Here is a 260538-nt window from a genome sequence, read left to right as displayed (position 1 = left end):
ACCTGAAGAATTTCAGTAAGAAACACTTGGAAATCAACTTATTGATGTGGATAACTATAGGGATAGTCTTGAAGTACTGGATGCACACGGTCAAAAAGCAATTATTCTGGCTGAGTTGAGATATGAGCATACCATGAGAACATCTGCAAGGGTTGTTGAAGATGAGGTTCAGGAATTCAACTTGAATCTTGAAGGGGAGCTTAAACCCATTAAGGTTAGTATCTTTGTGGAAGAAGAGTTCAAGCAAAACCTCATCTAGTTGAGCAAAGAATTTAAGGATATCTTTGCTTGGGATTACACAGATATAAAGAGATTTGATCCAGCTGTTTGTCAACATAGAATAAATCTTAAAAAAGATTCCAAGCCAATTATTCAGAAAAGGTATAGGATGAATCTAAATTATGCCAAGCAGGTCAAGGAAGAAATTGACAAGCTCTTAAGGGTTGGATTCATCAAACCAGTAAATGAGGTCACTTGGTTATTCCCTATAGTAGTGGTGCCTAAAAAGAATGGAAAGATCAAGGTTTGTGTGGATTATGTGAAATTGAATGCAGTCACTATTACTGATCCTTTCCCTATTCCTTTTGCTGATTCTCTCCTTGATGATGTGGCTGGCCATGAAATGTATAGTTTTCTGGATGGTTTTTTTAGGCTACAATCAAATAAGGATGCATCCAGAAGATATAGATAAGACAGCCTTCATCACTGAGTGGGGAGCATATGTTAGTATGGTCATGAATTTTGGGTTTAAAAATGGGCCTCCTAAGTTTCAGGGAGCTGCACATAAGACATGTGGGCCGTATCTAACAACCTTTATGAGGGTGTTTATTGATGATTTTTGTGTTTTTGGCACCAAGAAAGAGCATCTCCAACACCTTAGGTTATGCTTTGAGAGATGCACAAAAATTTGTTATGTCCTTAAACCCTTTCAAGTATGTATTTGTAGCAAAGAGAGGTGTGTTTTTAGGCCATATTCTATCTAAGGAAGGTATGCACATAGATCCAAGAAAGATTGCAGTTGTTCAGAAAGCCAAAGCCCCAACCAATGTGCAAGAAGTTATGAGGTTTGTTGGACAAGTGAAGTGGCATAGCAGGTACTTAAGGTATCTGTCACATATTTGTGCTCCTCTTCTACTTTAACCAAAAAGGGGATGTAGTTTCTCTGGAGGGGAGATCATGACAAAGCTTTCATTGTCCTCAAGAAAATGCTCATTGTAGCTCCTATATTGCAACCTCATGCATGGGATTTGCCTTTCCATATTTTTTTTAATACTTCTTATCTCGTTGTGGGAGGTGTGTTAATGCAAGACAAAAGTACTTGGATGGTATAGACCTACTTACTATGCAAGTCAGAGATTGAGTGCTGGTGAAAAGAATTATTCAGTAACTAAAACAAAAGCCCTCTATATGGTATATTCAATTCAAAAATTTAGACATTATTTTCTTGGGAATCAAGTCATATTTCATGTGGACCATCAGTCACTCTTGTTCTTGATCAACAAACCTCAGTTAACAGAAATATTTTCCAGATGGATGTTGTTGTTGCAGGAATTTGATTTCAAAGTTATTCATACTCCTAGGAAAGAGCATGCTATTAGCTGATTATCTAAAGATTGGCATTGAAGAGTTGGTCATTTCAGGTTATTATGAATCTTTTGTACAGAAGAGGAGTTGATAATGTTTTACGGAGGTATGTTCCTGAATTTGAACAACCAGCAATCCTTCATGAAGCTCATTCCGGACTGTCAGGAGGTCACTTTTCTGGAGAAATTACAGGCATGAAAATTTTGTAGGCAGGTCTATGGTGGCCTACTGTGTTGAAGGATGCTCATCAATATGCTAAGGAGTGTTTGCAATCCTTGAAGGAGGGTCAGTGATAGAATGCAGGATCATCCTGTATTACCACTTGAACCATTTTAGAAATGGGGAATAGATTTTGTTGGACCCATTAAGCAAGTTCTAGGCCAAAAATTTCATGGAGTCTCTAGAGAACCAGTAGATAGACCAAGGGGATACACATTGAACCTCATGTTTTTAACTTTAGCAAAGAAGTCAATCCCAAGCCTTAACTTTGAGTGTATTGTGAAGTAATCATGAACACCAAATTGGATCTCATGGCCATCTTGTAGAAAAATTAATTCATTGAAACTATTTCTCAATTTATAACTTTAAATTTGTGGAGCACAAATAAATAGAGGAAAATTCAAACCTTTGAACGTCTGTTCAATACTATGCTAGACGCATTTGAAATATGATTTGAGGCTAAGTCTTAAAATTGGGCCTTATGTAAATACAAAAATAGTCTTGAGATCTACCCAAATCTTAGTAGATACTTAGAATTTTAGTGTGATGGTTTGTGGTTAAGGACTTTCTAGTCATGCAAATTGAGCTCTTCCATTTTCATTTCTTTTCATCAAGACTCGTGCTTAGCAAATCATGTGTCATTTAGCCTCATGCCGAGCCAAAGTGTGGCATGATGCTCACTTGTAAAATTGAGCCTCTTGTAAAGGAAGCTAAATTTGTAATTGAGTCTTGTATAAAGAGAGCTAGGTGAACCTCTACTATGTTAGATTAAGTTCATGTATCATAATACATTTTAGCAATATGTTGAGGCTAAATCTTAAAGTTAAGGTTCATGTGCTTTAGCCAATGGCACTACATGGATTCAATCATAATTTTCTAGACTTATGCTTAGCCAATATTTTGGTCAATTTCAAAATTGAGCCTCTTGTAAAGAGTAGTGTGGCATGAGGCTTAATCTTAAAATTGAGGCTCTTGTAAAGGGAGATAAACCTCTTAAGTCTAATCAAATCTTAGTAGCTAGTTTGGAAATTAGAACGAGGTGTCTAATCGTATTTTAATGGCCTATAAGGAGGCTCAACCTTTAAGTTTAGAGGAGGCTCAAATTTGAAATTGAGCTACATGCCAAAATATTGGCTAAGCATGAGGCTAAAATTTGCGATTCTATCCATGCTATACTATTGGCTAAAGTAAAGGGAAAAGCCGTGGGTGGAAGCATGCGAGTAGAAGCACAAGCTATTGTGGAAGAAGCAAGAGAGCAAGAGCAAAAGACATAGGATGTGGGAACTCCAATTGTCATGAGGCTAAAATTTGCAATTCTATCCATGCCATACTATTAGCTAAAGTAAAGGGAAAAGCCTGGATGGAAGCATGCGAGTAGAAGCACAAGCTATCGTGGAAGAAGCAGGAGATCAAGTGCAAGAGACATAGGATGTGGGAACTCCAATTGTCATGAGGCTAAATTTTGCAATTCTATCCATGCTATACTATTGGCTAAAGTAAAGGGAAAAGCCCTGGGTGGAAGCATGCGAGTAGAAGCACAAGCTATCGTGGAAGAAGCAAGAGAGTAAGAGCAAGATATATAGGATGTAGGAACTCCAATTGTCACAATGTGTGACTAGCCTTCTCTTATTCAAATGTCAGTGAAAGAATAAAGAATGAAGTGATAGTGATGGGTGCCCACCAATAGGTGTGTGGGTACTGTCAATGTAATGAATACACGGGTGGCTAGACATAGATGCCTTCACCCACAAGAACCTCCCACTTAAAGGAAATGTGTCCCTAGTGAGGAGAAAACAAGAAAAAAGTGACAGCAAAACACTTTGTTGGGAGACTTTTAGTGAGTGATCTATATGATTTTGGTCATTTGAGATCTTGACAAGCTCAATGGACTTGTCCTCTCAGTGACCTCTCTAATAAAGTGGTACCGCATCTCAATGTGCTTTATCTTCACATGGAAGACCGAATTCTTGGCCAATTCAATAGCACTCATAGAATCTGAATGCAATGTAGGGACCACATAAATAATACCAAGGTTTATGACCAAGCGGCCTAACCAGAGAGCCTCCTTGCAAGCCTCAAAAGCTGCAACATATTCTACCTTTGAAGTGGAGAGGTCCATGCATTTCTACACCTTGGACACCCAAGAAACAACACCATTAGCAAACATAGCCAGAGGTGGACTTCCTAGTGTATCCATATCTTGTATAATTAGAGTCAATGTACCCCATGATTCCTATATGGTGGCTACCATGATATATGTACATATTTGCAATGCCCTTAAGGTACCTCATGATACCCTTCATGGCATCCCAATGCTTCCTACCAAGTGTAGCCATATAGCTTTCCTTAACTTCCATTACAAATGCTATGTCATGACAAGTGGCTATCATGGCATACATCAAGTTATTCGCTATGGATGCATAAGGGATCTTGGTCATCTCAATCTTTTTCTCATCAGATTACAGACAATGGACCTGACTAACCTTCACATCATAATGTAAAGGACAACCAATAAGCTTAATATCCTACATATGGAACCGCTCAAGGACCTTTTGGATGTACTCCTTCTGCGAAGAATAGGTAAAGGAGTCCTTTAGAGCTATAATGCATTATGCCCATCCCAAGAATATGTTAGGCCTAGTCCATGTCCTTCATCTCAAATCTCTTCTTAAGTTGACCTTCCAAGGCATCCAACTCATCATCAGTGCTCCTAGCAATCAAATATAATAGATATCCAAGCACAATTGCCATAGAGATTACAATGGGAGTGCTTAGAGCCAACATAGATAGACACTAACATCACTTTTGACATATAGTACCCGGGTTGGGGAGTGAGACATAATCATATCATAGAGATCAAACATAATGTATACTCAAAACCAATCAAAATTTATTACTAAGGTAGAAACTATTACATCAATTCAAGACCAAATGGTTATAACACAATACAAGGGACTAGACAATTTTAGGATACAAGGACTAGAGCAATATCATTGCCACACACAAGGACTAAGGAAACAATACAAGTTAGGTTCTACCGAGAGAATACCTAGGATGCCAATCAAAGAAGACTTGGTACAAAGTTTCAGGTAGTGTATGGCATGGAGAAAGAGGACTGCTTGCTACTTGGCCTCTAGGATTACGAGTATGCTTAAACAACAACCAACTATCATGCTTCACTTCCTACCATTATATAGGCCATTGTCTAAACTAGAATATTCTTTCTACCCACATGTGTGTCAAGCAGGAGGACATTCTCTTTACCCTTGTGCCAGTCATAGCCATACATGGTGGTACTATAGCCACTACCAAAACATGATCGATAGATCCAAAGACATGTAAGGAATAAAGAGTGCTAGAATTGGCACCTCATGCTAGGATAAGATTCCCATGGGTAAGCTTTCATGGAGAATCACTAAAAGATATAACATAACTTCTATTGTCCAACTATCTATCCAGGCTTTTAGTTAAAGCCTGAACATGGCATACATCATGCAAAATGAACATACTGCTTGAAGGAAACCACAATTGGACATCTCCAATACCAACAATATACAATGCCACATCATTACCCAATCTAACAGATCATGTCATGCTATAGTAGGAGTGGAACCGCTCTTGATGAGGGGTGACATGAAATGAAGCCCTTGGTTCAATCAACCAAAACTAAGCATAAGTGAATGAGGTATCAATCAACTATGAAACATCAAGAGAAGAAGCTATAAGTATGTAGTCATCATTAGAATTAATTTGCACAACATTACTCTCTTCAATCTTGACGTGAACTTGCTAGGAACAATGCTACGAACATCATTCTTTTCCTACACTTTACCATTTTCCTTTTCCTTGCACTTATCATCATGCAACCTATAGCACTATGGTCAAATATGACATTGCTTCCCACAATAATGACAAGTAAATGGCGACTTATTGCAAGACTATCCACATGATTGAGAATGAGACTTATGGGAGTCTCTCCCATAGTAGTCATTATCACTCCTTCCATTATTGCCTCTGACTATCAAAGCATGAGAGGTACTAAAAGCATCTACATTTTTTCATTTAACCTCTTTATTCAAGAGCACACCCTCTACATCTTGCAATTTTAGCCCATCAGCAAAGGCATATTTGCACACATAGTAGTAGAAATGTGTCCAATGACTCACACAATCTAACTAGCAACAATAAGGGAGGAAGATTGTTCTTAAATTCAATCCCCTATGAAGACAAGTGATTGAAAATAGAATGAAACTCATTTAATTGGGTAGACATGGAAGTCCCCTCCATACAAAGGTCCATGAGTTGCTTCAGCCAAAACATTTGAGAGGCAGGGCTTTGCTTCTCATAGACATTACAAAATCTTATCCCAAAACTGTTGGGGGTCTACCTCCACAGACAACATTATAATAGACCTTCTTAGAAAGTGAAAAAATGATTATAGATTTACATAACTCATCTAGTTTAGTCCAATCCTTTGCACCAATGTGTTGGGTTTTACACCCTCATGTCCTAATGGCTTAATATGCAATATTTGCACAAAAATCTACCAAATTTGTGCCTTCCAATAACTATAATTTGTATCACCCAACTTGTGAATATTGAAGATATCATTGTCATTAGACCCACCAACCATAATGCAAGAAATGAAGGCACAGTACAACACAAACAAGTTGCTATAACAAGTGACTGCAAATAACTCCAAAATCACAGCCAAATCAAGGGCTAAGCAAAAGTAACTACTACCAAAATGGTGAGTTGTCCACCAACTATAATCAAGTAAATGTCTAATCCAAGTAACTGTTATCAAATATAATGCATAAAATTGAAATGGTAGGTTGCTATAATAAAATACAACAATATGCCAACAACCAACTATGAGCAACCAAGAAAGAAAGACTAGGAACAACTGGCACTGAAAGCTACCACAACTACAATGTGTCAGTAACTATACATGCGGCAGGCATAGACATCATGCATATAGGAGATCTTAAGGTAAAGAGAAGAGAATTGCCAAATGCATAACCCACTAAGTAAAGCTCAATACATAACCTAGAAGCATATAAATATCACTAACAACACACTGACAGACATGAGTGCTAGATCCAAAGTAAGTGGTCTAATTAGCCCGCTATAGGGTAACTATATCCAATACATATCAACAGAGCATGTACATGCAAGTGTCCCATGATCTCAGTGAAAGTAAGCTCAAGCTCAATTGCTAATATCCAAAGCTTTGTGTAACATCCAAAATATCAGGAAAGCTTCCATTGGAATAATGACTAAATGCCAAATGAGAAAAAGAAGCTCAATACATCAAAGGTGTAGTATCCAAGCATCAAGAAAATAAGCTCAATACATTAGGAAAGCTTCCACTGGAATAAAGACTAAATGTCAAATGAGCAAAAGAAGCTCAATACATTAGAGGTGTAGCATCCAAGCATCCAAGATACACATGACATACATCTAAAATAAAGAAAGATAGCTAACCCTCAAGCACATAAGCCAAATCATTGAAGCACTCAAAACATAAAGCCAATGCTCCAGTAAATATAACCAATCTCAAAGTCGAGTGCCAAAGCAAACCATAAGCATATCTAGGTGTATCTCAATGCTAAGCATCAATGTCATACTTCAGGATATCCACTGAAGTACCCAAATAACTCCCAAGAGCAATAGACATATAGTTTCTTTAAGAAAAGAGCTTACTACCCTATTATAAAAATAATGAAATAATCTCTAAATGTTGAGCCAAAATAAGCTCAATACATCCCATAAAACATCTCAAGACATGTCCCAAGAATATACCAAATGTTCAACATCAAATGAGGACTAAGAGACATTAGTAAAAGTTCCAAAACTCTAAGAAAGAGGCTATCCCAGAGGTATTACAACAAATTGGCATGTATGATAGTCAAAGGACTTAAGTATGGAAGTTCAAATCCAATGCCATATGCTCAATACCAATGTCGAGTTGTCAACGATGAATGCCAAGTCTTTGAGGAGTGTTCAACAATAAATGGAATGGATATGTGTGGGGGGGGTAAATATGCCTTTGTCTAACCCCTCATGTATTCATTACACTGACAATACCTGCACACCTATACACTACAAGTGGTAGGCGCCCATCACTGTCACCTCATTCTTTATTCTTTTAGTGACATTTGAATAAGGAAAGGCTAGTCACACAACATTGTGACAGTTGGAGTCTCCACATATGGTGTCTCTATTTCTTACTCTCTTGCTCCATTGACCATAGTTCTTGCTTTTTTACTCTTGCTTCCACTTGTGTGCTTTGACTCAGGTCCTACCTTTCAACTAGTATCAGAGCCAACCATTTGAGGAGCTTCTTTATCCTTTGCTTTAGCTTGAATTTGAAGCTTCAACTCAAGGTTTCATGGCAGCCATTGTTTCTTCCTCTCAAGGTATTCATTGAGTCTTTCCTTCTTCTTGCTTGTTTCAGCTTACTCGAGGCTTGTTGAGGAGCTTTCTAAGGCTTAGCTAAGCCTTGCTAAGTGCTTATTGAGCTTAGAGTAACCATTTTATCTATTTTTGAATGGATACAGAGCATGTTGTAGAAGTCATGGACAGTTATGACAGCTTAACAACAAAGTGGCCATAATTTGCGTATGCTATCAAATTTAGGCATTCTATAGCTAGAAACCAAGAGATCATAAGAGCTACAGATTTGGGTACTCACAAAGTTAATTCTGTGAAATTCTCTATTCTTTGAAATAGAATAGTTCTAGTTTTTGGACAACAAATAGTAAATTCCATAATGCATGTTTGATGCATCAGGAATTCTATTTTGGTGTCTGGATAGCATGCTTATGCTTTTGAAACTAATTTGAGGTCAGGGGACTATTTTTTCAGCCGCGCAAGCAGAAATGGCGGCACTTTTTTTGGAGAAAGGCTATGGAGTCTCTATGTACCCAGCCAGTTTGACAACACATGCATATTTCTCTTCTCCTACGCTCTCCATCACCACTCTCCACCCGTCCAATGGCTGTCGGGATGAAGAGATCCTATTCTAGTCTTTCTCTCTCCTCCCTCTCTCCCCTCTATGGGTTGTTCATGTGCATTATCTTGAAGGAAGAATCGGGAAGGAGATTGAAGCAAATGATGATGGAGATTAATGGAGATGATAAAGCTTGATGTGCAGCATGGAATTGAGAGCAATGGAGGCTCCGTCTGCTGGTCATGCAGTCATTTAATGCATCTCGGGTTTCATAGAAACACGGTATGACTATTTTTTATGAAGGAAATGAAGCTTTTTTGACATTTTATGATGGAAATGGTGTTCTTATGCGATGAAAATTTGTTTGAGTGCTGGTTGCATTATGTTTAATTGCCATCTATTGGAAATTTCTGATTTCATAATAATTTACATGCGCTATTTAAATCCTCGTAAAACCCGAAATGTAGTTTTTAAGGGTAAAATGATGGTTTTGTCATTTCGGGTAGGTGAAATGTGTTCCTATGAGGGAAAATGGAAAATAAAATTGAATTTTAGTAAGTTAAAATAGTTGGCATGAAAAAATAAGAAAATAATAGTGATTATTGATAAATAAATACATAAAAATAAGAAAAAATAAGGAAAAAATAAGAATACGCTTCATAAAAATAAGAAAAAATATAATGAGTGTTTGTGAATGTATGGTGGTGGTGGAGCATGAGGTTTAGCCTCAGTTTGCCCTATCTCTTTGTCAAATTTTGTAATTTATTGATTTTCATACATCAAAACATGACAAAATATTTGGGTGCTGATTATTACTGATTTTTCTTATGCATAGCATGATATAGGGTTCTTTGTATTTTAATTAAGGGGATAGTATCATGAGCGTTGTCTCGTTGCTATCCTTACATTCGCCGCAATGAGTTAGTAAATGAGCTCTGGAAAGCCTGGTTGTGCATGACACATTTCTGACTGAAAATTATATTTGAGCACATTAGGATCATCCACTTTTGCATGTGCATATCAACCATGGTATCGGAATATGAAGAATTGGATGCATAGCACATGTTTTTCGTTATGATGACCTATGCTTGAGCATGAGAGATGACCTAATCTGTAGGCTGATCGATTGGTTTTGGGCATTGTTTGGTAAGGACACATGCTATTTTCTGTAATACGTTCAAAATGAAAAAGTAGAGCTTGTATCATGTGTATTTTATGTTGGAGCAACCCATCTTAGGGCCAATCCCCAAGGTCTAGGAGAGTCGCAGTGGAGTCATGGTAGTCAACCGAAAGGTGCTTCCTTATGTTTGTGCGACGAGGTATTATGCCTATATGTTATGGGATCTCCCTCTGAGGAGAAGGGATGGTAAACGTTGGACTATGACCTAATACAAACGCAGAATCGACATTAGCATTTAGTGTAGAGTGAGTCTCAGACACTCCCGACCTACGAGGCTGTGTGGTAGGGTTGTCTATTGTGTGCATGAGGTCTCAATAGTACCGTAGCTAGTGCCAGCCCATTTTAGGTCCCATCAGTGGTGCATTTTTCGACAGCCACCAATAAGTGGTGGTTCCGAATCTAGGGTTTCTAGGGACTGAATAATTGGTTTATGTCCTATGACAAGAACCATCAAGCTCAAATACAAAAAGAGGAATGTGCTGAGAGGGCTAGACAACGGTTGGAGATTCTAAGGCACTATTCTCCTCAAAGGAACATCCCACTACGCATAAGCGGTAGTGGTTCTTATAACCTAAGTATTACAAGCAGCCCTTTGAGTGCAAGAGGAAGCCTTAATACTTTCCCTCTTCTAGTCAATCAACCCACTTCAAGCGGGGGTGTAGTTTTACCTACACAAATACCTATTGTCAATCTGGTTGTAGCCATGGCACAACCCATTGCAAATCTAGCAGGGACACTAGATTTACCGGCATTAGGAGCAGTTTTGCCCATCTTTCATGAGTTAGTAGAAGAAGATGGAGAACTCCATATTAAGGAGTTTCAACCACTCATGTTCAACTATCGAATCTAAGACGAAGGACACTTAATGATGTTCTTCAATATGACATTAAAAGGAAGGGCAACAATATGGTATCACGGTCTAGAGGTTGGAACCATAACTAGCATTGACCAATTCTTCACGGCCTTCCGTAGAGATTTTTCTCCTGAAAGGGGTGGACAGTATTGGTTGCGTGTCTTGAATGTAACATGCCAAGAGCCAAATGAGAATGTCTAGGCCTATACCAAGAAACTAAAGAAAGTTCTTCGCAAACTTAATACTTATATCCCCATTCCACTGACTACACAATTGCAATATTTCCTATATGGATTAGATTTCAATATCTAGGTGTGGCTTAATAGTGTTGCTTTAGTCGACATTGACACTGCTATCACCTAAGTAGAATGAGTAGAGTCGCGCTTGCAAGCGGCTTATGTAGCAAGGATAAATTGGAATGGTAATAATTTAGCACTGACTAATGGGGGTCAAGGGGACCCCATGACGAATGCGAATGGTAGAGGGAGTATCATGCCAAATTTTCCTATGTTACCAGCTCCTCCCACTACGACTATACCTATGGCTATTCAAATGGGCCCACTAAATGGTGGAGGCCAAACAATGAATTCTAATGTTGTCCCAGTAGGTCAGCCGCCAATTCCTAATCAAGTGGTTAGGTTGATGGGACGACAAACAGACGATCGCGGTTATGAGTCGTCTAATGTCCTTGGCGAAGTTAAAGACATGATGAAGCACTACATCGATATGCTTAGCGAATAGTATAGACAAATAGCTGTGGATGTCAATTTCCTTAAGAAGCATCAGAATTTGATTAGGAGTTGACGCCTTGAAGAGGGTGCCCCCTCAATGTTTAGCTGTAAGTGGTGTGGTGGCCAATATTTCCCTAAGAATTGTCCGAATGTCAAATGATATTTGCGGAAAGTCTGGCCACTTAGCTGCTACTTGTTGGAGTAAGATCAATTCTCTCCAACAAGGAAGTAAACAACTAGGTCCAGTTAATCATCACGCACAAGGGAATAATCTCCAGCAAGATGATAGACTAAGAAAAATACTGCAAAGAGTAAAGGCTATTGTAGAGGAGTTGCCTCATGGCAGTGGAGTCAATCTTACTGAGGCCGTATGTGTCAATGACGCTGAAACTTCTAACCTATGAGCCATAACAAGAGGTCAAAAGACTAGAGAGGGTGACAAAGGAAATGTAAAACCGATCGAGGAAAACTCTAAGCAAGATTCTAGGGGAAAGCAAGTTCTAAATCCTGATATGGAAGGTTGACCTCTAAGGCCTGTTGATAGTAAAGTTGATCCCAAGAAGGATAAAGAATTGCCAAGAAATAAGGTAAAAGTTAAAAAGGAGGCACCAAAGCTAATCCAAAGACCAAAAGAGAGAATGGTTTGGTGAGAGAAGAGAACTTTGGCTAACTATCACGGCTTTGATCTAGCAAGTTCTCTTTGCAAAGTTAAACTGGATGTGAATCTCTTGCAATTGATTAAACTGTCTCCAGGAGATGCAAGAAATTCAAGAAAATCCTGCATATTGGGTATATTGTAGAACCTTTGGGCATAGCACGAGTGGGAGAAGATTGGTTCAATCATGCTGAAAAGCATTGTCCCAGGGTTCCAGTGTACGTTAATAATATTAGTGGAGCACGCTATCATGGACATTGGATCCTCCATTAATATCATGAGTTCAAACTTGATGGAAAGGCTAGGTTTAGAAATCCAAAAAGACGGCTCCACACTTCTTAGGATGGCTGATGATAGTCTAAGGCAACTAGAAGGTTGCATCACTAAAGTCCACATTACCATTGCAAGTGTGGAATGCTATCCACACTTTAGGGTGATAAGGTTTGCAGGACATCCTAGCTATTGAGTTTTGGTAGGCAGGCCATGGATTTTACGAACAGACTATCAAGTCGATATACCCGCTGGTTGAGTGATTCTAGGTAGAGGTGCCAATCATGTAATAGTGGATGCTTACCTTGAGTCTCCTCAAAGTGAGAGAGCTCATTTATCCTCTATTGAACTAAAAACAATAGATGATCCATCTGGTAGTGAGATGCCATCGATGTGATGGATCTAAAGAAGGATCCACTACAGAGGACATTTATTAGATAACATTGAATGAGCCAATAGAGCCTCAAGATCGAATAAGAGATGCAAACGTTATTGAGTTGGACCTTGGTACACCTAATGATTCACGGCCAATCAAATTAGGTTCCATGCTCCAGTTCAAAAGAGAGAGAGGACTATGTGTCTCTAATTTAGGAGTTCCACGACATTTTTGCTTGGAGCTATGATGAACTTAGAGGTATTCCTCCCAGCCTGGATGCGCATGCCATTCCTCTAAAGGAAGGAAGTTGACCCATACGTTAGAAAGTAAGGCGTATGCCTTTTGAACTAAGGGACGGGCTGTTTGAGAAGCTATAGAAGTTGAGGAAAGAAGGTTTAATCTTCCATGTTCAACATATTGAATGGTGTTCACTAGTTGTGATCAGAAAGAAGAAAAATAATTAGATCCAACTTTACGTAGACTTTAGAGAGCTAAATAAGTAGATTGTTAAGGAGGACTACTACCCGTTGCCCTTTATTGGCCAATTTTTAGATCAACTAGTGGGTAGAGAAATATATTCGTTCATGGATTGTTTTGCGGATTACAACCAAATGGTGATTGCTGAGCAAGACAAGCTAAAAATGACATTTATTACTATCTTGTTGGTATCTTTGTGTACCATGTGATGGCATTTGGTTTATGTAATGCACCTGGTTTGTAGCAAAAAACAACCGACAAGACCTTTGGTGATATCTCCCCAGAGGAGTTGAAAGTATTCATTGATGACCTCAGGGCAGTCACCACAAGAGAAAGACAATTGATTATTTTGCGGAAGTGTTTTGAGCATTCCAAACAATTTTGCATGACTCTTAACCCATGAAAGTGCGTCTTTGGGGTACCTTATGGGCTATTGTTAGGTCATGTAGTTAGTTCAGTAGGGATTGCGACTGACCCTAAAAAGATCAAGGTCATAGTCACCATGAGTCTGTCGCATACTCCAAAGGAAGTGCACCACTTTCTATCATTGGTAGGGTATTATCAGAGGTTTATCAATGCCCTAGCAGAAAGAACGTTGCCACTGACGAGCCTATTGTCCTTCAACTGCCAGTTTGCATGGAGTGATGCTAGCAAAGTATCTTTTGATGATGTGAAGTAGGAGCTTGCCAAAGCACCTATTTTAAAAGCACGTAAAAGGGGTGAAGTATTCTATATATTTTTAGTAGCCACCATGTATAGTATTAGCTGCTACTTATCCCAAATCTGGGAGGAAAAGTGGTACCACCCAATAGCCTTTGCTAGTCAGAAGTTGGGTATATCGGAAATTAACTATACCTATATGGAGAAGTTGTGCTTTGCAATGGTATTTGCAACCAAAAAGTTTAGGAACTACATTCTTTATGCAAAGGTGGTTTTTTATATGAAGGCGGAAGGACTTCGATTGTTGCTGAACAAGTTATAGCCACCTGATCGTTTAGCAAAGTGATTAATCACTTTGCAGGAGTTTGATTACGAGATTAAGAGCAAGCCACCGAAGCTACATGGCATTGTAGAATGTCTTGTGGATTTCGAAGAGCCAAAAGAGATCTTGGCTGAAGGAAGTGACATGGAAACATTGTTTAAGATTGATACAACGTCTATTCCTTCCTGGTATGCTGCTATAACACATTGTCTATCTACAGGAGAGACTAGAGCTACTCTATCAAAATCCAAGAAGAGGAAATTTAAACAATAGGCATTGAAATTTTCCTTGATCGTAGGAACACTATATCGTCAGGGTGTTGATGATATCTATCGCCGATGTGTGATGCCTGACGAGGTTCCATTTATCGGAGGACTGCCATGACTCTGCTTATGGAGGGCACTTTGCTAGGCACTTGACGACCTAGAAGGCCTTAAGAGCTGGATATTTGTGGCCGTCCATCTTCCAGGATTCATTTGAGTATGTTAAGAGATGCGATACATGTCAAAGACATGACAGTAGAGTGAATAGGAAGCGTCCACTTATGCCAATTATAGCTACCCTTCCATTTGAGAAGTGGGGCATCGACTTTGTGGGTCCTATTACCCCGTTATCTACTACTTAGAAGAGATATATTATAGTAATAACTGATTACTTTACAAAGTGGTCAGAAGCATGGGCGACGAGACAGGACAATGCAAAAGAGACTACCAGTTTCCTACTTGAGTAGATCATCAGTCGTTTTGGTCCGCCAAAGGAAATAGTATCGGATCATGGAACTCACTTCCTAAACAAGGTGATTAAAAGTCTGACTAAAGCATGGAAAATTAAGCATAACAAGACGACCCCCTATAATCTGCAAGCAAATGGACAAGTTAAAAGTACCAATAAGCAGCTTGTGGGTATCGTGTCAAAGATAGTCTCCGAAAAGAAACATGATTGGGATACAAAATTGTATGTGGTGGTGTGGGGGCATAATACAATGTTTAAACGAGCCACTGGCCACACCCCATTCAAATTAGTTTATGGGGAGGAGTGTGTCTGGCCCTTAGAAATTGAGTTGTCGGCCATAAGATTCACAATCAATCATTCTTTGGGTGATGAAGATGCTTTATTTGAGTGTTTTATAACCATACCCTCATTCTGTTGCATCAGGAAGTAACTAAGCATTGAATTAAGCGCCTGCATGATCTAAAAGCTAAGAGATATACCTTTAAGAAAGGACAATTAGTTATATACTACGATGCACGTAGGGAGCTATTTCCAGGGAAGTTGCAACCTGGATGGGATGGCCCTTACAAGGTAGTTATGATAGGTGAAAATAAGTCCACAGATTTACTTGTTGATCTACAGGGAGTGCAATTTAAAAATAAGGTTAATCTTAATAAGATTAAACCTTATTATTTTCGAGTATACTAACGCACTGAATGTATTGCAGATCCATGTTGGGGTTGATCTGAGACCTGCGCAAGAGAGCTTAAATTGGTTGATGGGGCGGTTAATCCCTTATTTGGAGCACCCATATTTAGAGCAAAGATACAATCAGGGGAAGCTTATCTGGTGGACCAAAGGATACAAAGTAACTGAGAAAGAAGGCACTACCTTTGTGTGGGCAATCAAAGTTTTCTGCCATCACTGTTTACAAATTCTAACCAGCATCCATGTTGAGTTTAATGAAGAAGGAGGGATTGAGCCATTAGTTCATCCTCTAAGTATGTTGAATTTTGATTATCATAATTACAAATAGATGAGTTCTTAATGGTTGGCTGTGTAAACCCATTGTGGACGTATACATTATACTTTCATGGAGTATCCAGGGGCCCTAATAAAAAGGGAGTGTTGGAGTAGTTATCCGAGATCCCCGACATAGAGGTACAATGAAATTAGCTGTTTATATTGGGGTAGGATTCACTAACAACATGGCGGAATATAAAGCCTTGATTATGGGCTTGAATATTGCCAAGAAAAGTGGTATTCGACAGTTGTTAGTAAAAGGGAATTCCCAACTGATCTTAAATCAACTAAATGAGACATATATAGTCTGGAATCCTATCCTTCACATGTCTCATCGAACTACTATATGTTGAGATATCGAGCTCCACTCGTGATATGCTAGGGTGACCGTTGTGCATTTATGTCACCGACTTGTCAATTGTAGATGCGGTTGGTACACCGCCCATGAATAATAGCTAGATGACAGCTATCCTTATCTACTCTAGTTCGTGGCTCAGTTAGTATGCCACCTTAGTTAATTGTCTTTGGTTTGAGACACATATATAGGGTTCTTCTATTTCTTTGTATGAGACTTCTTTTTGGCTTACACAACTAAGAAGAGGAAAATTGTTTTCAACCTCCACCTTTGTGTGTATTCTCCCATTGTGCAAGCAAGAAAGCTACAAGTGAGACTCCTTCCTTCTCTCCCACAATCTTGACATGGTATTAGAGCCTTGTTCGTGGTAAGGAGCTCAAGAAAGCAAGCCAAGCTCGCGGTGTTCTGGTAAGAGGAGCAGTGTTGCTTTCATTTTCTGTTTTGGGAGCAGATCTCTACAGGCAGCACAGCCGGAAATTGCAAGAGTGCATTGTCTCAAGTTGAGACGCCCTTCGCGGTGAAGCAAGAGGGCAGTATATGCTGCGGGAGAGGACTTTAGCCTTTGGCGACCCTTTTTTTTTTATTTGAGGCCATCTCAGGGCCTGTTTTGGAGGCAGAAGTTTTCTGCATGCACTCAGGAAAAGGCCCTGTTTTATGCTGTGTGACCACCGTTCTACAGGTCGGTGAAAAGTTACCACAGAAATTGCATCGTATGCTTGTGTGCAGAGACATTGGGAGTTACAGAATCATCCTTGGTTCCTGCTTATGCAAAATCGTCACTAGGAAGTGACTATGTGGTCAAATACCACTTTTGCTAGTTTTGTAGATTTGCCCTTGTGAGGGTGAAGCTGTGTTTTCTGCAGTGACAAAATTTTTTGCAGTATTCTGTAATGGCGTCTGATTCTCTTTTACAGATTGTAACTGAAAAGCTTGACAAGAACAACTTCCAAGCATGGAAGTTTAGAATGACGTTCCTTATGGGAAAAGGATATTGGGAATTTGTTGCAGGAAATGAAGAAGAACCAGTTCTTCCTGATGTTCCTAATCAACAGCAAATGCAGGCATTTAAAGCATGGCATGAGAGAGCCAAAAAAGTTATGTACTAGCTGTCTATCAGTATTTCAGACTCTATGATTGTGCATATTCAGGATGCAAGTATGCCAAAGGAGGCATGGGATACTTTGTCAAAAATGTATAGCACAAATACGCAAGCCAGGAAAATGCAGCTCAAGCAAGAGTTGCATAATGTGCAAAGAGAAAGTATGAGCATCAATGACTACCACATGAAGGTGAAGATTGCAGATGCACTTGCTTCCATTGGGTCGCCAGTGGAAGATGATGATTTAGTTTCTGTGACCTTGAATGGTCTAGGAAAGGATTATGCACAGTTTCGGACATCCATTTCAGTTCGTGAAAGATTTCCTGATTTTGAGGAGTTGATTGCTCTTCTAATTTCTGAGGAGCAAAGAAATGGTGGTGCATCTTCTTCAGGAGGAACTTCAAAAGAAACTGTCTTCTACTCAAATGCTGGAAGAGGTAGAGGCAGAGGTAGAGGAGGCCGATTTGGAGGCCATGGTAGAAATCAGAATATGCAGCAAACTCAAGAAAGCCAGTCCTATGGAGGAGGACGTGGTAACTCTAGAGGCAAGGGGAGCCAAAGAGGTCGTGGTGGATGGCAAAGAGGCCAAAATGCAAACAGTAATGTTGAATGCTACTACTGTGGTAAAATGGGTCATATGGCTAAAGACTGCTATAAAAAGCAGAATGACATCATGAATGGAAAACTGCAACAAGGGAATTATGCATCTTCTAGTAGACAGGGTCATGACAGAAATGAGCATTTGTTTATGGTGCAGCACATGAATAATTCTGTGACAAGTGCAGAAGAAAGCAACGATGTATGGTATGTTGACTCAGGTGCGTCAAACCACATGACAGGTCATGCAGAATGGATGGAGGATGCAAGGAAAATGGAAAAACCAGGATTTGTGGAGACTGGTGATGATACTGCACATCCTATTGTGCAAATTGGAAAAATTCCTTTGTCTATGCAGGATGGGAAAAAGAAATACATGTCCGATGTATTTCATGTCCCGAATATCACCAAGAATCTGGTTTCTATTGGTCAAATGGTTGAGCAGGGCTTGCACATCAGATTTAATCCTCATGGATGCTTTGTTGAGGATATGAAAAATAAAGGTCGCTTGATAGCAAAAGGAAATAAGAAGGGCAGAATGTTTACGTTGGATGCAGACATGTCTGAATTGAGTGCAGCAATGTTTGCACATGGGACCGGTGTAGTTCCAAATATTGATATCTGGCATAAACGCATTGGTCATGGTAATGTACAGCGATTTAAATCAATGCAGGCCCAAAATATTGTTGCGGGATTGCCAAAATTCAAGGTTGCAGAAATGCATAAGGTATGTGAAGCCTGTCAGTTTGGAAAACAGGCAAGGAAACCATTTCCTAGACATGTTCAAGAGAGTAAGAAGCCATTGGAATTAATCCACTCTGATGTGTGGACTACTAAAGCTGCATCTCTTGGAGGCTGTCATTATTTTGTCACTTTTATTGATGACTATAGCAGAAAAGTTTGGGTGTATTTTATGAAAAAGAAAAGTGAAGTGTTTGGGCATTTCAAAACTCTTAAAGCTATGGTTGAAAAAGAAATAAGCCTGCAAATAAAATGCCTAAGGTCAGATGGAGGGGGAGAGTACCGCTCAAATGAGTTTGCAAGGTTCCTGTAGGAGCATGGCATAAAGCAGCAATATTCATGCACTCATACCCCACAACAAAATGGAATTGCAGAAAGGAAAAACAGGCATATTGAAGAGGTATCTTGTGCCATGCTCAATGAAAAAGACCTGGCAGATTTTTATTGGACTGAGGCAGTTGCTACAGCAGTCTACATAATGAACAGGACTCCCACTGCAGCAATACATGGGGTGACTCCAGAGGAGAGGTATACTGGTAGGAAACCAGATATTTCTCATTTGAAAATTTTTGGTTGCATTGCCTATGTTCATGTGCTAGATGAGTTGAGATCCAAGTTGGATCCAAAAGCTGAGAAGTGCATCTTTATTGGTTACTCTTTGTAGCAGAAAGGGTATAGATGCTATAACCCTTCTACTCGTAAGTTTACAGTGAGTAGAGATGTTGTTTTTTGATGAGATGAATAGCTGGTATAAACCAGTAAATGTGATTGATAATGTAGATGCACAAAATGGTAATGCTGCACAGAATTCACAGCAGCAGTCACAAGATATCAGTGGACCTGGAGCGTCCTCTAGTAGTGGTTCATATTCTTCACCATGGACAAGCAAATTGAGATCAGGAGAATCTTCTCAAAGCAATGCAGATAGTGGTATGCAGGTATCACGAAAAGGAAAAGATAAGGTAGATCAGCCTATGTTTGATGTGAATGCAGGTCACTCGTATGTGGATGGTGAATCCAGTGGCTCAAACAGAGCATTGATGATGAGCTGGGTATTCCTTCTATTGTTACACCTGGAGTAAGGAAGACCAGGGATATTTTGAGAGCACCTAGGAGTGAACCTACTTTGCGCAGGTCTACCAGAGCTAGGTATCCTGTGGATAGGCTGAAATACGATGGATTTACAACCATTCACAATGCATATATGGTCAAAGTGATACAGGAACCAGAACCCACTTCTTTTGAGCAAGCCATGGGAAAAGAAAAATGGAAGAAAGCCATGGATGAAGAAATGGATGCCTTGGAAGCAAATGCTACATGGGAGTTGGTATCTTTGCCTAAAGGTAAAAATGCAATTGGATGTAAGTGGGTTTATAAGGTGAAGCACAATGCAGATGGTTCTGTGAACAAATACAAGGCAAGATTAGTAGTCAAGGGGTATGCACAAACATATGGCATTGACTATGAAGAAACATTCAGTCTGGTTGCAAGGATGGCAACCGTAAGAGCAGTCATTGCTATGGCTACATCAAAGGAATGGTCTTTACATCAGATGGATGTAAAGAATACCTTCTTGCATGGTGATTTGCAAGAAGAGGTCTATATGGAGCAGCCACCAGGTTATGTGCATGCTGTTCATCCTGAGTTTGTTTACAGGTTGAAGAAAGCCTTGTATGACTTGAAGCAAGCACCTAGAGCATGGTCTGACAAGATAGGACAGTATCTTGTTACTATTGGCTTTCAGATTTCCAAGGCAGATTTCTCACTTTATGTGAGAAAAATAGAGAAATGTATTATGCTACTTGTCATTTATGTTGATGATTTGATTATGACAGGTGACAGTGATGAAGATATCCTTCATGTGAAAATGCTATTGAAGCAAAAGTTTGAGATGAAGGATTTAGGAGAGTTGTGTTATTTCTTGGGCATTGAGGTGATTAGATCACCAAGTGGGATACAGCTCTTGTAGAGACAGTATGGATTGGACATGCTGTCCAAATATGGGATGACAGGCTGTAAGCCTATTTCAGTTCCTTTGGAGCAGAATGTGAAGCTGAGCACAGATGCAAGTGAGCTTCTGGAAGACCCTACTATGTACAGACGCATAGTAGGAAGTTTGATTTATATGACTATTACCAGGCCAAATTTGAGCTATGTTGTTGGATTGGTAAGTCAGTTTATGCAGGCTCCAAGGAAACCGCATTTGAATGCGGCTAGATGCATACTCAGGTATGTGAAGTCCACATTGTAGTATGGACTATTTTATGAGACTGGGGTTCAGATACAGCTGCATGGATACACTGATGCTGATTGGGCTGGTAGTATTTCTGATAAACGATCTACCAGTGGATATGTGTTCTCTTTTGGGAGTGCTGCAGTCACTTGGAGCAGCAAGAAACAGCCTACAGTTGCCTTGTCGAGCACAGAGGCCGAGTACAGGGGTGCAGCAATGGCTGCATGTGAGGTAGCTTGGTTGCATAAGCTACTTTATGATATGCATCAGCCTATAGATGGGCCAGTTGTCATTTATTGTGACAACATGAGCAGTATACACTTGGCAAATAACCCAGTCTATCATGCTAGAACAAAGCACATTGAGGTGCATTATCACTATGTGCGGGAGAGGGTTTTACTAGGTCTTATTGATTTAGTTTATGTCAGCACAGAGGATCAGGTAGCTGACATATTTACGAAGGCATTGGGCGCAGAGAAGCTGCGCAAGATCAGAGACCTGCTTGGTGTGCAGGAATTGGGATTGAGCTCAAGGGGGAGTGTTGAGATATAGAGCTCCACTCGTGATATGCCAGGGTGACCGTTGTGCATTTATGTCACCGACTTGTCAGTTGTAGATGCGGTTGATACACCGCCCATGAATAATAGCTAGATGGCAGCTATCCTTATCTACTCTAGTTCATGGCTCAGTTAGTATGCCACCTTAGTTAGTTGTCTTTGGTTTGAGACACATATATAGGGTTCTTCTATTTCTTTGTATGAGACTTCTTTTTGGCTTACACAACTAAGAAGAGGAAAACTGTTTTCAGCCTCCACCTTTGTGTGTATTCCCCCATTGTGCAAGCAAGAAAGCTACAAGTGAGACTCCTTCCTTCTCTCCCACAATCTTGACACTATAACCCTACTTGATGAATTTGAGAGCATCTCTCTTCAGTTGATCCCACGTTCTTGGAATCTGTTTGCGGATTCTTTAGCAAATTTTGCTTATGAAGAGGACCTCTTCTTCAACTGTGGTCCTAGTCCGACTATTGCCATTGATAATGAGACAAGACCTGGTCGTTTGTGGGAAATTTTATTAGACCACACGTTATATAGTAGGCGATGGTTGATATGGGTAATGCGAAGAGTGGCCGAGACCCATCTACCACTATTATCTTGGGCCCATCGGTTGATCAGACGACATGTTATGCGTATGCCTCTTTCTATATATGCAGGAGGGATAGGTCACAACTTAGTTTAGGGCTGAGAACCCTATTTTTCCCATTGGACTGGAGCATATTTTTGTCTATCTGCTTTATTCCAAGGAGGGATGCGTAGGTGTCGTTCTGTTTAATCTCATTAGGCCAAAAGGGCCATTTTCTTTAAGATTTTTCATGTCTGCTTTCTTTAGGCCAAGAGGGCCAATTAGTTTGCAGTAAAATATGCTATTTCTTTAGGCCATGAGGGCCCTATGTCTGTTTGGTGCAAGTACATCTAATGGTTTTTTGTTTTAATGCTTGCATCATACATGTTGACGAAGCCATTGGAGGGAGCCTTTGCTGCAAGAGGAGCTTCTTGTGGCCATTCCAGGTGGTTTCGTCCCCTTCCCGAGTCTTTTTCCTTTTTCCTTAAGCAAATAATGATATATATATATGTAAGGGGTACCTTCTTTTTGTTTGTTGGGGACTAGCAATCAAGGCATGAAGTCCCAGGTTTAGGTTAGGCATGTTTGGGGAAGGTCTGCGTAGTCATTGCCTCCTGCAAAGGCATTGTCAGGCACTGAAAGACCTGTCTGAGACGGGAGTTCTAGTAACCCTGTTCTGCTGACCTACTAGGTGACCATGTTAGGAATTCCTATTAGTGTGAGGCAGTTAGAGAAGCTTGCACTTAAATATCAAGACATGGACAAGTTCTGAATCTAGCTAAAAATAAATATACTGAGGTATGTAAAAAGGGGTTCTAACCCCTCTAAAAATAGAAAAGGAAAGAACAAAAGATCCTTGAGCAGTTGTTCATTGCCTTGCAAAGGCCTGGTAGGTTCCTAGGGACGAGACAAGACTCGGGGCCAATGCCTCATCTTCCTAGGGGTGGCAACTAGTTGAAAACAAAATCATAAGAGAAGGTTGGAGCAAAAAATAAAAGTGAGTGTCAGAAAAGGATTAAGTGTCACCTTGCGAGGGCTTGGTAGGTTCTTGGGTACCGATATAGGACCTAAGGCCGATGGCATGTTCTCCTTGGATCACTATGCTCAGCTCCCTCCTTTTTACACGCCCGAGTATGGAAAATAAACCCCTAAAAGGCTAATGAGCTAACATAGAATATTTCTTGATTAGACTATAGGAGTCCCCACCTAGGAGGAGCTCCTAGTTAGCTTGTCCTTCGTTAGGTAGGTAGTTCAGACCACCACTTAGGATGACCTCTTTGGTAGCTCTTTTTACCTTGGTCGTGTTGGAGTAGTCGGTTAATGACTAGCTTTAGACTCTTTGTCCGATTATGCTAGGCCTACTCCTTGTGGATTTCCTACCTTAGTTTTGACAAGGGGTAGGGTGAGAGCTGTAATGTGTTTTGTTGAGTATTTTTTTGTATCAGTTTGATACTCTTTGTGGTTGTGTTTATGTGCAGATCTTTTCATGGGATTCAATGGGCTGAGTTACCCTATCCCATGGTCACCAATGAGAGCTCATTTTTTACTTCAAGAAGTGCTTAAAAATAAACTTCATCGAAGGTGTGTAGTTATTTGATTTAAAGCAGCAAGTCAGAGTCGGGTTCCTAAAGTGCTTTAAAGATACACCAACTAGCGGTTTCGGATTTTTCATAATTTCTCCATCTACCAGAATGGATCTCGAGAAGTGCCCTGCAGTGCGCGACCTCAAGACAGTCGAGTAGAAATTTTTGACTTGCAAAACGAATGATAGACAAAAGAATGGGAGTGTCAAAAGTGGGGAGGTCCAAGAGACCCAAAGGAAAAAAGCCAAGCGTAAATATCCTTGGAGTAAGGGGTGGCAGGGTGACCTTTGGAGTCTTCCACCCCCAAAAAATCACGATGTGTGTGTGTGTGTTGGGGGGGGGGGGGGGGGAGGGGGCACTGTTTTTTCAACCGTGCGAGCAGAAATGGCGACGCTTTTCTTGGAGAGAGGCTATGGAGCCTCTATGTACCATACGAGTTTGATAGCACATGCCTATTTCTCTTCTCCTACGCTCTCCATCGCCACTCTCCATCCATCCAATGGCTGCTCAGATGAAGAGATCATGTTCTAGTCTTTCTCTCTCCTCCCTCTCTCTGCCCTCTATGGGTTGTTCATGTGCATTATCTTGAAGGAGGAATCAGGAAGGAGATTGAAGCAAATGATGATGGAGATTAATGCAGATGTTGAAGCTTGATGTGTAGCATGGAATTGAGAGCAATGGAGGCTTTGTCTGTTGGTCACGTAGTCATTTAATGTGTCTCGGGTTTCGTAGAAACACAATATGACTATTTTTTATGAAGGAAACAAAGCTTTTTTGACATTTTATGATGGAAATGGTATTCTTATGAGATGAAAATTTGTTTGAGTGCTGGTTGCATTATGTTTAATTGATTTCTATCGAAAATTCTGATTTCATAATAATTTACATGCTCTATTTAAATCCCTGCAAAACCCAAAATGTGGTTTTTAAGGGTAAAATTATAGTTTTGTCATTTCGGGTAGGTGAAATGTGTTCCTATGGGGAAAAATGGAAAATAAAATTGAATTTTAATATGTTGAAAGGGTTGGGATGAAAAAATAAAAATAGTAATAGTGATTATTGATAAATAAATGCATAAAAATAAGGGAAAATAAGGAAAAAATAAGAATGTATGGTGATGGTGGAGCATGAGGTTTAGCCGCAGTCTGCCCTATCTCTTTGTCAAAGTTCGTGATTTATTGCTTTTCATATATCAAAACATGAAAAAATTAATCCCTACGCCTATGCAACAGAAACACTACCTAAAAATGAGAGGGTGGGGTGTTTGAATGATGCGATTTGGGTGCTAATTGTTGTTGGTTTTTCTTATGCATAGCATGATATAGAGTTCGTTGTATTTTAATTAAGGGGATAGTAGCATGAGCGTTGTCTCGGTGCTATCCTTACATCTTTGCAATGAGTTAGTAAATGAGCATTGGAAAGCCTGGTAGTGCACGACACATTTCTGACTAAAAATTATGTTTGAGCACATTAGGATCATCCACTTTTGCATGTGCATATCAACCATGGTATCGGAATATGAAGAACTAGATGCATAACACATGTTTTCCGTTATGATGACCTACACTTGAGCATGAGAGACGACCTAATCTATAGGCTAGTCGATCGGTTTTGGGAATTGTTTGGTAAGGACACATGGTATCTCTTGGAATACGTTCAAAATGAAAGAGTGGAGCTTAAATTGTGTGTATTTTATGTTGGAGCGACGCATCTTGGGGCCAATCCGCGAGGTGTAGGAGAGTCGCAGTGGAGCTGTGGTAGTCAGCCGAGAGGTGCTTCCCTATATTTGTGCTACGAGGTATTATGACTATATCTTATGTGATCTCCCTCTATACAAATGCAAAATCGACATTAGCATTTAGTGTAGAGTGAGTATCAGACGCTCCTGGCCCACGAGGCCGTGTGGTGGGATTGTCTGTTGTGTGCATGAGATTCGACTAGTGCCAGCCCATTTTAGGTCCCATCAGAAAACACTTACCCCTTTGCAATATCAGCTACCCCTTGACTATAAGTGTTTTGATTATTGTGATCATTGTCATTATGGCAAGTAAACTCATAACTCATATAAGAAGTTTGGCATTACACAAATTCAAAAAAATCTAAATTTTTGCATATGTGAGCAATGGGATGGAGCTATAGATGTGCTTGACATGAATGCTACTTGAAAATTAGTGCCATTACCTAAGAGTAATAAATCCATTGGTTGCAAATGAGTATACAATGTAAAACTGAATCAAAAGATTATACAAAGGCAAGGCTCCTTACAAAAGGTTATGTGTAGACATACATGTTAGATCATGATATTTCAATCATGTTGTGAAGATGGCTATTGTGAGAGCTATGAAAACATTGGTTGTATCAAAAGAATGGGATTTTCATCAAATGGATATCAAGAATACTTTCTTAACTGGAGACTTGCATGACGAGATGTATATGGGGCACCAAACGGGATACATGTGCCCTGATGTACTTATTTTGTGTGAAAATTGAAGAGAGCTTTGAATGGGCTAAAAGTGCACCAATAGCATTGACAGAGGGGATAAACATGTTCTTAAAAGGTGCAAGGTTTGGATTAGTGAGGGTGACCATCCATTGTATGCCCATAAGACAAGTGTATGGATGGTGGCCATAGTTCACTATGTAGATGATCTTATAATCACAAGAAGTGATATGGATGAGAAAGCACATTCAAAAAGTACGTAAGGTTTGGATTAGTGAGGGTGATCATCCTTTGTATATCCATAAGCAAAGTGTAAGGATGGTGGCTATAATTAACTATGTAGATAATATTATAATCACAACAAGTGATGTGGATGAGAAAGCACATTCAAAGAACATGTAAATGTAGAGTTTGAATGAAAGATCTTGAAAAGGCGAAGTATTTCTTGGGCATTGAGGTAATAAGAACATGTCATGGAATTTGGAGGTTATAAGAGCAATTTGTGCTAGACATGCTTTAGAAGTGTGGGATGATGGCATGTAAACTAATTGCCATGCCAATGAAAGTGAATGCAAAGTTATAGCCTAATTTTGGAGAGGAGTTGGAGAATCCAACCATGTATTGGAAGTTGATTGAAAGTTGTTGTACGCTGTCTTGATAGGCTAGATATGGGTCATGACATAGGGGTGCTCACAAGTTTATGCAACACCAAATGAATCCACATTTCGAAATACTATGTAAGATATTGATGTAGGCAAATGTTGTGCTGAACTATGGGTTGTTGTATGCATATGGTGCAAGCATAAGGTGTTTGGGTACACCAATATTGATAGGCTAGGTAACCTCTTATGGCAAGACATTAACTAATGGCTATGCCTTGGATGGTAACATGGTGACTTGGAGTAGTAAGAAGCAACCGACTATTTTCATTATGTAGTAGTTAGGCTAAGTATAGAAGCTCAAACCCCTACATGTGAGGTGGCTTGGATGAAGAAGCTACTACATGACTTGGAAGACGTTATTGTGAAGCTACTCACCTTGTATTATTATAACATGTATGCAAGGACAAAGCATATAGAAATCCATAGGTCCTTGATGGAGACATTGAATTGGTGTATATGAAGATAGACGAGTAGGTGGCTAATCTACTCATGAAGTGATTGGGTGTCAAGAAGCACCATAATTTTTGGAATATATTGGGAGTATTGTCGTTTGGGTTGAACTTGAGGGGGAGTATCAAGTAGTGAGCTCATCACATGTCTTCTTGTCTCTAGGTACTGAGGGTACAATAGCCATAAGCTTGATGGAGCTTCATCATTAGCTGTTACAACATGATTGCTAATTCCACTACATTAAAAGAGTTTACAATGAATCATGACAAAGTGTTGCTCTCATGGTTGTTAGCAAACTATCCCTAGTTACTCTAGTATATTATCCCTATTGGATGAAGTGAAGAAAAAAGAAAGAAGAATGAGGAGAAAGAGACTTGGTGCCTCCATCTTTCTTGTGTGTGAGCAATCCCTTAATTAACCCCAAATAGAGAAGACTATAGAAGGACCGCAAAAACTTTTGATTGAAATGTTAAAGTCAAAAGGTTGGTTAGAGCATTCAAAGAGAAATCAAAGAAGTCAATTGATATCAATTAACATATCAAAAGGACCAAATCTAGCTTAAAAGAGTGTCAAACACTTTTTATCTCTTTCATTCCATGTATTCTTCAGCACAACAAATCTAATCAATTACTCGCATTTTCCTTGGGCAGCTTAGGTTACTCTGTGTCCGATGAAAAATCCCCATTGTAGCCATTTTCCCATCAATTGATTATGTATCCTCAACTCTATGGTTAATAACCTGAAATTAATTACACATCCTTAACTATGTGGAAGCAGCTTATCTTGGACAACTTATCAATACCAACCTTACCCCTTAATCTGAAGTTCAGCAAATTGCAGACTTATTGTTTTACCCACAAGCCTTGATACATCCTTCACTTCCCAGTTCCAATAGTACATGTGTATAACCAACAATAATTTGCAATTGTGCACCAATTATCCTCCTCCTCCTCCTCATTCTAACTTCATAAAATAGAGAAAGATATAGAATACTAGAGAGTACTAAATTAACTTCTAACTCTAGTAAAGTCATGCATACTAACAATGGCTAGCTTGCCCAACCATTATGCTAGCTAAACTTTGTCAATATGCTTGGTACAGTATTTTGGTGTAGGGACACTAGCAATCACAACGTAACCATTGACGATGATGCTTTATCAATCAAGATAAATATCATGGAACCTTCCAAATAAAATTGACTTGCATATACAAAACAATAAAAGTGCATTGAGTAGCTAAGGAAAATGAATGAATTGCAATATGTTTTATCTTATGATGGCTAAAGGTGATGCGAAGACTTGCATTGGACAAAGTCTCATGAAGCAAGCTTTGCTAACATATTGACATGTGATTTGACATGGCATCCAATGTGATTTTGAGAAAAAATATATCTAAAATTAATTTGTCAAATACAATTTTTAAAAAAAAACACTAAGCATTAATGCTACCCCAAAGGCAAAACCAAGAAACATACATAAATATAAAATCATCATTGATTTTCTTTTTTACAGACACAAAGTTACATTGTAGGACATCTATTCGACTTCTTCTTTAGCTCTATCTTGATCATTAGTCATTTGCATATTACATTTTCCCTTGCTCAAAAATTTGGGTACATATAAAAACTAAAATCACATAAGAGACAAATATAATCTCAAAAGGTAACTTAATAGCTAAGTATGGATAAAAGTGTGTAAAATGAAGTTCTTCAATTATCCATAAGTGAACAAATAATGCTATCTTTATACATTAAAGATCCAAGTGAGCAATTCTAATCAAGATGTATTGTCTTTACTAGTAGTGAATCAACTAAACCAAGCTGTGGTTAAAGAAAACCAACCCTGAGGATCATTAAGTATATCTAAAGGCTTTTTTAGGGGATAATTTTGAGAAAATAGCCATAACTCTTGGGAATAGTATCCAAAAACGAATGAGCGAGTGGTTACGAATAGCAATCCATCTACAAGTTCAAGCCTTTTGAAAACAACAAGATAATCGCATGACGTCTAGTAAAGCTTGAGATCGTAGGGTATTCATTGTCTAGTAAAACTAGGAATTAATTGAGCGCCTCAAATCTCAATTTTATCTGGAGATGATAGGCATTTATATACTTTTCCGCCTAACTTTAGGATGGGATTGGTTCATGCTAGAGTTACTTGTGGACATGGTACAACATGGACAATTTACTCACAATTTGGTTACATGGGCATAACCGTGACTAACACAACTTTATACAATTAACTGTGGCTATTCTTGGAGCCATTTCAAGGGGATCAAGGTGAAAATGGAAAAAATTTGATGAATTTGACAAGTAGTCACTAAGTCTCAAGCCATTTTCAAGATCTTTAGGTGACAAAGATTGAACTTGCTACCAATTAATGCAAATTCATCTAGCCAAAATCATAGTAAACTATATCGTTTTTAACTTACAATATCACAAAATTACTCTCCCTACCTCTCTAGTCATAACTTTTGCTCTAGGAAAACAATGATTTAATACAATAAGTGGTATAAGAGATGCTCACTTAGGGTTTGCTCTAGGAAAAAAATGATTTAATAAAATAAGTTGTATAAGAGATGCTCGCTCAGGGGTTAATCTAGTGGTGTAAAAGCCCTCGAGCTGTCGAGCCACGTCTAGTTAAAACATTTCATGAGATTATGTTTTTTTTGTTGATTACCATGTCTTAAACAAGATAACTTAACATGATATTTATCTATGTCTAGAATAGATGCTTTAGTAGATGAGTTAGGACAATTAAAATATTTTATGTCTCTCAATTTAGCTTCAAGTATTGACAAACACCTATTAATTAATGAGACCAACAAAACAACTTTTCATGTAGCCAAAGGTCGATATGAATCTAAAGGAAAGGCCTTTTGACTAAAATATTTTACATCTTCCAATTTAGATTCGAATATTCACAATTACCTACTAATAAATGAAAACAACAAAAATAGCTTTCCATATAGCCAAAGGTCAATATGAATCTAAAGGAATGGCCTTTGAACTCTCAATGCACGAATTTCCTTCCAACATCTAGTAGTTAGGCTATGTACACATCTAATTGATAAAAGATTAATGGTCTATCTAGATGCCATTTTGATATACATAACTTGGGAGGAACATATGAAAGAAGTATTAAAAATCCTGGAACAATATAACCTATAATTACAACTTAAAAAATGTAAATGTAATAAAACTCAATAAAAATTTCTTCCAACAATAAAATCACATCTTGAACAAATGACAATCTATTTTATTAGATGAACACTCCCTAAAATAGAATCTAATCACTTGACAACAAAAAAGGAACTCTTATCAATAGTTTGGTCATTACAAAAACTCCATCCATAGGTACATGTTTAGAAATTGATAATTAGTGCTTTTATAAGACTAATAAAAAAACTAAATCCTCCAGGTCATTTTACTTAGATGGGTTTTTGTGAAACAAGATTACAATTTCCAACTTACATATTGTAAATGTGAAAATAATGATATTATAACTGTATTTCTCAAATATCTCACACACAAACACCACCATACCCATAGATCTTCAACACATAGCTGTATTGTAACAAATTCACAACTCCGACAAACAATAAATGGAATAAGAACTAATAATCAAATATTATATGCCATATTATATTTAAGATATCATATTATGTTATGTGAGCCATAATTTGAGATCTAGAATAATGATCCCTAAGACACTTCAAACTCAATACATAATTTATTTTCATATGCATCCCTAGCTTGGGACATCATTGGTCATCATATGATGGAATCTCAAATTCAAGGAAATTCTTCCTAAAAGTTGTGATCATTAGGCATGCTTATCCTCATCTCATACTTTTCAAACTAAGGAAAATATTTCATAATCGAAATAATAAGAACAATATGCAAATGTTTGGGACAAAATCAGATTTTCTATTCCCCTATCATCCACCAATCGATGGTCCAACAAAACACTTGGATAAAAGATGTGACAAATATGTGTAGTTACAACAAATCGGGATAAAATCCCACCTTATGTGATTCATGCACTGGGAACTCAGTTCAAGCTTCAACAAAAGTTAGTCCCCTTACGACATTGTATTAGGGGGACCCAGTTTTCCCCCTGAAACACCCTATTAGCAATACCAAATAAATACATAAATGCAATTGACTAGTACTTACAACTAAAATAGACTTGATTCACATTAACTTAGCACTTGCTTAAGCAAGGCAAATCAACTTTATGATGACACTAGAATCTGCAATGAATATGAAAGTGGAGACAATGTATTAAATTTTTCATCCTTACAAAAAGACAAGTTAAACATATTAATACAACATAAACAAATTTTCCTTACATCATTACACATAGGATAATGAAAAATATTTCTACAACAAAAAAAAAAAGGCAAGAGCACACACACACACACTACAACACACGTAACTAGGATCAAAGATATTTTCAAGAGGATACTAATGATGTCACATAGAATACATAATGAGTAAACCTAAAAGGAGATATCATAAAGTAATAGAATTTGAATGGTCGGGACAAGTAGAACATGCTATAAAGAGGACAAAAAACAAGACTTCAATCTACGATTTTCCAAAAACTTCAAAGCATTTGTAGAAAAAGAATGTGGAGTAGATGATATGCATGGGCTAGTAGGAGGGTTGGACCACCTAATATGTTGTCCAACCCATGTAATCACTTAACACAGTGGACCAACCTCTCAAACGGCCACATCAAACCAAGAAAGGTGAAAGGGAGCATCAATCTTGAGCCCAGTAGATGTACCATAAATGAATACATAATGGAAGGAGCATCCCATTTATTTCTTATCTCACCAATATAATTTCACACAACTACACCATTGAATTTTACTTTGATAGGTAGTACGTGGTCATAGGAAAAAAAGTATTGCATTTTCCTACACAAAAAATGCTATTGATCCAATCACTTTCCCATGTACATACCCTTACTTGCAAAACTCAAGTCCATCTTTGATGTACCTATTTCTAGGTTTCCTCACAAAGTTTAGGAGCTCTAAAATGTTCAAAATTTAAGGCAACTATAGTTTATAAGAGTAGTAAATTTATTGTCAAGTAATATTGCTTAATTACTAAAATTGATAAGAAAAATTTCAAAATTGTTTCCATGAGCTTTCAAAAGAATATGAGAAACAAGCAATGTATAATTCTGTGAATTGTTAATTTCTATAGAGTGTACCACTTTACCTATTTTGAAGTGAAACTCTAGAGGCACCCACATAAATGTTAATTGGTATTTGAAGAGTTAACATATAAAGCTTTAAATGAGCTTATCTCCTTGATATCAAAATGATGGGATTGAGCAACTACAAACCAAACAAATGTAACATGCTCAATGCATGTTTGGAGGAGACTTCAATTGGGGCCTAATAGAATGCACAAAATTGGTAAACTAATGGTATTACCCAATGAACTTTCAAATTCATTTCAAGCATAGAGCTTACAAATTGGACCTTGCAAATCGTCATGCTCAAGAAAAATAATGAAAACATAAGATGCATATATTCTTAAAAAGTTAAGCATTGTCACTAAGAGGGATAAATACCTCCAATTTCGCAAACAATTTCCCTAATCATCTAGTAGTCTCTTCCAAGTATCGCCATAAAACTACACGATTAAATGTAGATCCTTAGACTTTTAAGGTCATAGCCTTAAGTTTGACTAATGCTTCATGTAATTTCTAGTGCTCAATGTTAGGGCATTGTTAAAAGATTCTTTAAACGATTTTAGAAAACTTTGTAGAAAATGTATGCATGCATTTAATTGGAAAGAGCATTTAACCTAAATCAAACATAAACATACTCCTTGGTATCACATGTATATGTCATCTCACTAAGTGCAAAATTTGCATGTAATGTGCAGTAATTGCTAGGTCTGTACATTCCAAAAACAAAAAATACACTAATCTTAAAAGAATTTGCATGAAATGTGCAATAATTGCTAGGCATATACATTGCGAAAACAAAAAACATGCTAATCTTAAAAGAAGTAGCATCATTTCAAAAGTGCTCTCTCCAACGACCTTGAAGAGCATCCCAAGTTTAGTGGGCCATACATGTCATTAGTAATTAATCTTCTCTCTCTCCTTAATTGTCTCTATGCATGTTTTCTAGTGTTACATTAGACAAACTAATGCCAACAAGCGTATGGTGAGCTAACATAAGCCATATTCTCTCCTACCGACTTATCCAATTGCAATGTTCAAACTTAAATTTGCATATTGTTATATTGTTATCTCCTTAAGATTTTCAAGGTCTATTTGTGCTTGTTTGATTCTGTTCTCAAGCCTATCATTATTATTTTTCTATGAAGACTTACTTATGTTTGTTTTTAGTCTTAATCTTAATATTATTGTTTTCCTTTGTTCCACTCATATGCTTTTTTGGTTTTTTTAATTCTCAATCTTAGTATTATCGCTGTACTTTAGTCCATTTATGTACTCTATGTGTTGGTCTAGGCTCATAACTTGAAAACAAACATGATGCAATAGTACAACTTTTTATAACTTTGTTGTCGTAACATTCTTCCACCTTGAGGTTTCCTTATTTCATTTCGCATGGTGCTCTTTAGTTATAAATGTGTTAAAGTTGAGGCTTGCTAGCTTAAGTGGTTATGAGATGGCATGTTGAACCAAAGCCAAGGGTTCCATTTTCATAAAAAGCACTAAAGGCACCTTGTACAGAATTAAAAATTATTATGCCTCTTCTTGGTTGGTCCAACAAAGATGGACATCCTAATGGAACCACATGTTGACTTGGTAGTCAAGGGTTTTGGCACCCTTTGAATACAAGTTTCATTGTAAGCCCTTATATTCAATCAATGGAAAATCATTTGACATCTAAAATTTACATTAGAACTTAATAATAGTACACCCTTATAGTATTGATTTAACCACTGATATATTCTCTTCAATTTTCCATATTTACAGCTTATTGCACATGTTTTAAGACTAGATGTCTATATCCTCTTTGGCTTATAGTGTTGATTTAACCATTGTTATATTTTCATGGACTTTCCATATTTACAAACTATTGCACAACAGATTTCAAGACTACAATGGAATTTCTTATGATTGGCACTAATTTGAAAAATCAACATCATGTTACTATGTTCTTTCAACAACTAAGAACCTATTGCAAGTTCATATTTCCACACCTTTGGAGAACACAACTAAGAAATATAGGTCACTAGCACCAATTCTACCATTCTTGGCAAAAGCACTAAATTTTAAGGGATTAGCATGTAGATGTATTCAATTTAGGGAAATGCTTTGATAGGGCATTAAAAAGTTATCACATTCTGGTTCTTTGTGCAAAAGATGGATACCAAGGGTAATAAACAATATGTTAAGAATAGGCGGAATGGCTACCGAAGAAAAGAGAGTTTTGGCAATTTGATGATAATTGAAAGCAAAAGCTACTAACATCATTTCAAAATTTGTTACCCTTGGAAACATGTCACACATCAAGAACCGATCTTCCTCTCATACTATGTGCCATTGACTACTCTATACAACTAATAATTGACAAATCCTTAGAATTATTTTTACAAGTAGAACAAGCAATAACTTTCCAATCTCAAATATAAGTTGCAGAGTCACTGTACTTTGTAGCTCCTAGGGCTCCCTTGCATTGACATTCTGCATGCATGAAGCACTAAGATGTGTGCACGTGTCATGGGTGCATACAACAACTTCGGCGAAAAACAGTGAGGATCAAGCAACTGACAAGTAAAAGCTTACAAACTAACAAAGAGCCAAATTATGGATTGACACAAATAGAAGCTAAGAGTGTACAAGTACCACTGGTTTTGATGTTAAACTTAAAGAGTGAAAGGGAAAGCCATGAGTTCAGTTAGCATCAAAACTCCACACAGCAAAAGCAGTGAAGTCACCTCACAACCCTTTGAGATTTCTTGGAGCAAATATTTGGAGAGAAGTGTGTCTATTTGCAGGCACCTCCAGAGATGAAAGAAAATGTAGCTTTGGTGCTCAGCTCCCAAGACCGAATGTGTAGCCCCTGAGCCCTTTTCTGAGTTCATGTAAGCTACTAACTTTTAGTTGTAGCAATGGTGCAGTGCTTTCTGTTTGCACTAGCAGTCAGAATCGTAGCTGCTTTGTGCCTCTGGGTCCTCCTCATAAAATATGATAGAGTGAAACATAATAATGACACCACCTGAGCATAAAAGGTATGATTCTTCCACATTTCTTTCACCATGCAAAACCTTGCCTCATAGGCAGTGCAGATCAAGCCCCATCCAGCCCCATACATCACTATTCAGAATGGTCAAACGTGCAGTAAGACTAGTCTCAATTTCCTTAATCAATGATCATCCATGTAGCTTCATCAATTGGTCACTGCTATTTTCCGAAGGCAGCAACTCATGCACTGTATTCAATGTCTAATTCCATAAAAGTTGTCATTCCTTGCCATAAACCAAGACATGTATCAGGTATTGATTATTCAAAGAGAGACCAAGTCACAAAGGAGTTCAAGAGATCTACAACCCCACAGCACATGGGTATCCAATACAGATGATTAGGTATGGAATGCCCAATAAACAATTCAAAACAATCTTTTAGGCATTCTCCCTAGTGCATGCAGACATTGAAAAGGAACAAAAATTGGGGAAGCCCAACAGAAAACTTAGCTTTTGTTCCACAAAAAACATTGTAACATAATGATGCTTGGAATGAGTGAAACCTAGAACAAGGCTGCAAGCAGAGTCCTGAGTTGTGGTGTAGCTTTTGAGATTGAGATTGGTTTATACAGCAAACATTACAGACTGCTTCTGCACACCTCCGCATGACATTGACCAGAATTTTCGTTCCTGTAAAACAAATCAGTTGCCTCTTTACTAAAGCTCCTCTTTCATGATTCCTGCAACATGTAAGATGGTGTCGAAGTAGTTCAAAGGGCATGAGCATATCACAACACTCTGTCAAGGCTATCCAACATATATGTTACTAAACTTTATCAATGCCAGCATACAACATAAACCCAGTTTGGAAGGATGCATGCATGTTAGACAATCGATACCATGGCAGTTCATGGATGAGCACAGATTGGAAGGTTGGATACATGTCTTAATGTGTGCTTCTGAGTGCATGACATAAGGAGAGCGACATGGATCAGAAAATGCAACAGATTCCTTTCTTCAGGAGGGAAACTATTGCGATATATTTTGATACACAAAGGAGTTAACCCTCAGATCTTAAAACACTCAAAAGACACATGAAATACATCGCACTCACATCCAAACACGTTACTTTTGGAAGCACTGTATATTACTGCAGGAAACCCCAAAAGAGGTGATTTTTTTTTTTGAGAATTTACAACAACCATGAGCTACCAACACACATGTATACTTGCACATATGAATGCATGCACGCCCACCTGCCCAGACGCATGCACACAGACAGACAGACAGAGACACAAAGTGTGCTCACTGTGTAAGGGCTGCACAACAAGTGCGGTATGCAACTCTCAAACCTGGCTTCTTAAATCAAGATGTAGACTTTATTACTGTACAGTCGTTTCGTTACAAAAGAAGTGTATTTTGTACAACCTCTGTTACCATCGTCCATCATTCATTTAGGAAATGGTAACACTGCAATCAGGAAGCCTCTAGAATACAAACTTGCTTCTACAAAAATGGAAAATAAAGCTTACACAGCTTTTCATTACACATTACAATGCCACCTCAGGAAGGAGCCGTCAAACTCTTCTATAATACAAATACTCTCGCACTTGTATCCTTAGCCTTTGCCTTGGATCTGTCAAACATAAAACTATAGAGAGTAAGTTCAATTCATCAAGTTCACCTTTTAATCTTCAAAATCATCCTTCAGAAACTTCAATACAGTATGCCTAACTACTTAAGTGTTTCATTGTTTTTCACATAGGTAGCAAGTGCCCATGAGATGAATTATAAAATTTTCACCATCTTAAAGTGCATTCAAGAGGTGCCACTATCTTTTATCCTGACCCCTCCACTATCGAGCCTTTCAGAAGTCTCAACAAATGTCACTGGGCTAGTTCAGACCTACCTAAAGGAGGGCTGAACCAGCCACATAAGCCCTAAGGCACTAACCAAGGGCATGGTCCAAAATCCACAGCACCAACAGCAAGCCACTAATGAGACCGGATATCAGGGGTTGGAGAAACAGCACTACAGTACTAGAGGCCACCTCTCAACCACCAGGTAAAGAACTTCTACATGTGGGTACGATATCCTTGGCCATGGAACTACAATTGTCATGAAGGTACCCAAGTTCTTGTCAACTTCTAGGTGTGGTAAGATACCCTTGGCCTTGGAATCACAATTGTCATCAAGGTACCCGAGTTCTTGTCAATAAGTGCAACCCTCTTCTTTTAAGGCAAGCACTACCATAGAGAAACAGAGTATGGTGCATATTGTATTGTGGAGATTTAACCATAGAGAAATAAACACAAGGATACAAGTAAAAGTCTTATCACAACTCTAACTCTGAAATGTCACTCAGAAAGGACAGCTGGAGTGGAGCAAACTATATCCAGCCAGGGAGCAGCAATGTCAGGAAGAACCAAATTAGATGAGACCATAGAGGAGATATGCCATGATACTAAACCATGAACACGGGCCACATGACCATGGATGCCCGATACTAAATCAAAAATAAAGGCATTCCGAGTACGCCAAATATGCCACTAGGCTGTCCATCTAAGGAAATGGAAAAGGCAAGAATAATCTGAAGCAAAAGAAGAGAAGAATATCATCTCTGTCTCTCTCTCTCTAGCCTCTCTTTCTCAATCTTCTCTCTCAAGCCTACTCCTATTTGTGTTATCCTTCGTGTATGATGTATGCACTCTCATCTTTGTACTTGTAACTTGTAGGTAGTGCACCTTGAGCATGCGGCATGAGGTTTTGGCATGTTACCCTTAAATATTCATCTTATTTACTCTCATTGCATTCCTATTTAGACTTTAAACATTTATTCTATTATCTTTAATCCAAAATAATCAAGTTAATTTTTTTTGTACTAATATCATACTGTACCTTATAAAATCTTAAGGTACCATTTAGTACCGTATTTTATTGTACCGTACCTTTTGTACTTGATAACTATGCCCAAACCACATAGGGGACTCTTGGATTGTTGGAGGTGACTTCAATAATCTAGGGAGATTAAACGACCAATAGGGGTGAGGTATTGACTTGTAAGGCAAGGCAAATGTGGACCATGAGACCTGGAGGCCACTATCTTTGTAGTTAGAGCTTGTGATACTACAAGGGATCCAGCTTTCACGATAACTCCTTGGAGCAAATGGACAAGTTCTATGTATGGGAAGTGGGGATACACTCGAGGAGGGCAAGTAGAACAATTGGCAAGACCACCATATCATGTCATGCCCCGATGCTCCTCTTTGGATGCTCCTACTTCAACCTTGGATCCTCAATCTTGTTGTATCTTGCACTCGGCCTATGGGCATGAGGTGAGAAGACAGACGAGTAGATTTGGACTAGAGAGTGAGCACAAAGGATGGACAAAGTTTTGAGTAGGTTATAGAGGCCCTAGGGAAGCCGAGTAGGACTTGTCAAGAGGCAGCTCTCCATGATCTTCAACAATGTTGGGAGGAGGAGATGGCCCTTTGGAGGGATCAAGCAACTATTCAAAGGTTGCTATAGAAGTTGAGGGATCCAACCCTCCACACTCGAGAGCTACATCCATAGTCAACTCTCTTGAGCTTAGAGGATAATGTCTTCCACACCTGAGCTACTTTATGGGCATGGAAGGGGGACACGAGCTGCGAAGAGTTCTTCCACATACATGCACCGCCCACTTCAAGGGACCAAATCCGTAGCCTCCGTGACTAGTTTGGAAAATTTTGTTCTTTCTCGGAGGTGTTGGAGGTCACCACCACTACCTTCTACAAACAGCTTCTTCATAGGGGCTAGTCTTAGCTCTAGTGATGCAATGCAAAAAATAGGTTTGGGATTGCATCCCTTCCCTCATTATAATGGAGAAGATTGTCTCTCCTTTCCCTTTCATTGAGAAAGAGCTACCACAAGCTTTCCACTCACAAGATGGGTAGAGATGCATTGGAGAGGACATGCTATCTAGGGCCTTCTTTTCTACATACTGGAATATGGTCATGAGCCCCTTGCCACAACCATTTCCACAGATCTCCAAGCAACATGTCAACAAGTCTAGTTATTCTCCTCCCCAAAGAGGGAAACCACTTGGAGCTGTCCTAGTGGCAGCCAATCACCTTGTTGTCACTTGCCTATAAGGCACTCGCCAAGATGATGTAGGGTTTTACTCACGCCTATGCTTACACAGAAGTATCGGTGATTTGCACGTAGGACACTAGGGTACTTTTTACTCTCCATAAGAGAGGATTTCTCCCCTAGTCACATTATTTTTCATACGTGCATTTATGTTACACATTTTGGTCACTTACTGCACATTACACACATCTATGTGTGAATGCACTTTAAGGCATTTACACAACCCTAAAGTCTAAGAGTTGTACTTTGTACATTGTACCTTATCTTGCAATCAATCAAGTGTCGAGCTGTGACCACACGCACTCTCTCTCTATACTGTCATGCACACTCTCCCAAGCTGAGTTGTTCTCCTCCAACAATTGGTATCAGAGCTGAGAGCCACCTTGGCCACCCCACACCTCCGTCTACCAGCTTAGCCAAGACACTCCCACATGTGCACGTCTGCAGCTCCCACGTGTGCACACCTGCTAGCTGCGCCGCCCTGTGCTTGGTGATGCCAACCAGCTACATCACCTATAGTCCGCCCACCATCCCAGCAATCTTGCAGACTGTGCGGCCGGCAATCCATTCACCACCCAACAACTCTCCTCACCTGCAAAGGCTCCACTTTGCCACGTGGCAGCTCCATCTGTCAGCTGCTCCAACAGCTCCGCCCTACCACAACACTCACCCTCATCCTGTGTAGTAAGTCTACAACCAACTGCCATGTAAGCATCCTTCTAACATGCCTACAGCTGCCACACAGGTATATTTTATTATTTTATTCAGAAAATCAAAGCCAAAGCAAAGGGCTTTCGCATGGAAAGGCTAATTTTTTGCTTCAGCAAGTTCTTTAGTGCACAAATTGCAAAAAATTGCAGGCATTTGGGTCAGCAAATTTGGGGATTTTGTATTTTGGCACACATTGGCATATATGTTGAGGTTTTAGTTTGAAATTGCTTGAAATCTTGCACATTAGACAGTCAAATTTTGGGACTTTTGTGTTTTTAGTGTTGCTGAGTACTCTTATTGCATTGGGCAGCGTGTTGCTTGCTTAAATCTGAAGAATTTCAGCACACCGAGGCAATAGTGGTCAAGTGTGACACAATTTAGTTATCACTCTTGTGCATTTGGAAGAGTGACATTTACTATGGCAAATCAAGGACGGAGTGATGTCTTCACTTATGTATCAAAAGAGGATAGATTGCATGGAAACAACTATTCTCTATGGTCCATGATGAAGAATGTGCTTATTGCAAAAAATCTTTGGGATTATGTTTGTGGGGAAGTACCTGGTGATTTGGCTCTTGCAACTCCTCCACAAGGAGGTCGTGGTCAAAGGCAAGACGTCGTCAACCACCACCCCAAAGAACAACTACACAAAAGGCTTGGGACGGTAGGGATGCCCAAGCACTGTCACTTATTGCATTGGCAATTCAACAGTCTATAATCCCACATATCTGTTCTCTTGCTACTTCACAAGTAGCATGGCTTACACTTGAGCATATATTTGTTGGATAAAAAGATAATGGTATTTCGGTCACTATATCACAGAATACAAGAAATGCATTGCTAAGGAGAAAGAGGAGTCTCGGATGGCAATTTTAGATGCACCTTCTATTGCTGCTACTACAAAGTTTGCATCATTTATCACTAATTGTGACTACTGTTTTATACTTGCAGTTATGATTTTTCTTAGGCAGATAGAGCATTCAATTCTAGAGAGGATGTCAACACTTGGTTCTTTGGCGGTGGTGCTTCTAAGCACATTATATCCCGCTCAAATTTGTTTACTTCTCTTGTTGAAGCTCCTGTTGGCAAACCAATGCAATGTGTCAACAATGCATCTTATCCTATTAGAGGTGTTGCATAGATTTGTTTGAAAGCCATTGATAGCTCTACTCTCCGTTTGCAAAATGCTTTGTATGTGCCAAGGATAAAGAAGAATTTGATATCCATTTCTTCTTTAGCAAAATGTGGAATGCAAGTCACTTTTTATGATGATAAATGCATAGTCAAGGATAAGGAATTCTTGACTTTATGAGTTAGATGCTTGTTCAGTTGATTAGTTGGTTTATTTGGTGTCTACTGTTACTCCTCCTATGTCAAACACAGAGTTATAGCATGCTCGTATGGGGCATGTGAACTATGGTAGTTTGATATACGCTTTTCTCTCTTGGAGAGACCTCTTGAGCACATTTGTAAGGGATACATTTTGGGAAAAATATATAAGTTTTCTTTTCCTTGTGATGTTGATTTTTAAAGACACGGCCAGGTTGCAAATTGTCCATTTAGTTGTAGGTGGACCCATGCAAACAAAGTCATTGGGTGGATGTTATCACTTCCTCACTTTCATTAATGACCTTACACCATAGTAACATGGGACAGAGGGGACGGCAGCATGGGACGGAGGGACGTAGTCCCAGGGACGGGACCAAGCAGGGACATTCCGAAACAGACGGACGTCTCATCTCCGAGTGGGGACGCCGGTGAGCCAAGCAAGGACGCGTTCCCGGAACGCGTGCGTGTCAGGGACGCCAACTAGGGACGGCCCAAGGAGCCGTTGGGCCTTTTTTTTTAAAAAAAATTTACTATTGTGCTGCCATAAGCCATTTCCGCCATGCTCTTGCCAATGTTTCCTATATAATGCTCCACTCTCAAGCTACACTCACACTCCCAAGGCCAAGAGTCTCAACTTCTCAAGACTCTTTCTCTCCCTCTCAAGTCTCAAGTCTCAAGGTTGAAGGCCGGCGTGCTCAAGGCTCTTCCTCTCCCTCTCAAGTCTCAAGTCTCCACTCTCTCCTCCCTTGGGCCTCAAGGCTCAAGGCTCAAGGCTACCCTCTACATTGTACAAGCTCTCTCTCTCTCTCTCTCTCTCTCTCTCTCTCTCTCTCTCTCTCTCTCTCTCTCTCTCACCGAGCACCCACCAGTCCAACCGGCCTCCCGACCCTGGGGGACCACCTTAGAAATAGCCACAGCGAGAGGCAAAGACCGGCGCCCACGCCCCGCCGGCCCCCGTCCCCGCAGAAGACACATGTCGAAGATACAAGGGATACTACGCCGCCATCGGAGGGCCCTACCCTGCCGCTTTAGTCTCTCCATGTTAGACCGACCCATGCGGGACATCCTAGGATGAACACCCCAGGAGCAATTCAACACCGGACTGGGAGTACCTCTAGATTGTATCTAGTCTAGATATCATTTGTACCTACTCAATTTAGTTAGCTTCACTGGGACTTTTGAAATCTCCCAGACATTTTGTATGCAACATTTTGGTCTCATAGGCCAACTTGGCCTGTTGTAGACGTTAATATAACTTTCTTTCTTCTTTCTTTCTTTCTTTCTTTCTTTCTCTCCCTCCCTTGGGCCTCAAGCCTCAAGGCTACCCTCTAAGGCTTAAGCTCTACTATCTACATACATTGTACAATGTACATGTATTATGTTACATGTTCATTGTTACTACATACTACATAGTACATAGACTATACTACTTAGTACTATAGTCTATAGTACATACTACATGCTCATTGCTCTACTATCTACTCTCTCTCTCCTTCTTAAGTCTCTAGAGTCTAGACTCTACTCTCCCTCCCTTGGGCCTCATAATTCATTGCTCAAGCCTCAACTTTCAAGGCTCAAGGAGTCAAGCCTCAAGGGCAAACTTCAAAGGCTACTTCTCATCAAACTTTCCAAGTTTCTATCATCTATAGCATCTTCATCGGCTTCCCCATCTACAAACCAACCCACATCTACCGCGGCATCCACCTCTTCACAAAATGATAATCATGAAGGAACCACCGGTCCCACTTGAAGGAGAAGATCCGCGATACATTGATGGTCATGGTGGAATGAGGTCGATTGCCCTATGAATGGTTCGCGAGGCTGTGCTAGAGCATGGACCTGCAAACTTTGTGGATACAAACGTAGTGGTGGTGCCACAAAGGGTGCGAGCTCATCTCTTGAACGAACCCAGGAATGAGGTGAGATATTGCACAAAGGTGACCCCGGAGAAAAGACAAGAGCTTCTTGATAAGCTCGCAATCTATGAGGTGACCGAAGCGGCAAGGCGATCTCCACAAGTGCCCATTGATCCCAATCTCATGGTGGGGTCACGAGGATGTCCTATGGAGGCTAGCCGTAACTTGGGTAGAGGTGTAACATCACATACCTTCCCATCGACACCATTTGCATGTGGCCCATCCGCATCGACCACCCCATCTTCTTGTCCTCGCCAAAGTACCCTCGAGGAAAATTGGAATCCTCACTTGAAAGAAGAGACGGACATGGTCGTGGCTCGCTTCTTCTTTCATGATCACATTGCTTTCCGTGCAGCTCAGTGAGTTTCTAGTGTCAAGTAATAAATAATAAATTATTATGTTCATTTAACATTATTATTTATCATCATATTGATTCTTAACATGCTCTCTTTGATTTATGAACATTGAATAGGTCTCCATACTTTAGAGCCATGGTTACGAAGATTGGGGAATATGGTTCTTCCTATGTTCCCCCCTCTTCGGAAACCCTTCGCACCACCCTTCTCGAAAAGGAGAAGAGGAGTGTTGAGGCTGTTGCGGAAAATATGAAGGAGCTATGGGCCAATAATGGTGTCACTCTTCTAGTGGATGGATGGAGTGACACCCACAAGCAGTCTATTCATAGAGTGGTAGCCTACTCTCGTGGAGAGATGTATTTGGTTGACTCACATGACGCCTTCGGCTCCGGGAAGTCCGCCGATGTGCTTGCTGCGGAGTGGGCAACAACTTTAGAAACCATGGGAGCAGAGAATGTGGTGACCATTTGTGCAAATGGTGAGCCGGCAAATCGAGCAGCAGGGAACATACTTCAAGCCACATATCCTCACATCACCATCTCTTTTTGCATGGCCCATTGTCTTAACAATCTCATCAAAGACATTGGGGCCCTACCATGGATAGCTCTTGTCATGGATGAAGCCAACAAAATTGTCACCTTTGTCCTCAATCATGGGAGGATTCGCCATGAGTTCACCAAGAGGTCAAACCTCTCTCTCTGCTCAAATATTCAAAGACACGGTTTGCTTTCAACTTTCTCATGTTAGGTCGCTTGTCCACATGTAGCAGGGCATTACGAGGACTCTTCCTTAGTGAAGAGTTTTCTAGCATGCCAGAGGCTTCCACAGCAAGGGGGCAAGAGTGCAAAGCATGAGCAAATGACATGGCATGATGGGAAAGTGTGAAGGGCATTGACACCATGATCAAACCAGTCATGGACCTCTTGAGGTTTGTCAATGGCATGTTGCCATGCATTGGCAAGGTATATGAGGCCATGGATCGGATGATAGAGTGCCTCAAGGTTTATGTTCCTAATGAGGACTACGATGAGATCAAATCCATGTGTGTGACAAGGTAGGATGCCTACTACTCTCCTCTCCATGCAGCAGCCTACATGGTGGATACCGAATTTCAAGGTTGCAAGTAGGAAAAGGACAGAGAGGTTAGCAATGGCTTTAGGATTATCTTGGATCGTCTAGTGCTAGACGCAGGTATCAGGCGCAAAATCAGAGATCAATTGCAATTATATCATGAGAAGAGAGGTAGTTATGGATTGCCAAATGCACAGACGGATCGCTTCAAGGTTGGCTCAATATTTTGGTGGGAGGATTATGGTGCAGATAGTCCAAAGTTGCAGCAATTTGCCATCCGCATTCTCTCACAGTGTTGTAGCTCCAGTTGCTTGGAGCAACTTTGGTCAATGTATAGCCACATCGCCTCTAAGAAGAGGAACCGCCTTGGAGTGCATCGTGCCAATGATTTGGTCTTTGTGAGTTCCAACTTGCGAATGCTTTGCAAAGGCATGGTGAAGAAAGCACATTCATTCACCAAATGGGAGCAGGCACAACAAGATCTAGAGGTTGACCCACTTCACACAGCTGAGATTTTAGCGGACCTTGAGGGCATAGGTGAGGAGGAGCCACAGGTTGTCGAGGACTTCACAGAGTCCGTGGAGATTCTGCTTCAGCCCACTGTTCGACCCACTACTTAGTCTCGACTCTCTAGAGCACTCTAGACTCTTGAGTCTTACGATTTACCCTCATACTTAGCATTTGCCATTATGTCATGTGGCATTTTGACATTTAGTATTTATTTTTGGCTTTAGTATTTACACTCTCCTCCCATCTTCTATGTACATTTGTCATTGTAGTTTGAACCTTGACTCTTGACTCTTGAGTGACGAGTGGTCACAAGTCTTTTGGATTTCCTAATATGATACTCTATTTTCTTCCATTTGGTGCAAATGTGTCCTTCAAATGTTCCTCTCTTGGAGTAGATTAAGTGTGATTTTAAAATACTTTTAAAAAACAGCTTTTTAATTGCCGTTTTTCCCCCCGTACCCGGGACGGTCCTTTACCCAGGGTCCTTTACCCAACCCTGTTCCCATTCCCCGTTCCCCGTCCCATGTTACTATACTTTACACGTTTTTTTTTGCTTTATTCATTGGTTAAAAAGTCAAAAGTGTATGATGCATTTTTGGCTCTTACTACACTTGTGAAAAATCAATCTAGCTGTCAGATTAAGACTCTTCTTTGCTGAATAATTTTTTGAAGCAAAAAGCCATTACACAACACTACATATACTCCACAACAGAATGGGGTTGCATAAAGGAAGAATTGGTCACTCATGGAGATGGCCAAATGCATGCTGACGGCTAAAAAATTGCCACATGGATTCTAGACGAAAGCAATTATATGTGCTTGTCAAGTTTTAGAATAGGCACCCTACTAAGGCATTAAAAAATATAATGCTTTTTTATGTTTGGAACAGTCATAGATCTTCAATTGGTCACTTTCGTAATTTTGGGTATCTTACATATGCTCGTATTCCCAAAGCATAGTTGTCACGTACGAGAGGTACGATACGGTACGGTACGATAAAATACGGTACTAACTGGTACCTTAAGATTTTATAAGGTATGGTACGATATTAGTATGAAAAAAAATACCTTGATTATTTTGGACTAAAGATAATTGAATAGATATTTCAAGTCTAAATAGCAATGCTATTAGAGTATAGAAGATGAGTACTTGAGGGTAACATGCCAAAACCTAATGTTGCATGTGCAACATGTGATACAGCTACCTACAACTTATAACTACATGGATGGGAAGTGTAGACTTGAGAGAGAGAAGGTTGAGAGAAATTGTTTGAATCTCAAATAACCTAATCTCATGGGAGAATCATATTAATATAAGGAGCATTTAGCTCGTCCCAAAGTGTAGTTCAAATGGGAAAGATGTATCCATTAAGTTGGTACCTTATGGTACTAATACGTAAGGTACAGTACATAAAGTATGGTATAGTATCAAACCTTCCATACGTGGTACTAGTGCAGCTATGGTTGAGAGAGAGGAACAGGCTAGAGAGAAAGAAAGAGAAGGTTGAGAGAGAGAGAGAGGAGAGGGTTAAGAGAAAAAGAGTGTGAGAAGCTTGAGAGAGAGAGAGAGAGAGAGAGAGGCTTGGGGGAGAAATAAGAAAGAAAGAAGAAAAAAAAAAAGTAGAAAGAAAAAAAGAAATTTGTAGACTTAAAGGAGAGTGGCCAAAAAGTGCCCATTTTTTCGTACTAAATCGTACAGATACGTACCGTACGGATCAGTCCCTATACTACGTACGGAGACAACCATGTCCCAAAGTATTGAGAAAAAAGTTGGACAATAAGACTGTCAAGTGCATATTCATGGGGTACAGTAGTAAAAGAAAAGGGTACAAATTGTACGATCCTATTTCCAAAAAAGTTATTGTCAATAGAGATGTGCTTTTTGATTGAAAAATTAGAATTATCTCTAGCTGGTTATGATACATATCAGGCTGCAAAAGATGTGTTTGAAGGACTATTGCCTATTTCTTTTGATGATATAGCTGGAGCTTCATTCAATGAACAAAATGTTCAGTCAACTGCTCCATTAAATAATACATAAATTTAGTCTATGGTTGACCTGAATAATCAGCAAGATGTTAAACATGAGGTTCATCGAAAGCATGTACATAATCAAGAGGCTAGACCTATACCTAAATAGTACTTACAAACTCTACAAGAGAGTCACTTGGATGCTCCTCTTGCTAGTTGTACTCGAAGACAAACATGTCTGCATGATCATGCTAATGCTATGGAGTTTGTTATGGCAGCAAAATACACTTGATGATGATGAGCTTGATTCTTCTGAGGCTGCACAACAAAGTGTGCATTGAATGGCAACAATCCAAGCTGAATATAATTCAATTATAAAGAATCAAACATGGGATTTAGTTACATTGCCTGTTGGAAAGAAAGCACTTGGTACTAAATGGGTCTATAAGCTGAAATGAAAAGTGGATGGATCCATTGATAAGTACAAGGCCACGCTTGTGGCAAAAGGTTATGCGCAAAAGAAAGGCATTGATTATGAGGAGACATTAGCTCTTACATTCTGTATGACCACTATTAGGTCCATAAATTGCATTGGCTGCCCATTATGGTTGGATTGTGCATCAGATTGACTGCATTTTTACATGGGAAACTTTAGGAAGAAGTGTATGTTCAGCAGCCTTTGGGTTTTGCAGTTAAAGGACCCAAACACTTAGTTTGCAAGAGCGGAGGGATCCTTGCTGGTCATTTGTCTTTATGTGGATGATCTTCTACTCAAGGCCACATGCTGATCAAATTTCAGCATTTAAGAAAAGTTTGCAGCAAGCTTTTGAGATGTCAAATTTGGGGCCTTTGCATTACTATTTGAGCATTTAGTTTATTCATATGACTAGGGGCATTGGATTGTCACGGTCCAAATATATTGGTAAACTCCTTGAGAGATTTTGCTTCCAGCATTGCAAGCTAGTAAGTACATCGATAGAGACTCAACTTAAGCTGCCTTTGCATGATGACAGTGATATGATGGACATTCCTACATATGCTCCAACAATTGGATGCCTCCTGACAATCAAAGTGCCATTGCAGTGGCACGGAACACAATGTTTAAACCAAGCACGAAACATATTGAGATACATTATCGCTTTATCAGAGAGAGGCTACATGCAAGGGATATCAACCTTGTCCATTGTCCTACCAACAACAATGTGGTAGACATCTTCACTAAAGCTCTTCCTCACAACAAATTTGAAGCATTTCGCAATACTCTAAATTTGATCTACTCTAGTGGATGACCCTTGTATATTGATCACTTATCACTCTAGGGGGATGGTTGGGTTTTACTCGTGCTTATGCTCACACAAGAGAGCCGGTGATCAGCACATAGGACACTAGGGCACTTTTTACTCTCCATTAGAGAGGTTTGTTTTTTCCCCTAGTTATATTTTTTTCATTTAAGTATTTATGTTACACATTTTGGTTACTTACCACACATTACACACATCTATGTGTGAACACATTTTAACGCATTTACACAACCCTAAAGTCTAAGATTGTACTTTGTACTTTGTACCTTATCTTGCAATCAATCAAGTGCCAAGTTGTGACCACACAAACAAACTCTCTCTCTCTCTATTGTCGTGCATACTCTCCCAAGCTGAGTTGCTGCTATTCTTTGTTGGGATATAAAGGCCCGGTAACCTCCGTGTATAGTACACACACATTGTAAATAAGAACACACCCTTTATGTGCCCTAAGTATAAATACATTTTATTCTTTGTATACCAACACACTGTTGGTACACTCTAATCCACTCGTACTTTCACTCTGCTCACTCTCTCTCCAATCGTCACACTCATATGCTCACTTCGGCTCGACCTCGATTGCTATTTTCTGTGCCCCCTCTTGGCCCAATAACTGGTATCAGAGCCAAGACCCTGCATGCTTTCCAAGATTTAGGCGACGGATGCTGGGCTTGTAGTAGCAGGCATGCAACAGCTGATGGCAAGTAAAAGACCTGACAGCTAGGCGACTGCAGGCCGAAGTGAAAGACTAGGTGTCACCAGGATCAGGCATGGTGCTGAGCGTGTGGCGACCAACAAGCAGTAGTTACAGCATGGAGCATGCAGCGCTAGCGGGCATGACGATTCACATAAGCAACAATCGCGATGACTTGCAGGGCATAGGTGGGGACGACGGTAGAGACACCGCGAGCTGAAGCATGCTGGGCGACAGCGGGTGACATCTGCAGGCAACGTGACATGACAAGGCAGGGTCAACGGACCCCCCCCCCCCCCCGATCAGTTCCTTTGTTTTTTTAAAAATCAATTTTTTCTCTAATCCCCTCATTACCACTTGTCTTTGATGGGGGTTCACATGCCATAAGCACAAATCACAGATTTGTGAGGATTCGAGCCAGAAATTTGGGGCTTTTCCCATATTTGATCTCATTTAGACCAACAGTGACTTTCGAGTCAGAAATTGCAGACACTACGAGTAGTAACCCAAATTAATTTGGGGATTTTGCCAAATTAGTCAAAATTTTGCCCCTTTGAGCAAAATTTCACCTATGCCTTACATAAAGATGGGTGTCACTGATGACATTCTGATAGACATTAAGGGTTTAGACACAGGTTATGCAATATGGGAGAAGCTGAAAACTACTTATGAGATCACCACACCTGTTAATCAGGTGCATTTAATGCGCAAGTCGATGAATATGCGATTGGATGAGTCAAAGCCTACAGCTGAGCACTTGAGTGCATTTACAAGGATTCTAAATCAGCTCAAAGATGCAAACTTGGACTTTGATGATAAGTTGAGGGCGATCTTTTTGATCCTCACACTGCTTGACTCTTGGGAGACCTTGGTGGTTTCACTCAGCAATAACCCCAATCTCTCATATGATGGGGTAAGGGGTTCTACCTTGAATGAAGAAATTAGACATATGTCTAATGGAGAAGGCAGCAACTGAGCTTACAATGTAAGAGGCAAGGCTGAAAAGAAAAATGTAAATGCACAACATAGAAACAGGAGCAAGAGCAAAGGAAAGGATAAGAGTAACATTACTTGCTATCACTGTGGTCGGAAGGGCCACAAGAAACTTGATTGGAGGTACTACAAGAAGGAATAAGAGAGAAAGAAGAATGCATAGCATATTTTGGGTATGAAAGATTTAGGGAATGCATAGCATATTTTGGGCATGAGGATTCATAGAGATAGAATGCAGAAATTGTTGCTTTTATCTCAAGAAAAGTACATTGGAAATGTACTGGACAGATTTAACATGGTTGAAGCTAAGCCTTTTGGAGTACCCTTACCTCCTTATCTTAAGCTTAGCAAAGCCAATAGCCTGAAAGATGACGCAGAAGCAAATGCTATGAAGGGAGTTCCTTATGCATCAGCTTGTGGCTCTCTTATGTATGCTATGGTTGCTACTCGTCCAAACATTGCTCATGCAGTGGGAGTTGTTAGCAGGTTTATGTCAAGTCCTGGCAAAGGACATTGGAAAGCTGTCAAATGTATTCTTCAATACCTTAAGGGTACACAAAGAAAAAGTATTTGCTATGGGCAGGGTGCACTTAGTTTGCAGGGTTATTGTGATGCAGACATGGCACGTGACTTGGACACTCGTAGGTCCACCAATGGTTATGTCTTTACAGTTGCTAGTGGGGATGTTTCTTGGTGTTCCAAGTTGCAGAATATTGTTGCACTGAGTACCACTGAAGTTGAATACATATCAGCTATTGAGGCTTCTAAGGAAGCTATATGGTTGAGCAGACTTGCAGATAATCTCCGCATATCTATGGGTATTGCAGTTTTGGGATGTGATAGCCAAAGTGTTGTGTATCCGGCTAAAATTGCCATGTATCATTCACACACATAGCATATAGATGTGCGATATCACTTCATCAGACAGATTCTGGAAGATGGTCAAATCACATTGACCAAGATTAAAACGCAACATAACCCTACAGATGTTCTCACTAAAAGTCTAAGCAAAGCTTAGCACGAGTATTGCATTCAACTAGTGGAAGTTGGTTAGCTAGAGGTTTAACAACTCTTTGTGTCTAGGATCATGAGGTCATCCTACACAGAGTGAGACTAGCACTAGAGGTGTCCCACACAAGTGCAAGTGCAAAAATCAATTGGCATTTGGTTTTCTTATCGACCTGGCAGATAGCACCCAGTGTGGCATCCAATTGGGATATAGATGGGTGAGCAAGGATCAAACTTCTAGGTGGGACCTGACATTAGCCCAACCCAGCAAATCCTCCCAACCAAGTTCTCTTGATAATAGCTTGGCACATTGCTTCATGTTCGTGTTTCTCCTCGGCATGTGTGTTTCGGCTCCGTCCCTTAGTGCAAAACTTTCTTCGTGGGAGACTATCATCCATCATTACCCAGAGGTAGGGCTAGGGATCATGGATATATAGTATCACAATCTAGCCTTATTGGGCAAGCATGGTGCAAGAACTCATCCCAAGAGCACAAACATGGAAAGTCCTTCTCCAGGAGGACTTTCAAGAGTGCAAACCTCAGCCAAGTGGGAATTGGAGAACGTCTCTAAGGTGAATCTTCACTACAGCATAATCGCACCACCCAAATCCTCTTTTCTTCATAGCCTGATAAAAGTTTGGCAAGGCCTGAGTAAGGCCCTCGTACAGAGGGGGGGTGGAGAGAGAGAGAGAGAGAGAGAGAGAGAGAGAGAGAGAGAGGAAAGGAGGTTGTGAGTAGGACACTGACCGCCATGCCCTTGGTCCTTGAAGTTCATAATAAGGAAAAGTTTATAGTGTATCATGATGGATGGGTGATTATCACTAGTCATTGGTCTAACTAATCGTGCATGGCCTATAGGATGCTGAGATTTATAGTATGGAGCTATAATGGAGCTCTTCAAACGGATGCTAGTTATTTTGAGAACACTTTCAAGATTGTAGATATTGCTACATATATTGAGATATACCAATGCACTAGTAAGCATTTACCAAAGGTACAAGGATATAGATGGAAGTAATTTTTTTGCCCTCAACCAACCAACACTGTAGGGAAACAAGAGGATCTAGAGGACTAGCATTATTATTTAGGGAGGTGCTCTGTGATGATCGAGTACATGTAGTTCATAGAGATACCAAGGCACAATGCCTAGGAATCCGAGTATACAAGGATGGACTCCGAGAGTTACACATAGTAGTTTGCAATTTCCACTAGTTGGTTCCAAGTACTATGATTTGCCACTTTATGAGGATACCTTACCATTTGCCAATATGGATGACATATTGCTATTTGGGGATTTAACTGCACGCACAAGTACTATTCCGACAATGATGTATGATACATGCAATGCCACGTATCGAGAGATTATCTTAGAGGATACGAACATGTAGAGATCATCATGTGACACTAGGGAGATAACAAAGTGAGATAACATTTCATTGCATTGGAGAGTGCACACAAGAAGGTCATCTTTAATGGCTAGTCGCAATGACCAAGTTCATGGGGGCTCACAAGTTGGTTTTGAGCTTAAAATGCATTATAAACTGATCAGCTCTTTACTATAACACCAAAACTCCATTATTTCAAAACTTTCATTTTAAAAAATTCATTCTTAGAGTGTCTGTGTCACATAAGCCAAACCCTAATTTGGGAAGATCCACTCATATTTTAATAGACATGCTGCCCACCACTTAGGGCCATTCTGATTTGCAAACTCTATCAACTAGCACCCATTCTACATTGCTATCTCCAGGCTGATGGGCCCCCTGGCAGCTATTGCTATCATACCTACTACATTCCAGAGCTGTTTTCAGACCTGCATTTGATGCTGTTTGCTGCCACCACGATCAGCCTGAACCCGACAGATGCAAACAGCCACCAAGATCACAGCCAGAAGGCTATGTCTGAAGTTTTTCGCTGCCAAACCTGTGTTTTGGTTGCTGCACTGCCCGTCTTCACTCTGTACAACCACGCATGCCCTACTGCTGCTGCCTATGATCAGCCTGATCACGACAGGTTCATCACCGTTGTATGCATTTGCTGCTGTTGGTCAGATGTAGATATTGTCTGCTGCATTTCGGGATCTGTGAGTACAGCACGCTCTCCAGCTCACACTCTTTGCCCCGATCCTAGAGACACGGGAGTTTGAGTATTTGTATTCACCCTACATAGTGTGTTTATTGCATGAGCATTGTATTTATTCATTATTCTTCTTCTGTGTTTATTGTTTCTCAATTACCCTAACCCTACTGATTTCTTTATCACTCTGTGCTTTGACATACAATTGTGTTTGTTATCTCTAGATGAGTATTTCTTCACATGGTATCAAAGCTAGGTACTCACTCAAGAAAACTAGAGTTTTGATTGGAAAGCTCATCTGAAACACAAACGTTTAGAGGGAAGCTGACTTCAAACGCTTCCGAACCACTTAAACTTCCAGTACATCCTATGCGCAGAACGGCTTCACAGCTTGCCTACCCTAGTGGAAAGACTTCTAACTACCAAGGACTCTATAGACCTTTTGACATTTCACTGGCTGTGTACGACTTGATTCTCATGTATCAATCCCACCGAGCCATTGAAGGTAAACACGACCATTTCCCTTTACATGGTTCACATAAATCTAAATATGTTCTAGGATCATCAGAACCTCCATTAAGGGGCAGGTTCCCCCCTATTGGAGAAAGAGATTCAATGTATATTCCATTCTTCAAACCTAATATATCTACTCTAGTGTAATGTACATGAGTTTCTACTTCTGACCCTTCTTCTTTTGCTTCCGCATCTATGCAAGATTCTAGAACACATTATGAGAAAGATAGATTCTAGTTTGTTTACTATGGAATAAGTCTTGACGAGAATCAATGTTTGTATGTTAACACAGGTAGATGTGGACATAAGAAACAATCAAGTACTTCTTCTTGTTTTCTTTCTTTTGAGTTTTGTGTCTCCTAGTCCATCAGAAGTTGACACGGCATCTTTATATTCATTTCCATCATCGTCCACATTTCAATTTCAATCATTAAAATTTGAAAATCCATCTAATGCATTCACCTGCTCCACATCTTCCCCACAATTTCAAATCCCACCCATCCCACTATTTTCTTCCATTGCACCCACATCTATATTTATACCATTTTCCATATCACCAATTGCTATACCACTTGTCCCACCACATGCCACTTTAGGTTCTCTATGTTTGCACACCAAGGCCTTTGGGGCACACCTCTAGAGTCACCATACCAGGCAGCTTGATGCCTCTCATGTAGCACCTAGTTACCCTCTTTTCTATCCTATGCCACCCTACCTATCCCCCTTCTTATTAGGCTGTCCACCCATTTGCATCAACCAAGCATGTGCTAGATTCCGTACACTTGTGGGAACTTGTTTAGAGGTAGGAACCCCATCCTCACCCCTGCCAATTCTCATATGAGGTAGTGGCTCTTGGAAGGGCAAAAATGTCATCATTATAGTCAAGTTGATGCAAGGTCTTATGTTCAATTATCACCCCTTAGCTCCAACCCTTTGACCTTGCATTTGAGCATTGGGCACATCTAGTCAATCGCTAGGTGGCTCACGATCAAACCCCACAAATCAACCTTGACCATGGGCTCCAAGAGTTCAAAATCACTGAGGATAATTTGACTCTAAAGTTTATCATGATTACTCGTTGAATTCACCACCATTGGCTTACCCAAGTCAATAAATGAACAAGTCATTTTGTTCATGGATAAATTAACTCAAATATACCTTAATTTTATCCAACAAGACATCTTACACCCCAATTACACAACTATGAGTTTGAGTATCAGTCACTGTGTTAGGTGGCCTTTAGCTTCCTAGAAGGTGAAGCAAGGTGGTGGAAAGAACAACACCAAGACTGAGTCAAGTAGTGAGGAGCAAAGTAACTCCCTTCTAGGATTGATACTGGGTTAGCAAAATGTTCCCAAAAAGAGTATCAATCAAAGGCCAAGGGCTACTCAAACTCTCTTCCCCATCTACAAACACGAGTACATCAAGTGAGGGCCCTTTAACCCCACTTCCACAATCGGGAGGGGATCGTCCTCCACCCCAACAAGGTAGACACACTCGTCACATGGCAGCTAGATTGTCTACTCCCGCTACACCCTACGGGCTATCTGATTGGAATTTGGTCTACTAATGACACTATTTTGGACTTCCATACTCAAGCACCCCTTGTCTCTCTTAATGATAGGCTTGATGTGTCCCCATCTCTTTCTAAGTCTGTCTCTACATCGAGCGCACATCTAGAGGTAGTTAAGCCCAATTTTTGTAGAGATCCTCCAATCAAACAGATCATGGAACCTTCCGCTTGTCCAGATGTGGTCAACAATGACCATAGTCCTACTACACTTTCGACTTGCGTATCACTTGATTCTTACAAGACACGTTCAAAACCCAACACATTGCACTCAAAAGCACTTTTCATTGAAGCTGAGGTATGTGTATTGAATGGTCTTATGTGGTATTTTTTTACCTTGTCTTGTTTTTTGAAGTTAGCACTAACCCCTACAGGACCTAGAGTGGTTCGAAGCAAAGACTTGGATCATTCGGCACCCATTCTCTTGGTCGCCCCTTCCTTGATGGAGTTTCACACTCTAGAGTCTGGACCAACAAGGAGTCTTTTCCTCGCAATGTTGAGTTATTGCCTTCCTTGAGGCAACCTTGGAGGCCATTCATTTCACATGTTTTTCGTTGGACAAGCATTTCCCTCTTTGGTTGCTTCTCCTTTCCCCCCATTGACATCAGCATCTTGAGAAGAGAAGGGCTGCTTATTTCTCCTTCCACAATCCGAGCGAGGACGTGGTCTCCTACTCTTAGTGTTTATAGCATTTTGCTTACTTCATGGACATTAATATTGTACTTTGTTTCATTATCCGTATCATCAAGATGATTGTAAAAGGGCACTCGAGCAAGTAAACAATTCCCCTACAAGGGCATTGTCCAAGTGAAACTTGCATAACATTTCGCATGAGCATGAAATATTGCATTGCCTTTGCATTACCACATGCTTTGGCATTCTATTCTTGCAAACATGCATCTGCGCAAATTTATCCCCTTTAGGTTGAAGAGTGGTTCACTCTTGATCCACCATATTCATGGCAACTCACAAGCAATCTCCCTAGGCAATTTCTATGGCATCTCTATATGCATGCTTCCAATACCTTTCTTCTTCATGAACACCCACGAGTGCTTGGGCTAGATTGCATTTTTTGTGGTATGTTAGATCTAACCATCCCTTTTATTTTCCCCAAGGGCACAAATACTTAATAGGATCCACCCTTCCCCCCTTTAAAAAAGACATGCACGCACACACGTTTATTTTATTTTTTTTAACAAACAAACAAAAAACTTCAAAGTGGTTCCATCCCCTTTGGAGGTCCTAGTAGGCCACTGAGCAACCGACAAGCACCTTTTGTCTGATGCCTTGGCCTCTCTGGGTAACCCTTTGGGCTTTCTTGGTAAGTTTAACCATCACCTCTATACTCTTGGTAGGTCCTTGACTAGCCGACTTGCACCCTTGGCTTGATACCCTAGCTACTTTGGGTTGGGGCCCCTTGGGGAGATTATAAACTTAATAGCTCATTTTATAGCCCCAAAACTCGTGTCCCATAAGCCAGAACCTAGTTTGAGAAGATACACTCATCTATAAATAGACAAGCTGCCCAGCACTCAACCCCATTTTGATTTGCAAACTCTTCATCCACTATCGCCCATTCTACAATACTATATACACCCCTTCTTGGCAGATTCTTCAGTTTGTGTTGCACCCAGTGCTTCTCCAGCTTGAGGCACCCCCTGGCAACTGTTGCCATCATACCTATGTTTCGTAGCTGTTATCATAACTGCGCTTGATGCTGTTTGCAGCTTCCCTGATCAGCCCAAGCCCAACTAACACACATAGCTTCCAAGATCACAGCCAAAAGGATGTGTTTGCACTTTTTTGCTGCCCACAAGCATCTTCTCTCTCCTGAAGTGATGCCGCCACTGCAGGATGATCTGTGTTTTGCTGCCAAACCTGCATGTTTGTTGCTGAATTGCCCGTCTTCACTCTGTACAGGCCAGCCAGCTGCTGCTACCCATGATTAGCAAAATCTAGACAAGTTCATCACTATGATATGTGTTTGCTGCTGCTGATCACATACAGATATTGTCCACTGCATTTCGGGATCCTTTAGAGTATGAGTCACTCTCCAGCTTACTCTCTCTGCCCGAATCCTAGAGAAACGAGAGTTTAAGGTCTTGTATTCACCCTGCATAGTGTGTTTACTACATGAACATTGCATTTCTTCATTATTCTTCCTCTCTGTTCATTGTCTCTAGGTTACCCTAGCCCCACTTAGTTCTTTGTTAGTCTGTGCTTTCTCATACAATTATACTTGTTATTTGTAGCCAAGTATATCTTTACAATTGGAACCACAAGGGGGGATCGAGTACACTACACTATGTGAGTAGGTCACCCTCTTTGTTGCCAGCCATCATTGACTTTACACTCTCATACAACAAGAGCTCACTTGCCACTCTAGTTTCTAGATACCCTAGATAACTGTTTTTGCAAGAGATGGCTCACGTATATAGAGGCTCAAGCAGCACCAAGAGCCAATCCTCTCTCTCAAAAGCTCCCGATTATGTACGTGGATCGGTTGCCTTTCTTAGAGAAAGCCAATGACTTGGGGACATTGAAATTACATGCGTAGTGAATAAGTGCAATCTAGCATTTAATATCCTAAAGCAAGAGCAATAGAAGAATATGGTAAAACTCATTGCCAATGTGGCTCCATGTGAAGGATGAACCAGAGTCATGACCAGAGTCACATACAACAACATGAGGACGAAAAGATTGATGAAGAGGGAAAGAGGATTGATAGAGCCCTTGATCCTATTCAAGCCACATGGGCAAAATATGGTTGCTTCATTCTCATGGATGGATGGAGTGATCATAAAAAAAGGGGTATCATCAACATACTTATTTCATGTCCACTCGGCACCTGGTTTTTGCGGGTTGTCGACACTGGCAAGAAGGGGAGGAAAACAACAAGTGCCTTCATCTATTGCCACATTCAATAAGCTATCAATGAGATATACATTTTCTTTTAAATTTGTTTCTTTCATTATTTATGAATCATAATTATCTATCTCCCTATTCTCTCTAATATCTATCTCAATTCTCTCTTTCCTCCAAGCCTCTCTCTCTCTCTCTCTCTCTCTCTCTCTCTCTCTCTCTCTCCTTGAAAGTTCAATCTTTCGAGCCTCAACTCTCTCTTTCTCTCTCAGATCTCTAAGTATTGTAATTTGTGATTGTAGGTGGACCCCTCGAATGTGCTACAAGTTGTTACTAACAATCCTTTAAATTGTTGGCATATGGGCCATTTGCTTGAGGTAGAGTTCCCCACAATTGTGTACTGCATATGCAAGTCATTGTTTGGACTTGCGCATGGAGGACATTGGAAAGCTCAAGTGGGTGAAGAGGGTGGTCCGCAAAGCCACATCAATTGTCACCTTCTTCACAGTAAGTTGAGCGCAAGTGCTATGGAGTGCAAGACTAGAATGAGCAGGGATAGTGCTGAGAGCCAAGAGAATCGAATATGAGTGTACCACTGTGTTGCACGGTACACAAAGAGTAAAAATATATTTATATGTTAGGGTACAAGTAGAGGGTGTGTTCACATCTGTAAGTTTATACATACGGGATGAATGGGAGTTTATACCCAACAACCTTCCACTTAAAGGTCCAAAGTGGTCCCTTTAAACTATCGAACTCCCACTAGTTGAATGCAATGCTCAGGCTGAACCTTTGCAAGGATTTTAGTGAGAACATCTGCAGGGTTATCTTGGGTTTTAACCTTAGTCAGTGTGACAAGGCCATCATCCAAGGCCTCTCGAATGAAGTGATACCAAACATCTATGTGTTTGGTATGTGCATGAAACATGGCATTTTAGCCAGACATACTGCACTCTGGCTATCATAACCAAGCACTCGAGTATGTGAAGAAAGACCAAAATCCTTGACCAAATGGCCAAGCCAAATAGCTTCCTTAGAAGTTTCTGTGGCTGAAAACCATGGCGTAAACCAAAGAATCACAAGCTAATGCATAAGAGTTTCCCTTCATAGCAGTAGCAGCTGCATCATCTTTTGAGCAATCAACTTTGCTAAGCTTTGTATATAGACACACCAAAAGGCTAAGCATCAGCCATACTTTGTTGATGTACTTGTCTTAGGAGAGAGACAACAAGCGCTGCCCTCTATCTCTTTTAATACACATGCCCAAAATGTGTTCAGCTGGTCCCAAATCTTTCATCCAGAAGGCTGAACTCAGCTGCCTTTTAAGAGTATGCAAAGTACTCTTATGCTTTCCTACAATCAACATATCATCCTTATATAAAACCAAGACAATAAGACTTCTATCATCAACCTTTTTAGTATATAAGCAATGATCTACATGGCTACTTTTGAATCCATGGCTAAGCATAAACGTATCAAACTTTTTATACCAGTGTCTAGGGGCTTGTTTCAGCCCATATAAGCTGTGTTTCAGCTTGCAAACTAAATGCTTTCCCTAAAATAGTAAAACCTTCAAGTTATTTCATGTACAGCTCTTCATCCAGATCACCATGAACAAAAGCAATCTTCACATCCATCTCATCCAACTCTAAATCCAAGAATGCAGTGAGAGCAAACAAAACACAGAGCGTAGTCATCTTCACCACTTGTGAAAAAACCTCCTGGAAGTCTATGCCTTCCTTTTGTATATACCCTTAGCAACCAAACATGCCTTCTATTTGGGCTTCCCATCAATACATTTCACCTTATAAACCCATTTATTAGGAATAGCTTACCTATCCTTGGGCAAAGGTACAAGCTCCCATGTGTTATTTGCATACAAAGACTTATCAATTCCTACATAGGAAGATCCCACTTTCTCTTGTTTTCACATGATTGTGCCTCTTTAAATGTCAAAGGCTCACCTTTATCAATCAATAAAATGCACCAGTGACTTCTTTTTTTTGCTCTTTAATACATACACCAGTGACTTTCTACTAAAATCATCAATAAAAGTGACAAAGTACCGTGCATCTCCATGTGAATTAACAGGCATAGTGCACACATCAGAATGTACTAAGTCAAGAGCATTGGACTTCTTAACTACACCAGAGTAATGATGAGACTTCACATGTTTTCCATATATGCAATACTGTACGGTACGATAAAATACAGTATTAAATGGTACCTTATGATTTTAGAATATAGGGTATGATATTGGTACGGAAAGAATTTAACATGATTTCAAAAAAAACCATAAATCATTAAATGATAGAAAACATATTTAAAGTGAAAATAGCCATTTCATTACAAAATAAGATGAATATATGAGGCTGACCACTGTGGTCGCATGGGCTGTGCAAAACATGCGATATAACTACAATCTAGACTCTAGTGTGTCATAGTGGTATCATGCATATGGATACAATGATAGTACATACAAAAAAGAGAGAGACCTATGAATCTATGATGAGGCATCACTATCATTATCATCATCATCAGAACCATCTGAGTGCTCATCAAGAGAGTTTGAAGATTGACTCCTCGGCATGAGATGATGAGACACACTCATACTCATCCTCACTGATGAGGTTACCATCATCATCAAATGATAGCTCCCTAAGTGGCGACAGTATAGGCAAGGGGGGGATGTCATCATGAGGCACAAGATGTGAGCTACTAAAGCCCTGCCTTACATATGTCTCTAAGCCACTCGAACCACCCCTCAATGTTGGAAGGCATCGAATGGCCATGCCCCTGCTACCATCTACTCAAACTCCTCGCACACGAACACACTGACTGTAAGTGTCATGAGTATTTGTTGCCATAAGCTATGTATAGAGCTTTGCAAAAATCATCTCCTCGTCCACCTCCTGATGTACACTCGAAAGAGTGTCGCCCGTCAACTTGAATGTATCGACATTTACCTACACAATGCACGTAAGATTTTAAATGCTAAATTCTAAATTGTAAAGTATAAACTTTAAAGTTCAAAGTTTGAATCAACAAATTTAAACTTTTATGGCTAAGTGTTTAAACTTTACCTGCTTCGGACTACCCATGCTCCTAATAGCCCTCATCATGCGTAAGTTAGTGCCCCAATAAACTAGCTGCTCTAATTGTTGTGTCCTAAGGCGATTGCCAATCTTTGTGTGAACAAAAAAATAGACACTCCAGTTTCTCTCACATGCACCCGAAGAGCAATCCTGAGCAAGGACCCCCATGGCTAAGGGCTAAAGGGTCTCCAATGCGTATCCAAATTTTTGCCATCAAAATAAAGGCTTCACAAGTGACTCTCTCATCCAATAAGTGGGAGAAGCAAAAGCCACATATCCTCTCTGATTTGCATAGCATCCTAGATCCTCCAACATTGCATTGTGGTTATCCACAGGGAGCACACAAGTCAAATAGACAAGCTGGTCCGAACAGAACTCTCTATCAACCATGACTATCGGTGACACATAGACGAGATATACCAATGCAGTAAAACCATGGATGGGCTTATGCATTGTCACAACTCTATAGAAACAAAATTTGTATCCTTTTTCATTAATTTATCTATATAATGATTTATTAAATTTATTTTCTTTACACTAATTAGATATAAAGAAAAGTGCATTGGAGCTGGCCACTGATGAGTGGTCACAGGTTATGGTGGACCCACACGGTGGGTTAGAGAAAAGATAGTTCAAACTTCCACCTATATGACCCGATTGGGCGCCTGTGACTAGAACTCACGCATATCAGGGTTAGACTCGCACACAGAAAGGATTGATGCCTTGAAGTGTGGGCTAGATCCACCAGAACAGACAGTTACAATCAACAAGATGGCATGATCATGAAATGCTTGTATAATGTGCATGTGTGGGCTGAAAGCTTGAAATGCACATTTCTTTGCATAGGAAAGTCACATGAAGATTCGGATACTATTTTTGCGATGTACACGGAAAAAGCTTTCATATGATACCCATATTGGGGGGGTCCCTAAATTCTAGGAGATCCCTAAATTTTAGGAGCCTCGAATTAGCCTAAAAATGCTAGTCCTAAAAAATAGGGATGTCATTCTAAAAATAGTAAGTTCTGTACTCTGACTGTGCTTACTAAATTTGGTTGTTTCTATTCTTGACAGTATTCAACCCAAAAAGGAAGGCCATAAAGAAGAGACAAGTGTCAAGACACTTGTCACACAAGTTTCCAAGTGTCCCACCACTTGTCACATCTCATGACATGTGGCTGGACACTTGTCTTGTGCTACTCCACTTTCCCCTTTTGTACTAGCTCTCCCCTCTCCTATAAATAAGAGCTCGTTTTTTTTCATTGAGCATCATTTTTCTTTGCTGTAAACTCATGTACAGCACCCATAGATAGCCAGAAACTGGCCCCATCCATCCCCATCATCATCCCCCACTTCTCCATTATCAAATTCCTCCATATTCCCTCTTCTATCACTGCTGTTTTACAAGACAGCAAGCCTGTAAATTCATTACAGCACCTCCTTCTTGAGCTCTTTCTTCCATTTTAGCTACAAGAAGCAAGCTCTATCCCTGTACTGCTGATCAACGATGGAGAAAGGCTGAATTCCCCTTTTTCTTCTCTCATACTGTAAAGAAATCAGTTCTTATCATTGCATAATAGATAATGCATGTGTGTTTGTACATCTTTGCATGATCTTGTGAGAGTGAGAATTACTTCTTCTCACTCTCAGGTTGATTGTAACTGAGCTCTTCCCTAAGGGACTTGGGTTGAGCAGAAATACATTCCTTCGGGGGGGGTTGCCCATCTTCAATCCTCAATCTTGTCTCCATTACTTTTACATTTTTATGGCTGTAATTTTGTGAGTAATTTTCATTTTCAGCTTTAAGTGTTCATTCTCTTTTCTATTAAATCTCGAAAACAAGCAAATATCATAATTGTTAAGCATACTACGTTGTTCGGGGCGTTTACATGCATCCATGCCCATCTCCTCTCTGCTATCTCTAAAACATGTGCACACTGTGTCTCTAAGATCATTGTACAAGCAGCTGTCTCCTCCAATCCCGCTCTTAAAGAAGTGAATGAGAAGGCCCATGATGGACCCCTCGCAATCACTCATACATAACACCCTATAATAAGGAGTCACGACAATGACAAGGTATAGACTTTTTGCCAAAACTGCTCATTAAGGCATAAGCGCTACATGGCTTTGGCCTCATCTGTCTCATGCTCATCCCACTCATTCCATAGAGAAGACACCACTGTCTAGCGCAAAGAGGACCACACCTCATAAAGGGGCTTCAACAATAGCCACATGTAAGCAAAGCGAGTTGAAGAAGACTTCTTGAACTCCAGTGTGCTATGCTCACGATACATCGCAAGCACCTTTACCTTTACCATGAAGGTGACAACTAATGTAGCTTTGCAGACTACCCTCTTCAACCACTTGAGCTTCCCAATGTCCTCCATGAGCAAGTCCAAACAATGACTTGCACATGGAGCCCACACAATCTGTCAGAGTGCAGCGGTGTGGAAGCGTAGGACTGAGAGAGAGAGAACGCAGAGAGAAAAAGGGAGAGAAAGAGACAGTGTACAATGAAGATCTGCTGTATATAGAATGCTGAATACAAAGATATACACGGGCGCAGTGCGCTGGACTGCGTGTCTCCACCTCGACGATGCGACCTGCTGTCCACCTCGAAGTCTGCTGCAGTCTGCACTGTCTGCTGTCTGAAATCTGTGAACAGAGACAGAAATCTGCACGGCACCGGTCTGTAATCTACGACAGAGAAGAATGTGTAGACTGCTGAAGTCGTCGACAATAAATAGGCGAAAAACCACCTAAAACGGGGCGCCAGAAATAGGGCGCAGCCTGGTAAAAACGGCTGCAGGCAGTCGGACTGCCACGTGGCAGTCCGACTGCACAGTCCGACTGCAGCTGCTGGTCCGACTGCTGCTGCTGACTGTGCAGCTGCCTAAACAGGCTATGATCTCTAACACCCCCTCTCAGAGCCTGGACAGGGAAGAAGCCTGAGGGATCTGGAATGTTGCCGAAGTAGAGCCTGAGGAATCGCCTTCGTAAACAAATCCGCAAGATTATCCTCCGTCTTGCAATACTCCACAGTGATGGTCTCATCCAGAAGCTTTTCTCGGATGAAGTGGTACTGGATCTCAATGTGCTTCGTCCGGGCATGAAAAACAGGATTTCTTGCCAAGGCAATGCAACTCTCATTGTCACATCGCAGCAATGTAGGACGAGTCTGGGGGCACCCAAGCTCCTCCAACAATCTCCGAAGCCACACAACCTCGCATGTGGTGGAAGATGCGGCCCGATACTCCGCCTCAGTAGACGAAAGGGCTACCGTGGGCTGCTTCTTGCTACTCCATGAAATAACACCTGCACCCAAAGTAAAGCAATAACCTGTTGTAGACCGCCTGTGGTCCACGTCACCGGCCCAATCCGAGTCGCTCCAACCTGCAAGTACAAGATCTGACCCATCTGTCCCTGCGGGGTAATGAATCCCCAAATCAGACGTCCCCCTCAGATACCGAAGTATCCTCTGAGCAGCCTGCCAATGCACCGTCTTAGGTTCGCTCATGAACCCTGCCAAGAGCCCAACAGCAAAACATAGATCAACAACCCTGGTGTTGAGAAGCCAAATCAAGGACCCGATCAACTGTCGATAGCGGGACGCATCCGCCAAAGGAGAAGCTGAATGGGAAGTGGCCTTCCAGTTCGGATCCATAGGAGTAGAGAGGGCCCAACAATCTTCCATCTCAAAAGACACCAAGAGCTCCTGTACATATCTCTGTTGGGAGAGAAAGATCCCCCTCTGAGACTGATAAATCTCATGGCCTAAAAAGAAATGGAGTAGCCCCAAATCCGTCATCTCGAACGTCCGATGTAAAGCTGACTGTGTCTCCTGGACCTGCTGTGCATCATCACCTGTGACAATCAAATCATCAACATATAATACAAACAGCACACAACCATCCTCGGAAGTGTGAACATACAGCTACGGATCGGCCTTGGACCGCCGATATCCCAACTGAGTCTGGAGGAACGAATCAATCTTCTCGTTCCAAGCTCGCAGGGCCTGCTTGAGACCATACAAGGCCTTCTTCAACCTGTAGACTTTCCCATCTGAAGAACCAAAGCCAGGAGGCTGCTCAACGTAGATCTCCTCCTTCAAATCACCATTCAGGAAGGCCGACTTCACATCTAGCTGATAAACAGGCCATCTCCTATGGCCAGCCAAAGCCAGAACAGCTCTAATGGTTGCCATACGAGCTGTAGGGACAAAGGTGTCATGACAGTCAATCCCTGGGCGCTGGGCAAAACCCTTAGCAACAAGGCGAGCCTTGTGCTTATCCAAAGTACCATCACTGAGATATTTGGTCTTGAAGACCCACTTGACTCCAATCACCTTCTTCTTCGGGGGGCGTGGCACAAGTGACCAAGTGCCATTCCTCTCAATAGCCTCCAACTCAGCTTCCATAGCTTTCTTCCATGGGGCGGACTGTAAAGCCTCCTTCACGGAGGTGGGCTCTCGATCCTGCATAACTCGAGACATCAAACAATAATTGGAGCAAACAAGCTCCGAAGAATGCGCCTGGTGCCTTCGTGACCGCCGCGGACCATCCTGCGGTCCCCACTCCTCAGGAACCCCCTCGATCCCTGAATCACGGAGTGTGTCACGGGCCCAGCGAGGAGGAGGCCGAACCTCCCCTCGTCGTTCTCCATCAGTAGAAGACTCTGGAATGTCCACCGGTGGTAACTCCTCAGAAGGATCCAGTGGAACAGTAGACTCTGTGTCAGAAACAGAATCATAATCAAACGGCACAGGCTCCACTGGAATTGTAGAAGGAGCCAAACTCTCCCCTGGATCTCCAAGAACGGGATGCTCCTCACCCGTTGAAGAAGCCGGAACCTCCACAAACCGCACATCACGGCTAGTATATATATCCCGCTTGACGGGATCATACAGTCGGTAGCCTTGGGACTGGGAGCTGTAGCCAACAAATACCTGTTTTCGGGAAGCCGCTTCAAATTTGTCACGGTGAGCCTTGGGAATGTGAACATAGGCATCACACCCAAAGACCCGAAAGTAAGAAACATCTGACTTCGTCCCAAAATAAGCCTCAAATGGAGTCATCCCTTCCACGGCCGAAGTAGGGGATCGATTAAGGATGTGGACTGCAGTAGCCACAGCCTCGACCCACAGAACCTGAGGGGTCTGTCGGTGCTCCATCATGGTGCGCGCCATCTCGATCACACTGCGGTTCTTCCGTTCTAGAATACCATTTTCTTGAGGAGTATTGGTATTGGCAAACTCCTGGTGAATTCCTCTATCTGCACAAAACCGAGCAAATTCATTAGACACAAATTCACCTCCCTTGTCGGATCGCAAGGTCTTCAACTTCCGGCCTGATCGGTTCTCCTCAAAGAGAAGCCAATCCTTGAAGTACGAGAAAGCTTCTGACTTTAGTGCCAAAAAGTAGGCCCATGTCATCCTGCTGTAGTCATCCACGATCAGCATGAAGTACGAGCTCCCACGCAGGGACTCATTCCTCATAGGGCCACATAGATCCGTAGATACTAGCTCCATCGGTGAAGTAGACCGCCGCGAAGCTGTGTGGGGAATGGCATCCCGATGCTGCTTCCCCCGTATGCAGGAGACACATGGATGCTGGCTCACCACTATATCCGGCAACCCTCGAACAAGCTGTCCACGTGACGCCTTCCGAAGATAGTCATAGTTCAGGTGACCAAACCGAGCATGCCATAATTCAGACTGTGACTGTGAGGTAAGAAGAAGAGAAGAGAGGACAGTGGAAGACTTCAGTTTGTAAATGCCGTTCTCCTCATATCCAGATGATAGAACCTTCCTCGATTCACGATCAAGGACTCGCACAGTAGAACTGTCAAATTCCACAAAAAGACCAAGGGAGCAAATCTTATGAACTGAAAGGAGATGGTACCCTAATCCTGGTACATGCAAAACCTCTGAGGTATGGGTGCCACCTCGTCCATCCGGAATAAGCTGCATCTTACCCCGACCTGCAATAGAAACTGAAGAGCTGTCTCCAATGAGAACCTGCCCACGCAAAGGTCGCAGCTGGGCAACACCATCTGATGAAGGAGTCATGTGCCATGAGGCACCACTATCAATAATCCACTCTCGAGATTGGGGAGCCGCCATCGCAGCATCAGAAGCATTCGGTGAAGCGTCCTCAATGACAACTAAATGTAGAAATGCAGCTGATGAGGGTGCAGCCACCGCTCCAGAATCCTTGGTTTCCTTCTTCTCGGTGTCCTTCGAGTCTTTGTCAGGGCAATCCTTCTTCCAATGCCCAGTCTTTCCACAAATATGGCATGTGGAGTCTTTGTCCTTGTCCTTCTTGGACTTGTTATCCCCCTTCTTCTTCTTTTGGTCCTTCCCCTTCTTCTGAGAGGCTTGACCTGTCAACGCCTCCGTCTTGGAAGCATTCTGTCCCTTTAACTGTTCCTCTTGGTCCAAGACCATAGGAACCAACTCTTCCCACCGAAGAGTAGACTCTCGCCCCGAAGCAATAAGGGCAGAGTAAAATGTACCGAATCGTGGCGGCAACTGGGACAAGAGTGTAATCGCCATGTCTTCGGAGGAAATTGGCTTCCCCGCATTCTGAACCTACATCTGTGGCTGCCTTAGCTTGTTAATGTGTTCCCTTAGCGAAGAAGACTTATTGACGGACAAGGTCCGCATCTGTACCTCCAAAGAAACCCTCTTCATCAGGGTCATCCGATTGTACATTTGATCAAGCTCCAGCCATATCTCACGAGCCACCGACAAGTGCTCGATGTGAGCGATCACGGCTGTAGTGCATGATAGAAAGAGAAAGGATCGAATCCTGGCATTCAGTTTGTCCCAATGAGACTGGGCCCTGGCCAACTCCGCACGAGCATCGGAAGAGAGTTTGGACTCATCTCTTACCGAAGGCCGGTCAATATCTTCCTGTACCAACTCCGCCAAATCATAGGACTCAAGAATGGCCAACATCATAACGCGCCAAATGCGGTAGTTGTCGCCGTCGAGCTTCTGATCTGTAGGAAGAGCCGGTAAGACAGGCACCTTCCGGTCCATAATCGACTGGAACTCCAAGTCCATCTCTGTAGACATCTTCACCTGCAATGCCTTCTCAAACGCAAAAGCAGCCCCCTCTAACTGAGTAAACTCAGCCTGCTAAGGCTCTTCCGCGTCCCGAAGCTTCTTCACCCGCCGGAGGCGATGAAAAAGTAAAACCTGCACTTTTAGGTTGAAAACTCAAACTTTCTCCGCGTAAAACAGCAGTAAACAGCAGCAAATCCACCACCTGTACTCCTTTCCTGTGCGCCCACACTCGTTTCAGCCTTGTTCCAAGGCGCAGCCCTCCTGTCTGCCCTTAAACGCAAAAAACGCAAATTTGTGTCGCGATGGAAACTCCTCTTCAGGTTGATTCTGCGCTCAGTCAGCCCTTAAACACTGCTCTGATACCATGTCAGAGTGCAGAGGTGTGGAAGCGTAGGACTGAGAGAGAGAGAACGCAGAGAGAAAAAGGGAGAGAAAGAGACAGTGTACAATGAAGATCTGCTGTATATAGAATGCTGAATACAAAGATATACACGGGCGCAGTGCGCTGGACTGCGTGTCTCCACCTCGACGATGCGACCTGCTGTCCACCTCGAAGTCTGCTGCAGTCTGCACTGCCTGCTGTCTGAAATCTGTGAACAGAGACAGAAATCTGCACGGCACCGGTCTGTAATCTGCGACAGAGAAGAATGTGTAGATTGCTGAAGTCGTCGACAATAAATAGGCGAAAAACCACCTAGAACGGGGCGCCAGAAATAGGGCGCAGCCTGGTAAAAACGGCTGCAGGCAGTCGGACTGCCACGTGGCAGTCCGACTGCAGCTGCTAGTCCGACTGCTGCTGCTGACTGTGCATCTGCCTAAACAGGCTATGATCTCTAACACAATCGTGGGAAACTCGGCCTCAAGTAAACGGCCCATGTGCCAAAAATTTGATGCATTGTCGGTAACGACTTGCACCACATTCAAGGAGCCCACCTACAACCACAATTTACAAATTACATGTATACTAACAATAATTGGAGGTTAGAGAGAGAAAGAGAGACTCAAGAGTTCAACCTTTCAAGTCTCAACTTTCAAGATTCAAGAATAAAGAGAGATGGGATTGGGACCCGAGGGAAAGAGATAATCGAGATAGATATTACAGAGAATTAAGAAATTAGAATAGGGAGATAGATAGTTATGCATAAATCAATTATAATAATGAAATAAAGTGTGAAACAAATTTAAAAGGCAATGATAAATGTATACCTTAATGATAGCATGCCGAATGTGGCGATAGATAAATACGCCTGTCGTTTTCCTCCCCCTCTTACCGGTATCTATGGCCCACAAAAAGTAAGTGCTGAGTGGACATACGACGAGTATGTTGATGATGCCCCGCTTCTTACGATCACTCCGTCCGTCCCTGAGAATGGAGCAACCATTTTTTTTCCATGCGGCCCGAATAGAATCAAGGGCTTTATCAATCCTCTACTTCTCTTCATCAATCTTTTTCGTCCTCATGTTGTTGTATGTGACACCGGTCCATCCTTCACATGGACCCACATTGGCAATGGCTTTTACCATCTTCTTCCATTGCTCTTGCTTCAGGACATTGAATCCAAGATTGTACTCAATCACTATGCATGCAATTTCAACGTCTACAAGGCATTGCCTTTCTCTCAGACTGGCAATCGATCCATGGACATGACCGAGAGCTTGAGAAAGAGAGGATTGTCTCTCCGGCATCGCATGAGCCTCCACTCTTTGTCTTTTATTAAAGCCAAAGGCGGATGTGGAGCCCCCACCACCAATGGTAGAGGCCTCTCTTGCATCCGTTGAAGCTACGCCCACTTTCGATGCTTCCTCGTTAGTAGGCATAAGAGTTAGTATCGATAAGTTACTTCCTCCTTTTGTGGATCCCCCTCTCATCTTGGAGAGAATCTCCTCCGCGGTATTTTAAGAGATCTCCTTGCATGGAGCAACTTGGCTATCCGTCTTAGAAAGATGTTGGAGAAGCCATGTTGCACCACTTGTATAGCACTTCCCGCAATACTTGCATGTCCAATGGTGGGAGTTGGACTTCTTTGTGTCACTCTCCACATGGATCATGTGCAAATTGAAGGCATGCACCACTTGTATAGCACTTCCCGCAATACTTGCATGTCCAATGGTGGGAGTTGGACTTCTTTGTATCGCTCTCCACATGGATCGCGTGCAAATTGAAGGCCTCCTGCTTCTCACGAGTCATGGTGCCAATGACAGATAAAGTGGCCCGAGAGAGAGACAGAGAGAGAGAGAGAGAGAGAGAGAGAGATGCTTGAGTCTCCACTCGTCTCTGGAAAGTTGAAAGAGAGGGAGAGACTCGAGGATTGGGGTAAAGTTAAAAGCGCTTGCAAGAGTGGAAGAGAGGGGATGGGAGATGAGAATGGCAAATGCTTTGATAGGGTGCAGGATAGAGGGGATGGGAGATAAGAATGACAAATCACCAGTCCATTGAAGATCCAAGAGACGAAGATGAGAATGGTAAATGCTTGCTGAATTGGTGTGATAGAATGGAGGAGAGGATCACCATTTTAGATGAGAGAAAGGTAAAAGTTCAAACAGTCAAAGAGGGCTGCCAGTTGGAAGGAGGACAAGCCAGAGGGGGGAATGGGATTTTTGGGGGTTGGTTGCATAGTTGAAAAAGGGGGTGAGATGAGGTATCCAAGACTCCCCACCCCCCACCCCCCCAAAAAATTGCCACACAAGCAGAAAGTGCTAGATTAAAGGCAATAGAACGCGACAACAAAAGTGGCCCCATTTTATCATACAAATCTGTACGATATTGATCGTATGGTACGATCAGTCTCGTACGACGTATGAAGACGGCTATGATGCAATCATTACAAAAGTCAAGACCAGATTCTTTTACATCAAATCTCCCTGAAGAGGAGAGAACCTGAAGGGCTTTCTAGTTCACACGGCCAAGTCTTTTGTGCCAAGGTTCCATCTGTGAATGAACTTCAGCCATAGCCAAAAACGTGCCAGGTAATGCTTCACAATGCAAATAATACAAAGTCCCCTTTATGTTGTCTTTAACAATCAGCATAAAGCCTTTGTGGACCTTCCATGATCCACCACCAAGGTAGTAAAATACACTCTTGCATCAAGCTGCCCAACTGATAGTAGACTCTTCTCTATGCTAGCTACATATTTGACATCATGCAAAATCAACTCTTGGCCATTTTCAAGGACCAAGTGAATGGCACCTACACCCTCTATTTCACAAGCATAATTGTTACCCAAGTAAACCTTGCCTAGGGAACCTACAATGTATTCAAAAAATGACTTCAAAGAAGGAGTAACATGAAAAGAGGCACCGCTGCCTACTATCCATGATTAAGACAACCCATCATGAGCTGAAAGTAAGGCATCGATTACCTTCTTTTTAGTGATATGCATATCACCTACTACTGCCTTAACATCTACATCATTACATGAGGCTGCAACAAGTATGTCTCCAGTGTCACAAAGCTCTTCAATGACCACACTCGATGCAACATTTGCCTCTCCAACTTCTTTTGAGAGAGAGCTATCATTATCTTTCTTGTCATCCTTCTTTTCCTTCTTGTTTCTTTCTTTCTTGCTCTTTCTTGTAGTAGCGACAATCGGGCTTTTTGTACCCTTTACGTCCACATTGGTAGCAAGTGACATCCTGTTGTTTGCCCTTGCTTTTACTCCTACTTTTGCCCTTGTTTCTTGCATTAGCCCTCTTTTCTAACTTGCCTCTCAGATGATAGGCTAAACCATTACTTTCTCTACTGGACTTTCTTCTAATCTCCTCATTGAGAATAGAGCCCCTAACACCATCGAAGGTTAAAGTAGGGTTGTTGGTCAATGAAAATGGCCTTCTATTTATAATTGAAGGGCTACAAACCAAAGTGCTACAACAACTGGCTCAAATTCCCTGTGAAAGCACTCAAATGCTCCAATGTTGGCTTAGACTCATCCAACTCCACGTTTACAAGCTTGTGCATGAGATGCACTTGATTTACTGGAGTTCTATTTTCATCAGTGTCCATCAACCTTTTCCATATAGCATAAGTTGTATCAAGATGCTTAATGTCTGTAAGTATATAATCAGATACAGCCATTTTAATGTATGCAATGGCCTTCTTGTTGAGTCTAGCCCAATCCTCATCTGCCATAGCTGCAGACTTGACTTCCAAAAGAGCATCATCACAATCCTTGAGCAACAAAATGCCTTACATCATGTCCTTTCACAAGTCGAAACCAATGCCATCAAACCTCTTGATTTCAAGAAGGGATTTAGTGTCACTATTGCTTGAAGCATTTGCAGCCATTTTTCAGCAATGTACTCAAAGATCAATACTGCAATTTATGACAGCAAACAATGAGCTGAATATTCAGCTAATATCACCCCAAATTTTCAGTCAATGAGAGCAAGGTTCACTCCAAGTACATGTACAGCAGTAGAACGGATGACTTTCAGCAGTATAACTGAAGTTTCAGCATATACTCAAATCATACATCACTGTCAGGTGACTCCCACTTCAGTAGTATCACCAAAAGTGCATATGCAACAATCCTAGATCTGCAAGTGATCACTAAGACTGCTGCAACATGACTATTCAGCAATACATCAACTCAATGGGAGCTGCCCAACATATGTACTGCATACATATGTGACCAAGTACTTCTGATACACAAAAGAAAACAAGATTCTCCGCAATTTCTTCAAAATCTCAAGTGTGGGAGATAAATCTCACTGCTTACAACACCAAGATTGCATCAGCAATGTTCCCAATGTACATTTCAGACATCATCTTTGCAAAACTCTCAAACTTCAGCAAAAAACCCAAATTTTTATTGACCAATCTGCACCGATTGCATTAATACATGAACCCTAGAGCATAAAATGGGCAAATTTAGCAACATTTTCCAAAATCTTGCAAAAGCCCCAAAATTCTCAATTCAAAATGTGCACCAATGTCAACAAATTTGACTTAGCTAAGCAAAATTTCACTAATATAACAAAATCCCCAAAATTTTCGGAGCCAGTGTGCACAATTTCTGCCATTTTCTGGTCAGATTATCCTGTTAGCCTGCTCTATTTCATTCTTAGTCTGTCATCTCCTAGTTGTGAGCTCTTGTCAGAGTCTGGCAGGAGACAGAGGAGCTCTGTCAGTTTATGTGTTGCTGATTTTTTGTGTGCATTCCCTTCTCGGGTGGTAGTCAGCCTTTATTGGCTGCTTTTTGTGCCAATCGGCCAGCTTTTGGGCCAGTCGGCCAGTTTTAGGGCTGGCGGCCAGTTTTAGGGCTGGGGGACTATTTATAGCAGTCCCCCCCCCATCAGTCCTTCATTCTGTCCTTCAGATTCAGCGCACTCTCTCTCCTCTCCCACTCCGGCATCGGTTCTGCCCTTGTTTCCAGCCTGATCTGGTGCCCTCACTGACGCTCCGGGCTGCGTGCAGGGACTGACCAGTCCATTTCAGAGTATTCAGCATCCGTTTCAGTCAGTGCAGATCTTCTTCCTTTATTCTCTGCTTTCTCTCTGTCTCTCCTCCGTGTTCGTGTTTCTTCTTCCGTTGCGCACTCTCACATGGTATCATCGCCTAACCGAGAGCACGAAGGTCTTCATCGATTGGAGAGACACCACACCACTCTTCCGCTGCTGCCGCCTTCATCTCCAACAGCCAAGGCGGCCCTTCCAGGAGATCACCATCCTTGCGTTTGCTGCAGGCACCCCCTCCACAGGCTGCCACGTCAGCAACCACCTCTTCCTGCTTGTGTTTTCAGTCAGGGTGGCCACTCCTACAGCTGGGCGACACTTCTCCAGCCTGCGCCTTGCTGTTCTGGCTGTCGTTCCATCTCCAAGCAGCTCTTTTCCTGCTGGCGACCTATTCCCAGGCTGTGTTTTGGTGCTGGCGGCTTCTGTCTTGGTGATATTCATCAGACCAGCTTGCGTTTTGCAGCTCCAGGTGTCACTAGGCCTCCCCAGCCTGCGTTTTGGTGATTGGTGACCATACTGCTGGTCATTCTTCGGCATCGGCAAAGTTCTCTTTGGTGTTTGGTGTTTTGCAGATTGGAAGATGTCTTACCAGTTTTCAGGCTTTGACGACTCAGAGGATGAGCTCCTCTCTCATCATTCCTCTGAGCGGAGACGGGATTATCAGCCGTTTCGACGACGGGAGGAGACTCCTCGCACTCGTCCCTCTTCAGTCCATGCATCTCAGAGGGCTCCATCTACCGTGAAGGTTCCATCCATGAAGACTACTTCCGATGTCCGGATGCCTTCCTTGATTCCCTCTATACAGGTGCCTATTCTCCCTTCCTTTCCGAAGGAAGATAAGTTGGATGGTTCCAACTACTCCCTCTAGTCGTGCAAGGTGGAGTGCATACTCAATACATTCGACCTATGGGAGCTTGTTTCTTCGCCCATCGATCGTCCCCCACTGGATTCGTCAGATGGAGCCTCTATGGACCGTGCAGCCTTGTGGGATAGGCTCAACTCTCGAGCCCGTTCCTTTCTTTTTATGAGTCTTCATGACTCGATTCTTGTACATGTTCACAGGTTAAAGACCGCGGCGAAAGTGTGGAAGACGCTTGCGTCTTTGTATCAGCATAAGACGTTTGCCCACAAGATTTCTTTGGAGAAGAAGTTGCGGATTCTCAGTCTTGATGATTCTTCTTCTATGAAGGAGCACATCACGAAGATGGAGGGCATGTGAGGCGAGCTAGCCTCTCTTGGTTGTGTGATATCGTCCGAGGATATGGCGATGATTCTCTTGACTCAGCTGCCATCACCCCGATATGATGTCTTCTACACCAGCCTCATCACCTCGAGGACCCGCGAGAAACTCCTATGGGAGGAACTTTCCCCGCTTGTCTTGGAGCATGACGAGCGACTCAGAGAGGTGGGAGCTAGTGGCTCCACCAAGGCTTTTACTGCAGGTACAGGTGGCGGCAAGAAGAAGAAGCAGCAGAAGGAGAAGGCCAAGGACAAGAAGGAGGAGGCCAAGAAGGATGCGAAGGAGAAGAAGCCCAAGTGCCCACACTGTGGGAAGGGCACTCATCCCGAGGAGAAGTGTTGGCAAAAGTACCCCCATTTGAAGCCCAAGGAGAAGGACTCGAAGGCGGCCCCAGCCACGACAGAGTCTGCATTTGTGCATGTCTTTGTTGAGGAGGATACAGCCCTAGCTTCTACCACTCAGGAGAAGCCTTGGCTTGTGGACAGCGGAGCATCTTCTCATATGACCTTTAGACAGGATTGGCTTCAGGATCTTCGTTCCAACGGGGGCACCGTCACCATTGGTGACAATTCTACAGTTCCTGTTCGAGGCGTGGGGACGCTACCTATGTTTTCTGACGGGAGGTCTTCTTCCGCCAAAGTTCGTTATGTACTTGATTTGGGCTTTAACCTATTGTCTGTGCATGGTCTTACTTAGCTAGGTACCCGAGTCATTTTTACACAAGATGCAGTCACAGTGGAGGATGCTTTTACAGGTGATGCTCTTTGGATAGGTCCACAGGAGGGTGGGCTTTATACGCTCACTGCCTTGGCTGCAAGGGCTTCCCACGAGCTTGGGCTGCTTTGGCATGCTCGTTATGGTCATTTGAACCTTGATTCTATTCGGCAGGCTTCTCGAAGGAAGATGGTGGAGGGACTTTCAGATTTCCCTCCTCTTCACACTTTGTGCCCTAGCTACTTAAGGGGCAAGCAGCATCGGCAGCCTCTCCCACAGGTTGCTTCTAGCAGGGCTACTTCTCCGCTTGAGTTGGTTCACACCGAACTTTGCAGACCTATGGGCACAGCCTCCCTTGGGAAGGCCAAGTATTTGATGCTGATTGTGGACGACTTCAGTCATTATGTGTGGCCTTATTTTTTGGAGTACAAAAGCGAGGCGTACTCCCGTTTCTGCGAGTGGACGGTGTTTGTGGAGACACAAACAACTTCCAAAGTTCGTGGTGTCCGAGCTGATCACGGTGGCGAGTTTACTTCTCACCTTTTCTCTTAGTTTTGCAGAGATCACGGCATTCGGGTGGAGTATTCCCATCTGAACACACCATCTGAGAATGGTGTGGTGGAGCGTGCGAATCGGACCATGGTGGAGATGGCCCGATCTATGCTGGAGCATAGGAGTCTTCCTTATTTCCTTTGCGGTGAGGCGGTGGCTACAGCGGTGCATATTCACAACCGCTCTCCGACTTCGGCATTACAGGACATGACTCCTTTTGAGGCTTTCTTAAGGAGAAAGCCTTCCGTGTCCCACTTTCGCATCTTTGGATGTGATGCTTTTGTCCATGTGGACAAGAAGAAGAGGACGACGAAGCTCAACTCTACGTCGCGCCAGCATATCTTCGTGGGCTATAGCACGACCACGAAGGGATATCGGCTCTACGACCCAACGACACGGAAGATTGAGATGAGCAGGGATGTGATCTTTGATGAGGCTTCGGCCTCCAATGATCCGACTGATGGTTCTATTATAGGTGCTTCTTCGACATCGACGGACCCCCCCCCCCCCACCTTCTCTCCCTTCTCTCCCTTCCAAGATACCTCTTAGCACCCCTCCTTCATCGACTCCTCCCCCTCCCATTCCTCCTACTTCGGCTTCCCCTCCCCCTTTGGCGGATGTGACTCCTTCTTTGAGTTCTTCCACCCCTTCAATCTCCCCTCAGGAGTCTTCTAGGGATCCACCGCCATCCAATGGGCAGCCTTCTTCAGATAAGGAGGATCTACCTTCCCTTGGTGAGGGGGAGTCCCTCTCAAAGACAGGTGCTTTACAGGTTTCGAAGACTACTCGGTCTCCCTCGCAGCAGGAGGAGTCTCTTAGGATTCCTTTGTGGTATCGCCGGCTTATATAAGATTCAAGTGTTACTCACTTTCCTGCTTCTTCTACAGGTCCACGCAAATCCGCCCGCTTACAGGCCCAGCGGGATAGTTCACTGTGTGTGAACTATGCTCTTATGTCTCAGATTCTTCAGGATTCCAAGCCTTCCACAGTGAAGGAGGCTCTTGCACACCATATTTGGCTCGAGCGGAACCATACTTGGGAGCTTGTACCACGTCCCAAGAAACGGAAGGTGATAGGTGTGAAATGGGTCTTTAAGACCAAGTATCTTGCAGATGGCTCCTTGGACAAGCATAAAGCTAGGCTTGTTGCCAAGGGTTTTGCACAGAGAGCAGGTTTGGACTACTTTGAGACTTTTGCTCCTACAGCTCGGATGTCTACCATTCGAGTTATTCTGGCTCTTGCAGCTTACCACCGTTGGCCTGTTTATCAGATGGACGTCAAGTCAGCCTTTCTAAATGGCGTCCTAGAGGAGGAGATCTATGTTTCACAGCCTCCTGGTTTTCTTATGCAAGGGAAGGAGGATCATGTCTACCGGTTGCGGAATGCCCTTTATGGCCTGAAGCCGGCTCCTCGTGCTTGGTACCAACGGATTGACCGCTTCTTTCTACAGAGTGGTTTTCAGCACTCCGATCATGAACCCAACCTCTACTTTAGGGTTGTGGGTTCTCTTTGTGCTTTGCTTATCTTGTATGTAGATGATCTTATTATTACAGGGAGCGACACTCAGCAGGTGGTGCATACTCAATCTACTCTACCACAGGAGTTTGATATGACGGATCTAGGGATCCTTCACTTCTTTCTAGGACTGGAGATCTATCAGATGGCACAGGGTATCTTTATCTTGCAGCACAGGTACATCTCCGAGCTTCTTTCGGAGTTTGGTGTGGCTGAGAGTCGGCCTATTTCATGCCCCATGGACCCTGAGTCCAAGATTTTGGCAGATGGAGTCCCCTTACAGATGCCACTCGTTACCGATGTTGTTGGCTCTCTTATCTGGCTTATTCACACTAGGCCGGATATCTCTTTTGTGGTGGCTTTGTTGTCTTCTTTTATGAAGACTCCTACACAGGATCACTGGAGGGCAGCCTTGCGTGTTCTTCGGTATTTTCAGGGGACTCGATCCTACGGGATCATGTATGGAGATGGGATTACTCTTTCCGGCTGGAGTGATTCTGATTGGGCAGGTGATGTGGGTTCGAGACAATCCACTACAGGTTATGCTTTCACCCTTGGATCCGGTGCTGTCTCCTGGAGCAGCAAGAAGCAGCCTACTGTGGCACTTTCTTCTGCAGAGGCTGAGTATCGGGCCTTATGTTCGACCGCTATGGAGGCAGTTTGGCTCCGTCGCTTGATGGCGGAGATTGGCTTTTCCCAGACAGGACCTACGGAGCTGTGCGTGGACAACCAGAGTGCCCTTGCTCTGGCCAAGAACCTGGTGTTTCATGCTCGCACGAAGCACATTGAGGCTCAGTATCACTATGTTCGAGAGCGGATCGTGGATTTGGAGCTGGCGGTGGCATATTGTCCCACGGCAGACAATGCGGCTGATCTCTTCACGAAGCCTTTGCCTCAGGCTTCTTTGCTTCATCACATGCGGTTGTTAGGTCTTCAGACCCTCCCAGGATCTGAGAGGGGGTGTTCGCCTGCTCTATTTCATTCTCAGTCTGTCATCTCCTGGTTGTGAGCTCCTGTCAGAGTCTGGCAGGAGACAGAGGAGCTCTGTCAGTTTATGTGTTATTGATTTTTTGTGTGCATTCCCTTCTCGGGTGGCAGTCAGCCTTTATTGGCTGCTTTTTGTGCCAGTCGGCTAGTTTAGGGCCAGTCGGCCAGCTTTTGGGCCAGTTTGGCCAGTTTTAGGGCTGGGCGACCTAACACACTTGTCGACTACTACCCGTCCCATGACCTGGCACACTCTTGGGAAGCGCGAACACTATTACAAACACTCTGATATCAGTTTGTTGAGCATGAGTGCTATGGAGTGCAAGACTAGAATGAGAAGGGATAGAGCTGAGAGCTAAGAGAATCGAATGTGAGTGTACCAATGTGTTGCACGGTACACAAAGAATAAAAATGTACTTATATGTTAGGGTACAATTAAAGGGTGTGTTCACACCCATAAGTTTTATACACACGGGATGAATGGGAGTTTACACCCAAAGGGGCTTTACACCCAACACAATAAAGGTAAACATGCTTAGGATGTATCACAAGCATAGCACACTCGAGTTGAAGAAGCCTTCTTCAATTGGTTTTGCTTACATGAGGTTACTACTCAAGCGCCTTTATGAGGTGCGGTTTGCAGACAGCGGTGTTCATTCTATGGAATCCAAGGAATGAGCATGAGATAGAGGAGGCCAAAGCTATGCAGCTCTCATGCCTTAGTGCCATTGTCATTGTCGTGACTCCCTTTTATAGGGTGTTACATATTAGTGATTGCGAGGGGTCCACCATGGGCCTTCTCATTCACTTCTTTAGAGCGACATTGATGGAGGCACGTACTTGCATGGCGATCGGAGAGACATGATGTGCACATGTTTTAGAGAGCAAAGAGGAGATGGGTATGGATGCATAAGCCTATCCATGGTTTTGCAACATTTGTACATCCAACCTACAAGTCCCTAGCGATCATGGACCATAGAGAGCTCCGTTTGGACAACCTTGCTTATTTGACACGTGTGGTCCCTGTGGATGACCACAATGCAGGAGGAACTAGGATGCTATGCAAATCAGAGAGGGCATGTGACTTTTGCTTCTTCCACTTATTGGAGGAGGGAGTTGCTTGTGAACCCTTTATTTTAGTGGCAAAACTTTGGATATGCTCTAGAGACCCTTCAACCCATTGGCCCTTAGAGTCCTTGCTCAAGATTGTTATTCGGGTACACGTCAGAGAAACTGAGGTATTAGCATACGACAATTAGAGCGGCCAGTCTATTGCCACACAAACTTATGCATGATGAGGATTATGATGAGTACGGGTAGTCCAAACCAAGTAAACACTAAAGCATAAAATTTAAAATTTTTTGCTTTAAACTTTAAAGCTTATATTTTAAATTTTAGACTTTAGCATTTATAATCTAAGATCTTATGTACATTGTGTAGGTGAATGTTGATACATTCAAGTTTGTGAAAGAAAAGAGAGTGCACAGTGATCACAGCTCAAGCTCAGCTGAGAGTACACTTGACAACGAGAAGAGTGTATGAGAATGATAGCACAATACCCAATGCAATAATCAAAGAGTGTAAGATGCAAACACAAAGTACAACCCTTAAACATTAGGGTTGTTAGAGTGTGTTCACACCCGAAAGGTGTAAAACACGATAAGTGCCCAAACTGTGTAACACAACAACATAAAATAAAAGATGACAAATCTAGGAAAAAAAACCTTTTGTAAGCAGAGTAAAAAGTGTCCCAATGTCCTACCGAGAATCACCAACCCTCTTACGTGAGCGTAGACGTGACTCAAACCCAGCAAACCCCCTAGAGTGAAGAGTAATCAATATACAAGGGTCATCAACCAAAGGATATGAAATTCAAAGCATTGCGGAATACTTCAAATTTGTCACGAGGAAGAGCTTTGGTGAAGATTTCTACCACATTACTAGCCATAGGACAGTAGACAAGGCTGATATCACCTTCATATAGCCTCTCTCTGACAAAGTGATAATGCATCTCGATGTATTTTGAGCGTGCATGAAATACTATCAGTGAAAAAAGGAGCAGGCTCTGTGATAGATACATCCAAATCAACCAACAAGCATCAAAGCCATACGCATTTAACTGTGGTAGTGAAAGCTGCCTTGTATTCAACTTCATATAACGATGTGAAAACAGTGGATTGTGGAGTGATGTGAATCATAATCACCATCCCAATCAGAATCACTATAAGTATATAAGTGCAATGGTCCCCCCTTGCGTGTTTGGATCCCACAATTGCAAAACCAATGGGCTACTGTACATACACTTCTTGAAGTTCCCTATGTAAAAATGCAATCTTTATATCAAGTTGGTGCACAATCCATCCATAATGGATAGCCAAAGCAACCATAGACCTAATGATAGTCATGTGGGATGTAGGAGCAAATGTCTCCCCATAGTCAATGACTCCTTATATTTATCAATGGATCCATCTACATTCTTTTTCAGCTTATAGACCCACTTTGTACCAATGGCTTTCTTCCCAACAAGCAAAGACTCTAAATCCCATGTTTGATTCTTTATGATAGAATCAAACTCAGCTTGTATTGCTACCATCCAATGCACAATGTTATGTATCCTCAAAACATTCAAGCTCCTCATCATCAAGTGTATCTGCTACCATAACAAACTCCATGATATGTGCACCATCATGCATACGAGCTTGCCTTCTAGTACAACCAACAATAGGAGCATCCAAATGACTATCTTTCATAATCTGCAAATACCATCTAGGCATTTGTCTAGCCTTCTGACTATGTACAACCTCTTGTTGAATTTCAAATTCACCACCTTGCTGAATATTCAGATCAGCCATGGGCTGATTTTCTACATTACCCAATGGAGCAATTGGCTGAACATTAAGTTCACTTGCTGAAGCTCCAGCTGTATCACCAAAAGAAATGGGCAGCAACCCTTCAAATACATCATTGGCAGCCTGATACATATCAAAACTAGCAAGGGATAATTCTGATTTTTCATCAAAAACCACATCCTTACTGACAACTACCTTCTTAGAGACAGGACCATATAATCTATATCCTTTGCTCTCACTACTGTACCCCACAAAAATTCATTTAACAGCCTTGTTATCCAATTTCTTTCTAAGTACCTTGGAAATGTGTGCATATGCAAGACATCCAAAAGTACGAAAATGTCCAACATAAGGTTTCCGGCTATTCCAAGCCTCAAAAGGCATGACAGAATGTCATGCCTTGGTGGGGCACCCGTTCAAAACATAGCAAGCATACATAACTGCTTCCATCCAAAAACTATGTGGCAAGCTGTTTGCTTTAAGCGTACATCTGGCCATCTCCATGGGTGACCAATTCTTCCTCTTTGCAACCCCATTCTGCTGTGGAGTATAAGCAGTAGTATACTGATGGACCATGCCTTTCAGCTTCAAAAAAGAATTCAGCTTACAAAACATGTATTTCCGCCCTCGGTCTGAAGGGAGAGTCTTAACCCTGTAGCTATATTGATTTTCAGCAAGTGCTAGAAAAGCAAAAAATGCATCATACACTTCTGATTTTTTCACTGAAGAGTAGACCCAACAAACGCAAGTCATCAATGAAAGTGACAAAATAATAATAGCCACCCAATGACTTTGTCTGCATATGGCCACATACATCCGAGTGCACAATCTGTAATCTAGCAATTGCTCTACAAGCAACATCGTGAGGAAATGAAAAATGATGCATTTTTCCAAAATGCACCCCTCGCATATATGCTCAATAGGTCTCTCCAAGAGAGATACACCATCAAGCATTTGTGTACATTGCATAAGCATCAAGCTACTATAGTTTACGTGCCCTATGCCAACATGCCATAACTCTGCCTGTGGCATAGCAGGAGTGAGAGTAGACGCTAGATAGACCCATTGATCAACTGAATAAGCATCTAACTCGTATAATCCATGACATAAAGTGCCAACCAAAACCAAAGTCATGTGTTCCTTACCTCTAACCATACATCTGTCATCATCCACGGTGACTTGCAAACCACACTTTGCCAAAGAAGAAATAGACAACAAGTTCTTTATGCATGGCACAAATAAGACATCCTCCAAACGGAGAATACAGCCATCGATGGTTGTCAACACAATCTTCCCAATGCCTCTAATAGGGTATGATGCATTGTTGGCACACTATACAAACTTGCCAACGAGGAGTGCAATAACGAAAGAAAATAAATCCCTGCGGTACGTGATATGCCTAGATGTACCACCGTCAAAAAACCATGTGCTCACATCTTCAGTAGAGCTAAATACTCTATCAGCCCAAGAAGATGTCATAATTACATGTGTAAAAACAATAGTCTGGGCTGCAACAAAAGACACAGACTCAATAATAGTAGGAGGTGCATCAGAAACACAAATCCCAAACTCCTCCTTCTTGGCTATATGCACTTTCTACATTCTGTGTAGTGTCTCAACTTCTTGCAATAGTAGTACTTGCTCTTCTTGGCTTGTGTGCCCCTTGTTTCTTGCTACTTTGTGAAGCACCTAATGCCCCAAAGCTCTGCAGAGCATTTTTAGCTTGGCCGCCCTTGCCCTTTTGCCTTGCCATAGATGCATGCTCAAAGGCTATAATATCCACACCACTGTACTTTCTTGTCTGCTCTTCCTCTAAGAGCAAACTAACTAACTGAAGAAAAGTGGCTGTGGGGAAATCCTCATGGTGAGGTTCAAGGCTGTATCAAAAGGTCAAATATAAGGGCGGCAATGAATTCAAAGTAGTAGATATCAACTGTGCATCTGAGTAATACTCATCTACATTCATAAGCTGCTCACGCAAGTCTTGAATTTCATTTAGATGATCCTGCATACAATCACCCTCATCCATCTTCACTGTCTCAAGCTATTTCTTCAAGAAAGAGCTACGTGTCTCATTCTTTCCAGCAAACATCCGCTCTAAAATCAGCCATACTTCTCGTGAAGAAGCTGCAAACTAAATATATGGGATGATGGACCACTGAACTGACAATGCAATCAGCGATAAAGCATGAGTATCCTGTGTGTCCCATCCCTTTTGTGCTGCTGATCTCTGGGGAAGTGGTTGAGCCAAAGCGGGCTGAATTGCCCTTTGTCCACGTCCTCCTGGAGGAGGTGTAGCCGGAGCCACAACTCCAGGCCTAACTTCTTCACCACTGACATAACCCCAAAGATTCTTTGCAATCAACACATTTTTCATCATAAAAGACCATAGAGAACAGTTGTTGCCATCCAATCTATCCTCCTTGGACACATATGTGAATATATCACCTCCCTGATTTGCCATGGTAAATGTCACTGATCAAGGCGCAAAAGAGCGATACTTCAAGCTGGACCAACCTGCAAATCTCAGATTTTCCAGAAATTATAGCAAGCACTTTGCTGCAACTAGCAAATTTAATCACACTTTGTCAAAAATTGTCTGAAGTACAAGCTATCCAAGGCGCAAACAGTGCTCACCAGCACTGAAAATGCAAAAGCCCCAAAATTTCTTGTCCCAAAATGTGCAAAATTGGTCTATTGCAAACTGTTACTAATGTACATTGCCAATCTCTGAGCTGACAAAAAAAAAAACCCAATTTTCTAACCTGAAATGCCCAAAACCTTTGCGAGAAATGTGTCCCAAACACTTGCAAGAGTAGAGAGATGCTGCTCGGGCACAAACCCTTTCCAGTAAATGAAATTTAAATTAAGAATTGATAAATATTTTTCTTCTACCCCCGATTCTAAGCTCTAGAAATTCGGTGGTGGCGAAGCGGTGGTGGCTGATGAACTGGAGGCGGTCTCCCAGGGCAGGCACTAAGATGGCCTATAGTTGCAATCATCATAGTTAGTCATTTTTCATTTTCATTATTCTCGAGTCGAGACAACATGGTTAGATGTACTCATTTATTTGTAACATAGACCATTTTGGCTTTCTATAGACGTAAATGCATCTTTCTCTTTTTTTCCGTAATCTCTCTCTCTCTCTCTCTCTCTCTCTCTCTCTCTCTCTCTCTCTCTCTCTCATGAAGATAATTGAATTAAGTAGTAAATATTTACATTAGACAATCAGGTCAGCATTCTCTCTGTGTATCTCTTACTTTCTGTTACATCAGACCATCAAGTCATCCGAGAAACTCTCTCTCTCTCTCTCTCTCTCTCTCTCTCTCTCTCTCTCTCTCTCTCTCTCTCTCTCTCTCTCTCTCTCTCTCTCTCTCTCTCTCTCTTAGAACAACCTATTACATGAACAGTACTATCAGATCACAGAGGAGTAGTTGGAGTGGAGCGAACAATCGCCATCCAAGGAGCAGCGATATCCGGAAGAACCAGGTCCGCTGACATCATAGAGGAGATTTTCCATAAGACTATTCCTCGCACACGGGCCACATGCCCATGGATGCCCGATGCTGAATCAAAAATAAAGGCATTGCGTGTACGCCATATATGCCACAGGGCTGTCCATCTAAGGAAATGAAATAGGCAGGAATAATCTATACTTAAAGAGGGCATAGAGGATATATCTCCCATAATCCACGAACGAACTGATAGGCAGCGCTGAGTCACCGAAAAACAGACACTGGAAATGAAATTCCAGATCTGTCGCGCAACAGGGCAGGAGACAAAGAGGTGAAGCAATGTCTCATCACACGTAGTGCAGAAAACACAACGCCCAGCAAAGATCTTTCGCGTGCGGAGCACTTTGCCCGTTGGAAGCCCCCCAATGAGCAACCGTCACATGAACACTTTTCCCTGATACGTGACCTTAGACTTACAAAGTTGGATAAATCTTTCCCGCCATTTCTTATTACTGTCCTTATGATGCCATAATCTATTCACTATCCCCATGACCCATCTCTTGGCTTCCACCATCTGATGATATATCTGATTAGCTAACCTTTTCCCAAAATCATCAAGAAGCACAAACATCCAGTCATGCCAAGGATCCAATGGTTATAATACAGGCAAAGGAAAAAACCTCTAAAGACTGTCCTGTATAGACGACCAAATGTCCCTATATCCACAAGGCACCCGAAAGTACTGACAAATACACCTAAAGGAATAAAGACGGGCCTGCCCAAGAATAACACCATCACTGACTGTCTTCAACCCCAACCTAGCCATCCGATTGAACTTGTCACGCTGCAAATCTTTTTGTGGCCAATCCAATAACCTTGAGCAAGCCAGTATTCCTCCTTGTAGCGAATTTTCATCATTACGAATATACAAGGGATGCCAAAGTGCAAAACGAAGTATCTCCTGCCAGGAAGCTATCAAATGAGAAAGAAGAAAAGACTGGGAGACCTTTAAAGGCCTCACAGAATTAAGCACATGCCACCAGGAAGCATGAATAACCGTGCTACCATGAGAGATGCCAGTCTTTTCTATGAAGAATTAAGCAATGTCTGACCAAGGATGACACTCAGTACATAGACTCTGCAACAAGGAAAGCCTCAAAGCGGCCATATGCAAATTGACATCCAACAAAGATGCTCCCCCTATCCTTTTCGGAGTGGTCACATGTTGCCAAGAGATCCATGCCTATCCCAAATGATTGCCTTTCTTTTTCCAGAGCATAAATCTGATAGGCTGAACCAAATCCAAAATGGACTTCTTTGTCAAAGGAAGTAGTGGCAAAAAGAATGAAACCAGAATGGGTGAATCTAATAGAGGCTGATATTTCTGAAGATGAAGTGGAAGAGGTGTTGTCTCACTTGCCTAGAAGGAAAAGTCCAACTTGGGATGGCCTTCCTAATGAGCTGTTTTCAGCCCATGTGAAACAGCTTAAGGACCCATTAACATGCTTGTGTCAGTAGGTGTGGAACTCTAGTATGATGCCTATGGATTGGAAGAAAGTTGTCATCAGATTGTTGCCCAAGGTTCCCTCTCCGACCTCTTAAAAAACAATAGAGACCCATTTCTGTTATGGGATCGTTATATAAAATCTTCTCTAAAATTATTGCCAACAGATTGCAAAAAGTTTTTCCGCTCCTCATTCATCCACGGCAATACGGTTTTATTAAAGGTCGGAATATTATGCACAACATTTTGAATGTTCAGCTCGGAATTGACTATGCCAAAGCTTCTAGCCAACAAGTTGTTATGCTTCATCTGGATATTGAGAAGGCTTTTGATCATGTCAGCTGGTCTTTCTTGCGGCAATTAATGTCTACAATGGGTTTTGGGCCCCGTATGATTTCTCTAGTTGATACTATCAGTCAGGGTGTTGTGGTCCATATTGCTCTTAATGGAGGGATTACTGAGGAAATTGCCTTATCCCGGTCCCTTCGGCAAGGCTGTTCTCTTAGCCCTTTGCTATTTGCTTTGGTTACTCACGCCATGCTCTCATTACTAGATAAGTTGGCAGCTCAAGGTGAGATAGTTGGCTTATTTCTTCTTGGCAGTGACCAGCTTGTGGGTCAATCTTTGGCGGATGATTCTTTTATGTTCCTTAAGGCGGATGGTATTAATGTTAATTGGGCAATGGTGGCCTCGAATCTTTTTGCTTTGGCATCGGGTCTTCACATTAATACTCAGAAATCTATCCTTCTCTCCTGTACGGAGAATGATCTGCACACCTTGGGCTCGAAAGGAATTACGATCACAAGCGGCAATATAATCAGACACTTGGGATACCCTATTGGTGTGGAGGTTGCTCCCCGAGCCTTGCTGGATTCGATGGCCTCCCGAATTCATGACAGGTTCATGTACTGGAAATTCCAGAGTTGGCCACTACATGTTCACAAATATATGTTCGAGCCAAGAGAACATCGGAAAGAATCTCTTGCGAACCCAACAAGACCCTATAAAAGTCAACAGTCATCTGAATAGTGTAGGTAGGATCAGTCACCATATCACCCTGACCATCTTTTAAGCGCAAAATATTTTCCCGAGCATATTTCTAAGGCAGACGAGCAAAAAATTGATGAGCTTGACAGTTGTTGTCATGTAAAGCTTCAGCTCTGCCCAACAGTTTATATTTTGCATATTCCTCTTCCTGAAGATATTGGACCCTGCCTTTCAACCATTCAATACATGTGAGCAAGTCATTGTTAGAGTTCCCAGTCTGACACAAAGACAAGGAATGAGCTAACAAGGATTGAGCATGCTGCAATTCAGCTCGAAACAAGGAAGCATGCTGAATACCATATTGTCGGGATAACACTCGCACATTATCCCTAAAAACCGCCCATGCTTCCATCCCTGTAGAGAGGACCCTGGAGCTAAAAGAGGCTATCAGTTGTTGAACACCTTCCAAAAACTGGTTGTGTTGCAAAAAAGATTGATTAAACCAAAGAGACAAGGGGGCAAGGGGGCAAGGAGAGCCTAAAATGCATGAACAGGTATGTGGCTCATTTCCAAGACCAAAGGGTAATGATTTGACAAAACATGTTGTTTTTCCATGCACATATCGATGATTGCAGGAAGAAAAGAGTCACTTTGACAGATGTATATCCTATCCAGTCGAGCCCAAGTGTTTGGATCCTGACCAGAACGATAAGTGTATCCAGCTTGTGATGGATACATCCAGGACCACATGTCCTGTTTCAAAGATGACGTTGCAAGAGCGTCCCAAGCCTGTCGCTCAAGACCATCCGTAACCGAATGCGGAGAGGTCCACTGCTCTATAGAAACACATGCATTAAAGTCCCCCATAACAAAGCCTGGACGAGCCATGGCAAGGCAGTGCAGGTCTTCCCAAAGCTGACAACGTTCCCTTACATTAGAAGGAGCATACACGCCTACCATCCACAAAATCTCACCCTCATAAATTATTTCAAGAATCAAAAATCGGTCACGTGGGTCTTGAGAGACCAACGATGGTTGTAGGGAGGATTGGACAGCCAACATAACTCCCGATCTGTGCGGAGGACGACCACTAAAGAAAACTGTATAATCCTTACATACATATGAAGATCCAGCCAAAGCATGCTATTTATGCTCCACAGCACAGAAAACATCCCATTTTCCAGCTAGCACCACTTTCCACAACCGATACTGTTTTCTGCCCAAAGAAATGCCTTTCACAATCCACAAAGCAATTTTCATGATGAATCACAATTGAAAAGAAATACTGAACTGCCGCTTTTCCTTTCCCTTTTACATCAATAGCTTTGGCAGCCTAGAAGCTCTCCATTTCACCTCGAATAACATCAACAAGATCTGCCTTCTGCAAACCGGCAATGGAAGCACGAGAAGGGAAGTGTTGGTGCTGGGAGCGGAAACCATCCCAAGGAGGCACAAGCCTCCCATGCGCATCGAATCGCAAGGCAAAATCAAAAGGCCTTTATCTTCTACTGCCGAAGTACGCGAAGATTGGGGTTTCAAATAAAACCCCTTTCCTCTACGTTGAAAGGTTTGAGTAATAGGGGGGGGCGGAAGATGGGCAGGAATGGGGCGAGAATCCTATCTTACATTACGATGAACCACAGTAACCCAAGAATCCTCTTGAAGAGGCAAATTCCACCCATCCGCAAGCAAAGCACGCTCCCCACCACCGTGGGAAACGACCTTCTGGCCATCATCACGGCCATGTTGGAAAAGCTCCTCATGATCAGCCTTGAGCTTTTGAAACATCTCCAGAGGGAGATGGTCTTGCATTTCCATATCTGGGTCCATGGGGCATTGCCCTACCTCCATATTTTTGTTGCATTCCGAAATGAAATGGCCTAACTGGCCACATCGGAAACAGTGTCCTGCAAAAGTACCCCATTTCAGCTCATACACCAATGTTTGTAACCCTGGAACCTCAAAGTGAATCTTCATCGGGCGGGGTTTCCCTGTATTCCAAAGCATACATGTCCTATTCCGATTGCGGGAAGCCAGCCGAGGTTTTACCAAAACCTCCCCAATGGATCTCAAAACCAGAGGGAGGAGTCTCCAGAGATGGGCAAGGAAATCCACCACCTCGACCCAAATAGGACATGCTTGTCTCAGCACCTCTTGAAACTCAGCCATGGGTCTCCAAGGGACCACATGAACTAATTGCCCATCCATAAACAAAGGAATACGTTGCATAATAAGAGCCCGTACTTCTGCAAAACGAAAAAGAACCTCAAAGAACCCCTTCGGGCCATCATATCTCTCTTCCACTAGGGGGACCTGCATATGCCCCGAAACATCTTCGGAACACTGTTCAAAACTGGCAAGCATAGACTATAGCCAAGTACGGATTCGGGTGATCAAAGGAGTCCTTCCAGTGAAATAAAATATGGCTTCCCTCTCATGGAAAGCAACTATCTGTTGTAAAACCAGGTCAGTTCCCATGATTGCAACTACTTGTTCCCCATCCGGTAGTGCATTAGCTTTATCCTCATTACAATGGACATAATCTGACATAAGATGATTGGCAGTGGCAAGCATAAATTGTAAAGAACCATCGAGCTATGAACACGAAACATGAACCTTTGGCCGGGACGAATTCGAGCCCAAGACCGGTTCTTCAACCGACATCCTACGGCGTTCCCCTATCTCTTCGCTTTCCTGCAACGACCCGAGTTCATCAGCCGAGGAATCACCATCCGAATCGACAAAGTCTTTGTCATTCCCTTGCCCAATCTGCTGATCGAGAAAGGCCATATCGATGCCATTGGATTCCTGCAGATTCACCATTACAGAAGTAGATGGTGATCACAAGACGTGTCACTGTACACTAACAGGCTGTGTCCCACCAGATCTGGGCTGAGAGTGACTTCTGCAGGCCCTGTGTGGAAACACTCTACGCACGAATAGTAAGTGCAAAAGGAGTTCTCTCTCCTTCAGTCGTTCACGCAGACACCACAGGAAGAAGGGATGCCAAATCTGTAGGTTAAGCAGAAGAGTGTATGTACAAGGAGTGCAGGAGCAAGTCGATTAACATGGCTTTTAACAGGGCGGGTAGGCGTGACCCACTGCGTATCAAAAAAGGGGGGACCAAGAAGACGCAGGTGACACTTCTTAGACAGCAACGTTGCTGATCTGAGGCACAAGCTTGTGGAGACACAGAAGATGCAGAGCTGCAGGACGAATAGGGTTTACCCGTTTAACGACAGGAAGAAGACGATGGCGCTGGGGCAGATCTGATTAATCCTGATGAAGCAGCAGCGCGAACGGTGCACAGGACAGGACGTCGCCAGATCTCTCTCTCTCTCTCTCTCTCTCTCTCTCTCTCTCTCGCCTATATACCACCTTGTACCTACTCAATTAGTTTATCATAACAATAGATGGTAGCTAACTGAGACTTGGAAAGTTTCCCAAACATTTTATTGTTAGCCAGTCATTTCCTGGACAGTGCAGACATCAGTGCCACGTCAGCAGGTGCCACATCAGCACTTGCAGTCGAACAGGTTGCTGCAGTCGGACAGTATTTACTGCAGTCCGCTGCATTTAATGCAGCCGACCTGCTGCAATTATGTCCTATTTTTCAGCTATTTATAGCCGGTTTTGTGGCACACTTCAGCATTCATTATTCAGATTCTGATCTTGAGATCTGTTGGCTGAGACAGACTGTGCTCGGGCTGACGGAGATCGAGGTCATCAAGTCGGAGACATACGCAGATATTTCCTCTGCCCCTTGTGTATTTCTGCACTCTTATACAGCATACTACACTGCAGATTTTCTGCGTTTACACTCTCTCTCTCTCTCTCTCTCTCTCTCTCTCTCTCTCTCTCTCTCTCTGTGTTCACTCTCTCTCAGTCTTTGTCCTACGCTTCCGCATCACTGCACTCTGACATTTATATGTAACGTTTTGGTCTCATAGGCCACTTTGGCCTTTCGTAGACGTTAATATAACTTTCTTTCTTTCTTTCTTTCTAGCTAGCATGAGCTAGCTAACATACACAGCCATCACATATATAATGGGCTCAAAGTTTGAGCATATTGCCCCCCTACGAATACTCACCTCCCAGCTCACCTCCATCCACTCGATTACTCTCCAGAACTTCCTACACTCCACATACACTAGTAGTCCCCCCTCAGGACCTAGGAGCATGCCTCAAAATAGGTGGTATGATGATGAGTGCAAAGAGATATACAAACACCTCTCGATCTCGAGAGGGCTAGGGTCTATGAGAGAGAGAGACGCCTGCAAGAAGATGTAGATCTTAACTCATTGTAAATGACAAAGACACAGTATTGGGATTTGTACCATTTGTTTGTGAGCAAAGATGTAGCCACAACATGGCACTGATTGCAAGAGCCACCCCACCCCACACCCATCAATGACCCAAAGATGTGGCCCTCCTATCCAAAGGGGCTATATAATGTGCCGCACCAGCCATTGATTCCTCACCCACCAATGCCTTGCCCCACCACATACACCTTCTTCACTCATGATATGGTAAGGAGAGCAATAGAGCCCCTGCAACATGGATGATCCATGGATCACAAAGGTATCTTGATCTTCCACACATCAGCCCTAGTGAGGGGGGGATCAATCTTCACCCTAGAAGCTGGAAATCCAAAGGTTGTGAACTCATATATCTACCTAGGGGGCACTTTCACTACATCCACTGAGAGATTCACAATGGCATAGGCAGCCAGAGTCCAACTCATAGCCTCACATGGAGGTGGCTATGTGACATGCTGGTCACACCAGCCATGACGTATGCTGCACCTATTTGGACCCGTCTTGGCTACATACCTACCGACACATATCAAGAGACCACAGATAATCATGCTCTGATGGATGATCTGCAACAAACCATCAGTACCACATTAGATTATTAGAGTCAAGTTTGCACCACCCTCCATGATGATGGAGGCCCGTTTTCAAACTATCAACTTCATACACAAAGTACGTGACATGCACCCAAATAGGCCACCTAGGAGAGCCTTTGAGGCCTCTAGGTAGCTAGCTAACACAAGATAGGAGACTTCATGGTATGCACAGGTCGAGCGGTGGCTTACACAATATGGGATCAACATGGACCATCTTCCCCTTTTTCAATAGGACCCTAACTCCCCCTCCATACACCTCTCTCACACAGAGAGGAAATTGGTCATGCGGTAGGACCTTTACCGATTGTACATATAGCATACATAGATTTCACCCAAGCGGACCTTTCCCCCAAAGATGTCACACTACAAAGACCACTTCATGAAGACTACAACAAATGGCTTCATTGAGAGATGTGGATACCTAGATATATACATGCCACATGAGAGGCGAGTAGCCATTGGCCAGATCAAGGTATCTTCTCACCAACTTGAGATTGAGACTAGGAAGAACAGCCCACATTCACCGAGCTGAGCGGATTTGCAAGCTATGCCAGGAGGTGGAGAGCGAGGACTACACAAAGAGGGGAACATCAATCATAACTCACCGATTTCTTCCAAATAGTGACCACACACATAGCACCCACACAAAGAGGGGTGACAATCCAAAGAGCCGAGGAGATCAGAGTAGCACGCCGCCCACAGATACACGGGTACCAAACAGAGATGCTACATTAGAGGGAGATGAGGGAGATCTGCCACCAACATGAGCAACAACTGACAAAGTTGAGGGCCAAGTCCAAATGCTACACTCATACTATTTCATTTGGGATGTATGACATACTTTATCCACCAATCCTGACTAGGTGGAACTAGATATAGAGATATCATTCAGGCACACATCTAGACATGTACTACCTCATCCTCCTCTGTATCCCTATATGAGCACTATTTTGTTTTGTACATCACCTTAGCTTCTTTTCACAATATATCACTGACCATCTTTTAGCATGTCACACTTTGATATCTAGTGACAACCAGCATTGTGCATGGTTTTGTCTCATAGACCGGATTTGGCCTCAAAAGACATCTCTCTCTCTCTCTCTCTCTCTCTTTTTTTCGTAAAAGGTAATTGTATTGATTACGAAAAAAGTACAAGATTACTTGATTACAAGAGACATGACGACAAGCTAAGCCATCATGTGAAGAGGTTCTAAGTACTACAAGTTACAACGTCATGGCAACGACGCAGAGGAAATTGCCATATGCCAGGGACGTGAGTCCTCCCTAGAGAGCAAATCAGAATGCTGGAGAAGATCTAACTGCCAATACAAGAGGCCCTTAAGCCTCGCAATATGCCGCTGAACATTATAGGCGGAGTCAAAAAGAAAAGCATTCCGAATGGTCCAGTTATGCCAACAGCCCCAAGGCTGAGCTCAAGACAGGAGATGCCCTAGAATCCTACCAAATACTTCAGCTCCAAGCACTCCTGTTCCTTAGCTCTCAGGACCATAGTTGCCTCCCCGTAAGACCTACGGACAGAAGACTTGGAGATGACCGCAAGCTGCTCTAGTACCAGATCAAGAGTTTCTATTGCAAGCATGTACAGCACAGGCACAGCAACTAAGGGCAAACAAGGAAGCTGGAGGCAAGAGGGCCACTGGGAACTGTTCAGCAAAGATTCCTTCTATTACATGTAAATCATTGACCAAACGGGTACAGTCTAAGCTCAGATCTTGATGCATCTTCCATATGCTTTCAGGTTAAGCACATACCTCACCTGGTATAGCATCTATCTCCACTTGGTATTATAACCATAGATATGCACTGTGCAGCTAAGCATCTCCTCAATCTAAGTAGCTGCTGGAAACATTGTCCCATGACCATGACATCACAAATTCTGCCAAAAGGGGTCCTATCAAAAACTACATGTGAACTATTAGCACTGTTGTAATTGGGTATCATGTTGCTGTGTCATGCATCCCACTCGTACATGAACTAAGAAAAGCACGGCAGCTACCTTTAGCTTACAGCAAGTAGATCTTCTGGGCTGTTGTGCGAAAAAACAGCCAGGCATTTCTTAGTGGTCAGTTTGGAGATTCAATTAAAACCCCCCCAAGACAAAAGAATTCTTTGTATGAATAGGAAGACTAGACCTGACTTGAACCAACTCCATGAACTATAGTGCTTAATTCTACACAAGTTCTACTTCGAAGTTCAATAGTCAATTCTTGCTATGCTCCTCAAATAATTGCAAGTAAGTCAAATAAGGATTTTACTTACGTGACCTGCTTAGGGGTTTGTCAAAACTCATAGTGCTTGTATAACCTTTTCTTTATCGTTATAAAACTAACAAATATGCTGCAAGAAGGTGATTGTGAGACTAAGATCAGATAGCACTATTTAACAAATCATAAAACTGCAATTGAGGCCATGAAGCCATTTCTTATCCAAATTACTTCAACATCAAGAAAAGTTTGAAAACAGGCAAAGGCAAAGAATGCTTACTACAAGCAAGTAAATGTGTATCCAGATGCTTAAAAGTCTGGCCAAATGGTTGATTTGACAAGCAACAACTTCAGCATTGAGCATGCTCATCACTTGCCCAAGTAAATAAAGATGTGGTTGCTGCTTTGAGCCTTGTGTGAAGTATAGAATCTTGTCTTCTACTAGTATAACTACATTTCCTTATGCTTCTTGGAATGACAACAGACTACCAAGATCATTTGACAACTGCAAGATCCCACGCATTTGTAGGTATGGATTCTCCAACAGCTTCTCATTATTGCTCTGTCATAACATATCAGAAAGACTTCACAACTAAGTTTTACTTTGTACAGCAACAGGAAAAAGAGGCAAGGGGATAGAAATTGACCTGCTGAGCTCTAAAGACCAGACTGTGGAGGACACGTTGATATTTCTCAGGCTCTTCAGTCATCATTCTCTGCAGAAAAGTAGAATTTCATTCAGATCAAAATATCACTGAAACTAGTAAGCTAATCTTCATATTGGGAATTAGACACCCACATAAACCTGCTAAGGCCCTCTTCCTTCAGGTAGGATCTGACTATCCAAGACCTTAAAAGCTATCAGTTCTAGTCCTTCATGTAGACTTCTGAAGTAAGAAGACCCTGACCTTTCTTTGGACACTGGTCCTAGATATTCAAAGACAGCTTGATTATATTTATATTTAAGAATTTGAAAACCAAGCAAACTACTATTCACTTGGTATGGGACAAGGAAATAACCTTCAGAAGAAAAGAAGCTGTATAATATGCAACACGAGCATCCATATCATCAAGTAATGATCTGAAACAGAAGTATTTGTTATTTACAATAAAACACATCTCAGACGCTTGGGACCTGGATATATGTTGCAGACAGTTATAACAACACACATCCCAACAGGCTTGAGGCCTGGTGATACATTTCAGACAGCAGAAAGATTCACTAAGACCTGTGGAAACTCCCCATTACATTTTGACATCAGAAATTTACAGAACCATGCAGGTTTAATTTAAAAACATTTTTTAAACACTAATCTGATTTTGTACATCATCGCGAGATTTGGAACTTTATGAAATGTTGAGATTTTCAAAGAAAGAAAACTTTTGGATTCAAAACCCCATAATGTGAGATGCTCAGGCTTAAGACAAAATTTATTTCATCAAAACTCTAAAAGCCATTTCAGCCCTCCTGCAAACTAGTGATTACTTTCTTACTTTGAAACTATTCAATCCATTTTATGAAGCTCAACAAATATTGTGCACCCGAACGTAAACTCAAAAAATAATTGTAAAACCTTTCTCAATTTGTAAACACATGTTTCAAAGCAAACAGCAAGGGGCCAAATTTCACATATGTACTATACTCATGCTCATATTCCCTGATTGAATGGTTTGCAATCTCTTTTTGTTTTAAGTGAAAAAGTCCTGTGCATGCACTTGTGTGAGCATTTAATCATGCACAGTTAACTAGTTTGGGGGACGATGTTCATTTTACTTCTATCTTCAGAAGGGGCTTGACTAGACTCTTGGTGCTACTATAGCCCCAACTAGCCAAAAGGGAATCATACACAATTCAATGTACTTCAATACTGATAAGCCCACTCCTAAACCTATTATTCATGATATAGAGGATTTCTAAATGTGTCAATTTCAAGTATCATATTCTTGCTAGAGCTAGATTTTACTTGTCACACATTATGCGTAAACACTTTTCTTCGATGCACTTGAAGGGATGACTATTCAGTACCTGCTTTATAGATGTTGTGCAGAAGGTCCTTCCCACACAAGCTGTAATACAAGCAAATCCAACACTTTGCATGGCGAACGTAAGGGGGTTCCGAACCGTTTAAAAAGGGGGGAAAGAAGTTCACCCTCATAACATTTTAGCTGCTGGGTTGACTTCAAAAACTCTGGTGTCAAAGCCCAAGAAAACTTGAAGAGTTTTTGAGGAGGCAATTCAACAACATGTGGAGCAGGTAGTAGGAATCCCCCTCTCAAGGACTAGGGGCTAGGAAATCCACAGTCGCATCACCAATATCGTCCCCCTCTAAAAGGGATGAGGGGCACGAGGGAACCACCAAAGGAGAGGGTGGGGGATGCGAAGGAACTTATGGAATAGAAGGTGCACAAGCAGGAATGGGTGTAGCAATAAACAACTACCTCAGCGGACAATGGATAAGAGAATGGGAATGGAGCTTGTAGAGTGCGCTCTCTTGCCAACATGTTGCTAAAAGAGCTCTTGAAGAAGAATCCTCAATAAACACAGCCTGCTCGATGAAGACAACTAGGGTACCGAGTCTAGTCAGGCCATAAATGGAGAGGAGTGGAAAGCCCAAATCTGAAACATGTAGTCAGAAATGGAGCTAGAGTAAGGGTATAGCAATAATGGCAAAGTGCCAACACCACTAATAGGCACCAAATAGATGTCACCAACTTGACAAGACCCTCAGATGGACAAATATCCTATAGCATATCTCCTTGTGGAGTCACATGACTCAAAGCACAACGGTCAATGAGCCAAGGGCTCTCTGAAGATGAGTCAACAAAGGAAGAAGGCTCCTCCGACACATCAATATGAAGGAACAAGAACTCATGAGTAACAACACATATACCAATAGAGGAAGACCTTGGATGACATAGCTCCATCCTTTGCTCCCGCGGGAAGGTGAGGGTACTTCTTTCAACACTTCTTCTCACAATGTGTCCCCTTCACACAATGTGAGGCTCAAAGCTTATTTGAAAATGTATCATAGTTTGAAGAATGCTCCCATGTCTCCTTATTGGGCTTGGGCTTGGCCTTTGATTTCTCCTTCTTTTTCTTTCCCCCTCTCGTACTTACTTTAAAAGCTTTCGTGGAGTTGGATCCTCTGGCTACCTCTTTCAAACGCTTGTCATACTCCAAGACAAGCAGGGCAAGCTCCTCCCATACAAGAGTCTTGCAGGTCCTCATTGTATGAAGACTAGCGTAGAAGACCATAATTTGGAGAGGGCAACGAAGTCAAAAGAATCGTGGCCATATCTTGCAAAAAGATGATCCTACGGAGAAAGAAAGCTCATCTCTCATGCTGATGGTACAAAGAAACAAGCTTTGTCCACACTTCCGCTACCTATCACAACCTGCATACATGCACTAGGATAGAATCTTGTAAGCTCATAAAGAGAAAAGATTGAGCTCAAGAATTGAGCCAATTCCATAGGGTTGCATGATCCATGGTGGATCCGACTCAAGGATCCTCCACGCGACAACGAATAGGATGGGTAACAAACTCCCAAAGACCGAAGGTGTCAAGAATACACTCCACCTTATAGGACCAAAGAAAATAATTTGATCCATCTAAACAATCTTATTTGGCAAGAAAAGGAACAACAAGCACCTACATTGTTATAACAATGCCATCATAGGCATCCTAGGGCTAGGACGGGTCTTGTGGAGACATGGAGATAGGGGGGAGGAGGTGGCTGCTCCAATCTGTGTGACCAATCAAGAGAGGGTTTCTGTTAAAAACAGAGCTCGGACATCCGGTCTTTGCCGTGATGATCACACTGCCTGTTAGAGGAGTAATGAGAGATCTCCTCACTAGAGTAATCAAAGCCATTGAACCGGTGAAAAGGCATCTTTGACACCTGCAAATACCTACAAAAATGTTTTGCTATAGATGGTCCTAACGGTGGAAACTTCATGATAGGATTGTAGATGGTCCAACTATGTCGTATGGATCAACAAAACACAAAAAAATTGTGCTTCTAACAAGGGGTGGATGGATGAAAATTTGTGTTTTCAGCTTGGAGGTCCCCTCTCAAAGCGGTAATTCAAGTTACTCACTTTGGCGATGATAGTGTATGAAAGTCCGCACCAAGAACATGGGGAGCCACACACACACAGATGAAGAAAAGAAATCCGTACTAACTGAAAAGACTGCTGGATACAAAGGAGTGGACTCATCAGTCCTTAGATGCAGCCTGAGGCATCAATGAGGGCACCGGATCAACCTGAAATGATGATAGCAACACCGATGATGATAGTGACATGATGGAGATGGTGACTGAGTGGACAGCAGAAGCAAAGGAGACTGCAGCAACCAACAGAGCACCTGCCAAGGAAGTGAAGAAGATGATCTGCCCAACCTAGCCCTCAGCTATGAATAGCTGGAACTCAGCTAGACTAGCCAATCAGCCAATCTAGGGCCAAAAATGGCTGACTACATCATTCCTTCTGCAATAAATGCATTGGCATTACCAAAAATGATGGTGTGGCAAGCACAATGCTGACATGCCTATTGTGGGACAATCACACACTGGCAAGGGCAGGACACTAATTGGAGATGCAAGAAAGACACACAAAACTCAGCTGGAAGAAGAAATGCATACTCCAGAATCAGCTGCTCCTCCGTCAAAGCACACAACAGGACATGTCAGAGCTCCTAACATCCTTGTCTAACTCAAAGTCTCAAACTGAGGCTCACATGCAGGACATGACAGTGCATGATAAACATGACTACTAACACTGTCATGGAGAACTTGGTTTTGTACGAGATACACGAAAGAAATATAACTGATCCATGATGGTTCAGTTGACTCCATCTTCGGATCCTTTGATGGTTTCTCCAACAACTCCTTTAATTGAGACCCTGAGAAAGCATTATGGTCTTGATTTGGAGGGCAACACTCCTACTAACTTTCTTTTAGGGGTCATTCACAACGGCCTAGCTCTTCTTTGTCTCATACTCCTTCACAAGGTACATCTCAATTGGAGCAGCACTCTGCTAACAAGACTCATCAACTCTCAATTGAGGAAAGACTATCCACTTGGGACACAAGTGAAAGTTCAAACTCTTCACAATCAAGCCCAACGACAAGTTCATAGAACCCATTTTAGTGTGAGTTTGATTTCATCTGTACTACTCCTATTGTTGAAGGAACCAACTGTAAGTCACCATGGAGACCAAGATTGGTACTGGTATGGTTTTGAAGAAAACTCTATGTTCAAAGATGTTCCACAAGGTAATCCTTCATCCATTGTTTCATTCAAGTATAAGTTTGGTGCTTCCCGTTCACCTTCACATTCCACGACCTTCCCTCCCACATTCCTTTCACATTTAGATTCCTCTTCTTTCAATCTAGACCCTTACTTTAGACCCACCATAAGTTATCCAGTCTTAGCACACATTGTCTATGATGCAAAACAAGGTTTTAGGCCAGCACTAGAAAGTGTATCATTTTACACCTCAGTACATCGTTAGTTGGAGTGTCATCCTTTAACATTGTGTCTTACACACTCTCATAAGTACATTATCCTATTGTGTGGGGAATCCCCCTCCAACACAATGTGTCACCCTCCTTGCTTGTTAAAACCAATGAATCCCCATCTTCTGCTGATGAGTGACCTCCTTCTTTGAAGGAATCAAGGAGTGGAAATGAATCACCTCCACATTTAGACCGAATTCCACCTTCCCTAATTGACCCTAAACACAAACCACATTGTGATGCCGATGGTCAATCTCCTTCTTTGAAGGAAAAAGGGAGTGATACATTCATACCCTAACAAACACCCTCCTTGCACTTCTTGCCAAAAAAGAATACATTTTGTACATTTTGCCAGAACCAAGCCATGTAGATGACAATTGTCACTCCAAGGTCAAGGGTTTAAGACTGACACCCAAAATCATCTCATCCTCAGCTATGGGTCTTCTACCCACACCAAAGTTGAATCCAAACCCCATTCCTAAACCAACCTTAGTCCCTTTGCACAATAGTAGTGTCGCTTCAAGGAGGTTGCAAGGGACTCTTCCCCTAAGGAGGTAGGGCAATTTTTCCACCCCCTAGTATCCATGTTCATCAATGGTTGACCACTAGTGCCATGGATCTTGGATCTCCCCCTCAATCAATGCCTCATAGCATCTCTAACCAATTTGATCATTACCTTTCCTTAGGCTAGTCTCTTAGGAGTCGTAGGTCATCCTTAGGAGCCTTAGGCTTGTCCATATTATTTCAAGTCTTCCACTACACACTTCCTCCTTTCATTTAGTTCCACTATATATCACTCTCACAATATCCAAAGCATCTCAATATGAAACATCTCGTATGTAGGTTTCTTTCTTGATCCCTTTGTGCTAAGTTTTATATTTCCATTAAGAACTACCATTGCAGATCCTACATGGACTAAAGGTTTTTTTTTTCAGTTTCTGCCTTAGCAAGTATTGCCTCCATCAACATGGAGACAGAGATAGTATCTTTTCTCCCGAGATCGGGACTTGGGTATCCTTCTTCTCTTACCAACCATCTTTTTTCCTTTCAATTGAGGTGTTTTAATCATTTAACCATCATTTTCTACACTTCTAGTTCATTTTTTCATGATAGATGGACTACTACCGTAGTGGTTGTGCCTTTGCATTCTTGATGGCATAAGAGCCATCTCCCAAGGTTGAGTTTTAGGCATGCCTACAACACTTGGTCAGCGTTGGAGCCATCCCTCAAGATCACGTATGAGCACATCCCCACTACCTTGGTGGCAAACCTTTCCCCGCTATTTCAATTGGAGGAAGGGTCAAGTCTTCCTCCTTCATCCATTCAATCTATTTGCACGGTAGACTGCTATCCTCGCACTTCTTTGACTAGTATGAAGCCAACTCCCGGGGTTGAGATTCGAGGTTGCGTACGCCACTTGATCAGCATTGGTGCTATCTCCTGAGATCATACACATTGATACCTCCCTCAACCCGCTCCCACAAAAGCCATAGCTATTGGACAGCTCTGCCCTTCAGCATTCTATACATTCTGTCATTCATTTACAGCATTGATTCATTCAGCTTATAGTTCTCTTTCTTCTCTGTTTGTGTTTGTGTTTTCACCTTTTGCATTTTGCATTTTGAGTTTTGTGTTTCGCATTTTGCATTTAGGTTTGGCATTTATTGTATTACTATCTAAGAGAAAGTGTTTCAGCTATGTTCGTACATTCTCTGTTTTCCTTGTGCCAACCCTAGCATATCTTCACATTCAAATCATCAAAGAACCCCCATTCATTTATTTACGGCACTTGCTTTTAGCAGCTCACTTTGGAGATGCTCCAAGTGTTTCAGCTATGTTCGTACATTCTCTGTTTTCCTTGTGTCCCCCTAGCATATCTTCACATTCAAAATATCAAAGAACCCCCATTCATTTATTTACTGCACTTGCTTTTAGCAGCTCACTTTGGAGATGCTCCATTTCACATAACTAATTTATCTTGATTAACTCTAAATATATCCATGTAGATAGGCTTTGATTATTTCGATAGCTTCACAAAGGACTCAAACAATGATGTAGCCACCAAGACTTATTGCAACGGATATCCAAACAGCAAACAGCATATGCGTGACCCTTTTTCCTTCAAAACTTTTGGGAAGTATTCAGCACAAGCACCCCATGTCTAGACACATACTTGCAAAGTTGAACACATGGTACCAGTTTACACACTTTGAACAGATGAACACTTAGTTACAAACCTGAAAAACTCTTCACCGCCCACTTCCTCAAATGCCGACTGCTGAACTGAACACTTCCCTATTAGTAGTATTAGAAGAGCTGCTCTCACATCAGAAGCACCACCAGCTGTTCGTGCCTTCCCTTGACTACCAACTGCCACCCCTAGCACTATATCTTCTGTAGCTGCTCCAGCTAGTTGAAGCAAGGGCCAATAAAGAAGATCGGTAGCCATGCTGGAAACAAGAGCTTTAGGAGCTGCAGCTTGTCCATTGAGCAGCATTGCCGCTATAGAAGTTGATCTGCAGGCATGCTTTGCTGATGTACCAATAGTAGACAGTCTGAACCGATTTGTGCCATCGTCAATTTTCTTGCTGTCCTGCCTTTCAGATTCCAAAAGGTATGAAAAAGGTCTCCCATTTGACACGTCTTTACTACCAAATCTGTTAAAGACCATGTTTTCCCGCACATATGTGTTGGAAGGGTTTCCAGAGGCTGAAGGAGGAATTACAACACAGAGCTGAGAAAACATCACATTGCACATCTGCACAAATCAGAAACTTGCTTAGAATCTGAGTGCATAACAGATCTTTCATAAACTATAGTAGAAGGCTTCCCTGGTAATGTGTGCTCAATGATCAATATCACAATACCCAACATTGGTATGAGCATAGGACATCAAGTTCCCATGCTCTTCAATTTGTGAATTTACCGTTATGCACACTGACTTATTCAACAGCTGTCTTTAGCTTGCCATGTATGCATTGAACAGGTCTGTGAGGGTGCAACTGCCAGGACTTGCTTGCCCTTATGTGTGCACGTGCCAAGTTTCAACACATTCTTTGCCCTTACATGTGAAAGATGTATCAGCTAAGGTATCAATGCAAGCAGAAAACTATGTCATACATTCTAAGAGGCTTGAACAAGTCACATTCCTAATGTTACAATATACAAGCTTGCTCACCTGTAAGATATTAATTCGATCTGTATCATTGGCAGAAACAATCCGATACAAGACTTTATTCATTAAATTGAGGATAAAATCAACCCATTTTTCTTCACTCATTCTCCTTCCAACATCCTTCCTAGGTTCTCTCGAAGATAGATCCATCAAATAACTGTCCATTGCCATCTGCTGACACTTAAAAAGTAGACGTTCTAGTACAAAAATGAAACCTCTCCGTACATACGCATGACGTGATCTCAAAAGCCCATAAAACAATCTTAAAGCAGACCCACTGCCTGATGAAATAGAGCCATTATTCTTCTCAAAACCATTCCCTTCATCATGTTTAGAGAACCAAGACTGCTCTTGCAATAAATCAGCATCAAAGCTGCTAATGCTGGTAACACCTCCATGTGTCAGTTGCAAAAACAGTAAGTCCGCCAGCCAGGAATATCCATGATTACGGCAAGACATTACAGGAGAATGTAGCAGTGCATATAATGTAGCCCAGGACTGTGTTATCGTGTTAGAATCCAGTGAACACTCCTTTAAAGAGAAATCACTTTGCACATTACAGAGGCCTTCACTAATGACAGTGATTGATATAAGCTCAGAAAACTCTTCATCCGGTTGAATGTAGGAAGCCACAAGCACATCAAACATAGTTGTCACCTCTTCCAATAGCTGTACAGGAACACAAAAAGACATAAGGAATCCTCTTAAGACAACTTGAAAAACCTAATTTTTTTTCAATAAAATCCAACTAATCTGCATCAAATGCAACAAGTTGGAAAGTATGCTCCCAGTAATTTTTCCCAAGACATCACCAGATCATTAGCTAAAAAGTACAATACAGTTTGCAACGTCTTCCTCAGTTTCAATTGACATCTCAACCTATGATCGAAGCAGACATGATTCTTCTGCTTTTGCTTCACCTATTGGAGCAAAGACCAGATCCATAATGTTTACTTGGTGCTCTGTCATTATATCAAAGCCAAAGGTTAAGCAAACTCATGACAACTGATTAGACCTAGTTGCAACCTTTCCAGTTTTAAAACTATTGGCCCTTGGAGTAACTGGACAGAGATTTCATTAGAGTGCAGATAACTCCAATCATAGTGGGGAGGGGAAAAGAGAGAAAAGTCCATTTGCATCACTCATGTAAAAGACTCACTGCTGAGTTGAGGCGACCGCTGTCGACATCTCGAGACATTGCTTCAGTGATGGACTTGAATAATCCTTCACCAACATTTTTCAGTCCATGCTTGAAAGCAAGACCCAAAGCTTCTGGTGCACCCGTGAGAGAGAGAGCACTGGTAACTGCTTGAATGTCCTCAAACCCAGGACAAGCTTTCCCAGATGCACTAAAGTTGGAACTGAGTCTATGCACCACATAATCCGTCAAGATAGCAAAAAGATTGTACTTTGCTTCTATGGACTTTGCTCTAGCAAACTGCAAGTTAAAAGATAAAGATTGGTTGTATGAAATGTAAACCTATGCAAGTAGAATATTAAACATCATCAATCTTGGTATGCAAGGCTCTTACTGCATTTTTTACATACCATTTATAAGGGAACAAAAATATTCAACAACTGTATAATAATTAACCTCAGAGAAAATGAAGTCGATGCCCCCTAGAAGCTCCAACTTCTCAATATCAAAAACTGCTTTTCTTCCTAAACCATTATCTTCAGGTGCCGGGATTCGGTAAAACAAGTTTGACATCATGCAAACCAAACTGCTATGAAGTTCATCTGCCCATGCATTCTCCCAGCTCACATTTATGAGAGCTTTCAAAACCTGTGAAAGAAGAGCAGTGATAATGAACACCCTAGATTGATAAAGCCATAACATACTATTTGAAATTCCAGGCTCAGCAGTAAGGTAGCAGATTACACATAATACTCAGGGTTTATGTAAAAGACTTGGGAAATGGGAATCATCTGTAAAGAACCTTATATTTTGCTCTTACCCTAACATCAAGTCCATTAAGACGTTGTCTTTGCACTTTGCCACGATCACAAATGAAGTAAAGCAGGCAACTTAAAGCAGCGACCCAGACTCCCTCTTCTTTTTCTCCCATCTGCATAAAAGCATGTTAATGTACCTAGAAATTACCTAAGAACAGAAAACATTGTATCAAAATCCTGAATGCACCTACAAGTCTAGCCTTCTTGGCTGCACACAATGCAGCCTACCTCTAGACCTATGTTATTATTATTGTGTTTTGTTACTATTACAATCATTATCATTATCACTATCGCTATAAACTCAATTTGCACATGCATCACACATCAATGAGTGCAATATGACTACTCCATTGTCTACAGAAAAAAAAGATTTGCAGAGCAAGAAATCATGAGTGCTTAGAATTTCAATTTCTCTCCGTTAAAGCTGCCAACAAAAGCCAAAATGATCTATTGAAACACACATAACACAATAATACAGTGAGGTTAATACCCACAAACAGCATAGACACTCACATACAGCAACAGACTTATAGAGATACTTTGATCCTTCTCAAAATCAGCTGGATAGAAACTCCTATGAAGTCATCAGAATTCAAATGCATAAGAACCATTAGATCGTTTTGCATCAACATTAAAAGCATCTATGCTGGCTCATGTCATGTCCAGCAAAATAAAAAACAGATATTATGGAGCAGTCAGATAAGACGCACACAGACTCTCACAGACAGAACTGGAAATATTAAATGACATGAGAACCAATGCAACCAGGCAAAAAGTGTGGGTAAGTGTATGGCAGCCTGCATTTCTGTTGAGACAGAAGGCAGCTAGTATATAAATTACACAAGTGCTTACAATAACACAGCTATCATTGGAAAAACAAGCTAGCTTTGACATGTAGAATTAGTTTTTGCACCTTATCAGTCAACTATGTAAGGCAGGTATTGACAATTTAGGCAAAACAATGGGTGTAGATATGGGACTCCATACCTGAACAAGAAAAAGTAGCATTTCAAACAAGATCTGCAGCAACCATACTTCCAATATCTTGACTGCTTTAGGAGTTCCACTGTCAACCTTAATTAATGGGCCTTTTAGATTGCCTGTTTCTTCTTTAGGTCTTAATAGGTCAGTCTTTTCCTCCACCCTGAACACTTCTTCCAGGTTAAGGCCCCTTCTTGAGGACGAAAAAGGTGTGCCAATATCTAGATGAACAGAGGTAACAGTTGAATCCTCCAGAGCAGCTTGTTCTTCCATTTGGACTGGTTCCAGCAAGTGAGCGTGGATACCAAGATTCAAAAGCAAATCAAAAGAGCGAACTCGTACTGCTACATTCGATGAGCTCAGCATGCCCTGCAAATTTGTGAACAGGATTAAAAACTCACGCAATCAAGATAACATTGTTATTGAGTTTGTATATAGTGAGTATATAAGTCAATACTACCTCCAGCAGAGAAAGTGTGAGTGGGGAAGCAGTTCGGGCATCTGACAGATACCTACATTTTTAATATGAAAAGGAGAATCTTCGCTCAGAGATAAATCAGATGAAACTACATGAGACAGTTTCATTGTAAGGATGCTTTTAATTGAGGAAATAATATTCAGACTTACATGTCAAGTATAAGTTTGATGAGTACACTTCCAGCTACATCTGCTGTCTCAATGGATCCCCTACCTGGCTGAACTGCAGGTAAAGATGGAAAAATCCCAGAGGTATTGCTTCCTAATACAGATCCATCAGAACAAAAAGCAGACATAACCTCTTCTATTTCAGCATTGCTCAATCGTAAGGGCTGTTGTTCACTGTCAGTTTAAAAAAATTTCCAGAATGAACATTAAAGTCAGGAGATTCTTGTTCTCAGACAATTGCAATACAAGTAAGATTGGTGATTCAACATAGATAAACAAAACTTGCAACCTTACAATAGCAGTCCAGGAGGCACATTTCCAAAATGACAGCTAGAACTAATATTTTATTGTTCTCAATATACAATAAAAGACCAACTTAAATATCTCCCTCCCCCCATGTGTTTGTGTTGCCCCTCTTCTTGCTCATAAATACATGCGATGTGTCCAGGAGTACTTGACAAACATGAAGAAAAATCAAGATATACCTGTAGTACTTGTATTGAAACAAGGGGCGTGGGCGTCTTCTCCATGTACTCCTAGGAACATCACCATCCCTGCAAAACAATCACATGAATCAAAATTAGGATTTTACAAACGATGCTCTCAAGAATGATCATATACATACAATGTAGCACAATTCAGAAACAATATAATCAAACACATGCAAGACCAACAAAACGTACATTCTTTAATAGTTAACTAGTAACACAACTCCTGGAATTGGATGTTTTAATTGAAGGATCTTTCAAGACGAAGCAAGTTCGGCATTCTCTTCTGAGAATTTCTTTCTGTATTAACAATCTTCAAGGGGATATCAACATGTGTAACAGAGATGGTGCACTTTCTAAGGGGGTATGTACATATGCTTCACCCTACATATGTATGCACTGACCCCACATGTATATAAATGAAAGCAGAGTAAAAGATGAGTTATCATTTTGCACTAAAAGAGTAATCAGTGACCCAACTAATCCCCATCGTGAGGTGTTTGTCAATGGATTCATCTATCCTCCTCAAACACCTAACCCTTGCCTCCAAGTGTACATATCAAAGTCATCTCTTCTCATTCTATAGGGCTACCAACTTCCAAGGAGGCTCTACCTATGTCCTATTGAGCTAAAAAGTGCATTCCAAACTTGAAACATTCAATTATCTCATTAAACCAGCCCCAAAGCATTAAATTACCAAACTTTCCTAGAGAATTACAAAGTGTCAATGTCCCATAATCCAAGACCCTAATCTTGGGATGATGCATATCTATAAATGGAAGGTTGCACACCACTCAGCCCTAATCTTGTCTAGCAGATTGTTGACACCTTATCTATTGCTGTCTACACCCCTCTCCAAGAGGATACCTCAGTTCATGGTGGTGTCTATCAGCCAGGCACCTGCATCAGCCTCCTCCATTGCTGCATTTGCTGCAGCTCAGCCACCCCTAGCCAATCTGCAACCAGGCGCTACCAGCACATGCTGCATTTTGCAGTCTTGAGCTATCATATAGCTGCCACATCCTCATTGCAGCTATCGCCAGGAGTTTCCAGCCTTACATTTGCTAGTTGCAGCTGCTGCCTTGCTTATCCTCTGCTGTCAGGAGCTGATGACTGCTTCCAGAGTTTCCCTCTTCATGAAATCGGTCATCTTCAGTCTCAACCCTACGTTTCTGGGACAGTGCAGCCGGCATTGCTGTTTACAGCAGGTGGTCACTGTTTGGAGCCTGCCTCCTGTGATTTGGCATCCATTTAGGGTACAACACACTCTCAAGCTCCAAGAAATTTCCTTAAAAGGAAAAAGGAGAAGCAAAATAGCAATTATATATAGCGCATACCCATGACTGTGTAGGCATATGGGGAGATGCAAACTAGTTATCAAGTAAGATTGGGCAATTGACTGTTTAGGTGGCATGAAGATGGCTAGTGTGGCCACTAGAAGGAGGCCCAAGGTGAAACCAGCTTTCCTCCTCGAATAGGATGGTAAATAACCTGATTAAGCACTATTTCTAGCAATTAACAAATTCACAAAACTGAAATGCACACTTTACAATATAATCTTGGACAATGGACACCTTGTTGGCCCCAAAACTGAAACCCCTTTCGGTATTTATTTAACTTAATTGAAGAAGTTGGTGTACAATGGGATTCTCCCAATCCCTTTCAGTATTCCAACTCCCCTTGCTATCCAAAATGACCATTAAGTCTTCAATCTGATTTGTCCCTTGATTTGGATAGTGAATTGGCATTTACCCGCTTTGATAGAGATGGAAAATGCCCCAAATTCATTGGTTTGTCAGTCCCTCCACTTGAATTTGATTAAAAACAGCTTCAGCCGTATTGAATCCAAGACTTGGAGCTTCCAATTTTTGGTATGCTTCCTAAGGCTGCTGTTAAACCTAATTTCTGCTGCAAATTAGGGTTTACAGTAGAGAAATCTGAAATTTCTCAGCCTCTCGTGATCTCAATGCTGTAAACTTCGGAGCAAGGCTATAGAAAGGCTGGGAGATGAGAGAGAATATTGAGGAGAGAGAAAATTTAGACTTTTTTCACGAAGAACTGAAGAAAATCTGTCATTTATTGCTACTGCCCTATCTCAACAGCCTATAGACGCTATCACCTATTGTTGATAGGTCTTCTCCTTTCCCCGGCTGCAAATCCGACCAACAGAATCTCCTCCCTCTCTCTTACAAGTTGAATACACTAAAAATGCCTCTCCAACCTCTAAAGACGTTTTTCAGCCTTGCATGGCCGTTTTTGACAAGTGACAGCCTTCCCAAATGGTTTTTCCAGTATTATCCATAGTTAAATATTAATTCTCAGTCTTTCAATACTAAAAATAAATATAATTATTATTTCAATGACCTAAAAAAAATATTGTTGGCCAATACTTAAATTCACAACTTCTATTCCCAAGTGTTTATGCACCACCTTTGACCATCGGATTAAACGTCGCTTCTCTAATGTCACCAAAAAACTGACACTTGTAGCCAAATGAATGACCTCGGCCAACAACTGGCATCAGATACTACTAAGTACATGTGCGGCATAACTTGTAGCAATGTTTGCCTTTAACATCCTGTGATTTACTTGGGTCCCAAACTTGTAAATTTACTCTAACCCCAATTACATCTCAACATTTACTTAACCATGTGGTTAAAAATTAATCCACATGTTAAGTGAGGTTTTAAAAATGCATGTCCTCATGACACAAGGCTCATTATTGACTAAGACCCTGATGAGGATGAGAGCTCAAAAGCAAGCCCATGGGCTTGCATAACACAAGGTCATCCCAAGGGGTAAGGCTCGCGGTATAGAACATTGTGATCTTATTGGTGCTCATGCTAGTCTCAAGGCATTAGACCCCCAGCAAGGGAGCCATTTGGACAACAACTATGGACCGGTGGTTGATTCAACTCAGTTGTCTAGGTTGTCTAGGTTGTCAGGTAGCTGATGGGTGCATTGGCACTTTGTTTTAGGAGAATAAAGGGAACTTGGAGAGACAATATATCATCCATGTCTTTGATGCAAGCACTCCGAAAGGTTTTAGTACAATGTAGTATGAGGAGAGTACACTACTTTTTATTTATGGACTTGGTTAGCTGATACTCATGAATGCTTAGAGACTAGGGAAAGGGATAAATATGTCATGCATTTTGTGGAAATGAATTTCAAAAATCTTTGTCTAACTATTCTTATTAGTTGGGTGTCATGATAGAAAAGAAGGGGGTGAAAAGAACAAGACTACAAAAAGAAGATGGCATGTTTCTTATGGGAGGTCATTATCATCCTGAGCAACATCTTTTAGTGCACTAAATGACTTTATGCATGACAAGCTACTAATGAGAACATAGAGATTGTCAAAAATTTCAAATGGTTAAAAGGTAACATCGAAGCTGCGTGTGAGAATGGCAAAGGAGAGGCTCTAGGCTGGGGGTCTTTGGGAGGGTGAATGGAGTAGGTTTTTGTTGGAAAGCTCAGATGACCAACTTATGTAGCACATTACATGTAAGAAGGGGGATCTATATCACCGTATTGGAGGGATGGCTATAGATTAGAAGGTAAGAGAGACTGAAGCTGTCTCTCATGGAAAATCCTACCTAAGAAAACATGGCAACCAGTGCACACATGAATGCTGCTCCAAGTCTCGTGGGGGTCAGTCGGGACCAAATACATCTACCCTATCAAATACTATGTCTTGCTATTGCTCCTTCAGCATCAAGGTGAGGTGGGATGGATCCACTAAGAGTGGGTTAAGCGACCCTGACTAGACAATGGATGGGCCCCTTCAAGGTCAGAAGATCCTGTCATGTGAATTAGCCTTTAGGCTAGATGAAGTTGTCTCCTATTGCTTATTAGTGACAGACATAGGTGACAGGTTCACCTTGAGACTTGGCAAAGTTTGTCAAACAATGGTAAGGCCTCTTAATTCAAATACAAGTCCTATGATGCCATCTTACAACAGACAAAGAGAAGGCCTTGGAGTGCAAATGATAAAAAGGAAGGACTACAGCTGCGGAAGAGGGAAAAAGGAGCTGGAGAAGAGGGGAAAGGAACTAGAAGGACAGATAGGGATAGTTGTCAGGAAGGGCAGGAAGGGAGTCTGAAAGAAAGGTTGGGAAGGGCAGCTGGCTGGCCAGCGGGAAGGAATTAGGTTGGCATGAGGCTAGTGAGGGAAGTCATGCTGACTAAAGTAGCAGGAGAGGGAGGGGCAAGCAGCCACAATGGCAGCAGGAGTGTCAGTTCTGCTAGAGTCTTGATAAGCTCCCAATAAATTGATCCTCCAATAAGTAACATATCAGTGTGTCCCAAGATCAAAGGATGCAACAATTGGCTGAGAGTGATATTTTGTACAATGGCGGCATCCATAGTCAATGCACCATACAAATCCTGGCACAAAACTGGCAAGTAGTGCATCAATGAGAAGTGAAATACAAACCTAAATCATCACAACCCCCTAAAGTGCTACCTAGTGTCCATACAATACAATAGCATGCTCATGTGTTGTTCATACTGACACAATGTGTTGGCATAGCAGAAGATTCAAGAAACCAAAATGTTTCTCATCAAAAAGGAAAAGCAGAATGACCAACACCTAGGCAGTATAATAGGTAAGCTTTGTTTGCCTTCAAGTCATATCAGTAACCTTTGGACTCCAAAGATTCCTTTAAAGCTTGCAAAAGCTAGCACAATACTATCACAGCAATCTCAATGATGACACGACCCAAACCATATCGGCATTTGCAATCTTGTTGTGCTGTGCATCAATGCCTCACCCAGCCTCAATATTTGAGCCACATAATAGATTACATGGCATTGCCCCATTATCGTGCATTCTAACAAAATCCAATCAAAATTTTAAAAGAAATTTTCTCTCGATACAAAGCTACAAAACAAGATTTATATATAAAAGGAATGCATGAATACCAGACAGGGTGTGACTGAGATTTCTGCCGCTTTGAAGCAGTAATTGCTCTAAGATGGGATCTTGTGGATACAGCATCTCCAATAGTGGTCATTGTTGAAGGTTGCAAGAGTTGATCACCAGTTTTATCAACATTTGACCATTTCTCCCTTGTTTTTGCATGCTGTCCTTGTAACTTGAAGTCAACAACTTTTAGAAAAAGTGCACCTGCTCCCATATTTGAAAACTCATACAATCGTTTTGCTTGTGGCCTTGCTATGCCCCCGCTGCCTTCCACATGAATAGTGTGCAGATCCAGAAATAAGAACCAGTCCAAGATTGAAATCTACGATACATTTGTGAAATTTGAAATAATAAGCTGTTTTATCTGTTGCAAAGGCCAGAAACAAGATGTGTACCTGTCTGTCATGACCGGTGAGGGTGTCCAACATTGCTGTCTTTTGCCACCCATCCATCGCCATTTCAGGAGATCAGTGGCAATGAAATAAACACACTCATCATTTTCAGCTGAACCAACACAATTTAGAGCTCCTGATCTTTCTGGCCCTTTGTTTTCAGAAAATCCCTGCTTGCCCCCTGATCCATATGGGGCATGAAAAGATCTATTCCGTTTTGAGTGAAAATATGGAAGATCTACCATCCTTGGTGATTGCAACAGATTAGTGGGAAGGTGACGAGCCACAAGAGAACGTACATAAGTTAAAGACTTTACAAGAGCACCAGAAGCAAATGTGACCTTCGTTAAACCAACAGATAAGCCTCCAGTCTGTCGAGAATTTGAAGAATCATTTGCAAACTGGGGAAACGGGAAAGCCAGAGGTGCTTTGCCAAAAGAATTGCATTCATTAATGAGGGTGGCACAAAAAATGTCGATTTGCTGAAGTATTGCTTGCTTTGGAACATATCTGTCAACATGGCTTTTGTATAAGATTGATTGGAATATGAAAGATGTTACCAAAGTGACATTTCATTTTCCTCTAATATTAAATAGTCATTGAGTAAAGTTCGCCATTCAGTTGCTAACAACAAGCAGACTCCTCACCTGATTAGATACCGTTTAAGAAGTGCCACACATCTTGCTATAACCGGAGGACTGCGAAAACATGTAAAAGGGCAGGTAAGACTTCCCTTGAGCAAACATTACCTTAAAAGATGAGTTTTTACCCTCAAATTTATAAGAGAAAAGAAATGCGTGTTCAAATAAAAGCAGTACTACTATATTATCAAAAATGTGATAGCGATATGCAAGTACTTAAGACTGAGCTGTTATGATTCTAAAGGCACCCATGGTTTAGGTGACAATATTTTCCAAGCCAATTAACATGGTCGCATCATTTCAAAGTATGATATACACGAATAGTTATTGTGCTAGTGTAATGTTCAAAGTATGATACACACACAAATTTCTTTCACACTCTTCTGTAGTGGCTCTCTAAAAAGGCCAATTTTTGACACATCACACAACTTCAGGGAGGTTGGGAGACATGACATCTGTTGCCTTTTAAAAGTGTTAATGCAACTCTGGAAAGCTGGTACAGCAGAAAATGCCGCACCCACAGAGGAATCTTTGGTCCGAAACCAAACCAAACAAATGCTGAAGCAGCAACAAATAGCAGCAGTTTGCTGATCACAGAAGTGTGTAAAACGGGACATTATCAATGAAAGACAAGGGCACCAGAAACTAGCACTGATACACAGCAAAGGTGAGCTATTCTACGGAGGTTTTACATGTGAATTAGGTGGCAAAGCAACAAAACATAGCAGCAGCAGCTATGGAAGCAAAGTGCAGAGTGCTCAGCATTCCATGGTCCAATAAAGTAATGATAGCATGTTAAATTGATGGCATTTGGAAGAAAACAACACAAATGAGCTAAATACAAGTTGGCACACAAAACAGCATGAAGGAGACATAAGGTGAAAGGATGCTCCATATACTGAAGTGAATCACCAAAATGGCCAACTCCCTTTATGTAGGCCCAAAAATCAAAGGACCAACACCCTACAAGGAAGTCCAAAAGGCCCATCACAGCCACAAAAACAAGGAATGAAATAAATAATTAATGACTGAATGACAGAGCTCCTAACATAACCCACTAGCTTAGTAATAGGCCACAGACGATGGGCGCTTCAACCTGGATTTTTGGCTAAAGTTGGTCTGACTGCATTTTGCAATTGCATGGTATCCAGTGAAGCATTTGCCTTTAAGTATGATAAAATTAACAGCTCACATATTTAACAAAGTGCACCCAACGGGGGTTCCATCTACCCGCTTCCCTCAATGGGCGTTCTTTATTTATCTATATAGGTCCTATCACATTTATGTGTGACATTTAAAATCAGCTTCCTTAATTAAGCCTTTTAGGGAACGGGGTTTGTTTGCGTAATTTACAGCACAGACACGAATACAGAGCAAGCAATCTATTGACAAACAAGTTCAAACAAGTTCCTTAACTTATCTTCAAGTTAATCTTTGTCTCCTGCCTATACATGAGAAATTAAATATCCCTTCTGTCCAACAGAAGTATCCCTTCTGCCCTACAGAAGTAACTGGTCCAAATCACATGGCACCACAATTTCTATCCTTTATCTAGAATAGGATCTGGCACATAGGGTCCCTCTCAAAATTGGAAGGAGTAGAAGTAGAAGCCCCCCATGGAGCCGAAGAACAAGAAGTCCCCCTCTAAGGGCGAAGTAAGAAAATCCCCCTCTGAATCCCAATCTAAGAGAGAAAGGGAATCCAACCACTCGTGGCTCACGGACTGCGAAGCATCTGATGACAAAGGAAGTGCCACCGGTTGTGCCGAAGAAGGTATCTGGGGCTCGGAAAAAGAAGCCGCAAAGCACCCAGAAGTGGCCTCTCAAGCGTGAGTGGAAGAGGATGGGGAAGAAGGAGGCTTAGGATGAGCCAAGGGTGGGGAACAATGGCGAGCTCTCAGAAGAGTGGACTATGGAGGAGATGTGGGCCATGAAAGCCATTGTACCCAGACGTGGGTAGGGGAAACCTGCGTGTAGTGGGGTGGTCTCTAAGAGGGCTTATCGCCTCGTGAGATCTTAGAGCCTCCATGTGCTCGAAAGGACTTAGTGCATGTCAGTTCTGGCTTATTGCCTTGAGCATAATACTTTGATAGAGCTGATGCAAAACGATCTCAGTGGCCCAGAAAGGACGATGACACAAGGAGTGCTAGGTGGAAGACACATATACTCCGAGGGGTGGGGAGCAAAGGTTGAAGTCAGCAAGCATCAGTGGTGTGTCTAGCTAAGCCGCCAGTAGCAAGAAGAAGCCGCCATCAGTCTTGCTAAGCCGCGAGCACCAAAGAGAAGCCGCCAACAGCAAAGAATAGCCGCCAGCAGCAGGGAGCAGTCACCAACTAACTGCGAGATGAAGGTGGCAGCAGCAACCCTGAACGCAGGCTAGAAAACAGCAAACGCAAGAGGGAGCAACCGCCAATTAGGATGTTGATGCAACGGCAGAAGAAGAGAAGTGGATGCCGAACCCACCATCGATCTTTGCCTTCACTGGAGTGGAGGATCTTTGCCACTGTTTGAGCAAATCGAGCTCTGATACCATGTCAAAAGATGGCGTGCCAGCGAGACAGTAGGGTTTGCGGGGAGGAACACAGAGTGAACTCAGCAAAAAAGGAGAAGAGAAGAAAGGAGAGAAGAAACTCTTATGAATGTAATGATGAAGTTCTGAATCATGGAGTAAATGTGATACAAGGGAACAAGGGTGCCATGGCACAAGGAAGAGGATGAAGACAGTCACGAACCACGAACCGCAATGTCCTCCTGAAGGGGTATGAGGGTAGTGGAGAGGCTCGAGAGAAGAGGTAACGGACTGAATGAATCACTCGTGAAGAATGAGTGAGAAAGGTAGCCTATAAATAGGCAAGAGACTGTCTAGGGGGGCGCCCAAAGGGAGGGCGTCGGTTGTCTAGGGTGGTGCCCTACTATGGGCGCCCAACCCCTTTTTAGGGTTGTCCACTGTGAAACCCTAAACATAAAACGCAAAACACAAATCACCAAACTACGGGTGAAGGGTTTCTCAACACCACAAAGCTCTGGGACTTCAGGCACTTCACATGGCAATAAGAAACATGGGGGCACACAAGCCAAGAAGGACAAGTACCACTATTGCAAGAACTGATTCATACAAGGCAATCTGATTGTAAGACTTCTTCAAGGTTGATATTTGCCCTCTAGGGCATATAGTACAATAAAGTTCCCTTGAAGCCGACTATTGAGCCAAGAACCAATTTTTCTTTCAGCTTTGGATGATGCCATGGCCAAATAAAATCCCCTCCGAACAAATCTATTCTATATATTATTGAAAGCTTTGCCTTGGGTATTCCGAACCAACCAAAAGGCTTCAAAGACTATTTGGCACAAGGAGGAGAAGTTCGGTATTCAAAAAATAAATAGGGCTTTTTCTTGAAGGGCAAATAGGAGTTATACTCTCTCTCTCTCTCTCTCTCTCTCTCTCTCCCTTTTTTTCGTAAAAGGTAATTGTATTAATTACGAAAAAAATACAAGATTACTTGATTACAAGATACATGACGACAATCCAAGCCATCATGTGAAGAGGTTCTAAGAACTACAAGTTACAATTTCATGGCAAGGATGCGGAGGAAATTGCCATATGCCAGGGACGGAAGTCCTCCGTAGAGAGCAAATCAGAACGATGGAGAAGAGCTAACTGCCAATACAAGAGGCCCTTCAGCCTCACAATATGCCGCTGAACATTAGAGGCAGAGTCAAACAGAAAAGCATTCCGAATAGTCCAGTTATGCCAACAGCCCCAGTATCGAAGAAAGTGATACATGAGCTTCATATGTGGCTGTGCGGGAGTAGGGTATTTGGGCTGGCCAAAAACCCAATCAAAGGGGCGCAGGGTGATACCAACCACCCCTCGCCAAACAGCTGACAAAAATAACCAGACTTTCTTAGCGACGGGGCAAGAAATAAATCGGTGGCGGGCGGATTCCATAGTAGTGGTGCAAAAGAAACAGGTGCCATTGGTGATTCGTCGCTTGGAAAGAGCCGAAGCAAGCGGAAGACCCCCAATCATCACTCGCCAAAGAAAGACTTTATATTTAAAGGGTGTCTTGTTCAACCAGCCCTCCATCACAGTTGCCCTCCACCATGACCGGGATTTACGCAATCCCCATAAAGTATTTGCTTTAGTAACTAGCCATTGATGATCTTTAATTAGAAGATGATACACTTGGTTAGCAGAAGCTTTGCTCAAATTCAGCCGGCCTTGTAGGTCCCAATCCTGCCAGGGATGATCCGAAGCAAGAGCAGGAAAGGGTTGTCTGCTCTGGAGCACCGTCAAAAGCTGTTCCCATAAAGGCCTATATCCACGAGGGATCCTGAAAAGCCGCCTAGCTGTACGAAACGATATAAGCACATTGCGACTGGCAAGGGTGGCATCCGCAACCGAAGACAAGCCCAAACGTGCCATCCGGTTGAATTGTGGTCTAAGCTCATGTTTACCTTCCCACGAAAGTAAACGCGAGACGGCCAGTAATTCCAATTGAAAAGAGTTAGTAGCCAAGCGATCCTCCGTGGGATGCCACTGAGCCTTTTGAAGGACGTGTTTCCAGGAACATACCAAATGAGTAAGCAGCGATGAAGAAGAACTGGAAAACCGCGAATCAGCATTAAGAACATGCCACCAAGAACTCCGGATTTGGGTATTGCCATGCAGAAGCCCATGGCCCTCAAGGAAATAACAGGCTATAGCGACCCACGGATGATGATCCGAGCACATGGCGCCGAAAAGAGACCAACGAAGTGCCTGCATGTGAGTTTGGGCATCTAAAATAGCTCCGCCACCCATGCGTTTGGGGGTACACGCATGCGACCACGAGATCCAGGAAATACTTGCATGCAATGAGTCCTTCTTCCATAGCATGAAGCGAATAGACTGAGTAAGAGCATTCAGAGTCGTAGTAGTCCAGGGCAACAATGGCAAGAAATAGGTGAGCATGGGCAACATAATTATCTGGGCTACTTTGAGGCGAACATGGAAGGGCCAGGCCTGAGACTTCCAATACATTAACTTAGCCACCATTTTCTGAGAAATCCACTGCAGAAGCTGCTTTGGAGGAACATCAACACCCAAAGGGTAGCCAAGATGCCGGACAATGGAGCCGCGAGGAACAACCAAACCCTGCCAGTCCAAGGACTGCAAATCCGACTCCGTGCAGCTTAGAATGGCTGATTTGAGCGCATTGATACGAAGGCCTGACGCCTGACCAAAGAGACCCCAAACATCCAATGCTTTTCGAAGGTTATCCTTGTCCGCACACAAAATCATAAAGGTATCATCCGCCAGGGATTGGCTAATGAACTGCTGTCCTGTAGGAAGCGACAATCCGGCCAACTGAGAAGAGGTGGCCATATGTGATAACATGGAAAGAACTAGATGTGTCGCAAGGGCAAAGAATAAAGGGCTCAAAGGGCACCCCTGTCTGACAAAACGGGCAAGGACAAATGGCTCAGTAACACCTCCGTTCAGCATGACTCGCGAAGACGCCGCAGGACTAATGGTGTGGATCAGACGAGACATTCGAGCACCAAAGCCTATAGCAAACATAAGTTCAGCAACGAAAGACCAATCCAGATAGTCAAAAGCCTTTTCCAGGTCCAGTTGAATCAGTACTAACTCCTGATTAGAATGCCTAGCATAATCAATGGCCAATTGGGCATTCAAAACATTGTGTAGAATATTTCGGCCCTTAATGAAACCATACTGGAGAGGGTGCACAAGGGCACAGAGATGCTTATGGAGCCGATTCGCCATTACTTTGGAAAAGATTTTGTACATAGAACCCATCAAAGAAATTGGGCGCCACTGTGTCAACTTAGATGGCGAAGGCACTTTTGGAAGCAGTTTAATAATTCCTTGTTTCCATGAGGGAGGCATGATCCCCGTTTCCCACACCTGCTGAAACAAAGCCTGTAATGGTTTCGCCAGTTGGGTAGCGAAAGCTTCAAAGAACTCATTGGTAAGACCATCCCAACCCGGACTTTTATCTTTGGGCAAGTGTAACAAGACGTCCATAACCTCTGCCTCACCAATATCTGACTCCATAGAAGCTTGCATGTCCTGCGGAAGCTGATTGCGGACCAAGTCATAAAAAACCGAACGGGCCTGAGTAGTTTGGGCTGAAGGTGGAGAAGCGGAACCGAGAAGGTCACGGAAATAATTCCTACACATATGCACAATAGTCTGTGGATCCAGGATAAGGTGGCCTTCTGTATCCTCGAGTTTGGTCATATTCTCTCGAGCAGGAGAGGCATGGAGAGCTCGAAAGAACTTATGGGTCTGACATGCACTATCTTGCAAAGTCTCTGTCAGATGTTGCAATTTGGCCTGCTGATACGATTTTAACTGAAAGTCTTTAATAAGATCGGCCACCCGCATGGCCAGTGCAAGCAGAAATGCATCATCCGGAGTGTCCACCAGCAGGGAGCGAACCAAAACCAGCAGGTCCTCCGCGGCCTGTCGACGGCGCCGACAAAGAGAGGCATGATAGATCCCATACTGCCAAGCAACCCGCTGCACATTAGAGAGCAATCTTTCAAATGCCGCAGTGCCCTGAGAGGAAAAGTCCAAGAAGAATCTGTCAAGCAATTGCTGCATATAGTCCTGAAAAATTGCATGCTTCAAGTAGGACGAGTTGAAACGCAAAGGGAGTCTCTCCAGAAATTGCTTGAAAGGTGCAATGGGTTGTGCAAGCAACTCGAACTGCAGAGGAAAATGGTCCGACAAGGCATATTGCTGCAGCACTTTTATTTCAAGCATCTCAGGCAGAAAATCATCATTCTGCATGATATATATACGGTCCAACCGCGACCATGTTGTTGCATACTAGGCCGAATGGAAAGTAAAGCCTGTAGAAGACGGGTGTAACCAGGACTAGAGATCTTGCTTAAGAACAGCAAGAGCCAACTCATGCCACCTACGACTTTCCGGTGCATACATTACCGAGTGCTCCGATGTGGACTGGGAAGAATCAACACACATATTGAAATCCCCCATGAAGAAGCCCCGTCTGCCAAGTGACAAGGAAGTCTGCAAAGTCTGCCAAAGCTCCCGGTGAGATAACGAATCATTCGGAGCATAGAGGCCAAGTAACCATAAGATTTCCCCTTCGAGTAAAATTTCAACCACCAAAAAGCGGCCATGAACATCATTCTCTCTCTCTCTCTCTCTCTCTCTCTCTCTCTCTCTCTCTCTCTCTCTCTCTCTCTCTCTCTCTCTCTCTCGTAATTCTCTCTCTTTTTTTTTGTAAAAGGTAATTGTATTAATTACGAAAAAAAAGGTACAAGTTTACATAATTACAAGATACACAATGGGGGTTATATACTCTCTCTCTCTCTCTCTCTCTCTCTCTCTCTCTCTCTCTCTCTCTCTGTGAGATGAATTTCTTTTTTTAATTTAGACATATGAAATGAAATGATAATTTAATTGGAATCAAGCTTAAGCAAAGCCCAAGGATTGAGTGTACTACTGTCCACCACTCATCTACTTATAGCTCAAGTCTAACCAGCAATTGCACTAACAATTCATTAATCTAACTAATTATGAGATTGTGTTTACCACGCATCTCTGCAACACCTAACAAATTTCAGTAGAGACGATCAGTACACCAATCAATACAAATTAAATGGACTGAGAACCTGAATTAGTGTTGGTAATGGTGTTAATTATCAATGAACCGAGAAATTGAAAGAGTAGGGCAAAGTAAGAATCATATGTGTGGATTGCAATTGGTTTAAGAGATCGCAATTTCACATGGAGAGGGCATGGGTATAGTTAAGTAATAGGTGCACATGTTGTTTGACTAAGATGCCAAACTGTATTTCCAATAGTGGCAACGGATGATTTGGCACATTATAGTGCAATGGAGAACGATTGTAAAGATTTCAAGGGGGTGGTCTATCATGAGGACATGAAATTTATTGGTTTGCTTAACATTTGATTAAAAGTTAATCAAGTGTACAAATGTGACTTGTACATGTGAGTTGTAAGTTAATTATTTCAGTGTGAAACCCTAAACCCCGAGATATCAGTTGGTGCTAAAGGTGAATGTTGTAATAAGCTATATCTGACAAGTACTAGATGGTACCTTATGTCAAATTTTGGCCTAGATCAATTTATTGGCCACTATGTCAGTGGTGACATTAGAGACTAGGCATTAATTAATTAATGCCAATCTATGGGCTAATAACTACTCGAGGATATTTGGAAGACAAATTGATCTAGTCAATTTAATTATTGGCTGGAGGAATTCTTTTTCTAGAAGGATAACATGGGCATACTTCTTAGAGAAGAAGTCTGAAGCATTCTCATTACTTCTTGGAGAAGAAGTCTGAAGCATTCACACATTTTAAGAATTGGTTGATCTTTGAGGAGAACACATCTAGTAGGAAACTCAAGACCCTATAGTCCCCGACAAGGCAGGGGAATTAGTGTCCCATGAGCTAACTCGTTTTTGTGTAGATCATGGCATTCACCAGAAGTTTGCCAACATGAATACAACTCATAAGATGGCATATTAAAGCAAAAGCATCGCAGTATGATCGAGATGGCACGGACTATGATAGAGCATCAGTAGACATCTCAATGTCTATGGGTTGAGGCAGTGGCCACCACTGTCCACATCCTTAATCAATCTCCTACATTGATCATTGTTGGTATGACACCTTTTGAGCCTCACTTTGGTCAAACGACAAATGTTTCTTATTTGAGGGTGTTCGGATGTAATGCTTTTGTTTACATCCCAAAGAAAAAGAGAGATAAATTTCAGCTAACTTTCAAAGGAACAAGTTTTGTGGATTATAGCTCACAGTCCCAAGGATACAAGTTTTATGATCCCATGTATGATGAGGTATAGACAAGTCAAGATGTTCAATCATGGAGTTTCTAACTACAAAGAAGGGTGTTGAGCATCCTGTCCTTGGAGATCCTGATGATAGTTAGGCACTTGCTCTTGTGCCTTTGGAGCCTCTACTTATTGAGACTCCACCCTCGATGGAGAAGGAGATTGCTTCACCACCGGACTCACCCATTGAGTGAGCCCCAACGGATATTCCAAAGACTTCACAAAGCCAAAGCAATGAGGGGAATATCGGCCTCTCCTCATCGTTGGACTTGTGATACACCTCATGATTCAAGGATTGAGGGAGTCCATGAGGAGTGGCAGCCACAAGATGGCCAGCGGCGCTCTCGAAGGAACCAAACACATTCCACCAAGCTTGTTTGTACTAACTACTATTTGATGACTTGTGCCATGCAAGATAGGGAGCCCACCTCCATGAAGGAGGCTTTGCTGTCAGCATTCGAAGAAGACTATGGAGCACAAGCTAGAAGCCATTGAGCAAAATGGCACTTAGGATCTTATGCCTCAGCCTATTCATAGAAAGGTGATTGTGAAATAGGTATTTAAGACCAAGTATCATAGTGATGGTACTCTAGATAAGCACAAGACACGGCTCGTTGCAAAGGGCTTCACACAGTATCTAGGGTGGATTTCCATGACACCTTTGCACCTACAGCTCAAATAGCTACCATTGGGGCCGTTCTTACCTTAGCCAGCCATAGGAGATGGCCACTTGATGTGAAGTCCACCTTCCTTCATGGAGATTTGAAGGAGGAGATCTATGTTGAGCAACCTTGTGGGCTTTCATCATCCCAATGGACAGGTGTACAAGTTGAAGAAGGCCCTTGATGGCCTCAAACCTGCTCCACGTGCTTGGAACAAGAAGATAGACTCGTTTCTTCAAGGGAAGTTAGGATATCGACATTTCTCTTCCAATCCCCAATTGTATATCACACCTCACATGTTATTTGTGCTTTGTGAATGATCTTATCTTGATAGGTGACCATCCCTAGAAGTTCAACCACACGAAGGAGGCACTACATGAGGTGTTCAAGATGACAGATGTGGACCTCTATTTCTTTTTAGTTTATGAGATTCGGCAAACTTCGAGGGGGATTTTCATCTCCTAACAGTGGTATGTGCAAGAGGTTTTGACTACTTTTGAGATGGAGGGATGTACAGTGATTTCTACTCCTATGCATCCGAACGGAAAGGCTATGACCCATGCAGATTCATCAAAGGTGGATGCTATCCACTACGGGCAGTTGATCACGTCGTTGATCTGGCTTCTTAACACTCAAATTGATTTGTGCTTTCCTGTTGGTTTGCTTGCAGGGTTCATAAGTGAATCCAAGGTGGTTCATTTAAAGGCTACTATGAGGATTTTGCAGTTCGTGAGGGGGACCGCCAATCTTGGTATTCATTATCCAACAGGTATTGGAGATTCAGCTTTAGTTCTTACAAGCTGGACGGATTCAGACTTCTGGGTCGGAGATGTTGACCAACGGAGATCAATGACAAGATAATTTCATGTGAGAAAAGCACTTGGATGAGACTATTGATTTCGTATGCTACAAGACAGAGGACAATTTGGTAGATTTGTTTACAAAGGCACTTCCTAAGGTTGTTCTACGATAGCACTCCCAATCCGTGAGCCTTATGCCGCGTCTAGGATCTAAGAGGGGGTGTTAGAGATTAGTCATCCCCTGGATTGGCACTGTCAACAGAGGCTAGAGTTGATACAATCAACTCAGTTATGCATTTTCTTCTCAATTTTTCGGGCAATATGGCAGCCGATCATCATTATTAGCCATTATATTATGTGCAGTCGGCGGTATTTACTGCTGATCGGCAGCTTTTTCAGCTGGTTGGCCAGTTTGCTGGCCACCCTGCTTATTTTACCGGCATATTCTCAGCTATCTATAGCTGCCTGCCTGCCTGCCCATCACACTTGTCATTTCAGGAGGTGGAGAGAGATCGGCTTGAGAAGATACTTCAACAACCCGTTTGTATATCTGCCTTCTTCACTCCAACATTCATTGACTGCAAATTTCTGCGTTCTTCTATCTCTTTTCTCTTTCCCTCTTCTCTAGCGTTCGTTGTCTTTCAGCCTTGTCCATATGCTTCTGCATTCGCTGCGCTATGACACTTCTCACCTAACCAAAAAGTCTACCCCCCCCCCCCCCCCCAAAAAAAAAGAAACTTGACCTCCCCCCTTCCTCACCATGCTCCTATCATCCCTTACACCCCCTCCCCCCCAACCACCAAACGTCATCCCTAAGCCCACATGCACACCCATCTCCACTTCCCAAGATAGATACTAGAAACAAGTTTCACAACCCCATGAGTTCCTCGCAACAGTTGCAAAGTGGCCCTTCCCATTAGCAAAAAGCTTCATGTCTTCTTTGCCAGGTCAAGCCTGTTAGCAGCGATCTTTTGCATTGTCTTCTTCTATGTACATCTCTTGCTTGTGAGCCTTAGCCTAAGTCAAACAAGGACATTGGGATCTTTGTCACTATCTTTGTCCGTCATTCTTTCTCATGTGTCACTCCTATTCATTACACGAACATTAGGTGATTATTAGATTACAATGCATTTGTACTAGTTTATTCTAGCCTCCTCACACAAATCAGTCCCAGCCAAATTTAGAGGGGCATTTCAATCAGATCATTATTACTGGTCCACTGTGATGGCAGTAGAGTTTTGGACCGTGATCGAGCTTCTTCCCATCCACCATCTCTTCAAATTTCTACCCTCAATAGCACCGAGGGCCCTTGTCTTGCTAACATGGCACCCCTTGTTCAAGGGCATGTTTTATCTTCACTCTCAAGGAGGAGTTGAATATCCCAACCATGCCTTGTGCTGCAAGGTGGAGTGCATCCTTGACACCTTTGACTCATGGGATTTTGTTATTGCTCACATCCCCCTCCCCCTTTTCCCCACATTGAATCCATTGCTGATTAAGAAGCTCTTTGGGACTATCTCAACTCTCAAGCCCGATCTTTCAACTTTCTAAGCTGCCACAACTCTGTACTTGTAAATGTTTAGAGGATCCACTCTACAGCAAATGTCTCAATCCAACTTGCTTCTCTTTACCAAGTCCGAACCTTCACACATCACATGACCCTTGAGATGCAATTACATCAGCTTTTAGTGGCTGAGAGACAAACCATGAAGGATCATATTGACGAGATATGAAGAGATTCGGGATGAGCTTGCATACCTTGGTAATAAGGTCTTATCGGACAATATGACTATTGATTTTGTTATCACATCTCCCGTCCCCCAAATATGACATCTTCTATATCGGTTCTTAAATCCTTGGATATTCATATGGGCACTAGTAGCATTTGTCATGGTGGTCATGAAGTGACTTAGTACGAATTGACTACGGGCACTTCAGGGTGAGGACAGCCAAGTCCTATTTATAGGACTCAAGGCCCTCTTGTGCACATCATGTAATCACCACTCTTGGACTCCTGGCCCATAGGTTGATGCATCCGTAGATTGCGACGATATGGACTTGTAGTATGAGACATCAGTTCTCGGAATGTGGTCATGACCCATTGTTTTGCTAGCTCCCAAACTCAGGGGTAAGCCCATTTGGCTCTATGGTTGGGAAATGAGCCTGATATCCAATACCCATATGTTTGTGGGTATAGCTTGTGTCCTGTGATATATCTCGTGTGTCCAATACCCATATGTTTGTGGGTATAGCTTGTGTCCTATGATATATCTCGTGTGTAGGTTGGATTCAAGGTAGACGTTTCATTAGTATCAAAGCATCAACCTATTATTTGATGCGAGACTCGATGTCATGCACAAAACTACCACTTGCTCACGGAACCATGATGGATTCTAGGTAGAAGTTTCATTAGTATCAGAGCGTCAACCTATTATTTGAAGCAAGACTCAATGTCATGCACAAATCCACCGTTTGCTCACGGAACCATGATGGTTCATGCTTGATATGTCAACTTTTATCACGTTTAGGGTGGTATGGGACACTATTGCCAAGAAAGGTATGCATGGGGCCACGTGTTGCAAGTGATGGGTACCATAAGCTAAGTCTCTTGTACAGTAGTCATATTCGAGTTGTGTTGAGGTGATGCTCTTGTCGAGAGAGTTGGGACACCACTCAAGACAGTCTGTGCCTATAAATATGGCACTAACTTCCCTCATTTTTCATCCCACACATTCATTCCTTCTAACACTTTGTCACTCTCCTCCATATTCTTCTCTCCTTTCTCCATCCTCTCCATTGCCATTCACACCCCTCGAGGAGGACATTACAGTTCGTGGCAACCTATATCATCTAGCATCAGTCCTCCTCACCTAACATCATCATCAAGCTTCATTTGCAACAGATTCAGGCCGTTTACAGCAAGTTATACACTCTTTATTAGCCCTGCATCAGATATCTATGTTTTTGTGTTTTCTTCACTCCTAAAGGGCTGCCCAGAAATCACCTACCTGCAAGCACTTACATGGAGAGATCTTCATCTGATATTCTTGCATTTTCTTCTCCACCTAGCTGCCCAGCAGTTGCCTTGATAGCAAGCATCATCTCAGATAGATTATGGCATATCCTTCATCTTTGACAACCCCTCATGGCTGTGTTTTACTCCCTCTACAGCTAGCTATCCCTTTCTTCATCATTCGGCATTACCTTCTATACGCTACTGTCCAGAGGACAACATTTGCCCCCTCTACAATGAAGGTTTCCTCCAAATACTGCCGCCTGATCAACCAGCACACTGCAGTCAACTTCGAGCTTCAGTTCCATTATATCAGCTTGATTCATTCAGCATGATTCGGTGGTTCATCATTCGTCTTCTTCTTCTGCGTTTTGTGAGTTTCTCTTCGCTCTTAGTTTTCTGTACATTTTGTGATTCTCCCCACAAACCCTACTGTCTCTTCAATTTGCTTTCACAAGAGTCACATTTTTACATGGTTTTAGAGCCAAAGGAGCTCGTAGAGCCAAGAAGATCCTCTGCATCAAAGAAGGCAAACACAAGTTGCGAGAGTGGCAACATCTTCTAATTAATCCCCCAATATCCCCTACATCATCAGGAGTTATCCTTATCTTCTCCCTCCCACTCTCCCTTTTCTATGTTGACACTCTGGTGCTGTGGATTCTCCTAATGGACAGTCCATTGGGTGCTCCTACCGCCGCAAGAACAGTCATACCACCGAAGACTGTCAACTTCGACCTTTGCTCCCCATACCACTAAAGCACACGCATCTACCACTCGGCACCCTTTGTGCCACATCTCCCTTCTGGGCCACAAAGATCATTCTACATCAGCTATCAAAGTATTATGCTCAAGGCAATAAGACATATTCGATGCGCACTAAAATCCTTACGAGAAAAAGGGAAATCACCACGTGCCACAACCTCTTAGAGACCCCCACAATGCGCTACAGAGGTTTCCCATACCCAATTTCGGGTGCAATGGCTTCCCCAACCACCAGTTCTACAATCCACTCCAACAAGAGACAATGATTGTTGGATACAATCTTCTTGTCAGTCCACTCCTTCAAGAGAGAGTGGTTGTTCGACTCCTTCCTCTCCTTCAACTCCACAGTCTGCTCTACATAGAGACAATAACTATTGTCCACCCGTGGTCCCCCCAGGAGCTATCTATTTCCTCACCCCCCTTGTCTTGCTCCATGGATAGCAACTTCGATGCGGGTATCAAGGACATTCAGTGTGATACCACTCCCTCTTCTACTCAAGTTGGAGAGGCCACCTTTGAAGGGAGGGGCATCAAGGACATTCTATGTGATACCCCTCCCTCCACTCCCTCTTCTACTTGAGTTCGAGAGGCCACCTTTGGAAGCTACCTAGCTTATGTTCCATTGGAGACCTAGATACCTTCTTCAACACTACCGGTAGCATTTCCTCCATCTTTAGATGTTTCGAATGCCTTAATCCATGAATTTCTCGATTCCCTATCTCTCTCAAAGGGGGATTCAGCAAGGAATTTAACATGGACTCGTCTTTCTTCTTCAAAGAGGGATCCCATTCCTTCGGCTTTAGAGGGGATTCTTCCTTATCTTACAGTTCTTCACATACCTTGTCGACAACCTTGGGGTGGCTGACATCACTATGCCACATCACTCGCTTCATTCCCCAATTTCCTCATCTATTTACTCATTCTGCTTTTCCCATTGACACCCGGGATCTACACATTCTTCATAGTTTGGGGCTTTTGATGTTTCAGCTATGGCTTCATGTCTAGGCCTGCATATACCTTCTAGCATGGAGTAGCAGAGCTTGTGGCTTCCCTCCCAAGATTGAGTTTGGGGTTCTATCAGCTCATCATGTCTACTGTCTTTCACTACATGTCACCTTACAGATAGAGCACTAGGATCCCTGGATGATCTTCTTCTCTCTCGCACAATGTAACCGTGAAATGTTTCACCCCCAATAAGTTTCACCCCTGAAATATTGTGTTTCACCCTGAAACGTTTCACATTTGGGCAAGTCCCAAGCGAAATGCCAAGTGAAACAATTGAATAATACATATAAGATGGCTCTCTATATAAACAATGAGTTACAACTTACACATTTCTACCATGCAAAATCCTTTCATATCAACAAATTGTGTGTATCTTATATATAGTGTCCAAACACCTCAAGAAATAAAAAAACATATATACTTTTTGCCATTTAAAAATCATGTTTCTACTCTCACCCATTTCACTTAGGACATTTCGAGTTTTCGTGAAACATTTCACGCATTTCAGGTGCTTCCGTCTCAATGCCAACGAAACACATTTCGCAATTACCACACTCTCGCACTCCTCTTTTTTGGGTTGAGAAGGGGTGTTGAGAAACCAAGTCATTCAATACATTTTCCTACTTCATTCCTGTTTTGGTTTCCATTTACAACCCCAAAAAGGCATTATTTGGATTATCATTTGATGTTTGTGCACCACCTAAGAGAGCCATGGCACCACCCAAGGGACTTCAATGGGTGGCACTTGAGAGAGTTGGGGCACCACTCGAGGCAATCTATGCCTACAAATACGGCACTAGCTACATTCATTCCTTTTGACACTCTATCACTCACTTTCATATATTCCTTTCCTTTCTCTATCCTCTTCATTATCATTTTGACCCCACAAGAAGAACCTTACGATTCATGGCTTCTGCATCCATCTCCACCTAGAGTTTTGCAGCCTACATCATCTCGCATCACCCTCCTCACCTAGAGTCATCATCAAGCTTCGTTTGCAACTGATTCAGGTTACATCCTCTTTATCAATCCTACATTAGATACTTCCATTTTTGTGTTTTCCTCACTCCTGAAGGGCTGCCAGTAGTCGCTTGTCTGCAACCACTTACATGGAGAGATCTTCATTAGACATTCTTATATTTTCTTCTCTAGTTGGCTACCCAACAATCACCTTGATAGCAGCCATCATCCCAAAGAGATTTCAGTATAACCTTCATCTCTAACAGCCCTTGAGGATTGCATTTCGCTCCCTCTACAGTTGGTTGTCCCTTCACCATTCAGCATTACCTTCTATACCCTACTACTTAGATTTCCTTCTATTCCCTACTGCTCAAGTTGTCCCTTTATCATTCGGCACTACCTTCTATACCCTACTGCTCAGAAGATTGTGTTTCACTCCCTCTACAGCACAAGTTTTCTTTAGATACTATTGCCTAATTAGCCAGAACAGCACACTCATATTCGAGCTTCAGCTCCATTGTATCAACCTGAATCATTGAGCATGATTCGGTGATTCATCATTCATCTTCTTCTTCTTCTATGTTTTTTGGGTTTCTCGCTCCTCTCTCAGTGTTTGCCATACACTCTGTTTCTCCCCGCAAAACCTGTTCTCTCTTTGGTTTGCTTTCATAAGAGTCATATTTTGACACAACAGCCCTAGAGAGTTTCATATGAGAAACCCTAATTTGGAAGGATTCTTCTATACCTATAAATAGACAAGCTGCCCACCATTCAGCCCTATCCTTGTGTGCATATTTCTCACTTGCATGTGCAGATTTCAACCATCAGCCCTCATCAACAAACCATCCAACCCCTGGCGACTACAGCCCTCCAACTTTTAGCACTCGGTGGGGCATCTCAAGCTATTGTCCAATTGTCTAGAACCTTCTAGCTGCTACATTTACACCTTTTGTGCTATTGCCAATTGCTTCCCCACCATCTATTTCTATTCTCTGTTTGTTACCTTGCAACCAATCAACAAGTTTCTGCCCCTTCTTGCATCTGCTGCAGCCTGCATTTTGCTGTCCAACATGTCGCCTACATCAGCACTCTTATTGCCAAAAGTCACCTGACTGTCCTCAGCCTCGCATGTTCACTTCTCAGCTCGTTCAGGTGGTACACTGCTGCACTTACCAGATTTCAACCTCGAGACTACTAGTTTTGGTGACCAACCTATTGCCCCTCATCATTCAGCACTCTCTCACCTCCAACCGGTGGTTACAGCACTCTCGATCAATCTCTGATGGACATCGCCCTCCCACATAATTCACTACTCTGCCCTTGAGCACTTTGTACAATCTTACATTTATTTGCTGCATTGATTCATTCAAGTAGCTCAAAAAGCTTTGGGGGTCTAGGCACCTAAAAGTTGGCTACTAAGAGAAAGATGCTAGATAAGTATTCCATATATAAGCAAAGTGTGTGTGCCCAATGATGAGAATATCCGCAAAAATATTTTGTATGAGTGTCATGACATGCCAAGCGCAAGATACCCTCGTATACACTGGACTTTGGGCTTGGACACTCGCTAGTTTTATTAACTACACATGAAGTATAGGTCACGATAAGAAGTATTTCTATGGATTAAATAGTAGGATTACCCAGTATGAATTGAGCTCGGACAAGCTCCAAAAGTGTGGCCAGGATGGCCTTCAGCTCTGATACTAGTTTGTGGTGGCCAACGCACACTAAAGGTTTGATGTTTGGCAATGGCACAGAGAGAGAGAGAGAGAGAGAGAGAGAGTGTGTGTGTGTGTGTGTGTGTGAGCGCAATAGCAATAGAGAGTTAGAGAGAGTGAGATGCACGATGTGTGGGTACTAAAAGTTGTACCACTCTTAGGTTTTTATGATAGTTATATGTAAAGTACAAAGTATAAGTGCTAGGGAGTATTCACACCCAAGCACGTATAAAAGGCATCGTCGCCCTTTATTCCCAACAATGTCAAAGCTAAGCAATTAAAATGCACATACTTGTGATACGCTTCCCCCTTGAAATTATTCCCTAGGGCTCGATTGCACTCCAATGCGAGACAAGTAAAAGTACTCGATTGAAAAAAGCATAGGCATTATAGTCAAAAAACATCAACAACTGTGCTACTACCAAACATATGCAAACATGTCCAAGCAACAAAACTGAGTTATGACTCACCAAAATGAATCATAATTGCTATCAGAACCACCTGGCATGCGTCCATTGGCTCTAAACCAAAAGTGAAATTTTGATACTTTGCTTAATATTTCCTCAAAAGTTAATCAAATGTGCAAATACGAATTGCACATGTGAGGTGCAAGTTAGTTATTTCACAATGTGGGACCTATGACCACAAGATATCTCAGTTGGTATCAAAGGCAAAAGTTGTAAGAAGAAGTACTTGATAGATACTAGGTGGTCCCTAGTTTTAATTTGCACTTAGAATAATTATTTGACCAATAAGTGTCAATGGTGACACTAGGAACTAGGCATTAATTAATTAATCAATGCATGTTCAAGGGTCAAATTATGCACAGGATCACTTGGGGGTCAAAATGGCCTAGCTAACTAAAATTTAGATGGGCACAATCAATTTTTTGGGCAAGGTCAAAGGGCTGAATTAATTTTCACAATTATTAATTTTGAAAATTAATTAAATGACTGAAAATTCTGAAATATGGATTAAGAAGGCTTCCACTTGGCAAACCTTGCCCGTGCAAGTGGAAAGAAGGCTATGGAAGGCTAGAGAATGGTCGTTCCAGCTTTTGAGAGGCTAAGAGAGAGGGAGGAGAGGCTGTACCAGCAGTTGCACACCAATTCCAGCCAGTATGAGGCAGCAGACAATAGCCCAAGGAGGGTGTGCAGCAGCAGGCGACAACTTCTTGGAGCTGGCGACAACACTTTCAGTCCTCCTGGGCAACAAGCGACAAAAGCCGGGCAGATTATGGTCAGGGCAAGAATTGATTTGATTAGTTTCTTGCAATGAAACTTTGAATTTTCTCTCTCTACGGCATTCTCTTCATCCTCCAACTTTTCCTCAACATATCTCAGTAATTCTCAACCATTAGTACCAAAATTCAACCAAATTTGGTGGACAGCAGAGAGATTACTGCTGTGAATCCTAATTTGCAACAATAATTAGGGGGTTTAGCAACCACCTTGAAACCCGTGCGAGAGACAAAAGCTCTAGAACATTGAAATCAACAGCTGGAATTCAAGCAATTGCATCCCATCCCAATTAGATTTGGGGCTAGATTTGACCGGCTATTGTTTATTCAAGGTCAAGTCTTGGTTGAACTCAAGGAGGCAAACTGACAAACACCTTGTTGGTCATTTGTGACAGCGAAAGGCATTTGGAGAAAGAAGGCTATTCAAGGAATCTCGGTATATTCTATCCAAATTGCAATAAAAGATAAAGTACCCATCTACATACGAGGTACAGTGACTAGTATGAATAGTGACCTCATGGCAAACATATTGTCAGCAAACAATACGCTCAATGCATGCTGAATACATCCAATCCACTATATATATGAGTTGTCCATCACTAGACATCTCTACTAAATCTAAAAGAGCTTGATTTGGCCTTTAGCCTCGTGGTTTTGTGCAGAAAGGGAAAGCAGAAAAAAGTATGCACATTGAAAAAGGCATTGTATGGTCTAAACCAAGCACCTTGGGTTTGGTTTGAGAGGACACATGCATACTTGACCGCACATATGGTGTTTAGAACAATCCAACTAAGAGTATCCTATATGTTAGACATGAGGGTGATGTGCCTTTGATCATTGTGGTTTATATCAATGCTACTCATCATTGGCCTTAATGAGACACATATTGATGATTTCAAGGTTGAGTTGAATTCAGCTTTTGACATTGTTAGATTTGGTGACCAATCTAGGGTGAAAATTTTGAATACCAATCTAGCGTGAAATTTTGAATAAAGCACCTCATTACAACCCTCATATCCCTTGCGGGTTGATGAGCCCACAGGAAATAAAACAATCTACATGGGAGTGCACCTAGTTCTCACAATTAATACAATGATGACACAAATTTACAAGTGCCTCAAGATGATCCAATGAAGTTCAAAAATTCATGTCTCCCAAAATATTTCTCCATACTTTGTATTTGAGGTTGCTTCAATTTTCCTCCTACTTTTGTTTTTCACTTTTCATCATTAACAAAGCTCCATTTGGAAACAAGAGGGCAATGCTCCAATGGACCAATCTGTAAATGCATTGCTTTGTAGTTGCTCTGTAAAAATGCCCAATTAAGAAACCTAGCAACCACTAAAATCCAATGAGCTTCTCCAAGAAGACACTCAAGTATGATCAATAAGTACTAACACTAATTCAACACAAATCCAAGCAGCATCCTTGCTCATCTGAGTCAATAAGTCATGAAATGATTGTCCTACAAGACAACTTGACCCATTGATTTAACCATTAAGATACAGATGTAACACTCAGAGCCAATCCTAATGACAAACCTTGGGTTAAAAGGCTCAATCCTCAAAATCCACAAGACCTTCAAGAAACAAGAAAAGTAAGGAAGCCAAAATTTCACAACTTGCATAAGACTTTCAAGAATATCTAAAGAGAATGTTCCCAAAGCCAAGCATATGATCACAACCAAACCTAGAGTGATGTCTCTTTGGTTATATTGGAAATAATATAAAATAGGTATTTCTTACATGCAACAGTGACAACAATGAGCTAAAAAGTGTGCTTGGTGACAAAGAAAAAGATAAAAGAACTTTCAAACAAGAGAGAGAATGCCTTTGAGCATAGCTTATTAGTTAAGAGATTAAAGCTCATAGTGACTGCTTAAAATGTAATATCAGAATCCTACCTGCGATCTCTTTCTGCATTTGCATGCTCCAGAAGCACCATATAAGCAAGGTCCACCGCAAAAGGATTAGACAAATAATCCTGCACACATATCCCCAGCAACTCACACTGGAAATTTTCTGACAATATTCACTATATGCTTTAATATAGCCTAGACATTCAATAGAATAAGAACACAGCAGCACTATACGTACCACAACCTGATACCCTGTGATTTCTTGCCTAAAGCAAAACAATAGCTTCACAACTAAACAATCTTATGAGCTCAGAAAATATATTAAAATTGAAGTTATCCATTTACAAATTGCACTTCATAAAGACTACTTATTAGAGAGCATTTATATGAAGCATCTGCCTGAGCTGGAAGCAGCTACAGTCAATCAACCAATCTAACTGTTGTGAAATTTTGTAATCTAAGCATACAGCAAGTCCCAAAGTTACTACAGAAGTCTTCACAAGGAACCTATTGGCTTACACACCATCACTATTCAGTGGACTTTCTCATCTAATATACACACCACAAACACTCTTAACTAAGTCTCAACTCACAAAGATGAGCCAGGAAAATCACAACAATTGACTAGGGCGAATATCACTTCATGCCAAGATAAAAACTGTAAGATACTAGTCTCCAAATACGAACAACTGGAAAGAGGAGAATCCGAAGGGGGAAATGATCCTCCTACTCAAACACTGCAGTCGAACCTTTTCACCCACAACCACCACCTAATGATATATAGAGGATGGAAAAAGGCTGTCTAGAGCGGACTTCACTCTGCACACCCACCCATATGTAATCCTGCACCTTTGTCACTTTATTATGCCAATATTAAAAGTGTGAGACACTAGTCTCAAACACAAACAACTGGAAAGAAGAGAATCCAAAAAGGGAGAAGTAATCCTGCTACTCATACATTATAGTCAAACCTGATCACCCGCTGCTACCACCACCTAATGATATATGCAAGATGGAAAGAAAACTTCCAAGAGCGAGCTTCGCTCTGTACACCAGCCCATATGTAATCCTGCACATTTGTGTTCTTCTATCCCTCCATGGTGCTCACCCTTGTTTTCACCTTTGTTTCCGTCAAATATCCTAAAATAGATGCCTACAATAGAGGACTAAAGAATCCCACCTTCAAGGCACACATCTATTATTCCTAATGGTCCTAGCCGTCTCTCCATTGTGGCTAGGCATGCCTTACATGGACAATCTCATTTTGACATGTGACCATGCCCAGAAGGTCAAGCAAACACAGGAGGCACTACATGAGATGTTTGAGATGACAGATATGGGACTTCTACGCTTCTTTCAAGGTCATGAGATCTGGCAGACTCCGAGGGGGGTTTTCATCTCTCAATAGTGGTATGTGCAAGAGCCTTTCACCACCTTTGGATTGAGGGATGTCAATCTATTTTTTGTTGGAAATAAAGGCCCTCGTGCCTTTTAATGTGCTTGAATGTGAACACACCCTTAGCACTTGTACTCTCATATATATATCTATCTAAAAACCTAAAGTGGTACACTCGTCATTGTACCCAAACAAAAAACGTACTCACTCTCTACTCTCTGTCTCTCCCCATGCTAACAGCCACTTAGTGTCTCGATTTTTGTGCTCCCAGTCACTACAAACTGGTATCAGAGCCAGCAACGAGTGCACACTTCTCAAGATGTCAGAAGTGTGTCACGCTGCAGAAGGCGAGCAGGTCATGAGTTCATGGGTGACGATTGCTGCAGGCGTGATAGGGGAGCTGACAGGCCAGCTCTTGGCGGGCAGCAAACCAGCTGACTAGCGAACTCTTGGCGGCCAACAGACTAACAGTCGACAAGAGTGTTGACTGTCAAACGAAGGCAGTGTGGACCAGCGGGCGCTGACAATGAACGCGGCACGGTCCAGCCGGCGCGACATGCAATAGCGGGGCTCACGGACGGGACCAGAGCACAACGGACGAGACCAGCGGGACATGCAAGGATGGGACCAGCAGGGCTCATGGGCACCAACTCATGGGTCAATGTTGTTGGTAGAAGAGGAGCACAGCTGAGAGAGACGGAGGTCGAGCAAGAGTGAGCGAGAGAGCGTGACGGCTGAAAAGTGAGTGAGCAGAGTGAAAGTATGATTTGGTTAGAGTGTACCAACATTGTTTTGATACACAAAGAATAAAATGTATTTATACTTAGGGCATGTAAAGGGTGCATTCACATGTACAATGTACGTGTACTATACACGGGCGGTAAAAACCGGGCCTTTATCCCAACAACCTCCCACTTAAAGGTCCCATGAGAACCTCTAGCTAACCAACTCCCATTAGTCGAATGCAATGCTCGTGCTGAGCTTTGCTTAGACTTTTAGTGAGAATATATGCAAGGTTATCTTATGTTTTAATCTTGATCAATGTGATTTGCACATCTTCCAGAATCTCTCTGATGAAGTCATATCGCACATCTATATGCTTTGTGCATGAATGATACATGGTATTCTTAGCCAAATACACAGCACTCTGGCTATCACATCCCAAAATTATAGGACCCATAGACATGCGGAGATCATCTACAAGTCTGCTCAACCATATAGCTTCCTTAGAAGCTTCAGTAGCTGATATGTATTCAGCTTCAGTGGTACTCAGTGCAACGATGTTCTGCAACCTAGAACACCAAGAAACAACTCCACCAACAACTTTGAAGATATACCCACTTGTGGACCTACGAGTGTCCAAGTCACCTGCCAAGTTTGCATCACAATAACCCTGCAAACTATGTGCACCTTGCCCATAGCAAATACTTTTTCTTTGTGTACCCTTAAGGTATCAAAGAATACACTTAACAACCTCCCAATGTGCTTTGCCAGGATTTGACATAACCCTACTAACCTCCCACTACATGAGTAATGTCTCGACAAGTAGCAACCATAGAATACATAAGAGAGCCACAAGTGTTGGGATGTAAAGGTCCTTTATTCACCTCCATGTATTTTACACGTGTATTGTTATGTTGTACATGTGAATGCACCCTTACAAGCCCTAAGTATAAATACATTTTATTCTTTGTGTACCAACACATTGTTGGTACACCCAAATCTGTTCGTCACTCTTACTCTCACTCTCACTCACCTGTTCACTTCCTCTGCTGCAAATCTTCACGCTTCCGCTACCCGCGCGCTCCAACAACTGGTATCAGAGCTGAGGTTAAGGTGCTTGCGCTCCTCGAAGTCCGTGTGAGACAACACCAGCTCTTCGCTCGCGAGAAATCAGTAAGTCGTCACTCATACAGGTCAGGTCGTCATTGTTTCCAGGCACGTGTATGTGCTGGACAGTCAGGCAACAGTGTTGCAGGTCACGTTTTGTGCAAGCGACAGCCTGATAGACAGGCGACAGGTCGTTTTTGACCTGGCAGACAGGACAGGTCGTTTTTGACCTAGCAGGCAGGGACAAGTCGTTTTTGACCTGGCAGGCAGAACATGTCATTTTTTGATCAGGCGACAATCAAACAGGTCACGAGCAGCCAGGACAGGTCGTTTTTTGATCAGGCGCAGGCTGGACAGGCTGCGTGGCATCAGGCACAGGTCAACGACTGCAGGCGACAGCTCGCGCAGGCTGCGTGGCATCTAACGGGCAGCGCGATAGTCAACGGCTGGTGACGGGGTGATTCGACACATTATTTCTTCCAGAAATTTTTTTAAATTTCTCTAAGGTTTATTGCAAGCAACCCTTTTGCCACTGACGGGAGTTCACGCGCGCAAGCACAGTTCTCAGATTTGGTCAAATTTGAACCTGGAAATTTGGGGCTTTTCCCAGATTTGATGTTGTTTATGCTTGACAGTGACATCTGTGTCAGAAATTGCAGACATTGTGTGCATTGACCTCAATTAATTTGGGGATTTTTCAAAATTTGTTAAAATTTTGCTCATCCGAGTAAAATTTCTTGGCATTGGACCAAGGAAAATTGGGGCTTTTCATGTATTGATGCAATTTTGCTCAGCTGAGTCAGTTTGGGTGACATTTACGCACATTTGGACCTGGAAATTTGGGATTTTGTGCAGAATTTGATAAATTTCTGCATTATTTGCCTGTGCAGTGGCTGGTTTATGTCAAAACAGCAGAGGATTATTGCTGGTTATGCAAGAACAGCAGTGTATTTGCTGATTTAGCTTGTGCTCTTGCAGTTCAGTGTTTTTTACACTTGTACTTGTGAAAAATGGCTGCAACTTCTTCCAGTTCTGATATTAAAAGTTTGATGGAAATCAAGCGATTTGATGGTCAGGGCTTTGATCTTTGGAAAGATCGTATGCAAGGCATACTGTTCTTAAAGGATTGTGAGGATGCCTTGCAAATGGATAAACCCGCACAAATATCTGAGGCGGATTGGGCCAAAGTCAATAAAAGGGCTGTGGCTTATATAAAGATGGGTGTCACTGATGACATTTTGGCAGACATTAAGGGTTTAGACACTGGTCATGCAATATGGGAGAAGTTGAAGACTACCTATGAGATCACCACACCTGTTAATCAGGTGTATTTAATGCGCAAGTTGGTGAATATGCGGCTGGATGAGTCCAAGCCTGCAGAGCTGAGCACTTGAGTGCATTTTACATTGCCTGACTCTTGGGGGACTTTGGTTGTTTCTCTCAGCAATAACCCCAATCTCACATATGATGGTGTGAGGGGTTCCATCTTGAATGAAGAAATTAGACGTAAGTCTAGTGGAGAAGGCAGCAACTCAGCTTATAATGTTAGAGGCAAGGCTGAAAAGAAAAATGCAAATGCTGGACAGAGAAGCAGGAGCAAGAGCAAAGGAAAAGAAAAGAGTGATGTTGCATGCTATCAGTGTGGTCGGAAGGGCCACAAGAAGCCTGATTGCAAGTATTACAAGAAGGAACAAGAGAGAAAGAAGAATGCACGAGACAAAAAGAAGAAAGAGGAAAAGACAGATGCATCTGAGGCAGGTAAAGGCAAGGAAAAGGCCAATGTGGCCTCCAGTGTTGTCATAGAGGAGCTCTCAGATGCAGAGGCTGATGTATTATGTGTAGTGGATTATGATGCCCTTGTATGTCACATGCAGGATATGCAGATCACCAAGGCTGATGTGATTGATGCACTTTTGTCAATTGATGATTGTGTCACTCAGACTTGGATTGTAGACTCTGGTGCCTCTTTCCATGTGACTCCATGCTTGCAGTGTTTTGCTACTTTTGATGCAGGCTGTTATGGCAAGGTTTACCTTGGAAATAATCATGCTTGCAGCATTGATGGGATTGGCACCATACACTTGTCTTTGGATAATGGGCAAGAACTTGTGTTGAAAGATGTCAGATATGTGCCTGGCATCAAGAAGAGTTTACTATCTGTTGGACAGCTTGACTTGCATGGTTACACCACACTGTTTGGTGGTGCTTTATGGAAATTAAAAAGGGGTTCCATGCTGATTGCTAAAGGAACCAAGAAGGGCACTTTGTATTGTCTGCACTGTAAAGCTTTGAATGGCAAGTTTCTTGCAGTTGCTGAAATTGGCTGTCATTTGGAGTTATGGCATAAGAGATTAGGCCATATGAGCCAGAAAGGACTTGATGTTCTTACCTCTTTGAAGAGGGTTGATGGAAAAGGCTCTAAACTTGATTTTTGTAATGACTGTCAGTTTGGAAAGCAAACGAAAAATTCCTTTTACTCTGGTGTCTCCCGTAAGTCAAATGTATTGGACTTGGTGCATTCTGATGTATGTAGCATGCCTTTGAAATCATTGGGTGGTACTGCATACTTTGCCTCTTTTATTGATGATTGTTCCAGGAAGATTTGGGTTTATTTGTTGAAAAAGAAAAGTGAAGTGTTTGCTGTTTTTAAAACATTTCATGCATTCGTGACCACTCAGACAGATAGAAAGTTGAAATGCTTGAGAACTGATAATGGGGGTGAGTTCACGTCTAATGAATTTAAGTCCTTTTGTGACTTGCATGGGATCAAGAGGGAGCTTACAGCCCTTCTTCAAATGGTGTGGCTGAAAGATACAATAGGACTCTATGTGAGAGAGTGCGGTGCATGCTGTCCACTACTAATCTCCCTCATGAATTTTGGGGAGAGGCACTTAAAACCGCAGTTCACATTTGCAACCGCTCTCCAAACAGGTCCCTAAATAATGGCATTCCTGAGGAGGTTTGGTCTGGCAAACCGGCCTCATATGACCATTTATGAATATTTGGCTATGATGCTTTTGTGCATGTTAGAAATGAACTGAGGAATAAACTTGACCCGAAATCCACCAAAGGCATTTTCATGGGCTATGATGATGAGGGTGAATTTGGCTATAGAGTGTGGCTACCTCAGTCCAAGAAAATTGTTCGCAGCCGTAATGTTGTGTTTAATGAGGCAAAGTTGCTGAAAGGTACTTTAGCCTCTGATGAAGACATGAAAAAGGTCAAATTTCAGAATTTGCAGCCACCTATTACTTCAAATGATGAGCCTCATGGTGCTGTACCACAGGCTGAAACTGATGATCAGCCGGTTATCTTTGAGCCAGATGATGATGGACAGCAAATAGAAGCACAGGGAGGTCATGGACAGCAAGATAGACTTGCTGATTATGAAAATGCAGGTGCTGGAAATGAAAATGAAGGTGCTGTACAGCATGAACAGCATGCTGAAAATGGCTTACAGCAGCCAATAAATGCTGAAAATAACATGCCTCTAGATGTAGATCCGATTCCTGAGAATGTAGATCATTGGGTACGCAAGTCTACACGCCTAAGAAGGCAGCCACATAGGTATGACCCCTCTTTGCATTATGTGATGCTTACTGATGAGGGTGAGCCTCTGACATATAAAGAGGCTAAGTCATGCAAATTCAACAATAAGTGGGAGCTAGCTATGCAGGAAGAGATTAAATCTCTGTATGCTAATGATACTTGGGATCTTGTGTCGTTGCCCAAAGGAAGAAAGCCTCTTCCAAACAAATGGGTTTACAAAGTAAAGACAGTTGATGGGAAACCCAAGTACAAGGCAAGATTGGTTGCGAAAGGGTATGCACAGAAGGAAGGGATTGACTTCCAGGAGGTCTTCTCACCTGTCGTGAAGATGACCACACTACGTGTGCTTTTTGCTCTCACTACTGTATTGGATTTAGAGCTGTACCAAATAGATGTGAAAACAGCTTTTCTGCATGGTGACATTGATGAGGAGATCTACATGAAACAGCCCGAGGGTTTTGTAGTTCCTGGAAAAGAGCAATTGGTGTGTAAACTAAAACGCAGCTTATATGGGCTGAAACAAGCACCACGGCAGTGGTACAAAAAGTTTGACACTTTTATGCTCTCTCATGGGTTTACGCGTAGCCATACAGATCATTGTTTGTATATGAAAAAGGATACAGATGGCAACCCTATCATACTTGTTTTGTATGTGGATGATATGTTGTTAGCTGGGAAGAGAAAGACTAGCTTGGATGCTCTCAAAGATCAGCTGAAATCAGCTTTTTCCATGAAAGATTTGGGGAATGCAGAGCATATATTGGGCATGAGGATTCGTAGGGATAGAACGCAGAAATTGCTGTTCTTATCTCAAGAAAAGTACATTGAAAAGGTACTGGACAGATTTAACATGGCTGAAGCTAAGCCTCTCGGAGTACCCTTACCTCCATACCTTAAGCTTAGTAAAGCCAACAGCCCAAAAGATGACATGGAAGCCAATGCTATGAAGGGAGTCCCTTATGCATCAGCTTGTGGCTCTCTTATGTATACTATGGTTGCTACTCGTCCAGACATTGCTCATGCAGTGGGAGTTGTTAGCAGGTTTATGTCAAATCCTGGCAAACCACATTGGGAGGCTGTCAAGAGTATTCTTAGATATCTGAAGGGTACACAAAGAAAGTGTATTTGCTATGGCCAGGGTGCACTTAATTTGCAGGGTTATTGTGATGCAGACATGGCAGGTGACTTAGACACTCGCAGGTCCACTAGCGGGTATGTCTTTACAGTTCCTGGAGGGGCCGTCTCTTGGTGCTCCAGGTTGCAGAACATCGTCGCACTGAGTACTACTGAAGCTGAATACATATCAGTTACTGAAGCTTCTAAGGAAGCTATATGTTTAAGCAGACTCGCAGAGGATCTCCGCATGTTTATGAGTACTCCAGTGTTGGGATGTGATAGCCAGAGTGCTGTGTATCTGGCTAAAAATGCCATGTATCATTCACGCACAAAGCATATTGATGTGCGATATCACTTTATTAGACAAATTCTGGAGGATGGTCTAATCACATTGACCAAGATCAAAACACAAGACAACCCTGCAGATGTTCTCACTAAAAGTCTAGGCAAGGCTCAGCATGAGCATTGCATACGACTAGTGGGAGTTGGTTAAAGGTTCACTCCGGACCTTTAAGTGGGAGGTTGTTGGGATGTAAAGGTCCTTTATTCACCTCCGTGTATTTTACACGTGTATTGTTATGTTGTACATGTGAATACACCCTTACGGGCCCTAAGTATAAATACATTTTATTCTTTGTGTACCAACACATTGTTGGTACACCCAAATCTGTTCGTCAATCTTACTCTCACTCTCACTCACCTGTTCACTTCCTCTGCTGCAAATCTTCACGCTTCCGCTACCCGCGCGCTCCAACAACAAGTTGATGCATAAGGAACTCCCTTCATAGCATTTGCTTCCAAGTCATCTTTCGGGCTGTTGGCTTTGCTAAGCTTGAGATAAGGAGGTAAGGGTAACCCAAAAGGCTTAGCTTCAGCCATGTTAAATCTGTCCAGTACCATTCCAATGTACTTTTCTTGAGATAAAAGCAGCAATTTCTGCATTCTATCACTACGAATCCTCATGCCCAAAATATGCTCTACATTCCCCAAATCTTTCATGGAAAAGGCTGATTTCAGCTGATTTTTGAGAGCGTCCAAGCTAGTCTTCCTTTTCCCAGCTAGTAACATATCATCCACATACAAAACAAGTAAGATGGGGCTACCATCTATATCCTTTTTTCATGTACAAGCAATGATCTACATGGCTGCGTGCAAACCGATGAGATAGCATAAAAGTGTCAAACTTTTTGTACCACTGCCGTGGTGCTTGCTTCAGCCCATACAAGCTGCATTTTAGCTTACACACCATCTACTCTTTTCCAGGAACTACAAAGCCCTTGGGCTGTTTCATGTAGATTTCCTTATCAATGTCACCATGCAAGAAAGTTGTTTTTACATCCATTTGATACAGCTCTAAGTCCAATACAACAGTAAGAGCAAAAAGCACACATAAAGTGGTCATCTTCACAACAGGTGAGAAGACCACTTGGAAGTGAATCCCTTCCTTCTGTGCATGCCCTTCGACAACCAATCTTGCCTTGTACTTGGGTTTCCTATCAATTGTCTTTACTTTGTACACCCATTTGTTGGGAAGTGGCTTCCTTCCCTTGGGCAATGACACAAAATCCGAAATATCATTTGCATATAGAGATTTAATCTCTTCCTGCATAGCAAGCTCCCACTTACTGCTGAACTCACATGACTTGGCCTCTTTGTATGTAAGAGGCTCACCCTCATCTATAAGCATCACATAATGCAGGGAGGGGTCAAACCTACATGGTTGCTTTCTTACACGTGTAGACCTAAGTACCCAATGATCAACATTTTCAAGATTTGGGTCTACATCTGGAGGTATATTATTTTCAGCATTTATTGGCTGCTATAAGCCATTTTCAGCATGCTGTTCATGTTGTACAACACCTTCATTTTCATCTCCAGCACCTACATTTTCATAATCAGCAAGCATATTTTGCTGTCCATGACCTTCTTGTCCTTCTATTTGCTGTCTATCATCATCTGGCTCAAAAATAACCGGCTGATCAACTTCAGCCTATGATACAACACCATGAGGCTCATTTTTTTAAGTAATAGGTGGCCACAAACTCTGAAATTTCACCTTTTTCATATCTTCATTGCAAGCTCATTAAACACAACATTACGGCAACAAATAATTTTCTTGGACTTAGGTAACCACACTCTGTAGTCAAATTCACCGTCATCACCATAGCCCGTGAAAATGCCTTTGGTGGATTTTGGGTCAAGTTTATTCCTTAGCTTATCCCTAACATGCACAAAAGCATCACAGCCAAATATGCGTAACTGGTCATATAAGGCCGATTTGCCACAGACCAAAAGTAGAAGCATGTACAACCGCATAAGCATTTCGTACAGCCAAGTCTTCCGACAACTTCTGCATACCTCCCTTTCCAAAATTCAAAGCAAGAGGCAATCCTGTTTCTTGTACATGGATCTTGCCATCTTTCAAAAAGATGAGCTATCGTGCCAAGGCCTCCTAATAAGCAGCACAATCTTTTCTCTCATACTACAAACTCATACCACATACATTTTTTTATTAATTTAGGGATAGCTGCCCGTCCCCTTTCCCCTTGTCTTTTTTTCATCCAATTTTGTGACCTTCAATTGAAAATCCCACATGCCTTTAACAAATTCATCTAATACATCTTCCCTAATAGTGGGAACATCAGGCACAGCCATAGGTTTAGCCACAGAAGTGGGTGGCTTATTGGATACATTAACTGTTTTGCCCGTAACAATGGGCAAGCTAGAGACATGCAATCTTTCTCTTCTTCTATGTTTTTTCACAAGTGCGGTAGCAGCTTCTTTGACATGCCTCCACTCTGTTTTAAGACCTGTCTCTACAGTTTGATCCTCTAGGCAATCATCAAGCTTCTCTTGAAGCTCAAGACCTGCTTCTTGTAGAAACAATTCAAATTTCTAACTTGCAAGAGCTTGTTGTTCTGCAAGATCTAACTACTCAAATCGACTTTCAAATTCTCTTAACAATTTTGTAGCCACAGACCCTTATTGAATTGTAAAACCCACTCCTAAAAAGACTTGCGCATAATTAAACGGATGTCTTCAATGCAAAATTCTTCCCTGAGTGTCTTCTTAAAAGCTACCTAGTCAGCATCCTACATGTACAATTCAGAAATCCGCGCTTTCAGTTCATGTACAATGATCCGAACAAAATACTGGCTCCATGCAAGTTGAGCCACCCGAAAGAATTCCATCTTTTGAGCATAGATATATACATATGCAGATACATTCCTGCCATTCAACAACTTCATCTCACACTTAATTGCTTGCAGATCATTCATCACAAAAGTTTCTATTTGAGCAGAAGCATGCATCACCTATTATTGTTATTGTACATGCATAAGCATATTCATATTCTGCACTAGCTGCTCCAAAACATCACTGGAAATTGTGTTCGAAGGTTCCCCCATCTTGTCTTTCCTTCTAACGACCTTTCACATCAGGTTCACCAATGTCGGAAGGATTTTTGTCAAAAGGTCGTATCCACCAAAAATCAAGGATAGATGGAAGTAGAGGATAGGAGATGGAAGAGAAGAAAAAGAATAGACAAGAGGTTAATACGATAAAGACAAAGCATAATGAATCAAATCAATATGTATTGATAGATCCTGGAATCCCTCATCTGGCACTACTCAGAAACAATCTCCAAGCATTAGATCTCCTGGAGCTCCCTCATAGACCAAAAACATGCATCAAACAACAGCTTCCTCTCTACTGCTCGAAACCCAAACCTGGTGGCTCCGTTGGCTCCGAAAGGGGGGTAAAACCCAAAACACCTATTCAAGAATCTCACAAATCACTCCTCCTTCTCCTCTCAGTTCAAAGTGCTATTTACTACCTATCAATTGCATTCGCAATGCTGCGATTTTACCCCTCTTTCTTTTTTCATGGAAAATCCCAAAACTGACTGAAAAAACCCCTTGCTTTTGGCATGTCATCCTATTTTAGAAGTTTCCCTAGCTTTTTAGGATATCTACAACAAATAATATCCAAAATATCAAAATTAGGCTAAAATCATCCAAAAATCTAGTATTTTTGGACCATCCATACCACAGACACTAGCACTAATGACTCAAATCACATTGACTCTCTAGATCAATAAGAAAGTCGAATGATGGTACACTCCAGATTGTTTCAAACTGTGTCCGTATAGCAGCACAACAACACGCAGGCTAAAAACAACAGTAGCTCGTCCTTCTCTTCCTTGGGTTGAGAGCTAGCTAACAGCAATAGAACCTTAGGTGGGGCGGCATCGATTAACGGTGGTTGAACTAAATCCACGCATAGAACCTTGCTTTAATACCAAATGTTGGAAAATGACAGCCAGCTATGGAGAGAAAAGAGAGACAATGAGAGTGTGCTGAAGCAAAAGAGTAGATTATACTTGTTGAACTAAAAGGATGAGAATGAAAGGTACAAGATAGGTCTAAGATAGACCTAGCTCTAACTCAACTAGAGGTAACAAACTCTAACTCTAAGAGTAGTGACACAACTTATAACTTTAGTTGTATTCACATTGAAAACTAAAAAAGAATTAAAGACTAAAACATTGGGCACTACCCATAGAATTGGCAAATTCTAACATTGCTATAGGTTCAATGTCTTTGATGACTCTAATGAGGAGCTTTCTTGTCACTCCTTTGAAAGCCAACATTATCATCATGAAGAAGAGAGCACTCTGAGCCCTTTTGTTCAGTCTTGTCATTCGGAGCAACATTCTCCTTCTCCTCCCCCATCTCTCCATGTTTCCCATAGAACCCATTCTACTAGCTTTGAATTACCCAACATAGCACCATTTGTTTAAGTGCCTATACTCCCTTCTTTACCCAAAGAGGACCAGCTAAACAGTTCCAACTATTTGCTTGGGTCATGTAAGGTGAAATGCCTACTCCACACCTTCAATCTTTGGGAGCTTATTACCCTACCTATACCCCAACTGTCAACCCTTTCACACAACTAGGGTGCACTCGTGAGAGCACCAAGAGTAGGCAAGAGATGACGGTGATGATGAGGAAGGCTAGAGGACTAAAGATGATGATGAGCATGGTGGAGTAGGGAATGGCAATATGCAATAAATAGGCCACACTTGAATATGGCTGACCTACTCGCCGACTTGCAAACAATGATAAGCATGATGGAGTAGGGCTCGCAATAACTAGGCCACACTTGAAGACAGCCAAGCTATTGGCCAACCTACATTTAATGCTCGTCGTGTCTTGTTTAAATGTTACCACCAAGCCCTAAGATGGCAGCCAAAGTCTTTCCTCGCACAAAGATTATGTTCGCCGTGCCCAAGTGGCTAGAACGGCCGTCCAAATTATGAAAACAAGTCACCAAGACTTGTTATCCTTTGTGTACACGCAGACAGGCCAAGAAAGGGCCAAAAGGCAAAAAGAACCTCCACCTAAGATGCCTAGGAGAGACAAACAGACAAACAAAGACTATGTCTAAGCTCTTATGTCCTCATATGTCTTAGACTAAGGCTCACATGCAGGAGATAACCATACAAACAAAAAACATAGAGACACATTTACTAGCAATCACCTAAAATGCCTAAGATAGACAAGTAGGAGATGACGCTACAATAAGAGGCATAGAAACACGTGTACTAACACCCCTCTCATATCCTAGATGTGACAGAACGCCAAAGAAGATGAAATCAATCCAAGGATGGCAGGAAGAGTATCATGGTCAATGAAGGGGATCAATGATAAATACTAGCCAAGGAGTATAACCCCCTCTCCAAGGTTGAAGCCTCATGAAACAGGAACCCAGCACATGCCAATGGGAGTGAAAAAGCATCGAAGGGATCATTCCCAATGAAGTCCAAACAACAATGAGAGAGCCAAGCCACTGAGCAAACTAAGACACGTTAGCAAGGAGCTATCGAAGGCATCGAAACTTGCCAAAAAAGAATATTAGGGACCAAGTACCACAAATGATGGGCATGCTAGCAACAAGGAGTGGTGGCTCAATGACGAAGGAAAGAGGTGGATGCATGAAGGAAAGGCTCGATGAAGACTGTAATCTCTAGCAAAGCTTCTCACAATCCTGGCAACCCTCTCTAGAATAGAATGGGCTAGGGAATCCATAGCCACATCACTCAAACAATCCCCCTCTCAAAGGGATGGGATTATGAGGGATCCACCAAAGGAGATAATGGGGGATGGGGTGAAACCTATGGGATGTGGGAACTGTGTTGAGTTAAAAATGCATTGCATGCTGATTAGCCTCTTAAACAACCCCAAAACATGCTTATTTAATGCAAAAGTAGTGCGTGATTCGAGAGAGTTTCTATGAAACCCTAATTTGGGAGGGTCCATCCACATCTATAAATAGACAAGCTACCCCCATTGTGCAGGTTTCTCACTCTACTATGTAGATTTCAACCATCGGCCACGTACCATCTACTATCCAGTCATCACCAATTGGAGCTCATTGCTATTCAGGCCTAGATAGCCTATTTCCAGCCATCACCCTATTGTTTGGACGTCTCCATCTACTATGTCATCATAGCACCTGATCAGCTTGTCTTTTCGACATCTAGTGCCAAGCAACAAGCTGCTACCATCTCTCCCACGAGGCAACTAGTTACTACTGCAACACCTACGTTTTTGTTGTCCAACACGCCGCCTACATCAGCAAACACCTCTCCAATCGTTGTCTGACAATTCTCTACCTCAAGTGATCAATTTTCAGCCTTCTCTGGTGGTACACTACTACGTTTACCAGATTTCAGCGTTCAACTATTGTGTTTTGGTGACCAGCTTGCTGGCCTTCATTATTCAAACATCTCTCATCTCCAATTGGTGGTTGCAGTACTTGGGATCCAATTCTCGTGGACGTCACTCTCCGACACTACTACTCTACCCTTGGGCACTTTGTACACTCTTCATTCATTTACAGTTTTCAGTCACTTCAGAGTTGTGTTCTTTCTCTCTCTTGCTTTTGTTTGAGTTTTGCACGTCTGTGTCTATATCATTGTGTTTTTGTCATGGTCATACATTGTGTTTTCTCAGTGCAAGCCAACTATGAGGAAACTTCAGTTTTACCTTTGAAGGCAATGCTTTCAACCCCCACTTCAACCGTATTAAGATCTAACTCCCAACTCTATATTCTCCAACTGGGTAAAACCAATAAAAACAGTAATTGCTCTATGAGTCATGGTGGCCCCTAGCCTAGCCAAGACACACCACAATAGCAATCATGCCTTCACTCTACCTAATCTAGCAATAAAATCCTATATAGCCTTATCACCATGGCCCAAGTATGACCAACTGCATTGACATAAGACCTTCATGTTCCAAACACTATCTTAGGAAAGTAAGTTGCATCATAATGTTTGAGTATCATGTGAGCTTTCAAGCCTCGAGATTGGCAAAGAACACGAACACCTTGCACACCTTTGCATTCAAGTAATCAACCTACTCACATGAGCTACACACAAGAGACGAGTAAAAGTGTCCGCCCCCTCTTCATATTCACTTGATAGCAAAGTCTCGCATGTTTAACTTGGCCTTAATCCAACCACTCAGCAGATGGATACGCAGCAATCAAACTGCTAGCCTTTGAGAGGATGCCTGATAAGGGTATGTATTGGCCTTCTGATCAAGTTATTTCCATAACACTTACTAAAATCAAACACATCCACTCCCTCCCTCAAAAAAAGAAAATGGAGAATTTCAAGTCTGTTGTTACACGCTTAAAATGGAGGAACGCGAGTGTTTTGCTGCACGCTTGCATTTCAATTCTGGCAATCTGCAATTTAATAGAAAAGGACAGAAGGAACAAAACCTGAAGAGTGCGAACAGCTTCGGAGCTCGGTTGAAGGGTTCCCGATGACAAGCAAGCTGCAACTGCCCGTCGGAGGGGTTCCGGAGGCTTTCTAGAGGGCAGTCGACTCCACTGAAAGGCCGATGCGAGCTGGAAGCGGGAGGGGCCCAAGGCCGACCTGGCCTCGGATCCAACGTGAGGTGCAGGGGGAGTGGCAGTGCCACTGTTGGGGGCAGAGGGAAAAGAAGGTGGTTGTGGTGCTGGTTGTGATAATGGGGCAGAGTGCGGATGCAGAGGGTGAGCAGGGGGGGGGAAGGAGCCCCCTTGAGACCTCTGGGCTGAGCCTCCTCCTCTGTTCCATCTCTGCTCTTCCTCAACGCGCCACATGATTCCTTCTTCTTCTTTGGGAAGGCGACTTTGCTGTTTCTAGCAAGGCAAGATCACATCTCTAAGCTTGTTTCATGTGAGCATCTCAGGGGTCCCTTGTGTCTTCTGCATCTCGGGAATCCCCTGTTTTTCCGCACAGACCACCATGAGTGCTTCGACTGCTGGTACTGCTGCTGATGAGAGCATCTCAGAGATCCCCTGTTTCTTCTGCACAGACCACCATGAATGCTCGTCTCTCTCTCAACTGCGGCTGCTGCTGCTGTTGGGTTCACTCCCTCGGGCCATGAATGAGCTTCATCAGGCCTGCATCTGAAGATCACAAAGTCAAAGACAAAGCTGTCCGGGGCCAAGGCCAAAAGTGTTAAGTACTAGGCTCCCTCTCTCTTCTCTATATCCTTAGGCAATTTTTATATCTTCCAAGGACCTAATAATAACATTTGGGCCAGGGAATCTTGATGCTTGGGGAATTTTAATTTTAAGATTTTTTTTCTTTGGGTTGTATTTTTATTCATAACTTTAGACCCTCGTCACACCTAGGCCAACACACGCACGGGATTTGTTAGCATGTTTGCAATCAATAGCCCTTCCTTTGTGTGAAGACTCTCCAAGTGCACAATCGCGAGCCTTGCAAAGTAGGTGTCCTCACAGAACTTTAGTGAGAGTTTTAAGAAAATACAGAGCTATGTTAGATCAAGTAATACTTGAACACCTTCCTAGCAAAAGTATGGACCAATGGGTTAAATGTGTGTTTGTGGAGGTCCTAAATTCAAGGCCAAGGAGGAGCTCATGGTTGATCTACCAAAGTGGACTATTGCATGGTACATTTTTCATAAAATCGCATGAGACATTTTGTCAGGTTTTTCCAATAGTAGATGAGTTCAAAATGCTTTCAATCTAGTCATTATAGGTGGACATTGTTGACAAGTATTGAGTAGAAATGTGGTTGGCTAATGAGGCACCTTTCTTATTTATTACTCACTTCTAGGCTCTTCCTCATTCAATCTCAACAAAGTTAAGCTCAAGCATAGGGGTTGATACCCCTTACACATTGTCAATGCTTGTAGAAGATGTCCATATAACACATTATTGTGATCAGAAACATTAATGGATCTCAATCTTTAAGTAGTTTGCCCATAAAGAAAGTTGACACTTCAACCTTGATCATATAAATATGGTTGGAAAAAGTGACAATTTTAAGTCTAAAATTCAATATTAAAACTGCTTGATGGTCCACAAAATAAACACTTTACACATTATAAAGTAAGAGAAGCACCAAAACCACCTGAAGCTCACATGGAAGTTGTTTCATACACTACTTGATGTGCAAGGGTAAACAAGTTATGGCCTTGGGGTGTTTTGTATTTCAAGTGCTTTGTATAGCATATCACATGTTACGTTGAGGTTTTTGGATACATATTCTGTCAAAAGTTCATCAACACATCTTCCTATAAAAGAATTGGCTCTTGGGTAGAATACATACTTGTGGTAGGCTTGAACTTGGCACTTGGCCATCCATTGAATGCCATGATAGATAGTGTACATGACATGCTAAAACTAATATAATCAATATACTAAGTCTACCCATTTATTTGCTTGGAAGTGTTTCTCTTTTTTTTCCTCCCCCTTGGGGAATCGTAGTGTTTCTTTTAATTTTAGGTTAGGTGCTCTCAAGTGTGTAGTATGCCATATGTGATTAATCACATTAACTATAATCCACTCTCTCGTAATTATATGCATGCACGTTATCCATTTCCAATGCTCCCACCTTGTTCACAACTGTTATCCATTTCCGATGCTCCCAACTTGTTCACACGACAATCACAAGGTGTAAAATGGAGGTTGCATAGTGAAATGAACTTACTCACATTTGCCTTACTGAATGTGGGCACCCTATCTACTAAAGCAATGCTTAGAAGATGTTTTTGCACACAAAAGCTTGCCATTGGTGGAGGTTGGAGCCTAGATCCTTGAGTAATTTGTTTTAAAAATGTGGAATTAATGGTTTGGTATGGATACAAGGGATTTCATCTATTGAAACGACATTGTGATTTTTTTGTACTCAATGAACTATAGTTCCGAGGACAACCCATATCTTCAATAGACTTTTCACGATCTTTAAGTCAGTGACAACACTCACATGTTGGGATATTTGGATTGATAGAAATGATGCTACTTTTCAAAGAGTTGTGTATATTTTAAAAACTAGCATCAAAATTTGGGAAGTAGAGGCCACTCTTCCTCCTTATTTTTTCCAACTTAATTTCACCTTCTATAAAATTGAAACTCTAAATAGGTCATCTTATTGGGTGAAGATATATAAGTACACACATGCATGCATAAGACATGCATGATTTATATAGGCATAGCTATGCAAGATACATAAAAGCATATATCCATGTATGCTAGTGCATGTGCATATTAAGTCATCCTCATAAGAATGTGTAAATATTTACAAATGTATAATAATCCACATATATCAATGTATGATTAACAAGCATGGGACACAACAAAAGAAGACGACCAAAAAACGAAGAGGTAATAACACTACAAATAATTCAATGGTACTTCATCCAAAAGCACAAGAGCGTCGAGGATCACTAGCGAACACCAATCAATATCTGCCAAGTTAGGCCATCTACAATTAGGCACATATTAGCATTTAAATGTGGTGACCACCCTAAATACACAAATATCTCAAAGTTGCATAGAAATCAATAAACTCGGTCATTACTCAACAAGCAGCATAAATCTATCACAAGCCTTGACATCCTTGATGGTCTAGAAAACTTACAAGACTCCAATCCCCCATTTGAGGGTTAACATCAACATCTAAATATTATTGCACTTCTATTGTTTGTTTTATAAGAACATTCTCTTTTAATACCCTCAAACATGTAGCCCATATAGAGCTATCTTCTATTACATTAAGGATTCCTTTCATTGCTATTATCATATTTCTCCCATGTACATCATGCTTTACACCATCAATTATCAAATCCTGTAAACATGTCCATCTTCGTACACTTTCGTCCATGGCAACCTATAATGCTTTATGTTACAATTATATCACAATATGAAACTTTTGCTCTTCAAACAAACAACATGTGGGGTTGCATATGGTTGGAAAGCATTACGATGTGCTATCAACCTCCACTTTAAAGTGGCAAGCTGTAAAGCTTTACGACATATCACCATTGATATCAAGTTTACATTCCAAAAAACAGTAAAGAAGGTTGTGGGTTAAGATAACGATGCAATACTAATTGATTCGTCACTTTTTACTCCATCACACTACACAAATGTTTTAAAGATATGCCAATGTAAAGTTCTAGTCTCACCAAAGACTTTCATCAAAGTAAACATATTGTGTGTTCCCTCATCATTTTCGTTTGAATAGTTCTCTTAGCACAATATATGCCTTGAGAAAAGTTGCACGTCGAGATAGTAAGTGGGTGTAAAATTGCAAAATATCCTAGTTGCTTTCAAGACAACTCAATTTACCTTCTTAACATGGCAAGGATGTCAAAATCAAAGAATGTCTAAATATTCAATATATTCACAAAAGTCAAACAACATGTTACTAAAGAAGGTTGAAGATTTCTACCATCAATACTGAATAATGTGACATGTTAGTGAGATCACGATGAAAATAGTTTTTCGCATGATTGTTTTGTTTAAAGTAACGGATACAATAAGAATGTGAGGTCTACTAAAGCAAAAGTTTATATGCACCTTAAAATGTGCAAAAGCACACTTTCTTTTGTTAAGTACATATGTGCTTCAAAGTGAACAAATTTTGATATGTTAGAAAATAGGATAAAATCAAGATAGTTAAGAAAGATCAAGTTAATAAACTATTGCACAAGTGATGAAATTAGAAATACCACTTTGAACTTGTTGTCTAAAGAAAAGCAACAAAACTTTTGGGAAATTTTTCATTTTGAAAAAGGTTGACAACCTAGCTCATCATACTTCTGTTTTTAAGCATTTCCTATCATGTGCATATACTATATATTATGGAACTTGCAATGAAAAAAATTAGTCATAAGTCTTTCTAAATTTCTAAATTTGATGGTATATGTGATCAAATAGCTATTTTATCTTGGTTGAGCCAGTTCGACGACTATTTCTATGAATAAGCTTTTTCGAAAAAAAGACAAAAACAAATGTGCCACCAAGTATTTGATAGATAAAGCATTGTTTTGGTGGAACATTCTTCATTAAAGTACCAACCAACCAAAAATGTGGAATGAGTTTCAAAAAAAAAAAAGTCAAAGAAAATTTCCTTCCACCTCGATTTGATCTTCATGTAAAGTGAAATTAGGCAAATCTTACATGGCAAGAAGGCAATAGCATGGCCATCTATACTAAAAGATCTTAGCAATGATATTTCATGTTATGCATGCTTGAGGAAGTTCCCCAAAGCACACTACAATGCAAATATGAAGATAGACTTCGGCATCCAAGCTAAGTTGAATATAAGCATCTTAAGCCCACTTCTCTTTACGGTGCTATTCCCTATGCTCATGATGTGGAGAAAGAATTCCAAACTATCACCCAATTTCTTTTGGATAATAGTCTAATCAATCTCACTCCTTCAACAACAATTGCAACCTAAAGAAACTCTTCAATCCTTATCGTCCTAATTTTTTTCCACCGAACAGACCTCTAAACTTCCAACCTAGAAGCAAGATTGATCAAAGAGCTAGAGACAATAATATAAAACCTCAAAGTGCAAATATTAATGCTCAACACAAAAGATTCAAGCCTACTTGTTACCGATGTGGACAACATGGTCATCTTCGAGTGCATTGGCTTCTATCCCACAACAAGAATTATATCACCGCTTAGTTGTACAACATCAAGGAAGTACCTAATTACACACTTGATTGGACTACAATTTCCTTATAACAAGAAGTATCAAATGATGGATAATCAAGTATGCATGTCTCTTTGCATCCTTTCCTTGAGATGGAAGGATTTGTGAAAGATTATGATGTTACTATTGTACATGACAAAGGTAGTTCCAGTGACTTTATTTCTAAAAGGCTAGTTAGCAGGTTGCAGCTAGAGACTAGTCCTTCATTATATAAAGTCAAGTCTACATTTCAAAGCATCAAATATGGAAAATTAAAGGGCTTGAAATCTCTATGGGCACACATAAAGAAAAGCACAATTTTCTAGTTGTGCCTCTTCAATTATCTAACATAATCTTCAATGTGTATTTTAGACATTTGTACAATTCAAACATTGATTACCACACACACATACTATAACTTCAAAGCCAATCTAGTGACCTCAAATTGAATTATTCCCATTGACTAGTCAACACGAGCTAAACAAGCGCTCAAAAAACAACAAAAAATATGCATGATTTTGTGATTGAAGTTGAACCTCCTATATCTTTCGGATTGACCATTTCACAAAAAATGTTATTGAATTCATATAAATGTTGCTTTCCTGATGACTATCCACCCGAATTAGTGGTATCTCATGGAGATCTAGATCACAAGATGGAACTTTTCCTTCGGGGTAACTCCACTACACAAAGCTCCATATAAGCATAGTCCTTTGCATCAAAAATTAGTACAAAGACAAGTGACTAAGTTGCTAGATAAAGGTTTGATCTATCCTAGTTCTTCCCTATTTGGTGCACTTGTTCTTTTGATTGAGAAGAAAAAACTAAACTTACAGGATGTCCATTGATCATAGGGCACTAAACAAAGTGATTGTCAAAAACCAATATCATATTCCAAGAGCATATGACCTATTGGAGAGAGTTGGGGGCTAAAATTTTGAGTAATATAGATAACAATTGAGGATGTCTAAAAACTATATCCTATTCCAAGAGAAGTTGACCTATTGGAGAGAGTTAGGGGGGCAAAATTTTTAGTAACGTAAATATCAATTGAGGATATCATCACATTCGTGTGGATTCAAGTGATGTGTTTAAAATCGCATTTAGGATACAATTTGGTCATTTTGAGTTAAAATTATACATTTTGGTCTTAGTAAATGCACCAACTATATTTGCAAAGATGATAAAATATTCTTAGATTAAAAAGGTTTTGTGATTGTTTTCTTTGATGATATTCTTGTTTTTAGTAAGTCTAAAGAGGAACATAAGCAACATTTTAGATTTGTGTTTGAGTTACCACATAAAAATCACTTAGATGCAAATCTTGATAGGAGTTTGTTTTTTCAAAATCAAATTGACTACTTAGGACATACAATTTATGTTGAAAGAAATACCATGGATCCAAAGAATGTTCAAATTTAAAGGACCGCCCTCTCCCTAATAGCATGCATGAAATGAAATCTTTTCCTAGTTTAGCAACTTTCTACCAAAAATCTGTTCGAAATTTTTCATTAATTGCCTTAGCTTTGACTATATTGTTTTGTAAAAACATTGGTTTTTTATGAGTCCTAGCCAACTTAAGTCTTTTGAGACTTTAAAATATGTTTTGACCCATGCACCTATACTCCAACAACTGGATTTTTATCAATCTTTCTTTCTACTAGTGACTCGTGCTAATGGTTCACACATAGGTGCAATGCTAATGCAGAATGATCACCCCAGTTCCTATGAAAGCTGAAAACTCAAACCTTTAGAACAAAGTTACAGCACCTATGACAAGGAGCTACTGGCAATAGTGCATGCCTTAGACATTTGGAAACAATCTTATGAGATCCAAAGTGTTTATCAAAACAGACCAATAAGCCATTAAACACTTATTGAATCGATCACTCATCTATGACTATCATATCAAATGGGTACCTTTCATTCAAAGTTTTCACTCAATGATGATCCAATAGCAATCTAGACATGCTAATGTAGTTGTAGAATCATTGAATCATAAGCCTAGCAAAACATTTTTTAGAGCATCTACTTGGTTTTGATAAAATTAAATTTATGTGTATTTGACTTATGTTTCTATTGTTGAAGTTCAAAATTTTAATGCCATAATTCCTACATACACATCAACTTCTGATTTTTCTATTGTATGGCATGCATTTCAAAATACCAACACCATGGTTTTTAACCATTGTATGTATGTCAATGGGCTTCTATAAAATCAAAGAAAGTTGTTGTTATTGCACCTTTTAAGAACATTGCAATGAATGAAATGCACACACTAGCTTGCATGGGATATAGAGGCACTTAGTCTACTATAGTTGCCTATACTGAATATTTTTTTTTGCTTGTAAGAAGTATGACATGGCTAAATTTGTGTGTTATGGCCTATCAAGTCCATAACAAAAAATGCAGGAAACATCAAATTGCCTTAAACAACTACGTTACTGTAGGAAACTCCCTAACATGATTTACAACCATTTCATACATTTATTCTTCAGGAACACTATGCAAACATGAACTACATATTACATTCATCAACCCAGAACTATTGTCCTGAAAACTATCACACAATTCTCTATCATCACGACCACTCCTGATTAGATAACTTGAAATAGACATTGTAAATATTAAGGACAGAGATACACAATAATAGAACCAAAGAGGAGCGACCAAAATCTGGCGCTGTCCTGAAGAAGATCACATTCCTAATCACGCAGGATCTCAAAAGATACAACTTTCTTAACGTCAAGAAGGCACCTGAATGTCAGGTAAAAACTTAATATGACATTTTAAGTCACTTTACATATGCTGGTTCTATATGTATACTAGTAATAGGGTATAAAAGTACTAATAACAAGTGCAACTCGAGCCTCAACATCTAGCACAACATCCCGATGGATGACGGGGACAATCAAGACTCGACCACAAGCATGTAGCTATCTAATTGAAAACATAGAAACTAAGTATGATAATGAGTAACTCAAAGAACACAATTATGCCTTGCCAGAGGCCTTGCACCTCTTGACAAGCCACACTAAGCAACAATGAATAGAGCCCCTCTAGGATATTCACAGCCCTCTGATGCAGTTGCATAATTGGTTCTAAGAGTCAACAAAGTGCACTATAGTATATCATGATAAAAAAAGAAGAAGTACATCAAAGGAAACTAGTGAAAAGAACTAGGAGTGTAAAGAATGATGTCTCCGCAAGTAGACATCCGACACATCGAACCATCATCAACATGATCCTCAGCAGTTTCATGACCCATAGCATAAATTTATTCATGCACCTCATGAATAACTTCCTGCAACATAACATCCTTGTCCATCATCCAAAAATTATTTTGTTGCAATAAAGATGCCACATAATCATCACTCTTCCTCTTTGCATCCAATGCATCCTCCAACTTGGCAGTAAGATCCATATTCACAGCCTACAAATCAGATACTTGCTGAACCAATGCATTCTTTTCACGAATCCATGCATCATACTCAGCTGACACAAAAGCATCCTTAAGCATGTGATATGGTCTAGAAACCATATTCTCAAATTTCCTAGCCATAACCTGCCAAGTATTTTTAACATCAGTAATCAAAGCATGCTGAATCTCATGAAATTCAGACTTCAATACTACAGAAGCATCAACACCCACTTCCAAATTCTGCAACATCTGCTCTTCAACATTTTTAAGAGGCTTAAACCTCTCCATCAACATCTTATGTTCAACCTACAATACAACATGCATATCCACAAAATTATGCAATTCTTGCATACATTTATCCTTCAATTCATGAGTCATCTTTCAAACAAGGCTCTTGACATCTTTCACTTATCCAGTAACTGTTGCAAATATGCAATTTTTGCAATGACTCATGTTCAACTTGCTTCACCTACAAGTGTTTTGACAACTCATCAAACCTCTTCTGCTGAATATGCAACTAAAACTTTACCTGTTTAAGTTCAACTGTTGTTTGAACATTATTATTTTCAATATGCTCAAAATATATCATCACTTTCTTCATCATATTCAATGCATCTGACAAATTTCCGAATGCAGCATCATCAAGCCGAGAGTGAGCTGAAACAAATGGAATGTCTATCTTATCAACACCCACATGCTCACCAACCACCACACATTTTGCAGAAACCTGAATATCAGTAGAAATATCCGGATGCTTAACATTAGATCCATGCATACTTCTTAGCCAAATTCTGCCAATTTTTTGTTTCTTTTTTGAATGCTCCTGGCCCTCAGATTTAACAGTACCTGCACGTTCTTGGTTCCCATGAGTAACCACATCATCCAAAGATCTTGATTTTTTTTTTTTACAAATTCCAATGCAACCTTGCGAGCATATTCTTTGTCATATCCAACTTGCACTTAATCCCTGCAAATAGCCTTTTTGTGTTCATCACCTGCAAAGAGGCTATTGCTGTCATCATCCTTTTTGATAGAATCAAAACTTGCATTTTGACCATCAACCTGCACTGCATCATCTGATGTAGACAATGGTTTCAAACCATGCAAAGTCTCGAAAGCAACATCAGGATACTGTGACTGAGCATATTCATAGAGTGCAGCTAAATAACACCCCATTCGAGATTTCTAAAAAACCTTTTTAGGCCTTGATATCTTAATCTCAGCCATGAGTCTATCAAGCATCAACCCTACCCAATTCGGTATGCCAATGTTCTCTCATAGTAAATAACTCCATAAGTTTCCCTGGCTATGTTGTTGGTTTTAATAAACATCATGAAGCATTCCATGAACCAATGCAGCTCCAATTTCCTCACAGCATCAATCTTTTTTAAGATATAGACATTTCTAGGACTAGCAGGGTCCCAAAATGCCTGGTACATCTGCTCTTCACTGCACCTCCACAATGTAGGATTGTCATTCATGGGGAGTGCAAACACCCAGGCAACAATAGCTGGAGTTAACTCTATGCGGCTTGCAATCATACCCTGTGTTTATCTCAACACATTCAATTATGCTGACGCATGAACATTCGCTGCCCATCGAGACCATGGTAAACATGCAAACACATATAGGCCAATACTTTGCAACCAACCACTGTGGACCTTGTCCTCAAGATCAAGGACTAATGTAGAGTCAATAAAGGGAGTGAGTACTCACAACACTAGGACTTGACAACTGTGACACTTGCTTCGGTGTTGATTCTTCATCCTTATGTCGTGTAGGTCGTTCATCGTCAGACACTTCATACTCCTCCTCCTCCTCTTCTTTCAACCGAGCATGTTTTGGTAACGCCAGCTTCCTTGTAGAGCTTCAATGCATATGGGTCATGGCGGCAATAGTAGGCGCAAAGCACACGGTGATGGAGAAAGAGAAGAAACATCAAAAGACCCTGTGTCCTTCTCCATTTTAAAAGTGAAGTCTAAGTCACCTTTGAGTGACCCTTCATTTGTGCCAATTGTCATGTCAGAATCATGCAATTGTGACCCTTTACACATGAAACCCTAAAAAACTAAGTCCTTTGCACCAACATGAAAAATTAAATTAACAGGTGAATAATAAGGTTGCACTAGCCTTTTCAACTTGAAACCATTAATTGCAGGTTTCAAGATATTGCCCTACAATTTTTTTAGCAAAAATGTACCTTGTCCAATATCTTCATAAATGATAAATGGTCCAGAATACCGAAGCTTCAGTTTACCTGGGAATTTTCCCATTCAAGAATTGTAAACAACAACCCAATCCCCTTTCTCAACAAAATTCTTTTCAATGTGTCTATTCACCCAAGCCTGTTTCCTTTGTTGTGTGGTTCCTGGCACATAGGCAGCTAACACCCTGTCTTTCTCCAACTTTAGGAGCTATTCCATCCGATGATGCACTAATTGTTCAGGATCCAATTTATGTTCAATAGCAACTCTTAAACTTGGGACCGCAAACTCCATAGGGACCATAACCTCTAATCCATACACCAACCTAAAAGGTGTAAGTCCAGTTGTCACCTTGTATGTAGTCCTACAATCCCACAATGCAGAATCCAACTTTACATCCCAATCCTTCATGTGATCCTCAACAATTTTCTTCAGGATATGGAGTAAGATCTTGTTGGAACTCTCAGCTTGCCCATTAATGTGAGGAAGGTATGGGGTCGACTTCTTGTGAAGAATCATGTGCCTGACAGTCAGATCGCGAATAACTCGATTCAAAAAATGCTTACCCCTATCACTGACTGACTCAATGGGGAATCCAAATCTAGTCATGATGTTAGTATACAAAAACTTGGCCATATTAACAGCTTTATTATCCTTCAAGGCTTGAGCTTCCACCCATTTTGTGGCATAATCAATGCAAACCAAAATGTATCGATTACCTGTCCTTTTTGCAACAATTAATCTCTTTACAAGGTAATAGTAACAAGGCTCAAATTTAAAATTGAACTTGATGCCATACTACTAGGTAACCATAAGGTTCAATTGTGAAATTGAGCCTCGTGCCACTTAATTGATTGAATTTGAAGATTAGCACAACTCTTGCCATAGGACTAGCTAAGCCTGAAGGTCAATTTTAAAAGGAAGCCTCAGGCCACACAATTGGCTAAGCATGATTTGAATCTTGATGTCAAACCTCTTGTCATGGGTTGTTAAAAAAGAAATGAGGTTGGAAGAGCTCAATTCCTACCAAAAAACTTTTCAATGGCAAACTACCTAGCTGAAGATTTTAATTTATCTCCTAAGGTTTGCGTTGATCTCAAGGGATTTAGCTCCATTCAAGGGTGCAATACTATTGGTATCTTTGTTAGTAGTGAAATGAGATTCAAAGTGCAATTTTATCTTCTTTATTAATTCATGTTCCATAGAGCTAAAATTGATGTATTGACAAATAGTTCAATGATTTAAGTTCCCTACAAGGTGATCATGAGATGTAGATTTGATCTTCATGATTGATTTGTGTTATGTTTAAACTTAGGATTGAGCTTTATGTAGCCTATCAACTTATTTGTTAGAGCTTATGGATAAGATCAAAACATGATTTCGCTCCTACTTAATGGTGCTCTTATGGAGACTTCTACAAACATTTGATCAACAACCTTAAGGCACTCATCTATTTACGAATACTCATAATGATGTTGAAACTTAAGTTTCACCATACAAAGAAGTGTTAGGATCATTAACATCCACAAATCCTAGCGCTGCATATTGAGATTTAGCCCATAACTTGGTCAAAACATTCAGAAGGAGTAACTTTAAAGAATTGAAGAAACGAAACTTGTAAGTGTTCATATTGAAACCTTAGAAGAAAAGGTATGGTGAAAATAATAATATGCATAGCATTTATATACAATGAGTTGTGGACTGTGGCCTTTAGGTTCATTTGCAGCAAAAACACAAGTTTAGTTGGTGTGTCTTATTATATTTTCCATTGATATCTCAAAAACACCCAATTTTTCCATTTTCGCGTGTTTTACGGGTTTTACACTACTAATTTCATCCACAACACTTATGATTTTCTGATTTTCTGATCATAAACAATTGGAAGACATTGCAAACAACATTATAATGCATAATCATCCCATGGGAACAAATATTCATGAAGCAAGTTGCATAAAATATCAATTTCCTTTGTAAAAATGAGATTACCTTTCTTTGCGGGTTGCGGGTTTTTATTTGCCATATCTCGGGACTGATTTCCAGCCACCATTAATGCTCATGACAGTCCACAATCAGCAATCTTCCTTCCTCTTACACCATGGAGCAATCCGGTCTTCATTGGACAAGCATCCATCATCCATTCTTCTTCCTCTTCTTCACCACATGAATCTGCCTTTAGGGGAGAGAGAGGGAGGAGAGAGAAAGACTGAAATCAGAATTCTTCACAGAGACCACCATTTCTCGGGCGAGAGGCGGCGATATGATTGGCATCCAGGAGGAAAGCAAGGGCAATGATCAGTGATGTGGGTTGCATTGAGGCTGAAGATTGCCTCCTCCCATCCATGGCGCATTTTTCAGCGCCTGTTGATGGTGCCCTCTTCTCCTCTCTCTCCACGATTTTCCTCTCTTCTATTTGCATGCCTTTTGGTTGGGGGGTTAAAATTTCCCCAAAGGGCACCCCCCCTTTGGTCCATATTGTGGCCACCCTTTCAAATCTTGACCATTTCTTGGCCATTTCCCCGTCCGGACTTGGAATTGAGCTCTGAAAAATCCAGGGAGTCTGGCTTGGCATCCCGCATTGGCCGGTAACTCGTGTCAACCCGCACGACTGTCTGAAAAATTATGAAAAATCAACAAGTGTCTCTTGGGCACCTTTAAAGTACTTTGGCGCTTAAAATTGTCCTAGATCGAGCCGCCGCCTTCGACGTTGAATTTTTTTCCCTTGATATTCATAATTTTTAGCTATTTTTAAGCACTTCTCGGCACCAAAATTCCGCTCTCATTGGCGACCACGGGATAGGGCGACTCAGCCCGTCGAATCCACGAACATATTTTCACATAAACAACCAAAGGAAGCATCAAGCTGATACAAAATAAATACATACCAAACACAGCACAATGCTCACACTACCCCCTGACAGAACCAAGGCAGGACATCCACAAGGGGTAGGCCTAGCATCATCTGATAGAATATCCGAAGCTAGTCACTAACCAACCGCTCCAACACGGCCAAACTAAAAAGAAATGTCAAAGAGGTTGCCCTAAGTGGTGGTCTGAACTACCTACCTAACTAAGGACAACACAACTAGGAGTTCCTACTAGACAAGGACTCCTATAGCCCGATCAAGACGTATTTTCTTATAACACATATCTTCTTTTAGGGTTTTTATTTTTCATACTCGGGCATGTAAAACGGAGGGAGCTGAGCGTAGTGACCCAAGGAGAACAGGGCATCGGTCTCAGGACCTGTCTCGACACCCAAGGACCTACCAAGCCCTCGCAAGGCGATACTTATTCCTTTTTTGACGCTCACTTTTATTTTTGCTCCAGCCTTCCTTGTTTTTCCTTTTCTAGCAAGATGCCACCCCTAGGAAGACAAGTATCGGCCCCGGGTCTGACTCGTCCCTAGGAACCTACCAGGCCTTTGCAAGGCGATGATCAACTGCTGATAAATTCTTCTGTCTTTTCTTTTCTTTGATAGGGGTTAGAACCCCTTTTTACACACCTTTGTATTTATTTATTTTCTTGAAGATATTCAAGGTTTCTTTCCTTTATCATCTTTATTTTTCTTCTGCAGGCTTCCCTAACGGCCTCATAACTAACAAGAACTCCTAGAACGGCCGCCTAGCAGGCTAGCAGAACAGAGTCACTAGAACTCCCTTTTAAAACAGGTATTCCAATGCCTGACAATGTCTTCACAGGAGGCAACGACTACTCTGACCTCCCTCAAATATACTGAACCTAAACCTCAGGACTTCATACCTTGGACGCCGGTCCCCAACAAGAAACGAAAAACCCCTTAACAAGTACACAACCACATATATCATAAAAGCCACAGTACTCATAAAGAATAGATATCACCTGGATAGGGCCACAAGAAGCGTCGATGCCGCGACAAAGGCTCCCTCCAGCTCCACGGAATCTGTCAAGCGGCAGGACTCAAACAAGAAACCATTAACCGCGCCTGCACTAAACAGACAACTGGCTCTCTTGGCCTAATGAAATAAAACACCTCACTACAAAACTGAATCGGCCCTCTTGGCCTAACGAAATAAAGCATTCAAAACCTTGCAACACTGGCCCTCTTGGCCTAATGAAATAAAACAAAGTAGCATCTACATATCCTTCCCTGGAAAAATCCAGATATACAATAATAAGCTCCTTTCCAAGGAGGAAAACCAGGCTTGTAGCCCTAAACTAAATGCATAAGGTTATGACCCATCCCTCCTGCATAAATAGCAAGCGGCGTACGCATAATATGTTGTCTAATCAACCTATGGGTCCCAGATAATAACGGTAGATTGGTCTCGGCTACTCGTTGCATCACCCATATCAACCATCGTCTGCCATATATTGCATGTTCTGATAACATACCCCACAAGTGACTGGGTCGTGTTTCATTATTGACCACAATATCCAAACTAGGACCACAATTAAAAAAGAGGTCTTCCTCATAAGCAAGATTTGCTAATGAATCCGCAAACTGATTCCAGTAACGGGGAATCAGCTGAAAAGACACTCTCTCAAACTCCTCAAGTAGGGACATCGCAGTTCGATGATACATACAAAGAATGGGATTCCGCACTGTGTATGTCCCATCTAGCTGATTCAGGATCAACTGGGAATCCCCTTTTACTAACAATCGACGAATACCACCTTGCTTGGCAATAGCAATCCCATAATCAAGGCCTTATACTCCGCCATATTGTTAGTAAATCCTACCCCAAGATAAGCAGCTAACTTCATCGTAACTCTACGACGGGGGTCTCGGATTACTACTCCCACACTTTCTTTTTTATTAGGGCCCCTGGATGCTCCATCAAAATATAGTGTATACGTCCACAATGGGTTTACACAGTTGGCCATCACGAACTCCTCTACTCCTAGTTATGGTAATTAAAGTTTAGCATGTTGAGAGGATGAACTGACGGCTCCATTCCACCTTCTTCATTGAACTCAACAGGGATACTCGTCAACAGTCGTAAACAGTGATGGCAGAAGACTTTGATCTCCCACACAAAGGTTCCGTCTTCTTGCTCAATCACCTTATATCCTTTACTCCACCAGATGAGTTTCCCCTGATGGTATCTTTGCTCCAAATATGGGTGCTCCAAATAAGGGATTAACCGACCCATCAACCGTCTTTTAAGCTCTTTTCTGCAAGTCTCAGATCATTCCTAGCATGGACCTGCAATGCATTTTCTTTGTATTAGCAGACTCAGAAATAGTAAGGTTTAATCTTATTAAGATTAACCTTATTCTTAAACTCTACTCCCTATAGATTAGCTAGTAGGGCTGTAGACCTGTTCTTCCCTAACCTAACAATCTTGTAGGGTCCATCCCATTTAGGTTCCAACTTTCCTGGGAACAGCTCCCTATGCGCATCGTAATACAAAACCAGTTGTCCTTTCTTAAAGGTGTACTTCTTCACTTTTAGGTCATGCAACTGTTTCATGCGACGTTTAGCCACCTCTTGATGTAATAGGCTTTGCAGCTTGAGTTCATCTAGGTGTGCTAAAGTCGTAAATTGCTCTAATAGGGCGTCTTCATTACCCAAAGAATGGTTTATCGTGAATCGAATGGTCGGCAACTCAATTTCTAAGGATAAAACGCACTCTTCACCATAAACTAGTTTGAACGGCGTGTGGCCAGTGGCTCGCTTGAACGTGGTATTATACGCCCATACTGCCACATATAGCTTCTTATCCCAATCGTGTTTCTTTTCAGATACGACTTTCGATAGGATACCCACAAGCTGCTTATTGGTACTTTCAACCTGCCCATTCGGCTGCGGATTGTAAGGAGTCGTTTTGTTGTGCTTGATTTGCCAAGCCTCGGTCAAGCTTTTGATCACCTTATTCAGGAAATGGGTTCCATGGTCCGACACTAATTCTTTCGGTGGACCAAAACGGCATATTATCTGCTCTACAAGGAAACTAGCAGTTTCTTTAGCATCATCTTTCCTTGTTGCACGTGCTTCTGACTACTTTGTGAAGTAGTCCGTTGCTACAATAATATACCTTTTTTGCGCAGTCGACGAGACAGAGTAATAGGACCCACAAAGTCTATTCCCCACTAAATGGAAGTATAGCCATAATAGGGGTGAGTGGTCTTTTCCTATTCTCTCGACTATCATGTCGTTGACAAATGTCACATCTCTTAACATACGCGAACGCATCCTAGAAGATGGCAGGCCACCAGTAACCTGCTCTTAAATCCTTTTGTGCTGTAAGCCGTCCAGCAAAATGGCCTCCGCCAAGCGGAATCATGGCACTCTTCCAAAATGAATGGCACCTCGTCAGGCATCACACATCGGCGATAGATATCATCAAACCCTTGCCGATATAATGTACCTGTGATCAAGGCAAACTTCAATGCCTACTGCTTAATTTTCCTTCTCTCAGCTTTAGATAGTTCGGATCCAGCCTCTTCTGTCGATAAATAATGCGTTATTGCAGCATACCAGGAGGGAATAGATGCCATATCGATCTTAAATAATGACTCCATGTCACTACCTTCAGCCACAGATTCTTTCGGCTCCCCAAAGTCCACAAGACATTCCACAATACCCTGTAACCGTGGTGGCTTACTCCTAATTTCATAATCAAACTCCTGCAAAGTGATTAACCACTTCGCTAGACGATCAGGCGGCTGCAGCTTATTCATCAATAATCAAAGCCCCTCCGCCTTCGTATAAAGCACAACTTTCTCATAGAGAATATAATGCCTGAATTTCTTGGTCCCAAAGACCATCGCAAGGCACAACTTCTCCATGTAGGTATAATTGATCTCTGAAATGCCCAATTTTCGACTAGCAAAGGCTATCGGATGATACCACATTTCTTCCCAAATTTGGGCTAAACAGCAGCTAATACTATGCATGGTGGCTGCTGAAAATATATAAAATACCTCACCTCTTTTAGGTGCCTTTAAAATGGGAGCTTTTACTAACTCCTGCTTCACATCCTCAAATGCTACCTTACAGGGGTCACCCCATACAAACAAACAGCTAAAGGACAATAGATTTGTAAGCGGCAACATTCTTTCTGCCAAGGCATTTATGAATCTACGGTAATAACCAACCAAAGACAGAAAGCTATGAACTTCTTTCGGAGTGCGTGGTGGACCCATGGCAACTATGACTTTGACCTTCTCGGGGTCTGTCTCAATTCCTACCGAATTGACCACATGGCCCAGCAATAGTCCATAAGGTACACCAAAAACACACTTCCGTGGGTTAAGAGTGATACAAAATTGTCTGCAACGCTCAAAGCACTTTCTTAAAATGATCAACTGCCTTTCTCTCACAGTGGCGGCCCCTAAGTCATCAATAAACACCTTCAACTCTTCAGGGGATATGTCACCAAATGTCTTATATGCTGTTCGTTGCCATGAACCAGGCGCATTGCATAAACCAAAGGCCATCACATGGTACGCAAAAGTACCAAAGACAATAATAAAAGTTGTTTTCAACTTGTCCTCTTCTGCAATTGCCATCTAGTTATATCCTGCAAAGCAATCTATAAACGAATATATCTCCCTACCTGCTAATTGATCCAAAATCTGGTCAATAAATGGCAACGGGTAGTAATCCTTAACTGTCTGCTTATTTAGCTCTCTAAAATCTACACATAATCGGATTTGATTATTTTTCTTCTTCCTGATAACAACTGGTGAACACCATTCTGTATGTTGAACAGGGAAGATTAAACCCGCTTTCTGAAGCTTCTGTAACTCTTCAAACAGCTCGTCCCTCAGTTCGAAAGGCATACACCTTACCTTCTGTCGTACAAGACGACTGCCCTCTTTTACAGGAATAGTATGAACAACCAGGCTGGAAGGAATGCCTCTCAGCTCATCATAACTCCAGGCAAAGATATCGCGGAATTCTTGAATTAGGGACACATAGTCCTCCCTTTCTGCTGAACTGAGCATAGAACCTAATTTGATTGGCTGCGAATCATTTGGCGTGCCAAGGTCTAGCTCGATAACATTTGCATCTCTTATACGATCTTGGGCCTCTATCGGCTCATTCAAAGTGATCTGATAGATGTCTTCCGTAGTGGATCCCTCTTTGGACTCATCACTGGATGATGTCTCACTGGTAGATAAATCCTTTAATGTCTCCAATTCTGTAGAAGATAGAGGAGCTCTCTCACTCTGCGGGGACTCAGGATAGGCATCAATCACAACGCGCTGAGCACCTCTGCCAAATATCAGCCGACCGGCGGGTATATCCACTTGACAGTCCGCTTGCAAGATCCAAGGCCGTCCAAGTAATACTTGGTAACTTGGACGCCCTACAAAACGAATTACCCTAAAGTCCAACATGCATTCTACATTTGCAACAGTAACATGGACCTTAGTAATGCAGCCTTCCGGTTGTCTCAAACTATCATCCGCCATTTTGAGAATTGTAGAGGTATCTTTCTGGATCGCAAGACCCAACCTTTCCATCAGTTCAGAACTCATAATATTAACAGATGATCCCGTGTCGACAATGGCATGATCTATTAATATCCCATCGACATAGGCTGCAACCCTTGGGCAATGCTTCTCAGCATGCTCAAACCAGTCATCACCAACTCGCGCAACACCCAAAGGCTCCACGATATACCCGGTACATAGGATCTTTCTAAATTCCTTGCGTACTCCTGGGGAAAGCTTAATAAGCTGTAAAAGATTCACATCCGGGTTGACTTCGCAAAGAGAGCTCGCCAAATCGAATTCATGATAGTTCAGTAGAGTTCGCTTTTCATGCCAAACCATCCGCTCTTTAGGTCGCTGAATCGACTTTATTGCCTCTTTTTTAACTTTCACCTTCTTCCTCGGTGGTTCGTTATCCTTCTTAACATCGGCTTTACTCTCCACGGGCTTCAGAGGTCCCCCTTCCATGGCAGGATCCATAACTTGCATTCCTTTGTCGCTCTGTTTAGGGTTTCCGTCGACAGGCTTATCCTTGTCGGCCTCTCTACCCTTTTGACCTCTTGTAAGGACAGCTTGCAAATTAGAGGTTTCAGTGTCATTAACACACACAGCCTCAATCAAACTAACCCCACTACCACTAGGCAACTCCTCCACTGTAGTCTTCGGTTGTTGGAGTATTTGTTTAGGCCCGTCTTCTCATTGGGAATCATTTCCTTGCGCACGATGATTAACAGGCCCTGGTTGCCGACTGCCTCGCTGGCGGGAACTAATCTTACTCCAACAAATGGCTGCTAAATGGCCGGATTTTCCACAGATGTCGCACTTGACATTTGGGCAATTTCTTGGATAATGTTGCCCACACACCATTTGTAGCTAAACCTCAAAGGTGCACCCTCATCTGGGTATCTACTTCCTATTAAATTTTGTTGTTTTTTAAGGAAGTTAACATCAACGGCTATTTGTCGGTATTGCTCCCGTAATCATGTCGGTATAATGCTTCATCATGTCCTTAACCTCGCCAAGAACATTGGAAGCGCTCGACTCGTAGCCTTGATCATTACCCTGTCGTTCCATCGGCCTAACAATTCGATTAGGCACTGGTTGTTGAACCACAGGCATGGTATTAGAATTAACTGCCTGGCCTCCACCATTTGGAGCCATTTGACTGCCCGTAGGCATCGGCATGCTAGGGGGAGCTGGTAATAAAGGCACATTCTGCATCATGTTCCCTCTCCCATTAGGATTAGCCATCGCTATCCCTTGGCTACTACTGCCATTGGCCGTTGCCATATTGTTTCCCAATGCTAGACCCATATTCGAATTGCCTCGAGAGGCATAGGCTGCTTGTAGTCAGGATTCCACTTCTTGTGCTCGTGTAATGGTAGTATCTATATCCCCCAAAGGGACACTACTCAACTGCAACTGGATATTAAAGTCCAAACCATGCATAAAATATTGCAATTGGGCAGCTGCGGGGATAGGAATAGAGGTGTCCAACTTACGGAAAACCTCTTTTAGTTTCTTCGCATAAGCACGAATATCCTCGTGTGGTTCTTGGCGGGTCACGTTGAGTACACGCAACCAATATTGCCCACCCCTTTCAGGGGCAAACTCCCTTCGAAAAGCTCCATAAAATGAATCAATATTCAATATGGTTCCGCTTCTAAACCATGATACCATATGGCAGCTCTTCCTTTGAGAGTCATGTTGAAGAACATCATTAAATGTCATTCTTCTTAGATGCGACAGTTAAACATCAGCTTTTGAAACTCCCTGATATGGAGCTCCGCATCTTCCTCAACTAACCCATTAAAGATGGGTAGCGGGTAACCTAGAGCCAGCAAATCCGTCGTTCCTGCAGGAATTGCAATAGGCTGCGCCATGACTGAAATTGGATTTGCACTAGAAATAGGGGATGGTGGGGTTACACCTCCCGCACTTGATGTAGACTGGCTTATGGAAGGAAGGGGAGCACCAGAGCTTCCACCTTCTCCTAACTTACTGCTTGTGGCACCAAGACCACTAGATCCACTCCCTTGTAAGGGTTCAGCACCGCTACGCTTAGGGGAATACCTCCTAAGAATTTTAGCACGTCGCCTAGCTCTTTCGTCTCTCTCTTGCTTTTGGATGTCTGCTAGACGATACTTATCGATGAATAACGGGTCAATCTCAGTATCCTTTGGCATAAACTGCTAATTGGACCCTAGACAACCAGGATTCGAGGACTGCCACTTCTAAGCGACTCCCGGCAGATGCACCACTGATGGGACCTGAAACGGGCCGGCACTGGCTCATGCACTAGCCGGGCCTTTATCATGCGCTCAACAACCCCACGGCCTCACGGCCAGGAGCGTGGATGACACATACATCATCTTCCTAAACATCTTGTGTTTGTATCACGTCTCTAGTCCAACTCTAACCCAATTAACACTCCTCAGAGGGAGTCCCTAGCACATTGCCAAATAGCATGAAGTACAAACATAGGAGGTTCTCCAATGGCTGACTGCCGCTACCTCACTGCGACTCTCCTACACCTTGGGGATTGGCCCCTCGATGCGTCGCTAAACATATATAGCACAATATCGCACACATTTTCACTCAAGGTACCAATTGATCGTATCCAGGAATGTACCATACCTCACTTTACTTTCCCTAGACCCAACGCCTAGCCTACAGCTTGGACAACTTGTCTCACTCAACGTTGGTCATGTTCCTCTAGAAAGCAATTGCCATGCATCCAAGAGGTATTGCCTGATACTTTTAAACTTCATGCTTCATGCAAATTGTGAATGTCCATGTGCTCAATCAAAGAAGAATTAGCATTGTGCTTAGTGCAAAAGCATTCTTTCAATGAATTTGACTATTGCTCGTATGCGGCGTTACATGAACCTAGCACCGAGAAACCCTCGTGCTACTAGGTTCTTAATTTTTAATTATCGACCAACCTAAATGGTATGCATAAAAACCAGCAAGCTTTTCATCATTTCATTCAGCATTTAAACACCTTTCATACACTCTACCCCCTCACCCGTTTAGGTTGTGCATTATTGATCGGTTTAGGGTAATATTTTTCATGTTTTTATTGTATAAAAAGCCATAAAAACTCACTAAAACATAAAGGTAGGGCTGAACTGAGGCTAAACCTCATACTTCAAACCCCCCATACATCCACAAACATGAATCTTATTTTTCCTTAATTTTCGGCACTCAAAATCTATTTTTTCCTTATTTTTTTCCATTTTCTCTATTTTTCTTGTATTTTTTGCAATATTAAATGACTGAAAATTCAAAATGAGTTGTGGAATGTGGCCCTTAGGTTCATTTGCAGCAAAAACACAAGTTTAGTTGGTGTGTCTTATTATATTTTCCATTGACATCTCAAAAACACCCAATTTCTCCATTTTCGCGTGTTTTACGGGTTTTACACTACTAATTTCATCCACAACACTTATGATTTTCTGATTTTCTGATCATAAACAGTTGGAAGACATTGCAAACAACATTATAATGCATAATCATCCCATGGGAACAAATATTCATGAAGCAACTTGCATAAAACATCAATTTCCTTTGTAAAAATGAGATTACCTTTCTTTGCGGGTTGCGGGTTTTTATTTGCCATATCTCGGGACTAATTTCCAGCCACCATTAATGCTCATCATAGTCCACAATCAGCAATCTTCCTTCCTCTTACACCATGGAGCAATCCGGTCTTCATTGGCAAGCATCCATCATCCATTCTTCTTCCTCTTCTTCACCACATGAATCTGCCTTTAGGGGAGAGAGAGGGAGGAGAGAGAAATACTGAAATCAGAATTCTTCACAGAGACCACCATTTCTCGGGCGAGAGGCGGCGATATGATTGGCATCCAGGAGGGAAGCAAGGGCAATGATCAGTGATGTGGGTTGCATTGAGACTGAAGATTTTCTCCTCCCATCCATGGCGCATTTTTCGGCACCTGTTGATGGTGCCCTCTTCTCCTCTCTCTCCACGATTTTTCTCTCTTCTATTTGCATGCCTTTTGGTTGGGGGGTTAAAATTCCCCCAAAGGGCACCCCCCTTTGGTCCATGTTGTGGCCACCCTTTCAAATCTTGACCATTTCTTGGCCATTTCCCCGTCCGGACTCGGAATTGAGCTCTGAAAAATGGTGGGCATCCGGCTTGGCATCCCGCATTGGCCGATAACTCGTGTCAAGCCGCATGACTGTCTGAAAAATTATGAAAAATCAACAAGTGTCGCTTGGGTGCCTTTAAAGCACTTTGGCGCTTAAAATCGTCCTAGATCGAGCCGCCGCCTTCGACGTTGAATATTTTTCTCTTGATATTCATATTTTTAAGCTATTTTTAAGCACTTCTCGGCACCAAAATTCCGCTCTCAGCTTCAAAGAATGAATACTAAAGGTGTCAATAAAACTTAAGAATTTATAGTAATTTTCAAGAAAGAAAAGTACAAAGCTAGCTCTTAAGAGCCTTTACATCTTCCTTCCCCTCAGGATCTTTTCTCTATAATGTAGAATTTTTCTTCGTTTATAGCCAACTATTGATTTTATATCAGTTTGATTTGCTGCCAAAGCATAAGATGAGAGGGCTAGAAAGTATCCTACTCTAGAAGTAGAGAAACCAGGACCATAACCAAAAATCCTAATTACTACTATCTTCTCCAAAAACATCACCTTGTGTGCATTGTAATGTAACCTAGAGAAACCAAGTAGATTTGTAAGTGCCTTGATACATAATATAGGCTATATTGCTTCGTCTGAGAAGATGTTATGAAATACCAAGAAAACATGGGAATCAATCATTGCTAAGTAATGGCCAAGTGCAACATATTTGAGTGAACTAATACAAGCTCTTGACCCTTTTCCCTGTCCCAAGAAATTATCAAAATCTTCAATCTCCAACTGCAAAAAAGATGAATGTTGAAATCAAACATATTAATGTATATTACAAATTTCGAGATAATAGTACCAATTGATTTTCATCATTCTCTAGCTTAGTTGGATTCCATATATTATTTGATGATTGTGCCTCATTGGTATCTTCCAATTCTTTAACATACCCCAACTCCTCTCTTCCAAAATTGGAAATTCCAAGTTGGCCTTAAAGGTAGTTGAACTCCTCATTAGTAATCCCATACTCTTTCTCAGCATCCTTTGCCTTGTTAAAACAAAGAGAAAGGGCATCCCATGCATTAATAAACTTGTTATATGTAATTTTAGTATCCAGTTTAAATAATTGCCAAGTTTCCAACCTCCCCTAGAGCACCTATTCAGCAAATAGAGCAACCTGGACCCTCTTCTACTCATGGAGGAGAGCCTTCCAAGCCTAAGAGAAAGAGAATATCTAGATTTATTATGTTGAGAAGTGTTTTAGTGAGATAAGGAAGGCATAGAGAGCTACACAGTATGTCATTCCAAAGATAGCTTTTATCAGAGTTGTTAAGGTCATTTCTGATAGATTATCAAGGGTGTCCACTAAATTTGGTATGCAAAAGAAATGGCAACTTGCAGCCATTCTTTGTCTTCAAAAGCCAACTGAAGACTTTGTTATTGACTTTATGAATGATAATTATATTTCTATTGCTCATGCTCATAGGGTGACCTTGATGAACAAAGACTTTAGTATGGCAGCAGAATTGGGTACAGGTTCGACAAGGTATTGAAGCCCTTGCCCACTATTGATAAAAAAAAGTCTTTGACATCCTTAATGTTCCGCCAAAAATTTCTAGGAGAGTGAAAGGGTATCAAGAACTACTACAATCCTCCCACCCCCCACCACCACCACCACCACCACCATCCCCGTCACCACCTCCACTATTACTACCTCTACTGTTGCCTCCACCACCATTGTTACTACCACCTCTACCGCTTCCACCACCACTATCCCCACACATGTTTCTCCCCCTATGTTAATTACCTTGAGTATAGGTCTCTCTCTCTCTCTCTCTATTCCCCATCTTCCACCAATTATTCTCTCTCTGCCTTGGCGTCACCAGCATAATCCAGATATAGACTATTCCACACACTCAATGAATATTAATTTTCAAGGAAAATCTATTACATTATATGGTATGCATGCGTCTAATGTTTTTCCACTGCTTTCGCATACTCAAGCTAAACGTGCATTACGCAAGAGTAGTAAATCTTTTCTTATTTGGGTGAATGAATTGCAAGTAAAAGAAAATCATATGCATCCTAGGCATAAGGAATTTCTTGCATATTTTAAGGACTGTTTCACAGAAGACCTACCACCTGGTTTACCTCCTTCACGTCCAGAAGACCATAAGATAGATTTGATCCCTGGCACAGAACCACCCTGGCATAACCAGATAGAGCAAAAAGAAATCCAGAGTCAAGTTGAGGAACTACTAAATAGAGGATTGATTCGACCTAGTAGTTCTCCATTCGGTGCACCTGTTCTGTTAGTCAAGAAAAAGAATAATACCTATCGTATGTGCATTGACTATCGAGCTTTAAATAAGATCACTGTAAAGAATAGGTATCCTATGCCTAGAGTTGATGACCTTATGGACAAACTGCAAGGATCTGCTATATTTAGTAAAATAGACCTTAAGTCTGGTTATCATCAGGTGAGACTAGATAAGTCTGACATATTCAAGACTGCATTTAGAACATAGTTTGGTCATTATGAATTTTTAGTCATGCCATTTGGATTGACTAATGCACCTGCTACGTTTAGTAGAATGATGAACCGTATATTTCTAAAATATCAGTATTGTGTAATTGTCTTCTTTGATGATATTTTGGTGTTTAGTCAAAATGAGAAAGAACATTATGAGCATTTGTCATTGGTTTTTCAGTTATTGAAAGAAAATCAACTGTATGCAAATCATGAAAAGAGTGAATTCTTTAAAACAGAAATTGAGTATTTAGGTCATATTGTATCATCTGATGGAATTAAAGTTGATCCTAAGAAAATAGATGCAATATTGAATTGCCATATACTTAAAAACGTGCATGAGTTACGCTCATTCCTTGGTCTTGCTAGTTTCTATAGGAAGTTTGTACGTAATTTTTCATTACTTGCTTTACCGTTAACCAAACTTCTGAAGAAAGGAATTGTTTATCATTGGACCGAAAATCAACAGAAATCCTTTGACTTACTGAAACATGCATTAACCCATGCCCCTGTTCTACAGTTGCCTGACTTTAATAGACCATTCTTTCTAGTAGTGACCGATGCTAGTGGATCCGGAATAGGAGCTGTACTTATACAAGACAATCATCCTATAGCCTATTCTAGTTGTAAGTTGAAACCCTCTGAGCTGAAATATTCCACATATGACAAAGAACTATTAGCAGTTGTACAAGCACTAAGACAGTGGAAACACTACTTAATGGGTTCAGAATTTATGATTAAGACCGATCAGCAAAGTATTAGACATTTACTTAGCCAACCTCAAATCTCTGACCGTCATATCAAATGGGCCTCCTTTATTCAAAGTTTTCATCCTATCATTCAATACCAACCTGGAAAAGAAAATGTAGTGGCTGATGCATCGAGTAGAAGACTTGCCATTCATAATATTTCTGTCATATCTTTTGATTCTTTGATTGCTATGAAAGATACATATCACTAGGATATTACTTTTCATGCTGATTGGACCAAATTAGTTCAAAATAATTTCATTCCTATTGATTCATTGTCATATAATGATGGATTTATGTTTTATGAAAAGAGATTGTGTGTTACAATTCCATTCCGATCTTTTTCATTGTCCCCCATATCAAGGTCATAAAGGTATCATATCTACCTTACGTACATTAACTGAAGATTTTTATTGGCCGCATATGGATGCTGATGTATCTAACTTTGTTTCTGAATGTTTGATTTGTCAAAGAGTTAAGAGACATCATGGTAAACATTATGGATTACTTATGCCTTTGTCTATTCCATCTAAACCTTGGGAACAAATTTCTATGGATTTCATTACTGGTTTACCTAATACTAAATCTAACCATGATATGATTTGGGCAGTTGTAGATAGATTTAGTAAACAAGCATATTTCATTCCATGTAAGAAAACTTTAACAGCATCACAAGCAGCACAATTGTTTTTGAAAACTGTTTTTACTAACCATGGATTGCCAAAAGGTATTATTTCAGATCGTGATTCTAGATTTTGTAACAACTTTTGGATTACTCTGTTTGCTAACCTAGGCACAAAGATTGATTTCTCATCTGCATTTCATCTAGAAACTAATGGACAAACAGAAGCCACTAACAGCACAATTCTAGATCTTTTATGTGCATATACTATCTCTAAACCTTAGTCATGGGACACACATTTGCATTTATTACAGTTTGCATATAACAATACACCACACACATCTACAAAGAAAGCACCGTTTGAAGTGATTTATGGATATAGATTATCTACACTTGTTGCATCTTTGTCAAATAGAATTCAGAGTGCTGATGATATTGCTAGTATGCATAACACTATTTTTGATGAGGTTAAAGATATGATTGCTAAAGCCCAGCAATCATATACCAAACAAGCCAACAAGAAAAGACAAGCAATGAATTTCAAAGTTGATGATTATGTTTGGTTGAGAATAGAAAAATGTAGACTGCAAAGTGTAGATAGACATCCAGTTGTTAAATTAGCCCCTAGATTCTATGGACCATTTAGGATTATTCATAAAATTAATGACAATGCATTCAAGTTAGAATTACCACCTCATTGGAAAATTCACAACACATTTCACATTGGTTTATTGAGACCATTTAGAGGCCAATTACCTGTACACCCTGTTTATGAAAACCCACCTTTATTAGAGGAAGAGACTGAAATACTTGAACCAGAAGCTATTATAGACACTGACTTTATGACCACTAGAACTGGCCGAAGGTATTCTAGATATCTAGTTAAATTTAAGAACCATCCTGTAGAGGAAGTACAATGAATGCACGCTAGAGACTTAAATGCTTTCCCCACTCTGTTAGCTCCACATTGAGCTAAAAGCAATTGAGGTCAATTGCTATCCCACCCCGGGGGTATAATGCCAGGAGGCATATTTCACGGTGGATTTCGTGCCACGGTGGATTCCGTGAGGTTTTACAGTGGATTTCGTAAACTTTGATGACCGGGGCTCATACACAAAGTGGATTCTTTGTGCGAGAAGTTGATGGGGTCGCCTGTCCTTTTCGGGCGTTTCATTAATTTAGTGTGTACATGGGTGATTCCATAGCGGGTGATTCCGAAAATGCATATTAAATTAATAAACGTTTATGAGTTTAGAGTGCGCACTCGTAATAAATTAAGGTTAGGATTTATTTCTAACCAGTTGATTTATTTATGTAGCTGAAGACTGCTAGGTATTCACTTTTGTCGGTTTAATTGTATTATTTTACTAACGATTGTGAATGCTTCAGTTGATGTGTAGAGATAGCAGCAGTGGCGGAGGAAAGCATTGGTGGATAGCGAGTATTCGATCTATGGATTATATTTTGATAGGCGCCACGCCTATATTTTGTCATGCCTATTTATTGAGGCATCGATTATTTATTATTATTTTGTATGCGCATGGGCGCACGATTATGTTATTTCTATTTGGACATTGTATTGGGCGTGCCAGACTCTTTGGGCACCGTCCATTAGCTTTATTCCTATTTTTGTAAAAGCAAACTCAAAAGCTAAAAGCTCGATATATTTTTGTAAATTGGGCTATTATTGAGCATGAAGAAGAAATATACATAAAAATACATGCTTTGTGGAGCGCTCACACAAGGCATGGGGGGAGATTGCATCCAATTGGTCTCTTGCTCTTGTCGTTCATTCTTTTTACCTTGTAATTTGTGCAAAAAGTAGAGTTCATTGTTCTTGGGGACCTTTCGGCATTCACTATGCGAGCATATAGCGTCCGATCTGCGCACCAAGAATAATAGGAAACAAAGGTCAGGGCAAGGCCCATGGTAACCAATAGAGAGATATTATTGATGCTTGAGAGCCTATAGTCAAGGAGCCACATGGGGATGACTTTGAGAAAGAGTCACCACTCATTGGAATGGGGAGCCTTCAACGCCCTCAATCAAAACCTATGCCAACATGAGACATGCCATGTACTAAGGCACAATGACATGGTCTTTAAGCATAATGAAGTGGTATCATAATTAGATTATTGATGCTAGAGAGCCTATAGTCAAAGAGCCACATGGGGATGACTTTGAGAAAGAGTCACCACTCATATTGAAATGGGGAGTCTTCAACGCCCTCAATCAAAACCTATGCCAACATGAGACATGCCATGTACTAAGGCACAATGACATTTTCTTTAAGTATAATTACCAAGAAATACAAAATGTATTCAAGAAAATATGAAAGCCATGATCAAGATAATCATAGCCAATGATTTGATTATTATGTTGGGATATTACATCAAGAGAAAATAGAAATGACAAAAAAGGAACTCACCCCTTGAAATGGTGGAGTAAGATACTTACCCCTTAGCTATAATGGGAGGTCCACACAAGGAAGCATCAAGAATAAGACTTGATTAATTGGTGGAAAGATAATGAACATATTTTCCACTCAAGTTTATATACCCCCTCTCAACATCTATGTCCTATGGTTCATTACAAGCCTACCCAGGCCTAAAGAAGCTTTGTCTAAGAATATACAAAAGAGATTTTGAGGATGGACATCCTTGCAAAGATGGAAGTTCATAATTTGAAGAAAATATCTCTTGAAGCATATTGTACAAAGAAGTAAAAGAGGTGCAAACTATTGTAACTGTCTAGTCAAGGTACTTCGTATAGGAAAAATACAATAACTTAGTGTATCCATGGCCAAATCCATCAAATGAGGTGTCATTAGAAAGTAGATACCATGTAGAACTTGTAGCTCCATCCATAAAAATGATATTTTGATCAAGTTAGGCAAATAAATTCATTAATTAATTTAATACATCAAGTTGCCTTCCTTTGAAATTCACTATTCTTCACACAAACACCAAGAAAAGGAAGCAAGATATGAGGATGACTATTCAAGAGGTAAACCCCTCATTTAATAAGATAATCTAGCATTTTTCGGTTCCTCAAAACATTCTCTTGCTTTCCGATGACTTTTTCAGGCTAGTAGATGATAAGACCATCTTCATCGATAGGAGGTAATTCTTCCAAAACTTTTAATGGCTAGATTGACATGCTTTTTAAATTGAGAAACATGAAAGACATCATGAATGCACATTGAAGAAGGCAACTCAAGCTTATAAGTAAGCTCTCCCACTCACTTGAGGATTTGATATGAACCATAAAACTCATGAGCTAGCTTATTATGGCCGCCTTTCAAAGATGTATATCTAGACGTAGGCACTTTGAGAAAAATTCAATCGCCTTTGTCAAATTCCAATGGTCTTCTTTTCTCATTGGCATAAGCCTTAACGATGTCTTGAGCTTTGCAGATATTTTTTTTGCATTGACTCATCAAAGTTTCCATCTTCTCAAGTCTTAGTTCATGGATTCATGTCATCATTGAAAAGAGTGGAAGGCATTTGCACCTCATACCCATAGAGTGCTTGGAATGGCGACATGCCAACACTCATATAATGAGTGTTGTTACAATAAAATTAAGCCAAATGTAACCATTGATCCCAAGAAGCTTGAGTATCATGGAAAAAATGACAAAGATGGGATTCTAACCACTTATTGGCGCATTCTGTTTGTCCATCCATTTGGGGGTGATAGGCTATGATAGGAGTCAATTTAGTACCCATAGAAGAGAATAAACTCTGCCCACAAATTTAGTCCCACAATCAAACACTATCTTTAATGGCATCCCATGAGGCTTGAATGCACTCAAAAATTGGACTCTAGTTGGGATGAAATGGGTGGATTTTGTCAATCGATCAACAATACTATAAATGCTATATCATTCATGCTTCATTGTTAGCAAACCCATGATAAAATCCATGCTTATATCAGTCCACTTTCCTTGAGAAATAGGTAATCGTTGAAGTAATCCATTAGGTAGAACCGTGGAATATTTATTTTGTTGACACAAAAGATAGTGCATGACATATTCTTTAACCTCCCTCAAAATTCCCTTCCCATAAAGACTCTTATGGATAGTGTCAAATGTCTTAAACAGCCCCCATGGTGACCTACGAAAGGCGAGGAATGTATTTCTTACAAGATGTGATGCTTGAAGGATGTTTGAGGTATCAAATAAACCCATCCTTTGTACCATAAGAGTCCATTATGCCATGAAAACTTGGGATACTCTTCACCTCTTCCTTGTTGAAAGACTCTCATCATAGTGATTGGAGTTGCATCAAGAAAATATTCTTGTATATCATGGATCCAATCTTTGTAAAGGGTAGAGATCAAGGAAAGTGAACACACCCACATTCTTGACAAAGCATTTGGCATAATATTATCTTTGCTTGCCATATATGAGATGTCAAAATCATAGCCTTGAAGTGTAGACAATCACCTTCGTTGCTTAGGAGATAAAGTGAACTGAGAAATGAAATATTTCGATACATACATGACGATTGCTATTGACCTTGAAATGGCTGCTATAAATGTAGTGATGCCATTTTTTGATTACATGAAGAATGGCTAGCATTTCTTGCTCATAGACAAGGAATTGGCATTCCTTATCATCCAGTTTTATTCTCTCATAAGCGATGACTCCATGATCATGAAATAAAATAACCTCAATACATTAACCACACTAGCATCCACACATATAGTGAATTCCTTGGAAAATTTTGGACATACCAAAATTGGTGTTGAAACTAATAGGGATTTTAGCTCATTGAAGCTTTGGTCCACTATGGAATCCTAAAAGAATGCCTCTTTCTTCAACTGCTCAATCAATGGAGCCGCAACATGTGCATAATTTTTAATGAACCACCAATAGAAAGAGGATAATCCAAGGAAACCTCTTAAAGATGTGGAGTTAGTAGGGATATGCCAATTCCTGACACATTGAGAGAGAAAGACTGGCAAAAGAGGGAGAAAGATAGAGGAGAGAGAGAAAGCTAGCAAGGAAGCTATGAAAGCTGGAAGGAAAGGTAAAGAGGCTTGATCGTGCAACCACCCGATGCCGTAACCGAGTCTTTCAACACCTTAAATACCCTATCAATGTAACGAGGGTATTTTCCATGCTAACCCTATGTCCTACTCGTCTACCCCACTCTTTTACAATTAGGAACAACAATATATCCTTAAACATTAATGGTTTAGGACATAGAAATATTAGAATACATTAACACAATTAAGAAACATAAGATTGACTATCAATGTTAATATAAATGTTAAAGGGCACATTAATATTTCAATATGTTACCACAATTATACGTGACCATATTAAACATTAATGGTAACATTAATCAACCTTATATTATTCATTAACATTAAACCTTAATAATCGAATCAATGTGAACATTAAGTTGAACAAAATATAATTAATTAGCTAATAAGAAATCCCTAACATTAAACATTACTAATAGTTTGCATCTTTAAAATGCTACAAATTATATATTTAATATAAATTAATAATAATAATAATAATAATTATATTTATAAATTTGTTTTTAGTTGCATTTATTAATTATATTTTTCTAAATTACAGATGCACACTCTTCGTAAAGAAAGCCTAATAAATGCCACGACATCATTGCATATGTTATGTCGTGAAAGATTTAATATATTTAATATATGTACTGGTGCGTTGCTTCCGTGCTGGAGTCGTCGCCGCCCAGGTCATCATCCAAACTCGTAGTCTTGACTCCCCCCGGCAATTTAAGCAATTAATTAGTATTGTCCATATTATCTAATTAGTAATTGTAATTATCATTAGTCTTGGTCTCATTTTCGTTTTGTTAGTTAAGTGTGTGTAATTTAGTGTATCATACTTAATTTAATTTAGTACTTAGAAATATTACTTGCTTAAATTAATTAACTAATTTGATTAATAATTAATTAGACTAGTAAAAATTACTTAATTCATTTGATTAATTATTACTTAGTAGTTACTTAGACTATTATTAATTAGCTAGTAGCTGAGTAATTAGTGACTCAGTAATTAGCTTAACAATCATCAATAAGTAATTTAGTAGTTAATTTAGTAATTTGTAATAATTTAATGATTTATCTCATCATAATTAATTATTTAATATTAATTTGACTAGTTTCAATCAAATTGCTTAAAAGAATTACTCAATTAATTTGATTATTAATTAACTAGTAGCTTCTTAGATTATTATTAATTAGTTAATAGTTGAGTAATTGGTGATTTAGCAATTATCCAAATAACTAAAAAATAGTGATTTGAAAGTTAATTTAGCAATCAATAATAATTTTAATTGGTTTCTCATCACACCTAGTTGTTTAATATTAATATGACTAGTTCCAATTAGATTACATAGAACAATTACTTAATTAATTTGATTAATAATTGCTTAGCATAGTTACTTAGATTATTATTAATTAATTAGTGATTTAGTAATTAGTGTACCATACTAAATTTAATATAATTAGTAATAATTAAATAACCAATAATTAGTTATTTAATTTTAAAATTAATTAGTTTTGTATACCAATTTATTAGTATAATTTAATTGGTCAATAAGTTTTGCAATAATAAATTTATACTTAGAAACTTAATATAAATATATGTAAGTTTACTAATACTATTAATAAATATATTGTTATTATTTTTTAGTATTAAACTAATAATTGTTTTACTTAGAATTCATGCAATTTTCTCATTTGCTTCTGTTTGAACATTGCAAGCTTTTAGTTTAGCAAAGGCAACTACAATTCTCATACATATACAATCTTTGACAAGGTTAGATTCTACCTTTTCCCCTTTTTGTTATCATCAACAATAAAGCAAAGTAAAGAAAAGCAAAGAAAAGTCCACACCTTCTTAAAAGACGAGGAAATGACACCTTTCCCTATAATTGTAAAACAACAAAGAGATATATGTTAGCTCTTCAACATGTTGCTACTTCACTTTTACAAAGTTATAATTTTAGTTCCAATCAAAATGTGTTTTTTAAAAAAAATCAAACATCGAAAACATCATATCTCAGACTTTGATCAAGCAAAATTTTGGTTTTCCATTTTATGGTTTGCAAGGTGCTCTTCATCGATAGAATGTGCCAAGTTGTATGATAAGTTTCTAACCAAATCTAAGCAGCTCTAAAGACTCGTAATAAATATTGTTCATGTAATGCATACTTTAAAAGAAATGTCATTTCATTTTGGTTAGCTATAGTTGAAGACATTTTCTGATTTTTTCAAGTGTACGAATTAAGATGTAAGAGTCCATTCAATCATGGAATTGTACTATTCAAATGCATATGTATAACAATAATGGACTCCATCCAGATGCCGAATCGTAGGACCTCATTAAGGTCTTCTATGAAAAGGAAAACTATGGCTTCTAGAAAAAAATCACTAAAACCATATGCTACAAGCAAATTTGAAATATCTTGGGCATGGAATGTGCAAGTATCTTTGATGCACTAACAATATGTTCAACTTGTGGGGTAGTCATGATGCATCATCAAACTACTATATCACAAAAAAATACTAGATATACAAAACAAATATAAGTTTTGATGGGTTTATCAAGCACTATCCTCATTTTGCATGCCAACAATACATGGTTGATATCATAGTAACGAAAGGTGCACCATATCGTACAAACAAAGACCGGTGTCGAAGGGATTTTTGTCGAAAGGTCGTATCCACCAGGGATCAGAGGTTGAAGGAAGTAGAGATAGTAGATGGAAGAGAAGAGAATAGACAAGAGGTAAACACGACAAAGACAAAGCACAATGAATTGAATCAATATGTATTAAAAGAGCTTGGAATCCTTGCACTACTCAGAAGCAATCTTCAGGCATTAGATCTCTTGGAGCTTCTTCGTAGAACAAAACGTGCATCAAAATTATAGCTCCTCTACTGCTTGGAACCCATATCTAATGGTTCTGTTGGCTTCGGAAGGGGGATAAAACTCTAGGACACCTAGTCAGGGATCTCCCAGATCACTCCTTCTTTCTCTTCGAGTTCAAAGTGTAGTTTTCAGCCTATCAACAGCCTATCTGTCTTTTTTATGAAAAATCTCATAACTGGCTGAAAAAGCCACTCGCTTTTTGCATGCCATCCTAATCTAGAAGCTTTTCTAACTTTTTTGGATTTTTATAATAAATAATATAAAAATATAATCTAAAATTATCCAAAAATATAGTATTTTTGGATAATCCATGCCACTCACACTAGCACTAATGACTCAGATCACATTGACTCTCTTGATCAATAAGAAAGTCGGATGATGATGCATTCCATGCTTTTTCACACTATGTTTGCATAGCATCATGACATCCACCCCCTCTGAACCTACACATCCTCTGGTATGTGCCAAAAAACCTACTTGTCACTAGATTTTGAGTCCTCCTCATCCTATGCAATCATATCCTGTGCTTCTTCATCTTCCATATCTTCATGGCTACCCCCTGTATCATGGCCACTATTTTCTTCCAATTCTAGCAACTCATAGGCATTAGATTCCCGCCTCTTGAGTAATTTGATTCTTTTCCCTGCTATCAGAAGTTTTATGGGTGTCCCATCCAATTCATTTAATGCATAAGTAGCATTATCAAACACCTGTCTTACCACATTGGGTCCAAACCATCTTTTGGAAACTTTACGCATGGCACTGTGCTGGTTGTCTAAACTGCTATCATAAACCAACACCCAATCCCCATCTTGTATGGTTTTTTGTCTCAGTCTATGTCTTTTGTCAAACCATTTCTTGTTCTATATCCTTGATGTCCTTAATTTTGCAATTCCTACCTCTATGTCTTCTGACTTTCTTTCCAATTGTCTAATACGCAAGGCCAACAACTCCTCTCGATTTAACTTCTCCTCCCAAGGTAGCACACTCCATGTGATTGTCATCTCTTCTATTTGCATGATAGATTTTTGACCATACATTAATTTTGCAGGCATATATCTTGTAACAGCACTATGAGTTGTTCTGTCAACCCACAAGGCATAAGGGAGCAATCGTGGCCACTCTTTTACCTTCTCTCCACATGCTTTTGCCAATGCCTTCACAATAGGTGGATGGCCTCTTTCACTTTTTCCATTTCCTTCAGGCTTATAGGCTGAAGTTAAAGCAAGCTTTATCCCCAACCGTGCAAAGAAATCATGAGCGTCATATGCATCCAGCTCACCCCTATCTGCTGTAATTTTTCCCACACAACCATACCGACAAAAGATCTCTTCTAAGAGAAAAGTACACACGGCATTTGTTGTCTTAGTATGTAGAGCTCTCCCTTCCTCTTGATTAGTCAATTCTTCACAGGCAAGCACAAGATATCTCATTTGCCAAAGACATGTAGGCATCATGACTAAATCCACCACCCACTTAAAATGAAGAGACAATGGATATGTGGGCTACAATCCATCCCGATGTCTCATAGATGAATATATTTGACATGTTGTACATGTTTCAACAAAGTGAGCAACATCCTTATACATACCCTGCCACCAATATCTTTCTTTGATCTTTGCAAAAGTTCCCCAAACACCTCTAGGACCAACCCACAAGCTTTCATGAAATTCTTGCATAACATTTACTTATGAAGCTCTATCACCCAAAACTTGCAATGGCATACCCTGTTTCTTTTTAGCATGTTTCTGTAAGTATCCATCTTTTAAGAAAAACCCATAGGCTTTCCTCTTGATCTTCTTAAACTCCTCATCTGACCATTCATCTCTCTTTGTTAATGTACTCAGGTATTGACCAATTCTCAGTCACTCTCCTGCATATTTGTCTTCCAGAAACATTTCTACACAAGATGCAAAATATCTAAAGTGTCTTCTCTTTGTTGTCCAAGCTTCTGTTAATGCTGTAGCAACACCTTGCATTGCTAAATTCACTCTTATAACATCATTTTCAGTCGCAAGAAAGTTGTCTTCTTCCTCCTCTTCCATCATCCCATCTTCATTCTCATAGCGTGCTCGAGATAACATGTCTGCCCACGGGTTATCTCTTCCTGCAATATGCTGAAATTCAGGGTTCAAATATTTGATGTATGCAATCCACCGGAGCATAGTAATGTCTGGGGTAGCACAACTAATAATCATACCCAATATCGGCAAACAATCGGTCTCAATGACTACATGAGAATCCATAAAGTACTCCTTATTGCATTTAAGGGCTATCACAATTCCTCATAATTCTCTTTTTACCTCTGGATACCGTCTCTATCGTTCAGTCAATACTTTAGCACCAAAGCGAATTACATATCTTTGCCCTTCCTCATCATCTTGCCCAATCGCCCATCCAATCCCGATTGGGCTTGTATCAACAGTAATAATGATAGGCTTTCCATCTGAATAGTCAGCCTTTCTCAAAGTAGGAGCAAATTTTAAGAGATGCTTCAATTTCTTCATTGCTTTCTGATGCTTCCTTTCCCAATGAAATCTCTGACCTTTCCTCAGAAGCTAATAAAGAGCATCGACTACATGTGCAAAGTGAGAAATCCATATTAAATAGAATACACATGCACCCAAGAATCTATACACCTCTGATACATTCGTGCATACATCTTGCATTCTATCAATCCCATCTATTTTTGCTGGTGATGGTCTTTGTCCATAAGGCCCACACATATGCCCAACAATCAAAACCTCTTCAACTCCATAGACAGACTTTTGTCCAGAAAGAGTTAAATGCACCTCTTCTAGACGTGTCAAAATCCTCTCACAATCCACAATATGGTCTACAACAAATTGTCTGCATCCATGAGCATCCATCTCTTTATTCTTTTCATCCACTACACACCCTTTCATTGGAACATCATCCAAGAAGGGCATTGTCAATTGTGGTATAAAATCCCTGAGTACCCTATTCATAGCATTTGTCATGTGTGCCACTGAGTTTGTTCCACCATGTGGGAGAGTACACATCCGTACCAAGGGAGCCTTCATGGTTGTGATATCCTTGCTCTCAATTGCAAGCTAAAACTGATCATACCCCGAGTAAAGATCACCCAAAGAATAGATCTCTTTGCTTGCAAAAGCCTCTGCAAATTCATCAACCACAGGACCTGCACCCACATTTCTTATGGTCACTTTATTGAATGGTTGCATATCTTGAATAAATGTCAAAGCCCCATTCTTTTTGGGCATAGTAAACCAACGATTTGAGTACGTGACTGAAGAAGGCTCCAAGATCTTCAAGCGAATCTTTTCATTTAGCAAATCCATCTGCCTTGGCAAGTAAGCTTTAGGCACTGGAATAGGCCTCAAGTTCCATGGTACATGTGGTACAGTAAATGTTACCATAGGAGAGACAATATTTGGATCCCCATATCCTATTTCAGTTGGCTGAAATGAAAATGCCTTACCATGCCTAGCCAACATCTGCATAAAATGATTCACTGCAACGCCGTCTCCTGCACCTGGAATGTTTGGACGAAATTCGTAAGATGGCTCTACAGTGCATGGAAGCCACGCAAGCTCGACGTAAGGCTTACCATGACAGCTTCATCAAGCACAAGGAGTTCAAAGAAGGTGATTTGGTCCTAGCCTATGATTCACGCTTTGGCAAGTTTCCTGGCAAGCTTCAACAGCGGTGGATGGGCCCCTATAAGGTACTTGCCGTCAACCCTAATGGTTCTGTCCAAGTGCAGACCGTTGATGCCTTTGATGATCCCTTTCTGATCAATGGATATCGCCTGAAGAAGTACTTCCCTCCTTGGGGATCTTGACAATTACGGACACTTGATCTTTTTCCTCGTTGGCGCGGCATTGTACTTCTTATGATGCTACTTCTGATAGCCGTTCTTCAGCCATTCCTGATGAAGTGGGCGCAACCCTCTACCCCCTCAAAACCCTCTTCCAGCCTTGATCTCTTATCCTCTATTTTCCACCAGCGACAATGGCAAGGTGGGTTCTGACAAATGGTCTTTCTACCATTCCCTTGCTCAATTTGAAAAAAAAAAGAAAAAAAAACAAAGCATATCGGTTATGGGAGAAAAGGACTTAGGTCCATGTCATGCCGACCTATTCTTCGAGAAAAGGTGGAAACACCCTCGGGAATAGGGGAAAACAAGAAAAAGAAAAAGAAGAAGAAAAAAAAAAACAAACAAATCTGTTATGAGAGAAAAGGAAGCAATTCCCAGTCATAGCAGGCCTCGTTTCAAGAAAAGGTGGTAAACACCCTTGGGCGAGAAGCTGGCTGTGGAAAAGGTGGTAACACCCAGCAGTCCAGAAAGTGGATTCATTAATTGATATTCCTAGGATCCAATTCCGAAGCTACCTCCCTTGGTACGCTTTTTCCTGGGTCTCTCTGTAGAGTGTCTACCTGTCCTCTAGCAGACGACATGTTCCTGTCCAACACAACGTTCGATTTGATGGCTACCTCCCTAGGTATGCCTCTTCAACAACTGATGACGCGATCTTCATCGACAAACAATCGAGTGATGTGAGCTTTCATCCTAACCGGATGGGGAAGTGAGTAAGGTTGCCCCCTTGTACCTATCAACAGAGAGTGAGACAGAGGGTGGGTCGAGAGACCAGTCTTTTCCCTTCAAATCAAATGAGAGGTGAGTAGTGTGAATGAAGTGTTGCACACACAGGATGGGCCTCTCAATGCACAAAGCACAATTTGTTTCTGTGCACTACACCATAAGGCTCCCTGGCCTTCCTTTTTGCACCGTATGCCGGCACAGGGCGGGATGCACAGTTGCACCATCAAATGCGCACAAGGCATACAACCTTTGCACAAGTGACTGTGAGGATTACATCAACGGGTTTCAGGAAAGGCTGCCCTCCTGTATCTATCAACAGAGCGTGAGACAGAGGGTGGGTTGAGTGTGACTGGAGTTTCTTCAATCAATTACCGAGAGGTGAGATTGAGGGACGTTACGACACTTGGAGTCAGGTATGTTCCAGTTTCCTTGTGCACCCACGGGATGGGTCTTTGCCCTCATCACAAGACACATCACCTTGTTCTGTACATTACACTGTAAGGCTCCCTTGCCTTCCTTCTTGCACCTATGCCAGACGGGTTGGACGCACTAATGCACCATCAACTGTGCACCCTGGCATACTCTTTCTGCACCATTCCCCCTTGTTGATTCCTCAATCAGGTATGAGATATGGGTTTTAATCATTCTTCCTCGAGTGATATTAGTCATGGGGCGAGTGACTGTTCTTTCATTTCATTTGAGTGACTGCGAGTTGAGTGTAATATCCCTCATCATCGACGAATTTCCTGTGATTCCTTCCATCAGCTACCTCCCTGGGTGCTGCTGCGTGGTCCCTTCCATGACGGACGTGTGCCGAGAAGATGCCTTGGTACCTCCAGATGCCGACAACCACCCTGGACGTGCCATCGACACTCAACCTTGATTCTTGACGAAACGGGCCAAGTTTTTCTAACCCTACACCTTCTGTTTCTTCGTGACGGTCATGTTTTAAGTGTGGGGAAGTTAGTGGATGGTCTGTGGCGTGGTCCTAGGTCCCTGTTGCTCGGTTAACCCTATGCGTTAAGGTCTTAAGTGTGGGGACGCGTCCCTGCGCGTCTATATTGCATACCCCTCTGCATATGCCTTACCCTGCTCATGCATGTATGCCATGCCTTGCTTTTACCCTCATGGGGTCCCTTCCCACCCATCCGGTTATGTTCCACCCACCCTTGGAGCTGTTCCCTTGTAGTTTTCCTTCATTCCTTGATTTTGAGGTCCTACCATGTGAATGCACCCTACGTTCCCCAAAGTCCAAATCCAACATTATAGCCCTGCTCCTCCCGTTGCGCTGACCATTTTTTCTTTTTACCTACCCCTGTTCCGGTGCACGGTTTTTGAGTTATTAATTTTTGAAGCATTTTGTGTAATTTAGCCGGTTTTCCATGTGAACGCGCTTTTCTTGCTCCGGAACTATGCTCTGACGTCATAGCCCTGACCACCACTTGTTCCTTGACATTTTTCCTTTTTCCTCCGCATTATTCCGATACACGGTTTGTCCATTATTAATTTTCCGGTTTTTAAAGACTTTTTCATGCGTCTTTTTGCTATTTTTCCATGTGAACTTGCCATGTTTGCATTGGACTTCCAATTTAATTTGACAACTGTGTCCCCTATTCCTTCCCTCACCTTTTTCCTTTTTCCTCCAGCCTCTTTCGACTTTCGGATTTTTACTTATTAATTTTTAAATACGTTTTCGGGAGTATTTTTGGAATTTTTGCATGTGAACCCTTCCTACTTCCACTGAAACTGTGGTTTAACATGATAACCCTGTGCCACTCCTTCCTGCAGACATTTTTCCTTCTTACTGCATGTCATTCCGGTGAACGCTTCGTCCGATATTAATTTCCGATCCCATTTTCGGGTTTGTTTTTTGGGTTTTTCCCATGTGAACGCGTCTTATCTCCGTCGGAATTATGTTTTGATGTGATAGGATTGTCGGGCACATCTTTCTGCACAGTTTTCCTTTTTTCTGCACCTCATTCCGATGCACGGATTTTTCGATATTAATTTTTAATTATGTTTTTTTGGTTCATTTTTTGTGTTTTTTGCACGTGACCGCCCTTTACCCCTCCTGGAATCTCTGTCATATATTTTTCTTGTTTCCCCCTGTCGTCCTGCCCACTTTTTGTTTTTCCGCTATTTCGTTTTGACGTCCGGATTGGGAGTTATTAATTTTTCTTTATTTTTAAGTGTATTCGCGCGCCCGTTTTGTGCGTGAACGCGTCCTTTTTCGATTTTACGCGTCCCCACGCGCCCTGGTCGTGCCCGCATGACCCGTACCGTCATCCCGGTGCCATTTCAATCCCGTCACGGTAAATTTTTTTTACCCCGCCCCGCGCACGTGCGCAGGACGGGGATACGCGACCCTTTCCTTGGGCACCCCCCACCCCCCTTGGGCCCCTGCCCATTCCCACCCCGCCCATTTTCCCCCCCTACCCCTGCCCATCCCCTCCTACCCCTACCCACCCCTCCCCACCCTTCTTTCTCCCCGACCCTCCCACCCTTTTCCATCCCCCACCCCCCCTAACTGCCTTTCCCTCCCTCTCTCCCTTCCCTCCCGCTCTGCGTGTCTGTCCTCCTTCCCTCCATCTCCACCTCCACCTCCCTCTCCACCTCCATCTTCATCCTCTCCTTCCCTCCCTCTTCTCCCTCTCATCCTCCTCTCCTTTCCCTTCTCCTCTTCTTCCTCCTCCCCTCCTCCCCTCCTCCCCTCCCTCCTCCACGCCTGCGCGGCCCCCGTGCAGTCCCTGCCTCGCTCCCTGCCGTGCCACCCGCTCGCGACGCCTTCCTCGCCGACGCCGTGGCCTCCTCCCTCCTTGCTGACGCCGCCGTGTAGCAGCCTGACGTGCCCCACACGCCCTCTGCGCCAGCGCTCTACCTCCCCGCCGCCGAACGGCCGCCATCGCGCCCCGCTGTGACGCCGACTCCCTGCTCCAGCCCTCGTGGGTTGCCTTGGACGCGTGCGTCTGCTGCTTCCGTCGTCTGTGGCATCCTGCGTCCCCGCCGGTTGCCTGCGCCCCGCCGCCGAGCGCCGCTTCGTGGCCGCCCTCCCTTCCACGGCTGACCTGTCGCCCTCTGCAGTCGCTGGCGCCGTGGACGCCACCACGTGGCGCCCTCCTGTACGCTCTCCGGGGGGTTAATGGGGGGTGGGTTTAGTGTGTAATGTGCAGGTGGGCACGTGGTAGGCGGGGCAGGCGGTCAACGGGCGGGGAGAGCGTACAGGAGGGCGCCACGTGGTGGCGTCCCCGCCGCCGAGCGCCGCTTCGTGGCCGCCCTCCCTTCCACGGCTGACCTGTCGCCCTCTGCAGTCGCTGGCGCCGTGGACGCCACCACGTGGCGCCCTCCTGTACGCTCTCCCCGCCCGTTGACCGCCTGCCCCGCCTACCACGTGCCCACCTGCACATTACACACTAAACCCACCCCCCATTAACCCCCCACTAACCCCCCTTCCCACCCATTCCCACCCACTTTCCCCCCACCCCATTTAAGCCCCCCTTTCCCCCATTCCCCACCACATCCTCCCCTTGCCTACCCAAGAATACCCACCCCCCACCTCGCCCCCTATTCACACCCCCCAACCCTCTCTAACCCCATTCCCACCATTCCCTCACTTTCCCCCCTTCTAAACCCTCATTCCCCCATTACCCACGTGCCCCCCTATATACAGCCCCCTGTCCCACGCTGCTGCCCCGCTGCACGGCGGCACCACCGCAACCCCCTCCATCAACCCCCGTCCCACCTGTCAACACCCTCGTGACATCGACATACGCATCGGTGTGTACGCACATGCGGGAGCTGGTGATTGTTCATGCTTGATCGTGCGTGGGTGTGGGACGTTGTTCGTCCGTTGCTGCCACGTCGCTGCCACGCAACCTGTTGCTGGGTATTTTTCCCAGATTTTTAATTAACACACTCGTCAATCCTTTTTCCATTTAAATAACAAATAAAAAACCACACAAAAACATTGACAAATCCAAAACAACTCATTAAAAACTCCTTTCAATTCTAAAAAAATCCAGAAAAATCTCGAACACTTTCCTTTTATTTTTGTAATCCCTGGCCATATTTTTCTCCACCTGCAAATTTCCGAAAAAACTATTTTTGCCCATTTTAAAAACTTCTAAAATCTTTCAAACTACCCAAAAATATGATAAAAATTCATTAAAAATACTAAAAAATTCCCAATTAATTTCTGAAAAAATTCCTAACCCTTTCCTTTCCATTTTTATTTATTTTTGGCATATTTTTCTCAGCTGTCCTAATATTTTCTTTCACACCTAAATTCTTTCACACTAAATCACACATATCCATAACCTTTAAAAAAAAAAACCCCCTTTTTCATTCAACACCCCAACTAACCGTCTCGAGAAAAAATCCAGATATTTTTGGATTGAGGAGAGCGCATTCTTTGCATTTTGATACACCCACTACCAGGTATTTCCCTTTTATTCGTTTTTAAAAGAAATACACACAACACACATGCTCCCCGAAAACCCACGGTTAATATTTAACAAACAAATAATAAATAACAACCAGAGAAAAAAACCACACAAACAAACAAACCAATATTTAACATAAATCAAACCTAACTACCACCATGGCACGCGCATTCGCGCTATACACACACATACTTTTTAATTAAAATAAACCAGCCGTTCACTTAGCACGCACTACGTGCGCTAAAGAGGCACTTTAATTTTTAATTAAAATGAACCAGCCGTCACAAGAGCACGCGCTGGCAAAAAAGCGCTCCACATCACCTTAATTTGTAATAACTGAACTTGCATTTAGAGACCCAGTCGGGTATCGAAGTCGGGATTCGGATAAAAGCACAGTTTTAACCTAATAATTGGTAATTAAATTTATAATAAGGAACCGCTGTTTTCCTTCTAAGGTTTATCACCTAATAAAAATTCACCCATTCTTAATAATTTATTAAAATCAACCCTTCATTAAATTAATTCCCCCTCACTGCACTTAATTCTCTTTTTTAATGAACCGTTTCGTGGGATGGGTATGCGCAGTCATTAGAGTTATTTTCCTGGTCCAGTCCTGGTTTATCACCGATGTAGTCTTGCTATGTGTCGGATATGGTATTGTTTTGGTTTACTGTCTTTGTTACGGTTACGGGTACGGTATGCAGTTTTTTTTCTTTTATTGCCTGATACGGGGTTCAGGGTGTTTGTCTGATGCATCGCATGAAGCTTTCGGTCGCATTTGTCTCAAGGTCATGTCAAATTTTTTCTAGGATGTGGTTTGCTTGGGGTTAGTTGGTCGAGTCACGTTTTTTTGTTTGGTTATTCTCTTATCCTTGGTTTTTTTTGTCTGTTGCTTTGCAGGCATTCTCCTTGATTGTCTGTGTTTGTGGTGTGTGTGTAACCATCTGAATGGCGCCTTCTCATGCTCCTCCCCCTATCCAGTACGTCCCATTAGTTAGTAGGGATTACTATTCCCTACTTACTTTTGAGCCTCTCACGAAGGCGGGACTTGCTGCTTTTGTGGCTACTTCTTTTCCCCTGCTTCCAGAGGATCCGTCGTTATGTGATGAGTTCCTGGCCTCTTACAGCAAGAAGACAGGACTAGTCCAGGGAATTTCTATGACTTTGACACCTCGAGGCCTAGGGAAGGCTCTGTCTCTACCCTTCAAAGGTGAACCTTTTGTGACCACTCGTCAGCTCTTCTCTAATGAAGAGATTCTCAAGCTGTTGCAAAAGCAGACAAGGGAAATGCTCGATGTTAAGAAGGTGATCAACTCTTCAAGAGTTTCCTTTTCTATGATCACTGATCCCGTATGGAAGACGATCTGTCAGTTTCTTCAGGACAGGTTTATGCCTGCCAAAACGCCATCCCAGTACTTGTCCAAAGAGCTTTTCACAGCTTCCAGGATGGTGTTGAAAGGAGTTGCTATTGATTGGAGCACTTACCTCCTCACTAAAATGGATCAGCATTTTGTCAAAGTCACCAGGGGTAATGTTACCAATGTCACATATGGATCATATTTGTCTGCCTTCTTGACCTATTCAGGTTTACAGAAGACTATGCCTCCACCTCCTCCATCAGATCCATTACCTCCTCCTCCACTTTCAGATGAGTCAGAACCTATTGACATAGAGGATGATGATTCTCCGCCTCCCCTGGTCATCCAGCGCAAACGCTTGAAGCGGGTAGCGGATAAAGCTCCTTCCGTACTTCCTTCAATGCCCATCCCTGCTACCTCTGGCAGTGAACTCCCTGGGTATCTCACTTGCAATAACCTGTTCAGAGCACATCGAGAAGGATCATTAGACATCTCAGTTCCCTCCCTGAACAATCTAGTCTCAGGAGATGCGATTCCTTTCCTCTGTAAAGATATTCAAAGTTCCATTGAGTTGTCAGTGACAGCCTGTGTTCAACAGCTGTACGCGTCTTTTTATGAAGAGCTCATGCAGTCTAAGGACCAGTTGCATAAGGCAACATCTGAGTTAGCTTCTGCTAAGGATACTCTAGCAGATTTATTTAAGCAAATGGAACAGCAAACCCAACTGGTTGCCACCCAAAGTGATGAGATTTCTTCTTTGAAGATCCAGTTACTCGAGGCTCACTCCCAGGTTACTAGCCTTTCAGAAGAGAAGGAGAGGATGTCCAGAGAAGCGAAGGAATTCCAAGCTATCTTAGATGACAAACTTTCAGATTTACAGATTGCTAACGACACAGTGGCCAACCAAGCCTCCCAAATCAAGCAATTGCAAGATCAACTTGCAAAGTCCCGCTTTGTTCCTCCAAGCCCTAATGTTCCCTTGATTCCTTCTCTTTCACAGGAGGACTTGGCTGCTCTTCAGAGACAGTCTACTTTGTGCCCTCTATTCCAAGATAAAGTGGAAAGATTGCAGTCCAGAATGGACTTGTTATGGTCTACCTTTGAGCAGTTTCAGGAATATGTTCTACCAGACCATTCTTTCTTTGTCCACTACCACTTACAGAAGTTGGTCTTCTACATGAAGCTTTCCACGATGGATTTACCTTTTCCAGAGGATGGCTGGAGTGGGGTTTGGTCTGCTGAGTTGTTGACAGAGGTAGTCAGAATGGTCTTTGAAGATTCTGTCACACCAGACACCATGTTGATGTCATACATGTATCTATGAGGAGACTTGTTAATTCCAGATGAGGTGGATATGGCATGGTATGTGGGGGATGTGGTCTTACAGGCTGTTTTGTATGTCAATCATTTGGAGTTGCGCATAGCTGACATGTTTCAAAGTTATTCTTCCAAAGTGGCTGATTGTCATGATAATTCGTGGCATTCCATGATTGATTCGGTGGTCCTAAATCAAAGACAAAACACAGCTCCTACCTTTGCCCAGAGTACTAATCAACTGAGGATGGATCTCTTAGCCTATCTTTCAAAGCATAATCCATTTGATGCTACCTTCTTTGATGCCTATCATAGACGATCTCTCTTAGGACCTTCTGTTCCTACCCTCCTCTATTACCAACAAATGGCTCACTGCTCTACTATATATCTTTCCCTTTGTCAATCTAATTCCACAACTATATTACCCCTTCTTTTCCAACCTTCATCTTTCCCTCAAATTCCCATTTTCACTTACTGTTCCTTTATTGAGGATAGGGTATTTTCCCCTTCTCCGCCCTGTCCTTCTCCCTCCATTAATGTACCCTCTACATTTCCTATTTATCGGTTAACACCCTTCCTTAGTGATTCCCTTCAAATTTCTGCCACTCCTTCTTTAACATTTTCTTCCTTTTATGATTTTTCCTATCCTTCCCTTCATCCACTCTTCCTTATTCCACTACCCTCTCCTAACACTTCCATATCTCAACCACCTCAGTTGGTTAGTGACTGTGACGGGTTTGATAATCAGATTTCCAGAAGAAGGGGATGGAGTTCGGATGATTGCCTTACAGGACCGCAGATTAATTGGCCAGTAATTCCAAGAGAATGAACATCTTCCAGTCAAGCTTATCAAAACTATGTTCATTTTGCCCAGCAGTATTCACAGTCTGCAGATCCCTCAGTGAGATTAACTGCTCACTTTGCTTGGTACCTGGCGTATATGCATAGGCACTCTCATAATGATTCCAAGCCTATTCCAAAGTTGTGCATGAATGTCAATGTAAGCATTGATTCCCAGCAGCTGGACATATTGTATTTTCATGCCCTCTGTTTGCCTAGCAGATACCTGGTCCTGTTGGAAAGGATGCGCTGTCTCCAATTTTTTCAAAATCCTCCCAAAAACTTTGTAGATGAATCCTTATCTATGGATCATTTCCGACAACATCAATCTTTCAAGAGGGATCATCTTCATTGATACCTTTCTAATGTATGGTGGAAGCTTTTTAATGAAAATCTCTCTTTTTTGAAGGAGTCATTCAGATGGTTGTGTTGTGTATTAGTGTTTGTGTTGTGAGTTCATTTATGTCAAACGAACATGGTGGTTTCCTATTGGATTTCGTGTACGAGCTATGTTTTGGAGAATTGTGGTGATGGGGTCGTGGTTGCAGAATTGACGTAGATACAGATGAAGAAGAAGCAAACTTTTATATCCTTTACAAATTTGTTGTGATTTTTAGTTTACTAAGAGGTGTTAAAGTATAAAGGGTTTTCCTTTCTTTGTATTTTTATATCAGAAACAGGTTATAAGTTGGGGTCGTGGTGGATGGATTCTTTTTGAGGAGATATTGACGATCAAAGTTGAGCTTTTCCCTGAACTTGTATTCCCTTTTTCCTGGGTCGCGAGGACGCTTCCTTATTAAGTGTGGGGATATGTTGAGTGTTGAAATGACTTGTTTTTTGGCTAATTTTTATTGTTTTTGAGAGCTGAATGGTTGATTTTATGAGATGATTAATTGATTTGGAAGTGGCTTGAGAGTGTTTTGGATGATAATGATTGGGTTTTGGAATTTCATGATGTTTGTTGGTGGTTCTGTGATGTTCTGATAAGTTCTGATAGGTTCTGTATACCTTCTGTTTTGCTCTGTTTTGGTCTGTTTTGTTCTGATTGTCTTCTGTAAGGGGGGATGGAGTATTGATTGATGAAGATTGAGATTTTGTGAAAGTTTATTGAATGGTTTGTGAGAGTTTGGAATGGTTTGAGAGTAAGTTATGAGGTTTTGATAACCTTTTGTAACCTTCTATAGGTCTTCTGTAGAGCCTCTGTCTCTGTTCTGTTCTGTTCTGGTACTGTTCTGTAGACTGTTCTGTATGCTTCTGTATGTGTTCTGATGGATGAGAGTGTAGCTTGGGAAAGTTTTCTAGCCTTGGAAAGAGGTGAATACAAGTGCAAAAGAGCTGAAAGAAGTGGAAGAAGTAGCTGCTGAAGACTCAAGTGAAGACTGAAGTGAAGTGACAGTAGTGAGCTATGAAAGGACACTGTAGTGGTTCTGGTGACTCTTCATATCAGACATACCTCTTGGGAGGGGTATCCACGACCTAAGAGGGATTATTGAGAGTGATTTTGAGAGATTGTAGTGAGGATGTGATGTATTATTGATGGAAAGAGAGAGAGAGAGTCAAAGATAGCCAATTCTACTCAAACAGAGTGATTGTATATGAGAGATTGAGAGAGAAGACTATGAAGATATTGAAGATGAATACTATGTGATGTACTTCCATTCAAAGATGGTGTATTCCTTTGCTTTCTTTGTTCTATTGATGGATTTTGCGAAGATGTTGAAGAATATGGTTGATTCTATTAAAAACCGTGGGAGATCTACATGATGCTGCATGAAGATTTGTTGTGCCTGGTGTTCTTTTCTTCATTGTGATCATATGAAACATGATAAACAAGCTTGTTGATGTTACAAGATATATTTTCTTGCAAGAGAATTCCCTTTTCCTTGGTGTTCCTCTCGGGGCTCCACTCTTTCAGCTGATCATCGACTCTGATGGCTTCCTCAAACACTCTAGCCACCACGTCCCGTTGCAAGCTTGAGTTGCCTACCAAAGCCTTATATAACTCCTCGTCTCGAATTCCGCTGATGAATACGGTCGAAACTGCTCTTTCAGTCGGTCGCTCGCCCAGAGGGATTCTCTTAAAGAGACTCCTCACATGGGTCACATAGTTGCGGATGTCCTCCTTCTCTTTCTGCTTGATGTTCATCAAGCATACTAGCAGGTTATCGGAGTATCCGGGCTCGGTGAATCTCTTGACGAAGACATCCTTGAGGTCATTAAAGTTGGCTCGCTCTACAGCATCTAGGCTCGTATACCACGTCCCACCCTTGTCGCCCAGGCAAAGCCCGAAAGCTTACTCAAACCGCTCAACAAAGCTATATGGGTTGTCATGAGGTTGGTACTTGTCGAGTTGCTTGGCAACAATCGGTATTTTGGCATGGCTCTTTGAGCCTTGGTTCGCCCCTAATCCTGCGAGCAGCGACGTCGCTAGTGCGGTGGCACTCTGCTCTACTGCTATATTATCGAGCAGCCGTTTCATGAGAAGCTCGCTCAACGTCAAGTCTCCCTCTAGTGCTCTCTCATGGTCCGTTCGGTTTCGGACAGCCAAGTTCAGCACTCGCTGCACCTCATGCAGCTCCATGCTTTACCTTTGGCTCCTAGCCTGCTGATCCCTATTGTACTCGGCTATGCCCTGCAATGCCTTGCGGGCTAGCCTTCTCTCCTCTTCTAGACCTACAATGATTGCGTCTGTTGTCCTGCCGCCGTGCTCGTACCGGGTGTGCGGGTCGTAACTACTCACCAGTTGCTGAATAGCATCTGGGAATACGTTCAAATAGAGCTTCTCATTAGACCGATGGTCTGAGCTCTCTTCCGTCATGGTCAAGTTCTCGCGCTTCACTACGCTGCTGATCAGGTTGAATAGACTTGACAAATCCTCGTCGTTGGCGCTCCTTGCTTGGTCCTACTCTGCGCTTTGATGGTTTGTCTATGTCTTGGGTCCTCTCCTATTGGTGGGTTTCTTGAGTGGTTTATCTGAGTGAGTTCCTTTGGTTATTGAATACAAACCTCAATTCATGGTCATTCGGTGCGTGTGTCGTTTCTCGTGCACTTGTGCCCAATCAAGCTTTCTGCTTTCTTAAGTGTACTTCAAGTGCGGAAATTCAATGTGAGTGCATCAAGCAATTCCTCAGTGTCTTACACACTCTTGCTTGTTTCGGGCCTGATAGGCTTGTAGATCCATTTTCTGGCCGTTTTGTCAGGATTTAGGGTTTTCTCGTGTGTCGCCTTGTTCGTTTTCAGTCAATCATGTTTTATAGCTCAGTGGTTCACATCTAAATCCTTGGGTCTCGCAACTGCCCACTTCTAGCTGCCAAGCAGCTGCGCACCATTACTTCTCCTTTTACGTGTGCCAGAATCGAGTTCTGAGCGCCCGAAGGGTTTCGACACTTTGCACCGCCACGTATTTGCCAGGTCAGGTCAAATTTCTGAAAATTTTGATAAAAAGTTGCACTCGGACCAACTGGTCCGAATTGCATGGTCCAAGTAGGTCACTCAGACGGGCCGAGGCAGAGGGCCGAGGGCCAAATTTCGGGGATAGACTTGGATGGTTTTGATTCGGACGGGCCAAATGGCGAATTTGGACAAGGTGATTCGGACGGGCGCTTGGGCCGAGGGCCGAATTTGAGACTCAGACGGGCCGAGGCCAAATGTGCCACGTGGCAAAAAGCTTTGACTTGGACGGCCGAATGGATTGACTCAGACAGTTGCCTTGGATGCGGCCGACTGGCCGGTGGACCGAGGACTGATTCTGGGACTTGGCCCAGGAAAGGCCACTCGGACGGGCCGAATGCGGCGCGCATAACCCGTGCGAACATGATTTCGATCGATTCACCAAATATAGGCCGGTGCCATGGCCATGCATTTCCAAATCCTATCTAGGGAAGTAGAGGGAGAGATTCGTATACCTGAACGGGCCGGTAAGTGCGTCGGTGATGCGATCGAATCGATACGGGATGGAGCGCTCTCTCTGTCTCTCTCTCTCTCTCTGTGTGAAATGGCACAAATGAGCTCTCCCTTGGCCTCCTGGCTCTTATGTCCCTTCCCAAGTGTGGCGTTGACGCCCCCAATCACTCACTTGCTGATCTTAGGCATCACTAGCGAGCATTTTACCCATTTTGCACGATTTTTGCCCTGTTTTGAAACAGTAAATCCTACCCTTCTCCGGTTCAATTTCCTAATTCGAACCTACGCTAAATGCAACAAAAATCGAAGGCAAAAAACTGAAATAGATTCTCCATGCTTTTCAATCATCAAACAACCAAAATATCCCAAAATACTTACTTGTTTTGAAGATCAAAAACACCCAAACTTCCTACCTATCTCAAGCTCCGTTTCGAGGATGAATCCCCTACTTCAATGCTCGATATGAGGTGCGCAAGTGCTCAAGCTTGAATCCGTTGGTCCCGGCAACGGAACCAAAATGTGGGAGCTTTTACTCAACCACCAAGACCCACGGACCGCTTATTGTTTCAAGCGTTCCAATCGAGCTCTAATGGCTATCTCTCACCTAGCCGACGCGCCGTCGATCCTACGAGTGTAGTGAGCTTACCTTGATGCTTGATCGAGTACCCTCCTCTCTCTTGCACTCCTGTAGCTCCACGATTCTTGATGCTAGCTCAAGCATCCTCAAGCCTCCTCCATCTCCAAGCTCCATCCTACATAGCCGCACACGCGAGAGAAGAGAAGAGAAGAGAAGAGAAGAGAAGAGAAGAGAAGAGAAGAAGAGAAGAGGAGATAGTGAAGCGCTTCACCCTCTTGATCCCTCACTCCCTCACACTTTCACACTCCCTCTCTCAAGAGCACACACAAGCAAGAAGGAACGAAGAAGAGAGGAAGAAGAAGACTCTTTTTGCCACACACCAAAAGAATGAGCTTCTCATTCACTTTTCAACTTTATATACAAAACCCTAAATCCCTTTTGGGAGGTCATCCCCTTTTTCCCTTTTTTACATGCTCGGCCGTAGCCTAGGCCCTTTTTTCCATTTCCCACCACTCTAATTTTATCCTATTCCCAACTAATGCGTACAATTTGTACAAGAGTGAGCCTGGCACTCTTTTACAAGGATTCGGGAGCGCTTCCATATTTAGTGGTGCGCCTTTTACTCTTTTGTTGTCTCGGGGCGACACTGAGACTTTCTGAGGGTCGTGCCCTAACGTTTAAATTTTTCAGGGTCTGGTTACCGGTCAAGGCGCCTTTTTCTGCTTTTATCCTGCGCCTTTTTTGCTATTTCCTTTTTTCCATTTTCCGCTTCTCTGTGCTACGGGAAACACGGTAACATTAGCCATAGAAGTAGGTGGCTTACTGGATACATAAATTGTCTTGCCCATAACAGTGGGCAAGCTAGAGACATGCAATCTTTCTCTTCTTTTATGCTTCTTCACAAGTGCAATAATAGCTTCCTTGACATGTATCCACTCTGTTTTCAGACATGCCTCTCTAGTCTGATCCTCTAGCAAATCATCAAGCTTCTCTTGAAGCTCAAGATCAACTACCTTTAGAAACAATTCAATTTTCTGACTTGCAAGAGCTTGTTGTTCTGCAAGATCCAACTGTTCAAATCAACTTTCAAATTCTCTTAGTAATTTTGTAGCCACAAGACCCTTATTGGGTTGTAAAACCCACTCCTGAAAAGTCTTACGCGTAATCAAACTGGTATCTTCAATATAAAATTCGTCCGAGAGTGTCTTCTTAAAGGCTACCCAGTCAGCATCCTGCATGTAAAATTTAGTGATTCGTGCTTTCAGTTCATGTATAGTAACACGTACAAAATACCGGCTCCATACAAGTTGAGCCACCCCAAAGTATTCCATCTTCTCAACATAGGTATGTACATATGCAAATACATTCCTGCCATTGAATAACTTCATCTCATGCTCAACTACTTGCAAAGCATTCATCACAACACTTTTTGTTTGAGCAAAAGCCTGCATCACCTGTTGTTGTTAGTGTACTTGCATAAGTATATTCATACTTTGCACCAACTGTTGAAAAACATCACTGGAGATTGTGTTCAAAGGTTCCCCCATCTTGTTTTTCCTTCTGACGACCTTTCAGGTCAGGTTCACCATGCTCGGAACCTAAATCTGATGGCTCCATTGGCTTCGGAAGGGGGGTCAAACTCTAGGACTCCAGGTCAAGGATCTCCTAGATCACTTCTTTTTCTTCCATTCCAAAGTGAAGTTTTCAGCCTATTAATAGCGATCGCGATGCACACGATTTCGTCATCTGCCTTTTTTATGAAAAATCTCATAACTGGCTAAAAAAGCCACTTTATTTTTGCATGCCATCCTAACCTAGAAGCTTTTCTAAATTTTTTGGATTTTTACAATAAATAATATAAAAAATAAGCTCCAAGAATCTAGTATTTTTGGATAATCCATGCTACTCACACTAGCACTAATGACGCAGATCACATTGACTCTCTTAATCAATAAGAAAGTCCGATGATGATGCATTTCATGCTTTTTCACACTATGTCCACATAGCATCACGACATCGGAACAAGCACGTAGTAGCCCTATTGTCAGGCTACACAAAAGGGATTTTGCATGCTGAACCATTACAACTAGAACTTCTAAGCATCATTGATGTCTCCATCTTAGTCTACAAAATGACAACATGAATCGCAAATGGAACATTGGATCGATGATAGATTCTTGACAATCCTTTGGTCTCTTCAAATGATATATTGCTTGCTCATCCATCTACTAGACTTAACTTGAAAACATCTACTATGGATGATGTATTCACATTTAATATGATGTATAATCCGGTTATCCAAAAATGCATCACAATAGTAGAACATGCCCATTCAAAGATAGGTCCATGGTCCTTAGTAAGCAATCAATTGAAAGGATTCTAGAACTGCACGGTGAAAGATCCATGTTCACCCCACCTGTTAGAGATAGAAAATGATGTACCTTATACTTTGCTCGACTCTAAAGATCCCCATTAGAGATAGAAAATAATGTAAATTATACTTTGCTCGACAACATAGTCGAGGCCAACTGATGGTAAGCATTTCAAAGGGCGGATCAACATGAGTTTTCATGCATCATCCTTTGGGACAATAACTAGCATCTACAAAGGATAGCAATGTTTAATACAGATGTCTTATGTGCGTCTTACGTGCAACAGGATCATCCTGCCTAGACATCACCTTAGAGAATACACTATTCCCATTTTTCTTTCTAGTTGGGTATGGTACATACGATGGTAACATGTATCTTAGTGAATACATTAAGATACACACATCAACATTATTCTCTATCTACACCTTGCATAAGCCTTACATCCTAATCTGACAGCAACTAAAACAAACTGTGTTGATTGCAAATAGCACGAGCAATACTTTCTTACAAAGAGATATCAACAACTACAAGTGAGCAAACAAGAATAATGAAAAAGTGATTAGGTATACATTTTGCTATAGCACACTTGCATCAATACCGGGGCCCCCTTCTTGGCACTAGTATAACTTGAAAGACCTTATCACAATGGTGGACGTGTGGGACATGCCTCACTTTTTTCTTATGTTCACTATAGGTGAGGTGGCTAGTACAAGGTGGACTGAGATCAACACATTGGAAGCCATTGCAAAGCAGTTCAATCTAGAATCCTCATGGAAAGTTTACCCTGTCAAGTGTGCTATCATATTTCACACCAAGTTCACTTGTTTTTAAAATCAATATATCACTTGGAAAGTTGCTTATCTAGGACGACTCTAGCATCATGTGATCAGGTATAAAATTTAACATAGGGGCTCATTGCATACACATGTCATCCTATCGTTACATGAGGTAGACATTGATAATACAACAAATGAGATTTGTGTATATATTCCAATGAATGATGATTGACACGATTTGAAATAAAAACTAAGAGCCCTCATCTTGGCAAAACAACTTCATGCACGGGAAGGTTTGCCTAATTCCCACAAGGATCGACTTGGATTTAAGGTCCCTAAAATAGTACTATGGTCACCTAATTGTTTGCCTAGCATCATTATGGACAATCACTTATGCAACTCATCCCAAATTGAAGTGGACTTGTTGCACTTAGTTCAAAGAGAGTGTGAAATGAGGGGGAGTCAATGCTTCAACTCCTCTGCCCATGCGGCAAAGTCTCACCCCTACGCCCTAAAACAACATGAGGTTGGGCTCTAGAATATTTCCTAGGATGGTCATCATCCAGTTCTTTCCTAAAACCTTCTACCATGTTTTCATAGGAAACTCTCAGCTCACTGAGACTACCCTTCATAGGATAGATCCATGGGGACCTAGTTTTCTTCTAAAAAATGCAACTTTGTATCATATATTAACAAGATGTCTTTATCTATTCCTAGTAATGATGTCTTTTAGGGAGATATTACAATTAATTCCTAATGGAAAATCCATTCCAAATTTTCAAGATAGTCGTATGTCATTTTCTAAATGAAAAATAACTTAACAAGATTCAAGCAACTTGAGTATATGGGTAGAAGCATCCCTTAATTATTATTTTTTAAAATATCAGCAATCAATAATAGCAAAGCTAAGCACAAGGCTAGTCCTTTCCAATCAATTGTTCTACTTAAGCATAGCTCGAATAATTGTGCAAAAAGCTCAAGTAATAATTCAAAACCCATGCTTGATGAGTTTACTACTGAAATTTTAATTTTTATCAGTCTATTGTTTCAAAGCTAGAATATGTTTCCAATTCATAGCCATAATCCATTTTTATCTTAAAGATAGTTTTGAGGCACCTAGAAAACTTGAGTAGCAAATGGGATTGTTGAAGCCATCTCTTTCCATGTCCCAAACCCAAAGTGCTTCTCTTGGGCACCATTATGTACTCCTTTTTCCATTAATCCCATTCAACTTTTCCAGACTTAAAATCTCCAAGAAGATACATAGATGAAGAAAGTGAGATTTGTGTAGTAGAGGCTCTCTCTCTCTCTCTCTCTCTCTCTCTCTCTCTCTCTCTCTCTCTCTCTCTCTCTCTCTCTCTCTCTCTCTCTCTCTCTCTCTCTCTCTCTCTCTCTCTCTCTCTCTCTCTCTCTCAACAATGATTTAATCATAAGGCATGATTAACCACAATACTCTAAAGTAGAGGTGTACTACAATATATTAGTTTTGGAGGCCCTTTCTTTAGTGTAAACCCATGTAAAATCGGCTCTAGGCTCTAACAATAAAGGAAATATTCCTACTAGGAGAGACTCATAATATGGTCGAACATGCCGAGATTACCTTCTCGGGCTATAAAAGGAAGACTCCTCCAAAGCCATCGTCAATCTATCTTTCATCTAGTTAGAGTTCTTTCAGCTACCCTCTTAAGCTATTCACCTATCATCTATCTAGATCGCCATCTAAGCTTCATAGTGGAAGCACATGGGTGGATAGAGCCATCTTTGTATCAATTCATTTGAAATTAAAGAAGTTTTTGTTTTATCATATTTGTTGCGTGTTCTCTACTCCTCCTTGCTCAAATTCTATCCACTATGCCATTTAATTTCTACTTTGAGGAGTGAAGAGTATGTGAGAGGCGAGGTCTTCAATAGTGAAGAAGAGAGATATCATAAGCTACATCAGGTATAGCGGTGTTGGAAATCAAGTGACTGAGAAGTTAAAACTATAGGAAGTTCAATACTTTGTGGTTTTTTAGATATAAGTAGTTCTACAACATCTCTCTCCCCTAATACTTGTCAGTGCCAGATTATCTAATGGTGCTATTGTCTATGAGGGTGATGCAAAACTAGGTAGAGATGTGTTAAATGTTGCTAAATCTAATGTGACACATATTGTCATTAAGGAACCCTTGGTGTTGACTTGGTTGTCGCAAAGGTACTTCTTCTTGACTCACAGTAGTTGTTTACTAATGTGTGTTTGACTTGAATGAGGGGTTAAAAAGCAAGTGTGGATAGCTTGAAATTTAGATTTGCATGTTTGTCCAGATGGCTATGAAAATGGAGCTACTTGGAACATCAATGAGTGGTAGCAGCATTGAGCAGAAACTAGATAAAATCAATCATGACTCCTAGTTCTAGCTCATTTTCTCACTCTTGAAATCCAAAAATGAATCCATTGAATGCTACTCTATGGAAACAAGAAGGTATTAAAGCTCAGAGTCATAATTGACTAATTGAGTGGCATAGTAAATTAATGTTTAAGATGGACCAAGTGAACGTAGCCATTTCAATCATCACCAATACTCAAGCCAAGGCAACCAATGATAAACTTGCAACCCATACAACTCAACTTTCTCAAATGGCTATGATTAAAAGAATGAATTAGCATGATTGTGGGAGCTTCTCACTTGACTACCAAGACCCACAGACCACTTATTGTTTCAAGCGTTTCAAGCCAAGTGCAATGGCTACCTCTCACATAGCCGTACACACTCTCACACCTACGCGTGTAGTGAGCTTACCTCCATGCTCGATCGATTTGCCTTCTTCCTCAAGCACTCTAGTAGCTCCACAATCCGAGGTGCAAGCTCAAGCAAGCTCGATCCTCAAGCTCCAAGCTCCGTGCTCCATGCTCCATTGTTGCGCACGAGACAAGAGAAGAGAAGAGAAGAGAAGAAGAAGAGAGGAGAAGATGGAGAGCTTCTCCACCACGATCCCTCACCCTCACACACTCACTCCCTCACACTCCCTCTCTCAAGCATAAGCTCAAGTAAGCAAGGACAAGAAGAAGCAGAAGAAGAGGAGAGCTAGTTTTGGCCATACATAAGAATGAGCTTCTTTTACATTCACTTTTTGTCTTTTATACAAAACCCTAACCCTAATCCCCTTTGGGTACCCATCCCTTTTCTACATGCCTGGCCATTTTAGCTTAGTTTCTCTTTTCCTATTCCCTTCCTGTTTACATTGTGCCTTCACCTATGCCCGTCTACATTACAAATTGCACAAGAGGGATTTTGGCACTCTTTTACAAGGATTTATAGTGCGCTTTTATATTTAAAATGCGCCTTTCCTCTTTTTTGCTTACCACCCTGAACTTTAAGGTTGTCCTTGCAGTGGTCCACTCTAGGTCCCTGCTATATGTTTGAAGCATGGTTTGAAGGGTAGCGGGTTCAGGTTGTCCATCTAGATCTCTATTAGTGTATGATCAATGACCGTAGTCGCTCCTGGACTATTGAATCTCAACTCTTGAGTCAATTTGCTCTATTGCCCTATTCACTCACCTAACAATCTACTAGGGTGTCCTACAACTAGGGCTTGCCTCTACAAGGTCTAGTGAGCTTAGAGTTTGTCAAAATTTGATGTTTGATTTTTCCATTTGATTGCCAAAATCAAACGTCCAATTTTGGACTGTCCGAGTCTGGACTATGCAAGCTTGAGTGGTTGTTCTGTCCGAGCCCGATTCGTTCGAATCGAATGGTCAACTATCTAATTTTTGGGGCCATCCGATTCTAGGCTGTGTTAGAGATCGAACGATTTGATTGCATCCAATTTTGAAAATCAGACGACGTCAAGGTAGTCAAACAGTCCTACCTGTCCGAACGCAGCAATAAAACTAACGCAGACCTGCTCAAAATCTGTTGCCACGCTCCTGAGGTCTCATCCTAGTCCCTGCCGAGCTCCAAGATCAAACAACAAGAAGGTAGCCATCAAACCAACTCATAGATAGCCCGTGAATGTGTCAGATCGCACGAATTGAAGCACTCCTTGCTTGACTATTGCATTACAGACAACCTGCCTAGCTCCCTCTCTCAACTTTGAATGCAGAAATGAGCTCTCCTTTGCTCTCTCTATCTCTTAAGCCCCTTGTTAGTTAGTCTTCCACTCCCCTTCTTCTCTCTTTCCTCTCTTAATGTATTGAAGCCCCTTTTTCTTCTTGTTCTGCCCTGTTTATAGCAGTAACCCTATTGTTTGTGAAGGAGATCAAATACCTCTTCATCAACTCCCTCGCTTCTTACATATCTCAAGCATCAATTCGAGGGGCAAACCCTACTTCAATGCTCGATAATTCAGAGTGTGAAGCACTCAAAGCTTGCATCCGTTTGTCGTGGTAACGAAACCAAAATGTGAGAGCTTCTTACTCGACCCCGAAGACCCATGGACCGCTGCTTATTGTTTCAAGCATTTCAAGCCAAGTGCAATGGCTACCTCTCACATAGTCATACGCACTCTCACACCTACAAATGTATTGAGCTTACCTTCATGCTCAATTGAGTTGCCTCCTTCCTCAAGCACTTCGGTAGCTCCATGATCCAAGGTTCAAGCTCGAGCAAGCTCGATCCTCAAGCTCCAAGCTCCATGCTCCATTGCCATGCACGAGACAAGACAAGAGAAGAGAAGAGAAGAAGAAGAGAGGAGAAGATGGAGAGCTTCTCCACCATGGTCCCTCACCCTCACAACTCACTCCTTCACACTCCCTCTCTCAAGCACAAGCTCAAGCAAGCAAGAACAAGAAGAAGCAAAAGAAGAGGAATGCTAGTTTTAACCATACACAAGAATGAGCTTTTTCATTCACTTTTTGCCTTTTATACAAAACCCTAACCCTAATCCCCTTTGGACACCCATCCCTTTTTTACATACCCGACCATTTTAGCCTAGGTTCTCTTTTCCTATTCCATTCCTATTTGCATTGTGCCTTCACCTATGCCCACCTACATTTACAAATTGCACAGGAGGGAGCCTGGCGCTCTTTTACAAGAATTTAGAGTGCACTTTTATATTTAAAATGTGCCTTTCCTCTTTTGCACTTGCCCTGAACTTTTAAGGTTGTCCTTGTGCTGTTGGCCATTTTTCCTCTTATTTCTTCAACCAATATACCTTTTTTCGCTTTGTTGTTAATCTTTTTAACTTTCTTTTTGGTCTTTTTGCATTGGATTAACAATGATTATGAGCAGCAACATGGGTATTCTCATGGGAATTATGATTACAATGACCATTGGCATGGGTCTGATAAGCAAAGGCATCAACATGTGCATACTTATGGTCAACATGCATATGATGATTGTGCATATTATGAGCAATAACATGCATTTGATGCCTATGCACACAACTGCATTCTGATCATGGACATGGACAGATATCTAGGTAGCCTTATATACATGGGCAACAATATGCAAATGTATATGAGTATGTACATATAAAGCACTATCATTATCAACAATGGAGTGATCAATATTATCTGCAATATTACATGCCAAGAAGGTGGGGGCCATGGGCATGCAATACCTAGGGGTTGATGCAGTAAATACAATGGTGATTGTAGCTTCATTTGCTCTAGCCCTACCTAGCATGGTGGTTCTTAATGAGTTTATGGAAGAGACAATGAATGCTACCATGCTAGTCCTTAAGGATCTTGTGCCACTATCAATGCTTGAGGATAACACCATGGATCACTTCTATGACACAATGGATGTATTAGGTCTTAATTACCCTTTTGACCTTGGTGGAAATGAAGAGACCCATGCTTGTATAGATGACCCATTATATGCTTCTAAGGCCTAGCATGCATGTTATCCATTTGGTAGTACTTTGTTAATCCCTCATTCTTAGCCTTGTAACAAGTCGATTTTGATTTTTGAGTTTAGGTGAAGATGGAATGTAAAGAAGGGGAAATATAAATACTCCAAAAAATAAGGAAAAATACTAGAAAACTCAACCAAAGGCAACCATGAATCCCATGCATTCTACACATCATGATAGAAATGATGAAAGTAAGTCTCCAACCACTTTTTTGTCTAGCCATTAGTCTGTGAATGATAGAATGTAGAAGGAGCCAACTTAGTACCCATAGAGTTGAATACCATTTGCCAAAAGTTCTCATGAACTTGGTATCTCTATCATGCACAACCAGTTGTGGTAATCCATGTAATATAAAGACTTGCTCCATGAACTAACTAGCCATCTGTGAAGTAATAAACTGCATCATGGTGGGAACAAAATGGGTTGCCTTGGTGAGTGTATCCACCACCACATACATGCTATTCCATCCATTTTTGGTAATAGGTAAGTTATTAATAAAATCCATGGTAACATGCATCCATTTTCCTTTAGAGATAGGTAATGGCTGCAATAAACCACCAGGCTTATGAGTACTATCCTTATTCTACTAATAAGGCATTCACTTCATCACATAATCCTTTACATCTCTCCATAATCCTTTCCAACGAAAGCTTTTGCTAATTTTATCATAGGTCTTAAACACTCCAAAATGTCCACTTGTAGGTGAAGAATGCAACTTCTCTATAATTTTTAGTTTAGAAGAAGAAGTAGAGGGAATAACGATCCTACCATTAAGCTAGGTTAGGTCATTTTTAAGTTGATAATGTGAGTTTTTCTCCATGAAGCCTCGACTAAATCTTACATTCTTGTTTATGTAGACCCCTCTAATGATAGGATCATAGCATTTACAACCCTTCTCATCTAGATTGCAAAGGAAAATACATTTGATAATCTTTTGTTTCATCTTTTTCCTCAAATCATCATGGACATGATCATAACGTACACAACCAAATGCCCTAAAATATGCAACAATGGGTGTTCTTCCAGAATCTTCTCATACGATGACATGTAGGAGTTTTGTTCATAATATGAACTGCAATATGCACTATCTCAGCCCAATAAGTTAAAGGCATATGCATTTGATTCATCATCGCTCTTGCAACTTCCACAATGACCATCTATCAAGAAAGAAGCTAAGATAAGTAAAAGAAATTTCAATTCCGTACTTTTAGTGGACTACCTGACGGAAAGACTGTTCTTACTTTTATCAATCAGTTTGATGATTATTTCCATAAAGAAAAGTATGTCAAAAAAGACATACTCAAGTGTGTCACTAACCATTTAGTGGACAGAGCATCACTATGGTGGACTATTGTCTGCAAAACTATTGATTGTCCTACTACTTGGGAGGCTTTTCAAAAGAAAATTTTGCAGAATTTTCTTCCACCTTAATTCCACGAAAAAGCAATCAAATAGTGGGATCTTCTACAACAAAGAGATCGTGAGCCTATTTCACAATATACCGAGCATTTCAGGAATGCCTTATTGTAACTTCGAATGCTTGAAGATGTACGTGACGTGATCCACAAGCGCAAGTTTATGTCTGGTTTTCTTGGTCACTTCTATGTGGAGGTGAACATGTTCAAGCCAACGACTCTTGAGGATGCAATTTCTTTTGGCCCATGATGTTGAAGACAAAATTCGAGGACGAGAGAAGTGATCACAACAATTCCCAATTAACAGTAACTTCGGTATAAAGCAATTCAATTCTAACTTTTGAAGATTCAATCAAAATTGCCTTGTTTCATCTTCTCTTCGTAAATCTTGGACACGACCCCCTGCTTTACCATCAAATACAAATCCAAATCCTAAACCAACTTTGCAGCCAAATCCCAGCATCCCTAAACTCCTTGCTATTATCAATAATGTTTCCAAAGCTGAACCCATAATCTACTACAAGTGCCATCAACTTGGACATCATTCTACTGTGGCGATATTTGTGTGTACCATTTCTCTTAATCCCATGATCTCTCAAATAGTCTAAGGACTCATTTGACATGTACTTACCTCTATTATCCAATCTCAAGCACTTTATGTAACTTCCAAACTTCTTTTCTACCATAGCTTTGAATTCCAAAAATAAATAAATTAAAGCCTTACTTTTATGTTGCAAGAAATAAACCCATGTCATGATGTTAAAATCATCATTAAAAGTAATGTAAAACTTACATCTCCCACTCAAAGAAACATTCTGAAATGGACCCTAAATGTCTAAATTTAAAATTTTCAAAGGATAAGTTCTAAATCTCTCTCTCTCTTCTCGGAAAATGGGAGTCTAGATTGCTTGCCAAACTAACATTCCTCATGTACATGATCATAGTTGATATAGCCAAACTATGAAAGGTCACAAGCAACCTATCTAGATTACATTTGTTCAACCTTTGCAAGTTAATATGCCCAATTCTTCTATGCCATAACTCAACATCCTTGTCTTGTGTATATCTAGTCTCAACATGCATAGAACTTTGTATGATAGGAGTACACACATCCAATGTAAACAAGCTACCTTTCTTTTGACCACAAGCAATCAACCTACTAGGTTTTCCATTTCTTAACTCCTCAATGCAAACAAGATACCCTTCTTTTGACCATGAGCAATCAATCTACTATGTTTTCCATTTCTAAACTCCTCAATGAAGCAACTATATTTACTGAACCTAACTTGTAGGCCTTAATTAGCCACCACTGAAGCCAAATTCTTGATGATGGTATACACATACAATATATCTCCAAGCTTATTCTCTATCCCATCTTTAGTCACACCAATGGGACACTACTAATGTGGGTAAATGCAAGGTATCATCTCTTGTAGCCACATACTCTTTACTATGCATTTGTTGCTTTTTATAAAACTATTTTTCATGATGTATCATATGGTTTCGAGCTCTTGAATCCAAAAACCAATCATCCTCTCTAAGGGGATGCAATATACTACCAAGTACATGCTCTATAGCGAAGAGATGATCTCTAGGTGATAAACCACCTTAAGAACCATAGCCTGTGCTATTATGTATGCTCAATGCCCCACCCTCATAAGGTGCCACCAATGATCCATGGTGCTCTAAGTTGTAAGCCTCCCATTATGAGGAGAAGCCATGTGTGAGCCCAAACATTGGTTGGATCCTAACTTTGTATGTCAAATGAGGTCTATGTGATCAAATGGTAAAAAGCTGACCTTTGTGGATCTAGCCTTTGGGTTAGATAAAGTAGTTATCTTGGTAGCAACTTGAGGCACAATGCATCAAGTTGTGGGATGTGGGAGTTATCAAGGACCTTTATTTTGGGATCTAGGGGCTGCAAAAGGTCTCGAAGGGTTGTGGCTCCCCTAATGAGAGGTTGAGGGCAGCGGCCTCAACCCGACGATAAAGCAAATATTCCTTGGCCAACTAGGGAAGGTTCATAATATGTTCGACTAGACTACCTTTCGAGGCTATAAAAGGAAGACCCCTCCAAAGCAATTATCAGTCTATCTTTCATCCAGTTAGGGTTCTTCCAGCTATAGCCTTAAGCTCTTTGCCTATCATCTATTTGAATCACCATCTAAGCTTCACAATGGAAGCGCACAAGTAGACAGAGCCATCTTTATATCAATTCATTTAAAATTAAAGTACTTTTTGTTCTTCTCATATTTACTGTGTATTCTCTACTCGCATATATGTGCCTCCATAACCACCTATATAATGACCATACTATGTCCTTCTATAATCTCTAGACATAGCATTTTTCTTATGGTAGCATCCCTTGTCAAAATGGCCAAATTGTCCAGAGTAATGACAAGCATAATCTCTATGAGGACTAGATCATCTTGTATAAAAATATCTCCCCTTGCTTTTAGGCACAAAGTCTCCATGACCAAAAGAGCTAGACTACAAGCAAAGCTATCTCCATGACCATATGAAGATCTTCTAGCTCTGGATGAGCTACCATGACCTCTCTGATGGTAAAATATAATCTCTTGACTAGCAATCTTTCCATTGCTAGATGCATTTAGACCCAACATAATTTCTTCAATGAGCAACAAGGCAACTAGCTCCTTAAAGTCAGGTATAAAGCCACCTCTCATAGAAAGAGAGGTGTTAAGGGACTTGTATGTAGGTCCAACTCCATTCAAAGAATCGTAAACTAAGTAGTCATCATCCACAAGTGCATTAATAGAAGCAAGGTCCATTGTGATTTGCTTTATCTCTACAACATAATCATTAATGCTTTGATTCCCACACCATGCACCATGCAATCTCTAATTTAGCTATCTCTTCCTTCCCTTTATATAAGTGACTTACATTTTCTCAATGATCTCCCAAGTATCTTTATATGTGCAAGCCTTCTTGATGTGCAGGATCAATGTCTTTGAAATCATATAGATATCCAATATAAAGCCTTCCTAATTTTATATATCCAATCATTATAGGCCTTCCTTTATTCCTCCATGGGCTCTTTAGGAAGTTCAGGTCATGCATTGCATCTTCATTTATAATGAGGTTCCATAAACCTTTCCCCATTAGAGAATTATCTATGCAATAGGACCACACACTATAGTTGTCCTTAATAGACTTGTCACCAATAATTTAAGTCATATGTGCCATTTTTGACATTATGATAGTTGCAATTTCATAAAAACTAGCAATATGCACTGTGCTAAACTACTATTCAAGCATAAATCCAAATTTCTGATCAGCAACCTCATGAGGATTGCTCTTGGCTGTGAGATCCACCATTTTTTCACTCTTCATTGCCACTAAAATCATCGAATTTGATGCATTAAATAGAGAGATATGTTTTTAGCCTTTCTCTCCCCTCCCTCCTCTCTCCTCTTGTGGACTGTTCTTATGGATCAATGTAAAAGAGGGGGATGCATTGAGATGGAAGTATTTTGTCAAATGATGAAGCAGGAGTGGAGAGGCACATGAATTGAAGTTGGACAGATTTGCAGCAGCCATGGAAGAGCATTGTCAAGTCTTCAACATCGAGATACGTGCATCATAATGAGCGATTTTATGAGAAAAATGTAGATTTTACCATTTTATGATGGATTCTTGTTTGAAATGGTTAGTAATGCTTTCATTTGATTGCCAATTCTCTGTTTGATTAGTCATGTTGAAAGAATCATAAAAAACCAATCATATAATAATTGTATGCAAAACACGCTTCGAGCATTAACTACTCAAATCCAAGACAAAAAAACATTGAAAATGCTTGAGAAAATACATATAAATTGAATTCCAATGATGTAGCCATCATACATGCATCCAATTATTATCAAATACATCCATGCATCATGACCATATGTCGTACATCAACTGTCCAACAAGAAACATTGAAGTACGACCTAAAAAACATCAAAATACAAGTCTAAAATTGATCATTTTCTTAGATGTTTTTGTGTGGAGAATGAATTTCTAGACTAGCTTGATCCACATTAATTTTTTTGGAAAATTTTGGAGACTTTTTTGCCTCCAAACAATCATCCAAAAATTGCAAAGAAACCACCCTTTACCTTAACAATTAGTTTAAGCTTCATGTAGTGTGAACACAATGTCCATGAACTAGTTTGGAAATAACTAGTTCAAGCTCATCTCATGATAAAAGTAGTTTGAAAATAACTAGTTTGGTTTTCTCTAGTGTGAACATACATCCAAGAACCACTTGAGCTCCAATACTAGTGTGAAAAGTTTTATTTTTATTTTTATTTTTGGGGGGGGGGGGGGGTGGGGGGCAGCTTTGAATTAGCCTTTAGGCTAAGGATTAATAGCCATTGAAGAAGAAAAGCTAATTCATTTCTATATGTGCCTTTTTTTGAAAATGAGACCATATCCATGAGGATTTTGAGCCGCTTTTGATGGACTTGATCCAGAGAAGGACATACTGAAGTAGTGATCGATGAGACTTTGAGCTTAAAGCTCCTTCTATACTCCATATCACAAAGCTAAAACTACTCCTTCTCCTCTTTGACAAAGATAAGCCCCCCTACTTCCTTTGATAAGCAAGCCCTATGCTTCATTCGTAATCTGCCCTTGTGCTTCTGAGCACAAGTGGGCCCTTGGCTCAAGCAGGCCATGAGCTTAAGTAGCCTCTAAGCTTTTGACATCTAACACATGAGTTAATGCAAAACCAAAAGCAACCAAACCATTGGTATAATCGATACTTTCCAACCTTCAATGGCTTCCTAAATGCATTCGTCGAGGCAAGCACTAATCCCTCATATTTGAGCTACAATGGCTCTTTGAATATGTGTACCGGTTTTGGGTTGATTAGATGAGGATTTGTACCTGATTTAATGGTGGACAACAAGCTTTGAATTTGATATAAGCCCTGATTCATCATGATTCTCAATCCAAATTTTCTCTTCTGCACTACCATTCTGGTACCAACTACAAGGATTCGATTAACACATTGCCTCTCATTTTGTAATCGCATATCATTTGCATTGATTAGATCTCACATTATCTTTCATTCTCCATTAATGAATAATGTAATTACTCCACATTTGGACTAGCACTATAATGCACCATTTTTTGAAGGAACATTGGGCTACGCAACTTGTTAATAGGAATTTTTTAGGAAGCCTCAAGCCTTTCTCTAAATCTTTAAGATCTTAATCATCATATCTCCCTTTCACTCTAGAATATAATAATAATTGAATCTATTATATCTATCTAATTATTAATATAGTTATTAATTAATTTGTTAGTTATTAATTATTATATTATATTATTCATTATTGTTTTATTATTTTAGCTAGTCTAATTATTATTATTATATTATATAATTATTTAATATTTAATAATTAATTATAGTTAATTTATTTAATTATTTCATTAGTTACTAGTTATTATTGTTTTGTTATTTTGATTAGTTTAACATTAATAAAGTAATAATAAATTAAAACTGAATAACATCCATAAAATAATAATAATAATAACAACTAATAACTAATAACTAACTAACTAATAATACATACAACTGACAATCATGTTTCTAACAGCTGTATTTTATTTTCTTTGCAGCACTCCATTACAAACCGTGATCCCACCGGCCTCCTAGAGACTCAATATGTAGAGAGACACGGTCTTGCTACATTGATCGATAGATTGTATGCACGCGGCGGCCTAGTAAGTCACTCATCTTTCTTGTATATAGTTACTATTTTTAATTAAAATGCATTATTGTATGTTGAACTGATATGTAATTGTTTCTTTTTTTGTTGAGTCTGTTCGATGATACTCCTTTGTGTCGGGATGAGCTTTTGGATGGCGAGGATCTATAGCTCAAGCTTGGATTCGTGGAGCGCACATTCTCTTCTTTTTTGGTCTTGTGACTTATGTAGGCATTTTCTATGCACTATGTTATAATTATCCTTTGTATCTTGCTTTAATTCCATAACACTTTCATTAAGCGATCTTGTATTTATTTTATGTATGAGTCTAGTGGATTCAAGTACACTCTACATTCATTTTGACGACCATTGTACACTTTATACGTAACCCATTTGTAAAATGTAATTACAGCACATAGTGCTACATGTGACCACAAATTTTTTTTTCTCTATAATTGTCGCTAATTTACTGCATGCATTGCTATTGACATTGCTATTTGCATTGCAAAGCCCGACACCGATAACGATGTAGATAGCGATGCAAATAGTGACGCCAATAGCGTCGGTCCTATGGAGATGCTAATACGGACGTGTTTAGCGACGACAGGGGTAATTTTTTTGTTGAATATTTTCGTTGCTTTAAATGTCGGTATGAGGCTTGTATCTTGTAGTGAGGCTTCAAAGGTATACTCATCCCCATTATCTAACCTTAGGCTTTTCAGCCTATACCCAAACTAGTTCTCAATTAAAGCAAGCCAACATTAAAAAGTTATTATTAAGTTATTATATAGTGATATAATTTAATTAATAATTTCTATAAAGTTATAGTTAATAGTTAATTAATTAGTTATTATATTATTATATATAGTTATTTTATTATATAGTTAAATAGTTTAATTAATTACTATATAGTTATAATTAATAATTAAATTGTTAGTTGTATTGTATGTAATATTAGTTTGTTATTAGTTATTTGTTTGTGTTATTATTATTTGAATTAGATTATTATTTTTATTTTAATTAGTTTAGTTATTATTGAGGTTATTATTAGTTATTATTGTTTTGTTGTTTGGTTATTTTAATTTGTTTAGTTGCTTTGTTATTTTACTTTGTTTAGTTATTATTTAGTTTATTATTATTATTATTATTATTATTCTTCTTCTTCTTCTTCTTATTCTATTTTATTATGGTGTTATTTTATTTGGATATTGTTACTTATATTATATGTATGTATATATTATTATTATTATTATTATATTATATTTGTTAGTATTTTGATTAATTAATTATTTATTTTATTAATTATATAATCATTAATACTTAATAGTTACTTATAGTTATAGTTATTATTTTATTAGTTTGACTATTATTGAGTTTCAATTTAGTATTACTTTATTATTGTTTTGTTATTTTAATTAGTTTAGTTGTTATTGTTACTATTTTGTTATTTCAATTAGTTTTTTTGTGATTTAGTTTATTATTTATTATTAATTTATTATGGTATTATTTTACTGAGATTAGATATTGTTAGTTGTATGTATTATTTTAATTAACTATAACTATTATATAGTTATATTAGTTTAGTTATAATTAATTATTAGTTATATAGTTATTAATAGTTAATATTTACTTATAGTTGTAGTTATATAGTTTTTTTATTAGTTAATTAGTTTAGTTGTTATTCAACTTATTATTAGTTGTTATTTTAATTTAGTTACTGACTTTATTTTATTATGATGTTATTTTATTTAGATATTTTAGTTGTATGTATTATTAGTTATTAGTTATTATTATTATTATTATTATTATTTTATGGATGTTATTTAGTTTTAATTTATTATTACTTTATTATAACTATAACTTTATAGAAATTATTAATTAACATTAAAGCAAGCCAACATTAAAAAGTTATTATTAAGTTATTATATAGTGATATAATTTAATTAATAATTTCTATAAAGTTATAGTTAATAGTTAATTAATTAGTTATTATATTATTATATATAGTTATTTTATTATATAGTGAAATAGTTTAATTAATTACTATATAGTTATAATTAATAATTAAATTGTTAGTTGTATTGTATGTATTATTAGTTTGTTATTAGTTAGTTGTTTGTGTTATTATTATTTGAATTAGATTATTATTTTTATTTTAATTAGTTTAGTCATTATTGAGGTTATTATTAGTTATTATTGTTTTGTTGTTTGGTTATTTTAATTTGTTTAGTTGCTTTGTTATTTTACTTCGTTTAGTTGTTATTTAGTTTATTATTATTATTATTATTATTATTATTATTCTATTTTATTATGGTGTTATTTTATTTGGATATTGTTACTTATATTATATGTATGTATATATTATTATTATTATATTATATTTGTTAGTATTTTAATTAATTAATTATATTAATTATATAATCATTAATACTTAATAGTTACTTATAGTTATAGTTATTATTTTATTAGTTTGACTATTATTGAGTTTCAATTTATTATTACTTTATTATTGTTTTGTTATTTTAATTAGTTTAGTTGTTATTGTTACTATTCTGTTATTTTAATTAGTTTTGTTATGATTTAGTTTATTATTTATTATTAATTTATTGTGGTATTATTTTACTGAGATTAGATATTGTTAGTTGTATGTATTATTTTAATTAACTATAACTATTATATAGTTAATTAATTATTAGTTATATACTTATATTAGTTTAATTGATTATTAATTATATAGTTATATTAGTTTAATTATAATTAATTATTAGTTATATAGTTATTAATAGTTAATATTTACTTATAGTTGTAGTTATATAGTTTTTTTATTAGTTAATTAGTTTAGTTGTTATTCAACTTATTATTAGTTGTTATTTTAATTTAGTTACTGACTTTATTTTATTATGATGTTATTTTATTTAGATATTTTAGTTGTATGTATTATTAGTTAGTTAGTTATTTGTTATTATTATTATTATTATTATTATTATTTTATGGATGTTATTCAGTTTTAATTTATTATTACTTTATTATTGTACTGTTATTTTAATTAGTTTAGTTGTTATTGTTATTGTATTTTGTTTAGTTTTTATTTAGTTTATTATTTAGATATTATTAGTTATATGTATTTTTATTAGTTATATTATATTTATTATTATTATTATTATTATTATTTTAATTAGTTGAATTGTTATTGTTATTAGTTTAGTTGTTATTCAATTTATTGTTATTAATAGTTGTTTTGTTATTTTAATTAATTACTTTAGTTGTTATTTATTATTATTATTATTATTATTATTATTATTATTTATTGCTGTTGTTATTATTATTATATTATATTTAGATTAGATAGATATAAATATTAGTTTATTGATATTGTCATTTTATTATTGTTATTGTTATTATTTTGTTATTCATATTATTGTTATTATAACTATGTTTAATTTAGTAATAACATTTTAGGATATGTGTTTATATGTGTTTTAAGACATGGAGTGGAAGGTATCTTTTACGTTGATTTTTAAACATGGAGTGGAAGATTTTGTAGTAACTTTAAGATATGTATTATATTGTCGATCCTTAAAGGTGCCAGAGTGGAGCCAAATTATAATACTATATTACTCATGACTTTCATTATTGAGAGATAAAACTATCATTTGCCTCACTGGTTGCGATTCGTGGGGCATTATTAAAAGCCTATATTGACGCTTTTAAACTTAGGAAGTTGTTTAGTGTGTGAGCTATAATTTGATTGGCAGGAGTGGGAAGTTTTGCATCGTCCTAGGGCATGATTTTCTAAGAAAGGATATTGTATGGTGTGCATCATACAAACTTAGGTACACAAATTAAAAAGCCAACTCGCTGGTCTAATACACATGTATTTTATGGAGTGGAAGGTTCTGTAGTAACTTTATAAGATATATGTATTATATTGTCAACCCCTAAAGGTACCAAAGTGGAGCTAAATTATATTATATTACTATTTATTTATTCATGATCACGACTTTCATTATTGAGAGGTACAACTATCCTTTACCTCGCTCATTGCGATTCGTGGGGTTGGCATGGATATAATAACACTTTCTGGCATTAAAAATCTATTATTGACATTTTTAAACTTAGGAGGTTGTTTAGTGTGTGAACTATAGTTTTATTAGCAGGAGTGGGAAATGTTGCATCGTCCTAGGGCATGATTTTCTAAGAAAGGATATCGTATGGTGTACACCATGCAACGTTAGGTACACCACTTAAATACCAACTCACTGGTCATTATGACATTGGGTTCGATCCTTGACTTTGCTCATTGCAATTCATGAGTGGTTATAACTATAAGGATCTTTGAATTTGTTCACAGGAGGGGGGTTTTGCATCATGAAATGGATACATCCATTGTGACAAAAACTCTAATATCTCACCCAGGGAGCCATGGGAATTTGCTTGAAATAATCAAAATGCACCTTGAAGACCCACTTGAGTCGTATGTGTGGGATAAACGAATTGAAACCTCACTCCAGATGCTACTTACTATAGCAAATCCCATTGTAATCAACCATTTGGTCTAATGCACATGTGTTTTAAATTTAATGCTTTGGAAGTTAATCTAATGCCATCTAGGATTTTTCACTATTTCTAATTTTTAAGATAAGATAAGAACAGTTGATATGCACCTCGATGTTGACGCATGTGTTTTGCGCAACATGGAGGACAAAAATGTGTCTGCATCAAATGTTGTGTAGTGCGCTCCCATCGTCCAAATGAATATGTGCAAAGGGAAAGAGGTTATAAGGAAGAAGGCAGTTCGTCATTCACTCAAGCATGTTGGAGGATACGAAAGTTCTGTTAGTTTCTTGAGAGTCATTCATCGCTTGGATAGGCTTGAAAAGCAAGTGAAGGCACTATTTCGACGTCAAAGGGCTTGAATTTCTCTTGGTGAGAGCATTGATAGTCGTCTACAGAGGATTGAGAGAATTTTGGAGAAGAAATATGAAGGGAACCTTTGTGATGGGGTGAGGATACATGATGAGTTAGAACAAATCAAGGGTTACATAGGAGAGATATATGACCATGTCCGAAAATAATGGCCATGTATCAAATCCTTGGATGATCATGATGAGAAGATGAAAGATCTTATTGACTGTGCTGGTCATATAGAGGATGGCGTATGTGAGTTAATTGCTCACAAGAATGAGAATGTTTCCCTTGATGTGCAACTTACTTCTTTGAAAGTTTTTGATGTGCGACTTGCTTCTTTCAAAGTTTATCTAGATAGGTTTTTGGCGATGTTAACTTGGATGAGTCGTCTCCGCATAAGCACGTCCTTGAAAATCTCCATTTTGAAAAACATTGTCTATCTCTTCCAAATTGAAAATCACCACATACTCGATATTTATAACCTCTGCAAGACTTTTTAAATAAGTTTGTTATATTTTATTCGATTGATGAAAATCTCCATTTTGAAAAACATTGTCTATCTCTTCTAGATTATTAAAATTTTTTGAACTCATTTTAATAGTTTATTTTTTCATATTTTCACCATGGTATTCATTCATCTTTGACCATCGAACACCTTTGGATCTTCAACACATTCGAGCCTTTGGCAAGACCTATGTATGGATCTAGATGAACGAACATCCATTAGTAGGGCATTGAGAGAGAGAGAGAGAGAGAGAGAGAGAGAGAGAGAGAGAGAGAGAGAGAGAGAGAGAGAGAGAGAGAGAGAGAGAGAGAGAGAGAGAGAGCGTGGGGGAAGAGGAGGGAGGTTATACAATACTTAGCCGGCCTTTGTTGAGCAATGTGTGCATGTGCTAAGGCATGGCCATATATGCATTTGGTTATGCGTGTTGGGCCTAATATGTGTGCATTCTTTCACTTTCGAGTCTAGTATATCCTCGAGACTAACATATCTTCAAGTTTGAGTGATGCTTGCTAAGCCTTTAGTGAGTGTCATGTGCACATGTGGATGAATGGACATCCATTGGAGAGGGGAATCATTAATTGGCTTTTGGCGAGCACTGTGTATGTATGTGCTCATGCATGATTATTTGTGCATGTGTTCATGCATGACTGTTCTTTTGTCTTTGAGTCCACGACACTTTCAATTTAGGGTTTTTAGTTGCAAATGTGTTTGTCTTCAATAGCTTTGAGATTTCTCTATTGGGACTCTTATACTCTATTGAAAGTTTTGTGTAGTCATCATGGAATAAAGTAAAGCTATGGACGATGTTCCAAACATAGTGCATTCGACTCCATTGAATGCAATTGATTCGGTTGAATTAAAGAAAACGGCCACAACATCATCTCTTCGACGCTTGCATGCTTGGAGCTGTTCTCATGGGTATGGGAGATAGTTAGATAGTTATTCTAATTGTATTTTCATCAAGGTATTGTGTACTTTTTGGGGAGATAGTCATTTGTATATTTTGTTGCAGCCAAAATGTGGAGTTTAATAGAGTGAATAAAGTTAATGTGAGAACGATGAAAGAAGTGGCAAGGCAACATGGAGGGCATGTTACTAAATCCACAAGGACATCAATGATTCGAAGAGACACAAAGGTTGCTTCAAGTTCTTTGGAGTTTAAATGCCTCGAGACCAAGATGAATGAGTTGATGGAATTGCAGATGAGTTTATCCACACGTGTCGATCATGTGCTTGCCATTTACTCTGTAGAGCTGCATGAACAAGCTAAAGATTTGTATGATGTTGTGTGTGAGACAAAGCACACCCAGAGTGTTCTTCAACAAGTCTCTAGTGGTTTGGGTGGTGAAGTAAGGGAACTTTCGGCAATTGTCTCTAAGACAAGCAGGTTGATGAATTTGTTGTTGAATGATATGTGGGCATCATTTTGGGAGCTTGGAGATGACCACGAGCATGTGATTTGCTAGAGGGGTTGTTGACTAATGTTCTTGCAATTTCAAATAAATGTTAATAGGTTTAATGCCTTGCTACAGCAATTGAGTCATAAAATGAACGGTCACAATTGAGGAGGACTTGCTTGGATGAAGCTTATGATCTATTATTGTCTCGCTTATATCTTATTTTAAAGTGCTTGGGCCAAAACTTCTTTTGTGATAATGTGTGCTTCCTTTTTGTGAAGCTTATATTGGTTTTAATGTAATGATGTGATACCTCTTTCTTGAGGTTTGATCTATATAAAAAATTATCATGTCTTGCAACATGGATACAACTTTTTTTATTTTTGTAGTGTAATGCATGCCATAGTAATATTCTTAATTGTAATTGTAATGTTTAAATATTCACCTCTCTCTCTCTATCTCTCTCTCTCTCTCTCTCTCTCTCTCTCTCTCTCTCTCTCTCTCTCTCTCTCTTCCCAACGTTTGGTTCAATTTATTGGGGAGCTTCAGTCTATGATGCATTTTTCTCTCTTTTAAAGAATTTGTAAACATTGATCGCATTTATAATTCTATGTATGTGTCCATTGTCTCTTTGTTGAGGTTTAACCTATAGATAGATTTATTATGTCACTACAAGATATAGGTCTTATACCGATGTTAAAAGCGACGCACATGTTAATAAAAAAATTTGCCCCCGTCGTCACAAAAAGCGTCGTCATTGGCGATGCCATAGAACAATCAGTATTAGTGTTGTTATCAGCGTCGCTAATGCGACGCAGATACTGACGCAAATAACGATGCTGATAACGACGCTTTGTGATGCTAATAACGACATGTTTGGTAAATTTGTGACGCTAATAACAATGGTAACAGGAAAAAAATTTGTTATTTGGGCTATACAAAATAGTTTCTACAATGTGTACAATGCTCGTGTAAATAAAGACAAAGTGCACTTAAATCATAACACTAATACATGAAATATATACATGATCGCATAATGAAAGCGACTGGTACAATCATAGCAAGATATCACTACTACATAGAAAATGTCTACACAGATCACATGACCAAAAAAGAAGGGTGTGTGAGCTCCAGGGATCCAAGGGCGAGCTATAGATCATTGCCATCCAAAACCTCGTCCCGCCGCAAAGGAGCATCGAACGGACTTTACAAAAAAAGAAACAACTACACGTCAATCCACTATATAATAATGCATTCTAATTAAACATGGTAACTACGAACAAGAAAGATGAGTGACTTACATGGCCGCTGCGTCCATACAATCGGTCGATCAATACAGTGAGACCGTGTCTATCTGCATATCGAGTCTCAAGGCCAGTCAGATCGCGATTTGTAATGGAGTGCTGTAAATAAAATAAAACACAACTGTTAGAAACATGATTATCAGTACAAAGGATATTGCAAAAAAATAAGCAAGCAAAACAAAAGAAAAACTTACAAAGTCCTCCAAATATGTCTTGTGGCCGCCACTCCCAAGATGATGGACCACTCCGGCCTCTACTTGTACCCTCGCCGCCTCGCGCTGCTATCTCCAACGTCCTAGAGATTCTGTAGTCTCCTCCTTGAGTCGGCGCCAGTCGTCCGCATCTAGCCACTCGGGCTTTGCAGCCCCACTCTTGAGTGCCTTGCATGCGTCCGATCGTCTGTGTGACATATATGCATGCATGCACTCCATCATCCAGCCCGTAGAAAACCTATATGCTAATACCGGAAACTCCTCATGCAAGGATACTACTTTGTAGTCCTTGCTCCCCTCCAATATGTTTTTCCAATGATCCAAGATGTTGTGACGAAAAACTTGTTGGCACAACTCTCTCATGAGAGCCATCAACCTCCTCCCCTCATCATTCATGATGATGGCTCATGACCTATCATCTACAAGGTTGGCATACCCCTCTGGGGTATGCCTAAGATGGGTCCTCTCCCACCTACATGCGAACAGCTGAGCAAAAGCCGGAGTAACTGGAGTAGACGTCCCCACAAGTGTGACGAATCCCAGAGGTGATGCAACTCCAACATAACGACGAGATGGAGATATCGCGTCCGTGGCTGCACAGCAACCACCTGAGCCATGCTCTCTGGAACCGCCACAAGAGCGAGGAGTAACACATGTACACCGAGCTGACCGTGGGCTCACTGCATCATAATCTCTGCAGAATCTCCCTAAAGCACTTCCTCTGTCTGGCCCAAGTCTGGAGCATCAACCTCGTTTGCTTGAAACTGAAGCATCAAATCGCGCCGAAGTAGATCTAATAGAGCAGCTTAACAATGTCTGAGACAGCTCCTGGTCTGCCATATCTCTGAATCTCTCCATCTGATTTGAAGACATGCACGTGAAGATATCCTACAGCTTCTCATTGCTCATCCCTCGACTCATCTTGATTATCTAAGTATCCACAAAGGTCACCTACAGAGACAAAAAATGATGTTAGCATAATCAATTTAAATCATACAAAGCACGGTAATATAAATCTTTAAAAAATGATCTTACTTAAAATGCATATCTTATGTATCCTTATAAGCAAATTGTCAACGAATTGAGTAGGTGGATACTCCAAGTATGAAGTATCCTATGGTCCCATGTCAATCTCCTGGCACAACTCGGCATACACTGGAAGGTCGATAGACATGTCACCACAAAAGGATGAGTCCACCTCATTCTCAAAGAATTCTTGGACTCTTAGATTTCCATCATTGTTACCCGATATTGGCTCCTCTACATGCTCCAAGCTTTCGGTGGCCTCCACCCCTTGCAATATCGACCCCTCTATTTGCATATTATCCTCATCTATGCTCAGAGCATTGCTTTGATCATATACTCTCGCACTTTGGGGAGCTGAAGATATAACATACCACCATCGAGGTTGTTGGGGGTTTGGATAGAAGATTACCTGTTCACAAACACATACAAGAGAGATTTAACTATTGTTACATATACCATGTCCTAATACAATTAAAAAACAAATGAGTTCATGTACCTGTTCACAATGGGCCGGCAACACAAAGGTGTTGCACAAATCTATCCATTTTTTTTCGGAATCTATTTCGAGAAATCCAAATGGACCTCATCGAACTGTTGCTCCAGCTCCTTCAAGTACCACTTTGAACCACTACACATCGAAGAGTATCATGGATAAGCTACGGTAATCCATCGTAATAATACTTTGCAAGTTTCCAAAATACTCTATCTCATCTATAACCGTGTTTGGATCCGTTGCTCGTCGTCGACTCTCTTGCTCGAACCTTGCCATGATACCACAGTCTGTTATGGAGCGCATTTTGTCAATACGCTCCACGCGAAAATGCCGTCCGCGCGACCATGCTACACTATATATTTTGTATTGTATATTGAAACACTCAATTAGTTGTCGCATATAAAATATAGATACGACAAACCCTAAACACACCATCACCTTTGGACTACATTCCCTCGAGAATTCCCACTCCTTGGGTGAGACCTCCACCCCTTCGCGAGATGCTGCGGTCAAAGCTCCATGCAACCATCGCGTTGACATAAATCACGGCATCTCCTCCATGCCCTCGGGATATCGAATCGGTCGATGGTGCATACTATGTCGAAATTCAGATCATGCTTCCTCTCGATCTTGCCTAGCTTGCTGGTACCTGGCGAGCCACGTCTCCATAAAGGCATGGTGCAACATACAAAAGCGATTCACTTTCTCCTCCATTGCAGTAACCATTCTTTTTTCTACCCCATTTTCAACCACCACATCTCCAGTTAGTCTATCATCGTCCTTCAGCAACCATAGCATACTGTTGTCTGGATCCACCGTTGGTAACCATTGTGAAATATGCACTAGCGCCTCAGACACCAACCAACCTTCAGCCATGCTACCTTCTGGCCAAGCTCATTGTCACACAAAGCCTTTCAAGGTTTTCATGAAATGATCCAAAAAGAACATCCATCGCATATGGACAGGTCTAGCAATCTCCACTTCATCTATAAGATGCACAAGAAGATGGATTTGTATCGTGAGCATGTTGACGGGCATGTATTTCTCAAAGAGACAGACCGTCTCCACTGCTCCCTGCCTCGCGAATTCAATAGAGGATGTCTTAATCTCCTTTTGTGAGATCCATTGCACTAAAGTCGACAACCTATAAATTTCCCTATGTATTTCTAGAGTAAGGCAACCTCGATCGCGATTGGTAGTATAAACTCCCACAAATGAGAATACATTATGAACAATGACTACACTCCAAATAGCAAAATACATAGGCCACTTACAATCCATTCATAGTACAAACCTGACATATCTTATGCCAATCGTGGGATTTTAGCCCAGATAATTGGTCGTCTTTAGAAAACGCAAACCTGAAAGAACACATCATACCCGTTGGAGTGCAGATAGACTTGGCTATTTGCTTCACAATGCACTCTTCTTTAGTGGACAAAACCCAAGGAGCGCGAGGTAGCTGCAAGCAACCATCAGCACTCGACTGCGGCCAAAGCGCCTCCATCTCGCCTACCTCCTTCAAATCCATTTGTACCCCTATAGTGTCTCTCTTTCTTGTGATGTGGTCCCATAGCAAGCTGTCCATGTTCTTGAAAATATGCATGGGATCCATGATCTATAAGTGGGTCCAATATGGCAACTCATAGAAAATTGAGAACCATCGCATTCCGTTTGGATGTGACTCCATGTGAACCATTTTCAGCTCATACCAGCTTTGGACATTCATACATGTTGGAGGTCGTCTGAGAAAACCTTCCCTGAGTTCATGATCCTCTGGCAAGAAAGCAGTGTGTCCTTGATGTACCATCTTCTTCATGGTTCGTGACCTTCGAGAGTCTAACTGTGGCCCGCACAATGGACATGCATGATAACCTGAGGTAACCAGACTTGTCCCAACACCTCTATCCAGTGAATACAAACTTGAACAAGCTATGATAGATTTTACCAATGAGAACAGAAGCCTACTTACCTGAGTACCCTCTGAATCCCGGAAAGTCATGCATCGTCCACATGAGAATGACTCAAATATTGGTGGACCATCAACCATCACGCTTGCTCATATCTTGCACGGTGACCCCCTCCTCCCACAAAATCTTAAGCTCATCGACTAATGGACAAAGATACATGTCCATTTTTTTTACTTTGTAGCGGCTGGGAATGAGTAAGCTAAGGATGAGATGTCCTTTCTTCATAGAAAGCCATGGAGGGATATTGTAGTTGACAAGAACTATAGGCCACACACTGTAAGAAGTTGAGCACAGAACGAATGGGTTCACGCCATCCATTGCAAGACCGAGCCGAAGATTCCTTGGCTCTTGGGCAAAGCCTGGGAATGTAGAGTCAATGTAGCTCCATGCGCATGAATCTGTTGATATTCATTGAACTCCATCTGTGGACCTATTCTGTGCATGCCACATTGTCAAGCTCGCCATGCCGGACGTACAAAACATGTAGTTTATGCGGGGGATAAGCGGAAACTGTCTAAGAACTTTTTGAGGGATAGTTTGCCCTTGCAAGTCTTGTCGATACCTGTGAGAACCACACTTTGGACATGTCTCCATAGTCTCATATTCTCCTCGAAACAGTATGCAATCGTTGATACATGCATGGATGCTGTCGTAGTCCATGCCAAACTTTTGTAAAATATATCGTGCATCATCACGAGACTCAGGCATGGTATTTGTAAGTGGTAATATATGATACTTCAGTAACTTGAAAAAAGTCATAAAGCACCTTGAAAAAGCACAAATGTTTTTAATGATAGTGCCGAAAAAAAACCAGCGAAGTGTACATACAAGGTACCTGATCAACTCGGTCACACTCGCATCGCTCCACCCATATTTTGCTTGCACACTTAGGAGTGCAAGCAGTGTCTTCAGGCGAGATACTCGGCACCCATCATATAATGGTATGGAAGCTTCCTCTCTAAGTGGATCAGAAATCTCGACATCCATGGGAATCAATGCATAGATCATTGCCTCCATCTTAGGCTCCAAGATTGTAGGTAAGTCTCGAAGGCTGTCTGTCTCCTCTAGTATTGACAGTATAGATTGGGTAGTACCTTCCAAGTGGTGGATTGGCTCAGGCACTCCATCCATCGCATGCCCACAAACTCTTCTAATTGGCCACAAAGGGTGCACTCCTCCTTAGGACGAGACGTCACCTCCTTGAATAGAAAATTTGCCAGCCACACCCAATCTTTTTGTATATGGTATTCAATTAGCTTGCGAGTACAATGCATGATTGATATTAACTTTTCTTACCGTTTGCTAAAAATCCAAGATCGCCTGATCAATGATCTCAAATTGAAACTCGTCAAAGCGTCGTATGTGTTCTATAGACAATCGACATTTTCGTCTAATTGCCAGCTTACATTGAGAGCAAGGACATGGGACAGGCTGATTAAGATATGCCTCACGATCTTGAACATCAAGACCTTCATCGTTTTCCATTTTTTCTACGTTACAATAAACAATTTGTTTTGGTTATCATTCTTTTTTTCTTTCTTAAATTATTTGAGAATGGATTTCTTCTCTTGTAACTCAGCAAAAATTAACGTATGTAAAGTCTCCACCCACCCACCCACAAATTAACGTATGTTGGAGTGTTTTTCATCTCATGGTGTTGCACCCACCTCACGACTACGACCACTACCACTACCACTATAATAAACAAGAAAAGAAGAAAAAACTACTACTACTACCACTACTACAACAACAACAACAAATAAGAAAACTAGACAACAATAAATAAGAAAACAAAAAAAAAACTATTGCTGCTACTACTACTACAACAATAAATAAGAAAACAAAAAAAAACTATTGCTGCTACTACTACTACAACAATAACAACAACAATAAATAAGAAAACCACTATTGCTACTACAACCACGACTACGACGTCTACGACCATGACTACCACTACCACTACCACTACCACTATAATAAACAGGAAAAAAAGAAAAAACAATAACAACAACAACTACTACTACTACTACTACTACTACAATAACCCTAAACAAGAAAAGAAGAAAAAACTACTTTAAAAAAACAAGAAAACTAAACAACAATAAACAAGAAAAGAAAAAAAACTATTACTACTACTACAATAACAACAAACAAGAAAACTACTATTACTACTACTAATACTAGTACTACAATCACGACTATGACGACTACGACCACCACAACAACTCTCTCTCTCTACCACTACCACTACAATAAACAAGAATAGAAGAAAAATCAACTACTACTACCACTACCACTACCACTACCACTACCACTACCACTACCACTACAACAACAACTACTACAAACAAGAAAAGAAAAAAAAACTACTACTACCACTACTACAACAATAACAAACAAGAAAACTAAATAATACTAGTACTACAATCACGACTATGACGACTACGACCACCACAACAACTCTCTCTCTCTACCACTACCACTACAATAAACAAGAATAGAAGAAAAATCATCAACAACAACAACAACAACTACTACTACTACTACTACTACTACTACAAACAAGAAAAGAAAAAAAAAACTACTACTACCACTACTACAACAATAACAAACAAGAAAACTAAATAACAATAAATAAGAAAATAAACAAAACTAATACTACAACAACAACAACAACAACAAATAAGAAAACTACTACTACTACTACTACTACTACTACTACTACTACTACAAACCACTACCACTACAATAAACAAGAAAAGAAGACTGCAAACCACTACCACTACAATAAACAAGAAAAGAAGAAAAAACAATAGCAACAACAACAACTACTACTACTATTATAACAACAAACAAGAAAAGAAGAAAAAACTACTACTACTACTACTACTACAACAACAAATAAGAAAACTAAACAATAATAAACAAGAAAATGAAAAAAACTACTACTACAACAACAACAACAAACAAGAAAACTACTATTACTACTACTATAATCATGACTACGACCAAGACTACAACTACCACAACAATAACAAACTAGAAGAGAAGAAATTAAACAACTACTACTACTATCACTACCACTACCACTACTACTACTACGACTATCACAATAACAACAAACAAGAAAATAAGAAATTAAACAACTACCGCTACCACTACTACAACTACCACAACAACAACAAACAATTTATTTAAAAAAAAGAAAAAACAAAACAACAACAACAATAACAACAACCTCTCCCTCCTTCTCTCTCTCCCTCCCTCTCCCTCTCCCTCTCTTTCTCTCTTTCCCTATTATATTTAATGTTTTTTCTCTCTCCTCTCTCTCTCTCTCTCTCATTTCCTTTTCACTCTTCCTCTCCTTCTCTCATTTCCTCTCCCTCCCTCACCCTCACCCTCTCTTTCTCTCTTTCCCTATTATGTTTAATGTTTTTTTTTCTCTCTCTCTTATTCCTTATTTCCTTTTCTCTCTTCCTCTCCCTCTCTCATTTCCTCTCCCTCCCTCTCCCTCACCCTCTCTTTCTCTCTTTCCCTATTATATTTAATGTTTTTTCCCTCTCTCTCTCTCTCTCTCTCGTTCTTTCTTTCATTTTCTCTCTTCCTCTCCCTCTCTCATTTCCTTTTCATTCAGCACTTTTATTTTGGATAGCTGGACCTCATCAGTTGTATCACAGTTTGTCTCATAGGCCAGTTTTGGTCTTTAGAAGACGTTAATATAACTTTCTTTCTTTCTTTCTTTCTCTCCCTCTCTCATTTCCTCTTCCCTCTCCCTCTCTCATTTCCTCTCCCTTTTCTCAATACACATGAATTTTAACAAAAACAAGTAAAAGAGAAAGAGAAAACACAAAAACAAAGCAAGAAGAAACAATGCACTCACCATAAAGGCTCGAAGATGGATTCGGCGACTCCTCTTCGCGACGGCGGTTCCTCTTCGCCCTCCGTACACTTTCTCCTCTTCTTCGCAAACGGCAGCGGCGGTGGTGAGAAGCTTTCATTCTCTCTCTTTCTCTCCCTCTCCCTCTCAAATGCAAGATGGAGTTTGCTCTCCCTTTCGCTCTCTCTTTCATGTACTCGCGCAAAATAACACGCTCGAGTTTCGACCCGCGTTTTTTTCATCTGAACACCGTCACTACGCTTTTAGCGTCGCATTTGCGACACAAATAGCGATGCTGCTATTTTACGTCGAAAAATGCCGTCGCTATATCTCCATATCCTTGTAGTGTGTCTTGCAATCTAGAGAGAAAACTTCATTGATTTTTGCAATGTAGTACGTATCAAAGAGTAATATTCTCTGTAAAATACTTGGATATGGACATCTCTCTCTCTCTCTCTCTCTCTCTCTCTCTCTCTCTCTCTCTCTCTCTCTCTCTCTCTCTCTCTCTCTCTCTCCAAAATTTGTTTTAATGTCTAGGAACTTGCTATGGATTGAAATAATGTGTATTCTTTCTCTTTTAAAGAGTTTGTGAATATTAAATACGTATCAAAGAGTAATATTCTCTGTAAAATACTTGGATATGGACATCTCTCTCTTGTAAAGATTAAATATACTTTTATTTTTAAGTATATTGCCTCTTTCTTGAGGTTTGATCTATAGAAACACTTATCATGTCTTGCAATCTACAGAGAAGAGTTCATTGATTTAAGAATCCTAATGTTTTAGGTATATTATGCATTCATGTTGAAGAGTGATGTTTGGGTTTGAGTTATAGGCTTTGGGGGATCACTTGTCGATTAAATATAGTTTTTTTTCATTTGTCTTTGCATTAGATATCTAATTGTATAGAGCATATAAAAAATATATGATGATTATGATATTGACTATTATTATTCCTTGCACGTAGGAGGATTCTGATGATTTAAATTGCTATAGTATTTTGGATTATGTGATTCTAGATTGATTCTACTTTTAAGTCTTTTTGAAAAATACTGATCCCAATCAAGTCTCTCCTTGAAAGAATGTGTGGTCTCTCTTGATGTGTAGGCTTTGTGAGAATCCAAACAATATGGAATTTTCGTAACAGAGAATTGGCAGGGATTATGTGTTACGTATTCATAGGCATAGACTCAACTCTACACGACATAGACGACGACAGGTTGCTAGGCTTAGGGCTCAAATGGCAAAACATGATCGGAGGGGGTACAAAGAGATGTGTTCTACCATAGTTGAGTGTTAGAACGTTTTGCAAGGGGGGCTCTAAATCATGATAGCTTGATTCATGAGGAACTTCACATTTTGATTGAGCTGCAATTTGCTAATGATTATAATTATGATGCTGAAAATCACCAAAATCTAGGAAATCTTGTGATTAATGAGTCACATGTCAATAATGCTCTAACCTTTAGTCCTCAAAATGGAGGTTTTTGCTCCATTTTACATGCTTTGCATGCAATGGATATTCATCCTACAACTACAATATTGCTATTTCAAGACCCGATTGTGCATTCAATGGGGAGTCTTTTTGAGATGTGTGAGTGATGTTCGGCTAAATTGTGAATATGTGAGGCTCAAGTGCAGGGGTCAATTTTATTTGGTAAACATTGTTGTTGAAATGGAAAAGTAATGTTGCCATAGTTGCAATATCCACCACAGCTATTGCATGATTCATTGCATGGTATGCATCCTTAAAGTAGAGTATTTAAAAATAATATACGACCATATAATAGTGCTCTTGCATTTGTGTCACTTGGTGCCAATGTTGATGAGCTTTTGTCTATTGTGGGAAATTCTTATACCTTTAGAGTGCATGGCTCCATTTATCATCGTATAGGCCCTTTAGTTCCTAATGTGCAATGACAAGAAAGGCCAAGATTTGCACAACTTTATGTTTATGATACTGAGCATGAGTTATCTAATCGGTTGGATGTTATGCCTAATTTATTACCAAATTTTCTCGGGGAGCTTCAGTCCATGATGCATCAACACAATGCATATGCACAAACTTTTAGATCCGTGGGTATGTGATTGCAAAATAATCCCTTGCATAATTTGAGAATGACTAGTTTTGGGGTTCAACATGCTAATAGACAATACTCAACTCCAATGGCAACTGAGGTTGCGGCTATCATGCCAGGACAAGGCAATGAGAATAGTCTTGATCATCAAGATATACATGTTTATAGTCGAGATGGACAATGTATTGCTATTTCAAACTTGCATAGGGCATATATGCCAATGCTATACGTTCTTATTTTTCATATGGGTGATGATGGTTGGCATGTAAAGGTACCTTTTAATGTTCCAATTAATATACATGGATTGTCTAATAAGGACTGTGTTACTCAGATGCAATTTTATGCATTTCAACTACAAGTATGTGAGGACACTGAAGTATGCATGTTGCAGGGTGGTCGATTGTTACAACATTTTATTATTGATGTTTATTGTAGTATAGAGCAATGTAGATTGGCTCGGTGTCATCAAAATCAATCCATTTTACGCTTGAAAGTTTATAAGGGCTTAACAGATATTGGGAGTGATGGATGATGGGCCAGTGGGAATTATTGGTGCCTCTATTAGTAAAAAGGTGGTTTTGCCATCTTCTTTTACTGGTGGACCAAGACACATGTATCAGTTGTATCAGGATGCCATGGCTATAGTGCAGAGTAAGGGAAAACCTGATCTCTTTATATCGATGACATGTAATCCAAAGTGGATAGAGATAGCTAATGCTTTGCTGCCTGGACAAACTGCTTATGATCATCCTGATTTGACTACTCGAATCTTCCATAAAAAACATGTTGATATGATGCATACATTCTTGAAAAGGAATCGGTTTGGGAATGTTGTAGGCTATGTTAGTGTGATTGAGTTTCAAAAGCGGGGGCTGCCGCATTCTCATACTTTGCTAATTTTGGAGCAACCTTTTAAACCCTCTGAAGCATGCCATTATGATATATTTGTTTGTGCTGACTTTCCTGATAAAGCAAAGTTTTCAACTTTGTTTGAAACTATCTCAAAATGCAATGTCCATAGTCATTGCGGTGCAATGAATCCCAAGAGCCCTTGCATGCACAATGATCGATGCACTAAAAATTTTCATCAGAGGTTTGTGAATGTAACAACTGTTGATAGCTCTAGCTATCTTGTTTATAGAAGACGAGATGATGGAAAGACAGTCACAATAAAGGGTAATACTATTGATAATCAATGGATTGTTCCATACAATCCTTTCTTGAGTAAAAAATATAATGCACATATATATGTTGAGGTATACTCAACGGTGTGCAACCATTAAAATTTATGTTGGAAACTCAAGGTTAAATGGTATGACCTTTCGTGAAGTGGATGAGATCGAGAGTTATTTAGATGCACTGTATGTTTCTGCTTTAGAAGCGTGCACTTTAAAAAGCCACGATCTTCCCTGAAAACGAAGGGTATGAGGTCCCGTGAAAATTTGGTTTTATCACCAAATAGGTCATCCAATAGTCTCATCCTGCAAGAGTTATCTTCACATATGGGAGAATATCCAAAGGCTTAATTCTACTTTGGTCTACTAGTCTAATAAGCCACTGTGTAGGTTGCATACCTTGTAGGCCTAGATCTTTCATTGTCACATCCATCATTATATTCACTTATAAACCTCTATCAATCAAGCATCCACTATAAAGCATCCTTCAATACAAACGTCAATCTTTGGGTACCAGGATCCAGGGAGGCATTAGCCACATCCACTTCTTTCACAAGCTCTCGGGCTTTATTAGACTTAGTGGTATCTGTGGAAGCAATCCTTAGGCCACATTTTCTTATGAATATGCTTTTAAATTTCTTTCAGCAGAGCTGGGAGATAGCATCAACAACTCTCAAAATGTTAGGTTTAGCTTGAAGGTGTCTAGGTCTTTGATCGTCATACTCTTTAATGGGATCCAAGGGCTTCTCAAGTTGGCTAGGGAAAGGGACAACACCCACTTTTTTATTTTCTCTTTCTTCTAGCAGATGATGGCAGCATCTACACTTCATCTATCACTAGGGGTACTTTTGCATCCTCCATCTCTTGGACCTCTAGTCCTGCTTATGTAAGTGCCTATGTATTCTTCTATGATCTTGGACCACTCTAGACTACACTATTCTATTATGTACTATTCTATTTCTCCTTTGAAAGATTGAACTTCACCATTTTGGCAAAGGGAACATTTTGGCAAATATATGACTATGCATTGCACAATGAGAAGCCTGATATACAATAGTTGTAGGTGCATTTGCCTAATGAGAATTATGTGGTGTTTCAAGATACATACAATATATTAGATGTTATGCAGAATGAAGATATCAGGAAAACTACTCTTATGGAATGGTTTGTGTGCAATCATATTCATCCAGAGGCTCGAGCTATTCGCTATCAAGACTTCTCGGTGTATTGGGTGTGGAATGCACAATGAAAGGTATGGACGAAGAGGAAGCATGGAAATACGTGTGGTCGAATATACTTTCTGCCTCCCACATCTAGTGAGCGTTACTTGCGAATGCTCTTGACAATGTCTTGAGGATGTATGTCTTTTGATGATTTGTGTATTGTTGGCAACGTGGTATACCACACCTTTAAGGAACCCTGCATTGCAAAGGGCATGTTAGAGGGTGTGATGAGTGTGCTATGTGCTTGGAAGAAGGTACATCTATACAAATCGGTGCCCAGTTGCATGCTTTGTTTGCTGCAATTTTGGTCTTCTATGAGCCTGTGCGGCCTGGTTAGCTTTGGGATAGGTTTATGTCACCAATGGTGGAGGATATTTTATATAAGTTACAGCTAGAGCATGTGCATATATCTTCTGCAGTTCTACAACAAGAGGCATCAAAGAGGGCTTTATTGCATCTTCAGGATCTTTTATGATAGCATGGGTGAAGATTGTCTGACTTTGATGGATTGCCAGAACCTCGTCGAACAGATTCTCCATTGTGTGCTAACCCTCTTTTAGAATATGAATATGCATATGATATACTAGAGCAATGTAGAGTTTGTGTTTCTATGGAGGCAATGTTGAATGATGGATAGAGAGTTGCATATAATGCAATTATATGTGCTATTGGTGGAAACTTTGGGGATGTTTTTTTTTTTTAAATGGTCTCGACGGATCCGGAAAGACATTTCTTTACAAGTGTTTGCTTGCTAGGTTGCGCAGTGATTGTCATATAGCATTAGCAACAGCATCATTTGGCATTGCTGCTTTGCTTCTACAAGGCGGTCATACTTCTCACTCGAGGTTTAAAATGCAATTGGATCTATGTAATCGATCCACCTATAATATTCCTATTCAGAGCGATCTTGCTCAACAGTTTAGACAATTGAGTCTTATTTTGTGGGATGAGGCTCCCATGATGCACACGTTTGCATTTGAAGCTGTTGATAGAACTTTAAGAGATATTATGAGCTGTGATAAACCATTTGGTGGAAAGGCCACTTTGCTTGGAGGTGATTTTAGGCAGATCTTGCCCATCGTGATGAAGGGCTCTTATGACGATATTGTTAATACGGCACTATGTTACTCTCATTTATGGCAGTATGTTAATGTGCTAAGGTTGTTTGGGAATATGAGGACGTCAACTACTAGTGGTATAATGGATCATGGATTTATTAGTTGGATTCAAGGGATAGGGGATGGAGTGGGTATTACAGAGAATTGTGATAAGTTACATATTCCATCTAGCATGGTATTGAAAGGGCACTCTATTGAAACCTTGGTTAATAGTGTGTACGGTGAAGTATCCACGGTGAGAGACTTTGGTGCATATTTTAGCGAGCGTGCTATACTTGTAGTGCGGAGTACAGAGGTGGATTCTTTGAATCATTATGCATTGCAATCGATTCCAAGAGAAGTTATACAGTACTATAGTGCAGATTCAATTGCAAAGATGTGTGATAGCTCAATTTTATACTCTGTAGAGTATTTAAATACACTAGATCTTGGAGGTGGATTTCCTCTCCATCTATTGCTGCTAAAGATGAATGCACCTATTATTCTGCTTAGGAACTTAAATCCAGCAAAAGGTTTGTGTAATGGTACATGGTTGATATGTAAGGCATTCAATAAAAAGGTGATAGATGCTTAGATAATAACACGGACAAATGCAAGGAAACAAGTTTTTATTCCTAGGATCACTTTTATTCCTAGCACCTTGCAATTTTCCTTTTCTATGAGGCGGAGACAATTTCCTGTTCGACTTGTGTTTGCTATGACGATCAATAAGTCTCAAGGCCAGACATTGTTTGTTGTTGGTCTTTACTTAAAAACACCAGTATTTACACATGGACAGCTCTATGTTGCATTTTCAAGGGTGAAATCCTCTAGATGAGGATGGAAGCATTGTGAATGTCACGATGAACATTGTGTACAAGGATGTACTTCAGAAGATGCAATAAGGTGCATTGCTTTTTTGCAGAGATGCATACAGAGATGAATTTTTTGGAGGGTGGAATGATGTGCTTGGATTTTTAAAGAGATGTATCTATTGAATTTTGATGGTTTTGTAGTCCCTGCTTGGCATATATGTGAAATGGCCTTTGTGCTATATTTGGTAATTGAGTATATATTTTCTACACTATATATAAGTGTTTGCTTGACTTTTGCAGATGCCTACTCCAAGCTGGGGTTATTATCCAGCTTCTGAGTATCAAAAGGAACTGCAGTGTATCTTGCGCACAATGACAACGCATGATATTATAAGAAGAATGCTTGCAAGGGTCATTAAGCATTTATATGATTGTGTCAATATAGAAATTTTACTTCTAGTTTTTATTGAGGTGGTGCATTGTGGGTATACTCGGTGTTTTCAAGTGCATATGGGTGAAGCTGAGTAGGAAAAGAGGTTTCGACGATCTCACACCGATAAAATACCAAGGGGGTGGCCGGTATATGAATTTAAGGACCTCGATTGTTTGTGATGCTACATCAAGCTGTGACAATGCCTGCCGAGTGGTTTGCAAATGTTAAGCCAAGTATTGTTATTCCAATGTTAAGTAATCTTTGCCAAATGTTAGATGTGTTCACGTTTACGTTGTGGGCTTTTAAAATTTTAGGTGCAAGAAAGAGAGGAAAGACTATCATGTCCCCTGTACCATCACTTGGACGAAGAGTGGTAATGGAACTTGCTTCACTTGGGCGTGCTGTGTTGGAGAATGGAATTTTTCCCAATGATTGCTCAAAGAAAAGAAAGCTTCATTTTGGTTAGGCCCCATGGGAAGTTTCAACATTTTTGTAGTGTTTGGATGTAGATGCATAGGTGTAATCAAGAAGTGACACTTTGTGGTTTGTTGATACTTGGATTTATGGTATAAAGTTATTGGCTCTGGAGCAAGCTTTGATTTTGGGCTTTGCTTCACCTGTGTGGATTGTTAATACTGATGAGAGTCTATATTTGATGCTTGGATATGCTTAGACTTTGTGGTTCATTTCAGCGTAGCAATGTTATTTCTGATTGTAACATTAAGTGATCATGTAGAGCTACTTCTAGCTATTGCACAGAGCAAGTATGGATGCAACTGCAATATTGATACATGGTCATTGCATGTATATATAAGTCTATGTACTCCTAGATGCATGTCTGGCCTTTTGTACATGCATGTAAGAGAGAGAGAGAGAGAGAGAGAGAGAGAGAGAGAGAGAGAGAGGGAGGGAGGGAGGGAGGGAGAGCGTGAGTGAGTAAGTGTGAATAGAGGAGGGGAGAGGTGCAAAAGGGGTGAGAGATAGGGTAGAGGAGAGGGATAAAAGAGGGGAGGGAGGGAAAGGTGACAAGGGGGGAGGAAGGAAGAGATAGAGGTTGTGGAGGGAGAAGAAAGATAACAAGGGAGGAGGGAGGGAATGAGGGTGATAGATGTGAGAAAGAGAGATGTGTAACAAATATACAAGAGAAGAGTCACAAATGGAGGGGGGTGAAGACAAGTAGGGAGAGGGAGGAAGAGGCAAAAAATAGTGAGAGAGATTCGGGATAGAGAGAATATAGTAAGCAAGCATATGGTTTCTTGCACTCAAGGATACAAAATATGCATTTTGTATGTCTTTTGTTTATGGTTTGGTGCAATGTTATTTCCAATTGCAACATCCAAGGATCGTATAGAGCTACTTCTAGATACTATGCAAAGTACATATGGGTAAAGTTTACGAGTTTGGTGCATAAAAGGCATTGTATACATATGTGAGTCTATATACACCTAGATGCAAATGCATATCTATCCTTTTATGCATGTGTACACGAGAGAGAGAGAGAGAGAGAGAGAGAGAGAGAGAGAGAGAGAGAGAGAGAGAGAGAGAGAGAGAGTGTGTGTGTGTGTGTGTGTGTGTGTGTGTGTGTGTATGTGTATGTGTGTGAAAAGATAGGGAGAGATGTAAAAATTGTGTGGGAGAGGGGTCACAAACAAAAGAGAGGCATAGACGAGGGGAGGGAGGAATACATTGTGGATATACTCAGCATTTTCAAGTGCATATGGGTGAAGCTAAACAGGATAAGAGGTTTTGACGATCTCACACTGATAGAGTACCGAGAGAGTGGGCGATGTATAAATCTAAAGACCTCGATTGTTTTGTGACGCTTCATCGAGCTATGACAAAGCCTACCGAGTGGTTTGCAGATGTTAGGCCAGGTATTGTTGTTTTAATGTTAAGTAGTGTTTGTTGGTTGTTAGATGTGCTTACATTTACGTTGTGGGCTTCTAAAATTTTAGGTGCAAGAAAGAGAGGAAAGACTATCATGTCCCTTGTACCATCAACAAGATGAAGAGTGGTGATGGGACTTGCTTCGCCTAGCCATGCTATATTGGAGAGTGAAAATTTTCCCAGTTATTTCTCAAAGAAAAGAAAGCTTCGTTTTGGTTAGACCCTATGGGAATTTTCAAAAATTTTGTAACATTTGGATGTAGATGCATAGGCACAATCAAGGAGTGACACTTTGTGGTTTGTTGATACTTGAATTTGTGGTGCAAGGTTATTGGCGTAGTCTCTAGAAGAAACTTTGGTTTCAGACTTTGCTTCACCTATGTGGGTTATTAATACTAAGAGTAATGCCTGGACCAACTTAAACTTTGTGGTGTGGTTCATACATCTTTCATTTGTGGTTCGTTTCATCGTAGCAATGTTATTTCTCACTGTAGCATCCAAGGATCATCTAGAGCTACTTCTAATTGTTGCACAGAGAAAGTATGGATACAAGTTTGGTGCATGGTCATTGCATGTATATATGAGTATATGTAATCCTTGATGCAAATGCATATCTGGCCTTTTATACATGTGTGTAAGAGAGAGAGAGAGAGAGAGAGAGAGAGAGAGAGAGAGAGAGAGGGGGTGAGACAGGGAGGGAGGGAGAGAGTGATTGAGTGAGTGAGTATGAATACAGAGGGGGGAGGTGTAAAAGGCGTGAGAGATAGAGGGGTTGTGAGTAGAGGAGAGTAAAGCATGTGATGATTTTATAATAGCATTACCCACTGTGCGATATGGAAGTGAAGCTGCCGTGCGATAGCTTCACTTCCCTTGCACCCCACTTTGTGGCAGCGAAGCTGTTGCAAAGCGGAATAGCGTTCCTTGCGTGCGAAGCGTGCAAGGAATGCTAGTATTTGTTATTGGATTTATAGAAAGAATAAAGAATAAAGTGACGTGATGAGCGCCTACCACTTGCAGTGTGCAGTGGCGGGTACTGTCAGTGTAGTAATACACGGGGTGGCACGGCGGAGGCGCCTTTACCCCCAACAACCTCCCACTTAAAGGCAAATCTGCCCTAGTGAGAGAGAAAAGAAAAAAGAAAAGACAGTACAAATGTACATAGGTACAAGGGATGAGGAAAGACAACGTCTCATCCTATGCCCATCAATCTCCTGAGGAAGGCAAAGCGCTCAGTAGTGAGGCTTTTTGTGAGTAGATCTGCAGGATTCTCGTCAGTGGAGATCTTGACAAGGTCAACAGACTTGTCCTCCACATCACCACGTATGAAGTGATACCTCACCTCAATGTGTTTTGTCTTCGCATGGAAGACCGAATTCTTAGCCAACTGAATGGCACTCATAGAATCCGAATGCAGTGTAGGTATAGCATCAATCCCAAGGTCAGCAACTAGACGGCCTAGCCATATGGCCTCCTTGCAAGCCTCAGTGGCTGCAACATACTCGGCCTCAGTGGTAGACAAAGCCGTACACTTCTGAACCCTGGACATCCAAGAGACAGCCCCTCCAGCATAGGTGAATACATAGCCAGAAGTGGACTTCCTACTATCTGCATGTCCTGCATAATCGGAGTCAGTGTACCCCACGACCCCTGTATCCTGGCTGCCATAGCAAATACACATATCTGCTGTGCCCTTCAGGTACCTCATGATACCCTTCACGGCATCCCAATGTCTGTTGCCAGGTGTAGCCATATAGCGTGCCACAACACCAACTGTATGCGCAATATCTGGAGGAGTGGCTATCATGGCATACATCAAACTGCCCACGGCTGAAGCATAAGGGATCTTGGCCATCTCGGCCCTCTGCTCATTTGTCTGTGGACAATCGGCCTGTGATACCTTCACATAAGAAGGTAATGGATAGCCAATAGGCTTTACGTCCTGCATGCGGAAGCGCTCAAGGACTTTATGAATGTACTCCTGCTGTGAGAGATACAAAAGCCCCTGATGCCTATCGCGCTTAATGTGCATCCCAAGTATATGTGAGGCCTGTCCCAAATCCTTCATCTCAAAGCTCTTCTTCAGCTGAGATTTAAGAGCATCTAGCTCATCATGAGCTTTCCCTGCTATCAGCATATCATCAACATAGAGTACCAAGATAAGCAAACTGCCATCACGGGCTTTCTTCGTGTAAAGACACGGATCTATAGCACTCCTGCTGTATCCCTGTGACTGCATAAAGGCATCAAACTTATGATATCATTCCCTAGGTGCCTGCTTCAAGCCATACAAGCTCTTCTTCAATTTGCACACTAGGTGCTCCCTGCCAGGTTCTGCAAAGCCCTTAGGCTGATCCATATAGATCTCATCATGCAAGTCCCCATGTAGAAAAGCTGTCTTGACATCCATCTGATATAGATCTAAGTCAAGCTGTGCAACCAAAGCCAAGACTAAGCGCAGGGTGGTCATCTTAACCACAGGAGAGAAGACCTCATCAAAGTCCACACCATGTTCCTGCTTAAAACCCTTTGCTACCAATCTAGCCTTGTATGCCGGCTTGGGGTGTCCAGGGGTACTTTTCAGCTTGTACACCCACTTGCATGGCAAAGCCTTCTTGCCCTTAGGCAAGGCAACCAAATCCCAAGTCTCATTCTTATGCAGGGAGTCTATCTCAGACTGCATAGCCCTCTCCCAAGAGTGACTGTCACCCCTGCGCATAGCCTCATCATAAGTGAAAGGCTCTCCTGCATCAATAACCAAAACATAATGCATAGAGGGCTGAAATCTGTCAGGTGGACGTCTGTCTCTAGCAGACCGTCTCACCGCAGGCTCTGCTGCCTGTCTAACTGCCTGTCCAACACCCTGGCCCTATGGAGGAACTGCTGCAGGCTGTACTATTGGCTGTGTTGGAGCTCTAGGCTCCTCCTGAAAGATCACTCTGTGGATCTCAACCCCCCTTAAGGCTGCCTGTGCATCTTGTCTTCATGGAAGACGACATCATGGCTGCGTACTATTTTTCGCGCCTGCGGATCCCATAGGCGATAGCCCATCTCTCTTAACTCACCATAGCCAAGGAATATGCATTTAATGCTCTTTGGATCCAATTTACTCCTCTTGTCCTTGGGCACATGGCAGAATGCCTCACATCCAAAGACACGGAGATGCGCATAAGAGGGTGGCTTACCAGCCCAAACTTCCTCTGCAACCTGGAAATCCAATCCACTAGAAGGCGATCGGTTTATGACATGCACTGCCGTACTAACTGCCTCAGCCCAAAAACTCTGGGGTAGGCCTGCATGGCTAAGCATAGAGCGCACACGCTCCTGAATAGTCCTGTTCATGCACTCAGCCAAACCATTCTGGGGTGGGGTGTAAGGGGCGGTCAATTGACGCTTAATACCCCTGTCATCACAAAACTGCTCAAAAGCATGCGAGACATATTCTCCCCCATTGTTAGTCCTAAGGCATTTCAGCGTATACCCAGTCTGGTTCTCAACAAGAGCAAGCCAACGCTGAAAGACTGCCAAGACATCGGACTTTTGCTTTATGGGATAAGCCCACACTTTCCTAGAAAAATCATCAATGAAGGTAACAAAGTACTTCCCTACCATTGCGATACTCCAATGCCTTGTTAACGATGTAAATACTAACTCTTTTCATCTTTTGTTTTTCTTGAATCTACACTTACCATTGCAGCTTGCACTCTTCTTAAATCTACCTAAATATTATTAAACGTGTTGTATTCTAAGATCCACCCAAATATTGTTAAATGTGTTGTATTCAAAGACAACCCTTTTTTTTTGCTTTTTATATGGCATTGACCCTTCATTCCAAAAACATGTGGAATCATATGATTCATAATAGCAGACCTTGCAAGTGAAACTATTGGGGGTAAAGGCGCCTCTGCCTAGCCGCCCATGTATTACTACACTGACAGTACCCGCCACTACACGCTGCAGGTGTAGCCGGTGCTCGCCACCGTCACTTTATTCTTTATTCTTTTAGTAACAGTTTGAATAAAGGAGGGCCTGGTCACACATTGTGATTGGTGGAGTTCCCATTTGGTCTCTCTCTCTTTCTTGCTCTTGCTCTCCCGCCATAGCTCTTCCAAGCAAGCTTCGATCCTTCTCACCTTTTAACTAGTATCAGAGCATATGGTTGCTCGAGCATTCTGACTTGGTTCATGACTCCTTCAGCTTCCTATTGATTACCTACACTCATTGGGTCTCCTTCTCAGCAGCCATAGTCAACTCTCCCGAGCTTCCGTCACTCCTTAGCTTCCCGAACACCTACCCAGCCCCTTTGGGAAACCTTAGGGCATTCCAACAAAGGTATTCATTCATTTGCTTTAGGGTTTCATGTTGATTACAGGTCCACATGTCTGAGAAGAGAGAGGGGGCAGCACCATTGAAGCTCTGATGCTCCATATCTTGACATAGGCTTTATTGGGGCACCTCAAGCTTGTTGTGTACCTTCTTTGGCACCCACTTGAGCTTCCTACTACTCTGATCAGCACAAAAACATGAGCAGCAACCCTAGGCAAATTTGCATCATTTTTTCATGTGCATTTACAGCACATGATCAGTTGTTTGATCTCCTTCACCTCATTCCAGTCATTGGTAGCCTCATTTGGGCACTACTATACACTTGGTTTATACTTGGCATTTGATCCCGAGTCTTAGCATTGAGCACTGATGTGAATTACTTTAGGTTTGGGATCATTATACACAGTTTACAGGCAGCCCACAGTAGTGCTACGTTAACATTTTATGTTTGGACCACTTTGGCATTGACATTGGTTGCTCGGTTGGTATCGAATGCTCCTCGAATGTTTGGGGAATATATGCCTATGATATGAAATGCTTTTGGGGCTGAATTTGCTTGGTCATTGACTGTTTTACAAAGTCCACAGGCAACCCAAAACAAGGTAGTCCCCCTGTCATTACACTTTATGCTCATGCTACATAGTCATTTGATGCCCGATTATGCCCGGTTGGTGCCTATACATATGGAAAAGTATGCCTATGGTTTGTCTATGGTTTTGAGTTTGGATTGAGCCACTCTTCACTCAGTTTTGGATGTTTATTTGCTGCTGGAATATTCAAGGCTGAAGCTCTTTTGCTTATGTTTGGATATGCCTATTTGGGCTATGTCTTGGATGTTACATTGATATAGTGACTCTCGAGGATCGACATAAAGCTTGGATTTTCTCTCGAATCATTGGTTGAGCTTGAGCTCCTTTCGCATAGCATTTGGATCTTCATCTTTGCTGTACTTATGGCATGTACTTTACTTATATCTGACTGGTCTTGACATGCTTGGCCTATGCCACTACTACATGCCCATTACAGTGTTTGGAGTTGGATGCTACTGAGCCTTGCTTTGGCTTGACATTTGATTTCCTAGAGCTTACTTTGGCTATTTCTCAGTTTTTCAGAGTTACAGTTTGGATGTACTTGATGTCTATGGATGCTATTACGGATGCTACATGATCTATATGCTCATGAGGTCTTATTGATGCTTGATCTTGGATCTTCTAGCACTAGTACTATCATATGCCTTGGTTGAGCTTCTTTGCTTGATATTTACAGCTTTTGTACCAGTGGGAGCGTTTTGATACGCTTGACAAACATTGAGCAGACAGTTTATGCTACTTGAGCATTCGGATACTTGAGACTTGGATCTTCACTTGGATGTTGCATGGTTGATATGTCGCGGTCCTCATAGATGCACTTGGTCTGATTTGGGCTTTGCACTCCTTGAGCATACACTTATTTGTGACAGGTCTTGCCAGTGTTGTGTACACTTTGCCCTATTACACAAGGGGTGTGTTGGCTTACTTATGGATTCATTTGACATGCATGGGTGTTTGCTCGATGTCCGTATGACTGTCACATGCTGATTTATGCCCGCTTGATGCTGGTTATGCTTTGACAATCAGTGGTTGACTTGGTGCATTCATTTTGCGTACAATTTGCTCTCATTGTACTTGGTTATAATTTATTACAGCAAGTAATTATGCATGGACTGACATGGAATTTTCATGTTGAATCATCCTAAATTTGTATACTTTTGATGGTACTTAGTGGGCAGCATCATTAGCTATCAGTTCGCAGTCATTTTGCCTTGGTTTTAGTGCTATTTTGGATGTTAATAGCAGAAAACAGCAAGCAGTTTTGAACTGTTTGCACCGTTTTGGATTGCAGTATGGCATCTTCTTCCACTCATAGTGCTATCTTTAACGTTACTAAGCTTGATGGTACAAATTATGCCTATTGGAAGAGCCAAGTTTGGCAAGTATTGGTGCAAAAATCTCAAATCAAGCCACTAAGGATGCATGATAAGCAGCTTGAAACTATGACTAATGATGAATGGGATGAGCTTGATGAGTTATGCAAGTCCACCCTCATCTTGTCTCTCACTAAATAGATGCATTACAATGTGGTTGAGGAAGCACAGAGTGCTTGGTAGCTTTGGGATAAAATTAAGAATCTCTATGACAAGAAAAGTCCAGCAAGTCAGATGTATTGGCAGAAGCAAATTATGGACCTGCACATGAAGGAGAATATAATTATGTCTGCTCATTTGAGTCAGTTCCATGCTATTCTCAAGAACTTGACTTCACAGGGCATTACCTTCAATGATGAGGTTACTCCATTGTTTTTGCTTGGGACTCTGAGTGAGTAATGGGATGTATTTTGCACTGCCTTATGTGCTCCTGCTACTATTCTAAACTTGCATGATGTAGAGAGTGCTCTTTTGCAGGAAAAGATCAACCATAAGAACTTGGATGCCTCTCATGTGTCGCATGCTTTTAAGCAGAGATGGTAATGGAAAGAGTGACAGTGGGTATGGACATGGCAGAGACTCGTCGCAGAAGTCTAAGTCTAAGTTGCGCAGCAAGTCTCGTGGGAGAAATGCTAATGTGACATGTCATCATTGTAGCAAGAAGGGTCATATACGCCCACAGTGTCATGAGTTGCACAATGAGAAGCGCAAAAAGAAGGGAAAAGACAAAGTACAGGAAAAGTCCTATGATCGCAGCATTATACTTGCAAAATCCAGTGTGAAAATTGAGGAGATAAATATCATGCAGACTAATGACTCCGATGGGGAGTACATACTTGTAGCTAGTTCTTGTGATGCTATGTCGTTAACCGAGGTTCACTCTATATATGCGTAGTGCTGGCTTTTAGATTTTGGTGCTTCATTTCATGCTACACCATGCCGTGAGTGGTTCCATTTCTATCGCACTGTCTCTAGTTCAATTCGCTTGGGTGATGACAGGTCACGTGCTATTATTGGCATTGGGAATGTACAGCTGCAGTTCTCTACTTGCAATACTTTTCTATTACAGAATGTACGTCATGTACCTGCGCTTACACGTAGTCTTATGTCTGTAGCGCAGCTTGATGATGCTGGATTTCATGTTTCATTTGGGGATTCTGCTCGGAAGATCACCCGGGCAAATTTGTGCTTGCCAAAGGTACCAAGGCTAGCAACCTCTATCCTCTTGTAGTTGATGGGTCCTATGTTGACCATGTTTTGTCAGTCAGTTTCATCCCACATGTATCTCTTTGGCATGCCCGTTTGGGCCATATGTCCTTGAAGGAAATGAAAATGCTTTTTGGTTTTTTTGCAGTACTTAACGGCCCTTGACTACGCATATTTTGATTCATGTGAGCATTGTCTTCAGACAGACTAGAAATACGCATAAGAAGTCTACTAGGACACACATGAGTGAGCCCTTTGCATTGGTACATTTGGATGTCTGTGGGCCCATGCCCTGTAAGTCTATGGGTGGTGCAATAGGTGGTGCAAAGTATTTTGTGACATTCATTGACGATTTTTCTCGTAAAGTCTAGGCTTAACCCATTAAGCTTAAGTTAGATGTCTTAGCTATGTTTCAGAGATGGCTTGCATTGGTTGAGAACCAAACTAGGCATAGGCTGAAATGTCTTAGGACTGACAATGGGGTAGAATATGTATCACGTGCCTTTGAGAAGCTATGTGACGAGAGGGATATTAAACATCAGCTGGTCATCCCCTATACCCCACCCCAGAATGGTTTGGTTGAGCGGATGAATAGAACCATCCAGGAGCGTGTATGCAGTATGCTTAGCCATGCAGGCCTACCACAAAGCTTTTGGGCTGAGGCAATCAGTAGAGTTGTGTATGTCATCACTAGATCACCTTCCAATGGTTCTGATTTCTAGATTGCAGAGGAGATACGGACTAGGAAACCTCCGTCGTATGTGCATCTACGTGTCTTTGGATGTGAGGCATTCTGCCACGTGCCCAAGGACAACCGTAGTAAGCTGAATCCTAAGAGTGTCAAACGCATTTTCCTTGGCTATGGAAATGTAGGCAAGATGGGTTACCACCTCTCGGATCCACAAGCGCGAAAAGTCATCTGCACCCATGATGTCTTTTCTTTTTCTTTTCACTCCTCACTGGGGCAGATTCGCCTTTAAGTGGGAGGTTATTGGGGGTAAAGGCGCATCTGCCTAGCCACCCATATATTACTACACTGACAGTACCCGCCACTGTACACTATAGGTGGCAAGCGCTCGTCACCGTCACTTTATTCTTTGTTCTTTTAGTGACAGTTTGAATAAAGGAAGGCCCGGTCACACATTGTGACTGTTGGAGTTTCCATTTGGTCTCTCTCTCTTTCTTGCTCTTGCCCTCCCGCCATAGCTCTTTCAAGCAAGTTTCAATCTTTCTCACGTTTCAGAAACTACAAGTGACCGAGGCAAGCCAAATGCACTTCTAGTATATATCTAAGGTTTTTCTTGCAATGAATGGTTTACATTTTCTAAAACCTCAACCTTGTTCATTAGATAAAAAATAGTTCTTTAGAAAGTTGTTAATAGTCCTCTCATTTCATGCATTTGTGTTGTGTATACATAAGATGTAAAATTCAACCTCATACAATATCCAAGCATTCCATCACAACCATCTCTAACATATCTTATGAAGTCATGAACATTGAAAACATAAGGAGATTTACGTGTGGATGGGTCCTTTGGATAAATATTTCCATCCTGCCACAAATCTGTGTGTTTCTTTCCTTGTAATCATAACCTGTTAACCTCATCCTTATCTAACAATGATCAATGATGTAACCTTCTCCCAAATGAATAAACTAAATCTACATGAATAGTAAGCTTAAAGTTACATGCACCTACACTTGTGGTACTTGAAGAGGAGGTATTGGTAAACATTTTTATAGGATGGAATCAATCGGGTGATAATATCACAAAGAAGAAAGAGAGGTGCAAAAAAAGAGTGCTATACGAAATGAGTGTGGTTGAAAAAACCAACATGATTTTGGTGTGAAAATCCTAGCAATTCAAGATTTTGCAAGTTCCAAGAGAAAAATGCCCAAAAAAGTGATCCCAAACATAGATTAAAGAATTCAAGCATTTTGTGGTGGGACTGACCATGTAAATGAGACGTATATTCTCTCATTAATCACATGTGGATGACCAAATTTAGAGGATTCATTATTCTTAAACCTTAAATAATTAGCAACTTAATTATTTTCTCACAAGTTTCTTTTTTGAAGCATTTTTATCCCTAATGCCTTTTCTTTTCCTTGGCTTTTTCTTTACCCAAAGATGAGGCTGCAAAAGGCACAGGTCTATGCATTGGCTTTGCTAGAATGTGTCTACTTTGATGCACATCTTGCTTAAGAGCCATAGGGGATACAAGCTCATTCGAAATCTCCTCCATCTTATTGATGTGGTCCTTCATCATAGGGGAATCTAGGACAAAGAGTTGTCACAGCTTCATTTCAAGGGTTATGCAATGCTGCTCGTCTCAAACCTCCTCCATCTTGTTGATATGGTCCTTTCATCATAGGGGAATCTAGAACAAAGAGCTATTGAAGCTTCAACCCAAGGGTTATGCAATGCCTAAATGTCTAGACAAGATGCCAATCTCTTTTAGACCTCTATAGATATGTCTCACCTACACAAGCACACCCACCTCAAAAAGAAAAAAGAGTGGGTTCTAGCATTGAGCCTATCTGTAAACGCCCCGAACAACGTAGTATGCTTAACAATTATGATATTCGCTTATTTTCGAGATTTAATATAAAAGAGAATGAACACTTAAAGCTGAAAATGAAAATTACTCACAAAATTACAGCCATGAAAATGTAAAAGTAATGGAGACAAGATTGAGGGTTGAAGATGGGCAACCCCCCCCCCCCCCCCCCGAAGGAATGTATTTCTGCTCAACCCAAGTCCCTTAGGGAAGAGCTCAGTTACAATCAACCTGAGAGTGAGAAGAAGTAATTCTCACTCTCACAAGATCATGCAAAGATGTACAAACACACATGCATTATCTATTATGCAAAGATAAGAACTGGTTTCTTTACAGTATGAGAGAAGAAAAAGGGAAATTCAGCCTTTCTCCATCGCTGATCAGCAGTACATGGATAGGGCTTGCTTCTTGTAGCTAAAATGGAAGAAAGAGCTTGAGAAGGAGGTGTTGTAATGAATTTACAGGCTTGCTGTCCTATAAAACAACAGTGATAGAAGAGGGAATATGGAGGAATTTGATAATGGAGAAGTGGGGGATGATGATGGGGATGGATGGGGCCAGTTTCTGGCTATCTGTAGGTGCTATACATGAGTTTACAGCAAAGAAAAATGATGTGGAATGAAGAAAAACGAGCTCTTATTTATAGAAGAGGGGAGAGCTAGTACAAAAGGGGAAAGTGGAGTAGCACAAGACAAGTGTCCAGCCACATGTCATGAGATGTGACAAGTGGTGGGACACTTGGAAACTTGTGTGACAAGTGTCTTGACACTTGTCTCTTCTCTATGGCCTTCCTTTTTGGGTTGAATACTGTCAAAAATAGAAACAACCAAATTTAGTAAGCACAGTCAGAGTACAGAACTTACTATTTTTAGAATGACATCCCTATTTTTTAGGACTAGCATTTTTAGGCTAATTCGAGGCTCCTAAATTTTAGGGACCTCCTAAAATTTAGGGATCTCCTAAAATTTAGGGACCCCCCCAATATGGGTGTCGTATGAAAGCTTTTTCCGTGTACATCGCAAAAATGGTATCTGAATCTTCATGTGACTTTCCTATGCAAAGAAATGCGCATTTCAAGCTTTCAGCCCACACATGCACATTATACAAGCATTTCATGATCATGCCATCTTGTTGATTGTAACTATTTGTTCTGGTGGATCTAGCCCACACTTCAAGGCATCAATCCTTTCTGTGTGCGAGTCTAACCCTGATATGAGTGAGTTCTAGTCACAGGCGCCCAATCGGGTCATATAGGTGGAAGTGTGAACTATCTTTTCTCTAACCTACCACGTGGGTCCACCATAACCTGTGACCACTCATCAGTGGCCAGCTCCAATGCACTTTTCTTTATATCTAATTAGTGCAAAGGAAATAAATTTAATAAATCATTATATAGAAAAATTAATGAAAAAGGATACAAATTTTGTTTCTATAGAGTTGTGACAGCCCTCTGGCTTTTATTCAGTTGTCCTCAGCTGAAAAGCTTCTTGATATTGCTGTAGAATATTTGGGTAATCCTTCATGAATTTTTCATCTACCCACTGTGCATCTGTTGTGGGTAGATTCTTGAATTTTAGTAAGAATTTTCGTGTCACAAGGCCACTTCTCGTGGTTCGATCCTTGAGAAACAAAATCTTTTCAGGTTCCAAGAGTTGCTCTGTTTCTTCAACTTCTGGGGGATCTTCAGTAATGGGTTCCTTTGGTTCTGGTCCTATGTAAGGTTTTAGCAAACTTACATGAAAAGCATTGTGTATTTTCCAATGAGTAGGAAGCTCAAGTCGATAAGAAACTTCATTTATTTTCTCAATCACTTTGAAGGGTCCAAAGTATCTACTGGAGAGCTTTGGAAAAGATGAATTTTGACTAGAACCTTGTTTGAGCCTGCTTTTATCAAACTTTAGCAAGACATATTGACCTTTTTCAAAAGCCAAAGGTCTTCTTCATTTATCTGCTTGCTTCTTTTGTCGCTCTTGGGCAACTTTGATAGTGGCTCGAACTTGATCCATTGCGGTTTTTAAATCTGAAGCAAACTCATCAGCAGCAAAAATCTTATCTTTAGTGCGAATAATTGGAGGAGGAATCACTTTACCCTGTACTACTTCATTTGGAGCTTTCCCTGTGGATGAGTGCACTGTATTGTTGTAAGCAAACTCCAATAATGGAAGATATTTCTCCCATTGTGACTTATGTTCACTAACATAAGCTTTCAACATATCCAAAAGAGTGAGATTCATCACCTCTGTTTGGCCATCGGTTTGAGGATGAAAAGCTGAGGAGAACTTTAAAGTGGTTCCCAAATTCTCAAATAAAGCACGCCAAAAGTTACTTGTGAATTTGGAGTCTCTATCTGAAATGATCTCAGAAGGCATACCATGTAATCTGAAGATATGTTGAATGAAAAGTCTTGCAGCTTGTGCGGATTTCAATGTTTTATGACATGGAATAAAATGTGATTGTTTGCTGAATCTATCAATTATGACCCAAATCATATCATGACCTGGAGGTGTTCTTGGAATACCTGAGATGAAATCCATTGTGATAGATTCCCATGGATCTTTGGGCACTGGAAGAGGTTGCAACAATCCTGGAATCTTCTGCCTATCATATTTGGATTTTTGGCATACCAGACAAGCCTCAATGAAGTTATGTGTATCTTTTCGTAATGTTGGCCAATAAAAGTAGCGCTCAATTGCACTTAGAGTGGCTGCCCTCCCTCTATGCCCTGCATAAGGGGGTTCATGACTTTCTTTAAGCACCTTTTGTCGAACAGGAAGAGTGACACAAAGGCGATTATTCATGAGAAGGTAACCGTCCTTGATGGAATAATCTGGATGAGAACCTCCTTGTTGTAAATTTGACCAAATTGCTGCAAAATCAGTATCTTCATCATAAGTATTCTTCATCGTTTGAAAATCTTCATGATGAGCCACTGTAATAGTTGCAATGCGAGGCACTCTAGAAAGTGCATCAGCAACTACATTTTGTTTCCTTGGAGTGTACATAATTTGAAAATGAAACATAGACAAGAAATTTTCCCATCTTGCATGTTTCTCCTGCAAATGCTTTTGAGTCTTGAAATACTTCAAGCTTTGATGATCGGTTTTAATAAGGAATTCATTGCCTAAAAGATAATGTTTCCATATCTTTAAAGCATGAACCACTGCTAAGAGCTCCTTTTCATAAATGTCATACCTTTTCTCCACATCATTTAGACGGAGGCTTTCAAAGGCTACGGCATGGCCTTCTTGATTTAGCACTGCACCAATACAATCACCGCAAGCATCTGCTTCCACTACAAATGGTTTTACCAGATCTGGAATGATAAGAACAGGTCCAGAAGTAAGAGCTATTTTCAGCCTTGTGAAGGCTGCCTTCTCTTTTTCCTTCCATTGGAAAGAGATCTTCTTCTTTGTAAGGTCATGAAGTGGAGAAGCCATATGTGCAAAATGCTTGATGAAGCGGCGGTAATAAGAACATAAGCCAAGAAACGATCGCACCTCATGTACATCACGAAGATGAGGCCATTCTTGGATTATCCTGATCTTTTCAGGATCCATCTGAATCCCTTCAGAAGAGATGACATGCCCAAGGTAATTTATTTTATGCATGAAAAATTCACTCTTTTTACCATTTACCAAGAGTTGATTTTGTTGTAGTAATTGTAGAACAATTTCCAAGTGTTGATGATGCTCCTCTTCATTCTTGCTAAAGACAAGAATATCATCAAAGAAAGTACCGACATATTGTCGATGCTCTCTAAAGATGCGCTCCATCATTCGATTAAAGGTAGCTGGTGCATTGGTTAATCCGAAAGGAACCACCAAGAATTCATAAAGACCGTATGAAGTGCGGAAAGCAGTTTTGTGTACATCTTGTGGTATTACCCTAATTTGATGATAACCACTCTTTAGATCAATGCGGCTGAAAACCTTTGAGCCTCCTAGACGATCCAGAATGTCGTCAATTCTGGGAATAGGAAACCGATTCTTCACAGTGATTTTGTTGAGGGCTCGATAATCAATGCACATCCTGAATGTGCCATCTTTCTTTTGAACAAGAAGAACCGGTGAACAAAATGGTGAGCTACTTGGCCTAATTAGCCCACGGTCAAGTAGGTCTTCGACTTGCTTTCTGATTTCTTCTTGTTGAGGACGGCTCACACGGTATGGTGCTATATTAGGAGGAGAACTGCCCGGGATAATATCAATATGATGGTCTTCTGGCCTTTCTGGGGGAAGCTGATAAGGAAGATCTTCCGAAAAACAATCTTTATACTTTTCCAAGAGCTGAAGTTGCTCTTGGTTTTTAGGATTCATATTATCTTTTACATCAGTGACATAAAGCAGACAACATTGAACACAATCCTTAATTGCTCTAGAGACTTGCATATGGCTTACCATAGGTATGGTGTCTCCAGAAACTCCAGCTTGGATCTCATACTTCTTGCCTTTGTTGGTGAGTTCTACCTTCTTTTTCTTAGAGAATATGGTTGAATCTACTCTATGATTCCAGGGCATGCCAAGAATCACATCGCAACCATCAAGGTCTCCGATACAGAAGATATCTTCGTCACTGTAGCCTTGAATTTGAAACTTGAGCTTGCCAATGTAGGGTATCACAATCTTCACTGTGTCACCTTCATCAGCATTTAAAGCTTGGCGAACTTCTACCGGAGTGTCCATCTCTTCATTCTTTAATCCAAGCTCTTTAGCTAATTGCAAGGAAATGATATTTTCATTCGCCCCAAGATCTATCGAGAATAGTGCTTGCTTACCTTGCAACTGTCCCCAAGCTTTTAATAATTTGCGCGTCTCTGGAGTGTGAGTTGTGTTTGCAACTACATCACTGATAGCATTGATTTTCATTGGCGACTTAGGTTTGTTGTCAGAAACCTTGCTTTGTCCCTTGTTTGGACATTGCTTCGCTATGTGGCCTGTTTGTCCACATTTAAAGCACTTCCCTTCTTTCATGAAGCGTTGCTTTTCTTCTTCGGAAAATTGCTTTGCTTGTGGGTATAGATTGGAGCGAAATTGAGGAGCATTAAGAGGTGCATAGGGCTTCATCTTCTTTTGATTTGATGGCTGCTTTTGCCACTGTTTTTGTCCTTCATTTGGGGCTGAATACTCCTCATCATCAGCTACTCTCTTCTTATCATTCTTTTGGAATGATTTGTTGCCATTGTGCTCCATTTCCCATGTCTCAGCATGGTCAATGAGTTCCCTAAGACTAGAACAATGATAATGATTAAGAGCAGTACGAAATTTAAAATGCAAACCTCCTTGAAACTTCCTAAGCTTTTCTGAACTGCTGATCTTCTTGAAATGTTGGACCTTCAAAAGTAGCTCCCAAAATCTCTTGGTATAGTCACCAAGTGACTCATTTTTCCTTTGCCAAAGCCGATCCCATTCCATTTTTACATCTCTTTTGAAATGAACAGGAAGAAATTGGCTTTGTATCAGGCGAACAAAGGACCGCCATGATTTTGGGGCAGCATGATCATATTCCAACCCCGTCCACCAAGTATGGGCTAAGTCGGTTAAATGTAAAGCTGCACACTTAATCTTTTCTTTTTCTTTATACTTGTCACGACCATACAAAATTTGAAATTGACGAATAAACTTCAGAAGAAGATCAGGATTTCGGGAACCATCATACATACTGAACTTGATCTTCTTTTCAAGTTGAGATAGTGACTTAGTCTTCTTCTTCTTCTTATGCCTTCGTCCATGCTCGGATCTTGAGGTTGAAGATGATGAAGTGCTTGATGGGGATGAAGATGGAGACGAGGGTGAAGAATGTCGACGCCTTTGACGATGATGAGGTCTTCCACGAGAAGGGTGTGACTCTTCGTTACTAGAAGAGGATCCATCAGAATAGGCGCCATATGACTTTGAAGAAGAGGACAAGCTTCGACGCGATCTCTTTCTTTGTCTTGAAGTAGAATGGGACTGCCTCTTAGAAGTAGTTGGACTTCTTGATCGGCTCCTTTCATTGGTATGGCTTTGTCTCCTTGAAGTAGATGGGCTTCTTTCCTTGAATTCTTTGGGATTCTCAACTTTTTCTAGTTTGAGAAGTTGCTCACGAATTTGCTGATTCTCCTATCTAAGACTTTGAATGGCTTGAAGGATAGCACTCGATTGATCCATTGAGACTAAAGAAAAAAAATATGCTCAAGCACTCAATGCAAGGGCTGAAAACAAACAAACTTATAGTTGTAAGCACTACCAATGTTGGGGGTGAGGACCGAGCCAAAGCTCTGATACCACTGTAAACGCCCCGAACAACGTAGTATGCTTAACAATTATGATATTCGCTTATTTTCGAGATTTAATATAAAAGAGAATAAACACTTAAAGCTGAAAATGAAAATTACTCACAAAATTACAGCCATGAAAATGTAAAAGTAATGGAGACAAGATTGAGGGTTGAAGATGGGCAACCCCCCCCCCCCCCCCGAAGGAATGTATTTCTGCTCAACCCAAGTCCCTTAGGGAAGAGCTCAGTTACAATCAACCTGAGAGTGAGAAGAAGTAATTCTCACTCTCACAAGATCATGCAAAGATGTACAAACACACATGCATTATCTATTATGCAATGATAAGAACTGATTTCTTTACAGTATGAGAGAAGAAAAAGGGAAATTCAGCCTTTCTCCATAGTTGATCAGCAGTACATGGATAGGGCTTGCTTCTTATAGCTAAAATGGAAGAAAGAGCTTGAGAAGGAGGTGTTGTAATGAATTTACAGGCTTGCTATCCTGTAAAACAACAGTGATAGAAGAGGGAATATGGAGGAATTTGATAATGGAGAAGTGGGGGATGATGATGGGGATGGATGGGGCCAGTTTCTGGCTATCTGTAGGTGCTGTACATGAGTTTACAGCAAAGAAAAATGATGTGGAATGAAGAAAAACGAGCTCTTATTTATAGAAGAGGGGAGAGCTAGTACAAAAGGGGAAAGTGAAGTAGCACAAGACAAGTGTCTAGCCACATGTCATGAGATGTGACAAGTGGTGGGACACTTGGAAACTTGTGTGACAAGTGTCTTGACACTTGTCTCTTCTCTATGGCCTTCCTTTTTGGGTTGAATACTGTCAAGAATAGAAACAACCAAATTTAGTAAGCACAGTCAGAGTACAGAACTTACTATTTTTAGAATGACATCCCTATTTTTTAGGACTAGCATTTTTAGGCTAATTCGAGGCTCCTAAATTTTAGGGACCTCCTAAAATTTAGGGATCTCCTAAAATTTAGGGACCCCCCCAATATGGGTGTCATATGAAAGCTTTTTCTGTGTACATCGCAAAAATGGTATCCGAATCTTCATGTGACTTTCCTATGCAAAGAAATGTGCATTTCAAGCTTTCAGCCCACACATGCACATTATACAAGCATTTCATGATCATGCCATCTTGTTG

General features: G+C 40.9%; 1 protein-coding gene and 1 pseudogene across 9 annotated transcripts; one reads left to right on the top strand and one right to left on the bottom strand.

Annotated features, from left to right (window-relative positions):
* Nucleotides 1–34933: 34933 nt before the first annotated feature.
* LOC148012052 (uncharacterized) lies at nt 34934–151078 on the bottom strand. 9 transcript variants are annotated; one of them, XM_087669799.1, is made up of 20 exons: nt 150326–151078; nt 134689–134768; nt 113775–113825; nt 113131–113637; nt 112735–112998; nt 107806–107874; nt 107303–107494; nt 107136–107187; nt 106682–107044; nt 105697–105807; nt 105333–105524; nt 104898–105176; nt 103742–104407; nt 102801–103321; nt 96061–96121; nt 95688–95756; nt 95321–95602; nt 37016–37119; nt 36047–36173; nt 34935–35768 (listed from the first exon to the last, which is right to left on the bottom strand). In XM_087669799.1, the coding sequence occupies exons 1-17, from the start codon at nt 150689–150691 to the stop codon at nt 95501–95503; spliced, it is 3945 nt and encodes a 1314-aa protein (XP_087525925.1). In that variant the 5' UTR covers nt 150692–151078; the 3' UTR covers nt 34935–35768; nt 36047–36173; nt 37016–37119; nt 95321–95500. The 9 variants fall into 9 exon arrangements, with proteins under 9 accessions (XP_087525924.1, XP_087525925.1, XP_087525926.1 ...); XM_087669798.1 differs by having other exon boundaries at nt 34934–36173; XM_087669800.1 differs by lacking the exons at nt 34935–35768; nt 36047–36173 and adding an exon at nt 95096–95173 and having other exon boundaries at nt 36190–37119.
* LOC148012053 (uncharacterized) lies at nt 43435–45617 on the top strand (annotated as a pseudogene).
* Nucleotides 151079–260538: the final 109460 nt, after the last annotated feature.

The sequence above is a fragment of the Lygodium microphyllum genome, chromosome 27, assembly GCF_053477565.2.
Source record: "Lygodium microphyllum isolate KBCC chromosome 27, Lygodium_microphyllum_v1.1.10, whole genome shotgun sequence".
Classification (NCBI taxonomy): Eukaryota; Viridiplantae; Streptophyta; class Polypodiopsida; order Schizaeales; family Lygodiaceae; genus Lygodium; species Lygodium microphyllum.
The sequence above is the reverse complement of the archived record's forward strand: the minus strand, read 5'-3'. Positions and strand labels throughout refer to the sequence as shown.

Coding starts and splice junctions, on each gene's coding strand:
- LOC148012052 (XM_087669798.1), bottom strand. CDS start 150,691: ATGTGGCGCGTTGAGGAAGAGCAGAGATGGAACAGAGGAGGAGGCTCA. Junction 104,408..104,897: donor GCGGTCGCCTCAACTCAGCA/GTGAGTCTTTTA, acceptor GTTCCTGTACAG/CTATTGGAAGAGGTGACAAC. Junction 103,322..103,741: donor ATCGAATTAATATCTTACAG/GTGAGCAAGCTT, acceptor TGATTTGTGCAG/ATGTGCAATGTGATGTTTTC.